This window comes from Salvelinus namaycush, chromosome 16 (assembly GCF_016432855.1).
Source record: "Salvelinus namaycush isolate Seneca chromosome 16, SaNama_1.0, whole genome shotgun sequence".
Taxonomy (NCBI): Eukaryota; Metazoa; Chordata; class Actinopteri; order Salmoniformes; family Salmonidae; genus Salvelinus; species Salvelinus namaycush.
In genome coordinates, this window is record NC_052322.1 from 21,900,411 (window position 1) to 22,188,768 (window position 288,358).

At 43.1% G+C, this 288,358-nt stretch overlaps 1 protein-coding gene across 1 annotated transcript; it reads right to left on the bottom strand.

Annotated features, from left to right (window-relative positions):
• Positions 1-68,187: 68,187 nt before the first annotated feature.
• On the bottom strand, positions 68,188-203,145 carry LOC120061184 (metabotropic glutamate receptor 4-like). The gene is made up of 10 exons (XM_039010789.1): positions 203,110-203,145; positions 199,787-200,003; positions 144,292-144,427; positions 140,964-141,118; positions 140,495-140,635; positions 97,193-97,393; positions 84,729-84,865; positions 77,702-78,637; positions 71,172-71,418; positions 68,188-68,237 (listed from the first exon to the last, which is right to left on the bottom strand). Exons 2-10 carry the CDS (start codon positions 199,896-199,898, stop codon positions 68,188-68,190), a joined length of 2,115 nt encoding a protein of 704 aa, XP_038866717.1. The 5' UTR covers positions 199,899-200,003; positions 203,110-203,145.
• Positions 203,146-288,358: the final 85,213 nt, after the last annotated feature.

Genomic DNA, 288,358 nt, shown 5'->3' on the forward strand with positions numbered 1-288,358 from the left:
TTTATATTATACAGTCGAATTTAACAGGTGAACAGTTTATATTTTACATTGAAGTAGACCTGTATGTATGCTACTGTAAGTGCTGTAATTGTATATCATCATCATAGATTTGGTGAAAAGTCGATGCATATTCTGCTGACAGGTCCATAACTATTTGCCATTGTTTTCTCCTCTAGAGACCGACACAGTCCGTTGCAAGATACAGCATTAAAAACAACAAACCCTTTACTCTAACAGTTAAAGCAGCAGAGACTCATGGCTGCCCCCCCTCCCCCACATCTGTGTGTGACTTTTCCCCAGCCCCCCTGTCACCTACGGCTGTGTGTTACATTCGCGCAGCTACCTCCACGACACAGCCCTCTGTGAGCCCGAGCCGCACCCCCCCAGCCCAGCTACCCCAGATAGGAGAGGAGAGGACACTGTCTGCAGTGAGGGAGATATGGGGGAGGAACTGTGTTGGTCTTGACCCCGAGCAGCAGGAACGGTTGTGGCAGTTGCTGTTTGAATTCAGAGACAGCTTTGCGCTGAGTGAGGAAGAGGCGGGTCAGACTCATCTGGTGCAGCATGAGATCGACACAGGTGATGCTCGACCCATCAAGATGCGTCCCCGCCGTATCCCGCTGGCACGCCAGGAGGCGGCAGACAAGGCTGTGTTGGAGATGCAGCGGGCAAACTTCATCGAGCCCTCAGACAGCCCCTGGGCGGCGCCAGTCGTCATGGTTCCGAAGAAGGGGGGCAAGCTGAGGTTCTGTGCGGACTACAGGCGGCTGAATGAGGTAACCAGGAAGGACTCATACCCCATACCACGTATCGATGAGTCGCTGGACCTGGTTAGGGGGTCCTCCTGGTTCTCCTCACTAGACCTCCGCAGTGGCTACTGGCAGGTGCCCCTCTCCCCAGAGGCCAGAGCCAAAACTGCGTTCTCCACTAACAGAGGAGACTGGCAGTTCAAGGTCCTGTGCTTCGGCCTGTGCAACGCTCCAGCTACTTTTGAGCGTTTGATGGACAGGGTGCTGGATGGCATCCCCCGACAGCAGTGTCTGGTATACCTCGATGACATCCTGGCCCATGGCAGCTCCTTCCAGTCAGCCCTGGTGGTGCTACGGCGTGTGCTGGAGCGGGTGGCTGCCGCAGGTCTGAAGCTCCACCCCGAGAAGTGCCACTTCATGAGGAGAGAGGTGTCCTTCTTGGGCCACCGAGTGGGGAAGGAGGGGATCAGCACCATGGAGGACAAGGTGGGGGCTGTCTGAGACTGGCCCACCCCCACCGACCAGCGTCAGCTGAAGAGCTTCCTGGGCCTGGCCTCGTACTACAGGAGGTTTGTACGGGGCTTCTCAAGCGTCGCTGCTCCCCTGAACCGCCTGCCGCCGAAGGACAAGGCTTTCACTTGGACAGTGGAGTGTGAGGCGGCCTTCAACACCCTCAAACGTGCACTGATCAAGGCCCCTGTGCTCGCCCTCCCTGACCTCACCTTGCCCTTTATCGTGGACACAGACGCGAGCAATGTGGGCATGGGTGGGGTGCTGGCCCAGGTGGGGCCAGAGGGGGAGAGAGTGGTGGCGTACTTCAGCAAAACATTTGACAAACATGAGCGCCACTACCGTGTCACCCGGCGGGAGCTCTTGACTGTTGTGGCTTCCGTCAAACACTTCAAGTACTACCTGGGTGGCCTGCCCTTTACTGTAAGGACTGACCACTCTGCTCTCCAGTGGCTCATGTCTTTCAGAGAGCCACAGGGGCAGGTGGAATGCTGGTTGGCGGAGCCGTATGACTTTAGCCATATGACTTCACAGTGGTGCACAGGGCAGGGGCACGCCACTCCAACGCCGACGCCATGTCCCGTCGGCCCTGTACTGCTGACGGCTGCCGCCACTGTGAGCGGAGAGACAGACGGGAGAGAGAGCTGTGTGCAGAGGAGGGGGTCTGTGCCACAGTGTGTCGGGCGAGCGGGCCTGTCTGCTGTGAGCTGCAGACTGTTGACGTGGCTGCATGGGGGCAGCAGCAGGGACAGGACACAGACCTACAGCCAGTGCTACAGTGGGTAGAGGCGCAGGTGAGGCCACCATGGGAAGAGGTGACAGCGCTCTCAATCGCGACCAAAGGGTTGTGGTCAAAGTTTGAGCGACTGCGGCTGGCTGATGGCGTGCTACAGCGGGCATGGAAGGAGTCAGCTACGGGAGAGGAGAGGTGGCAGGTGGTGGTCCCAAAAGCATTGCGGGAGGCTGTGCTCCAGAGCACTCATGGGGGGGGGGGGTGGGGACGGGACACTTTGGGGTCACAAAAACACTGCGCCGCCTCCGTCAGGGCTTTTACTGGGGGCAGCACAAGAGGGATGTGGAAGACTTTTGCCGCCGCTGTGACAACTGCACAGCGAGAAAGGGCCCCCCAGGCCGCTCTCATGCTCAGCTCCAACAGTTCCCAGTGGGGGCTCCCATGGAGAGGGTGGGAGTGGATGTAGTTGGGCCGTTCCCCATCACAGACAGTGGAAACCGCTGGGTGCTCACGGCCAAGGATTATTTCACAAAATGGCCCGAGGCCTATGCTCTGCCTGACCAGGAGTCAGAGACCATCGTCGACGCCCTGACAGCGGGGATGTTCAGCAGGTTTGGAGCTGCGGAGTCCATCCACAGCGACCAAGGCAGAAACTTTGAGTCCCGTGTGTTTGCCACCATGTGTGAGAGGCTGGGTATGCACAAGACCCGCACTACTCCTCTCCATCCTCAAAGTGATGGCCTTGTGGAGCGCTTCAACAAAACGCTTGGACAGCAGCTGGCCATCGTCTCTGCCAAACACCAGCGTGACTGGGACAAGCACCATTTTCCATTTGTCTTGTCTTGTTTTCCCACACACCTGGTTCTCATTTCCCTCGTTATGTGTTGGGTATTTAACCCTCTGTTTCCCCCATGTCTTTGTGTGGTATTGTTTATTCTGATTCATGTTATGCGCACGTTAGTCTGTTGCGCTGGGTTATGTTAACCCGAATTGTTATTTCGTGTTTATTTTGCCGTGTGCTTTTGGTTCGCCTAAATAAAAGGCTCCGTTGGCTACCCAATATCTGCTCTCCTGCACCTGACTCTCTTACAGCCATTTACGCATACCTGACAGACTACTTTTAAATGATTTTAAATATACAATTCATCTTGCATAGTGCGCGGGAAGGCATTAGCTATATAGGCCCCATGAATTTAGTTTGAAAAAGTCACTGCAACAAATGAAAACTTTCAAATCAAAATTTCCATAGCTCTTTCTTAAAGAAACTGCCGTGGCCTAATTCCAATAGTTTCAAATTATACAGCAAATAAAGGGCATATTGTCACCATTAAAGGTGAATGGAAGGCTTTTTCCAGTTTTAATGCTTGTTCACACGCGCACCTGGCGTTTTACGTCAGGTCTGATTTATAATGGGAAACATCCATATGTATGGCATGCACCAAGTTTATGAATCTCAATATTTCTGTACCTCATAGACTTTTCAGAAATGCCGCACGCAGAAATGTAGTGTGATGGTTATAAATAGAAATGTAGTGTGATGGTTATAAATGAGGCACTCATTAGAAAAGTTTCCACTTTTACAGCTCCAGGAGCTGACAGACACCCAACTGAGTTTACTGCTATCCCTGGAGGGATGGAACACAGAAGAATAATCCAGCAGCACTGGTAACAACTGAAATAACCCAAATGACCTGCTCCTACAGATGCACTGAGAGGGACATTTTTGCTTCACATTTTGTCCCAAGATACACATTTTGCGAGGCACTATAACCCATTACAGTGAAATGCTAAAGTTAACAAGTACAGATAGTTTTCTTCTTCTGTCATAAAAAGTTAAGTGACAATTGGTAGAGAAAATGTTCATAATCCAACAAGTGACTTAGGGTCTGCCCTGAGCACAGCAGTGAGGAGGAGTGGGAGGTAAAGGACACCATGGTGTAATTACTGCTTCAATGTGAATCTTAACATGCTTAACAACTAGCTCTTTGTGCAGGGCACAACACCCACTCCTGATCTAGTACAAGGTCGCAAAGTGAGATACTGCTAATTCAAATGTAAATAATTCACAAAAACCAACTGAAGGTTTTCTACAAAAACCTGTTACAGCTTCAGGAAATTGTTTTCATAAAAGTCAACAAGGTGCACCAGGCACACAGTTAGAGAACATTTAAAACTCTACAAAGCAATAACAGTGAACTCAACATAGCAGAACATTTAAATGTATCCTTGTACAAACCATTGTTTTTATTGAATCATATTATTATCATAATTACTGTAACATGAATAGTCTCATACATCGAGACTGTTCATAGTCCTCAATTTCATTTCACTTTCACCATTCTGTGCAATCCAAATATTATTTTCAATTTTTGAACCATCATCAATCAATCAAATGTATTTATAAAGCCCTTTTTACATCAGCCGATGTCACAAAGTGCTGTACAGAAACCCAGCCTGAAACCCCAAACAGCAAGCAATGCAGATGTAGAAGCACGGTGGCTCGGAAAAACTCCCGGGAAAGGCAGGAACCAAGGAAGAAACCTAGAGAGGAAACAGGCTCTGACGGGTGGCCAGTATTCTTCTGGCAGTGCAGGGTTGAGATTATAACAGTACATGGCCAAGATGTTCAAACATTCATAGATGACCAGCAGGGTCAAATAATAATAATAATCACAGTGGTTGTAGAGGGTTCAACAGGTCAGCACCTCAGAAGTTAATGTCAGTTGGCTTTTTTTAGCTGAGCGTTCAGAGCTAGAGACAGCAGGTGCGGTAGAGAGAGAGAGTCGAAAACAGCAGGTCCGGGACAAGGTAGCACGTCCGGTGAACAGGTCAGGGTTCCATAGCCGCAGGCAGAACAGTTGAAACTGGAGCAGCAGCACGACCAGGTGGACTGGGGACAGCAAGGAGTCATCAGGCCGGGTAGTCCTGAGGCATGGTACCATTATTTATATATATACATATATATATATATATATATATATATATATAAACTCAGCAAAAAATAAACGTCCTCTCACTGTCAACTGCATTTATTTTAACATGTGTAAATATTTGTATGAACATGACAAGATTCAACAACTGAGACATAAACTGAACAAGTTCCACAGACATGTGACTAACAGAAATTGAATAATGTGTCTCTGAACAAAGGGGGGGGGGTCAAAATCAAAAGTAACAGTCAGTATCTGGTGTGGCCACCAGCTGCATTAAGTACTGCAGTGCATCTCCTTCTCATGGACTGCACCAGATTTGCCAGTTCTTGCTGTGAGATGTTACCCCACGCTTCCACCAAGGCACCTGCAAGTTCCCGGACATTTCTGGGGGGAATGGCCCTAGCCCTCACCCTCTGATCCAACAGGTCCCAGACGTGCTCAATGGGATTGAGATCCGGGCTCTTCGCTGGCCATGGCAGAACACTGACATTCCTGTCTTGCAGGAAATCCCGCACAGAACGAGCAGTATGGCTGGTGGCATTGTCATGCTGGAGGGTCATGTCAGGATGAGCCTGCAGGAAGGGTACCACATGAGGGAGGAGGATGTCTTCCCTGTAACGCACAGCGTTGAGATTGCCTGCAATGTCAACAAGCTCAGTCCGATGATGCTGTGACACACCGCCCCAGACCATGACGGACCCTCTACCTCCAAATCGATCCCGCTCCAGAGTACAGGCCTCGTTGTAACGCTCATTCCTTCGACAATAAACGCGAATCCGACCATCACCCCTGGTGAGACAAAGCCGCGACTCGTCAGTGGAGAGCACTTTTTGCCAGTCCTGTCTGGTCCAGCAGCGGTGGGTTTGTGCCCATAGGCGACGTTGTTACTGGTGATGTCTGGTGAGGACCTGCCTTACAACAGGCCTACAAACCCTCAGTCCAGCCTCTCTCGGCCTATTGCGGACAGTCTGAGCACTGATGGAGGGATTGTGCGTTCCTGGTGTAACTCGGGCAGTTGTTGTTGCCATCCTGTACCCGTCCCGCAGGTGTGATGTTCGGATGTACCGATCCTGTGCATGTGTTGTTACACGTGGTCTGCCACTGCGAGGACGATCAGCTGTCCGTCCTGTCTCCCTGTAGCGCTGTCTTAGGCATCTCACAGTACGGACATTGCAATATATTGCCCTGGCTACATCTGCAGTCCTCATGCCTCCTTGCAGCATGCCTAAGGCACGTTCACACAGATGAGTAGGGACCCTGAGCATCTTTCTTTTGGTGTTTTTCAGAGTCAGTAGAAAGGCCTCTTTAGTGTCCTAAGTTTTCATAACTGTGACCTTAATTGCCTACCGTCTGTAAGCTGTTAGTGTCTTAACAACCGTTCCACAGGTGCATGTTCATTAATTGTTTATGGTCATAGAACAAGCATGGTATAAACAGTGTTTAAACCCTTTACAATGAAGATCTGTGAAGTTATTTGGATTTTTACGAATTATCTTTGAAAGACAGGGTCCTGAAAAAGGGCCGTTTCTTTTTTTGCTGAGTTGATATATATATATATACTACTGTTCAAAGGTTTGGGGTCACTTAGAAATGTCCTTGTTTTTGAAAGAAATGCAATTTTTTTGTCCAGTAAATTGATCAGAAATACAGTGTAGACATTGTTAATGTTGTAAATTACTATTGTAGCTGGAAACGGCTGATTGTTAATGGAATATATACACAGGCGTACAGAGGCCCATTATCAGTAACCATCGCTCCTGTGTTCCTATGACACTTTGTGTTAGGTAATCCAAGTTTATAATTTTAACAGGCTAATAGATCATTAGAAAACCATTTTGCAATTATGTTAGCACAGCTGAAAACTGTTGTTCTGATTAAAGAAGCAATACAACTGCCCTTCTTTAGACTAGTTGAGTGTCTGGAGCATCAGCATTTGTGGGTTCGATTACAGGCACAAAATGGCCAGAAACAAAAACAAAACTTTCTTCTGAAACTCGTCAGTCTATTCTTGTTCTGAGAAATGAAGGCTATTCCATGTGCGAAATTGCCAAGAAACTGAATATCTCGTACAACGCTGTGCACTACTCCCTTCACAGAACAGCGCAAACTTTGTGATCACACAACATGTTAGGTACATGCAAAGCAGTGCACCAAAAGATGAAGTGTGGGAATGGATGGCTGGCTGGGTGCAAACTCAATCAAAAATGTCTGTGGAAATACAACCTGAGACGTGTAGCGCCAAATGCACTCTTACCCTACTTGGTGACACCTATCCACTCTTTGGGACATATTGGTGTGGACAAGATAGTTAGTTAATAGTTTTGTGGGCAAATGGTGGAATCCTGGTGTGCGAAAAGAGGCTGAGACTGTCGTGGAGAATTGCAACATTTGCATGGAAAACAACACCAAGGGATGAGTTAAAGTACAGACATGACGAGCGCCTGCCCCACCAGGACCCTTCAGACATCTACAGCTTGACTACATCACACTGCCCAAATGTAAAGGACTGGAAGATGTGCTGGTTGTTGTTGATCATTTCTCACGATGAGTTAAAGCCTACCCTACTAAGAAAGGAACAGCACAACACACAGCTAAAATTCTGATTCAAGAAATCATAGACAGACAAGTAAAAGAGGCGGGGGGAATAACTCCCAAGGGGGGAAATGACGTAGTACCAGGACAGTGGGTGATGGTAAAAAAAATATGTGACAGACACAGGGCCAAAATGGGAAGGTGCTTATCAAGTCTTGCTCATATCGAGGTCAGAACTGAAAGATCAGGAAAAATCACGATGGATACATGTCACTCATTGCAAGGTTGTCCATTTTGATGACAAAGCGGAGCCAGGAGAATCTCGGGTGAAGAAACATAGTAAGATGATCAGAACCTGATAAGCTTCTATGTTGTACACAGCAGTCATCATATTAGGGATATCTAGGTGAAATGTCCAACTTTTCCCTGAAAATCCGCACATGCTTGCTTATGGAAATCTATGTGAAATGTCAATTTCACTTGAAATCAGGACATGTTACTTTCACTTTTTGTTTCCTTCGTTACAGGTTATGAGATTCTACCATCTGAAGTTGCCGCAATATCCCTTGACCCAAGGACTATACCTGAAACGATACAAGATCACCAGTGAAGTGTTCATTAGAGAAGTCCTTATCAACCAGTGGAACGGAGGAAGAATTCCTCACTGCCGGCAGACTATCAGAACATCATTTCTAATAGTTATCTATGTGGGACTGATACCGGTGTGGAAGAGCTGGTCCTTTTTAAAGGACTATGTGAATGATTACCTTGTCAATAGGCTTGAATATTATTGTCTTGCAGATACTTTTTTTGTGAGTTTCCTCCTAATACAAGATGTGGTAGGAATCGTAACATCATCATCACACCTGTTAGCACTTATTTTCTATAACTTTGTTTGAAATCTATTTCTTATTGCAACAGCAAGTAAAATATGTCCTTTGTGTTTCAGTCCGGGACTCATAGCTACATGTGACAAGTTCTCATTGGTTCAAATTGTCTATACATTGAGCCTGAAATGGGATACTTGTTATCTGGCCATTGACCCAATTTTATTGCCAGGAATTCTAATTTGTCAACCAAAGGCTAGGGTTGGGGGTATAAAACTGCATCCTGTCTCTTTGTTCTGTGGGAAGAATCACTGAAGACAGTGAAGAATAACCATCTACTTCCCAGCATAACAACTATGACCTATTTTTCTCCCCCTGATTTGCTTTGGGGTCTGTGTTATTGAAGAATAACATCAACTGCTAACAACATGTATTGATCACGTCTTTACTAACGCTGCAGCAATCTGCTCTAAAGCAGTGTCCACATCCATCGGATGTAGTCATCATAATATAGTAGCCATATCTAGGAAAACCTAATATAATGTATAAGAGATCATACACAAGGTTTTGCAGTGATTCCTATGTTGAAGATGTAAAGAGTACTTATTGGTCTGTTGTGTGTAATGAGGAGTTCCAATTACTAATAAGCATGCACCCATTAAGAAAATGACTGTAAAAACTGTTAAATCCCTGTGGATTGATTACGAATTTGAAACAGAAGGAATGGTAAAATAAGTCTGGCTGCACAACTGATCGTGAAACATATTGCAAATTGAGAAATCTTATGACTAAACAAAAAGTAGAAGAAACTGTACTATGAAACAAAGATAAATTATATAAAGAATGATAGTAAAAAGCTTTGGAGCACTTAAATGAAATGTTGGGCAAAAAGGTAAACTCAGCTCCATCCTTCATTCAATCCGATGGCTCATTCATCACAAAACTCACTCATATTGCCAACTACTTTAATGATTTTTTAATTGGCAAGATTAGCAAACTTATGCATGACATGCCAACAACAAACTCTGAACCTACACAGCCATTCATAACTGACCAAATGATGAAAGACAAGCATTGTCATTAAAGTGAGTGTAGAAGAGGTGAAAAAAGCCACCTGGGTCTGACAACTTGCATGGAAAATTACTGAGGATGATAGTGGACTATATTGCCATCTTTTCAATCTATACCTACAGGAAGGTGTTTGTTCTCAGGCCTGGAGGGAAGCAAAAGTAATTCCGCTACCCAAAAATAGCAAAGCACCCTTTACTGGCTCAAACAGCCGACTAATCAACCTGCTACTAACCCTTAGTAAACTTTGGGGAAAAATCATGTTTGATCAGATACAATGCTAAATTAACAACTGGTTTTCAACATTTAACACTTACACAAATGGCTGATGATTGGCTGAAGGAAATTGACAGCTTGTGGGAGCTGTTTTGTTAGTCTTCAGCGCAGCTTTTGACATTATCAATCATAGTCTGCTGCTGGAAAAACGTATGTGCTATGGCTTTACATCCACTGCTATATCTGCTATAAGCCTGTGTGTCTTTGTATGCTGATGACTTGACATTATACACGTCAGCTACCGCAGCAAGTGAAATCACTGCAACACTTAACAAAGAGCTGCTGTCAGTTTTAGAATGGGTGCAGGTAATAAGCTAGTACTAAACATTTAAAAAATGAAAAGCATTGGGACAAACCATTCACTAAACCCTAAACCTCAACTAAATATTATAGGGAATAATGTGGAAATTTAGCAAGATGAGGAGACTAATCTGCTTCGTGTAACCCTGGATTGTAAACTGTCATGGTCAAAATATATTGATGCAATATGCTAAGGTCAGTTTGTAATAATGCGCTGCTCTGCTTTCTTGACATTGCTATCAACAAAACAAATCCTACAGGCCCTAGTTTTGTCGCACCTGGACTACTGCCCAGGCATATGGTCAAGTGCCACAGAGGGACATAGGCAAATTACAGTTGGCCAAGGACAAAGCAGCACGGCTGGCCCTTAAATGTACACATGTCAATCTCTCCTAGCTCAAAGTAGAGGAAAATTTGATTGCATCACTACTGGTCTTTGTGAGAGGTATTGACATGTTGAAAGCACTGAGATGTCTGTTCAAACAACTAGCACACAGCTAGCACACCAATGCGTACCCCACAAGACATGCCACCAGGGGTCTCTTCACTGTCAGCATGTCCAAAGCCCAAAGCAAGTTCTTCCTTTAAAAGTTTTGACCTTATACCGCGACCGTTTGTGGTAGATGGCGGCAGATTCTGGTAAATTGCGTCATTCTGGCAACAATGGCTGACACCAAAATAATGTGCCATAGAATTCTACAGCACCCCGCAAGCTGTGCTGCAGTACGCCACAACTTTTAAAGGAAGAACCACTGTACATGAAACTATTCCACATCAAGTAACTCATGCAAGCTGTAAAATCAGATTTAAAAAACAGATGGAACACCGTGGACTGTGAGTAGACACACACACACACACATGCTAGCACACACACTCTACACACACGTACACTGTGGTATTGTTGTATGGTGATATTGTACATTTTGTGGATAAGTAGTGGTGTAATAATGTTATTTTATGTACTGTTTTATTTGTTGTTTTTTGTGTGATATGCCTTAATGTGTTTGGACCCCAAGAAGAGAAGCTGCTGCCTTGGCAACAGCTAAATGGGGATCCCTATTAAAATAAAAAAATATCAAAAGAATGTTGAGGCCTTGCAATTTTATGTTCATCATTGAGCAAATTGTTTCTACAACTTAGACCTTACTCTATTGCTCTGATGGGATCATTTGTGAGCAGATGGAGGAAACAAATTATTTACGTGAAATTGTTTGTTTAATGAATCATTCTGTGATTATCAAACTTGAAATATAAAAAATAAGCAAAATGACTCATCATTGAGGGATTACTGTCCTAACAATTGTGGAAATAATGAAAGGTGAACATCAAAGACATAGGGAAATTACTGTGGCAGCTTGCCAGTCAAGGCCAGGGAGTTAGGAGAGTTAATGGCCACACCGTGTAGAAACTAGCTAGCTGAAGATTTTGGAGGAATACTAGCAATGTATTTAAAGCAGTTCTTTAAAGTGGGTGATTGTGGAAAGACAGAGTTTAAGAGCGGGTTAACCACCTGATTCTAAACATATTATAAACACAGCCAATTAACTGTACACAGTTACATTTTTTCATGTCTACCGTTTAATTTAAGACTTTCATTGGTAGAAAATGTTTGAGTGAAACAAATTAACGAAACAATAAACTTTTTCTCTGACCAAACGCATGCTGTTTTTCTTTGCGGTGACATCACACATCAATATTGCACAGCATTTGCGTAGGAAGACCAAGCTACCTATAAATCCTAGGATGTATTTTATGGTGAGCATGGTGGAGGAAGTCAGTGGATGATGCAACACAATGTGGCAGAATTCCAGGGACCATCACCATTTAGGTGGCATTTGCAGAGTGATATGCCAAGCACTGAATTAATGGGTCTTGCACCTTCAGCAGATTGTGACCAGGTTTATTAATGTGGAAATGTGAAGGGTTTGCATTAAAAAAGAATGTGAAAAAAGTTTGTCAAACAACATATATAGACTTCATTAAATAAATGGAGCTAATCAGAAACCCTAAAAGCAAATGAGTTGTAAAAAATACTTAATATTACTGCTAATATTCATCAGAGACAGGTAAATGACGGCGAGCCTAGACATTTTAATACATGTTAATGCAGCGTGTCGGTAAGGGTCCACTCCGGTCCAGGCTGGAATACAGAGTTATTAGCACTCTGATATATTCACTTAATTAGGTTTTAAGTTGTGGAGTAGAATGACCTAGTTGTGTTGTAGAATGACCTCTGTGGCTAAAGGAATAATGTCATCATGGATAAAGATTTTTCAAGACAACGAATAATACAATTATTTAATTGTACATATGTACATTACATACTTTGTTAGTGCACACATTCATACAGATGGTTTATATGTGTTTGTGTTTGATACATATTTCCAATTTCAATTTTCATGGCAACACAAATATTTAGCAATTCAATATAGTTTTTCACTGGCAGCCAAAAACATATACCAGCGTTATTAAAACTTCTAATGCTTTTGTGGGTACCCTGATTTGTTATGGGAGGAGTGTCCAGCAACCTTATGCTTCACACTCTGTTTGAACCTTGTAAAACAGTGTGATATCATCTTATCTCCTCTGGCCCAATGAAGGTTATCTCTTATGGAGTACTGTGTAGTCTGACGTTATTACCAGCAAGGTCCACTGTGTGGAGTAGGAACACCAGCAGTTCATTTTGCATCAGGACAAATCAGATACTTCACACACAACAGGGAAAGGGGGGTTGGTGTCAGAGGACACTGGTGGGATGAGCTATAGGAGGACGGGCTAATTGTAACGGCTGGAATGGAATAAATGGAAAAGTATCAAACATATGGAAACCACATGTTTGACTCCATTCTGTTTATTCCATTCCAGCCGTTACAACGAGCTCTTCCTCCTATAGCTCTCCCCACAAGCCTCCTGGTGTGGAGTTTACTGCAAGTAAAGGGATGTGATGATAAGATGAGGCTCCAGATTTTGATGCCAAAGGTAGGGGAGGAGAAAGGGGAAGGAGATGGAGATGGAGAAGACGAAGGGGGAGAGGAAGGAGGGGGAGAGGAAGGAGATGGGGATGGGAAGACGACGGGGTAGAGGAAGGAGATGGGGATGGAGAAGACAAAGGGGAAGGGGAAGCGGAAGGAGCAGAGGAGGGGAAACATAAGAGGAAGGGGAAGAGGAAGGGGGAAGGGGAAGAGGAATGGGAAGATGAAGGGGAAGAGGAATGGGAAGATGAAGGGGAAGAGGAATGGGAAGATGAAGATTAAGAGGAAGAGGAAGTGGAAGGGGATGGGAGAGGGGAAGAGGAGCACACTTATGCAATTACAAAACAATGAATAAATTACTAAGTACATATTAATGTTGTTATTACAGTGTCACTAAACATGTATAGGATAAGCCCCATGTGTTGCCAGATGTATGTTTACATTCCTCAACATGTATTACATGGACTTCGATAATTAGATAATTTGTATGGCAATAATCATTCATACTGGACCTCCATTAAAAATGAATGTCATGTATAAATGTGATGTGTTATTGTATACGTCAAAGGATATGTGTTGGACATTATCAACATGATTATGTGTATAGCCAAGCAGGCTGCTCCACTCCCAACGCCTCAGCAGGTAAATCTGTACCATCAAGGAGCAGATGGTTCATGCTTGGTAGAAAAAAATGGCATGAAATAAATATACAACATTTTTATCTGAGCCGTTGTAATGTCATTGAGGAGGAGGCCAGGGAGGCTGCATTGTTGGGCTTGGCCAGAAGAATGAAAAGGCCAGTTTTTCATCCTGTCTTATTGCGCCGTGCAGCAGCTGGGTCACAACAGGCCCGCTTAATAAGGGCTATGATATACCTCCGCAAGTTTATTGACAGGTTCTTGGATGCTTGCTCCATGAGGGAGACCGTTACTCAGTGGAGAAGAAGCCTTGGTCTAATACCAAAAGACAAATTCACTGCATCTTATTAAGGGATGTAGGGAGGACCGAACCTTAAATATTATATTGAAATAAAAATTGAATTCACATGATTCTCCTGTTGTCACTGATGAGGAAAAACAGTATAATCTATGTTAGAAAACATTCCCTAATTTTCCCACCATCAAAACCTGTTTGAAAATGTGTCTTATTTGCTCTATGTAATGTAATACCTGAAGATAATAACTACTTCAAAACTAATAGGTATAATATATGTGATTTAGAAGACGCTTTTATGCAAAGCAATTTACAGTCATGGTGCATATGTCACGTTCCTGACCGGTTTTCTGTTATTTTGTATGTGTTTGACGGTCAGGGCGTGAGTTTGGGTGGGTAGTCTATGTTATGTGTTTCTATGTTGGTAATAGGGTGACCTGATATGGCTCTCAATTAGAGGCAGGTGGTTTTCATTTCCTCTGATTGAGAGCCATATTAAGGTAGGTGTTTTCACACTGTTTGTTTGTGGGTGGTTGTTTCCTGTGTCAGTGTTTGTTGCACCATACGGGACTGTATCGTGAGTTCGTTTTGTTTGTAGTCAGTACTTGTTCGTTCGTTCTTCGTTACGTGTAAGTTCGTAGTCCAGGTCTGTCTACTTCGTTTGTTGTTTTGTAATTTGTTCAAGAGTTTTCCGTATTCGTCTGGTTCTTGTAAATTAAATATTATGTCTAACTCCAACGCTGCATTTTGGTCCTCAAATCCCTACTACTCCTCTTCAGATGAGGAGAAGGAGGAAGCCCGTTACAGAACCACCCACCAATCCAGGACCAAGCAGCAACAACAGGAGAGGCTGAATTATTTGGAGAAATGGACATGGGAGGAAGACCTAGAAGGCAAAGGACCCTGGGTGCAGCCAGGAGAATATCGCCGCCCCAAAGAGGAGCTGGAGGCAGCTAAAGCTGAGAGGCGGCGATATGAGGAGGCAGCAAGGAAGCAAGGCTGGAAGCCGGAGAATCAAGCCCAAAACCGCAGATATGAAGGTACGCGGCTAGCAAGGAAGCCCGAGAAGAAACCCCAAAAATTTCTTGGGGGGGGGGGGGCTAAGAGGTAGTGGGCCAAGGGCAGGTAGGAGACCTGCGCCCACTTCTCAGGCTAACCATGGAGAGCGGGAGTACGGGCAGACACCGTGTTACGCAGTAGAGCGCACGGTGTCTCCTGTACGTGTGCATAGCCCGGTGCGGGTTATTCCACCTCCTCGCACTGGTAGGGCTAGATTGAGTGTTGAGCCGGATGTCATGAAGCCGGCCCTACATATCTGGCCACCAGTACGCCTCCTCGGGCCGGCTTACATGGCACCAGCCTTACGCATGGTGTCCCCGGTTCGCCTACATAGCCCGGTGCGGGTTATTCCACCTCCCCGCACTGGTCGGGCGACGGGGAGTATTCAACCAGGTAAGGTTGGGCAGGCTCAATGCTCAAGGGAGCCAGTACGCCTGCACGGTCCGGTATTTCCGGCGCCACCTTCCCGCCCCAGCCTAGTACCACCAGTGCCTACACCACGCACCAGGCTTCCAGTGCGTTTCCAGAGTCCTGTTCCTCCTCCACGCACTCTCCCTATGGTGCGTGTCTCCAGCCCAGTGCCTCCAGTTCCGGCACCACGCACTAAGCCACCTGTGCGTCTCCAGAGCCCTGTACGCACTGTTCCTTCTCCCCGTACTCGCCCTGAGGTGCGTGCCCTCAGCCCGGTACCTCCAGTTCCGGTACCACGCACCAGGCCTATAGTGCGCTTCGAGAGGTCAGTGTGCCCTGTCCCTGCTCCCCGCACTAGCCTTGAAGTGCGTGTCTCCAGTCCGGTGCCTCCAGTTCCGGCACCACGCACCAGGCCTACAGTGCGCCTCATCCGGCCAGAACCATCCATCTGCCCAGTGCCATCTGAGCCATCCGTCTCCCCAGCGCCATCTGAGCCATCCGTCTCCCCAGCGCCATCTGAGCCATCCGTCTCCCCAGCGCCATCTGAGCCATCCGTCTGCCCAGTGCCGTCTGAGCCATCCGTCTGTCCCGAGCCATTAGAGCCGCCCGTCTGTCCCGAGCCGTCAGAGCCGTTAGTCAGTCAGGAGCTGCTAGAGCCATTTGTCAGTCAGGATCTGCCAGAGCAGCCAACCAGACAGGATCTGCCAGAGCCGCCAACCAGACAGGATCTGCCAGAGCCGCCAACCAGACAGGATCTGCCAGAGCCGCCAACCAGACAGGATCTGCCAGAGCCGCCAACCAGACAGGATCTGCCAGAGCCGCCAACCAGACAGGATCTGCCAGAGCCGCCAGCCAGCCATGAGCAGCCAGATCCGCCAGCCAGCCATGAGCAGCCAGATCCGTCAGCCAGCCATGAGCTGTCCAGCCAGGATCCGCCAGAGCCGTCCAGCCAGGATCCGCCAGAGCCGTCCAGCCAGGATCCGCCAGAGCCAGCCATCCAGAACTGCCCCTCAGTCCAGAGCTGTCTCTCTGTCCGGAGCTGCCCTTCAGTCCGGAGTTGCCCCTCTATCCTGAGCTACCTCTCTATCCTGACCTACCTCTCTATCCTGACCTACCTCTCTGTCTTGAGCTACCTTATCCCGGTGCTGCCCCTTATATCGACGGTACCCTTTAAATTAAGTGGGTGGAATAGGAGGGTGGTCATTCAGAGGGGAATACGGAAGCTGGGATTGACTATGGTGGGGTGGGGACCTCGCCCAGAGCCTGAGCCACCACCGTGGTCAGACGCCCACCCAGACCCTCCCCTAGACTTTTGGTGGTGCGTTCGGAGTACGCACCTTGAGGGGGGGGTTATGTCACGTTCCTGACCGGTTTTCTGTTATTTTGTATGTGTTTGACGGTCAGGGCGTGAGTTTGGGTGGGTAGTCTATGTTATGTGTTTCTATGTTGGTAATAGGGTGACCTGATATGGCTCTCAATTAGAGGCAGGTGGTTTTCATTTCCTCTGATTGAGAGCCATATTAAGGTAGGTGTTTTCACACTGTTTGTTTGTGGGTGGTTGTTTCCTGTGTCAGTGTTTGTTGCACCATACGGGACTGTATCGTGAGTTCGTTTTGTTTGTAGTCAGTACTTGTTCGTTCGTTCTTCGTTACGTGTAAGTTCGTAGTCCAGGTCTGTCTACTTCGTTTGTTGTTTTGTAATTTGTTCAAGAGTTTTCCGTCTTCGTCTGGTTCTTGTAAATTAAATATTATGTCTAACTCCAACGCTGCATTTTGGTCCTCAAATCCCTACTACTCCTCTTCGGATGAAGAGAAGGAGGAAGCCCGTTACAGCATACATGTTTTGTATGTGTGGCCCCAGGAATCGTTCCCACAATCCTGGCGTCGCAAGTGCCATGCTTTAACAACTGGACCAAAAAAAGTATCCACTAAACAGCTTGCTTCAGTCTTTATCCTTGACTGGGTCTTTAGCCCTGTGGGTTAAGCAAGTGGCTGCATCTCTTGCTGCATTGTCTTTAGCCCCAGGTGGAGCTCCTCTTGTGTGTTGTGATTCACTGTGTTTGATGTTGTAAAGGCAGCGTGTGGTGGAGAACCTCTACCTCTTCATCTCGCCTGGAGGCTGTGGGACAGAATATCCACCACGCAATGCCCCCGACGGAAGAGCCGTGCTGCACCGTTAGATACCTAGTCTCCCTCTCTAGTTCAGGGTGATCACAGCTAGCCTCCCAGAATTGTTAAGTGCCTCCCACAATCCACAACAAAGTGCACAATAAACTGATTTCCAGAATATTGTTTCACTTTCAACAGAATCAAAGATAATGCTGTACTTCAAATGCCAATTCAGATGTACAGTGCATTTGGAAAGTATTTAGAACCCTTCACTTTTTCCACATTTTGAATGTTAAAGCCTTATTCTAAAATGGATTAAAAAAAACATTCCCTCATAAATCTACACACAATACCCCATAATGACAAAGCAGAAACTGGTTTTTAGAAATTATTATAAGGTATTTCAATACATAAGGTATTTTAATACATTTGCAAGCATTTCTCTTTGTTATTATGGGGTATTGTGTGTAGATAGATTTTTTAAATTGTATTTAATACATTTTTTAAAAAGGCTGTAACCTAACAAAATGTGGAAAAAGTGAAGGGGTCTGAATACTTTCCGAAAACACTGTAAGTGCCATTTTTGAGGGACTTCCTGTTGTTTACATTTGTTATCCAACATGCTTTCATACTTATTGGGTATACTGGAACAAATACAACATTTGTTTGAAAATATGTATAGTTGATTGCATCTCACTGCTTTCAGTATATAAAAAAACGCCTTGCAGCACATAGTCAGCTATCGAAAGCTGGATACTACAAGTACAAAATATACACTGTACCGTTGGTTCATAGAACAGGATAATTGATACAATGCTCCAGAGTTTTCAATAAAATCAATATCCTCACTGCCTGAATGAGCAGGTGGTTTATCATAGGGTCATATCCTTACCAAACCCTAATTTTAAGGAATTAAACAAACAAACTATCTGACCAATTCCTCCAACCATGGAAGTTGATTACTACAACTTTTAGAGCTATGATGAGCTCACAATGCTGGTTTGCCAAGAGACACCATTCACACAAATATTATGTGAGTAATATATAAAAATACCTAATAATTGATACCTGATACCAAATTGATAACTGCTCTTCATGTTTTGCCAAATTGTAATTACAGTGTGTGGTGATCTGTAGCTCTGTTGTGTTTTACTGTACCTGCCCATTGAGCATCTGTCCTGTTCGATGAGTATCAGCGTCTATTCTTTCTCTCTCTTAAAACTCAGTTCTAGAAGACCCCTGTGATCTCGGGACACAGCGCCAGTCCAAATAAGCCATAAATCTCTGTAACCCTGCCTCATAAATCGCCCGGCTCTTCAAGGCTGTCAGCTTTGAGACTGCTTTTACAATCCGTTCCATTTCATTTAGCTCCTGCTAGAGGCACTTTAATCGTATCCTGTCCCTGTCGGCTAGCTGTGATTCATTTACTCTCATCATCCCCTGAGTCAGTGGCGTTAGTCTAGAGATGTTTGGAATAGAGGCTGTGGGGCATCTAATAATGTGGACATCAGATTTTAAGATACTTTATTTTTCTTTTCGGTAATAATTCTGTTTTGTTGTGCATAGAAGTATTGTGTTAATGACTCAACAGCTGGCCTACTCCCTCTGCAATAATTGTTAAATTTATTGATGTTTCTGGTAATGCTTATAATAAAATAGTGGAAGGCCTAGATTCAATCCGGACCGCGGAAGATCTGCACTATAGCACAATTGAAATTTAAAGGCAATATTCCCATGTTCGCGGAGACTGCATTCACGGTAAACGCTGCATATGTCAGTTCAATCAGAAATGATCTTTCAATTTAATTTACTCTATAACACAGATCTTCCGCACTGGATTGAATCTAGCTCCAAATTCCTCCCTGGAGTTTGCTTTCTAGGGTATCCCAGAAACTGGGTTATGGATTTTGATTGAATGGGACCCTGTGTCTCAATATACTCAATATATTATTTTACTATGGGCTTGATTCAATGCGTATTGCCGAAGTTAAGTGCTATAGCTCGATTACATTTAAAGGCAATATTCCCGCGTTCGTGGAGACTGCATTCACGGTAAACACTTCATATGTCGGCTCAATCGGAAATGACCTTTCAATTTCAAGCGCGCTATAGAGCTGAACTTTGGCAATACGGATAGAATCAAGCCCTATGTCTAAACATACTGAAGTTCCTCTAAACCAACATGACCAAGTATAAAGGATTCTGGGTTGGTAATTGCTCTTTTTTGGGGACTTGGCTGTTATTACTGCTGTGTCTTTCTGAGAGATATTACAGTAACATCAACTGCTTAGTGACAGCTTGTCTCCTGCAGTTAAGGAAGCATCAGAAGATTATAATTTCTCCATCTTTCCTTTAACTCCTGCTGCTAAAGATTGCCTGAAGACAGGCTTAATATTTACAGATGCCTTTGGTAAACAGAAATTCAAACCAGAAATTCAAACAAAAGAATGTATAATTCTGAAAGCACTGATGCTATGGAGCCACCCCCTAGTGATAAATGTCACATTTTGGTGATCTTTTTGGTAATGCTTGTGATAGAATAATTGAATGGCAAATTCCTTCCCGGAGGTTGCTGAGATGTGTGCTAATGTTTAGGGAGTTTTAAGTAGTAATTAATTCAATCTATCATGGTGAAAGGCAGCCTGCCATTACAGGTTCCATGGGGGAATGTGACAAGATTAAAAGAAACAAAGCTGGGAAAAAACAATATAGGCTGTACATGAAGACATGTAAACATGCACAATTAACATTCATCATTAAATTGCCACCTGGTAGTTGAAATATCTGAGAGCTGAATGGCTTGGATTAAATGTCTGTCGGACACTCCACAAATACTGTATGTACTGTACTAACAAATCTACAACAAAAATTGCTTTTCAAAAAAGGAAACTCTAATAGTAGAGCAATTTGACAGAAAAGAAGCAATCAGAAAATGCTGAATTCCTTTGATGGACAGTGCACATTTAAAACAGTGCCTGTAGCTCGCCATTGAGGAAAGGAAATAGATTTCCTTCCTCCTCTTCATCTGAATTACTCACCTGTCTGTGAAGGGATCAGAGCAAACCTGAGAGGTAATTGTCGATGAGTACACATCTGGCAGACAAGACAGGCTTAGATATTGCACATTAAGAACTCCTCCATGTAATACAGGACAGTCTAATGGGCTGTGCATATCATCGTACTTGGCAGCTCACAGTGGTGCAGTAAGACAGGGTGGCAGCATTTTTAGTGGTCCATATTAAACAAGGCCATAATCCAGCCATTTCTTCCTGTTGGGATTTCCACAGGCCTGTCCCTAGGGAGATATTGGGGGTATCCCCTTCAGAGCACATCAAGTGACTGGGCTTCCCTTTAGATACAGTAAATATCAACCCTGACCACCCATAATCACAGAAACATCAAACACACCGCAGTGACCAAAGCCGATACCACCATGATATTATAGCACCTTTCTCCCACTGACAAGTTGCATAACAGCAGATTTTTCTGGTTCTTTCATTATAACAGACCATGCAGGTCACCTGAGTGGTAATCAGTCCCAGTGTTTTACGAGCCCTGCATGTCACTCTCCGCTCCATGCTGAGTGTTGGATGGCAAAGGTGCCATAACGACACTTATCTCCAGCTCATTCAGATTGCATTCAGTTACATTTGTGTTCCCTCTATATTTCTTCATAAAGCTACAAAAAAACTCATTTCCACTTCTTTATTAATGGGAAGGAAATGTTTATGTAATTACCACACACATTACTAAGTGATCAGTTAAGTGCTCAAACAAATTAGAATACCACATATTAAGGGTTGTTTTGGCGCTGTCGGTCGTGGAACTGTGTTAGAGCTGTCAAATCAACAAGCGGCTCCCGGAACATTGCCATTGGCTGCACGGAGTCACATTAACAAAAGTCCCATTCAGCCTTGTTTACAAATTTGAACACTGGAATGTGAGATGTAATCTACACATCGATTAGGCTGTTAGAAATCCTCATAATTTAATTTCATAATTTTCAATTTGAGCGTCATTATTTCTAATATAGCCAAAACTTTCCCATTCTGAACGTCGTGTCAATGATCACATTAGCAATCGCTAACCAATTTGATAGCTCTAACACAGTTACACCTCCGACACAGCCAAAACACCAGCTATGTGGGTGTCGGCTATTGCAGGTTAACGCTTGATCTGATTGAATCTAGGCCTAAATGCATTTTAAGTGCTATACAGGATATCTTTATTAGATGAGATTATGGTTATACAGTGCATTCGGAAAGTTTTCAGACCACTTGACTTTTTCACATTTTGTTAGGTTACAGCCTCATTCTAAAAATGATTCAAATGTTTTTTCCCCCTCATCAATCTACACACAATACCCCACAACTAAACAAAAACAGGTTTTAAGACATTTTTGCTAATTTATAAAATATAAAACACAGAAATATAATTTACATAAGTATTCAGACCCTTTACTTAGTACTTTGTTGAAGCACCTTTGGCAGCAATTACAGCCTCAAGTCTTCTTGGGTATGACGGTACAAGCTTGGCACACCTGTATTTGGGGAGTTTCTCCCATTCTTCTCTGCAGATCCTCTCAAGCTCTGTCAGGTTGGATGGGGAGTGTTGCTGCACAGCTATTTTCAGGTTTCTCCAGAGATGTTGGATTGGGTTCAAGTACGGGCTCTGACTTGGCCACTCAAGGACATTCAGAGACTTGTCCCGAAGCCACTCCTGCATTGTTTTGGCTGTGTGCTTAGGGTCGTTGTCCTGTTGAAAGGTGAACCTTCGCCCCAGTCAGAGGTCCTGCCCGCTCTGGACCAGGTTTTCATCAAGGACCTCTCTGTACTTTGCACCGCTCATCTTTCCCTCGATCCTGACTAGTCTCCCAGTCCCCACAGCACGATCTTAGTTTCATCAGACCAGGGAATCTTGTTTCTCATGGTCTGAGCGTCTTTAGGTGCCTTTTGGCAAACTCCAAGCGGACTGTCATGTGCCTTTTACTGAGGAGTGGCTTCCGTCTGGCCAATCTACCATAAAGGCCTGATTGGTGGAGTGCTGCAGAGATGGTTGTCCTTCTGGAAGGTTCTCTCATCTCCACAGAGGAACTCTAGAGCTCTGTCAGAGTGACCCTTGGGTTCTTGGTCACCTCCCTGACCAAGGCCCTTCTCCCCTGATTGTTCAGTTTGGCCGCACGGCCAGCTCTGGGAAGAGTCTTGGTGGTTCCAAACTTCTTCCATTTAAGAATGATTGAAACCACTGTGTTCTTGGGGACCTTCAATGCTGCAGACATTTTTTGGCACCTTTCCCCAGATCTGTGCCTCGACACAATCCTATCTCGGAGCTCTAGGGACAATTCCTTCAACCTCATGGCTTGGTTTTTGCTCTGACATGCACTGTCAACTGTAGGACCTTAAATAGACAGGTGTGTGTCTTTCCAAATCATGTCCTATCAATTGAATTTACCACAGATGGACTCCTATCAAGTTGTAGAAACAACTCAAGGATGATCAATGGAAACAGGATGCACCTGAACTTAATGAGGCTCATAACAACGAGTCTGAATACTTATATAACTAAGGTATTTTTGTGTTTTATTTTTTTATACATTTGCAAAAACTGTTTTGGCTTTGTCATTATGGGGTGTTGTGTGAAGATTGCTGAGTACTTTTTACAATTTTTATCCATTTTAGAATAAGGCTGTAACTTAACAAAATTAAGAAAAAGTCAAGGGGTCGGAATACTTTCCGAAGGCACTGTATGTGGAAGTGGAACCGCTGGCCTATTGTGTCTATCGCAGTTGGTGTGGTGCATTGTAGACAACCAAATTTAAGGGTTTTGTAACGGGCACCTTTTATGTGGTATTCCATTACCTTTAATTCAATTCACCCTGTTTTGCAATGATGAAGAGAAACTCAAGAAGCCCCAGAATCTGGCAACCATTGGACCATTGCAAGATTAACCTTTGACTGCAGTGGGCTAAATCAGGGTCACATTCTTGGTAGTCTTAAGCAAATCTACTTTGAAACAAAAGTATACACCTCACACAGATGGTTATGTGCTTAGAAAAAGAAGACACCTGTACCATGTCAGATATAGAGTTGAAATGTATTCAATTTTGAGTTTGAATCCCAATATTATACTTTATAAATAAACATTACAGTAGAAGACTGAAATTAAACAAAGTTGTTTGACATACAGTTGAAGTCGGACGTTTACATACACCTTAGCCAAATACATTCAAACTCAGTTTTCCACAATTCCTGACATTTAATCCTAGTAAAAATTCCCTGTCTTAGGTCAGTTAGGATCACCACTTTATTTTAAGAATGTGAAATGTCAGAATAATAGTAGAGAGAATTATTTATTTCAGCTTTTATTTCTTTCATCACATTCCCAGTTGGAACTTTAACTTGGGTCAAACGTTTCGGGTAGCCTTCCAAACGCTTCCCACAATAAGTTGGGTACATTTTGGCCCATTCCTCCTGACAGAGCTGGTTTAACTGAGTCAGGTTTGTAGGCCTCCATGCTCGCACACATTTTTTCAGTTCTGCCCACAGATTTTCTATAGGATTGAGGTAAGGCTTTGTGATGGCCACTCAAATACCTTGACTTTGTTGTCCTTAAGCCAGTTTGCCACAACTTTGGAAGTATGCTTGGGGTCATTGTCCATTTGGAAGACCAATTTGCGACCAAGCTTTAACTTCCTGACTGATGTCTTGAAATGTTGCTTCAATATATCCTCATAATTTTCCTGCCTCATGATGCCATCTATTTTGTGAAATGCACCAGTCCCTCCTGCAGCAAAGCATCCCCACAACATGATGCTGCCACCCCCGTGCTTCACGGTTGGGATGGTGTTCTTCGGCTTGCAAGCCTCACACTTTTCCTCCAAACATAACGATGGTCATTATGGCCAAACAGTTCTAATTTTGTTTCATCAGACCAGAGGACATTTCTCCAAAAAGTAAGATCTTTGTGCCCATGTGCAGTTGCAAACCGTAGTCTGGCATTTTTATGGCGGTTTTGGAGCAGTGGCTTCTTCCTTGCTGAGCGGCCTTTCAGGTTATGTCGATATAGGACTCGTTTTACTGTGGATATAGATACTTTTGTACCTGTTTCCTCCAGCATCTTCACAAGGTCCTTTGCTGTTGTTCTGGGATTGATTTGCACTTTTCACACCAAAGTACGTTCATCTCTAGGAGACAGAACGTGTCTCCTTCCTGAGCGGTATGATGACTGCGTGGTCCCATAGTGTTTATACTTGCGTACAACTGTTTGTACAGATGAACGTGGAACCTTCAGGCGTTTGGAAATTGCTCCCAAGGATGATCCAGACTTGTGAAGGTCTACAATTTTTTTCTGAGGTCTTGGCTGATTTCTTTTGATTTTCCCATGATGTCAAGCAGAGGCACTGAGTTTGAAGGTAGAACTTGAAATACATCCACACACCTCCAATTGACTCAAATGATGTCAATTAGCATAGCAGAAGCTTCGAAAGCCATGACATAATTTTCTGGAATTGTCCAAGCTGTTTAAAGGCACAGTCGACTTAGTGTATGTAAACTTCTGACCCACTGGAATTGTGACACAGTGAATTATAAGTGAAATAATCTGTCTGTAAACAATTGTTGGAAAAATGACTTGTGTCATGCACAAAGTAGATGTCCTAACCGACTTGCCAAAACTATAGTTTGTTAAAAGAAATTTGTGGAGTAGTTGAAAAAGGAGTTTTAATGACTCCAACCTAAGTGTATGTAAACTTCCTACTTCAACTGTACACTACATGACCAAGAGTATGTGGACACCTGCTAGTTGAACATCTTATTTCAAAATCATGGCAGTAATATGGAGTTGGTCCCCCATTTTCTACTCTAACAGCCTCCACTATTCTGGGAAGACTTTCCACTGCAGCAGGGAATTTCTTCCATTCAGCCACAAGAGCATTAGTGAGGTTGGGCACTGATGTTGGGAGATTAAGCCTGGCTCGGATTTGGCGTTCCAATTCATCCCTAAGGCGTTTGATGGGGTTGAGGTCAGGGCTCTGTGCAGGATAGTCAAGTTCTTCCACACCAATCTCGACAAACCATTTCTGTATGGACCTCGCTTTGTGCACGGGGACATTGTCATCCTGAAACAGGAAAGGGCCTTCCCCAAACTGTTGCCACAAAGTTGGAAGCACAGAATGTCTAGAATGTCATTGTATTCTGTAGCATTAAGATTTCCCTTCACTGAGACTAAGGGGCCTAGCCCGAACCATGAAAAACATCCCCATACCATTATTCCTCCTCCACCAAACTTTACAGATGGCACTATGCATTCAGGCAGGTAGCGTTCTCCTGGTATCCGCCAAACCCAGATTCATCCATCGGACGGTGAAGCATGATTCATCACTCCAGAGAATGTATTTCCACTGCTCCAGTGTCCAATGGTGGTGAGCTTTACACCACTCCAGCTGATGCTTGGCATTGCGCATGGTGATCTTAGGCTTGCTGCTCGGCTATGGAAACCCATTTCATGAAGCTCCCGACGAACAGTTATTGTGCTGACATTGCTTCCAGAGGCATTTTGGAACTTGTAGTGAGTGTTGCAACCGAGGACAGCTGATTTTTACGTGCTTCGCGTTTCATCACTCAGCGCTCACGTTCTGTGAGCTAGTGTGGCCTACCATTTCGAGGCTGAGCCGTTCTTGCTCCTAGACGTTTTCACTTCACATTTACAGCACTTACAGTTGACTGGGGCAATTCTAGTAAGGCAGAAATTTGATGAACTGACTTGTTAGAAAGGTAGCATCCTATGACGGTGCCATGTTGAAAGTCACTAAGCTCTTCATCAAGGTCATTCTCCTGCCAATGTTTGTCTATGGAGATTGCATGGCTGTGTGCTCAATTTTATACACCTGTGGGCAACGGTTGTGTCTGAAATAGCAGAATCGACTAATGAAGCCAAAGAGGGCGCTTTTGGTCATTGTCTGCATGAAAGGGCTGCACTTGTTACAGATTAAATATGGAATACTAAAGGTCTCATTCATTCATTCATTGCACTCCCACTTAGCTCTCTCACTAACACCCCATCCCCATATGCCATCACCAAGTTCATACAGGGGTTAAAAAATTGTGCCACCAAGGAGTCCGGTCAGTAATGAAAATACTGGAATGGAGCTTTTTCTCCCTGTGCTCAAATTCCATCTATACAGACATGGTGCTTCAGAAGCTCAAGGGAACCCTCTTGGCTTCTTTTTTAAGGTCAGCCACAGAAAGTAACTCACTCACTGGCACACAAACATAAACTTATACCCCGATAAAGTAGGCACGATAGATACCCAGCTGCTCTCCGATATGGTATTGTAAAAGGGTCCAGCATGTGAGTACATGTACTTTCCCTGTTCCCTCTAATCAGTAACACCCATTATGCATAACATGGATCAGAGGCCTGGTACATATTGTACATGTCTAAACCCTGCTCTGTCCTTTTACCCTGCAGACATTTTCCATCTTTGCTGTCTGCCCTCCCCTGGCTGCCACTCAGAGTTCATGCTGTCATTTGCACAATAACGTAGGTCAAGTGGAAAGCAAAGACTAGACACAGCGACAGGTGGTCTTCCACACCATTTGCAGACATATGATTTGACATGTACCAAAGCATAGGTTCACCAAATCAGTCAGACTAAATCATAAATACTGTATCTCAAGAATGCATCTAAATGCGTTTACTCACACCTGAGCAGTAGCCATAATAGTATATGTTGTGCACCACACATTTAGGATACAGCGGAAGTTTTGAGATCCAACAGAAGCAAATGAAGACAGATCCCTAAAGCTGACAACAATAGATGCGCTGTAACACAGGAGATTCACATCAGTGTAAAACATGTCAGAGGAGGGGAAGACCAATAACTGTGTACTCAGTGTAAAGTGATCTAGACGGCTGATCTCAGCGGTTCTGCTTTGGCTGCAGTCAGATGCAAAATAGCAACTGGGGAATAATTTCCTGGTTGAACACATATTATTCTAATGAATATGTCAGCCAGGCTCACACAGGGCAGAGGGTATACAGGGAGGTAAAGCTTTCCAAGGCACAAGATATACACGCCCACTCTTTGACTGGAAGGAGAGCGAGTGCACAAGTTTAATAGGCTTTTTTTCGTTTAATTTTATTTGTTTTCTTATGGGTGTATTTACTGATGGCCTGTATAGGTCCGGGAAAAAAACATCAGTTATTGTCTCGTCTTTTTTTACTCTGCATGTTGCTATGTCTATTCTTATGGATGTTTCCTCATTCAGAGGAAAAGTTTTGAATTTTGTGCTGCAGGAGCTGTATTTACTATGCTCTCTTCCGGGACAATGTGGACCAACCGTACTTCCAATGCAACAATTGTTTATAGAGTATATAGAGAAGAAGCAAACAGATTAAGAACTTGCACAATCTACTGGGGAAAGCACCCCGCCTACCTTCTCGTTCTCTACTCCACAGGCTGGAAGCAATTCCGATGTGTTGAGAGTATCACCACCATGTCAACAATCATGACTGAACGGCCAATGATTTCCAGGGACCCCTCCCAGAAGAAGTCTCTGACTTCCCTGGAAAATGAAGCAGGACCGTCGCTTCTGATGGATTTAGTGGATGATACTGTCACCATTTCTGCTGCCAAAACATGGAAGCACGTCACCCACCGTGAAGCGGCCTGTGGCGAGTGGTGCTTCTTAAGAGGTGGGAAGCCCGACCTAAATCCATTTGTGGAACAGCTTCGCCCTCCCGGCTTCGGAGGTTCCAGCGCTATTGTCCCCTATCCTGACGCCATCCCAGGGGGATTCTGCCTCGGATTCTGCCTTGGACTCGGATCACCAGACCTCAAAAGCGTGTCTGACGCACCGGCTCCTCCATCAGGCACAATGGGTTTTGCCGGACCTCCTCTGTTATCTCACCAGTCGTTATAAATTGGCAGCTCTATGGTGAGAAACATCTTGGTTCCCGGGGCAAAAAACCTTGTGTCATGGTTTTTTGTGTAAAGGGCATTACTAGGCTGCTTCCTACCATTTTATGCCAGAATACGGGGGCTGTCGCTGTTGTAATCCATATGGGATCTAATGTCATTAGGATGGCTAGCTCGGAACATCTGAAACTGGACTTTATAGAACTGATTGGAACTCTGATAAACGTCCAATTATTTCAGGCCCAGTGCCATCACTGAGTTGTAGCAGCGAAAGATTCAGTAGGTCGCTGCCACTACTGTATGTCTGTTGGAGTTAATTTTGTGGATAACTTTGACACCGTTGGAAACAGAAGATGTTCTACAGACAGGATGTGATCCATCCAAATCATCTTGGTGTCAGGACTCTGTCCTTGCATTTTAAGTTTGCGCTAAGACATTGACTTATCAACACCCCAAGACCCGCTCAGGTAATCCCAACCATAAATGATCCCTATCCCAGTCTGCTGTTCCCACATGCTTCAAGAGGGCCACCATTGTTCCTGTTCCCAAGAAAGCTAAGGTAACTGAGCTAAATGACTATCGCCCCGTAGCACTCACTTCCATCATCATGAAGTGTTTTGAGACACCTCCACCCTACCTGACACCCTAGACCCACTCCAATTTGCTTACCGCCCCAATAGGTCCACAGACGACGCAATCGCAATCACACTGCACACTGCCCTAACCCATCTGGACAAGATAAATACCTATGTAAGAATGCTGTTCATTGATTACAGCTCAGCATTTAACACCATAGTACCCTCCAAACTCGTCATTAAGCTCGAGACCCTGGGTCTCGACCCCACCCTGTGCAACTGGGTCCTGGACTTTCTGACGGGCCACCCCCAGGTAGTGAGGGTAGGAAACAACATCTCCACCCCGCTGATCCTCAACACTGGGGCCCCACAAGGGTGCGTTCTCAGTCCTCTCCTGTACTCCGTATTCACCCATGACTGCGTGGCCATGCATGCATCCAACTCAATCATCAAGTTTGCTTGATTACCAACAATGACGAGACGGCCTACAGGGAGGAGGTGAGGGCCCTCAGAGTGTGGTGTCAGGAAAAAAACCTCACACTCAACGTCAATTAAACAAAGGAGATGATCGTGGACTTCAGGAAACAGCAGAGGGATCACCCCCCTATCCACATCAACGGGACAGTAGTGGAGAAGATGGAAAGTTTTAAGTTCCTCGGCGTACACATCACGGTCAAACTGAAATGGTCCACCCACACAGACAGTTTGGTGAAGAAGGCGCAGCAGCGCCTCTTCAACCTCAGGAGGCTGAAGAAATTTGGCTTGTCACCAAAAACACTCACAAACTTTTACAGATGCACAATCGAGAGCATCCTGTCGGGCTGTATCACCACCTGGTACGGCAACTGCTCCGCCCACAACCGTAAGGCTCTCCAGAGGGTAGTGAGGTCTGCACAACGCATCACCGGGGGAAAACTACCGTCCCTCCAGGACACCTACACCACCCGATGTCACAGGAAGGCCAAAAAGATCATCAAGGACAACAACCACCCGAGCCACTGCCTGTTCACCGCTATCATCCAGAAGGCGAGATTAGTACAGGTGCATCAAAGCTGGGACCGAGAGACTGAAAAACAGCTTCTATCGTAAGGCCATCAGACTGTTAAACAGCCATCACTAACATTGAGTGGCTGCTGCCAACATACTGACTCAGATCTCTAGCCACTTTAATAATTACAAATTGGATGTAATAAATGCATCACTCCTCTGTTTATCCGACTGGTTAGAATGTTTTTAAACCTGATAGAGTTGACAGAGGAGGTGTCCCATATACATAAAAAGCATAAGCTTCTAACTAGCTAATGTGCCCACTGGTATTGGCACGTGCGCTCTGGCCAACAGCTTGCAGTTACAGTGCAGGTATCGTGGCGGTCGGTGAGATTATATATATATTTTTTTAATCAGCATGGCCTTATTTCTATTACAGCATATTGGATGATGGTCAATCATATTCCATTCATACAGATCAATGTAACATCGATAGGTTTAAGCTACTACATGATTCTCAAATTTTCCCTATACCCATCATGAGGTTGCTACAACCTAGCCTGCGAATGAAAGTTTACAACATAGGTGAACAGGTCTAGAGAAATTAGTGTATCACGGTGACAGACAGTGACACTCTTGCCTGCATCTAGCTGATCTAGGTTATAATCATTAGTCCAACAGTTGCAAATGAGAGTTTCTATTGGACAAATTCAGGTATGTTTATCCCCGTTTTGTTACCCCTGATCTCACGCAAACACAGAACTAGCAGCCACAAATAAACCACATGATCATTTTTCTCATTGTATATATAATTCCTTCTCGCATCTACACTCTCTCTTCGTCTCACCTTTTCCCTTCGCTTGTGGACTTCAGTGAACAATACAACAGCTGCCTGTGACCAGGCGAAAAAAACTTAACATAACAGCTAACCGCTACACACAGCCTACATTATTTTCACCATATTAACATCTTAGTAAACATAACTACTAGAACTAGCACGTTGGTTAACCCACTACAATCATGCAGTACAACCCACTATAAACACACTTACACATGTATTTTGTGTTGTAGATATGTGGTAGTGGATTAAGGGCCTGAGGGCACACACTTATAGTGTGTTGTGAATTCTGTAATGAATGTATTGTAATGTTTTTAAAATTGTATAACTGCCTTAATTTTGCTGGACCACAGGAAGAGTAGCTGTTGCCTTGGCAGCAGATAAATACAAATACAAATACCGAATATTCTACGTCAGAGCATAATTCCACTGTCTGAAAAAGGAACAGAAGCTTCTGATGCATCACTTTTTTTAATTGTCTGAAAGGTTATCAATTGCAAGGTTATCAAATGTTATCAATTATTCTTGCAAGTGGTTTGAAAATGATCTTTCAGACAGTGTCACGCCCTGGTGTAACTAGGGTGGGCATTCTAGTTTCTTTATTTCTATGTTTTCTATTTCTTTGTGTTTGGCCGGGTGTGGTTCTCAATCAGAGGCAGCTGTCTATCGTTGTCTCTGATTGAGAACCATACTTAGGTACCCCTTTTTTCCACCTGTCTTTGTGGGAAGTTAACTTTGTTTGATGGCACATAGCCTTAAGCTTCACGGGTTGTTTTTGTATTGTTTATTGTTTTGTTGGCGACATCTACTGTTAAAAGTATGTACGCTCACCACGCTGCACCTTGGTCCTCTTTTTCCAACGGCCATGACAGACAGGACTGACGGTGTTAAGTCTAGTTTCATTACAAAAGGTGTACCGCAGGGGACAGTACTGAGACCTGTTCTCTTTATTATTTCTATAAATAATAAATCTGTTAACTTGTAATATTCATCTGTATGCAGATGACACTGTTATGTACACCATTGCCCCAATTGTTAACCAGGCTATGTTAGAGCTGCAATCTGACCTTGCTACCGTACAGAACGCTATGCTTGGTTTAAAATGTGTACTTAATGCGGGCAAGACTAAATTCATGTTGTTCTCTAGTTCTCTCCAGAATGTTTCAGATAGACTACATATTTATTCATTAGATGGTTCTCCCATCGATCGGGTTCCCGCATTACAAATATCTGGGCATTTGGATTGACAAAGAATTCATGTTTCAAAAACATACGGATGAGCTAGTTAAAAAGCTCATATTTAAAGTGGGCTTATTTTTTTTTAAATAGATCTGGCCTCTCCCTAAATAGCAGAAGCAGATTGTACAGTCAGCTTTCGTGCCAGTTCTTGATTATGGTGACACCATTTACCAGATTGCTGCAGCCACTACTCTTAAACCTTTGGATGCCGTCTACCATAGCGCCATTTGGTTTATCACTGCTGACAGTTTTAATACTCACCACTGCAACTTGTATCAAAAGGTTGGCTGCTCCTCGTTAAAGTCCCGTAGATCAATTCATTACTCCCTTTTTGTTACAAAGTCTTACTACGCTTCCAACTTACCTAACTTCATTGCTAACGTATAGAAGAATGAGCTACCAAACCCGCTGCAGGATTGGTTAATTCTGGTCTCGACCAATTTAGGTAAATCCAATTTAGGTAAATCCTCCTTTAGTTTTAGTGCCCCCCATTGTTGGAATAACCTACAAAATTCCTTGCATCTTGATTCCCTGGTGCTGCTAGGGCAGTTTAGGACTCTGGTGTTGAATTAATTCATTGAGGAGTGCAGTTGTTTCCATTGATTGTAGTGGTTTATTTGTTGAAATTGTGGTGTTGAGGTTGTGACTTGTGGTTATTTTTATTCTTCTTGTGTTTATTATAATGTAAATTGTTCTTCCTGTTGTGACAAAATATTTGTGCTCAGCAGTAGCGGTGTGTGGGTAAAATCAATGGAGATGCCAAGCCAGAAAAAAAAGCCATATTACAACATACTGTATGTGCTGTGATTATCGCGTTGTTTGCTCTATAACCTGTTAGTTCATACTGTATGCCTTACAACTGTGATATATGCCTAAGGCCGAGACAATAAGAAGACACAGAATAAATTCAACCACACCTTTGTTTCATCACAAAAGCAGAGAGCAACCTCTGTCCAGTGAAGTCTACAAAGCATATTGCTTGTAACAAACAGTTACATGACCTACAGCATGGTCAAGAAAGTTCATGTTTCAGACATTTTCGGACTACTAAACAACTATTGATTTATAACCACGGAGAGTTACTTCAAGTCGCAAAGGAAACAGGAGCTCCCTCTACTACTCCAGCACCATTTCAATTTCAACATTTCAACATCATCAAATCACCTCTGCTTAGTCTAATACAGTGACAACTAAAAGATACCAAAAACAGTTTAGTCCAATCAACGTAAGCTAAATATGATGTCGCTGTCCATGGTTCTGATTTGTGTGTGTGTGTGTGTGTGTGTGTGTGTGTGTGTGTGTGTGTGTGTGTGTGTGTGTGTGTGTGTGTGTGTGTGTGTGTGTGTGTGTGTGTGTGTGTGTGTGTGTGTGTGTGTGTGTGTGTGTGTGTGTGTGTGTGTGTGTGAGCGTTTGTACAAGTAGAAAAAACATGTTGACTCAACCTACTTGTAGAGAAACGCCAATGCCCTCCTCTTTCTTGTTGAAGAAACGGTCTATGACTGTAATATAGTACACACTTTTATTTTTTGTTGTCCTAGGCTACCTGGCTAAAATGTTTGCTTGCTAGCCTAACTTCCTTTCATGACCAGCTTAGCTAGTTAACATCTACATCTAGCTACATATTGAACTTCCATTTCCCATGCCAATAAAGCCCCTTGAATTGAATTGAATTGAATTGAGAGAGAGAGAGAGAGAGAGAGAGAGAGAGAGAGAGAGAGAGAGAGAGAGAGAGAGAGAGAGAGAGAGAGAGAGAGAGAGAGAGAGAGAGATATCTATATATATATATATCTCTATGAGGCATCAAAGCCAAAGGAACTGAGTAACATTAAGAAATGCTATAGATGGAAGGAATGCAGTTTGGAAACCTACCAAAAAACAATTAGGCAACAGCAAATTCAATCCCTTTTAGACAACTTCCTGGGTAAAATGTTCCACTGCAATAGTGAAGGTGTAAACTTGGCAGTAGAAAATCTTAACAGTATATTTGACCTCTCAGCTTCCCTATCAAATCTAAAAATCTCAAATAGAAAACCGAAGAAAATGAACAACAATGACAAATGGTTTGATAAAGAATGCAAAAATCTAAGAAATAAATTGAGAAACCTGTCCAACCAAAAACATAAAGACCCGGAAAACCTGAGTCTACGCCTTCACTATGGTGAATCACTAAAACAATACAGAAATACACTACGGAAAAAGAAGGAACAGCACGTCAGAAATCAGCTCAATGTAATTGAAGACTCCATAGACTCTAACCAATTCTGGGAAAATTGGAAAACACTAAACAAACAACAACACGAAGAATTATCTATCCAAAATGGAGATGTATGGGTAAACCACTTCTCCAATCTTTTTGGCTCTATAACAAAGAATAAAGAGCAAAAACATATACATGATCAAATACAAATCCTAGAATCAACTATTAAAGACTACCAGAACCCACTGGATTCTCCAATTACCTTGAATGAGTTACAGGACAAAATAAAAACCCTCCAACCCAAAAAGGCCTGTGGTGTTGATGGTATCCTTAATGAAATGATCAAATATACAGACAACAAATTCCAATTGGCTATACTAAAACTCTTTAACATCGTCCTTAGCTCTGGCATCTTCCCCAATATTTGGAACCAAGGACTGATCACCCCAATCCACAAAAGTGGAGACAAATTTGACCCCAATAACTACCGTGGAATATGCGTCAACAGTAACCTTGGGAAAATCCTCTGCATTATCATTAACAGCAGACTCGTACATTTCCTCAATGAAAACAATGTACTGAGCAAATGTCAAATTGGCTTTTTACCAAATTACCGTACAACAGACCATGTATTCACCCTACACACCCTAATTGACAACCAAACAAACCAAAACAAAGGCAAAGTCTTCTCATGCTTTGTTGATTTCAAAAAAGCCTTCGACTCAATTTGGCATGAGGGTCTGCTATACAAATTGATGGAAAGTGGTGTTGGGGGTAAAACATACGACATTATAAAATCCATGTACACAAACAACAAGTGTGCGGTTAAAATTGGCAAAAAACACACACATTTCTTCACACAGGGTCGTGGGGTGAGACAGGGATGCAGCTTAAGCCCCACCCTCTTCAACATATATATCAACGAATTGGCGCGGGCACTAGAACAGTCTGCAGCACCCGGTCTCACCCTACTAGAATCCGAAGTCAAATGTCTACTGTTTGCTGATGATCTGGTGCTTCTGTCACCAACCAAGGAGGGCCTACAGCAGCACCTAGATCTTCTGCACAGATTCTGTCAGACCTGGGCCCTGACAGTAAATCTCAGTAAGACCAAAATAATGGTGTTCCAAAAAAGGTCCAGTCACCAGGACCACAAATTCCATCTAGACACCGTTGCCCTAGAGCACACAAAAAACTATACATACCTCGGCCTAAACATCAGCACCACAGGTAACTTCCACAAAGCTGTGAACGATCTGAGAGACAAGGCAAGAAGGGCCTTCTATGCCATCAAAAGGAACATAAATTTCAACATACCAATTAGGATCTGGCAAAAAATACTTGAATCAGTCATAGAGCCCATTGCCCTTTATGGTTGTGAGGTCTGGGGTCCGCTCACCAACCAAGATTTCACAAAATGGGACAAACACCAAATTGAGACTCTGCATGCAGAATTCTGCAAAAATATCCTCCGTGTACAACGTAGAACACCAAATAATGCATGCAGAGCAGAATTAGGCCGATACCCACTAATTATCAAAATCCAGAAAAGAGCCGTTAAATTCTACAACCACCTAAAAGGAAGCGATTCCCAAACCTTCCATAACAAAGCCATCACCTACAGAGAGATGAACCTGGAGAAGAGTCCCCTAAGCAAGCTGGTCCTAGGGCTCTGTTCACAAACACAAACACACCCCACAGAGCCCCAGGACAACAGCACAATTAGACCCAACCAAATCATGAGAAAACAAAAAGATAATTACTTGACACATTGGAAAGAATTAACAAAAAAACAGAGCAAACTAGAATGCTATTTGGCCCTAAACAGAGAGTACACAGTGGCAGAATACCTGACCACTGTGACTGACCCAAACTTAAGGAAAGCTTTGACTATGTACAGACTCAGTGAGCATAGCCTTGCTATTGAGAAAGGCCGCCGTAGGCAGACATGGCTCTCAAGAGAAGACAGGCTATGTGCACACTGCCCACAAAATGAGGTGGAAACTGAGCTGCACTTCCTAACCTCCTGCCCAATGTATGACCATATTAGAGAGACATATTTCCCTCAGATTACACAGATCCACAAAGAATTTGAAAACAAATCCAATTTTGATAAACTCCCATATCTACTGGGAGAAATTCCACAGTGTGCCATCACAGCAGCAAGATTTGTGACCTGTTGCCACAAGAAAAGGGCAACCAGTGAAGAACAAACACCATTGTAAATACAACCCATATTTATGCTTATTTATTTTAACTTGTGTGCTTTAACCATTTGTACATTGTTACAACACTGTATATATATAATATAACATTTGTAATGTCTTTATTGTTTTGAAACTTCTGTATGTGTAATGTTTACTGTTAATTTGTATTGTTTATTTCACTTTTGTATAATATCTACCTCACTTGCTTTGGCAATGTTAACACATGTTTCCCATGCCAATAAAGCCCCTTGAATTGAATTGAATTGAATTGAATTGAGAGAGAGAGAGAGAGAGAGAGAGAGAGAGAGAGAGAGAGAGAGAGAGAGAGAGAGAGAGAGAGAGAGAGAGAGAGAGAGAGAGAGAGAGAGAGAATGAAAGCAAGACAGAGAAGGTGAAAGTAAGAGAGAGAGCAGAACAGTTTGGGGGCGGGGGGGGAACTTATGGAAGGCGCCTAATTTAAGCTTCATTTAGAAGCAGTAGTTCAATTCAATAGCAGACCCCCCCCCCCCCCCCCCCCAGCCTCCCACAAATTGCTTCATACCAGGGCACTGTTTAAGACTGCCACACCATAAAGCCATCAATGGGGGGAATCCATCGATCCTGAAGCAGCTCTTCACGGCAGAAAATAAATTGCATTTAATGCTATGCTGTTAAGACAAAAGAGTTTTAACTCCAGAAGAGGGTAGAATGCTGATGGCCATGGAGTATAAGGACAGCAACTGGTACAGTAGAGACGTAAACAAAAGATGCAAAGAATTTCATGGTCGCCAAGGTGACTTGTTTGAGATAATTGGAGAAGTGATCAACAAACAAATTGCAATTACTGATAGCCAGTCTATCAGTCTATCAACCAAGTGCTAGCCCAGTGGGTGGATAGTACTAAAACCTTTTTTCCAGTTAGAATGTGCTTGTGGTGCTCATACAGAATGACTACATGCATTATAGCGGCTCTAACCTTAGAGATAGACATAGATTGAAATGCTGAGCAATTCCACTGCGAACAGGCTCATTTTGGTTTTGAGTATTCATCCACCTCTCCTCTCCTCTGCTGCCACCTGAACTGACTTCCACAAAAAAACATTTGTATTACTCATACATTTTTGGGACATCCACAGTGAATGTACGATTGAAATGAAGCCCATCTCAATACCTGAGATAGAACTGAAACAGACAAACACACAGCAGCTCTCAAGATAGGGACCTACAGTAGAGAGAGAGGTATGATTCAAGACCTCCATAGTGGGAATTCCGGCCATGGAAGTACATTTTTCTCTGAATGGGTACCATGGCTTCTTCAAGCTCCTAAAGAGCAAAGGTCTCCTCTGCTTCTGAGGTGATTGAGAGGTTACTGACTTTACCCTCGGTCAGTTACACAATATCCCCTCTGTGCTTATGCTGATGATGAGGAAGGCAGCTACATGAACACAGACTGCCAGGAGTTAGGCTTGACTGCCAGTGTCTGTCTGAGGGGGTAGCAGTAGACTCGCCGTAGGTGGTCTTTGAACAACTGACAGGAGATAAGTAGGGTAGTGATGATCCATGTCTGTGTCTGGGACGACCCCACAGCAGGAGTAGACGTTTGACACAGTTGGCTGGTGGCACCTTAATTGGGGAGGACGGGCTCATAGTAATGACTGAGATGGAATGAATGGAATGATATCAAACACATGGTTTATTATTTTGAGCTGTCCCCCCCTCACCAGCCTCCTGTGGTTTGCCATTATTCTCACATGCTGAATATACTGTATTTGTTCGTCCAACTATAGAGGATGGATGTGTCTGTGAAGGAGGTCCTATTGGTTTTTGGTGTTATGGTATTCATGGTCAAGTCCACAAAATGTATATACACCAGAATCTACCGGCCATACAATCTGCTGAACCCACTTTTTCTCTGGCCTGTTTGTCAGCAGAATTATTTCAGTACTGGGTAGTCTTTTCATTTTTATTTCTATCAGCAAAATTTTTGTTCAACCTCCTTTTATTACCTACCACCTCGCTCCCGACTCCGAAATAAATAAAATAAAAAACCTCTCTGTCCGACCAACACCAGCCAATACCCTCTCGGTTATCAAAACACACCAGAGACACCTAATCAAATCCCCATATATCCATTACTAGAATTGCATGGTTTTGTAATTAGAGCAAAAACCATAAGAATAGTGGATTTTTTCATTTTCATTGGCCACCTCTCAACCTCTGACCTATGGTATTGACCAGGAGCTGAAACCATGAGGTTTTCCCTGCTGTGGCTACACCTATGCAGACACCTCCAAGATGATGGAGCGACCAGCACCTTCTTGCAGTGATCCTAGAGCTCAGAGCAGCCTCATTAATATAGATAGGGTTTTTATAGGAATGGCTGTTGGGCTAAATTATTCAGAGCGTTCATAGAGACATATGGGCCGTCTCCTCCAGTAGCACAGCCAAGTGAACACATAAATACTACCCTGAGGTGGCTGGGGCAGACAGAGGGACAGGGAGTTTATTTATTTATTTTTATTTTACCTTTATTTAACTAGGCAAGTCAGTTAAGAACAAATTCTTATTTTTAATGACGGCCTAGGAACAGTGGGTTAACTGCCTTGTTCAGGGGCAGAACGACAGATTTTTACCTTGTCAGCTCGAGGATTCAATCTTGCAACCTTTCGGTTACTAGTCAACACTAGGCTACCTGCCGAGTAGAGAAGCCCCTGCCTGTGCGTGAAGAATGATAACATGGAGTCTGGACAGCCAACATCACTGCAGTAAGGGCATCACTGAGCTAATAGCTACCACCTCGCTCCCGACTCCGAAACACACACGTACACATGCATGCACACACTAATGTTTTACTCAAACTCCTTTACATTCCTATATTATGTACCTAAACATTTCATTATTTTCTGATTGGGTTTTTCTTGTACAAAATGTCTCCAAGGATAATGTCAATGGGGAGTTCTGTATGCAAACGCAACCATAACAAAGTTTGAAGCTATCCACACTGAGAGTTAGTTAGTAAAAGTCCCTTTTTTGTCACGTCAGATGATCATTGAAATTTTTGATGTAATTTCAACCCTGAAAGACAGCGTAGGGGCTCTTGATTTCCTTTCTGAACAGCTCATACTGTTCTGTATGCTACTCTTCTTTCTAAAGAGGGGTCCTGGAGCTTAGGCCAGGGAATATATATCTCTCATATAGCTACTGTATCAGCTCTCATTATGCTGCTTTGTGGTTTGTTAAGTTTATTTGAGGTCCAGAAAAGTCTGTTACATAATGAATTTCTGCCTGGGTGATTTAAATTGCTTGTAGTAGGGATGTGCCCTCTTGAATTTCAATCATTGAATTCCGGTTCAGTGGAAATGTTCCTGTCTCTGAATAGTTGATGGACTGCATTCATAACTACAGGGCATGTAAGACATAATCAAGACTGTGCGAAAGGTATCCAATATTATATGTCTCATTATACACCAGTGGACAGAGGAGGAACATTAAAGTTATCATTTTTAGATAAAACTATACTAAATATATTCACTTCACACTGTTTTGCAATGAAGGTCTACAGTAGCCTCAGCAGCACTCTTTAGGGTAGCACCATGGTGTAGCCGGAGGACAACTAACGGGTGTCCAGTGTGCGCTCTGAACGCTCAGAGAGCGAAATGCTTTGAATTTACTGGCACTCCAGATTGAATTTAAGAACACACCTGAAGTCATAAAAAGTCTATCTAGTAATTTGTTATGCTAACAAGCTAGCAAGAGGTTGCATAGCAACAGCATCAACTTCCGGTAGACAGGCAAAGCTCTAGTACGCTCATCTGAAAGGATACCGTTTGATTACAGTATACTAAAATTAACTAATAGTATATAGTATGTAGTATAAATTCATTAAGCATGTAATATACAATATGTTAGTGTGGGTATTCGAACACAGCTGGGGTGAGTAGTTGACTTAAAGAGAGAGAAGGACAATCGTTGAAGCAAGAGATAGCTATATTTCGTAGTATATATATATATTTTTTACTTTCACTTTCACTTATTTAGCTAGCAAATGCAGCTAGCTAGAGTAGCCTACTCAAACACTCGGTTCAAACAGAGAGGGATGCTATGTTAGCAAGCTGGCTATGGCTATCCAACACTGGAACCCTTCCAAGTCAATGTAAGCGTTTGTTTTTATTAATTTATTGCCATGTAACTGCTAAACTGCTTGCTGTACACTGTACTGCATGATGGTAGCGGGTTCACTAACGCACTAGTTCTAGTAGCAATGTTGACTAAGACGTTAATATGGTGAAAACGATATAGGCTGTGTGTAGTGGTTAGCTGTGATGGTATGAAAGTTTGACTTGGAAAGTTTTTTCCGCCTGGTCACAGGCAGCTGTTGTGTTGTTCACTGAAGTCCACAAGTGAAGGGAAAAGGTGAGACGAAGAGAGAGTGTAGATACAAGAAGGAATTATATATACAATGAACAAAATGATTATGTGGTTTATATGTTGCTGCTAGTTCTGTGTTTGTGTTAGATCAGGGGTGTATTCATTCAGCCGCTTCTGTTGAAATACATTTCTTAAACAGAAGCAAACGTAACGAAACGGGGATGTAACTTTTACTGTTGAAAAGCGATATCCCAAGTATAAATACAATAAAGTACACACACTAAAGGGTAAAGAGGGTAAGGAGTAGGGCATCGAAAGAGTTGGTCTGACGTGAATCTGTGATGTCATCGCCTCTCCCCATGATTGAGGAACAGTAGAGGAGCAATAGAGAACAAAATAGGAAAGGACCACTTATCTGGATCAACTATTAACATGTGCCTTTTGTTAAGTAAATCAGGTGTTAAATGAGGTGTAAAGGAGACTGCAGTGCCACTTTAATTATGTATATTTAAATTTGCAATAAAATTTGTTAAGAAATTGAATATCATCGGCGTCAACTTTCCGGGCAAAAATGGGATGTGTCATCGTTGGCTTCCTAGTTATTTCAAATTCCTTTATAAATGTAATCATGTTTCATCAACATGGCTAGTTGGTTAAATTAGCTATTTTAATAAAAAAATGTTGACAACTCAATCCAATATCAAACTAAATGGAATGTTCATTTGACTTTTGAGTCTTTTCAGGGTGGGATGACTTTACTCGACTTAAAACTATTCAAGTTTTGCTGGCAGAGAACAAAGACTAAATAACTCTGTGACTGACAGCACCAGACATGTAATCCCACTTTGAGTTTCATAAAGTCTCAGTCCTCATCACCAGAATTTCTTTCTGTTGCCTTTCTATAAGGGAAAACTAAAAAAGAGAAACACACTTATCAGGAGATATTATGTTAATGAACACTTTTTTGTTCTGTGTGTAATAAGAAAGAGGATTATCCTGAAATGATTTAACTCTGTGATTGCTCCAATAGGCGCTTTGTAATGGGCCAGAGCCACACAGGAAGGGTGACTGTCCCGGCAGCTAGGGTGTAGTTATAATTAATTGTTTGGCACTCAGTGGATTTGTCTGTTTCTGTATTTATAACTTTCTCTAGTTTTGTGTTTCCTACTTATGTTGCCAGAGGTCATTTAATGTGTCTAAAACTGTTTCGCATTGTACAATGCTTTAAAACAGTGGTGTTTAGTTTCACATATCTTAGTACTTTGTACTTACAAAAAAAGGTGTACCTGCACTGTGTTTAGCATAGCCTACAGTACACAGGGACAAAGAATAGATTACATTCATAATATGAATCTGACTGTCCTTTCATGTTTTTATGGTCTACATATCATGCAATATACCCAGTGTCTTACATACCTTGACATTTTCCAGACACAGTTAAGCTAGTAGCAGAATGTCTCTATCACTTTATTATTATTCTCCTTTGTACATGCAGGCTGCTCTCCAGTATGTGACACTAGGTGAACTGAATCCTGTAAAGACATGTCCACTTGGAGATCACAGGTCATCAGTGACTATAGAGAAGTCAACTAACACCTCTTAGGACCAATCCTGTTACAGGAACATCATTAGCCTCTCAAGGTTACTTCCCCCGCTTTTATTCCTTTGAACTGACATGGATGACATAGGTATCCTTTCAATGTTATTAATAAATATTATGTTATTGTGAGCACTTTCTATGGCAGAGGCATAGTTTATACTGTAAACTATTGATAACATATGCATGTTTCACATTTCTCAGACAGCACCATACTGTGAAACGTCTGTTTGTGAATGAATTTGTATGACTCGTCATATCATGCAGACCAAATGGGTCAGTCTCTCTTGAATTGTCAACTATGAAGTGCATGTAAAGTCACTTGTCCAGCTTACTGCGTTTTATGTAAAGAGAAAGGTAGAAAAGGAAGGAAATGGTTTGATTCATTGAGTTTATAATCCTATTGGCAAAATACACTGAGTGTACACAACAATAAGAACTCTATCATAATATTGAGTTGCACCCCCTTTTGCCCACAGAACAGCCTCAATTCATCAGGGTATGGACTCTACAAGGTGTCGAAAGCGTTCCGCAGGGATGCTGGCCCATATTGACTGGGTGTACTTTGGGTGGTGGACCATTCTTGATACACACGGGAAACTGTCGAGCGTGAAAAACCCAGATGTGTTACAGTTCTTGACACACTTAATCCGGTGTTGTCACGATCGTCAAAGGGAGAGAGAGAGGACCAAGGCGCAGCGCGTGAAAAATACATCTTCTCTTTATTATAAGAAGGTAAACGAAACAAAACAACAAACAGACGACCGTGAAGCTATAAATACAGATAGTGCTGACACAAACACTACACATAGACACAGACAATTACCCACAAAAACCTAGTGCCTATGGCTGCCTTAAATATGGCTCCCAATCAGAGACAATTAATGACATCTGTCTCTGATTGAGAACCCTTCAGGCAACCATAGACACAGCTAGACTTCTATACTAAACATAAACCCAACTACTCTAATAAACCCCCTAACCTTACAACCACCCTAGACACTACAAAAACACATACATTCACCATGTCACACCCTGACCTAACTAAAATAATAATGAAAACAAAGATAACTAAGGCCAGGGTGTGACATAACCCCCCCCTTAAGGTGCGAACTCCGGGCGCACCAGCATAAAGTCTAGGGGAGGGTCTGGGTGGGCGTCTGTCCACGGTGGCGGCTCTGGTACTGGTCGTGGTCCCACCCCACCATAGTCACTACCCGCTTTCTTAACCCCACTGGAATAAGGGGCAGCACCGGACTAAGTGGCAGCACCGGACTAAGGGGCAGCACCGGACTAAGGGGCAGTACCGGACTAAGGTGCAGCACCAGGATAAGGGGCAGCACCAGGATAAGGGGCAGTACCAGGATAAGGGGCAGCACCAGGATAAGGGGCAGCACCAGGATAAGGGGCAGCTCCGGACTGAGGGACGGCAGCTCCGGACTGAGGGACAGCACCGGACTGAAGGGCAGCACCGGACTGAATGGCGGATCCTGGCTGGCTGGCTCTGGCGGATCCTGGCTGGCTGGCGGATCCTGGCTGGCTGGCTCTGGCGAATCCTGGCTGGACGGCTCTGGCGAATCCTGGCTGGACGGCTCTGGCGGATCCTGGCTGGACGGCTCTGGCGGATCCTGGCTGGACGGCTCATGGCTGGCTGACGGATCTGGCTGCTCATGGCTGGCTGACGGATCTGGCTGCTCATGGCTGGCTGACGGATCTGGCTGCTCATGGCTGGCTGACGGATCTGGCTGCTCATGGCTGGCTGACGGATCTGGCTGCTCATGGCTGGCTGACGGCTCTGGCAGATCCTGTCTGGTTGGCGGCTCTGGCAGATCCTGTCTGGTTGGCGGCTCTGGCAGATCCTGTCTGGTTGGCGGCTCTGGCAGATCCTGTCTGGTTGGCGGCTCTGGCAGATCCTGTCTGGTTGGCGGCTCTGGCAGATCCTGACTGATGAATGGCTCTAGCGGCTCCTGACTGACTAACGGCTCTGACGGCTCGGGACAGACGGGCGGCTCTAATGGCTCGGGACAGACGGATGGCTCAGACGGCACTGGGCAGACGGATGGCTCAGATGGCGCTGGGGAGACGGATGGCTCAGATGGCGCTGGGGAGACGGATGGCTCAGATGGCGCTGGGGAGACGGATGGCTCAGATGGCGCTGGGGAGACGGATGGCTCAGATGGCGCTGGGGAGACGGATGGCTCTGGCCGGATGAGGCGCACTGTAGGCCTGGTGCGTGGTGCCGGAACTGGAGGCACCGGGCTAAGGACACGCACCTTCAGGCTAGTGCGGGGAACAACAACAGGGCACACTGAACTCTCAAAGCGTACTATAGGCCTGGTGCGTGGTACCGGCACTGGTGGTACCGGGCTGAGGGCACGCACATCAGGGCGAGTACGGGGAGAAGGAACAGTGCATACTGGACCCTGGAGACGCACATTTGGCCTAGTGCGTGGTGCCGGAATTGGTGGTACCGGGCTGGAGACACGCACCATAGGACGAGTGCGTGGAGGAGGAACAGGGCTCTGGAGACACACTGGAAGCCTGTTACGTGGTGTAGGCACTGGTGGAACTGGACTGGGGCGGGGAGGTGGCGCCGGAAATACCGGGCCGTGCAGGCGTACTGGTTCCCTTGAACACCGAGCCTGCCCAACCTTACCTGGTTGAATGCTCCCCGTCGCCCGACCAGTGCGGGGAGGTGTAATAACCCGCACCGGGCTATGTAGGCGAACCGGGGACACCATGCGTAAGGCTGGTGCCATGTATGCCGGCCCGAGGAGACGCACTGGAGACCAGACGCGTTGAGCCGGCATCATGGCACCTGGCTCAATGCCCAATCTAGCCCTACCAGTGCGGGGAGGTGGAATAACCCGCACCGGGCTATGAACACGTACAGGAGACACCGTGCGCTCTACTGCGTAACACGGTGTTCGCCCGTACTCCCGCTCTCCACGGTTAGCCTGTGAAGTGGGCGCAGGTCTCCTACCTGCCCTCGGCCCACTACCTCTAAGCCCCCCCCCAAGAATTTTTTTGGGCTGACTCACAGGCTTCCTACCGCGTCGTCGTGCTGCCTCCATTCGCCGGTATCCCTCCTCGCACTGCGCCAGAGAATCCCATGCGGGCTCCGGCACTCGCCCGGGGTCGATCGCCCACCTGTCGATCTCCTCCCACGTTGTGTAGTCCAGATTACGCTCCCATTGCCATTCCTCCTTGCGCTGCTCCTGTTGCCGCTTATCACGCTGCTTGATCCTGGATTGGTGGGTAATTCTGTCACGATCGTCAAAGGGAGAGAGAGAGGACCAAGGCGCAGCGCGTGAAAAATACATCTTCTCTTTATTATAAGAAGGTAAACGAAACAAAACAACAAACAGACGACCGTGAAGCTATAAATACAGTTAGTGCTGACACAAACACTACACATAGACACAGACAATTACCCACAAAAACCTAGTGCCTATGGCTGCCTTAAATATGGCTCCCAATCAGAGACAATTAATGACATCTGTCTCTGATTGAGAACCCTTCAGGCAACCATAGACACAGCTAGACTTCTATACTAAACATAAACCCAACTACTCTAATAAACCCCCTAACCTTACAACCACCCTAGACACTACAAAAACACATACATTCACCATGTCACACCCTGACCTAACTAAAATAATAATGAAAACAAAGATAACTAAGGCCAGGGTGTGACATAACCCCCCCCTTAAGGTGCGAACTCCGGGCGCACCAGCATAAAGTCTAGGGGAGGGTCTGGGTGGGCGTCTGTCCACGGTGGCGGCTCTGGTACTGGTCGTGGTCCCACCCCACCATAGTCACTACCCGCTTTCTTAACCCCACTGGAATAAGGGGCAGCACCGGACTAAGTGGCAGCACCGGACTAAGGGGCAGCACCGGACTAAGGGGCAGTACCGGACTAAGGTGCAGCACCAGGATAAGGGGCAGCACCAGGATAAGGGGCAGTACCAGGATAAGGGGCAGCACCAGGATAAGGGGCAGCACCAGGATAAGGGGCAGCTCCGGACTGAGGGACGGCAGCTCCGGACTGAGGGACAGCACCGGACTGAAGGGCAGCACCGGACTGAATGGCGGATCCTGGCTGGCTGGCTCTGGCGGATCCTGGCTGGCTGGCGGATCCTGGCTGGCTGGCTCTGGCGAATCCTGGCTGGACGGCTCTGGCGAATCCTGGCTGGACGGCTCTGGCGGATCCTGGCTGGACGGCTCTGGCGGATCCTGGCTGGACGGCTCATGGCTGGCTGACGGATCTGGCTGCTCATGGCTGGCTGACGGATCTGGCTGCTCATGGCTGGCTGACGGATCTGGCTGCTCATGGCTGGCTGAAGGATCTGGCTGCTCATGGCTGGCTGACGGATCTCGCTGCTCATGGCTGGCTGACGGATCTGGCTGCTCATGGCTGGCTGACGGCTCTGGCAGATCCTGTCTGGTTGGCGGCTCTGGCAGATCCTGTCTGGTTGGCGGCTCTGGCAGATCCTGTCTGGTTGGCGGCTCTGGCAGATCCTGTCTGGTTGGCGGCTCTGGCAGATCCTGTCTGGTTGGCGGCTCTGGCAGATCCTGTCTGGTTGGCGGCTCTGGCAGATCCTGACTGACGAATGGCTCTAGCGGCTCCTGACTGACTAACGGCTCTGACGGCTCGGGACAGACGGGCGGCTCTAATGGCTCGGGACAGACGGATGGCTCAGACGGCACTGGGCAGACGGATGGCTCAGATGGCGCTGGGGAGACGGATGGCTCAGATGGCGCTGGGGAGACGGATGGCTCAGATGGCGCTGGGGAGACGGATGGCTCAGATGGCGCTGGGGAGACGGATGGCTCAGATGGCGCTGGGGAGACGGATGGCTCTGGCCGGATGAGGCGCACTGTAGGCCTGGTGCGTGGTGCCGGAACTGGAGGCACCGGGCTAAGGACACGCACCTTCAGGCTAGTGCGGGGAACAACAACAGGGCACACTGAACTCTCAAAGCGTACTATAGGCCTGGTGCGTGGTACCGGCACTGGTGGTACCGGGCTGAGGGCACGCACATCAGGGCGAGTACGGGGAGAAGGAACAGTGCATACTGGACCCTGGAGACGCACATTTGGCCTAGTGCGTGGTGCCGGAATTGGTGGTACCGGGCTGGAGACACGCACCATAGGACGAGTGCGTGGAGGAGGAACAGGGCTCTGGAGACACACTGGAAGCCTGTTACGTGGTGTAGGCACTGGTGGAACTGGACTGGGGCGGGGAGGTGGCGCCGGAAATACCGGACCGTGCAGGCGTACTGGTTCCCTTGAACACCGAGCCTGCCCAACCTTACCTGGTTGAATGCTCCCCGTCGCCCGACCAGTGCGGGGAGGTGTAATAACCCGCACCGGGCTATGTAGGCGAACCGGGGACACCATGCGTAAGGCTGGTGCCATGTATGCCGGCCCGAGGAGACGCACTGGAGACCAGACGCGTTGAGCCGGCATCATGGCACCTGGCTCAATGCCCAATCTAGCCCTACCAGTGCGGGGAGGTGGAATAACCCGCACCGGGCTATGAACACGTACAGGAGACACCGTGCGCTCTACTGCGTAACACGGTGTTCGCCCGTACTCCCGCTCTCCACGGTTAGCCTGTGAAGTGGGCGCAGGTCTCCTACCTGCCCTCGGCCCACTACCTCTAAGCCCCCCCCCAAGAAATTTTTTGGGCTGACTCACAGGCTTCCTACCGCGTCGTCGTGCTGCCTCCATTCGCCGGTATCCCTCCTCGCACTACGCCAGAGAATCCCATGCGGGCTCCGGCACTCGCCCGGGGTCGATCGCCCACCTGTCGATCTCCTCCCACGTTGTGTAGTCCAGATTACGCTCCCATTGCCATTCCTCCTTGCGCTGCTCCTGTTGCCGCTTATCACGCTGCTTGATCCTGGATTGGTGGGTAATTCTGTCACGATTGTCAAAGGGAGAGAGAGAGGACCAAGGCGCAGCGCGTGAAAAATACATCTTCTCTTTATTATAAGAAGGTAAACGAAACAAAACAACAAACAGACGACCGTGAAGCTATAAATACAGATAGTGCTGACACAAACACTACACATAGACACAGACAATTACCCACAAAAACCTAGTGCCTATGGCTGCCTTAAATATGGCTCCCAATCAGAGACAATTAATGACATCTGTCTCTGATTGAGAACCCTTCAGGCAACCATAGACACAGCTAGACTTCTATACTAAACATAAACCCAACTACTCTAATAAACCCCCTAACCTTACAACCACCCTAGACACTACAAAAACACATACATTCACCATGTCACACCCTGACCTAACTAAAATAATAATGAAAACAAAGATAACTAAGGCCAGGGTGTGACAGGTGTGCCTGGCACCGACTACCATACCCCGTTCAAAGGCACTTAAATCTTTTGTTTTGCCCATACACCCACTGAATGGCACACATACACAACCCATGTCTCAATTGTATCAAGGCTTAAAAATCATTCTTTAACCGTTCTCCTCCCCTTTATCTACACTGATTGAAGTGACATCAATAAGGGCTCATAGCTTTCACCTGGATTCACCTGGTCAGTCTATTTTATTTATTTATTTTTTATTTCAACCTTTATTTAACCAGGTACACCAGCTGAGAACAAGTTCTCATTTACAACTGTGACCTGGCCAAGATAAAGCAAAGCAGTGCGACAAAAAACAACAACCCAGAGTTACACATGGGATAAACAAAAGTACACTCAATAACAATAGAAACATATATATACAGTGTGTGCAAACGAAGGCAATAAATAGGCCATAGAAGCGAAGTAATTACAAATTAGCAAATTATCTATGTCATGGAAAGAGCAGGTGTTCCTAATGTTTTGTAAACTCAGTGTATATGGTACCATAGCTATCTACATGAATATCATACAAAGTGGGAGAATAGCCAGCCACAATTTTCAGCCAGTGTGTTCAGACTGTATGAAACATACATAGGACTAATTTTGTTATTATTGCTCACTGTGTAGAGCTTTGCCATTCTCCCTTGTTTACCAGATTATACGCACATCTACTGCCCATGATAGTTGCTTGGTAGCAAGGGCGACAGAAGTTGCACAGCACAGAGGGAGACATACCTGGACAGAGATAAGGATTAAATGGACAGGAAACACACAAAGCTGTAGAGATAAGAGAAATACCTGATCCTATCAGTTCAGCACACACAACCTCCCTGTCACTTTGGTTACACACACTGGGTTATTGAAATGGGTGTGTTGGCCATAACATGAATAAGAACTCCAGGGCAAGCTGCCCATTGCACGTGCAATGTAGAATTGCACGTGCATTCAGCCAAGCTATACAATTTATCAGGTGCTCTATTGTCTCCATTCAAGATGAGAAATTATAGATATCTGTCACGTTCATCGTATGGAGGAAGAGAGAAGGACCAAGGCGCAGCGTGATACGAATACATTCTTCTATTTATTTAACACGAAACGAAGAACACTTAAACAAACTAATCAAAACAACAAAACGAACGTGAAGCTATATATATATAAAGTGCAGACACAAGCAACCAATACATAGACAATAACCCATGAAATCCCTAAAGATTATGGCTGCCTAAATATGGTTCCCAATCAGAGACAACGATAAACAGCTGCCTCTAATTGAGAACCAATCTAGGCAACCATAGACATACAAACACCTAGACCCAGAAAACACCCCATAAACATACAAAACCCCTAGACTAGATAAAAAAACACATAAATACCCCATGTCACACCCTGACCTAACCAAAATAATAAAGAAAACAAAGATAACTAAGGCCAGGGCGTGACAGTACCACCCCCCCCCCCCCCCCCCCACAGGTGCGGACTCCGGCCGCAAAACCTGACACAGAAGGGGAGGGTCCGGGTGGGCCTTCTTACGGCGGCGGCTCGGGTGCGGGACGTGGACCCCACTCCACCATAGTCATTACCCGCTTTGGTGGCGCCTCTGGAGCGGGGACCCTCTTAGAGAGCGCCAGTGGGCGGAGGGGCAGCTCCGGACTGAAGGGCATCTCCGGACTGAGGGTCATCTCCGGACTGAGGGTCATCTCCGGACTGAGGGGCATCTCCGGACTGAGGGGCAGCTCCGGACTGAGGGGCAGCTCAGGACTGAGGGGTAACTCAGGACTGAGGGGTAACTCAGGACTGAGGGGCAGCTCAGGACTGAGGGGCAGCTCCGTACTGAAGGGCAGCTCCGGACTGAAGGGCAGCTCCGGACTGAGGGGCAGCTCCGGACTGAGGGGCAGCTCCGGACTGAGGGGTAGCTCAGGACTGAGGGGCAGCTCCGGACTGGCGGGCGGCTCTGGCGGCTCCTGACTGGCGGGCGGCTCTGGCGGCTCCTGACTGGCGGGTGGCTCTGGCGGCTCCTGACTGGCGGGCGGCTCTGGCGGCTCCTGACTGGCGGGCGGCTCTGGCGGATCCTGACTGACGGGCGGCTCTAGCGGCTCAGGACAGACGGGCGGCTCTGACGGCGCTGGACAGACGGGTGGCTCAGGCGGCGCTGGACAGACGGGCGGCTCAGGCGGCGCTGGACAGACGGGCGGCTCAGGCGGCGCTGGACAGACGGGCGTCTCAGGCGGCGCTGGACAGACGGGCGGCTCAGGCGGCGCTGGACAGACGGGCGGCTCAGGCGGCGCTGGACAGACGGGCAGCTCAGGCGGCGCTGGACAGACGGGCAGCTCAGGCGGCGCTGGACAGACGGGCAGCTCAGGCAGCGCTGGATAGACCGGCAGCTCAGGCGGCGCTGGACAGACGGGCAGCTCACGCGGCGCTGGCCAGACGGGCAGCTCAGGCTTGCCGAGGCGCACTGTAGGCCTGGTGCGTGGTGCTGGAACTGGTGGTACCGGGCTGGAGACACGCACCTCAAGGCGAGTGCGGGGAGAAGGAACAGGGCATACTGGATTGCCGAGGCGCACTATAAGCCTGGTGCGTGGTGCCGGCACTGGTGGTACCGGGCTGGGGGCACGCACCTCAGGGCGAGTGCGAGGAGCAGTAACAGGGAGTACTGGACCCTGGAGACGCACAGTAAGCCTGGTCCGTGGTGCCGGAACTGGTGGTACCGGGCTGGGAACACGCACCTCAGGGCTAGTGCGGGGAGGAGGAACAGGGCGTACAGGGCTCTGGAGACGCACAGGAAGCCTGGTGCGTGGTGTTGGCACTGGTGGTACTGGGCTGGGGACACGTACCTCAAGGCGAGTGCGGGGTGCTGGAACTGGAGGCCTGGTTCGTGGCGCCGGCACCGGAGGACTGGTGCGAAGGGCTGCCACAGGAGAGCTGGTGCGTGGGGCTGCCACAGGAGAGCTAGTACGTGGGGCTGCCACAGGAGGTGCAGGACTAGGGAGGCGCACAGGAGGCCTAGTGCGTGAGACTGGCACTGTCATTACCAGACGGTTAGCACGCACCTCAGGACGAGTATGGAGAGCTGACTCAGGTAACATCAAATCCCGGACACGCTCCGTCGGGCGGATGTCGTGTCTCATGCACCAACACAGCAACTCCCTCATTTCACTCTCCTCCAATTTCTCCATTAATTCCTTCACAGTCTCTGTTTCACTCCACTTGCTCACCTCCAATTCCACGCCGACTGGCTCTGGTTCCATCTTCGGCTCCTCACGGTAAGCACGGGAAGTTAGCGCAGGTCTCCTACCTGAACTCGCCCCACTCCCCGTGTGCACCCCCCCAAGACATTTTTGGGGCTGCCGCTCAGGCTTCCAGCCGCGCTGCCGAGCTAGCTCCTCATAATGCCGCCTCTCGGCTTTCGCTGCCTCCAGCTCTGCCTTGGGGCGGCGATATTCACCCGGCTGTTCCCATGGTCCCTTGCCGTCTAATATTTCCTCCCAAGTCCATTGCTCCACAAAGCGCTGTTCCTTCCTTTCACGCTGCTTGGTCCGGTTGTGGTGGGTTATTCTGTCACGTTCGTCGTATGGAGGAAGAGAGAAGGACCAAGGCGCAGCGTGATACGAATACATTCTTCTATTTATTTAACACGAAACGAAGAACACTTAAACAAACTAATCAAAACGACAAAACGAACGTGAAGCTATATATATAAAGTGCAGACACAAGCAACCAATACATAGACAATAACCCACGAAATCCCTAAAGATTATGGCTGCCTAAATATGGTTCCCAATCAGAGACAATGATAAACAGCTGCCTCTAATTGCGAACCAAACTAGGCAACCATAGACATACAAACACCTAGACTAGAAAACACCCCATAAACATACAAAACCCCTAGACTAGACAAAACACATAAATCCCCCATGTCACACCCTGACCTAACCAAAATAATAAAGAAAACAAAGATAACTAAGGCCAGGGCGTGACAATATCCAATGTTTTTCACCATATCACTCTAGAAAAGGCAGAATATGTGAGGTTTTGTCAACCAGATAGAAATCCCACAGAAGTAAACTAAAAGCCTGCAGGAAGCTGATGTAAACAAAATATCTGAAATATCTGTGATGAGTAGTAGTCTACTGTGGGTGCATTGAAGCAGACCTCGGATGACTATAGTTTTAACTATGCTTATGTGGAAATAACCATTTTTAACTCAGAACAATGTTAAACTTTGTGGAAATAGTTACTTTGAATAGTTTTAAAAAACATTTACTTTTTAAAACTATATAAATACAGATCTCAGAAAGTGAGTACTTTTTCAAAACTATTTGAATACAGATTTCAGAAAGTAATTACTTTCTCAGGAAGTGACTACTTTTCAGAAACTATTGGATTGGCTGCCTTCAACTTATGGCAGGGCTGTATCTGGAACTGCATGTTGAATATACACCATATTACAAAAAGTAAGTTGGCACCTGCTCGTCGAGCATCTCATTCCAAAATCATGGGCATTAATATGGAGTTGGTGCCTCCTTTGTTGCTCCTTCACTCAGCCTCCACTCTTCTGGTAAGGCTTTCCACTAGATGTTGGAACATTGCTGAAGGGACTTGCTTCCATTCAGCCACAAGAGCATTAGTGAGGTTGGGCACTGCTGTTGGGTGATTAGGCCTGGCTTGCAGTCAGCGTTCCAATTCATCCCAAAGGTAATTGGTGGGGTTGAGGCCAGGGCTCTGTGCAGACCAGTCAAGTTCTTCCACACCGATCTCAACACATCAATTCTGTATGGACCTCGCTTTGCGCATGGGGACATTGTCATGCTGAAACAGGAAAGGGCCTTCCACAAACTATTGCCACAAAATTGGAAGCACAGAATCGTCTAGAATGTCATTGTATGCTGTAGTGTTAAGATTTCCCTTCATTGGAACTAGGGGTCCTAGCCTGAACCATGGAAAACAGCCCCAGCCCATTATTCCTCCTCCACCAAACTTTACAGTTGCATTCGGTCAGGTAGTGTTCTCCTGGCATCCGCCAAATCCACATTCGTCTTTCGGGATTGCCAGATGGTGAAGCTTGATTCATCATTCCAGAGAACGCGTTTCCACTGCTCCAGAGTCCAAATGCCGACGCTTGGCACCACTCCAGCTGACGCTTGGCATTGCCCCTGGTGATCTTAGGCTTTTGTGCGGCTGCTCGGCAATGGAAACACATTTCATGAAGCTACCGACGAACAGTTATTGTGCTGACGTTGATTCCAGAGACAGTTTGGAATTCGTTAGTGAGTGTTGCAACTGAGGACAGGCGATTTTTTCGCACTAGACACTTCGCGGCTGAACTGTTATTTGCTCCTAGACATTTTCACTTCACAATAACAGCACTTACAGTTGACCGTGGCAGCTCTAGTAGGGCAGAAATGAGATGATCTGACTTGTTGGAAAGGTGGTATGGATCTGCTATTTTCTTTACTTTAGAACCGGACCCCCAACAGAAGCTAGCCAACTAACTAGCTAGCTAGTAGTCAGCTAGCCACTGCTAAGCGTCATCAGCTAACCTTTAGCCCGGACAACTCCTGCCAGTTTGCACAACGCGATTCAACCCAGAGCATATTGGACTTCTTCTCCATATCTCCAGATTCCTACTGCAAGCTCTGAACCTTTTCACCTGGATCATCGCAGCTAGCTAGCTGCTATCCGAGTGGCTATTCCTGGATCCTGGCTAACGCCGAAGCAAGCACCAATTAGACTGGAGCTAGCCTATGCCAAGCCCATCTCCCGGCTAGCTGAAGAGGTCCATCAGCCACTCCTTTAGCTAAAATACCTAGTTTGCCAATTGGCCTGGACCCCTTTTACTGCCGATACGGAGCCCCGCTAATTCATCACCACTGGACTACTGGCGTAATCCGCCCGAGGGGGTTTTTCAACAGGCTCCTCCGTCGCGACAATCCCTGAATTCTCATCTGCTAGCCTGCTAGCCGCGCCCGCTAGCTGTCTAGACCATATCGGACTGTTAGCTGAAGAGGTCCATCAGCCAATTTCTTTGGCTACTATACCTATTTTGCCAATTGGCCTGGACCCTTTTACTACACAGAGCCCTGCTGATCCATCACAACTGCTCTGCCAACGTAACCACACGAGGGGGCTACAACACAATTCTTCCGTCGCGACGTCCCTCTAAGGCCCTTCTGCTAGCCTGCTATCCCCGGCCCACTAGCTGTCTGAATCGCCATGTCTCCAGCCCGTCTAGCTACTCACTGGACCTCTATGATCACTTGGCTACGCATGCCGCTCCCTAATGTCAATATGCCTTGTCTATTGCTGTTCTGGTTAGTGATTATTGTCTTATTTCACTATAGAGCCTCCAGCCCTGCTCAATATGCCTTAGCTAACCCTTTTGTTCCACCTCCCACACATGCAGTGACCTCACCTGGTTTAAATGGTGTCTCTAGAGACAATACATCTCTTATCGTCACTCAATGCCTAGGTTTACCTCCACTGTATTCACATCCTACCATACCCTTGTCTGTACATTATGCCTTGAATCTATTCTACCGCGCCCAGAAACCTGCTCCTTTTACTCTCTGTTCCGAACGTACTAGACGACCAGTTCTTATAGCCTTTAGCCATACCCTTATCCTACTCCTCCTCTGTTCTTCTGGTGATGTAGAGGTTAATCCAGGCCCTTCCGTGCCTAGCTGCACTCCCATTCCCCAGGCACTCTCATTTGTTGACTTCTGTAACCGTAAAAGCCTTGGTTTCATGCATGTCAACATTAGAAGCCTCCTCCCTAAGTTTGTTTATTCATTGCTTTAGCACACTCTCCCAGCCCGGATGTCCTAGAAGTGTCTGAATCCCGGCTTATAGGAAGGCCACCAAAAACCCAGAAATTTCCATCCCTAACTATAACATTTTCCGAGAAGATAGAACTGCCAAAGGGGGCGGAGTTGCAATCTACTGCAGAGATAGCCTGCAGAGTTCTGTCTTACTATCCAGGTCTGTGCCCAAACAATTTGAACTTCTACTTTTAAAAATCCACCTTTCCAGAAACAAGTCTCTCACCATTGCCGCTTGCTATAGACCACCTTCTGCCCCCAGCTGTGCCCTGAACACCATATGTGAATTGATTGCCCCCCATCTATCTTCAGAGCTCGTGCTGTTAGGTGACCTAAACTGGGACATGCTTAACACCCCGGCCATCCTACAATCTAAGCTTGATGCCCTCAATCTCACACAAATTATCAATGAACCCACCAGGTACAACCCCAAATCTGTAAACACGGGCACCCTCATAGATATCATCCTAACCAACTTGCCCTCCAAATACTCCTCTGCTGTCTTCAACCAAGATCTCAGCGATCACTGCCTCATTGCCTGCGTCCGTAATGAGTCTGTGGTCAAATGACCACCCCTCATCACTGTCAAACGCTCCCTAAAACACTTAAGCGAGCAGGCCTTTCTAATCAACCTGGCCCTTGTATCCTGGAAGGATATTGACCTCATTCTGTCAGTAGAGGATGCCTGTTTATTCTTTAAAAGTGCTTTCCTCACCATCTTAAATAAGCATGCCCCATTCAAAAAAAATTGATCCAGGAACAGATACAGCCCTTGATTCACTCCAGACCTGACTGCCGTTGACCAGCACAAAAACATCATGTGGCGTACTGCATTAGCATCGAATAGCCCCAGCGATATGCAACTTTTCAGGGAAGTTAGGAACCAATATACACAGTCAGTTAGGAAAGCAAAGGCTAGCTTTCTCAAACAGAAATTTGCATCCTGTAGCACAAACTCCCAAAAGTTCTGGGACACTGTAAAGCCCATGGAGAATAAGAGCACCTCCTCCCAGCTGCCCACTGCACTGAGGCTAGGAAACACTGTCACCACCAATAAATCCACGATAATTTAGAATTTCAATAAGCATTTTTCTACGGCTGGCCATGCTTTCCACCTGGCTACCCCTACCCCGGTCAACAGCCTTGCACCCCCCACAGCAACTTGCCCAAGCCTCCCCCATTTCTCCTTCACCCAAACCCAGATAGATGATGTTCTGAAAGAGCTGCAAAATACTACAAATCTACAAATCAGCCGGGCTAGACAATCTGGACCCTCTCTTTCTAAAATTATTAATTGTTGCAACCCCTATTACTAGCCTGTTCAACCTCTCTTTTGTATCATCTGAGATCCCCAAAGGGGGAGACATTCTAGGCCCAAACTGCTACAGACCTATATCTATCCTATCTTGCCTTTCTAAGGTCTTCGAAAGCCAAGTTACCAAACAGATCACCAACCATTTAGAATCCCACCGTACCTTCTCCGCTATGCAATCTGGTTTCCTGAGCTAATCATGGGTGCACCTCAGCCACGCTCAAGGTACTCAACGATATCATAACCGCCATCGATAAGAGACAATACTGTGCATCTGTATTCATCGACCTGGCCAAGGCTTTCAACTCTGTCAATCACAACATTCTTATCGGCAGATTCAACAGCCTTGGTTTCTCAAATGACTGCCTCACCTTGTTCACCAACTACTTCTCAGACAGAGTTCAGTGCGGAGTGCCTGTTATCCGGACCTCTGGCAGTCTCTATGGGGGTGCCACAGGGTTCAATTCTTGGGTAGACTCTTTTCTCTGTGTACATCAATGATGTTGCTCTTGCTACTGGTGATTCTCTGATCAACCTCTACGCAGACGACACCATTCTGTATACTTCTGGCCCTTCTTTGGACACTGCGTTAACTAACCTCCAGACGAGCTTCAATGTCATACAACTCTCCTTCCGTGGCCTCCAACTGCTCTTAAATGCAAGTAAAACTAAATGCATGCTCTTCAACCGATCACTGCTCGCACCTGCCCGCCCGTCCAGCATCACTACTCTGGACTTAGAATATGTGGACAACTAAAAATACCTAGGTGTCTGGTTAGACTGTAAACTCTCCTTCCAGACTCACATTAAGCGTCTCCAATCCAAAATTAAATCTAGAATCGGCTTCCTATTTCGCAATAAAGCATACTTTACTCATGCTGCCAAACATACCCTCGTCAAACTGACTATCCTGACAATCCTTAACTTCGGCGAAGTCATTTACAAAACAGCCTCCAACACTCTACTCAGCAAACTGGATGCAGTCAGTCACAGTGCCATCCGTATTGTCACCAAAGCCCCATATACTACCCACCACTGTGACCTGTATGCTCTCGTTGGCTGGCTTCATATTTGTTGCCAAATCCACTGTCTCCAGGTCATCTATACGTTTTTGCTAGGTAAAGCCCCGCCTTATCTCAGCTCACTGGTCACCATAGCAGCACCCACCCGTAGCACGCTCTCCAGCAGGTATATTCTACTGGTCACACCCAAAGCCAATTCCTCTTTTAGCCGCCTTTCCTTCCAGTTCTCTGCTGCCAATGACTGGAACGAATTGCAAAAATCACTGAAGCTGGAGACTCATATCTCCCTCACTAACTTTAAGCACCAGCTGTCAGAGCAGCTCACAGATCTCTGCACCTGTACATAGCCCATCTGTAAATAGCCCATCCAACTACCTCATCCCCATACTGTTATCTTTTTATTTTTTTGCTCCTTTGCACCCCAGTATCTCTACTTGCACATTCATCTTCTGCACATCTATCACTCCAGTGTCTAACTGCTAAATTGTCATTATTTCGCCCCTATGGCCTATTTATTGCCTTATCGCCCTAGTCTTACTTCATTTGCACGCACTGTATATAGACTTTTCTATTGTGTTACTGACTGAACGTTTGTTTATCCCATGTGTAACTCTGTGTTGTTTGTGTCCCACTGCTTTGCTCTATCTTGGCCAGGTCGCAGTTGTAAATGAGAACTTGTTCTCATCTAGCCTAACTGGTTAAATAAAGGTGAAATAAAATCAAATATAAAAAAACAACATTGACATCAGCAAACCGCTAGCCCAAACGACACCATACATGCTGTCTGCCATCTGCCTGGTACAGTTGAAAACGGGATTCATCTGTGACGAGCACACTTCTCCAGCTAACTCAACCCAATTGAGATGGTTTGGGATGAGTTGGAGTGAAGGAAAGCAGCCAACAAGTGCTCAACATATGTGGGAACTCCTTCAAGACTGTTGGAAATGCATTCCATGTGAAGCTGGTTGAGAGAATGCCAAGAGTCATCAAGGCAAAGGGTGGCTACTCTGAAGAATCTTAAATCTAAAATATATTTTGATTTGTTTAACACTTTTTTGGTTACTACATGATTCCATATATGTTATTTCATAGTTTTGATGTCTTCACTATTATTCTACAATGTAGAAAATAGTAAAAATAAAGAAAAACCCTTGAGTGGTGTGTCCAAACTTTTGACTGGTACTTTATATATGCCCAGCCTTTGATGGTATGAGGCCTAAAACAATTGTCTCTTCTGTCTAATGGTAAGTCCGCCAGTGCCTGTAGCCCGTCTTTTCAGCTTAACTTGAAGGCCCCCTTTTCCTTCCTCTTCTTCGTCACCGGTGTTGCCTTTGGTCATCTTGGTCAGCAGCATCAGGTTAACCTGCTGTGCAGGGAGCAAATGTAGGATTCCAGATCTGGGAGACTGAGATAAGTGTCTAGCTTCCGTGTTAAACACCATTCTTTAGCTTAGAATCATGGTAATCGAACCGCTTTGTCCGATTTACAAAAGGCTTTATGGCGAAAGCATAGCATTTGATCGTCTGAGGACAGCGCCTCACCCACTTCCTGCATTAACATAAATTCATAACCTGCACAGGTGTCACAAAACTTAAAAATAGCGATAGAATAAATCACTTACCTTTGAAGATCTTCATCTTTTTGCAATCCAAAGGGTCCCAGTTACACAATGAATGGTTGTCTTGTTCGATAAAGTCCTTCTTTATATCCCAAAAATGTCAGTTTATTTGTTGCGTTTGATTCAGAAATCCACCTGTTCCAACTCGCCCAACATGCCTACAAAAGAATCTAAAAAGTTGCCTGTAAACTTCATCCAAACAATTCAAACAATGTTTCTAATCCAACCTCCGGTACCCTAATATGTAAATAATCAATAAAATTTAAGACGGAATATACTGTGTTCAATACCGGAGAAAAAGAACGTGCAGCGCGCACTCATCAGTACGCGCCCCAAAAGACTAGAGTCCTTCTGAGGGATACTTCGAAAGAATATGAATACTTCTTCATTTTTCAAAAAACAAGCATGAAACAATTTCTAAAGACTGTTGACATCTAGTGGAAGCCATAGGAACTGCAATCTAGGTCCTAGCTTCAGTCATCCAAACTTCCGAATACTGTCCCCTACCCTGAAGAAGTGACATATTTTTTTTGTTTTCAAAAAGGTGCATACAGTATATTCAAATACCTCCAAATATGATTTGGTTTTCTGAGACCTGTATTTAAATATCAAAGAAAATAATTACCTTTTAAATGAAACTCTATATAAGTTATATTTATCTACCTCAAGTATTTGAAAAGTTGGTATTTTCAAATAAACTACAAAATACAACTATTTTCTGCCAACGCTCTGCATTGGAGACATTCTCTTTTTGGGAAATGTTTAATCAACGCAAAAGTTAATTTTATTTCCATTGTGCTTCTCACCGTCTTCCCTGGAGCCCCATGTGTTAGCCACTCAAGTGTTATTCGTATACCTTATTGGAATATGCAGTTATGGCAGCACCACCAGATATGTTGGAGAATGCAGGCATTTTCTACTGGAGAATTCTGAATTTAGTGATTAACAACTGAGCTATTTTCATAGTAATTCCAGTTCTTCTGATGTTTCATATATTTCTGTTTTTTCCCCCTCAGATATAGAGACCCACCAGAAGACCAATGATACAGTCTATTCATTGATCACTCTGAAGACACATTTAGAAGCTGAAACATATTTGCTATGGACAGGTGTTTTTGCCAGAGCTGCCTTTCATCGGCGCCATCACATAACCCTGACAGCTTTTATGGATGGAATTACGTCTTCCCACTTCTTGTTAGGCTGGGGAATCTACAGTATTGATCTGTAGCTGATCTGGTGTAAGATTAAGGGTTTAATTCAACACCCTTTGTTCTTATCCTTTATCTTTCAGTTCTCTGTATGTGTGAAACATTGTGTTGTCACTCATGATGTGTGATGGTGTCTGATTTGTATTCATGTTGTACTATACAGTAGTTGTTGTACTGTGGTCAAAAGAGCACGACTAAGAATGCTTAGCATTCACCATGTAGCAAAGCCCCAGCACTGGCTTGGCCTTGAGGAGCTCTACAGTCTTTCAGTAAATCCACCTCAATCCCTTTCACTTTTTCGTTTTCTATCTCTGGCAGATGGTAACATCCATTCATCTTTCTAGCAATCCCCCTGACAACATTTCCCTTGGCAGACCACATGGCTTTTATGATTCAACAGTGGAAATGACGATGTGCAATATTATGAGCGTTGCCAGTATCAGTATGTTGCAAAGGCTCAGATTTGGCCCTAGGCCATGCAAATGCCTGGATGGGATATGCTGTCTGATTTGAATGTGGAAATTCACCAACAAGGGTTTTTCCCCCAGGTGGCATCTTAGACATGCAGTAGTTAGAATTCCCTATCTGTTCCTTTAATACCAACAAGGATTCACCATGTAAAAGAGATTCATTACTTTTTCTTTCTTTCTATATGTCATATGAAAATGTATACAATATAGCTTCAGATTAGTTTTATGTCGATGTTAGATAGGTTTAGGTCTGAGTCTCATGTTTAGACACATGATAAAACAACACAACAGATGAAAACTACAACATGTGTTTCTTACTGACAGACACAGCATGTGGTACCGTATGTCATCACTCTCAGTTATAGAATAACACTTGCCTTAGCTGTTCTTTGACACTGAAGAGTGAGCACTGTCAGTGTCAATGTCTCCAGGCTATTATTTTCCTTAGCTTTTATGTAAAACATTTTTTATTTTTTAAATCGCCTTAAATATTGTGATCTGCATATGTAAACTACTATTTATGATTGGAACAGGATACAGTTCAGCTGAACAAGACTGGGTAGCTGAACTATCTTACACTATGTGCTAATTTATCTTGGTCTCACAAGTAAATATCAAGAATAATTAGGCAATGAAAACAATGGTATGAAATAACAGAGCTGGTGCAATGGATCTCTTTATTCTCCTGCCATTTTTACTAACGTGATTAATCACCATCCCTGCTCGCAAAATCCTTAATTTCAGAATTTTCCACTTAGACTTGTTTTTCTGTAATAATTCATTTTTGTGTGGGGTAGTGGGGGTTGTGGGAAAGTAGAGATCGTTCTCTCCTGTCACGACTTCCGCCGAAGTTGGTACCTCTCCTTCTTCGGGCGGCGTTCGGCAGTCGTCGTCACCGGCTTTCTATTTGACACCGATCTACGTTTCTTTTTCTATGTTGTTTTGTCTTGATTGTACACACCTGGTTCCCATTATGTTAATATTATTTTCCCTATTTAACCCTCTGGTTCGCAATATGTTTTGTGCGTGTTTGTTCCTTGTTGAGTGTTAGACTGCTGTGTTATGGTGTGTTTTCCCTGCGTGGAATTTATGGTTGTTTCTTTTCGAGTAAAGTACTTTATTCTACTCAGTTCTGTGTCCTGCACCTGACTCCGTCCTCACCGCTGCACACTGACACTTGACAGAAACACGCACCACTAATATGGTTCAGCAGGTGCACCCAGTCCTCCAGTACCAGTGGAGGAATGCGTCCAGCAGCACGCAACAATGCTCCAACATCTTGGCACAGCCATGGATCGCGTGCTGCTCACCATGGAGCGATGGGAGAAAGGGGGTTTTCCCACACCCCCATCAACTTCTCCCAAACCAACACCACAACACACACCGTTGTCCACTCCTCCGTCACCTGGACCCAGTGGGATTCGGCTCTCGCTCCCGAGCGCATATGATGGGACGGCTGCCGGGTGCCAGGGGTTCCTGCTCCAGTTGGAGCTCTAGCCGGCGACCATCCACCCGGCTCCCTCGGGATACGAGAGCGTCGTCCGCCCTTATCACCTGTCTGTCGGGGAAAGTGCTTGAGTGGGCCAACGCTGAATGGGGAAGTATAGACGCAGCGTTGGTCCGCTATGAGCATTTAGTACCACCTCTGGGCACTATGAGTACCTCGTCATGCCGTACGGGTTGATGAATGGTCCATCTGTCTTCCAATCCTTTGTAGACGAGATTTTCAGGGAGCTGCACGGGCAGGGTGTAGTGGTGTATATAGATGACATTCTAATATACTCCGCTACACGCGCCGAGCATGTGTCTCTGGTGCACAAGGTGCTTGGTCGACTGTTGGAGCATGACCTGTACGTTAAGGCTGAGAAATGTCTGTTCTTCCAACAGTCCGTCTCCTTCCTAGGGTACCACCTGTCCGAGTCAGGGGTGGAGATGGAGAATGATCGCATTTCAGCCGTGCGTAATTGGCCGACTCCCACCACGGTAAAGGAGGTGCATCGGTTCTTAGGGTTTGCCAACTACTACCGGAGGTTTATCCGGGGCTTTGGTCAGGTAGCAGCTCCCATTATCTCTTTGCTGAAGGGGGGACCGGTGCGACTGCAGTGGTCAGCTGGGGCGGACAGGGCTTTTGGTCACCTGAAGGCTCTGTTTACCTCGGCTCCTGTGTTGGCTTATCCTGATTCCTTCTTAGCGTTCATAGTAGAGGTGGACGCGTCCGAGGCTGGGATAGGAGCTGTGCTGTCTCAGCACTCGGGTACGCCACCAAAGCTCCACCCCTGTGCGTTCTTTTCGAAGAAGCTCAGCCCGGCGGAGCGAAACTATGATGTGAGGGACCGGGAGCTGTTGGCTGTTGTCAAGGCTCTGTAAACGTGGAGGCATTGGCTTGAGGGGGCTAAACACCTTTTTCTCATTTGGACTGACCACCGCAATCTGGAGTACATCCAGGCGGCGAGGAGAATGAATCCTCGCCAGGCAAGGTGGGCCATGTTTTTCACCCGTTTTGTGTTCACTCTATCCTACAGACCAGGTTCTCAGAATGCTAAGGCAGATGCACTGTCCCGGATGTATGACACAGAGGAGCGGTCCACGGATCCCACTCCCATACTTCCGGCTTCTTGCCTGGTGGCACCGGTGGTATGGGAGGTTGACACGGATATCGAGAGGGCATTACGTGCGGAGCCCACTCCCACCCAGTGTCCAGTTGGACGTCTGTACGTTCCGTCTGATGTTCGTGATCGATTGATCTGTTGGGCTCACATGTCACCCTCCTCTGGTCATCCTGGCATTGGTCGGACAGTGCGCTGTCTTAGTGGGAAGTATTGGTGGCCCACTTTAGCTAAGGAACGTGAGGGTGTATGTTTCCTCCTGCTCGGTGTGCGCCCAGTGCAAGGCACCTAGACACCTGCCCAGAGGGAAATTACAACCCCTACCCGTTCCACAACGGCCGTGGTCACACCTATCGGTGGATTTCGTGACGGATCTTCCTCCGCCACAAGGAAACACCACGATTCTGGTTCGGTTTTCTAAGTCCTGCCTTCTCATTCCTTTGCCCGGTCTCCCTACGGCCCTACAGACTGCAGAGTCCCTGTTTACACACGTCTTCCGGCACTACGAGGTCCCTGAGGATATAGTGTCTGATCGGGGTCCCCAGTTCACATCAAGGGTCTGGAGGGCGTTCATGGAACGTCTGGGGTCTCGGTCATCCTGACCTCAGGGTTTCACCCCGAAAGTAATGGGCAGGTGGAGCGAGTTAACCAGGATGTGGGTAGGTTTCTGCGATCTTATTGCCAGGACCGGCCGGGGGAGTGGGCGGCTTTCATCCCCTGGGCAGAGATTGCCCAAAACTCCCTCCGCCACTCCTCCACTAACCTGTCTCCGTTTCAGTGTGTACTAGGTTATCAGCCGTCCTGGCACCGTGGCATCAGAGCCAGATCGAGGCACCTGCGGTGGATGAATGGTTTCGGCCACCGCAATGAGGCTCCAGTGTATGCACCGGGAGACCGGGTCTGGCTCTCGACCCGAAACCTGCCCCTTCGCCTGCCCTGCCGGAAGCTGGGTCTGTGGTTTATGGGGCCATTTAAAGTCCTGAGGAGACTGAATGAGGTATGTTATAGGTTACAGCTTCCCCCTGATTATAGTATTAACCCCTCGTTCCATGTGTCTCTCCTCAGGCCGGTGGTGGCTGGTCCGCTCCAGCAGTCTGAGGTGCGGGAGCTTCCTCCGCCCCCTTTGGACATCGAGGGGGCCCCGGCGTATACTGTGCGAGCCATCATGGACTCAAGGCGTTGGGCGAGGGGCCTTTAGTACCTCGTGGAGTGGGAGGGGTACGGTCCGGAGGAGAGATGCTGGGTGCCAGTGGAGGACATCCTGGACCCTTCCTTACTGCAGGAATTTCACCGTCCCCACCCAGATTGCCCTGCGCCTCGTGATCCGGGTCGTCCCCGAGGCCGGTGTCGGCGCGCTGCTGGAGCCGCGCGTCAGGAGGGGGGTACTGTCGCGACTTCCGCCGAAGTTGGTGCCTCTCCTTCTTCGTTCGGCGGTCGTCGTCACCGGCTTTCTATTTGCCACCGATCTACGTTTCTTTTTCTATGTTGTTTTGTCTTGATTGTACACACCTGGTTCCCATTATGTTAATATTATTTTCCCTATTTAACCCTCTGGTTCCCAATATGTTTTGTGCGTGTTTGTTCCTTGTTAAGTGTTAAGACTGCTGTGTTATGGTGTGTTTTCCCTGCGTGGAATTTATGGTTGTTTCTTTTCGAGTAAAGTACTTTATTTTACTCAGTTCTGTGTCCTGCGCCTGACTCCGTCCTCACCGCTGCACACTGACACTTGACATCTGCACTCAAAGAACACTTTTGGAATTTGAATCATTTTTCAGTATATCAGATTTGACCACATTGTCTATAATAGAAGTGACATCCCTTTAAACTGAAGAAAAAAAAACAAGGCATGAAGGGTGGGGTTTTAATGGCTGTCTGTGTTGGGCTACAGTAGGAGGTTAGCATTCCTGAACGCTGCAGGGGTGGTGCTAGTGCAAGCTTGTGCCCCCCCCTACCTGTGTATTATCTTCACTACAGTACTGTACAGTATGTCCTGCAGATAGAGAATACTAATGATGATTTGTTCCAACTGGCTCAAGTAAAAAGATCTCCCCACATCTCTTGGGCTCTATATCTCTATCTCTTGGACTCCAAGAGTACTATGATTTCCCCAGAGATAAGGTAATCAATAACATGTCATATTCTGACCTTAACAATAAAAAAGAAACAGTTTAGTTTTTTTGCAAAACAGTATTTTATTAGAAATATCTTGTATAAAAATTTACATGCTCTACACATTTTCATGTTTTCTATAGATAATTCATAAATATCCAGGCACTGTATTTTTTTTTTTTTTTTTTTTGTTTGTTATTTTTTAATAGGTCAGTACATAAAGCAGACATGATCAATCCATTTTTAATAACGTACATTAACTTGCCATTCAGCACTTACACACTCTATTTTGCAACACGGACAAAGTGTTGGAAAAAATGAGATGAATTGGAGGCAAAAAGCAGTAAATCATCATATTCACAAACACAAACAATCAGACAACACTTTATCTTTAAACAATGAAAAATACAAACATTTTATTTTGCTGCAACATCTGGGATCTTTGTTGAAGCAGAGAGCTGAGAATCATAAATTAACAGACAGGGTTGTCCTCTCTCCAATCTTATTTATAAACTCTTTTTTACAGTAGTTTTCGTTCTGGAGCTTATTGGATCATTTCTCCAATGGCTATTCACATCATGATATGAATGGCTGTGACACAGCATCTTGCCAATCTATTTCGTACTATATTAAGTGACTGGCTTTGATACTATAACATTAATGCTGAGTACATTTCCAGAAATGGAATGATGAAATTAGACTAACAACACAGTATGACTAACAACATTGGATCCAGGACACACTACAGAAGGAGATGAGAGCTCTGTTTGTTGTTATTTTTATGCAGTGGTTTCCTCTATTGAGCTGGCAGGGTTAGGCTTACTCTTAAAGCTAATTCACTTGTGGATTTGGAGCGACTTCCTCTCTCTGAGTAACATGAAAGGAACAAGCGCTTTTACTGAAATCACAGGTGCCTTGCAAAAGAGTCAATAACATAACTAAGGATGGTGAACACTGGATGGAGAACACTGCTGATGCTCCAAAGAGTGTGTTCTGTACCATCACCTAACGTGCCATCAAATGCCTATATGTTATCTTAGACATTTCTGGTACTGATTCCAAATTCGTCACATGTTGAGATGGAACTTCAGAAATTCTAATGGAACAAGACCATGAAAGGATCTTCTCACATGTAAGGATGCCAGCTTGGATGCAGTGAAGCATTGCACTTCAGCTGTCTATGGGCTGTAGTGTTGAGGCTGTATTTCACAGAAAAATAGGATGTGGAGTACATACAATGCTATTACTTGTTAGCTAATTCTTATGGCTGTTTCTCATATTTTTATCTGTGTTCATCTGCAAAAGGTACCACGTGTGTAATAGTCCACAATGATAACGCCACTGGGACTGTTGAACCGCAATCCTCTCACATGTTGCATTCCATAGATTTTGACAACACAGCACAGTACATATTATGCTCCCACAGGCATGCTCTAGGACTGTACACAAGGACCATAAAGATGGTGTCAGATATGGTATAGCCATCATCTGGGAAAACCCACTGATATATTTATGTACTGTCCACGATGGTAAGGAAACATTTATTGGACCCATGCTGTAACAATGAATATTCCGATGTTGGAAAGTTGCATATTTGTTTTCTCTGTTTCACAACTATGACCTTCATTAAAATGATGACAACATAATGTAAATGTTACAGAGCCTGAGGGTTAATATTTTGTTTTTTGGGGGCTTGAACGAAGACAAACCCCCAGCAATAACATGCTTTTTCATGTGCTTATACATACTTCTTTTGACAGATTTGTCTTATTGACAAATTAGATATTGTGTTCAGCCTTTCACCCTCATTGGAAAGGACAGAGAAGAAGGGGAAGCAAATAATTGCACATTACCACTGGTAGAGAGAGATACAACACCGCTGCACACAGAGAGAAAACTCAATTCACTACAGAACAGGGTGTTTGTCAGGGAGTTAGCCAGGGTGTTCATCAGCTTCAGACAAAACACCAGAAGAGAAAAGCTGTTCTATAAACTCCAGAAGGAAAACACTGACTTAATTTGGAAATGTGAGTGTCTGATGTCTCTGTGACATGTCACAAAGGGGATGGGGAGACATCACTGTCATATCTGCCTGAAACCCGCACCTCCCCACCCCCCTAGGAACCTTCCCACTGCTTTTGTTTGGCATTCAATAGCCTTGCATTGACTGGTCCTCTTGAAAATAGTGACATCCGTTCAATATGTTGAATGATTATTCTCATTTCTCCCCATTTCCCACTGCTTTTGCATCTTGGTGCTCCAGTTCTGGTGTTCGTTCATTCCACACGCAGGTCGTAGCTTCTGAGCCGGGTCTCCACTGTCTGTTTCTTAGATGGCATGGTTACTGTAGCTGATGTATGTCTGCTTGGAGGCCAATGCTGTGAATAAGGTCATGAGAGAGGAAGAGAGAGAAAAGAGAGAAAGGAAAAGATGTGGATGAAGATGTTGGCAATTCATTAAAGGCTAATTTAACCATCTGTCAAGGGCTCATCTTCCAGTCCATTAAGGTGATTGCTTGCACAGGTTCTATTTATGCATGACTTTTTCAGACCCAAGTGTCACCAGGGAGTACAGGTGGAACCAACAGTGAAAGAGGGTAATTGATATGAATAGCAAGCAGTGAGTAAAATGTTAATGTTTTGTGGTTAGTATTAAAATAATGATATCACTTCCTGAGAAATGTGTTGCCAACTGTAAATTGCACATAAATGCAGATTTCCTTGATCTGATGCAAAGTCAGGCAGAGCAGGGTACAGATGTGGCTGCGGCTAGTAACACAACTAATATTAGATTCCTTATCAGGATGCTGTTGTAACATGTCTCCACATGGATATATATAGTCCTGGAATTGACTATAAAATACAAATTGTAACCAGTAATTGCAACTTCACCTATAAGTGAAGACTATTTCATGGTAAAGTATCCTTTGCAGCTGTTAGTTAGTTTAACAAACAGTATACAGTAGTATGTGATGCAATAGTTCTCATTCAAATGCAAGGCTCCGTCACTACATGCAGATCTCTGTGCACCAAGCAAAGCATGCAGCGGCACCATGTCGATAGACATAACACCATTGAAGAAAAGCATAGAGCACGTCTTTTAGAATTGTGATAACATTGAGCAATAGAATACAATATGTGTCTTTGTAGTACATGGTGAAAATCGTATAACTCAATTACCAGATGTGCAAGATACTGTATAAAGTTTACAAAATGTTCACGTCTTTTAACCTGAAGTGACCGATATTAGTTGTCATTCCTGAGAGAATATACATTTGAATATGGTTTAGCAGCTTTCGGATTGGCTTTGGTGTCACAGCCATGAACAGACAATCCAGGGGAGACGGCCTTAGGGCATAACAGCCATCAGTGGACTGAAAGACCAGTGCTGGCAGTGTCCTAACATGCTGTGACCCAACATCACCATATGTCTCTACCTGCCATACACACACACACACATTTGTGTATGTGTGTACCTATGGTGTGTCCTCTCTAAATATCACCGTCATCAGCTTGCTCATTCTGCAGTGTAATCGCCACACAAATCTGCCAATCTTGTCCACAACAGCATTCGCTGATTGGGTGAGTCAGAGCGGATAAATCTGAGCGCCGACTGCTGACAGCTTGGGTGGTTGGAGGGCAACGGGACTGGAGGGAAGGGATGTATAGTGGGGGGGGGGGGGGGGGGGGGGGACATACTCTCCATTCCACCCAGAACCTCTCCCAGAGCAGCACTGATAAATGAACCTTATTTAAATATTTATGCGCTCCGAGGCCAAGATAAAAAATAGATGGTCCAGAAAGAATTGGAGCTGGCAGATCCATCTGTCTTTGCCCTTCTACCCCCTCTTATTGTTGTTTTACAGCAATTACAGAAAATTCCTCCGTTTGTCAACATGGGAAACAAATTACAGGGGACACGCGGCTATCACTTGTCCCCCGCATTCAGGCCAGAGTGGTGTCATCTCCCCGCATCGGCTGCCATCAGGCTGTTACCACGCTCTCAGGCCATTTGCAGTACAACACGCCAACATTGTCTACCGACATCAATGTCTGTGTGTCAAGGGTGTGTATGTGAGCGTGAGAACTGTCTGACACAATCTAAGGTGCTATAGCTGTGGGTGAGTTTTAGTGCAAACATAGCTTAGGCAGACATAGGATCCAACTGAACATTAGCACAAAGTAAATGGGGTAAAACGTGGTCAGTGATAGAGGCAAGTTGATAGAGGCTCTCCATCCGTTACCTGTGTGTCTAAAGTCTCTCACAGGGATCCCCTCCCTCATCACAGTCTGACACACAACCACAAAGAGCAGCTGTTAGTCCCCTGGCTTGGGCCAGAGGGGTCATAGTATAGGTGTCAAACTGTGAAGTTGTTGAAGCATCGCTCATGGGGGCTAAAATCATTTTTTACATTTCCCAATGGCATGCCATTTTCTACCTCTTTTTGTCTCCTTGTAGCATTCTCTGTGACAATCCCCATATTGAAAGTTTACATAAACACTCTGAAAAATGACACATGGCCACATCTCCTGCTTCCTACACATTCAGAGAAAGTGCAACTGGATATTTCAAATAGCACTATAATCAAGAATTCCAAACATGTTCACAACATTGGCTTTGGTTCTCCAAAGGTGATTGGAATATTTACTGATGATGCATTAGATACAGGGAAACATCATTCTGTATGGATGAATGAGTGTGACTATCCATAAATCTAATTATTTCCCCATGATTTGCAATACATGTTTTTACAATTATGGCATTTGCTCATTCCGCCCACGGCAGCTGTGTTACTGTCGGATGGAGCTGAAGTGCTGGAGCAATAATCCTGACTGCTATTGCACCAATGAAATGGCTGGAGGCTGGAGAGTTAATACACCTGGCCAGCTCTACAGTATGATGCCTGAATATGAAGCCTTTCCTATCGATCCACATCACCCTGTTCTGCTCTTTATGTCCTGCTTGCAGACAGTACCACGTTTTAGAGCATCAGCCAATGCTTAATGCCACACGGGTTGGCAGGGAAAAAAATGCCCTTCCAATTCCCTGCATCCTGAAAATAACACCAGCTAATTTCCCAAAGCTGTTGAGGTGTAAAATAACAATGAAATCAATTAAGTTGACATAAAAGCGAGGATTGTTTTTCAATTTTATAGCTCAATAATTTCCCCTCGAAATTACTCAATGACTTTAAGGCATAAACTCAAGGACAGAGTGCTGTAATAACTAAACATGTGTCCTTATTTGCTCTCTCCTCCCTGATCTCTATTCCCCTCTTGCTCCATCCCTAACCCAAGGCCCTTGGTGCTAACCTTGTGTCTCCAGGCTTTCACACAGCTCAGACTTGGCCTCTCCATTGGGCCGGAGGCCGCCCTTAGTGGGGAACTTGTTGGACATGGTGGCCGCGGTGACCACAGCCTTGAGGCTTCGCTTGCGCTTGGGAACGTTCTGCTCCGGGTGGAAGAGGACCACGTAGACCTTGGGCATGTAGAGCATCCCCAGAGACACAGAGGCACTCAGGCTCACGGAGATGGTCAGAGTCGTGGTCTGGATGTACATCTGTGGAGGAGAGGAGGGAGATGGAGAAGAAAAAGAGAAACATTGTTATAAGGTAAAACAGAAATTATCCAGTTTCAGAGGGTAAGTCGAGGGTAGCCTACTCAAGATATGGTTCCCCACGACAGCATTGACCTTTGGCTTTGTGAGAGTACATTCTAGTACTAGTTATACATTGTTTATGCAAGACTACAACAAAAACAACTCTACTTAGACACGTACGAGTGCACTTCAGTATCCTAGTAGATATTCCAGCAATATCAAACCCCCACCATCAGATGTGATAACATACATGGAGTGGACACATGATTGCATGATTCATCAACTCCTGTTTGTGTTTTTATTGGTGTGTTTATTTGTTTGTTTATGATATGTGACTAATGTAGGAGGCCTCGCAATGAGTGACTGTACTACAGATGTCTTGCCCTCGGTCCCGGGCTGCAGTAGAGGGGTTGGAATCGACTCAGTGTAAAGACAGCTGTGACTCACAGCTGTGCACAGAAAACATGGCTACATGCAAGGATCAAGGAGAGACATCTTGAGAACATCAATACAATGCCTAAGAGTGTGCCCATATAAATGGTATAATATTCTCAATGGAATTAAATGATCATATAGGTCAGATGATATAGGTCATCTGGTTGCATTGTTAGACAGTACGGCTGATTCAGTATGGTAGTAGAAAACAACATCATCAATAAAAAAACACTGTATCTGTAAAAAATAAAGAAGATAATATGTAGAAGATTATATATTGCCATCAGATAAATGTAATATTGCCATCAGATAAATGTACTCTCTGTGGTGAACATATATCACGGCTATCCTCTTACAAAACTGCAAAATACTTTTTGTTAACAACTTTTTATTTGGAACATAATTCCATCTCCCTTTGGGATAGGGTTGCTGAGCTATTCCGAGACTGATGAAAGAAGTGAGAAGGGTGTAAATTGGAAACATAGCTCCCAGCCACCTCCCTAACAGATTTGCCTGAGGTGGAGACTGACATTACATTTGCAGACATCATGAGTGACTGAGCAGTATGGCAACAGGGAATAACCCGACAGGTCCTCTGTCATGAGAATGTCAACAGCTATAACTAATCTAACAATAGTTATAGTGGTGCTTTGGCACCTCTAACTTCAGTCAGCCAATAATATACATTTAAAGAGGTTGTGCTTCCTGCCATATGTCCCAAAGACCTAACAAAATAAAATAAATGTATTACTGAATCATAACATATATGTTCTGTATGCAGTATATGAAGCCCCTAAAGAAACGTTGGTTGAGAAGAAAGGATGCCTGAGCAAAGTAAGAGCGATAGGGGGACTGAGGGGGAGTATGTAATCTCCTGAGAAGATTACACACGTCCCTGAGTGAGCCCGGCACAATATTGCTGCCTCTCCGGAGTACAGGGTGGAGTACCTCTGTGAGGGGGGCCAGGACCCCTGTCCCCGTCCATCGGCCTCATCCAGATAGATTCGCCTTGACAAACTGATATGATCGCCAATGTGCCTCATGCCACAGCAGGAAAATGGTGCTCGATAGACAGACTTCAGCATGCAAAGCCATTATTTCTGTTCTAGGAGCAGAAAAACCTTTCTCTCCAAAGTGATTAGGCATCAAATCTGTGCTCCCTCCAGCCAGCTGCTATTTCAGCCCCTGCCTTTCATTCCAGAGTTTGAGGTGCTAAAGGTAACTACATTCACATCGTAGTATAGGTTTAAATGACCAAAATGTGAGCACCCTATTATTCTTAAGAAATACCTTAGAAACAAAAGCCTTATCGTTTAAGATGATCAAATGATGCATATTTGTATGGAATTGCCAGACCTGGTTGGAGTTGGGGCTGCAGCACTTGGATTGCAGGGTTGGATCAATCAAACATAATGGACTGTCTCCAGCCGTGCCTCGTGTTGACTGCCTGCACCTGACTGCAGCTACAGTACCATCCAAATGGCCCTGTGCATGCTGGCCCTGTGCATGCTGGCGCCTTTGTCAGTGGAAGGCAGACATTGCCAGGGACCGTTAAGTGAGATGGGGGCAGCCTCATGAAACACGTCCTCCCTTCGAGCAACCACAATTACACTCCTGCCCATCTACAGTCCTACCTCTAACTTCTCTGCATTATCCCACGTGCCAGAAATGTATCTGGGTTCCTAATATCACGCAGCGTCTCCAAACAGATAAAAACATCAGAACATTAATGTATTAATACGATTAGCTGCATCCAGGAATGGTTATTTCTGCATTTTTTTATTTCTGTATTCCCATTGGCTGAGGTTTGTTAATTGCAGCAAAAATGCTCGAGATGTTAGTCATTACTTATTGTCGTTTGCAATGGTTGGAAGCCAGCATAAGCTTCCTTTGAAGTAAGACCAGATAAGGGATATATTTAAGGTTGTTTTGTGCTTTAAATGAGCATGTATCATCTGCTTCCACAGTACAGTACAGAACATACTGTATTACACCTCTTTCCCTTTTTGCTGCAGTGCTTCCCTTTTTATAAAACTTTGAAGAAACCATTGGATAGACCTTAAAGATTTTTTTTTTAAAGAATACATTATGCAAATATTATATTTGCTCTTTAAGCTTTATGTCATGTGTATGGCCATAGCAATGTAAACCCACGCTCTCCATTGTCTCTACATAGAAGTTAAACATCCCAGATTGGCAAAGCATGGCATATCATCATGCATGATTAGCCCTGTCCTGACAACCCTGCCAATCAGCTGCATTGTCCTCCTTATCAAACACAGAGGAGAGATTGGTGCTGTGCCACCCTCCTTTCAACCAGGAGACAATGACACAATTAACAGAGCCCTATCGCTACCTGCCAGTCTACTGCTGCCACCCACAATCTCCCAGGCTGACTCTACTCCTGCTGCCAGTCAAGCAGGAGCAGGGGCGAACTGGTCATCTAGCATTTTGTGCAAATGCCAGATGGGCTGGTCCATTTTTAGCCCAGTGGGCCTGTCTAAACTTTTTTTTGCACAAAATGTTAATGGGTTGGTGTGGGGGCCTCAAGGGGAAAAAAGGGCCGGGGTGGGGGCCTCAAAGGGAAAAAAAGGACCGGTGTGGGGGCCTCAAGGGGAAAAATGAACAAGAGCCTTCTCATGTAACAAGACCCCTTCCATTTGATTGCAAGGTGATTCAATTAGAGCTAATTGTTCATATGATTCAGAACTTATCTTTATAACAAAAACATCCACAGCAGGGGATCCAAAAGATATTTGCAATTTTTTTCTGTGATTTTTACCCTGAGTTCCCGGAGAGTTTGGCACTTCATATCCTCAAAAGATTGCCTTAAAATGTTAAAGTGAAGCAATGTATCCCTAATGTACATTGTACACACTAACCACAAACAACAAAATGCAGGCTAGCATTTTGCCTAGTTAAATAACAAATAAAAATAAATAAAAATGTGCATTCGTCATGAATCTTGTTCTGGAGGCAGCTCTGCTGAGTGGTTACTAGCTGGCACAGCCACAAAATCATAAAATCTGATTTTAAACCTAACCCTAACCACACTGCTTAACCTAATGCTTAACCCTAATCTTAAACTAAGAAAAAAAATACAGCCAATTTTGACTTTGCGGATGGCCCTCAGTTCTGCCTCCAGGGCAATATTCATGACAGTAAATGTCAACCTGCCAATATAATACAGACATGCTGCCAGTGCTAACTTCTGTGGGTGTACAAGATTGCAGGTCTCACTCTGATGAATCACATGTTTTATGCTCAGACAAAACTGTCCCCCGGGGTGTATATGTTAACACGAGTGTATGCTTTTCTATGAAAATAACAGCAGTTACCATGCAGCTCTCACCATCGTAAAGATGGCCACGGTTTGCTTTGTATTGCCAAATGACCTTCCTAAACAGCTTACCTCAGTAATTGGACTATTACTGTAGGGACATTCAATGGCTTCTTTGTTTCCTACAGTGATAGTCCTCAATACAGACAGTACATTTATGATACCCAACAGAGACCGAATAAAAAATATGAGCTAGCGCACACCAAGAGAAAATTATTGAATGTACAGTCGTGGCCAAAAGTTTTGAGAATGACACAAATATTAATTTTCACAAAGTCTGCTGCCTCAGTTTGTAAGATGGCAATTTGCATATACTACAGAATGTTATAAAGAGTGATCAGATGAATTGCAATTAACTGCAAAGTCCCTCTTTGCCATGCAAATGAACTGAATCCCCAAAAAACATTTCCACTGCATTTCAGCCCTGCCACAAAAGGACCAGATGACATCATGTCAGTGATTCTCTCGTTAACAGAGGTGTGAGTGTTGACTAGGACAAGGCTGGAGATCACTCTGTCATGCTGACTGAGTTCGAATAACAGACTGGAAGCTTCAAAAGGAGGGTGGTGCTTGGAATCATTGTTCTTCCTCTATCAACCATGGTTACCTGCAAGGAAACACGTGCCATCATCATTGCTTTGCACAAAAAGGGCTTCACAGGCAAGGATATTGCTGCCAGTAAGATTGCACCTAAATCAACCATTTATTGGATCATCAAGAACTTCAAGGAGAGCGGTTAAATTGTTGTGAAGAAGGCTTCAGGGCGCCCAAGAAAGTCCAGCAAGCGCCAGGACCATCTCCTAAAGTTGATTCAGCTGCAGGATCGGGGCACCACCAGTACAGAGCTTGCTCAGGAATGGCAGCAGGCAGGTGTGAGTGCATCTGCACGCACAGTGAGGCAAAGACTTTTGGAGGATGGCCTGGTGTAAAGAAGGGCAGCAAAGAAGCCACTTCTCTCCAGGAAAAACATCAGGGACAGACTGATATCCTACAAAAGTTACAGGGATTGGACTGCTGAGGACTGGGGAAAAGTCATTTTCTCTGATGAATTCCCTTTCCGATTGTTTGGGGCATACGGAAAAAAGCTTGTACGGAGAAGACAAGGTGAGCGCTACCATCAGTCCTGTGTCATGCCAACAGTAAAGCATCCTGAGACCATTCATGTGTGGGGTTGCTTCTCAGCCAAGGGAGTGGGCTCACTCACAATTTTGCCTAAGAACACAGCCATGAATAAAGAATGGTACCAACACATCCTCCGAGAGCAACTTCTCCCAACCATCCAGGAACAGTTTGGTGACGAACAATGCCTTTTCCAGCATGATGGAGCACCTTACCATAGAGCAAAAGTGATAACTAAGTGGCTCGGGGAACAAAACATCGATATTTTGAGTCCTTGGCCAGGAAACTCCCCAGACCTTAATCCCATTGAGAACGTGTGGTCAATCCTCAAGAGGCGGTTGGACAAACAAAAACCCACAAATTCTGACAAACTCCAAGCATTGATTATGCAAGAATGGGCTGCCATCAGTCAGGATGTGGCCCAGAAGTTAATTGACAGCATGCCAGGGCAGATTTCAGAGGTCTTGAAAAAAGAAGGGTCAACACTGCAAATACTGACTCTTTGCATCAACTTCATGTAATTGTCAATAAAAGCCTTTGACAGTTATGAAATGCTTGTAATTATACTTCAGTATTCCATAGTAACATCTGACAAAAATATCTAAAGACACTGAAGCAGCAAACTTTGTGAAAATTAATATTTGTGTCATTCTCAAAACTTTTGGCCACGACTGTAGAGGTACTGACTAACGGCGAATAAACTATAAGCTATAAAAATAAAAATAAAACATTCAGGGTCAGACCCTGAAGAAGGCACAGGGATCCCGAAACGTTGGTGATTTACCCAATAAATGACTGGGAGTTTATATATAGAGTGTGCGACTCTTTATTTTTAGAACCCAATGGAGAGCGAAATTAAATTGTACACATTATGCATAATATCAAAACCTATGAATGTGTATTATTTTTCGAGACACGGGGGTTGTAGACCAGTTTTGCTCTGTTCTAGGAGGATCACATGCTTTTCCCCCCCTTTCTGTGATTAGCTTCAATGGCATCTGCTCTTGGACAGATTTGACAAATCCTCGGCATACACGAGTGAATTTAATTTGCTTGTCATCATGGTGCTCGCTACTTACAAACTAGTTTTACAAGCTAGTTCAATCGGCCAACATTGGAAAATTCCTCAAAACAGGATAGTATGAGTAATGGCTGTCAAGGATAACTAAATGATTTCATAAATGATTGTTTTAAACAATTTTGAAGATACATAATGAAACAAAAATGTTGCTATCATAATATAAGTAAAGTTCAACAACAAAACATTTAAAATTGGATGATTATGAATTAATAGGTAATGCATTTAAAAGCATCATTACCAAGAGTAAAATTGTTAAAGTAAACATGAACCTTTTCTGTTGAGTGTGAAGTCCCAAAGAAGATGGGTATGAAGGCTAGCCAGACGATGCAGGTGGTGTACATGGTGAAGCCGATGGGCTTGGCCTCGTTGAAGGTCTCTGGCACCCCCCGGGTCTTGATGGCATACACTGTACAGGTGACCATGAGCAGCATGCTGAAGCCAAGCAGGCAGATCAGTGAAAGGTCTGAGATGTCACATTTGAGCACGCCACGGGACATGTCCGGGTTGGACGTGCGCTGGTCCTCATAGTCGATGATAGCCTGAGATGGGTCTACACCGAACCAGATGCACACCCCCAGGAGCTGCACTGAGATCAGGCTGAAGGTGATGACCAGCTGGGAGGCTGGGGAGATGAACCTGGGGGCGCTCACTGACATCTTGCCCTGCTCAAAGATGCGATAGATACGGTTGGTCTTGGTGAGCAGCGCTGCATAGCTAATACTCATTCCCAGACCTAGGAAGATCCGTCGGAGGGAACAGATTCCAACGTCAGGCGCTGAGATCATGAGGAAAGTGGTGGCGTAGCACAGGAAGATGCCCGTCAACAGCACATAGCTGAGTTCGCGCCCTGATGCCTTTACAATGGGGGTGTCGTTGTAGCGGATGAAGGTGGCCACCACAAACATGGTGGCCATGATGCCCAGCACAGCGATGAGGACGGGGATGACGGCCCAGGGGGAACTCCACTCCAGCTTGACGATCGGGATGGCCTCGCAGGCGGTGTGGTTCTCGTTGGGCCGCAGGTCAAAGCGGCACATCTTACAGCTGTAGGTGTCGGCCTGGTACTGGTAGCCATCACAGCGCTCACAGTGCCAACAGCAGGGGACACCCTTCACTGTTTTCTTCCTCTCCCCAGGATGACAGGGCTGACTGCAGATAGACTGGGGTACCTGCCATGTCCCACCAGGCCACCGCATCTCCTTAGTCTGGTGGAGAGAAGGGGAAGAAGTGGAGGAGTTATCTCTCTGTCTGTGACTGTTATAGTGTACTTTATGAAAGCATATTTTCCATGAATAGGCCTAATGAAATTTGATTAAACTTAGATTAACATTTGCACTTATCAAACAATTATATTATGCAAATAAAGCAGTCATTAACCCTTTAACTGGCACCCAAAAAAATATTTATTAAAAAAATAAATAATTGTTTGCATGACTTAAACCAGCCAGTTGAGCTGCCCAATTAGAGTAAACACATTTTGCATTGGAATTTGCATAGACTTTTTAAAGCATCTAAAAAATTATACATGAATTTACATCGCTTCATTTACTTAAAATGGAAGATAGGCCTAGTTAAATGAGGACTGATATCAAATATTAATAAAATATGATACATTTGTTTGTCAAATGCATGTAAATGAATGCATTTACAGTTTATATGCTTAGAATGCCAGTAGATTTACATGTCCTGAATAATATTGTGAAACATATTGAAGATAAGAGCCAGAGAGGGAATACTGATATGGATTTGAAAGGATTTTTGAATTTGCACAGATAAAAAATTCCCATAACAATATTTCTCCATTGTCCATTATCACTAGCTTTGGCTGAAAAGCATTCCTTTAATGGGTAACTCAACCGCCTGGTAGAGCATATTTTTCAAGATTTACTAAAATTGTAAAACAACAACATATTAGTAATTATATAATTTTGAAAATATTAAGTTTTAGAGGTCAACAACATTTTAAAACGTTGTCATTTTCCATTTGATGCACAATTGGTAAAACATTTTGGGGGGTAAATGAGGTTTGGTTTTGCTCACGTTCACTTCCTGGTTTTCAACGGTCTTTGAATCCGTGTTTTAAAAAATATGGGAATCCGATAATGGCATACTAAATTACATTAGTTGAGAGGATAAAATATGGCAAACAAAAATCATATGTTTATTTTAATTTAAAATTTATTGCCAAAATGATCTCATACAAAAACGGAAAAATGGCTTGTTTTTCCATATAAACCAAAAAAAACAACTTATTTTCACAATTGGGTGGGGTTAAATGTGGAATGTCTGTCCTTGGCCAAATGCCCAGCCAACACTTCCTGTCCCTTCAAAATAAGGGAAAAGGGGATACTTAGTCAGATGAACAACTGATAGAATTCAACTGAAATGTGTTATCCGCATTTAACCCAACCCCTCTGAATCAGAGAGGTGGGGCTGCCTTAATCGACATGTCATCGGCTCCCAGGGAACAGTGGGTTAAACTGCCTTGCACAGGGGCAGAACGACAGAATAGTTCACCCTTCTAACTTAATTCTATTAATCTGCTATCTATAATGGAACAACATTTTTAACACAACATGTAAAGTGTTGGTCCCATGTTTCATGAGCTGAAATAAAAGATGTCAGAAATGTTCCATACACACAAAAAGCTTATTTCGCAAATGTTTTTTGCACAGATTTGTTTACATCCCTGTTAGTGAGCATTTCTCCTTTGCCAACATAATCCATCCACCTGACAGGTATGGCATATTAATAAGCTGATTAAACAGCATGATCATTACACAGGTGCACATTGTGCTGGGGACAATAAAAAGCCACTCTAAAATGTGCAGTTTTGTCACACAACACAATACCACAGATGTCTCAAGTTTTGAGGGAGCGCGCAATTGGCATGCTGACTGCAGGAATGTCGACCAGAGCTGCTGCCAGAGAATTTAATGTTAATTTCTCTACCATAAGTCGCTCCAACGTTGATTTATAGAATTTGGCAGTATGTCCAAACGGACTAAAAACCACATGTAACCACGGGTGTGCCTATGCCCTCTTAGGCCCACCCATGGCTGCGCCCCTGCCCAGTCATATGAAATCCATAGATTAGGGCCTAATGAATTTATTTCAATTGACTGATTTCCTTATATGAACTGTAACTCAGTAAAATCTTGAAATTGTTGCATGTTGTGTTTATATTTTTTTTCAGTATACTAACCTCATAAGGCATTTATAAGGTATATTCTTTAAGAATCAATGGGTATATATAATTAATGTTTAAGTATGATTGAGTACATGGCAGGCAGGCAGGGAGGGGAAGGGAGCGGGGGAGAGGAGTCTACTGCAGGTGTGTGTGTGGTGGCTTTGCCAGTCAGTTGTGGGTCGTCTCTGTTTCCTCAGGCCTTTGGCTCTTAATCTGAATCCTTCACCCTGCTCACTGCCTCTTCATTGTCACTCTGTTGAATGATGTCATTCTCCGACCCCTCCACTCTCCTCCTTTCCTGAGCTCATGCACTCGACAGAATACAGAATACAGAATAACAACACCAGCAGAGCTACAGCACCCCTCATTCTGAAATGACACCTCTTCAGAAATGATGTAGTCTACTATGTTCAGATTACCAATGGTTAACTAGGGATCTAGGATATATCAGTAAGCTAACCATTTACATTAACAGCAGTTCATTAATAGGTCAATAAAACTATACTTTTCATTACTATTTTATCATCTTAAATCTAAAATAGAAATGGAGAAATATCACTTTCTTGGTATTAATATATGAATTAATAGCTATTAATATATAACTGTCATGACGTTGGCCTGTGGGTAGGTTTATGACAGTCATAAATACCTCTTTCCCCCTTTTTCTCTCTCCCTACTATAACCGATGTGACATAAGGAAACCCATGGGTTAACATAGAGATTCTGGGAACATCAGAAGTGGGGGGAAATGAACTATATTCTGGTAATCCGACCAACGGTTGCCCTCTGACACATTCTCATCAATGATAGAATGACATAAACTCTACTGTGGAAAGTCTAAACGTCAGAGGTATCGGATTCACATGGAATTGTTGTTTAATTCAAATGTTTGAATATGACATTATTTGTGAAGAGGTGAAATGTAATTTTAGCTTCCAAATGAGAGATCTGGACTTTCATAAGTGTTCCTCTGCTCACAGTGGCCCGCCCCTGTGAAGAGGCATGGGTTATAAACTTTTCAGACACACCCCTCTCCCTCCACTATAAAAGCCATTGACAAGAATATAACTTCCTGTTCCGGGTACGCTAGGATGACGATCCGGTGTCAGAATGGTTCAGATAATAACTACAGAACTATGCCAACATCAGCATGGACTTTGATTGTGAATGGTATGAACTTTGAACTCGTATTCACTACAGAAGTGATATCTCCTAGCCGTTGAGTTAGCAACAGCTAAACGCAGGTTAGGAAGGACGATACGGTCTTCCATCTACTACACACAACGCTCCTCCAACGTATCCAGTAAGGCACCAGAGACATTCTTCAAAGGACAGAGGACTCGGGTTGGCGACACGGTCCATCTACCACCAACCTACTGAAGCGCAGCTCAGAGTAAATATTTATTGCATTTTCCTTTTCGAATGGGCGGTAATTTAGAATGCATAAGATACTGTATTTACGATAGCACAGCTCGCCTATGTTCCAGTCTCCCGCTCTTTCACTAGGACTCAGCCCCTTCCCTTTGTGTAACAAGCTGTCATATCTATTCCGCCCGCTAGGGACGTTTTTCTGTATGACGTAATTTGTGATCAAGTTATGATTTAATTGTATATGTGTGATTCTGTGTGATTAGTTAGGTATTTAGTAAATAAATAATTAAACCCAATTTTGTATTGCTGATTCAACTTGTTAGCCAGGATTCTTGCAGATAATCAAGGATTTACAACTTTCAGATGAGACTGAATAAAATGACGATTAATGTGACTGTTATGGATGTAAAATCTTACTAAATCTTTAAGAGTTTATTCGAAAGATAACAGCTCTATAAATATTCTTTCGTGGTGTCCCTCTCTAGTTAATTAACATTTACATGATTAGTTCAATCAGGTAATATTAATTACGGAGAAATTATTTTATAGAATAGCATGTCATAGCAATTAATCTGGCATAGTCAAAGACACGACATAACTAATAGATAGTAAATTGAATATAATTAATGTAGAAGGGTAAACTCCTATTTTGAAAGGACAGGAAGTGTTGGCTGTGCATTAGGTCAATGACCGGCATTCAGGAATACAATTGGCCAAAATGTAGATGACCCACTCGGTTGAGCTGCCTGTTAAAGTTAACACTGATCACATTGTGTGGCCACAACTATCTTGTTTATGTTGTTGCATATTAAAAAGGAATATTACATATGCATGAGGGCACAATTCAATTAACTTTTAGTGGATTAGAATAAATCCAAACACAAGGGGGTGGGATGAAAGACATCTGTTTTTAAGGACCATTTAAAAAAACACCATCTAACAAGACGACTACACCAATATGGAGTTGGTCCCCCCTTTGCTGCTATAACAGCCTCCACTTTTCTGGGAAGGCTTTTCGCTAGATGTTTGAACATTGCTGCCGGGGACTTGCTTCCATTCAGCCACAAGAGCATTAGTGAGGTTGGGCATTGATGTTGGGTGATTAGGCCTGGCTCACAGTCAATGTTCCAATTCATCCCAAAGGTAATTGATGGGGTTGAGGTCAGGGCTCTGTGCAGGCCAGTCAAGTTCTTCCACAACGATCTCAACAAACCATTTCTGGAAACCATTTCTAGAATCGTCTAGAATGTCATTGTATACTGCAGAGTTAAGATTTCACTTCACTGGCACTAAGGGACCTAGCCCAAACCATGAAAAAGAGTCCCAAACCATTATCCCTCCACCACCAAACTTTACAGTTGGCACTATGCATTGGGGAAGGTAGCGTTCTCTCCTGGCATCCGCCAAGATTAATCCGTCGGACTGCCAGATGGTGAAGTGTGATTCATCACTCCAGAAAACACGTTTCCACTGCTCCAGAGTCCAATGGTGGCGAGCTTTACACCACTCCAGCCGATGCGTAGCATTGTGCATGGTGATATTAAGCTTGTGTGCGGCTGCTCGACCATAGAATCCCATTTCATGAAGCTCCCGACAAACCGTTCTTGTGCTGACGTTGCTTCCAGAAGGAGTTTGGAACTCGGTAGTGAGTGTTGCAACTGAGGACAGACGATTTTTACTCGTCTGTCCTCAGACGACGGTCTGACACGGCGGTCCCATTCTGTGAGCTTGTGTGGCCTACCACTTCGAGGCTGAGCTGTTGTTGCTCCTAGATGTTTCCACTTTACAATAACAGCACTTACAGTTGACCGGGGCAGCTCTAGCAGGGCAGAAATTTGACAAACCGACTTGTTGGAAAGGTGGTATCCTATGACGGTGCCAGGTTGAAAGTCACTGAGCTCTTCAGTAATGCCATTCTACTGCCAATGTTGGCTATGGAGGTTGCATGGCCGTGTGATCAATTTTACAACCCTGTCAGCAACGGGTGTGGCTGAAATAGCCGAATCCACTCATTTGAAGGGGTGTCCACATACTTTTGCATATAGTGTAACTCACCAGGAAACTACATACTGTATCTGTTCTCTTCTCAGCCACATAAGCCTTGCTTAAAAGGCACTTTCCACCTAATTAGGTAGAACGAGCAAATGTGGTAATATGGTAAGGCTTACATAATGACCTTGTCCTTTTGCCATTATTTTGTATATTATCATATGTTTTGGATGCCTGCAGGTTACCTGAAATGGCCTGGTTTAGAATCTGAATCAGCTAAGTAAACAGTCTCTGAATGGCAACATGGTTGTTAGCATTTTGTGAATATTACTATCGCTATCCCTGGGCCTGCATTTCACAACAGCTAGGGGGGAATCTATGAAAATGGTAAAACTGGATTGGGTGTGCAACAGTAACCCCACAGCCGGCCCCTGATATCTACTGCCCTATTGTGATATTGATAAATCCCAGGACCTGAATGACTTTGATGGTAAAGCAACCCAACTCAAGGCAAGGTGCATGGACTGCTATGGATACAGTAATGAATAATGCATTCATATCATGGTTTAATATGACATGTTTTTAGCCAGTGCATCTTTTTTCACCTAAAATATGATGTACTGTATAAACCTTACAGACTCTATTTCGAACTGCATATGTTATTTACTTGGATTCCCATTATTGAAAACCTTGACGGGTGCCATGCAATAAACAAGTGGAAGTCATAATGAGAGAAATAGCCATACTTCTAAATGGAGCTGGTCTGCCCAGTGGCCGATGATCTTGTATTCTGTGGTGTTGTGTTTCATCTGGTACTGATAGATCTCATAGCGACCAGGGGCATCTCCGTTCACATTGAAGATCACTGGAGTGCCAGCAATTCCTGCAGAAAAATGAAAAGGGACATTTTTGTTAAAAAATCCACATTCTTTGTACACAATATGAAACTATAACAACCTTGGTATGAACATCCACATGTACAGTATTGTTATTAAACATTGCATCAGAAACACTGGATGGTAGAGGGTCATTTCATTATCTGAAATTATGTAATAAAGTATTTGTTTATTCATAAAAGCTGTCGTGCGAAAATCTTTTATTGGTCTTTTTTTTCATCATACGCTATATGTGAATAGCGTTACATGAGGTCTAAGCTGCTGGGGCATGAGTTCTCTACCCTACTGTTATATATGAGGGGAGTAAAATGGATGCTGACAGCTACGTGGGACTTTTCCCCTGGGTGTCGGACCACAGCTCATGTCTGTGCCCAATCTCATATAATTTCACTCTCTTTCATTCTGCCTGTTGTTTTGTTACACATTGCCCCCAAAGTCCCCTCAGAGCGCTGTCTAATGACAGCATGGGGCCTGATTACTACCGTAAGCCCCCCCCCCCCCCCCCCCCCCCCCCCCCCCCCACACCTCTTCCTCTCTGTGTGTTCCTGCCTGGTCCTGGACCTGAGCAAGCTCACAAACCCCTCACTGTGTCAAATGAGGGGTGTGGGGATCCTGTGATTTTCTGTTGGGAGCCGAGTAGAGCACCGCAGCCAGCTGCCCCATAGAGAATGTGGCTGTGGATAGATGCGGATAAAGAGAGAAGGCCATAGAGAATGTGGCTGTGGATAGATGCGGATAAAGAGAGAAGGCCATAGAGAATGTGGCTGTGGATAGATACGGATAAAGTGAGAAGGCCATAGAGAATGTGGCTGTGGATAGATGCGGATAAAGAGAGAAGGCCATAGAGAATGTGGCTGTGGACAGATGCGGATAAAGAGAGAAGGCCATAGAGAATGTGGCTGTGGACAGATGCGGATAAAGAGAGAAGGCCATAGAGAATGTGGCTGTGGATAGATGCGGATAAAGAGAGAAGGCCATAGAGAATGTGGCTGTGGACAGATGCGGATAAAGAGAGAAGGCCATAGAGAATGTGGCTGTGGACAGATGCGGATAAAGAGAGAAGGCCATAGAGAATGTGGCTGTGGATAGATGCGGATAAAGAGAGAAGGCCATAGAGAATGTGGCTGTGGATAGATGCGGATAAAGAGAGAAGGCCATAGAGAATGTGGCTGTGGATAGATGCGGATAAAGAGAGAAGGCCATAGAGAATGTGGCTGTGGACAGATGCGGATAAAGAGAGAAGGCCATAGAGAATGTGGCTGTGGACAGATGCGGATAAAGAGAGAAGGCCATAGAGAATGTGGCTGTGGATAGATGCGGTAGGCCATAGAGAGGATCTCTCTTTCTTTCTCTTTCATTCTCTCTCTCCTCCCCACATCACATCCCTTTAAAATATGGTTGCAGCTCACTTTGGTGGCACTTGACATCACACACTCCAACACATCAAAGCAATACACATAGGTGTGCTTGCAAGACAGGTCTCAGATCTCGGCTGTGAAGGTTAGTGGATAAGAAAGCTTAGATTTTAAAAGGAGATTCGAAATACAAGATGGTTCATTTTAGTGCTGACTTCCTGTTTAAATGTAATATGGGCCTAGGATGGATAGTGGATGTTTTTTTGTGCTTCAGAACATCATAGAAATATCCCTTATGGGGAACATCAGTCAAACGTTTTCTCTGTACCTAAGCATATTATCTAATCTACAGGGAATGAGTTCTCATAGAAGAGTTGGTCATCCCACTTTCAAAGAGATAAACGCACATTGAACACATCCAGTTTATAATCATGTTTCTCATCGCTAAGAATGTGACCCGTACATTTTCTCTGCTCCACTCACTATCTACTCAAGTCAAAAGGTATCCGTCTCTCTATAGCTAAAGAGAATAGTTTCTAAGGGGCAATGTCCACAAGTGAAAAGGTGTCACCCATGAAGAGTAGATCAAAAGGCCAATATTCTCAGTTTGCAAACTTAAGTTGTTATATGTGGTGAGTTATGAGAATGCCTTGCTGCCTCCACTGTACACATTTTTCATGAAAAGAAAACTACTCTAATTGTATTCATATACAAGTCACTTTCATTTCGTTTTGATGAAGTACTGTGTGAGTCATTGAAAAATTATGAATTAGAAAGGTTTATCTAGTGCCAGATAAAATTGGCAACCTTTAGATAGACTGGCATTGGCACACTTTACCTCTTCAAGAGGCTTCCATGAGCAAGACTTCCAAGACTTTTAGGGAGTCAACTTTCTATGTCATTTTACATTTCATCTCAGAGGTCTACTGTAGTTTTGTCAAAGTCGTCACTTATTGAATGTGTGAAAACTGGCATCATATGGTTGAATTCTGAGGCAATAGTCTATAGCAGGGGTACTCAGCTCTTACCCTATGAGGTTCAGAGCATGCTGTTTTTTTGTTCTACCTGATAATTAATTGCACACACCTGGTGTCCCAGGTCTAAATCTGTCCCTGATCAGAGGGGAACAATGAAGAAATGCAGTGGCACTGGCTTCGAAGTCCAGAGTTGAGTTTGAGGGGTCTATAGGGTCTACAGCCTTGCAAAATACTGTCCAGTCAGCTGAAACACATTTTGTTTGAAACATTGTTCCTTCTTAAGAACCAATGATGTCAACCTTACTCTTGACTGACTCTTTGAAAGTTATTAGAAGTATAAAAAGTCTGTTAAGTACAACTATGTAATATTAGAATAATTTGAGTTGCCTACATTATGTAAATATGACATACATTGTACTGAATAATAAGGTTAGATGTAAAAATAGTATCCATAAATACATCTCATGATGATGGTTTAGTGTCTGTGGATTTGTTTTTAAATACTCTACATACTGGTACTGTATGTGATATACATATTCAAGGTTTTTCAAGGGGTTATTCTTCCATGAGTCTGACTCTGAACATAAAAAAAATGAATTTCAGAACAGCTGCTGAAAACCCATAAGGTAGGGGCTGTACTGTATGCACAGTGGTTTACCCTAAGGTCTCAAGTGACCTGCATTCAAACCACAAATCCATAATCATATCTGGGGTTCAATCACAGAGAAAAACAGAATAAAACACACTTAAAGTACATGGAGCACATGTAAAACAACAAACAAACAAACAAATAAATAAATATAGTATAAAACACCCTCCCTCAGCCACTGTTAGTGCTGCAGCCTCCTCAACCAAACTAACAGTGAAGATACACAACTATTGTCACGATCGTCTTCGTGAGAGAGAGAGGACCAAGGCGCAGCGCATGAAAAATACATCTCTTTTATTTTAGAGAAGGAAAAAACACGTAACGAACACAATTACAAAACGAAACAAAACAACAAACGATCGTGAAGCTAAAGATGTAAGTGCAAACCCAAGCTACAAACGTACAACATAGACAACTACCCACAAAAGCCTACTGCCTATGGCTGCCTTAAATATGGCTCCCAATCAGAGACAATGAATGACAGCTGTCTCTGATTGAGAACCAATCTAGGCAGCCATAGACATAACTAGACAACTATACTCTACTCTGCCCCATACACATACAACACCCCATAGACACTACAAAACACATACATTCCCCATGTCACACCCTGACCTAACTAAAAAACATAAAGAAAACAAAGAATACTAAGGCCAGGGCGTGACAACTATCACAATCTTCTACATTCCCTGTAAATGCTAAGTAGGCTTTGAAAACACAAGGATTCAGTGGTGACAATGACACGCAATAATTTACAACCACTTTAAATGGAGGCCCAGCCTCTCTTGGTTATTAGTCAGCCAATGCTGTGGCTGATTGTCCTGTCAGCCTCTCCCTGTTATTTCTTTGTGACACCGAACTCACAAAGGAGGCCGCATTGAATTCCAAGCTGTATTTTACCCTACCCTCGCAGTTTGTCATGGCATGTAATTTTGTTAGTTGCCTGGCAGGGAGGATGGCATTTGACGTTTATGCTTCCCCACTCTGTAATTCAAATTTCATATGCAGGCAGTTGCAACAATTAACTGGCTTAACAAATCGGCAAGTTCATATGTGCCAGGTCCCTCTTGACTTGAAGGTTTGCTTATGGCTACTCACTGAGGAAAGTATCCATTGTTTGTTGAAGAATGCAGAAGTACATTGTATTTTTCTAGCTGAACTAACAATCTCAGCCATCCTACAATCACAAAAATGTTAACAGTTCTATGCTTTTAATTAAAGCAATGCCGCTGGGTTTCAATGTAATGGATATGGGTATTTGGAGCTTTTTATCTCTAATCTCGCTTTCTTTGAACGACGGGAATTCACGATGTAAGCTGTGCTATCCCCCGAATATGATACAATTTAGCCAGTGCAGCAGAAGCATTGTTTCAGAAAAAATAGATAATATGGTGGTAGGACTAACATCAACAAGAATCAACCTCCTCAACAATATCAGGAATGGCCTCCTTTCCTCTAGTCAGCATGGGTGCTTCCAGGTCCCAGACAGAATAGACTGGGATCATGTTAACACTTGTTATCCTTAAAATCTTTTCAATTGTAAATTCTAATGTACAGTAAGACTATTAAAGGCAATACATCCTTCCGGTAATGTGTTTTTGTCATTGATTTTTAGTTAATCTTAGGTCTAACCGCAATACCTTTGAGTATTATTACTGAGAAGTCTTCCAGTAATGCAAGTAAAGGTCATTGTCGTGGTGGTTCCCGGTGAATGACGAAATCCAATGAATATTTACATAATCTACAAAAAGGTATCAACAAAATGAACAGACTCTCAAAATACAGGTTTGAATCTAAATCAAAAACCTAAGCCTCAATCAGGTCTACCTTGCCAAACCAAAAATAGCAAGTTGGGGTATACCAGGCAATGGACAGCCTCCCCACACAGCTCACATACCAGAGCTGAACATAACTCCCCAGTTCACAGGTTGAACTAACAGGTACTGTACCTTTATACCTACGTCCACTCCCTATGGACCATACCATTAACCATGGAGCTCTTTACCCAAATATGACATATTAAATCATGTAACAGACATCTTCATTATACCCACATTTACATATACCATTTAAATAAACATCTTAAACATTCCTGCTTATCCTCAAAGCGGAAATACTTTCCATTAATGAATACACATTTAACAGCAATAGTTCTGCAGGCCAGCAGGCAGCAAAACATATTACTTATGGAGCCGTGCACCCGCCCATTACACACAGACATAAGACAAGAGATGTAGTTCCGAGATACGCAAACTTCAGACACAGGACACGTTACAATAAGGAAATAAACAAACTTATTTCTCGTCAGTGTAGCAAGTGTTCATGTGCACCTGAACATCGCATCCACGTTGGAGGATTGCAAAATGGTACATTTCTGCATTTAAATAGGAAACTGAAATGCGTCACAATGCAACTCGACCAAACATTTCCCTGACACATAATTAACCTTGCCTTGCGCACAGTAAATACCCATGATACTGGCAAAAGAATAACAGTATATACCTTTAGGATACATTAATTACTAGATATATGGGGAAATATGAACGCGCTAAACAATTTCTAAGGGGAATTAAATAATGCACTTTCATGACGAGAGCTACTGAGTCAGCTTCATCACATGCATTCAAGTCCTTTTCTATAGGGAGTGCTACTGCTAGGTTGGAGAAGGTGGTAGGGGTAGGCTGGATGTCAAAAGAGGGGTAAAGGGAGCTTCATTTAGAGTCTATTGACGAACCTGGCTTGACGAAGGCTGCCCTTTTGTCTTATATTTTGCAGATAAACAATTCCCTTCAAAGGTAAATTAGGTAGATAAAGTTAAGTCAGTGAGACTGATTGATTTAAATGAGACTGAGTGATTCATATTTTGTGACAACTGATGCGTGCTCTCCTTCAGTGTTGAACTAAGCATGTAACTGTGTTAATTGCTTGCTGTTTGGGGTTTTAGGCTGAGTTTCTGTACAGCACTTAGAGATATTAGCTGATGTACGAAGGGCTATATGAAATAAACTTGATTTGATTTTGATTTGATTTGTTGAGTCATTGATCTACAAGTCATTTGGCAGGCTGAACAACCCCAGCGAATATCAGTAGCCTACTCACTGTGCCCAGCAACACGAGGTAGGCAGCCTGTTTCTGCTCTCAGTCGCATGTCAGAATTAGACTGTCATCCATGTTTCTCAATTGTCCATTTTCAAATTTGCACCAAAGATCAAATTTCAAAGTGTTTAAGGTGAAGTTTAGGCATTAGCTCCACATTTTTAAGGTTAGGATTAAGTTCAGGCATTAACTTTGAATTCTTAAAGGGATACCTTGGGATTTTGGCAAAGAAGCCCTTTATCTACTTCCCTAGAGTCAGATGAACTTGTGGATACCATTTGTATGTCTCTGTGTTCAGTATGGAGGAAGTTAGGGGTCGTCTCCGCGAAGTACCCCTGATAAAGAAATGTGCCTGCTCTACAGACGGCTATATCGTTCCGCTAAGACTGTGCAAATCTGTCATCAAGGCAAAGGGTGGATATTTTGAAGACTCTCAAATATAAAATATGTTTTGATTTGTTTAACACTTTTTTGGTTACTACATGATTCCATATGTGTTACTTAATAAATGTGATGTCTTCATTATTATTCTACAATGTAGAACATTGTGAAAATAAAGAAAAACCCTTGAATGAGTAGGTGTGTACAAACATTTGACTGGTACAGTAGATACAGTGCATTCGGAAAATATTCAGACCCCTTGACTTTGGTACGTTACAGCCTTATTCTAAAATGGATTACATTAATAAATATTCTTCATAAATTTACACAATACCCCATAAGACATTTTTGCAAATGTATTAAAAATAAAAAACAGAAATACCTTAGTTACATAAGTATTCAGACCCTTTGCTATGAGATTCGAAATTGAGTTCAGGTGCATCCTGTTTCCATTGATCATCCTTGAGATGTTTCTACAAATTGATTGGAATCCACCTGTGGTAAATGTCGCCAAGAACACAGTGGTTGTAAAGGTTTTCTTCCAGGGGTGAAGGAGAGGACCAAAGTGCAGCGCGGCTAGTGTTAAACATGTTTAATACAAACACAAGTGAAACACTACAAACAACCTACAAAATAACAAACGTGCAAAACCGATACAGACCTATCTGGTGCAGAACACAAACACAGAGACAGGTAACAAACACCCACAAAATCCCAACACAAAACAAGCCTCCTATATATGAGTCTCAATCAGAGACAACGACTACCATCTGTCTCTGATTGAGAACCCACACTAGGCTGACATAGAAACAGACAAACTAGACACACAACATAGAATTCCCACCCAGCTCACGTCCTGACCAACTAAACACATACAAAACAACAGAAAACAGGTCAGGAACGTGACAGAACCCCCCCCTCAAGGTGCGAACTCCAGGCGCACCCCTAAAACTCAAGGGGAGGGTCTGGGTGGGCATCTGTCCGCGGTGGCGGCTCCGGCGGTGGACGAGGGCACCACTCCACCATTGTCTTTGTCCACCTCCTTAGCGTCCCTTGAGTGGCGACCCTCGCCCCCGACCATGGTCCAGGAACCTTCACCAACTCCCCTCTACAATAGAGGAGACAACTCAGGACAGAGAGGTAGTTCAGGACAAAGAGGTAGCTCAGGACAGAGAGGTAGCCCAGGACAGAGAGGTAGCTCAGGACAGAGGGACAACTCCGGACTAGTGGCAGCTCCGGACTGAGTGGCAGCTCCGGACTGAGTGGCAGCTCATGACTGAGTGGCAGCTCATGACTGAGTGGCAGCTCATGACTGGAGGGCAGCTCATGACTGGAGGGCAGCTCATGACTGGAGGGCAGCTCATGACTGGAGGGCAGCTCATGACTGAAGGGCAGCTCATGACTGAAGGGCAGCTCATGACTGGAGGGCAGCTCATGACTGGAGGGCAGCTCATGACTGGAGGGCAGCTCATGACTGGAGGGCAGCTCATGACTGAAGGGCAGCTCATGACTGAAGGGCAGCTCATGACTGAAGGGCAGCTCATGACTGGAGGGCAGCTCATGACTGGAGGGCAGCTCATGACTGGAGGGCAGCTCATGACTGGAGGGCAGCTCATGACTGAAGGGCAGCTCATGACCGAAGGGCAGCTCATGACTGTAGGGCAGCTCATGACTGTAGGGCAGCTCTGGCAGCTCCTGACTGGCTGGCGTCTCTGGCAGCTCCTGACTGGCTGGCGTCTCTGGCAGCTCCTGACTGGCTGGCGTCTCTGGCAGCTCCTGACTGGCTGGCGTCTCTGGCAGCTCCTGACTGACTGGCGGCTCTGGCAGCTCCTGACTGGCTGGCGGCTCTGGCAGCTCCTGACAGACGGATGACTCAGATGGCGCTGGGCAGATGGATGGCTCAGACGGCACTGGGCAGACGGATGGCTCAGACGGCGCTGGGCAGACGGATGGCTCAGATGGCGCTGGGCAGACGGATGGCTCAGATGGCGCTGGGCAGACGGATGGCTCAGACGGCGCTGGGCAGACGGATGGCTCAGACGGCGCTGGGCAGACGGATGGCTCAGACGGCGCTGGGCAGACGGACGGCTCAGACGGTGCTGGGCAGACGGACGGCTCAGACGGCGCTGGGCAGACGGACAGTTCAGACGGCGTTGGGCAGACGGGCAGTTCAGGCGCCGCTGGGCAGACAGGCAGTTCAGGCACCGCTGGGCAGACGGCAGACTCTGGCCGGCTGAGACGCACTATAGGCCTGATGCGTGGTGCCGGAACTGGAGGTACCGGGCTGAGGGCACGCACCTCAGGGCGAGTGCGGGGAGGAGGAACAGGGCTCTGGAGATGCACTGGAAGCCTGGTGCGTGGTGTAGGCACTGGTGGTACTGGTCTGGGGCGGGAAGGTGGCGCCGGATATACCGGACCGTGAAGGAGGACACGCGCTCTTGAGCACCGAGCCTCTCCAACCTTACCAGGTTGAATGGTCCCCGTAGCCCTGCCAGTGCGGCGAGGTGGAACAACCCGCACTGGGCTATGCAGGCGAACCGGGGACACCACCTGTAAGGCTGGTGCCATGTACGCCGGCCCGAGGAGACGTACTGGAGGCCAGATACGTTGGGCCGGCTTCATGACATCCAGCTCGATGCCCAACCTAGCCCTCCCAGTGCGGCAAGGTGGAATAGCCCGCACTGGGCTAAGCACGCGTACTGGGGACACCGTGCGCTTTACCGCATAACACGGTGTCTGACCAGTACGACGCCCTCTCACTCCACGGTAAGCCCGGGGAGTTGGCTCAGGTATCCAACCCGGCTTCGCCACACTCCCCTTTAGCCCCCCCCCAAGAAATTTTTGGGTGAGCCTCTCGGGCTTCCAGCCTCTCTTACGTGCTGCCTCCTCAATCCAGCGCTCCTGGGCTGTGGCTGCCTCCTTCTCCTCCCAAGAGTGGCGATTCTCTTCCACCTTTGCCCAGGGTCCTTTTCCGTTTATGATTTCCTCCCATGACCATTCCTCCTGGTACCGCTGCTGCTGTTGCTGCTGCCCGTTGCCACGCTGCTTGGTCCGGGTTTGGTGGGTGTTTCTGTAAAGGTTTTCTTCCAGGGGTGAAGGAGAGGACCAAAGTGCAGCGCGGCTAGTGTTAAACATGTTTAATACAAACACAAGTGAAACACTACAAACAACCTACAAAATAACAAACGTGCAAAACCGATACAGACCTATCTGGTGCAGAACACAAACACAGAGACAGGTAACAAACACCCACAAAATCCCAACACAAAACAAGCCTCCTATATATGAGTCTCAATCAGAGACAACGACTACCATCTGTCTCTGATTGAGAACCCACACTAGGCTGACATAGAAACAGACAAACTAGACACACAACATAGAATTCCCACCCAGCTCACGTCCTGACCAACTAAACACATACAAAACAACAGAAAACAGGTCAGGAACGTGACAGTGGTCTCCATCATTCTTAAATGGAAGAAGCTTGGAACCACCAAGAATCTTTCTAGAGCTGGCCATGCGGCCAAACTGAGCAATCGGGTGAGAAGGGCCTTGGTCAGGGAGGTGACCAAGAACCCGATGGTCACTCTGACAGAGCTCCAGAGTTCCGCTGTGGAGATGGGAGAACCTTCCAGAAGGACAACCATCTCTGCAGCACTCCACCAATCAGGCCTTTATGGTAGAGTGGTCAGACGGAAGCCACTGCTCAGTAAAAGGCACATATCAGCCTGCTTGGAGTTTGCCAAAAGGCACCTAAAGGACTCTCAGACCATGAGAAACAAGATTCTCTGGTCTGATGAAACCAAGACTGTACTCTTTGGCCTGAATTCCAAGCGTCACATCTGGAGGAAACATGGCACCATCCCTACGGTGAAGCATGGTGGTGGCAGCATCATGCTGTAGGGATCTTTTTCAGCGGCAGGGACTGGGAGACTAGTCAGGATTGAGGGAAAGATTAACCGAGCAAAGTACAGAGACATCCTTGATGAAAACCTGCTCCAGACCACTCAGGACCTCAGACTAGGGAGAAAGGTTCACCTTCCAACAGGACAACGACCCTAAGCACACAACCAAGACAACGCAGGAGTGGCTTTGGGACAAGTCTCTGAATGTCCTTGAGTGGCCCAGCCAGAGCCCGGACTTGAACCCGATCGAACATCTCTGAAGAGACCTGAAAATAGCTGCGCAACGACACTTCAGCTCCCCATCCAACCTGACAGAGCTTGTGAGCATCTGCAGAGAAGAATGGGAAACTCCCCAAATACAGATGTGCCAAGCGTGTAGCATCATACCCAAGAATACTCCAGGCTGTAATCGCTGCCAAAGGTGCTTCAACAAAGTACTGAGTAAATGGTCTGAATACTGATGTAAATGTGACATTTCAGTTGTTGTATATTTATTTAGTTTGCTAACTTTTCTAAAAACCTGTTTTTGCTTTGTGTGTGAATTGATGAGGAAAAAAAGTGATTTACATTTTTTGTTTAAATAAGGCTGTAACGTAACAAAATGTGGAAAAAGTCAAGGGGTGTGAATACTTTCCGAATGCACTGTACGAATAGAATCATCTTGTAAGGGAATAATGCACATCCCTAGTTGGTATGCCTACTCAATATACACTCTATCGTTGTCTCTTTTTGTGCAGAACATTATAAACAGTGCATCAGAGCCCTATGATAAGCCAGCCCTCCCATTATGCGGTTCAGCTTTTCTATTCTGCCCCTACAGCTCTCCCTTCCATTCTTCAACTGGATTGTGCCTCCCTCTAGGATCACACCACACCTCCATCCAAACAGGGCATTCATTACCATATAATTAGCTCTAAGAGAGGGTCTGAGTCGTCTGTGGGTGTCAGAATGCACGTGTTGCATTACGCCTGATTGCCTGAACTGTGTCACTCTGACATTCTGCTCACTTATAATTAGCAGCACCTTATTAGAACAGATGAAAGTGACATCAGACAGAGACCATACTCTAAAGTAGCCTAGCAGGCCAATGAGTCACAGTCACACGGTTGGTTATTAGGCAATCTGAGTTTGTCCTTCCTTGAAATTTCAACACGGATGAAGACTGGAGTTGCGGTTGTCCCTTTGAGGTTTATAAAATGAGTATGACAGTGTGGGCGCCATTTTCTGTCAGAAAATGCAGCAATAATTAGCATTGCAACTTTTACAATTGATCTTTAATGGATCTACAAACTAATACTAACCAAGCTTTACATAGTGTGGCTGACTGTAATCAAATGTCCACTTTCTCTTTTTTACCTTACACCACAACTGTAAGGTATTTTTCTTTAAACATGTTCCATTAAAGCAGCACACTTGTATGTTTTCCCCACTTTTACTGCAGTATACTACAGTGTAGTGTACCTCCGCTTCAAATGCTTCTCCGGCAACAGAGGTTCCATAAAAATGCAGATGAGTTCTCTGAACTGAGTAGCAATAAGCTTGTAATAATCGGTTTGTACGCAAGCACTGCAGTCTGCTTTTGCTTTCATGTTTTCTTAACTGATTATTTAGGGGAGGCATTTTTCATGCTGCTCTCTGGAAGACTGGGGTATTTCAGTTGGCCGTAGAACCACATTGTTTCTTTCATTATGGTTTGTTTTCAAAATAATTACACTCGTAAGACACATCATTCAAGTAAATGTGGTGGGAAGAACAAAGCTGGCGTTTCAAAGTCTGTTTCAATTGATAAAGGGGCTTTACAAATGTATGGTGTAAGGCTTTGTCTTACAGACAAGAGATGTAGGAAATGCTGATGCCTTTGCTAATGTGTTAATTTGTATCATTTTTGTTTGTGTATCTGCATCCTTGCATATGTTCACGGGTGTTTGCTGTTTGCATTACAAAGACAAACCTGTAAAGTTGACGTTGCGAATGAACTTGAGCAACATGGTTCCATTGATGGTTTCCATTTTGGAGCAGAGGCCCACTTTCCCTGGACAGAGCTCCTTATGCATGTTGTGTAAAGCGTGAGCCATGGCGTAAACTGCATCAACCACAAACTGGACCTTCCCCTCCTGCTCATAGGACGAGTCCTTCCCGATCCGCTCGTGGTCTAAAGGGACACCAAAATAAAAGCCACTGTTAAATTCAATCATTATACAGTAGCATAACCCTCATGTAATAACATCTAGTCCAAAGACAATAAACACACTTCTGTATTACAGTGAATATATCCCGTTGTCTGGTGTACAACTCAAATTATAGTTCCCTTGAGACTAAAAATATACATTTCTAACAAATATATTTATTTTTGGATAGGCTCCTTTGATATAGAATGAAAACATGACCGACCGACAGGTCTTGTTCATCTGCTATGTTCTACTATTCATCAGAGGTTTGTTAGTCAAGGCAAGAGTATGTGTTGGAGGAGTGGAGGACGACTGGAAGACAGAGCAAGACAGGCTTAATCATTCTTTAGTATTAATGCAATTAGTTATGACAGGTGTATATTAATCATAGCCGAGGTTGTTTCAATGCTTTGGAAATGTGTTAATCACCAAGTAAGGTTTCAATTAACATCCTGGTCCTGCAATTAGCTGCTGCCTTGTCAGCGCGTTGGCATGGAGAGAGTGACAGTGGGACACTCCACTGGCCTATAATCAGCTGGTCTTAGCTATTATTACAGCACAAGTGAGAAGGAAAAATCATAACCACCAGCCAAGGTGGGGGCATTGGGTCTGACTGCTCTATATAAGTGAGTTGTGATTCCGTACAGAGGCATGACTATAGTCTAGACTCTATATTATCAGTATGCTAGACCAGAGGTTTTAGCCATTGAAAGGAGTCTGATTAAAACGATATTGGATGGAAAATGGTGAAAAATGCACAACATTTTTCTTGAAACTTCCAACATAGAAATGCTTCCAAAAAGAACTTACTGAAACTTGTTACAAATGATGGAGTCATCCATGATTCACCAAATTATATTTTGAAAAAGGAAGCAAAATATTTAAGCATTTGTTTTCTTTTCAGTCTCCTCCATTTCCACTGTATAACTGTAAGGATTTTTTCCCTAATAATAATAATACATGTAAAATTAACAGAATTACAGAAAGACAGAAATAATATTTTCAGTCTGGAAAAAAACAGGGCTTGATGGTATACCAATAGAGGTATATCAGACCTTTTTTGATATACTCAAAGATCCATTATTAGCATGTTTTAATTACTCCTAAAAAATGATACTTTCAGGTACTCAACAAGAAGGTCTGATTTCATTACTTCTAAAACAGGACCCAGGTGGTAAGTATAAAGATCCAATCCATTTAAAAAACTGGAGGCCTCTTACACTTCAATGTTGCGATGCAAAAATCCTGGTGAAACACAGGCCTGGTCTTCATAGCAGATTTTGAAAAGACGTTTGATAAAGTACGACTAGAATATATATATAAATGTCTGGGTTACATTCATTTTGGTGAATCTCTTATACAATGGGTTAAAGTTATGTACAGGAACCCCAGATGTAAAATAGTAAATAATGGTTACTTCTCAGAAAGTACTGAGCTTTTATGAGGAGTAAAACAAGGCTGTCCGCTGTCTCCATATCTATTTATTATGGCCATTGAAATGCTAGCTATTAAAATTAGATCCAACAAGAACATCAAGGGGTTAGAAATCCAGGGAATAAAGACAATGTGTCAATCTATGCCGATGTCTCAAGTTTTTTCTTAAGTCCACAATCTGGTTCCCTGCACAGTCTCATTGAAGATCTTGATCACTTTTCTTGCCTCACTGGACTAAAACCTAATTATGACTAGTGTGTCATGTTATATATTGGATTGCTAAAAGACACAGTGTTTCCACTACCTTGTAGTTTACCAATAAAATGGGTGGATGGTGAAGTAGACATACATGGTGTTCACATCTCAAAAAATATAAATGAACTTACCAGAATCAACTTCAATAGAAAGTTTGCAAAAATAGATAAGATTCTGCAACCATCGAGAGGTAAATCACAATGATTAACTTCTGGGTCCTATCACAGTTTACTTACTTACTAATGGCACTGCCTACTCCAGACGACTCGTTTTTTAAACCATTTGAGCAAAAAAATATGTCATTTTATTTGGAATGCTAAGCCAGACATAATTAATGAATTAAAATTAGTTTGGGGGGGGGCTAAAATGATTAAATATTAAAGCTTTAAATATCTCAATAAAAGCTTCACTCATACAGAAGTTATACTTAAATCCAAAATGGTTCTCCAGTAGATTATTAAGAAAATTACCTTTTTGCCTTTATACATATTACAACTTCTCATTCCGACTAATTGAAAATTAAATTTTGTTTAAAGTATCGCCCATCCTTAACTTCTTTGGGCTGCAGGGGCAGTATTGAGTAACCTGGATAAAAGGTGCCCATTTCAAACGGCCTCGTACTCAATTCTTGCTCGTACAATATGCATATTATTATTACTATTGGATAGAAAACACTCTCTAGTTTCTAAAACCGTTTGAATTATATCTGTGAGTAAAACAGAACTCATTTTGCAGCAAACTTCCTGACAGGAAGTGGAAAATCTGAAATCGATGCTCTGTTCTAGGGCCTGCCTATAAATGTGCTTGATATGTATTAGTATACATGCACTTCATACGCCTTCCACTAGATGTCAACAGGCAGTGAGAGAAGAAATGGAGTGTATAACATGATCTGAGGTCGAATAAAAGCTCTTGGCATGACGTGACCCCAATTTCCTGTTTTCTGGAACGCGCGAGAAGGGACCTGGTATTGCCTTCTGTAAAGCTGTCGTTATAGACGACTAATATCTCCGGCTTTGATTTTATTTGATAAATGTGACAATATCATCGTAAAGTATGTTTTTTCAATATAGTTTTATTAGATTATTGAAATTTTTTCGGGACGTTAGGCGTGTTGCTTTGTCTGCGTTTGTTCACGAAGGAGAGCTTCGCGCCACTTTGCTAGCTTTCCGTGCTAATTGACTGGAGAAGAGGACATTCTAAAACCAAACAACGATTGTTCCCGACAAAGGACCCCTTGTACAACATTCTGATGGAAGATCATCAAAAGTAGGACCCATTTTATGATGCTATTTCATATATCTGTCGAACATGTGTACTAGTAGTTTGCGCCCAGATTTTGGGCACGCTCTCGCTATAACTAAGCTGGATGTCGTAATGAAGTTATTTTTAGAATTCTAACACGGCGATTGCATTAAGAACTAGTGTATCTATCATTTCCTATACAACATGTATTTTTTAGTAACGTTTATGAATAGTTATTTGGTCAGAATAGTTGAGTGTCATAAAAATATCCGCACATTCTGGGAAAAAGTAGCTACGTTAGCACAATGTATAACCACTGATTTCAGCTCTAAATATGCACATTTTCGAACAAAACATAAGTGTATGTATAACCTGATGTTATAGGACTGTCATCTGATGAAGCTTATCAAGGTTAGTCAAAAATTATATATCTTTTGCTGGTTTGTTACGATCACTAACTTTTGCTGCTGGTAAATGGCTTGTGTTTCTGGCTATTGTGGTAAGCTAATATAATGCTATATTGTGTTTTCGCTGTAAAACACTTAAGAAATTGGAAATATTGGCTGGATTCACAAGATGCTTGTCTTTCATTTGCTGTACATCATGTATTTTTCAGAAATGTTTTATGATGAGTATTTAGGTATTTCACGTTGGTGTCTGTAATTACTCTGGCTGCTTCGGTGCTATTTGTGACGGTAGCTGTGATGGTAGCTGCAATGTAAAACTGATTTATACCTCAAATATGCACATTTTTCGAACAAAACATAGATTTATTGTATAACATGTTATAAGACTGTCATCTGATGAAGTTGTTTCTTGGTTAGTTTGGTTGGTTCTTGGTTAGTTAGGTTGGTTTTGTGCATGCTACCTGTGCTGTGAAAAATGTCTGTCCTTTTTTGTATTTGGTGGTGAGCTAACATAAATATACGTGGTGTTTTCGCTGTAAAACATTTTAAAAATCGGACATGTTGGCTGGATTCACAAGATGTTTATCTTTCATTTGCTGTATTGGACTTGTTAATGTGTGAAAGTTAAATATTTCTAAAAAATATCTTTTGAATTTCGCGCCCTGCACTTGAGCTGGCTGTTGTCATAAGTGTACCGACACCGGGCTTGCAGCCATAAGAATTAAACAAGCTATGCAAAGCTGTTTACAATTTCAGTTTTATCCTCCAGAAAAGATAGAACAACTATTAGTACAAATGTTATGGTTAAACTCAAATATACGGATTATTTAAAAAAAAAATTATGCAAAAAAATAATAATTGTATTTATTAATGATATTATGAATATAAACAGTGGAGTTGTCACATGTGAAGCTATCGAAAATATATGGGAATGTCTGCTCATTCCAAAATTATAACCAACAGATTGCAGCAATACCACAAAAGTGGAAGAGAGTGGAAAAGGGAGAAGTTAGGGAACTTGTTTGGCTGCCATATATTAAAGATACAATTGTCTGAAAGGAATTGGCATAAATAGACAAATATACCAGTTTCATTTGAGGACAAAAATGTTGACAGCTGCGCCATACAGGTTGCAAAATAAATGGGAAGAGATTTTCGATGTACCGATTCCATGGAACATGGTTTTATGAACTGGTACAAAAAAACACTTGATTCAAACTTCAAGTTTTTAAATTTAAATTTAAATACAACATTTTTGCCACCAACAGAATGCTATACAGTGGCAAGAAAAAGTATGTGAACCCTTTGGAATTACGTGGATTTCTGCATAAACTGGTAATCAAATTTGATCTGATCTTTATCTAAGTCACAACAATAGACAAACATAGTGTGCTTAAACTAATAACACAGAAATGATTGTATTTTTCTTGTCTATATTGAACACATCATTTAAACATTCCCAGTGTAGGTTGGGAAAAGTATGTGAACCCCTAGGCTAATGACTTCTCCAAAAGCTAATTGGAGTCAGCTAACCTGGAGTCCAATCAATTACACAATATTGGAGATGTTGGTTAGAGCTGCCTTGCCCTATAAATAACACTCACAAAATTTGAGATTGCTATTCACAAGAAGCATTGCCTGATGTGAACCATGGCTCGAACAAAAGAGATCTCAGAAGACCTAAGATAAAGAATTGTTCACTTGCATAAAGATGGAAAGGGTTACATAAATATCTCTAAAAGCCTTGATGTTCATCAGTCCACGGTAAGGCAAACTGTCTATAAATGGAGAAATTTCAGCACTGTTGCTACTTTCCCTAGGAGTGGCCATCCTGCAAAGATGACTGCAAGAGCACAGCACAGAATGCTCAATGAGCTTAAGAAGAATCCTAGAGTGTCATCTAAAGATTTACAAAAATCTCTGTAACACGCTAACATCTCTGTTGACGAGTCTACAATACGTAAAACACTAAACAAGGATGGTGTTCATGGGAGGACACCACGGAAGAAGCCGCTGCTGTCCCAAAAAAACATTGCTGCAAGTCTGAAGTGCACCTGGATGTTCCACAGCGCTACTGACAAAATATTCTGTGGACAGATGAAACTACAGTTGAGTTGTTTGGAAGGAACACACAACACTATGTGTGGAGGAAAAAAGGCACAGCACACCAACATCAAAACCTCATCCCAACTGTAAAGTATGGTGGAGGGAGCATCATGGTTTGGGGCTGCTTTGCTGCCTCAGGGCCTGGACAGCTAGCTATCGTCGACGGAAAAATGAATTCCCAAGTTTATCAAAACATTTTGCAGGAGAATGTTAGGCTATCTCTCCACGAATTGAAGCTCAACAGAAGTTGACTGATGCAACAGGACAACAACCCAAAACACAGAAGTAAATCAACAACAGAATGGCTTCAACAGAAGAAAATACGCCTTCTGGAGTGGCCCAGTCAGTGTCTTCTGGAGTGGCCCAGTCACTGACCTCAACCCGATGGAGATGCTGTGGCATGACCTCAAGAGAGCAGTTCACACCAGACATCCAAAGAATATTGCTGAACTGAAATAGTGTTGTAAAGAGGAATGGTCGAAAATTTCTCCTGACCATTGTGCAGGTCTGATCCGCAACTACAGAAAACATTTGGTCAGGTTATTGCTGCCAATGGAGGGTCAACCAGTTATTTAATCCAAGGGTTCACATACTTTTCCCACCCTGCACTGTGAATGTTTACACGGTGTGTTCAATAAAGACCTGAAAACATATCATGTTTGTGTGTTAGTTTAAGCAGACTGTGTTTGTCTATTGTTGTGACCTAGATGAAGATCAGATCAAATTTTATGACCAATTCATGCAGAAATCCAGGTATTTCCAAAGGGTTCACATACTTTTTCTTGCCACTGTATATATGGGGCATACAACAATCTCAGCTCTGTATATTTTGCTGCGAAGAGACAGAATCACTAGATCATATATTCTGGTATTGCCCCTATGTAGCTTGTTTCTGGTAACAGGTTCAGGAAAGATTTTTTTTTAAATCACAACATTCACTTAAAATAGCAGTGTTGGGACATTTGGAAAGGCACAGTCAGTCAACAAATAATACTCGAAAGAAAGGGTTTTATCTTTAGCTCACAATCTGTGGATACTATATGATTAGAAACGTTCAAAATGTACAGTTGAAGTCGGACGTTTACATACACCTTAGCCAAATACATTTAAATTCAGTTTTTCACAACTCCTGACATTTAATCCAGGTAAAATTCCCTGTCTTAGGTCAGTTAGGATCACCACTAAATTTTAAGAATGTGAAATGTCAGAATAATAGTAGAGAGAATGATATATTTTAGATTTGATTTCTTTCTTCACATTCCCAGTGGGTCAGACGTTTACATACACTCAATTAGTATTTGGTAGCATTGCCTTTAAATTGTCTAACTTGGGTCAAACGTTTTGGGTAGCCTTCCACAAGCTTCCCACAATAATTTGGGTGAATTTTGGCCCATTCCTCCTGACAGAGCTGGTGTAACTGAGTCAGGTTTGTAGGCCTCCTTGCTCGCACACACTTTTTCAGTTCTGCCCACACATTTTCTATAGGCTGGAGGTCAGGGCTTTGTGATGGCCACTCCAATACCTTGACTTTGTTGTTCTTAAGCCATTTTGCCACAACTTTGGAAGTATGCTTGGGGTCATTGTCCATTTGGAAGACCCATTTGCGACCAAGCTTTAACTTCCTGACTGATGTCTTGAGATGTTGCTTCAATATATCCACTTATTTGTCCTTCCTCATGAAGCCATCTATTTTGTGAAGTGCACCAGTCCCTCCTGCAGCAAAGCACCCCCACAACATGATGCTGCCACCCCCGTGCTTCACAGTTGGGATGGTGTTCTTCGGCTTGCAAGCATCCCCCTTTTTCCTCCAAACATAACGATGGTCATTATGGCCAAACAGTTCTAATTTTGTTTCATCAGACCAGAGGACATTTCTCCAAAAAGTACGATTTTTGTTCCCATGTGCAGTTGCAAACCGTAGTCTGGCTTTTTTATGGCGGTTTTGGAGCAGTGGCTTCTTCCTTGCTGAGAGGCCTTTCAGGTTATGTCGATATAGGACTCGTTTTACTGTGGATATAGATAATTTTGTACCCGTTTCCTCCAGCATTTTCACAAGGTCCTTTGCTGTTGTTCTGGGATTGATTTGCACTTTTCACACCAAAGTACGTTCATCTCTAGGAGACAGAACGTGTCTCCTTCCTGAGCGGTAGGACGGCTGCGTGGTCCCATGGTGTTTATACTTGCGTACTATTGTTTGTACAGATGAACGTGGTATCTTCAGGCGTCTGGAAATTGCTCCCAAGGATGATCCAGACTTGTGGAGGTCTACAATTTTTTTCTGAGGTCTTGGCTGATTTCTTTTGATTTTCCCATGATGTCAAGCGAAGAGGCACTGCGTTTGAAGGTAGGCCTTGAAATACATCCACAGGTACACCTCCAATTGACTCAAATTATGTCAATTAGCCTATCAGAAGCTTCTAAAACCATGACATCATTTTCTGGAATTGTCCAAGCTGTTTAAAGGCACAGTCAACTTAGTGTATGTAAACTTCTGACCCACTGGAATTGTGATACAGTGACTTATAAGTGAAATAATCTGTCTGTAAACAATTGTTGGAAAAATTACTTGTGTCATGCACAAAGTAGATGTCCTAACCGACTTGCCAAAACTATAGTTTGTTAACAAGACATTTGTTGAGTGGTTGAAAAACAAGTTTTAATGACTCCAACATAAGTGTATGTAAACTTCCGACTTCAACTGTATGTAAAACATCACAGCACAATTGAAAAAATATATGGCACATGGAATCCAAACGAGGGTGGTCTATGGTGATAGGTGGGATAGGCTGAGAGTGGCGGGATGAAAGAGCTTATGTTTGGTAATGTATCTATGTGATTGCTTTATTTAAAAGTACCATATATGCTACATGCAAACATGTACAGTTCCAGTCAAAAGTTGACAACTACTCATTCAAGGATTTCTTTATTTATATTATTTTCTACATTGTAGAATAAAAGTGAAGACATCAAAACAATGAAATAACACATATGGAATAATGTACGTAGTAATGTAGTAACCACAAAAGTGGTTACAATTTCTTTTATATATTTGAGATTCTTCAAAACAGCCGGCCTTTGACCCTTTGCTTTCTCTCAACCAGCTTTCACCTGGAATGCTTTTCCAACAGTCTTGAAGGAATTGACACATAGGCGGAGCACTTGTTGGCTGCTTTTCCTTCACTCTGTGGTCCAACTCATCCCAAACCATCTCAATTGGGTTGCGGTTGGGTGATTGTGGAGGCCGGGTCATCCGATGCAGCACTCCATCACTCTCCTTCCTGGTCAAATAACCCTTACACAGCATGAGGGTGTGTTGGGTCATTGTCCTGTTGAAAAACAAATGATAGTCCCACTAAGCGCAAACCATATGGGATGATTTATCACTGCAGAATGCTGTGGTAGCCATGCTGGTTAAGTGTGTCTTGAATTCTAAATGAATCACGAACAGTGTCACCAGGAAAGCACCCCCACACACCTCCTCCATGCTTCACGGTCGGGACCACACATGCGGAGATCATCCGTTAACCTACTCTGCATCTCACAAAGACACGGCGGTTGGAACCAAAAATCAAAAATTTGGACTAATCAAACCAAAGGACAGATTTCCACAAGTCTAATGTCGATTGCGCATGTTTCTTGGCCCAAGCAAGTATCTTCTTATTGGTATCCTTTAGGAGTGTTTTCTTTGCATCAATTCGACAATGAAGGCCTGATTCTGTGACGTGGTAAGGTTGGTCCTGGTGCAGAAAAGAGACCAGACGAGGAATCAGTGGTTAAGGATAAACATAATACTTTACTGCGATACAGTAGCTGCAGGATCACAGGACGCTTGAAAACCCAACAACCACTAAGTCTCAAAAACTCACTCAGGAAATGACCACACATGGTAAACAATTCAAGGACCACAGAAAACACACCTCTTTTAACAGGGACACAATCGTGAAATAATAAAGACACACCTGAGTCCAATAAAAGTTTTTAGGGCGGTCTGTGCCGCACTCTGGTGCCAGGAGGAACAATGACAGATTCACACAGTCTCCTCTGAACAGTTGATGTTGAGATGTGTCTGTTACTTGAACTATGTGAAGCATTTATTTGGGCTGCAATTTCTGAGGCTGGTAACTCTAATGAACATATCCTCTGCAGCAGGGGTAACTCTGGGTCTTCCTTTCCTGTGGCGGTCCTCATGAAAGCCAGTCTCATCATAGCGCTTGATGGTTTTTGCGACTGCACTTGAAGAAATGTTAAAAGTTCTTGAAATGTTCCGCATTGACTGACCTTCATGTCTTAAAGTAATGATGGACTGTTGTTTCTCTTTGCTTATTTGAGCTGTTATTGCCATAATATGGACTTGGTCTTTTACCAAATAGGGCTATCTTCTGTATACCACCCTACCTTGTCACAACACAACTGATTGGCTCAAACGCATTAAGAAGGAAAAAATGTACAAAAATTAACAAGGCACACCTGTTAATTGAAATGCATTCCAGACTACCTCATGAAGCTGGTTGAGAGAATCATTTAAAAAAAAAAGAAGGAATTTTGTGAAGCCTAATGACAGAAACTAAGGAAGAACATAAGCTTATAACTGTTCACTCAGCTCCGGTAAAATAGTCAACAACAAAAGAATCTCCTTGCTGTTGTTGATGTAGCCATCACTAGCCTTACATTAATGATTGGCCCAGCGTCGTCCGGTTTATGGTTTGGCTGGGGTAGGCCATCATTGTAAATAAGAATTTGTTCTTAATTAACTGACTTGCCTAGTTAAATAAAACTTAAATAAAAAATAAATCAATAAAAAATGAATAGATAGTTACTCTTTTTGGCCTACTGCTAAAACAGAACATGTCTACAAAGGCAAGGACATCAGTGGATTAGAAGTCACATTCAGACTCTAACAACACCACTAAACAGGAGCCCCATCTGGCTCTTGTATCTGTAATTATTATTTCAATATTAAAAAGTGTTTTTACCTCCCTGGGGATTGAATTATGTCATCTATAAGACATGCTGAACAAAGTTTAACAGGATTGAAACCATTATCAGAGGGATGCAATGAGTTGAGTCATACAGCTAATATGAACACTGTCACAGCACACATTTTAATAAATGTCAGTGAAGATCATTAAAAGTAGCATCCTTGCCCCGTAAAATCATTAGCGGAGAACCAGAGTTTGGAGGAACTAGCGAGGGGAGTAGGATATGGGCAACGTGTAAAGGCACTGACAGCTGATCCTTAAGGTACTGTAACAGATCCCATCTGCCACTCTTTTATCCTGCATGATCAATTTCTCATCATGCGATTCAGGTAAAATCAACAGGATCTATGTCCTCTGAGACAGTACAAACACTCCTAGTCAATTTAAGGATTTTGTCAGATTGCTAACTGAGATTCTCATTGCTTGATGTTTATTGCTCGTGGAATTAAATGAGTAGACTGGATAACCTCTCAGAATCATGCTTGAGATAAAGTGGAAGATTGGGGGGAGTAAATATACAGTACTATTTTTCACAGAATTTCTACTAAACTTTACCCATGGCCATGCCTCTGTAAGTATGTGAAAGTACATGTACTGTACATTCATACTGTCATATTCAGACTTACCAAATCCCTCCTTGCAAGTGATACAGGGGGAGGCAACATTTGACATAATCAGTATAGTTCTCTCATGTCCATTTGGAAAGTGGTCTCTGTGCCAGGAGCCAGACGTCATCCCTGATGAATGGGAGGGACCTTGTCACATATTACTCTTGCATTCGGTAAGTAAGGACTCTACTGCCCAGTGTTGACGGCGTAATAAAAATCAACAGCCAGTGCCATCTAGGGGATGACCTCTCTGCCCACTTCTCCCCCTTTTCCTCTCCCTTCAGACCCATGCTCCAGTTCCAGCTCCAGGTCTAACTCTCTCATCTCACTTTGTCTCTTATTGCCTAATCCACTGGTTCCCCAAATGTAAACAAGACATAGAATGTATAATAGGATGAAGAAAAACAGGATGGAGTAATTGATAAAGTTGCTCAGCGTTTTGTTTTCTCTATGCCTCTTGAAAGGTCTACATGGCCATTTCTTATCTAAACATAAGTACTTAATGTTAACAAATGCTGGCTGTGAAAAGATATTATTTATTTTGTTTCTCTTGCTGCTGCTATATGCAGTCTGAATCTGTATTTGCCCAGGCTTGGAGAAGCAATTTAACATCTCTGACAAGACTTTGAATGCTTGAATAAAAAATGTCCAGTTATGGTCCTGTACTTGTTTGCCACTGGTATACCAATCATAAGAGAACACACACGCACACACACAAACCCACACATACCTACCTCAGTTGTGGTAAATATTTTCACATTAATGGGACGAATAATTTTAAATCCCAGGATGAGGAGGCTCTGATTACTGAACAGGGTTTTGCTGCTCATTTGCGGCAATAAATTACATTCCCCAAAGGTTTCGCATATTAAGTCTTCTTTTGTTTTTCCTTCACCGAAATGCACTCGAAATGCATTGCAGATGAGTTGAGCATCATAGAAGTTTTGGGCTGCTAGCATCATATCCACTGCCGACAATGGTCCTATACCAGCTTGTCCACAGTGGTTGTGGGTGCCTGCTAGCTGCTGCTCAAAATTAAACAATATATTTTTCACTGATCATGAAGTCACATCTAACCCAGCGTATTATGCATTTTCTTGTATCAAACAAAACCATTATGCACAGCTTTACAATAATTTCACCTGGATTAATACACCGTTGACACTCTCTTGCCTGCATATAAAATACAGCACTTCAAAGAAATTAACAATGTGTGCTAGATTGGGAAGGTTTGAACAGGTTGAGACAATCTGCTCTCCTCGTAGTGGGCTGACATTTATTGGATGTTAAAGGAAGAAAAGAAGAAGGCTGAATACTAGGTTTGACGTGCTGCCTGGCAGACTGGAGAGTGCCTGCTGTGAAACTTTTGTGTCTTTGTATTGTTAATCCAGGGACAGCATCAAGGTGGGCCTTGAGAGTTTGAAAGAAAAAGAGGAGTCAGAAGAGGCCAGGTGATGTGTGAGCATACAGATGTAGGATCTTAATTTGAGCCAGTTAGCTACAGCAAGAAAATATTCCTGCAGCAACAGGAAATGTGAATTAATATATGGATTATAATTAATGGACTTTTTCGGTTTGAAATCAGGTCTGAAATTTAAAAGTGGAAATTACAAACTTCAGAAGCATTTTAAAATCTTTATAAAGTTTTAAATTGCATTCAGGAAAGTTCTCCTGCAACTGGTTGATGAAATTAAGATTCTACATTTGTACACACATAATTCCACTGAATGAAGGCTGATGTATTTTGATACATGATTAATTTGCTCTGAGACAGGCTATAAATATATAGGGGTTCCTAATGTTTTGTACACTCAGTGTATATATATATATATATATATATATATATATATATATATATATATATATATATATATATATATATATATATATATATACACTACCGTTCAAAAGTTTGGGGTCACTTAGAAATGTCCTTGTTTTTGAAAGAAAAGCAACATTTTTGTCCATTAAAATAACACAAATTGATCAGAAATACAGTGTAGAACAAGAACAAGAATAGACTGACGAGTTTCAGAAGAAAGGTCTTTGTTTCTGGCCATTTTGAGCCTGTACTCAAACCCACAAATGCTGACGCTCCAGATACTCAACTAGTCTAAAGAAGGCCAGTTTTATTGCTTTTTTAATCAGTACCACAGTTTCAGCTGTGCTAACATAATTGCAAAGGGTTTTGTAATGATCAATTAGCCTTTTAAAATTATAAACTTGGATTAGCTAACAAAATGTGCCATTGTAACATAGGAGTGATGGTTGCTGATAATGGGCCTCTGTACGCCTATGTAGATATTCCATAAAAATTCTGCCGTTTCCAGCTACAATTGTCATTTACAACATTAACAATGTCTACACTGTATTTCTGATCAATTTGATGTCATTTTAATGGACAGAAAATGAGCTTTTCTTTCAAAAACAAGGACATTTCTAAGTGACCCCAAACTTTTGAACGGCAGTGTATATACAATATATATAAACACAGCAAAATATATAAACACAGCAAATATATATATAAACACAGCAAAAAAAGAAACGTCCCTTTGTCAGGACCCTGTCCTTCAAAGATAATTCGTAAAAATCCCAAAACTTCACAGATCTTCATTGTAAAGGGTTTAAACACTGTTTCCCAAGCTTGTTCAATGAACCATAAACAATTAATGAACATGAACCTGTGGAACGGTCGTTAAGACACTAACAGCTTACAGACGGTAGGCAATTAAGCTCACTGACTCTGAAAAACACCAAAAGAAAGATGCCCAGGGTGCCTGCTCTGCGTGAACGTGCCTTAGGCATGCTGCAAGGAGGCATGAGGACTGCAGATGTGGCCAGGGCAATAAATTGCAATGTCCGTACTGTGAGACGCCTAAGACAGCGCTACAGGGAGACAGGACGGACAGCTGATCGTGCTCGCAGTGGCAGACCACGTGAAACAACACCTGCACAAGATTGGTACATCCGAACATCACACCTGCGGGACAGGTACAGGATGGCAACAACAACTGCCCGAGTTACAACAGGAACGCACAATCCCTCCATCAGAGCTCAGACTGTCCGCAATAAGTTGAGAGAGGTTGGACTGAGGGCTTGTAGGCCTGTTGTAAGGCAGGTCCTCACCAGACATCACCGGCAACAACATCGCCTATGGGCACAAACAGGGAACACATCCTCCTCCCTCATGTGGTACCCTTCCTGCAGGCTCATCCTGACATGACCCTCCAGCATGACAATGCCACCAGACATACTGCTCATTCTGTGCAGGATTTCCTGCAAGACAGGAGTGTCAGTGTTCTGCCATGGCCAGCGAAGAGCCCGGATCTCAATTCCATTGAACACATCTGGGACCTGTTGGATGGGAGGGTGAGGGCTAGTGCCATTCCCCCCAGAAATGTCTGGGAACTTGCAGGTGCCTTGGTGGAAGAGTGGGGTAACATCTCACAGCAAGAATTAGCAAATCTGGTGAGGTCCATGAGGAGGAGATGCACTGCAGTACTTAATGCAGTTGGTGGCCACACCAGATACTGACTGTTACTTTTGATTTTGACCCCCCCCCCCTTTGTTCAGAGACATTATTCCATTTCTGTTAGTCACATGTCTGTGGAACTTGTTCAGTTTATGTCTCAGTTGTTGAATCTTGTTATGGTCATAGAAATATTTACACATGTTAAGTTTGCTGAAAATAAACGCAGTTGACAGTGAGAGGACGTTTCTTTTTTTGCTGAGTTTATATATAGTTTACTACGTATGCAGTGCCATAACCTTTTCTTGTCTAAAGAAATACACTGGATTTATAATGTTTTGCATTTTGAAATAATTCAGCAGCGAGAGAGAGAGAGAGAGGAGGGTCCTGAACCTATTGTTTACAATACAGTGGTAGCAAATGAAAAGCTTATCCAGCTATGAAGCATATTTTCTGTCTCAGACTGTTTCACTGGAGGTATTACTCCTGTTATGGGCTCTTGACAGTAAGATACTGTATACTGAATGTTTTTGAGGATTCCTCTGGTGTTTCTTCTGAAAATGTATTGAGCTAATTGGAAGTCAAAGGCCATTTTAAATAAGCAGTGCTAGTTGGAAGTGTCTATAGTAAAAAAAGAATAGGATGTATTCCTATGCCAAGTTTCAAAACACAACTATACAATTCTAATTAGACTGTCGACTGACTTTGATAAATGCTGATTCCACGGAAGCTAAGGCAGAAACCTACTGTACTGATGTGTTCTCCCTGTATACCCAACAGCTTATGGCCATTGCCTTCTGATGTGGATTTATGCTGTATGTTTCTCAGTAATCATTAGTGGTATACTTTTTACCCCAAGAGAGAGTTTGTTTGTAATTGCTTCTTTAGACTCTAAATTACTGTTTTTTTGTCCCAGAAGGAGAACTATATTGTTGTGTGTTTAAACACTGAAATGGTGTAAAGACGCAGCAGGCAATAAATCCAACCGTCAGAAACCCAACCATTCACCCACCACATAATTTCATGGGGAATATTACATTTTCAAAAGTAGAGCTAAATCAAGCGTGGTATATGAGTGACATCAGTTGTGCATATGGCAGTCGGGAGTCACTCTGCTCTTTCCCCCTAGTAGGTTTGGAACCTTGCACTTGATTGAACATGAAAGGCTGAACATCAAGTGAGCTGGTACCACCATGGCACTGACTTTGATGTGGAAGGCTGTCATATAGCAGGGCGCTTCTTTCCAATATATCATTAAGAAGAATTGGCCTCATCTCCCTTAAGCTCAAAACAGACAGACTACAGTTCATGTCATCCTCGCTAAAAAATACATTTTCAGTCACGTTAGGAAACTGTTGCGAGCAATGTCGTGGGCTTGTTCAGTTATTATGCCATAGTGGTTACAAGTAGAATGACTGAACTGCTGACTCCACATTCAATCGTGAGGCCCTTTCTTACCAAGTCAGTTTTTTTCGTCTGAATAATTCGGACAAAAATAAATAACTAGACATAAATACTTGCACGTCTTGTGAATGAATTTATTTATTTCTCTCTGCCTGTTTTTTTACATTTGCAAGGCATCATTGCAGCAATATCAATTTAGCCAATGCACCAGAGCTACACGTCGCTCTTGCCATTCAAACTTCCCCACCAGTTCATTGCCAACACTGTAGCCTATTTTTTAGCCATTCAGCAAGCAAGAGGATCGATTGATGCTTCTCTCCTCTAATAGGCCTAGACCTATTAGTTTAAAAAAATTGCTCGAAATAATAATATACTTGTTCAAAAGCTAGAGAAAGGGGGACGAGATAAGCCAGTGGAGAAATCAGTGCGTGAATTGCGCAAAAAGGGAACAGTGAAGACAGAGAGATGTGTAAGTTTTCAACCTGGTCTCATAGACTAGACATAACATAGTAAATGTAAAACCATGAATCACAAATTAGTATGATATGTTACGTTTGCTATGGTTACATAAGACCGATGGTTATTTAAGGCAAAAACAAAAGTAGAGTGGTTGGTCAGGGTGGATGGGTGAGCGCATAATGCAAACATCTAGCAACCCAAAGGTTGCAAGTTCAAATCTCATAATGGACAATTTTAGCATTATAGCTAAATAGCAAATTTTCAACTACTTGCTACTTTTTAGCTACTTTGCAACTATTTAGCCTGTTAGCTAACCCTTCCCCTAATTAGATGTTCAGGAGTCTTAAGGCTTGGCGGTAGAAGCTGTTTAGAAGCCTCTTGGACCTAGACTTGGCACTCAGGTACCTCTTTCCGTGCGGTAGCAGAGATAACAGTCTATGAATAGGGTGGCTGGAGTCTTTGACAAGTTTTTGGGCCGTCCTCTGACACAGCCTGGTATGGAGGTCATGGATGGCAGGAAGCTTGGATGTACTGGGCCATACGCACTACCCTCTGTAGTGCCTTGTGGTCGGAGGCCGAGCAGTTGCCATACCAGGCAGTGATGGAACCAGTTAGGATGCTCTCGATGGTGCAGCTGTAGAACCTTTGAAGATCTGAGGACCCATGGCAAATATTTTCAGTCTCCTCTGGGGGAATTGTTTTTGTTGTGCCCTCTTCATGACTGTCTTGGAGTGCTTGGACCAAGTTAGTTTGTTGGTGATGTGGACACCAAGTAACTTGAAGCTCTCAACCTGCTCCACTACAGCCCCGTCGATGAGAATGGGGGCGTGCTCGGTCCTTTTCCTGTAGTCCACAATCAACTCCTTAGCCTTGATCACGTTGAGGGAGAGGCTGTTGTCCTGGCACCACATTGCCAGGACAAATTAATGATGGCGTTGGAGTCGTGCCTGGCCGTGCAGTCATGCGTGAACAGGGAGTACATGAGGGGCCTGAGCACGCACCCCTGAGGGGCCCCCGTGTTAAGGATCAGCGTGGCGGATTTGTTACCTACCCTTATCGCCCGGGGGGCGGTCAGGAAGTCCAGGATCCAGTTGCAGAGAGAGGTGTTTAGTCCCAGGGTCTTTAGCTTAGTGATGAGCTTTGAGGGCACTATGGTGTTGAACGCTGAGCTGTAGTCAATGATTAGCATTCTCACATACAGTTGAAGTCAGAAGTTTACATGCAGCTGAAGTCAGAAGTTTACATACACTTAGGTTTGAGTCATTAAAACTCATTTTTCAACCACTCCACAAATTTCTTGTTAACAAACTATAGTTTTGGCAAGTTGGTTAGGACATCTACTTTGTGCATGACACAAGTAATTTTTCCAACAATTATTTACAGACAGATTATTTCACTTATTCACTATATCACAATTCCAGTGGGTCAGAAGTTTACATACACTAAGTTGACTGTGCCTTTAAACAGTTTGGAAAATTCCAGAAAATGATGTCACACCATTTGAGTCAATTGGAGGTGTACCTGTGGATGGTGTACCTCTTACCAGAGGCTGCTGTTCTATCCTGCCGATACAGTGTATAACCCATATGTTATTCATGTTGTCGTTCTGCCATGACTCGTGAAAGATAAGATATTACAGTTAATGTCCCGTTGGTAGGATATACGTGCTTATAGTTTGTCCACTTTATTATCCAGCGATTGTAAGTTGGCCAATAGTACCAATGGCAAAGGCAGATTAGCCACTCGTCGCCGGATCCTCACAAGGCACCCCAATCTCCTTCCGCAAAACCTATGTCTCTTTCTCCTACGAATGACGGGGATGAGGGCCTGTTCGGGTGTCTGGAGTAAATCCCTATCGTCTGACTCATTAAAGAAAATTATTTGTCCAATTCAAGGTGAGTAATTGCTGTTCTGATGTCCAGAAGCTCTTTTCAGTCATAAGAGACAATAGCAGCAACATTACATGCAAAATAAGTTACAAACAATTTGAAAAAACAAACAAAATAGCATGGTTGGTTAAGAGCCCATAAAATGGCATCCACCCCTCCAGCGCAATTCGTAACATATTGTACGCTTAGTACATTTGTAACATATAATATGAATTGTAAGTTGTGACATATCATACGAAATGGGTGATGGACATCCACAAATTAATACATACCATACAAAACATAACATATCATACTAAATGGAGTGTCTCAGATTTACATACAGAATAATAAGAATTCTCTGAGACCAGGATGCAACAAGTTAGAAGTTAGTACTGTATATTAATGCAACGACTTGTATAGCCTATATATTAGGCTATATAGTATAGGCCTGCTAAAGTGAATTTGGGTGTCAACCTAACAAATTAAACTATAGCAAGTGCATCGGTGATGTTGTACCCACAGCGTCTAATAAAACATTCCCCAACCAGAAACCGTGGATTGATGGCAGCATTCGCGCAAAACAGAAAGCACGAACCACTGCTTTTAATCAGTGCAAGGTGACCGAAACATGACCGAATACAAACAGTGTAGCTATTCCCTCCGCAAGGCAATCAAACAAGCTAAGCGTCAGTATGGAGACAAAGTAGAGTCGCAATTCAACAGCTCAGACATGAGAGGTATGTGGCAGGGTCTACAGTCAATCACGGACTACAAAAGAAAAACTAGCCCCGTCGCGGACCACGATGTCTTGCTCCCAGACAGACTAAACAACTTCTTTGCTCGCTTTGAGGACAATACAGTGCCACTGACACGGCCCGCTACCAAAACCTGCGGGCTCTCCTTTACTGCAGCCAACCTGAGTAAAACATTTAAACATGTTAACCCTCGCAAGGCTGCAGGCCCAGACGGCATCCCCAGCCGCGTCCTCAGAGCATGCGCAGACCAGCTGGCTGGTGTGTTTACGGACATATTCAATCAATCCTTATCCCAGTCTGCTGTTCCCACATGCTTCAAGAGGGCCACAATTGTTCCTGTTCCCAAGAAAGCTAAGGTAACTAAGCTAAATGACTATCGCCCCGTAGCACTCACTTCCGTCATCATGAAGTGCTTTGAGAGACTAGTCAAGGACCATATCACCTTCACCCTACCTGACACCCTAGACCCATTCCAATTTGCTTACCGCCCCAATAAGTCCACAGACGACGCAATCGCAATCACACTGCACACTGCCCTAACCCATCTGGACAAGAGGAATACCTATGTAAGAATGCTGTTCATCGACTACAGCTCAGCATTTAACACCATAGTACCCTCCAAACTCGTCATTAAGCTCGAGACCCTGGGTCTCGACCCCGCCCTGTGCAACTGGGTCCTGGACTTCCTGACGGGCCGCCCCCAGGTGGTGAGGGTAGGTAACAACATCTCCACTCCGCTGATCCTCCCCACAAGGGTGCGTTCTCAGCCCTCTCCTGTACTCCCTGTTCACCCACGACTGTGTGGCCATGCACACCTTTAACTCAATCATCAAGTTTGCAGACGACACTACAGTGGTAGGCTTGATTACCAACAACGACTAGACGGCCTACAGGGAGGAGGTGAGGGCCCTCGGAGTGTGGTGTCAGGAAAATAACCTCACACTCAATGTCAACAAAACAAAGGAGATGATAGTGGACTTCAGGAAACAGCAGAGGGAGCACCCCCCTATCCACATCAACGGGACAGTAGTGGAGAGGGTGGAAAGTTTTAAATTCCTCGGCGTACACATCACGGACAAACTGAAATGGTCCACCCACACAGACAGCGTGGTGAAGAAGGCGCAGCAGTGCCTCTTCAACCCCAGGAGGCTGAAGAAATATGGCTTGTCACCAAAAACACTCACAAACTTTTACATATGCACAATTGAGAGCATCCTGTTGGGCTGTATCACCGCCTGGTAAGGCAACTTTATTTGAATTTTTAATTTCACCTTTATTTAACCAGGTAGGCTAGTTGAGAACAAGTTCTCATTTACAACTGCGACCTGGCCAAGATCAAGCATAGCAGTGTGAACAGACAACAACACAGAGTTACACATGGAGTAAACATTAAACAAGTCAATAACACAGTAGGGGGGGAAAATGAGTCTATATACATTGTGTGCAAAAGGCATGAGGAGGTAGGCAATAAATAGGCCATAGGAGCGAATAATTACAATTTAACAGATTAACACTGGAGTGATAAATCATCAGATGATCATGTGCAAGTAGAGATACTGGTGTGCAAAAGAGCAGAAAAGTAAATAAATAAAAACAGTAAGGGGATGAGGTAGGTAAATTGGGTGGGCTGTTTACAGATGGACTATGTACAGCTGCAGCGATCGGTTAGCTGCTCAGATAGCAGATGTTTAAAGTTGGTGAGGGAAATAAAAGCCTCCAACTTCAGCGATTTTTGCAATTCGTTCCAGTCACAGGCAGCAGAGAACTGGAAGGAAAGGCGGCCAAATGAGGTGTTGGCTTTTGGGATGATCAGTGAGATATACCTGCTGGAGCGCGTGCTACGGGTGGGTGTTGTTATCGTGACCAGTGAACTGAGATAAGGCGGAGCTTTACCTAGCATGGACTTATAGATGACCTGGAGCCAGTGGGTCTGGTGACGAATATGTAGCGAGGGCCAGCCGACTAGAGCATACAGGTCGCAGTGGTGGGTGGTATAAGGTGTTTTAGTAACAAAACGGATGGCATTATGATAAACTGCATCTAGTTTGCTGAGTAAAGTATTGGAAGCTATTTTGTAGATGACATCGCCGAAGTCGAGGATCGGTAGGATAGTCAGTTTTACTAGGGTAAGTTTGGCGGCGTGAGTGAAGGAGGCTTTGTTGCGAAATAGAAAGCCGATTCTTGATTTTATTTTGGATTGAAGATGTTTAATATGAGTCTGGAAGGAGAGTTTACAGTCTAGCCAGACACCTAGGTATTTATAGATGTCCACATATTCTAGGTCGGAACCGTCCAGGGTGGTGATGCTAGTCGGGCGGGCGGGTGCAGGCAGCGAACGGTTGAAAAGCATGCATTTGGTTTTACTAGTGTTTAAGAGCAGTTGGAGGCCACGGAAGGAGTGTTGTATGGCATTGAAGCTCGTTTGGAGGTTAGATAGCACAGTGTCCAAGGAAGGGCCAGAAGTATACAGAATGGTGTCGTCTGCGTAGAGGTGAATCAGGGAATCGCCCGCAGCAAGAGCAACATCATTGATATATACAGAGAAAAGAGTCGGCCCGAGAATTGAGCCCTGTGGTACCCCCATAGAGACTGCCAGAGGACCGGACAACATGCCCTCCGATTTGACACACTGAACTCTGTCTGCAAAGTAGTTGGTGAACCAGGCAAGGCAGTCATCAGAAAAACCGAGGCTACTGAGTCTGCCGATAAGAATATGGTGATTGACAGAGTCGAAAGCCTTGGCCAGGTCGATGGGCTCGATGGGCTCTGCCCATAACCTTAAGACTCTCCAGAGGGTAGTGAGGTCTGCACAACGTATCACCGGGTGCAAACTACCTGCCCTCCAGGGCACCTACACCACCCGATGTCACAGGAAGGCAAGATCATCAAGGACAACAACCACCCGAGCCACTGCCTGTTCACCCCGCTATCATCCAGAAGGCGAGGTCAGTACAGGTGCATCAAAGCGGGGATCGAGAAACTGAAAAACAGCTTCTATCTCAAGACCATCAGACTGTTAAACAGCCATCACTAACATTGAGTGGCTGTTGCCAACATACTGACTGAACTCTAGCAACTTTAATAATGAAAAAATTGATGTAGTAAATGTATCACCAGCCACTTTAAACAATGCCACTTTATATATATATAATGTTTACATAACCTACATTACTCATCTCATATGTATATACTGTACTCTATACCATCTACTGAATCTTGCCTATGCCGTTCGGCCATCACTCATTCATATATTTTTATGTACATATTCTTATTCATTCCTTTACACTTGTAAAGTGCAGTTGTTGTGAAATTGTTAGGTTACATTACTTGTTAGATATTACTGCATGGTCGGAACTAGAAGCACAAGCATTTCGCTACACTCGCATTAACATCTGCTAACCATGTGTATGTGACAAATAATATTTGTATTTGATTTATAGGCAACCCTAAAAGACAGACAAATAAATATCCGCCAGATTTTTACCCTTATCAATAAGTGGTTGCACAGATTGTTTTTTATTTAATCCATTTTAGAATAAGGCTGTAATATAACAACATGTGGAAAAAGTCAAAGGGTCTGAATACTTTCCGAAGGCACTGTAGATTAAGCACTCACTCAGAGTAAAAATGTTGTCAACATAACCACCCATTGCTTCACTAAAATTGATAAACGGCTGATCATTAGGCAGGTTGCATGCATGTGTTTCTATTTTCTAATGGTTGTCAATTTAATCTTCATGCCTATCACAGCTGCCTCTATTATGTGATTGATTTATATGATTGATTAAGCATGATCCTATAATGGAGACTAGATTTTGATATCCTACAGAAATGATTTGAAGCTGAGGCAAGGTTTATAATATGTTTTTGGGAAAGTTAAAATGGGATTTGCTTATGTGTCTGAGTGAGATGCGTCTTTGTTTGATGGGTCGTTTTAGGTGGGTGGGTGTGCATGCATGTAAGTAGTAAGTAGCCTTGCACGAGCGAGCCAGGTCGACTCATAGGTTTCTGTAGTGTGATGCAGCCTGTACAAATACACCCCCTGGATAGAACGCTAGTCTATCGCAGGGCCTTACCCCAATCTATCTCCTTAATGCTGAGTGCCAAGCGGAGACGCATCAGGTCCCATTTTCACAGTCTTTGGTATGACTCGGCCAGGGATTGAACTCACAACCTTCCAATCTCAGGGCGGACACTAACCACAAGGCCACTGAGTTGTCATGTTCACTATTTCTCTATGTCCATTCAGAAAGTGTCCTAAAATAGGCCTGTCTGGATTTCATCTCTTTAAAGAGATAGAAAGAAAGCTGTAGGCAGTAAGCGTCATGGTCAGTATACTGTATGTGCGAGGAACGACGACAGGTGCCAGTTGTGTTTCCTTTCTTATTAACCTCTTGGAAATAGGGGGCGCCCTTTTCACTTCTGGATAAAATTGTGCCCAATTTAAACGGCCTCGTACTCTGTCCTAGATCATATGATATACATATTATTACTACTATTGGATAGAAAACACTCTGACGTTTCTAAAACTGTTTGAATTATATCTGTGAGTAAAACAGAACTCATTTGGCAGGCAAACTTCCTGAAAATTCTGAAATGGGTCTCTGTGAAAGGCTTCGCCTATTCAATTGTCTTGTATTTATGGATCTGTATGCACTTCATACGCCTTCCACTAGATGTCAACAGGCAGTAGACCGTGGAATGAAGTGTCTAGCCTTCTCTGGGACCGGATGAGAGTCGTTGGAGTGAGAGGTCAGCCATATTGGCAGTATTTGACTACGCACTTAGGGCTTGTCATATCTTTGTCTGCAATGCGTTAGGTAGACACGAAGAAATGCTCCGTCTGGGACGATATTGGAAATATTTGTGAAAAACATACTAAAGATGGATTCTCAACTGAGTTTGACCAGTTTATTCGACTTTTATTATCACTTTTTGATTTTTTCGTTCACGCGTAAAATCTTCATGGACACGTGAGCTACACCATGCTAGTCAAAGTTTCTAATTCAACAGAAGAAATGGACATTCTAAAACAAAACAACGATTTATTGTGGAACTAGGATTCCTGGCACTGCATTCTGATGAAAGTTCATCAAAGGTAAGGGAATATTTATGATGTTATTTCGTATTTTTGTGTACTCTTTGGACTCCAACATGGCGGAGAATGGCTGAGCGCTGTCTCAGATTATTGCATGCTGTGCTTTTTACTAAAGTTATAAATCTAACACAGCGGTTGCATTAAGAACCAGTGTATCTTTAATTATATGTGCACCATGTATTTTTCAGCAAAGTTTATGATGAGTTTTTCTGTTAGATTACGTGGCTGTCTAAAATTTCTCCGGACATTTTGGTGCCATTTGTGACCATGGCGGCAATGTAAAACCAGGATTTGTAGCTATAAATATGCACATTTTCGAACAAAACATAAATGTATTGTATAACATGATGTCATAAGACTGTCATCTGATGAAGTTGTTCAAAGGTTAGTGATTCATTTTATCTCTATTTGTGGGTTTTGTGAAAGCTATCTTTACGGTGAAAAAATGGCGTTGTGTTTTGGGCTATTGTGGTGAGCTAACATAAATATATTTTGTGTTTTCGCTGTAAAACATTTTAAAAATCGGACATGTTGGCTGGATTCACAAGATGTTTATCTTTCATTTGCTGTATTGGACTTGTGATTTCATGAAATTATATTATAGGTTATCCCTGTGGCGCTAGGCTAGGCTATGCTAGTCAGCGTTTCTGATGAGAATGAACCCGGATCCGGGATGGGTGGTCCGTAGATTAAATGGGGTGCAATTGAATGAAACGTAGCCTAGCTCCTTTCAGGATTCATCCTATAAGATTAATAGCCTATCCTAATATTTTCAGTAGCATATTATTTTCCCAGTAGTATATGATTTCTCTAATTACTGTGTCCTGTCTAGCCACTTTGAACAACATTTTGCCACTGAGAATGTGGCAAACGTTGGTGACATGCACATTTTGGGGAAAAGTGCATGGAAAAAACGCAACGGACTTGGTGTGAATGGTTTAGTGCGTCAAAGTCGGAATCTGTATTTTTTTTAAAATAAGGACGCAAAGATCGCAACATAGTTGGTGAGAAAAGGTCTTAAGGCTACAATCATGGACATGGACACAGAAAACTATCTCAATGCCTGTTTTTTTATCCTGAGGAAGGGTTTCTATTCAATCATATGGTGAATAATGATGAGTGGGAAAGTTAAAAACGCCCAAAAATCATATCCCCAAGACATTCTAACCTCTCACCATTACAATAACAGGGGAGTATAGCATTTCTTTCAGGGTGGAGGGGTATGATATTTGTGCGAGTGTAACTTTCTCACTCATCATTATTCCCGATTCATTCAGGATTATCCACAATCATTGCAGCATCCAAATTCATGTAGAACAAAGTAAATGCATCCATCAAATTGGTAGACTCACAAGCTTGATGTAGTCATTGCGTGCAATGAATATGGAGAAATACTTAACTTTTTACTACTAAGTGAATTTGTCCCAATACTTTTGCTCACCTAAAATGAACAAAAAGTTGACAGCTGAAAGCCTGCACTTTAACCTCCTAGTCATCGTTTGATTTCAAATCCAAAACGTTTGAAGTACACAGCCAAAAGAAGAAGAAATGCTTCACTGTCCCAATAATTACGGAGGGCACTGTAGCATTGGATGTAAAGCCATAACACATAGTTTTTTTCCAGCAGCAGATTATAATCAATCATGTCAAAAGTCAAAAGCTGTACTGAAGTCTAACAAAACAGCTCCCACCAGATTCTTATTATACATTTATTTCAGCCAATCTTCAGTCATTTGTGTAAGTGTGAAGTGATGAGTACCCTTCCCTTTCAGCATGCTGAAATTCAGTTGTTCATTTGTTTACTGTGAAATAGCATTTTATCTGGTCAAATATCATTTTTTCCAAAAGTTTACTCAGGGTTGGTAGCAGCCTGATTGGTCAGCTGTTTGAGCCAGTAAAGGGTGCTTTGTTATTTTTGGTAGTGGAATGACTTTTGCCTCCCTCCAGGCCCGAGGGCACACTTTCCTGTACGCTTGGACCAAAGAGATGGCGAAGTGGCCATATAGTCCACTATCATCCTCACTAATTTTCCATCCAGGTTGTCAGACCCAGCTGGCTTGTCATTGCTGGTAGACAGAAATTATATTTTCACCTCTTCCACACTCACTTTACAAAATTCTAAATTACAATGCTTGTCTTTCATAATTTGGTTAGTTATGAATGGATGTGTAGGATCAGAGTTTGTCATGCATAAGTTTGCTAATCTTGCCAATTAAAAAAATTATTAAAGTAGTTGGCAATATCAATGGGTTTTGTGATGAATGAGCCATCTGAATCAATGAAGGATGGAACCGAGATAGCCTTTTTGCCCAAAAAGTCATTCAAGGTGATTCAAAGTTTTCTTACTATCATTCTTTATATAATTTATCTTTGTTTCATAGTGCAGTTTCTTCTACTTTTCTTTTTGTCACATGATTTCTCAATTTACAGCACATTTGACGATCAGCTGTGCAGTCAGACTGATTTGTAATAATTTTTGCCTCGTCTCTTTCAAGCATACAATTTTTTCATTCTTCATCAATCCACAGGGATTTAACAGTTTTACAGTCATTTTCTTAATCGATGCATGCTTATTAGTAACTTGAATAAGCAATTTCATAAATGCGTCAAGTGTAGCGTCTGGGTGGTCCTCATTACACACAACAGACCAGAAAGTATTCTTTACATCTTCAACATAGGAATCACTACAAAACCTTGTGTATGATCTCTTATACATTATATAGGCCCAGCCTTTCGAGCTTTAGTTTTCCTAGATATGGCTACTATATTATGATCACTAAAGCAGATTTCTGCATCATTTGTAAAGATGTGATCAATACATGTGGATGATTTCAATCCTGTGCTATTTGTAAATATCCTGGTAGGATTACCGATAACCTGAACCAGGTTGCAGGCACTGGTTACAGTTTGAAGCTTTTTCTTGAGTGGACAGTTTGATGAGAGCCAGTCAATATTTAAGTCACCCAGAAAATATTCCTCTCTGTTAATATCACATACGTTATCAAGCATTTCACACATATTTTTTCCAGATACTCACTGTTAGCACTTGGTGGTCTACAGCAACTTCCCACAAGAATATGCTTTAGATGAGGCAGGTGAATAGCATTGGACATGCTTTAAGTTTTACAGGAATAAAACTGAATATAAACAGCTACACCGCCACCATTGACATTTCTGTCTCTTCTGTAGAAGTTATAACCATATACTGCTCACACTGCTTTGCACACTCTTGGCATTCTCTCAACCAGCTTCACCTGGAATGTTTTTCTAGCACACTGAGCACTTGTTGGCAGCTTTTCCTTCACTCTGCGGTCCAACTCATCCCAAACCATCTCAATTGGGTTGAGGTTGGGTGATTGTGGAGGCTGGGTCATTTGATGCAGCACTCATCACTCTCCTTGGTCAAATAGCCCTTACTGTACACAGCTTTGATGTGTGTTTTGTGTCATTGTCCTGTTGAAAAACAAATGATAGTCCCACTAATTGCAAACCAGATGGGATGGAGTAACGCTGCAGAATGCTGTGGTAGCCATGCTGGTTAAGTGTGCCTTGAATTCCAAATAAATCACAGACAGTGTCACCAGCAAAGCATCCCCACACCATCACACCTCCTCCTCCATGCTTCACGGTGGGAACTCCACATGCAGAGATCATCCGTTCACCTACTCTGCATCTCACAAAGACACAGCAGTTGGAACCAAAAATCTCAAATTTGGACTAATCAGACCAAAGGACAGATTTTCACCGGTCTAATGTCCATTGCTTGTGTTTCTTGGCCAAAGCAAATCTCTTATTATTATTGGTGTCCTTCCTTCGACCAGGAAGGCCTGATTTACACAGTCTCCTCTGAACAGTTGATGTTGAGATGTGTCTGTTACTTGAACTCTGTGAATAATTTTTTGGGGTTGCAATCTGAAGTGCAGTTAACTAATTAACTTATCCTCTGCAGTAGAGGTAAATCTGGGTCTTCCTTTCCTGTGGCGGTCCTCATGAGAGCCAGTTTCATCATAGCGCTTGATGGTTTTTGCCACTGCACTTGAAGTTCCAGATTGACTGACCGTCATGTCTTAAAGTAATGATGGGCTGTCATTTCTCTTTGCTTTTTTGAATATTATTGCCATAATATTGACTTGGTCTTTTACCAAATATGGCTATCTTCTGTATACCACCCCTACCTTGTCACAACGCAACTGATTGGCTCAAATGCACAGCATTTAACAAGGCACACCTGTTAATTGCAATGCATTCCAATCGACTACAAGTGACTCATGAAGCTGGTTGAGAGAATGCCAAGAGTGTGCAAAGCTGTCATCAAGGCAAAGGGTGGCTAGTTTGAAGAATCTTAAATACATTTTGATTTGTGTAACACTTTTTTGGTTACTACATGATTCCATACAGTACGTGTTATTTCATAGTTTGATGTCTTCACTATTATTTTACAAACTTGACTGGTACTGTATATTAATGTTGGCTATTTTTTGTGCTTTTCTAGGTTGCTTGATTGTTTCCATTGATTTACTGGGAGGCTTATCAGAGGTAGACATGACAGTGATATTTCTAATTGAGCAGATAGTGCAGGGTGAATTGCTCACAGTGGGCTTCCTACTAGGGCAAACAGTCTCAATGCTAACAGTATAACTCAGGTTTATAGACACAATTGACAAATGGTGTAAGTCAAGGGACACAAAGGGACACCAAACATTGCTCGATTATGGAAGGCAACCTTGACTTCAGGCGGCCTTTAAGTTTCAGCGAGAGCATGGCCTCAGCCAGTCGTGCAGATAACTTTCCTCATCCTCCTTCTTCCGCTGGCCTTGATGACTCATGTCGATTGGAAAGGTGAGCAACAGAGTGATTCAGTCATTCAGTCAGTCATGTTTGCTTGATTCCTCAGTGCACCCAGACAGGAGGCCTCACCTTGGACTGAAGTCAGCAACAAGCATTGCGCCTGATGGAGCTGTAAATTCCCTAGTTGCGGAGCCCTGGGTGTTACAGGCACATTAATTACCGAAAAGGTTGTTTTTATCAAAGAAATGCCACAGGCTGATAAAGGTGACACACTAGCTGAATGAACAAACTGTGATAGAATTCTGTGCTCAAATTGGAGTAATGATAATTCTGTAAAATACAGCCATTCAAGGTTTTGAAGAATCAAAATGGGACAGCAAAGTTGTACTAAACACGTCACAGCTCTGACTAGATCTCAATAGAAAATGGCTGCATTGAACATGTGTGCCAATGACACAATATTCTGCACAATAAATGCCAGGGGTCGATGGTTTCACAGATCAATCCAATATATTAGTACTACCATTGACAGTTGAGCATTATTAATTATTGTCCATTGTCCTTTGTGCATGACAAGTAATTTTTCCAACAATTGTTTACAGACAGATTATTTCACTGTATCACAATTCCAGTGGGTCAGAAGTTAACATACACGAAGTTGACTATGCCTTTAAAAAAGCTTGGAAAATTCCAGAAAATTAGGTCACGACTTGAGAAGCTTCTGATAGACTAATTGACAACATTTGAGTCAATTAGGGGTCTACCTGTGGATGTATTTCAAGGCCAACCTTCAAACTCAGTGCCTCTTTGCTTGACATCATGGGAAAAATCAAAAGAAATCAGCCAAGAATTCAGAAAAACAATTGTAGACCTCCACCAGTCTGGTTCATCCTTGGGAGCAATTTCCAAACACCTGAAGGTACCACGTTCATCTGTACAAACAATAGTACGCAAGTATAAGCACAATGGGACCACGCAGCCGTCATACCGCTCAGGAAGGAGACGCGTTCTGTCTCCTAGAGATGAATGTACTTTGGTGCGAAAAGTGCAAATCAATCCCAGAACAACAGCAAAAGACCCTGTGAAGATGCTGGAGGAAACAGGTACAAAAGTATCTATATCCACAGTAAAATGAGTCCTATATCGACATAGCCTGAAAGGCCGCTCAGCAAGGAACAAAAATAGAACCATAATTGGCCATAATGACCATCGCTATATCTGGAGGAAAAAGTGGGAGACTTGCAAGCCGAAGAACACCATCCCAACCGTGAAGCACGGGGGTGGCAGCATCATGTTGTGGGGGTGCTTTGCTGCAGGAGGGACTCGTGCACTTCACAAAATAGATGGCATCATGAGGTAGGAAAATTATATGGATATATTGAAGCAACATCTCAAGACATCAGTCAGGAAGTTAAAGCTTGGCCACAAATGGGTCTTCCAAATGGACAATGACCCCAAGCATACTTCCAAAGTTGTGGCAAAATGGCTTAAGAACAACAAAGTCAAGGTATTGGAGTGGCCATCACAAAGCCCTGACCTCAATCCCATAGAAAATTTGTGGGCAGAACTGAAAAAGCGTGGGCGAGCAAGGAGGCCTACAAACCTGACTCAGTTACACCAGCTCTGTCAGGAAGAATGGGCCAAAATTCACCCAACTTATTATGGGAAGCTTGTGGAAGGCTTCCCAAAACATTTGACCCAAGTTAAACAATTTAAAGGCAATGCTACCAAATACTAATTGAGTGTATGTAAACGTCTGACCCACTGGGAATGTGATGAAAGAAATCAAATCTGAAATAAATCACTTTCTACTATTATTCTGACATTTCACATTCTTAAAATAAAGTGGTGATCCTAACTGACCTAATTTTTACTCGGATTTAAATGTCACGAAATGTACAAAACTGAGTTTAAATGTAATTGGCTAAGGTGTATGTAAACTTCCGACTTTAACTGTATACGTACATATTCTTATTCCATCCCTTTAGATTGGTGTATATTAGGTAGTTGTTGTGTAATTGTTAGATTACTGGTTAGATATTACGGCACTGGCGGTAATTAACTTCTTATGGCTGCAAAGGGCAGTATTGAGTAGCCAGTTAAATCGTGCCCATTTCAAACGGCCTCGTACTCAAATCTTGCTCGTACAATATGCATATTATTATTACTATTGGATAGAAAACACTCTCTAGTTTCTAAAACCGTTTGAATTATTTCTCTGAGTGAAACAGAACTCATTCTGCAGCACATTTCCTGACCAGGAAGTGGAATGTCAGAAATCGATGCTCTGTTCAACTTCCTGCCTATACATGGGCATGATACGTAAGAGTCTACGTACACTTCATACACCTTCCCCTGGTTGTCAAGAGGCGGTGAGAGAAGAAATTTCGTGTTTATCTTGGTCTGAGGTGGAATTAAAGCTCTTTGTATGACGTGACCGTCCATTTCCTGTTTCTGGAGCGCGCGAAAGGGGACATGGATTTGCCTTCTGTTTAGCTGTCGTTATGGACGACTAACATCTCCGGTTTAGATTTTATTTGATACATGTGACCATATCATCGTAAAGTATGTTTTTTCAATATAGTTTAATCAGATTATTGAAATTTTTTCGGGAGTTTTGCCGTGTTCCGTTCTCTGACTTTGTTGACGTTGGAGAGATCCGTGCCACTTGGCAAGTGCCCATGCTAAATCAAGAGGGAAATTTGCCGTTCCAGATCCAAACAACGACTGTTCTGGACAAAGGACACCTTGTCCAACATTCTGACGGAAGATCACCAAAATAAGAAACATTTTATGATGCTATTTCTAATATCTGTCGTGCATGTGAACTGGTCGTCGGCGCCCAAGTGTTTCTGGCTATTGTGGCTACGCTAATATAACGCTATATTGTGTTTTCGCTGTAAAACACTTGATAAATCGGAAATATTGTCTGGAATCACAAGATGCCTGTCTTTCAATTGCTGTACACTATGTCTTTTTCAGAAATGTTTTATGATGAGTATTTAGTTATTTGGCGTTGGTGTCTGTAATTTTTCTGTCTGCTTTCGGTGCAATTTCTGACTGTAGCTGCAATGTAAACTATGATTTATACCTGAAATATGCACATTTTTCTAACAAAACATATGCTATACAATAAATATGTTATCAGACTGTCATCTGATGAAGTTGTTTCTTGGTTAGTGGCTATTTATATCTTTATTTGGTCGAATTTGTGATAGCTACTGATGGAGTAAAAAACTGATGGAGTAAGAAAAGTGGTGTCTTTTGCTAACGTGGTTAGCTAATAGATTTACATATTTTGTCTTCCCTGTAAAACATTTTAAAAATCGGACATGTTGGCTTGATTCACAAGATGTGTACCTTTCATATGCTGTATTGGACTTGTTAATGTGTGAAAGTTAAATATTTAAAAAAAATATCTTTTGAATTTCGAGCCCTGCACTTTGAGCTGGCTGTTGTCATAAGTGTACCGACGTCGGGCTTGCACGCCAAACAGGTTAACATCTGCATTAACATCTGCTATCCATGTGTATGTGACCAATAACATTTGATTTGATTCCATATGTGTTATTTCATAGTGTTGATGTCTTCACTATTATTCTACAATGTAGAAAATAGTATAAATAAAGGAAACCCTTGAATTAGTTGGCGTGTCCAAAATGCTAACTGGTACTGTATATACACTACCGTTCAAAATTTTGGGGTCACTTAGAAATGTCCTTGTTTTCAAAGAAAAGCAAATTTTTTGTCCATTAAAATAACATCAAATCGATCAGAAATACAGTATAGACATTGTTTATGTTGTAAATGACTATTGTAGCTGGAAATGGCAGATTTTTTAATGGAATATCTACATAGGCGTACAGAGGCCCATTATCAGCAACAATCACTCCTGTGTTCCAATGGCACGTTGTGTTAGCTAATCCAAGTTTATAATTTTAAAAGGCTAATTGATCATTAGAAAACCATTTTGCAGTTATGTTAGCACAGCTGAAAACTGTTGTCCTGATTAAAGAAGCAAGAAAACTGGCCTTCAGACTAGTTGAGTATCTGGAGCATCAGCATTTGTGGGTTCGATTTCAGGCTCACAATGGCCAGAAACAAAGACCTTTCTTCTGAAACTCGTCAGTCTATTCTTGTTCTGAGAAATGAAGGCTATTCCATGTGAGAAATTGCCAAGACACTGAAGATCTCATACAACGCTGTGTACTACTCCCTTCACAGAACAGCACAAACTGGCTCTAACCAGAATAGAAAGAAGAGTGGGAGGCCCTGGTGCACAACTGAGCAAGAGGACAAGTACATTAGAGTGTCTAGTTTGAGACACAGACACTTCACAAGTCCTCAAGCTTCATTAAATAGCACACGCAAAACACTAGTCTCAATGTCAACAGTGAAGAGGCGACTCCGGCATGCTGGCCTTCTAGGCAGAGTTGCAAAGAAAAAGCCATATCTCAGACTGGCCAATAAAAAGAAAAGATTAAGATGGGCAAAAGAACACAGACACTGGACAGAGGAACTCTGCCTAGAAGGTCAGCATACCGGAGTTGCCTCTTCACTGTTGACGTTGAGACTGGTGTTTTACGGGTGCTACCCCAAACTTTTGAACGGTAGTGTATATTAATCTTGAACAGGATTATCAGGATGATCTAATTTGGATGCAATTTGAATGAAATTGATGGAGCTAAAGACTGCAGAGAGTGCTTGCATTTTCACTGATTTAAAGTACCTGCAATTTTTTTGAAACGAATCTTGACCAGTGGAGGCTCCTCAAATAAACCTTTGCTAAATATATTCACCTCACCAAATAATTGATTTAAACACACTGTTTTTTAATGAAGGTCTACAGTAGCCTGAACAGCACTCTGTAGGGTAGCACCGTGGTGTAGCCAGAGGACAGCTAGTTTTTGTCATCCTCTGGGTACATTGACTTCAATACAAAACCTAGAGGCTCATGGTTCTCACCCCCTTCCATAGACTTACACAGTAATTATGACAACTTCCGGAGGACATCCTCCAACCGATCAGAGCTCTTGCAGCATGAACGGACATGTTGTCCACCCAATCAAAGGATCAGAGAACGAATCTAGTACTGAAAGCATAAGCTACAGCTAACTAGCACTGTAATGCATAAAATGTGGTGAGTAGTTGACTTAAAACTTCTTTGGGAAAGGGGGGCAGTATTCAGTAGCTTGGATGAATAAGGTGCCCAGAGTAAACTGCTTGTTACCCAGGCCCAGAAGCTATGATATGCATATAAGTAGTAGATTTGGATAGAAAACTCAAAAGTTTCCAAAACTGTTAAAATAATGTCTGTGAGTATAACAGAACTCATATGGCAGGCGAAAATCTGAGGTTTGTAGTTTCATTTAAGTGATTGCCTATCCAATATGCTGTGTCTATGGGGCCATCCAGCAGATGTCAACAGTCTTTGGAAAGTTGTTTGGGGTTTCTATTGTGGAAGGGGGTCGAATAAGAGCTGTTTCAACAAGTGGACTAAGCTGTGGCCAATGAGTTGTTTACTGCGCGGTCACGCGGGCGCGCCGTTCCTTCTTTTTCCTCTGTAATGAATACGCTATTGTCCGGTTGGAATATTATTAAAGATTTATTATAAAAAGACCCTAAAGATTGATTGTAAACATCGTTTGACATGTTTCTACAAACTCTAATGGAACTCTTTTGACTTTTCGTCTGGATTTTGCGCTAGCGCATTGTGCCTTTGGAATAGTGAACTAAACGCGCGAACAAAACAGAGATATTTGGAAATAAATATGGACGTAATCGAACAAAACAAACATTTCTTGTGGAAGTGGGAGTCCTGGGAGTGCATTCCGACGAAGATCAGCAAAGTGAAGATTTATAATGCTATTTCTGACTTTTGTTGACTCCACAATTTGGCGGGTAACTGTATGGCTTGCTTTTGTGGCTGAACGCTGTGCTCAGATTATTGAATATTGTGCTTTTGCCGTAAAGCTTTTTTGAAATCTGACACCGCGGTTGCATTAAGAACAAGTGTATCCTTAATTCTACGTAAAACATGTATCATTCATCAAAGTTTATAATGAGTATTTCTGTTATTTGATGTGGCTCTCTGCAATTTCTCCGGATGTTTTGGAGGCATTTCTGAACATGGCGCCAATGTAAACTGAGGTTTTTGGATATAAATATGAACTTTACCGAACAAAACATACATGTATTGTGTAACATTAAGTTCTATGAGTGTCATCTGAATAAGATCATCAAAGGTTAGTGATTAATTTTATCTATATTTCTGCTTTTTGTGACTTCACTCTTTGGCTGGAAAAATAGCTGTGTTTTTCTGTGATTTGGCGGTGACCTAACATAATTGTTTGTGGTGCATTCACTGTAAAGCCTTTTTGAAATCGGACACTGTGGGTAGGATTAACAACAAGATTACCTTTAAAATGGTATAAGATAATTGTAGGTTTGAGGAATTTTAATTTAATAAACAACAGATTTCTGTTGTTTTGAATTTGGCGCTCTGCAATTTCACTGGCTGTTGGCGAGGTGGGACGCTAGCGTACCGAATGATCCCAGAGAGGCTAACCACTAGGCTACCTGCCGCTAGCAAATGTAGAAAGCTAGTTTACCCTACTGAAACACCCTTCTCAAAAAGAGGGATGCTATGTTAGCTAACTGGCTATGACTATCCAACACAACACCGGAACTCAAGGTAAGCTTTTGGTTTTACTAATTTATTACCACCGGGGCTCACCTGTGTAACTGATAAATTGCTAACTGACTATACACTGTAAAGTTTAATATCGCGGGTTAAATAACACATTAGTTCTATTAGCTATGTTGACTATGACGTTGCTTTAGCTAAAATGATGACAACAATGTAGGCTGTGTGTAACAGTTACGATATGGTTTGGAATGTTTTTTTTGCTTGGTCACATACAGTACAGCTGATGTGTTGTGCATTGAAGTCCACAAACAAAGGGAAAAGGTGAGAGGATGAGAGCGCATAAATATCTGAATTTGTCCAACATTTTCTCTCGACCTCTGTGCATCTACGTTGTAATCTTTCATTCATAGGCTAGGTTGTAGCAACCTCATGTGTAGCATGTAGTAGCCTAATCCTATATAATACGATTAAATTATATCTATACATTAAAAACCAAAGTCTATCTGAATTCCAGTCATTCCAATAAATGGTATAGCCCTTGATCTTCAAGAATAGGACTTGGAATTAGGGATCGGCATCCCGAAAGCGATGTGTTAGAAGAAGCCTCCCGAGTGGCCCAGCAGTCTAAGGCACTGCATCTCAGTGCTTGAGGCGTCAGTACAGACACCCTGGTTTGAATCAAGGCTGTATCACAACCGGCCATAATTGGGAGTCCCATAGGGCGGCGCCCAGCATCGTCTGGGTTTGACCGGTGTAGGCCATCATTGTAGATAAGAATTTGTTCTTAACTTCTTGCCGCACGGATCCCTTTAGCGGGATCATTTTCGTAAACAACCGCTGAATTGCAGAGCGCCAAATTCAAAAATAATACAAAAAATATTTATAATCACGAAATCACAAGTGAAATATAACAAAACACAGCTTAGCTTGTTGTTAATCCACCTATCGTGTCAGATTTTGAAAATATGCTTTACAGCGAAAGCAATCCAAGCGTTTGTGAGTTTATCAATCACTAGACAAAACAGTAAGAACAGCTAGCCGCAAATTAGCTTGGTCACGAAAGTCAGAAAAGCAATAAAATTAATCGGTTACCTTTGATAATCTTAGGATGTTTGCACTCACGAGACTCCCAGTTACACAATAAATGTTATTTTTGTTTGATAAAGATTAGTTTTATAACCAAAAACCGCCATTTGGTTTGCGCGTTATGTTCAGAAAACCACAGGCTCGTTCCGGTCCTGAAAGGCAGACGAAAATTCCAAAAAGTATCCGTAATGTTCGTAGAAACATGTCAAACGTTTTTTATAATCAATCCTCAGGTTGTTTTTAACATACATAATCGATAATATTTAAACCGGACGGTAACCTATTCAATACTACAGAGAAAGAAAATGTCAAGCTACATCTCTCGCGCGCAGGAACTAATCAAAGGACACCTGACGCGTTTTGAAAAATCTCGCTCATTTTTCAAAATAAAAGCTTGAAACTATGTCTAAAGCCTGGTCACAGCCTGAGGAAGCCATTGGGAAAAGAATCTGGTTGATACCCCTTTAAATGGAGGAGGGGCAGGCAACGGAACAGGGATTTTTCCAAATAATAGGCACCTCCGGGTTGGATTTCCTCAGGTTTTCGCCTGCAAAATCAGTTATGTTATACTCACAGACAATATTCTGACAGTTTTGGAAACTTTAGAGTGTTTTCTATCCTAATCTGTCAATTATATGCATATTCTAGCATCTGGACCTGAGAAATAGTGTGTTTACCTTGGGAACGTTATTTTTCCAAACATAAAAATTCTGCCCCCTAGCTGAAAGAGGATAATTATTAACTGACTTGCCTAGTTAAATGTTTTTTTATTTACAGTAAAGTTTAACATCCATATATGGCCAGCTATGTAAACTTTAACATTGTTTTATCCTGCAATAGATGTCGTTCAATTGGTAACATACATTTTTGTTTTCTTTTAATGCCTCTTAGTAATCTAAAAGTAACTGAATGTAATCTGATAACGTTACTGAGTTTTGGTAATCCAAAAGTTGCGTTACTGATTACAATTTTGGACAGGTAACTAGTAACTGTAACGGATTACATTTAGAAAGTAACCTACCCAACCCTGAGTATAGGCTCTGCTGCAGAAAATGTAGCCCTACCAGTCACAAGAAAAAAAAGTTACCACTATGACATGTATTGTGAACTGAGCGCTATATCTCAACCCTGAGCATTGATCATGCAGATAGCAGAGAGAAGGCCATATAGTAGCCAGCTTTAGACATCCCATATAATTTAACAGTTCCATTTCACGTCTGTTGTTCATAGAAATCATTTGTTATAATTTACCAGTTTCTCGCAGTTATTTATCCTGGGAAAAGGGAGTGAGTTTGGGCGGTAAATCTAGGTAAATCTCGGTAGCCCAGTTCCCACTATTCCACCCTAATTGGCACTAAGAGCGTTCTCAAGTTGCTGTGGACCTCCTTATTTCTGACTGTAGGAGTCTTGGCAATTAATTGCCTGTGATTTTTCAAATCAGCTTAATCATCAACGAGCAATTTCCTCTAAGCTAGTTGAATGACTCCAGTCCAGCTAGTATAGGTTGATGGAGAGGCACTAGCTCTCGCTGGCCGATATCAATGTGTGGAATTAAAGTACTTAGTGGCTTGGCTTATGACCTGGCTGCCATCCACTATTGAATGGGTTTCGTCGCCATCTGGCCATGGACACATTGAGCAATAGAGGGACCTACAGGTTAAGGTGGTTGTCACCTACAATGTAAGTTAAGTACAAGCAAGGAGATTTGGACTGAGACCAGTAGTTGGATCTGAATTATATATCCAGACTCTGGGGCCGAGGTCTTTCAGTCTGGGGCCACCATCCTAATAGATGAGAAAAGGTACTAAAAAGGTACTAAAATCCAGCATTATAGCATAAGTACCGACAGCTGACACGTAAGTGGTTGATGTATGTGACTTAAAATAACCATTATTTTGTTTTGCTGTTCATTCCACATACAATCCACAAACACAAAACCTTAAACTTCTGAGGGGGTACACTTGGGTATCAGTCCCCATAACCACCTGGGGTTTCTTATGAAATTAAATGTAGTGCTTTACAGTCCCAGCTTCCTCAGTTAAATATTTACAGTAACATCATAGCAGGGGGTGATTCGTAAATACACTATATATACAAAAGTATGTGGACACCTCTTCAAATTAGTGGATTTGGCTATTTCAGCCATACCCATTGCTGACAGGTGTATAAAATCAAGCACACAACCATGCAATCTCCATATACAAACATTTGCAGTAGAATGGCCTTACTGAAGAGCTCAGTGACTTTCAACGTGGCACCATCATAAGATGCCTCCCTTCCAACAAGTTAGTTCGTAAAATGTCTTCCCTGCTAGAGCTGCCCCGGTCAACTGTAAGTGCTATTATTGTGTAGTGGAAACATTTGGGAGCAATAACGGCTCAGCCCCGAAGTGGTAGGCCACACAAGCTCAAAGAACGCGACCGCCGAGTGCTGAAGCCCATAGCCCGTAAAAATCGTCTGTCCTCAGTTGCAACACTCACTACGGAGTTTCAAACTGCCTCTGGAAGCAACGTCAGCACGATAACTGTTCATCGCGAGCTTAATGAAATGGGTTTCCATGGACGAGCAGTCGCACAAAAGCCTAAGATCACCATGCGCAATGCCAAGCATTGGCTGGAGTGGTGTAAAGATCGCCGCCATTGGACTCTGGAGCAGTGGAAACACGTTCTCTGGAGTGCAGAATCAAGCTTCACCATCTGGCAGTCCAACGAACTAATCTGGGTTTGGCGGATGCCAGGAGAAACCTAACTACCCCAATGCATAGTGCCAACTGTAAAGTTTGGAGGAGGAGGAATAATGGTTTGGGGCTGTTTTTCAATGTTTGGGCATAATTCCAGTGAAGGGAGATCTTAACGCTACAGCATACAATCACATTCTATATGATTCTGTGCTTCCAACTTTGTGGCAACAGTTTGGGGAAGACCCTTTCATGTTTCAGCATGACAATGCCCACGTGCACAAAGCGAGGCCCATGCAGAAATTGTTTGTCGAGATCGGTGTGGAAGGACTTGACTGGCCTGCACAGAGCCCTAACCTCAACCCCATCGAACACCTTTAGGATGAATTGGAAAGGCGACTGCGAGCCAGGCTTCATCGCCCAACATCAGTGCCCGACCTCACTAATGTTCTTGTGGCTGAAAATAAGCAAGTTCCTGCAGCAATGTTCCAACATCTAGTGCAAAGCCTTCCCAGAAGAGTGGAGGCTGTTATAGCAGCAATGGGGGGACCAACTCCTTATTAATGGCAATGATTTTGGAATGAGATGTCCTTCGAGCAGGTGTCCACATACTTTGGGTCCTGTAGTGTATCTCTGTAGCAGAGACAGATCACAGGAGAATACTCCTCTCTCCCTCAAATTTGAAGATTTGGTAAACTCTCATTTAGGATGTTAATTCAAATCATGTTGTCTATTAGAGAAAATCAATAATTTTACAGAGGGCCAGCACAATCATACTGCAAAACCACCCCTGAAATAAAATACAGAATGGTATGGAGAGAGGGAAATAGATAGAAAAAGGAAATGAGAGTGTGAGATAGAGAAAGAGAGAGAGAATAGATGATAGTGGTTGTGGAGGATCTGAGTAGAGTGGATATACAGTAACTCTTTCCTGTACGAAATTACAGTGCTCCTGGGGACACTCACTGCAGAAAAAAATAACTGCTGCAATTTAGCTCAAGAGCCGCCACCATGACAACTGATGAAAGAAACCAGTATACACAAAGAGAATACTATCCTCTCTCTTGAAACTTAGGAGGCTAGTCTGTTTGAGAGCATCTATAAGGCATTGGTATGTGCAGAGACCTTACAGTTAAGTCTTGGCTTAATTGACTAATGTTTTGCTAATACTAATGCACTGGCATTATTTTTGCATTCTCCTGGATTTCTTCAGGCCCCGTGTGACATTTTGGAGCCAAGATTGTAAATCTCATTCTTGCGTTGGATTATGAATAATAAAATATTGCATCATTGTCAAGCCCCTCAACATTTTGCTGAATGAGCTAAAATAAACAAAGAGCTTATATTTGTTATATTCCTTTATACAATTTAGAAAACAAATCACCACTCATTTGAATTGTAAATTAGATCCTCACATGGTAATGCTGAATGCGGTATGTTGTGGTTCTAGGAGTATGCTATATACAGTAATGTCAGTTTTCACATAAGTGGACCCGAGGATTTTCAGAAACGTTGTGGCAACACACTGCTTTGGCACCAAAGGGTGTTATCAAAATTATGTTTTGCTTGGCTGATATCATGACAGGAGGACATTGGCTTGTGCTGGAGGCCCTCAAGTTTACCAATGACTAATATACTGCACTTGAGGCTGCTCTATTATCAGCCAATGACATGGTTAAGGTTGACATTTAAATTTTTGTCATTTAGCAGACACTCTTATCAAATCAAATCAAATGTTATTGGTCACATACACATGGTTATCAGATGTTATTGCGAGTGTAGCAAAATGCTTGTGCTTCTAGTTTCGACAGTACAGCAATATCTAACATGTAATCTAACAATTCCACAACAACTACCTAATACACACACATCTAAGTAAAGGAATGGAATAAGAATATATACATAAATATATGGGTGAGCAATGACAGAGCGGCAGAGTGGCATAGGCAAGATGCATCCACAGGGACTTACAGGAGCAGTAGGGTTAAGTGCCTTGTTCAAGGGCACATTGACAGATTTTTCACCTAGTGTCACGACTTCCGCCGAAGTCGGTCCCTCTCCTTGTTCAGGCGGTGTTCAGCGGTCGACGTCGCCGACCTTCTAGCCATCGCCGATCCATTTTTCATGTTCCATTTGTTTTGTCTTGTTTTCACACACACCTGGTTTCAATTCCCTAATTACATGTTGTATATTTACCCTCTGTTTCCCCCAAGTACTTGCGCTATGTGTTACTGGCGCACATGGGTTTTGTACCCATGTGTTTATTGTTTTGTATGCCGTTAGTTTTATATATTAAAGTGCTCCGGCTATTCACCAAGTTCTGCTCTCCTGCGTTTGACTTCCCTGCCACCAGTTACGCACCCCTTACACCTAGTCGGCTTTGAGGATTCAAACCAGAAACCTTTCAGTTACTGGCCCAACACTCTTGACCTCTAGGCCAGTGGTTCCCAAACTGTGGGTCGAGACCCACTTGTGGCTCGCGGCAGGGGTCCAAGTGGGTTGCGTGATGACATTGCAAAAAATAAAATACATAGAAAAACGCTTTCAGTGTAAAGTTAAATGACTAAAACCAAATAGAAAGTATGTAGAAAAGATAGTGGACCTACTGTATATATTGTTCAATAATAGCCTATAATCGTTGAGAATTTACAACCAAAGCTAGACAATCAGGCCCGCATTGATTTTGATATAATGTTTAAGCATAAGAACACAGCATTTAGCCATGTCAAAATGCATAGAATTGTAGAAAATTTGCTTAAAAACAAACAAACAAAAAAAATCTCAGCTCTATGGCAAAATGTATAGAATTGCAGGAAATTGGCTATAAAACTGCAAGATTTTCTTTCAGCTCCATGGCAGGATGTGTGGAATTGCAGGATTCCTTCCTGTTGTCTGTTCACACTGCTATGCTTTATCTTGGCCAGGTCGCAGTTGTAAATGAGAACTTGTTCTCAACTAGCCTACCTGGTTAAATAAAGGTGAAATAAAATAAATAAAAAACCCATCAAAGCTTCACAATCCAACCAATCCCAGAATCAGTACTGTCTAGACTGACTAGGACCCTGCAGATTGTGTTGTCTGTACAGGGAAATGAAAGACAGTCAGGCTTGGAGTGCCTACTGATTTTAATGACCTGTGAGCTTGTCTCTAATATGCTGATTGGATTTGCTATTGATTGTGTTTTCAACTTGTGTAATAAGCCCTGTTTTGGTGATTGCTATTGTACTGCAGTGCAGATTGAACTTGGCGACGTAGAGTAATGGGAACATTTAATCATGTTTAACGGAACAAGAGGATCCTACCATTTACATTGCATAAACCTAAAATGTACACTAGCTCATACTACGGTAACCTACATCTCTGCAAATGCGTAAGGCTGTTGGAGAAGGGTTATACGTTTACATTCAAATACAAACAAATGTTAAGATCTGTAATAAAACCAATCTATTTTGTTGACATTGCACTTTCAAAACACATTCTGCATTCCTCTAGTTACTTAAGTGCAATATAGTGATGATTATTCTATTCTGCTTAATTGATCATATTTGAATAATCAAAGTTCCTGGCAAAGTTTGGAACTTGCCACAGGAAGTATGTACAGTATACACCTGCAACCTGGGCATACATTTTGGGCTCCATGTTTCTCACCAAAATAACCATAGTATTTAAAATAGATGGAATGGCACATCAACCAAAACATGTTCAGAATTCTAAAACAAGCGATTGTAGCTGTGAGGTCATAAACAGAATGTGTGTAGGAGTAGGCTATGGTAAACAAGGACACCCTACTCTTACTTGTGCACTTTTTGATGCCGGATCCTTTCTTCAGAGCGTGTCGACTGAGTTTGCACTGGAAGTTGTTTTCCCAGAACTCTGCAAACCAAATATTCCTTCTGTTGTTATCCAAAGTTCTGCTGATGAAGTAGCGATCAAACCCTAGAGAGATCAATGAGAGGCACAGTTGGATTTGAAATACTGCAGTGATGTGCATTGGATTTTCTGACGGTGACATGACTTTATCAACTCTTTTTTCAACACTACATTGTACTTTCATCTCACTGGTGTTCTTATCCTGTTGTTGTTTACAGTGTGTCAGTGTTTAATATGGAAATATCATGTATATCAATATATTAGACTATATTGTCATAGACAACAGAAAATAGATAGAAATGTAATCCTCACTTGACCAGTACTACCTACCGTTGTGTGGCATTTAGAACAATGAGGAATAAAGGACATTATATAGTGTGTATAACATCAATACCTCGGATGGACTGCCGTTTAGGTAGGATCGTGACAGCCCCTTCTGCCATCTCCTCCTGGTTCAGGATGGGGGAGATCTTAGACCCCCAGCTGTCTGACCCCACCCATATAAAATGTCCTGTCTGGTTAGCCTTCTTAGCTGCTTGAAGAATCTGCCTGTAAGAAGGGAAAAGAGAGAATACAATACAATTCTTGACACTTATATACATAATTCGCCTTGATGATTAGTTGAAAACAGTGTGTTGGTACTGGACATGAACAAAAGCCTAACTGCACACCCGTGGGTCCCCAGAACCAGCACAACACACTAAAGAAGAACACCGTTGGAACACTGCCACCCTCCCTGCCTGTGACGGAGGCCACCCTGTGGAGTGTGCATGGTGCAGGCTAGCGAACACCCATCCCTGCCTGTGACAGAGGCCACCCTGTGGAGTGTGCATGGTGCAGGCTAGCGAACACCCATCCCTGCCTGTGACAGAGGCCACCCTGTGGAGTGTGCATGGTGCAGGCTAGCGAACACCCATCCCTGCCTGTGACAGAGGCCACCCTGTGGAGTGTGCATGGTGCAGGCTAGCGAACACCCATCCCAGCCTGCCGGTGCTGCCACATTACTCCAAGGTTGGTCCCTCCCTGGTAATAGAGCTAATTAAGAAGCAACCATGATGAGCCAGCCGGCGTTCCCTGCTGTTCCACCAGGCTCTGTATTAATTATTCATTCTGCTGCCACTAGTACCACAGTACTCATATCAAATTGCATTTCTAACCTGCGCAGAATACAACAGGTGCAGACTTTACTGTGAAATGCTTACTTACGAGCCCTTTCCCAACAATGCAGAGTTAATAAGACAAATTCGCAAAAAAAAAAAAAAAATGAGACTATATAGAAGGAGTACCAGTACAGAGTCAATGTGCAGGGGTACGAGGTAGTTGAGGTAATATGTACATGTAGGTAGGGGTAAAAGTGGCTAGGCAATCAGGATATATTAGACGTAGTACTGGAAACACAGTCGCTACAACAGCCAGGTACAATAACAATATAGTGTTCCCCTGAGTCACTCTGCTACCCTTATTCCTCACCACTCAATCCAAAGAATGAAGAGACTGAGAAAAATGCATGTTTGAATTATAATGACCTTTATCCTACCTCTCACTGAATAAACATGGTTTATTCTGAGCCCCAACATTCCCATATGGCTTTACAGGAGACAATAATGTCCATAACAAAACCTACAGTATACTATGCAAATGTTGTCATATGCTCCTTTTTTGCCTCACTTGAGAATGGTTCTTTGCATGGGTCCATGGCAACTTCTACAATCCTTGAAAATAAGATAGAACATATTCCTGGAAGTAAGGAGAAGGGAGGGAGCCTGTTTTGTCAACTGTCAATTGCAACCCCCCCCCCCCCTAAGGTCGTTTACAGGACAATCTAGTTCATCACATAAACACCAGGTGTTCTCATCATGAAATCACTCAATTACATGTACTGAAGGTCTATGTTTAGGACAAAATGAATGATGGCATTAACATCCTTCTCCTGTGAATGAGGCCACTCTTGCTCAAGCATCTTTCTATAGCCTGAGTGCTGAAAACTCTTAATTGTAGTATTTTATTAAGCGGCTGCACACTTACATTGACTGGTTTCAAGGGTAGAGCAGGCATACTGGGCTGAAATCCCCCTGGCTTTGTGTAATTACTGTATATCCACACTATTACCCATTATCAAGCTTGGATTAAGTCAATGAGCACTGGGACTTCTGCCCTGGTCATCCACCATCTACGGCTTCCTCAAATCACTGCCTGTATCCTTTAAGAAGAATATATACCTGACTAATGTCAACTGCTCCTCCTCTATATGGTAATAGGTTAATGCTATGTATAACAATTCTTTTCCACACATTTGTACTGTTGAGCAAAAGCAATAGGACAGGGTAAAGAAAGGGCAAAGTTATTTAATGGTAACTTTGGTTACTGTAATATATTGCCTTTGGATACTTCTCACATTGGTTTATACTGTATGTGTTACTTGACTCAGCAACCCAATTTTTCTTTTAAGCCTATTACCTCATAGAACCTCAAAGTCCCTGCATTTGGTGTATTGCCTCTGAGGGCAGATGGATATTATACAATATGCATTCTACTCACCAAGCTCTTGGAATAAGTTAACATTATTTATTATATATGTGAGTACAAATTACATTTTAAAGTCATTGCTATATTCTTGAATATAAAAAGTTCACAGGATAGGTCAAATTGAAATCAAATTGGCAATACATTGTGTAGGGTTTTGGCTCTTGCTCTCTCTTCTTATGCACCTCTCAACAAAAGTCCTGTGTTCATATTTACAAACCATAAGCCACTGCAGTGTTGTATTGTGTAATTATTATGATGATGCTATGTGTATATCAAATGACAGACAGATGGCAAATGTTGCATCATATCATTTTGGAGGACCCTCCCGGGTGGCGCAGTGGTCTAGGGCACTGCATCGCAGTGCTAGCTGCGCCACCAGAGTCTCTGGGTTCAGGCTCTGTCGCAGCCGGCCGCAACCGGGAGGTCCGTGGGGCGACGCACAAATGGCATAGCGTCGTCCGGGTTAGGGAGGGTTTGGCCGGTAGGGATATCCTTGTCTCAGTATGTAAAATGTAATAAAATGTATGCACTCTACTGTAAGTCGCTCTGGATAAGAGCGTCTGCTAAATGACTAAAATGTAAATGTAAAAAAAAATGAGGACAAGCCCATACATTAGGCTATATATGTACTGTATATTCTATGCTTCTGTTAGTACTAGGTCATTTTGGAATAAGCTGAAAAACATAATGGTTAGCTGCAACACTTGCACCCACACACATCACCAACTGCCACCCCATGCCAACTGATCAAGATGCTCCTCAGTCATCCTAAAGGTAACTAAAGGTTTACAACACTGCAGGGGAACAGAGGGAATTAAACAATATGCAGCAGATTGGAAATTGCTGTAATCTAGAAATATATACAACAGATGAGAAGAACATATTATAATCAGAATGCTACATATAGTTAGATTGTATGTATTTAATGTAAACTGGCACACATTCATTACAATGTGGACACCTAATGAAAACAAAGCTGTTATAGCTTACAGTAAAAAGCTAACTGAATTTGTGGGATGTTATCTGAGGAGGACAATATACACATTTACAGCCATTTACACCAGTGTATACCCAATGGGCAAACATTATGAATGTTGTGTCATTAAACAGAAACTCAGATGGATTGAGTTACTTTGTTGCCATCATTTAGTTAGTTTCATCTTTCTTTCATTCCTGTAACAGTCAACTGAACTTACCTAATGTCATCTTCGTTGGCAAAGAGAATGACAACCCGGGCGTTGGGGTTCTCTGACAGTCTACGGATTACCTTGTCAAACTCTCCAAGCTTAGGTTCTCGTGGTATCTTCACTGACTGAGAGATGCACACACCTCCTGCAACCAAGACAGAGGACAAACATGTTAGAACAATTGTTTTTTGTTTGTTTGTTCAAGGGAAATGGGGATACCTAGTTAGTTGTACAACTGAATGCATTGAGCTGAAATGTGTCTTCCGCATTTAACCCAACCCCTCTGAATCAGAGAGGTGCGGAGTGCTGCCTTAACTGACATTCGCGTCTTCGGCGCCCGGAGAACAGTGGGTTAACTGCCTTGCTCAGGGGCAGAACAACAGATTTTTACCTTGTCAGCTCGGGGATGGGATCCAACAACCTTTCGGTTACTGGCCCAACGCTCCTACCCCCCTACCCGCCAGGCTTCCTGCCGCCCCTATTATATTGTTAGGGATTGAAAACTGGTCAAGGTGTGGAGAAATGCTGGATGCAAGAGAAACTTCTATATTTAAGAGTTTTATTAAACAAAAATGTGCACAGGGAGACCAAAATGAGACTTCTGCAAGGTTATTAATAAACTGCCACCCTTCAGAGGGAAGGGAGGACCTAAATGCTCTTCCTTATGTTTGTTGTTTCTTCCTTCCATGCATAATTCCAAAACATTAAATCAAGGCTGAAACCCGGGGGTTGAATAGACTATACATTTGACACCCATGGACGATTGTATGGCTAAGGGAACCAGATACCAATTACTAAGAATTGCTTTACGGTAACCTCTGACCTTAGAGACCAAATTCCAATAGGGAATAATCACCCAAAATAGTGTTCTTAACAATAGACTGGGGAAAATAGACATGAACAAAAGCTGAACAGCTGATCTGTCTTGGGGCTCCCTCCAAACAGTTTAAAATCTGTACCTAGGGACTTTTACTTAAATAGACATTTATCTTTCTAAGGGTGTGCCATCTCTGATGTAGTTTGGAGTATTGGTATAGAACACCTGTCAGGAATCAGCATCAGAAAGAACTACATTGGTAAAACCAGCAAAGGGCATCTGCATTTAGATACATTAAACCTCTATCTAAATTCAGGTTCTCCCCAAGCTAGTCTGGCATATCATTCTTAGAATCACCCTCTTTCTTATTTCTCTGTTTCAACTGAAAGTAGGCCAAAGGCAAGGATACATTTTTTTCGCTCTCTCCTGAACCAACCACACTAATCCTATTCATGTCTTCAGGACATTTTATGGATGTTTGGATGCAAGATTAAAATTGTGCAGGTGTAACATTTCACAGCAGGAGGAATGCAAGGTATTAAAACATATTTTCATGCACCACAAGGGGCAGATCTAAGACACGAAAGCCCATCCATTCAGTTTATAGGGCTGCCAATGAGACTGGGTAAATTGTGTAGCGAACCTATACCCAAAATGAAATGGTGAGCACTGGATGCATTTTGTGAATAGTTGCAATTTAGTATTATTTCTTTACCTTATTTTGCCAGGCAGGTCAATTAAGAACACATTCTGTCCATGTATTATTGTTTAACTTTAGCACTGTTAGGCTTTTGTTTAATTATAAAAGACACATGCCTTGCTTACTGGGAAAGCATCATTTAATTGATATGCAGCTTCAACTTCATACTTTCTGACACAGTAAGCATTATTTATGTTGTGTACTGTATAAATCCAAATGTATCAAGCCTTAAGGAATTTCACTGACTCATAGAACTATTAAGTGGGCCTTCAGAAACATTTAAAAACTGACTGTTGTCGCAAATAAATGAATAGTGATCAGATCAAAACTCCAAAACAGCCCACCCATACAGCACACATGTTATGGAAACCAGTGCTATTTCATCTAAATACAATCAGTCAAACTCATGTAACCTAATTCCATACTGATCATTCCTAATCTGGCGTGTTAGACTCTGATACATGTAACCGGTGTGAAATGGTTAGCTGTGCGTGCTAGTAGCGTTTCCATCAGTGACGTTACTCGCTCTGAGAACTTGAAGTAGTTATTTCCCTTGCTCTGCAAGAGCCTCGGCTTTTGTGGAGCAATAGGTAACTAAGCTTTGTGGGTGACTGTTGTTGATGTGTTCAGAGGGTCCCTGGATCCAGCCCAGGTTGGGGTGAGGAGATTGACGGAAGCAATACTGTTACACACACCCAATACACTTACAAGTCCCCAAAGAGAGCAACAAACCTTGCCTTGCCTTGAGGCATTGGTATCCAGCAGCAGAAAGAAAGTGAGCGAGCTCCAGCATACGTCCATTGGATACCAAACAAGCCAAGGCTTTCTAATTCCCAGAGAAACATTTCAGGAGAATTGTTTTGTCGTCCTGCCAAAATGCCACAGCGTCTATGTGCATGCTAATGAACTCGCCTCTCTTGACTCATACAAAGCCGGCCCGCTGTATCATCAATGCAGGAATAATACCCTCTGGTTCAGTGAATGGCTGCCAGGGCCTCACAATGGATCAGAAAACAAAGCTGCGCCCCAGCTCTGACTAATAGGTTGGGAAAGTGAAAGTAAGAAAAAAACAAGTAGCGAAGAACATTAGAAGGACAACAATGGCAGTGATGACAGGCTAGCTCATAGGTGCAAAGGGCCACTTCCAGTTGATGGCATGCACCAGTCCTCAGTCAATGGCGTGCAATGGATGTTCTTGTACTCCGACATGCTGTATAGTACAAGTAGTTTATTTTTCTTTGATTTTGCGGTATTGCTAAACCACTGGATTTTTATCACTATTTGTTTACCTGGTGAATGTTCTAATCTTGCTGGTCATGCGTGTGACAACAAATAGGCCTAGATGAAGCAGCTGGCGCTGGCGGTACTCTGCCTATGTAATCACTGGGCTGGATCATTTATTTTTCTTCTCTGGAAAAATAGAGACTTATTCCTACTCATATTGTGGTTCATGTCTGTTTCTTGCATGGCCAGCCATCGTCATATTGACAGATCCATGATTCCACAATTCTTTCCTACACCCTCCACATTAGATTGAAAGCCATTTGTGGGTTTACATCTACAGCATATTCTTACTTGAGACAGGAAATTAGGGAGTGTTTTATAGACTACCTACAATCACCATTCAGGGCCCCACTCTATACAGTCTCCCATCCCACTTTCTTGTTGTCCGTCTCCAATCCTACTCTGTTCCACCCTGTAAACTTTTTCCAACTAATTAAACCCAGTCTAAACTAATTATCCTGGTAGGTTTGTCTATCCATCTAGCTGTCTCATTCTATATACAGTACATAGCCAGTAGACTCATGGGAAATTTTACTTCAGCAAGATCTAGAGGAATGCTATAGCACCTCTCCTTGTCATTACTGGAGACTCTATCCATCTTAAGAGCGTCTTTGCCTCACTGGTGTCTCAGTCCCAGGGTCCCTAACCATATGCTCTGTGGAGGAGATAGAGAGATATCCCTTCTCCCCGCTCCCTCTTCACTGCTACTTTTCTGTGGCCTAGCCTCTGGAGAAGGGAGCAAGGGGAGGGAGATAGAGAGATAGAAAGTGAAAGCAGTCGAGGTCCACTATAAAGATCTAATAGATCTGCAGGAAAATAAATTTAAGTCCTTTCTGCAACTTTCTGTATTTCACCCAAAAAATGGTTGATCTGTTTAAGGATGTAATGGAATTTAAACAAAGTTTGGAATTTACGCAGTCGGAGGTGGAGAAGCACCACTCAACACCATGTCTGAGGATTTTGCATTTTCCAAACAACCCTTGACAAGCTCTTCCAAAGGAGACTACCTCGAAAACCAATTGAGGTGCAATAACATTTTAATCGATGGAATTGAGGACGTAAAGACAGACTTTGCATGTCAAGGCCAAGAAACTCCTGGAAGATCAACTCAAACAGGACCCTAATGTAACGATGTGCGCTGAGAGTCGGGATGCAAGTCCAGGGAGTGAATACATTTAATAAAGGAACGGAACTTAATACAAAACAAGAAACACAAACAACGCACAGACATGAAGCTGGAACAGAAATATCAGTGCCTGGGGAAGGAACCAAAGGGAGTGACATATATAGGGAAGGTAATCAAGGAGGTGATGGAGTCCAGGTGAGAGTCATGAGGCGCTGGTGCGTGTGACGATGGTGACAGGTGTGTGGGATAATGAGCAGCCTGATGACCTAGAGGCCGGAGAGGGAGCACACGTGACACCTAAACTCATCGAGATGGAGAGGGCGCATAGGAATGGCACTTTATTCCCCGATGGACGGACCAGATCTAGAATGGTGAAACTGCTCTGGTTCAAAGACAAGGAGGATATTCTCAGAAGAGCCAAACGCCTGTAGGGAACCAAAATCTTCATCAATGAAGACTTCTCCAAAAAAGGCATGCCTCAAAAAAAAGGAACTGTTGCAGGTGACTCCGCTATAGTCAACTGATTTGACACACACACACACACATTCACACACATATTTATTCTACTTTGTTCATGTGTTTCACCTAACCTCATGACCAAAAACACACATCGCTCTAAATGTCATAACCCTCTGAAGTCTTCAGTGGTGTTATGTGGACTGTGTCAATGTGCATTCCATAAGAAGTGCACCCCTATTGATAAAACTTTTAAAACCAGATTCAAATTAACCCAAATGTATTGCTGTTTGGACATGTGAGGCTTGCAGTTCTATTTTTCTGTTCCACTCTCTGGATGATTGTGACTTTGTATCTCAGTTGGTCACGATATCAACCCTGATAACATGGTCTTTAACCCATTAGATATTAATAAAGAGAACTATAAATATAATGATTGTTTTAATCCAGATTCAAATTACCTGACATTTACCAGAGATGAGTCTATCACTTGTGATTACTATAATGTTAAGCAATTTAACAACCTGTATATCAGTGTATCTAATTCCAAGACAAGCTTATTTTCTACCTTTTCATTGGAACGTTCGCATTCTTCATAAAAATCATCACCACCCTGTTCATTTTCTGTCTTCTCTCAATTTTCCATTGTTGCCCTTTCAGAAACATGGTTGACTGAAGAGACAACCATGCTTTATGACACGTCTCCTTATAATACTGTTCACCACTGTAGAACATCCAGAGTGGGAGGAGGAGTGTCCATTATTGGTCAGAAATGTTTTCAATTCTTTGTAATAGAGGATCTCGCACTTACATCTGATAACATTGATGTTGAATCTCTTTTCATCGAAATTCCCTCCTGTAAATTTTTTGGTGGTAAAAAACTGGTAATTGAATGCATCTATCGGCCACCCAATACTGACATAGCTTCAAATCCAAGTTTGAAACTAGCAAAAATGTGTTTTCTATTGGGTGATTACAACATAAACGTACTTAAAAGTGAGAACCACTCACGGACATCTGACTTTTTGAATACTTTATACTACAGCTATCTGTATCCCCTTATCTATAAGCCTACAAGAGTGACCAGATCATCAATATTTTTTTTACAAATTCTTTGAATAATGTGGCTAATACAGGAATACTTTATACTGATATTTATTCTCCTTGGCAGCTGGAAATGAACAGATGGAAATGATTAGTAGCATTAAATGTATATATATATTTTTTTTTAAGTAATTGTGAGCGCTTTAGGATGTTGATTAATGATATTTAATGGGAACATTTTTATAATCAGGCCAATGTGGAGTCTGCTTACCAGACTTTTCTCATATCTTTCAATTCTGTATTTCACCACTGCTTTCCCTTAGTTAAATGGCGTAAGGGAGCAGCAGAAGGGTTCTGGAAACCTTGGTTTACAACCGGTTTCCTCAGTTAATAAAAACAAGTTGTATAAAAAGTTTATCCAAAATTCCTCTCCCCTGAATTCTGCAAATTCCAAAAAGTATAAGAACACATTTATTCACCTACTTCGGATATCCATTTTTTTTTAATTTTACTAACAAATTCCAAGAATCCTTAAAGTAAACTTGGAAAAACATCAATCAAAAGGCATCTACAGCTATTCCATCTAAATGTATTGTTGGAAATAAGACCTATAGTGATCCTGATGTTATTTCACGTGAATTTAACAACTTTTTTGCGAATGTAAGTTCCTCTCTGTCAAATAAAATTGAGCAAACTGATGGAAACGCCCTGATCTGTTTCACCTGTCCTTGTGTTTGTCTCCACCCCCCGCCAGATGTCGCCCATCTTCCCCATTATGCCCTGGGTACTTATACCTATGTTTTCTGTTGTCTGTTGCCAGTTCGTCTTGTTTGTTCAAGTCTACCAGCGGTTGTCTCTGCTCCTGCTTTTTCCCCAGTCTCGCTTTTTCCTCGCCTTCCTGATTTTGTACCTTGCTTTTCCTGAGCCTGCCTGCCATCCTGTACCTTTGCCTCTACTCTGGATTATCGACCCCTGCCTGCCTTAACCTGACGTTTGCCTGCCCCTGTTGCTGTAATAAACATTGTTACTTCAACACAGTCTGCATTTGGGTCTTACCTGAAACATGATAGAAATTCCTTGGATTACATTAAGGGACATCTCCCTTCTCTGCTTCAGTTTGATCCCCCTGGTGTACTGTAATGGAGGTGATAGAGGTAATTGGAAACTTAAATATATCAGCAGTAGGTCATGATGAGACTGGTGCCTCTTTGGTGAAATCAGTGTCTTCCTTGATTACTGAGCCTCTAACGTACAGTCCCATTCAAAAGTTTGGACAAACCTACTCATTCAAGGGTTTTTCTTTAGTTTAACTATTTTCTAAATTGTAGAATAATAGTGAAGATATCAAAACTATGAAATAACACATGTGGAATCATGTAGTAACCAAAAAGGTGTTAAACAAATATATTTGAGATTCCTCAAAGTAGCCAGCCTTTGCCTTGATGACAGCTTTGCACACTCTTGGTATTCTCTCAACCAGCTTCACCTGAAATGCTTTCCCAACAGTCTTGAAGGAGTTCCCACATATGCTGAGCACTTGTTGGCTGCTTTTCCTTCACTCTGCGGTCCAACCCATCCCAAACCATCTCAATTGGGTTGAGGTTGGGTGATTGTGTAGGCCAGGTCATCTGATGCAGCACTCCATCACTCTCTTTCTTGGTCAAATAGCTCTTACACAGCATGGAGGTGTGTACGGGCTGCAGAAAAACAAATGATAGTCCCACTAAGCGAAAACCAGATGGGATAGCATATAGCTGCAGAATGCTGTGGTAGCCATGCTGGTTAAGTGTGCCTGGAATTCTAAATAAATCACAGACAGTGTCACCAGCAAAGCACCCCCACACCTCCTCTTCTATGCTTCACAGTGGGAACCACACATGCGGAGATCATCTGTTCACCTACTCTGCGTCTCAGAAAGACACAGTGGTTGGAACCAAAAATCTCAAATTTGGACTCATCAGACCAAAGGACAGATTTCCACCGGTCTAATGTACATTGCTCGTGTTTTCTTCAACCAAGCAAGTCTATTCTTCTTATAGTTGTCCTTTAGTACTGGTTTCTTTGCACCAATTCGACCATGAAGGCCTGATTCACGCAGTCTCCTCTGAACAGTTTATGTTGAGATGTTTATGTTGAGATGTGTCTGTTACCTGAACTCTGAGAAGCATTTATTTGGGCTGCAATTTCTGAGGCTGTTAACTCCAATGACCTCATCCTCTGCAGCAGAGGTAACTCTGGCTCTTCCTTTCCTGTGGAGGTCCTCATAAAGAGACAGTTTCATCATAGTGCTTGATGGTTTTTCCGACTGCACCTGAAGAAACTTTCAGAGTTCTTGAAATTTTCCAGATTGACTTACATTCATGTTTTAAAGTAATGATGGACTGTCGTTTATCTTTGCTTATTTGATCTGTTCTTGCCATAATATGGACTTGGTCTTTCACCAAATAGGGCTATCTTCTGTATACTACCCTTACCTTGTCACAACACAACTGATTGGCTCAAACGCATTAAGAAGGAAAGACACCTGTTAATTGAAATGCATTCCAGGTGACTACCTCATGAAGTTGGTTGAGAGAATGCCAAGAGTGTGCAAAGCTGTCAAAGGGAAAGGGTGTCTAGTTTGAAGAATATCAAATATAAAATAACACTTTTTTGGTTATTGCATGATTCCATATGTGTTATTTCATAGTTTTGATGTCTTTACTATTATTCTGCAAATTAGAAAATAGTAAAAATAAAGAAAAACCCAGGAATTATTACGTGTGTCCAAACTTTTGACTGGTAGTGTATATCTTCACCAAAGCTATGGAAACTGGTATTGTGCCTAAAGATTAGAAAATGTCAAAAGTATCCCCCTCTATAAATATCGGCATCAAAGATCTTTTACAAATTATCGCCCAATATCTGTACTACCATGTTTTTCTAAAATCCTTGAAAAAATTGGTGTATAAGAGAATGTTGAAACATTTAAATCAACACTATATTCTGTATGCGCACCAATATGTTTTTTGTAAAAATTACTCCACAGGCTCTTTTGCAACTTGTGGATAAAATCTTTTCAGCCCTGAACAACAATGAATACGCTCTTGGCATATTTTTAGATTCATCCAAAGTGTTTGACACGGTTTATTTTAATTTTATTTAATCTTCAATCATGAAATATTACTTTATTTATAAATTACATTATTACAGTTTTCATGATTATACATATAATTGCCTTGATAGTTATGTTTATGACAGAGAACAATTTGTTTATGCAAATGTGGGTGCATCTACCAGGCCAAGATATCCTGTGGTGTGTCACAGGGTTTGATAATTGGACCTTTGGTATTCCTAATCTATATCAATGACCTTGCTGCTGTGTCTTTTACCATACTTCTTTGCTGATGATACCAATTTGATTTTATCACTAAATAATTTTGATTCACTAATTAATGAAGCCAACTCAGGCATGGCCAAATTTTCTGAATGGTTCCAGATCAACAAATTATCTTTAAATGTACAAAAATCCAACTTTATTGTATTCACTATTAAGAATAAGAAATATTGCAAAAAATAAAAAGAGCCAGAATCTCAATTGGTGGGAATGAAATGGAACAAGTCACATCCACTATATTCCTCAGAGTTCTAACTGATGAAAAGCTTTCCCAGAAAGATCATATTCATTTTGTCTGCAGCAAAGTTATGAAATCTGTTGGTATCATCAGAAAGATTAGTGGTTTGGTTCATCAGGCTTGAGTCCTAACTCTATACTATAGCATAATTGACCCAAATCTAATTTTCTGTAATATTGTCTGGGCCAGTACATTATGTATAACACAAGACACTGCGATAACCTTTTCCCTCTTATCTGCCGCACCTCACATAGTCAATTCTCTATCAGATACAGAGGTACCATGCTCTGGAATTCTTATCTTCACATTGCCTGATGAACCAAACTACTCAGTAATCTCCTCCATATAGCATAACTCTCACACACTCACATGCACACGCACACACACGTTTAAACAAAACAAATATTTTGTTTTCTGTGATTACTGATCAATTAATTCATACATTTATAATTAATAGGTTTTGTTATCTGTTTTAATAAAAATAAAAATAAATTGTACTCAAGTATTGTTTTTGTGTGGTGTGGTTTTCATATAATTATGCCCTTGTGCTTCCAACCACAGCTGCACACCATTTTTATTTAAATGTGGGTCCTCTAATGGGTCTGTGGCACAAAATCACTGCTAGCATGCCTGCTTCATCAGCTATTATATTGCAATCATATTACAATGCATTACCAATCTCTGTACAATTGTAGGAATATAATATGTATTCATTGTTCTGCAGGTATTCTTATTATTTCCTCATTACAGAGATGTTTGGTGGGGGAGTTTATTTTGAACTGCGAAAACAAATCCAGCACAGACTGTTATGCCTTTTTATCGATCTAATTATGATCGTTCCCTCATTATGCATCTGCTATTATAGTTATGCAAGGTAATAATCCAACGGTAATGACTACCTTCCAGGAACCTGTTTCTCCACAAAATGCATTTCTAGATTAATTTTAGCTGCAGGACAGGTTTTAATTAGGAAAATTCTCCTTCTTTCCCCTCTTCTATGATGAAATTCCCCACATTGCAGACCAATCATTTAGATCCACTGTCATATGGTATGAACATGTAGACAGAAAGACAGATAGATAGTCAAGCAATTAATAAAAACACAGTGAATGTTGCAACCACCCTAGCATGGAAACAATTTTTAATCTCTGAGGAGATTCACATAAGTAATTATCTGTTGCTTAAAATAAATGCTTTGAATCTTGCCCTGAGAACTAGTATCAAAGATCGTTTTAATTTTAATCATATGGATGGTTCAGCTATTGAATGGGAAGAAATAAATGACCACAATTTCACCTCACCAACTTGCCATTTGTTTTTATTTATCCATATGCCAAAGCCATTTCTCAGAACTCCCCTATCATCCTCTTTAGAACTGAGAAATGTACAAAATCCAAAAGGGCACCTATGTGTACAGTATGCCCTCCCCAGATAGTAAGGGAAGGTGTGCTTGTATTATAAGGAACACTAGAGGACTTGTCAGACAGTATAGGGTTTACTTAGTTTACTCAGTGTGTATGCTAATATGAGGCAGCAGCTCTGGAATGAATCGTGGTACAGGCGTGGGTTCACCGTCACTGTGGGAGAATGCTGCCGTTTGTGTTGTGCCCACAGGCCTGCTTGTCAAACACTTTTAGGGCCCATGGGGATTCACACTAATATCCTGCTTTTCCTCTCTTACTCTGGTGCTGCTGATCATGTACTTCCTAGTTAATACTGCTCCAGTTACACAATAATATTTATGTTGATGCATGACATGGCTGACAACTTTGAGAAGTTTGCTCTTACAGTCACTGTGTGTTGTGTGTGCTGTGTGTAGTGTGCGGTGTGCAGTGTCTACCAAGGCAGATGTTTAATAAACACAGACTGTACACTTGAAAGGGGGAAGGTACACTAGAGTTTATAAGAAGAGGGAGCAGAGAGGTGTACTAACAGGAGAGGAGGGAGTAGCTAGGAGAACAGGGGGAATACAGAGAGAGCAGTGAGGCAGCACACACCTTCTAGGTACAAGAGAAAACAGAGGGGAGTATTAGAGCACTCTGTTATGCCTGGGATATTTACATTTGGAAACAGAGAGAAACGGGATTTGGAACTAGCGGAGGCAGACATGAAAAGCTATGAAGTGAAAATAGGTTGTGCCTTAGCACCCTCATTGCTAGCTGAGTACATAGACACAGGAAACAAGTGCATACAACACATATACCAGTGGATGCTCCTCAGAGGAGGAAGGGGAGGACCATCCTCCACAGTGAATTTCAGAAAATGTTTAATTGTAAGACATTTAAAATTGTATCACTTTTAGATAAAACTATACTAAATATACATGTGTACACGTGTCACCAAATAACTGATTAAAACACACTATTTGCAAAGAAGGTCTACGGTACCCTCAATAGTACTCTGTAGGGTAGTACCATGGTGTAGCCTGAGGACAGCTAGCTTCCGTACTCCTCTGGGTACATTGACTTCAATACAAAACCTAGGAGGCTCATGGGTCTCACCCCTTCCATAGACTTACACAGTAATTATAACAACTTCCGGAGGACATTCTCCAGCCTATCAGAGCTCTTGCAGCATGAACTGACATGTCCACCCAATCAACGGATCAGAGAATATATCTAGTACTGAAAGCATACATTACAGCTAGCTAGCACTGCAGTGTATAACATGTGGTGAGTAGTTGACTCAAAGAGAGAAAGAAAATAGTTGAACAGTTTTGAACAAACTATTTTCTTCCAAAATGAAGGAGAAGCAAGAGAGAAATAGAGAGCAAATAGCTAGCAAATGCAGTTAGCTAGTTTAGCCTACTGAAACAACATTAGCTAGCTGGCTATGACGTTCCAACAAAACACTGGAACTCTTCCAAGTCAAGGTAAGCTTTTGGTAATACTAATTTATTGCCACCAGGGCTGACTGTACACTAACATTATTGCATGATTGTAGCGGGTTTACTAGCGCGTTAATTCTATTAGCTATGTTGACTATAACATTACTTTATCTATGGTGACAACGATGTAGGCTGTGTGCAGCGGTTTGGCTTGCACATTTTTTTTCTGCCTGGTCACATACATCTGATCTGTTGTGCATTGAAGTCCACAAGCAAAGGGAAGAGATGAGAGGAGGAGAGTGTGTAGATAGATGCGAGAAAGAATACAATGTGGCTGCTATGAAAGTGAACAGTGTTTACGCGTGATCAGCGGTGTATTCATTTTGCCGATTCTGTTTAAAAACGTTTCTTAACTGAAGCAAACGGAACAAAACGGAGATAAACATACCTACATTTGTCCAATAGAAACTATATCAGCTAGATGCAGGCAAGAGTGTGCAAGATGGTATTGAATGTCACTGTCTGCCCATGTGTCATCACTCGACCTGTGTGCACCTACGTTGTAAACTTTCATTCATAGGCTAGGTTGTAGCAACCTCATGACGGGTATAGCAAAAATCATGTAGTAGCCTAAACCTGTTGCTGTTACATAGCTCGGCACACAATTGGCACAGCGTCGCCCGGGTTTGGCCGGTTAAGGCCGACACTGTAAATAAGAATTTGTTCTTAACTGACTTGCCTTGTTAAAAAAAGGTTAAATATATTTTAAAAAATACATTGAACTGGGTGAATGGAATATGAATGAGACACATCCAATAATCTGTAATAGAAATAAGGCCATGCTCATGAAAAAAAATTGTCCACCCTCATCTTAAACAGCACTGACCGCCACTGACATATACCTGTACATGTATCCAACAGAGGCAGATATGACTTTGTTTGGACTTCAGGTCATTTGAAAATACAGACATGTTCTTATCTTCCTTCATGACCACGTGGGCAAAGGTATGCCAAAGTAGGTTCAGTGTTGGACTGCGGATCGCATCCTATGAAGGACTGTTTTTAAGTCAATAAGTTGCACGACATATAACATCAATTATTTCCCCAATTGGGTCTCCTGTGTGTGATAGACTTCCCAAATATACAGCCTTAATTTAAGTAATTACATCAAAATAAGTGCACTAAATTGCATACACAAAGGACAGGCATATTAATACCCATATTAATATCTGAATTTAAAACTATGCTTCTCCCTTTAGAAGGAAGAGGTAATCGACGATCTAATGTTTTGACATTGAATGCACCATTTACTGCAAAAGACAAGATTTAGGTAGCCATTTCTTGCCTTCCATGCCATATTAACAGGGGTGACGTGTTGTCCCTCTGGTTTGTATTCTTGCCTGAAGAGTTTGGTATTTTCATCAAGTGAACTCTTCAACCAAGCTCTTTCAAATGAAAGTGTTGCCCAAAGCTCCTAGAAGGTTCCATTGAAAGTGAAATGGAATGAAGGAGCTGAGTGCAAAAGATCATCCTAATTTTTAACTAGGTAGTCTATTCCCAAGCCCCCCCATGCTTGGTACTAGCTGGCTATGAGACTGGCTACTGTTGTTGGCCCACTCAGATGGTAATGATGGTGCACTACCAGACTGTGGAATTGGATCAGATATAAAATAATATTAACACTACAAGAAAAAACAGAAAGAATAAGGAGAGGTTCAGAAAAACACAGAAATATCCTGGACGACAGAGAACTTGGCCTCTGCATGCAGTATAAAGCATCTACATGACCAGGAGGGGTCATTGAGAATGACTAAACATCGTTTGGTCAGGGGACGTGTTCCTGCTGGTGGTCTCTTGAGCCATGTCGCCAGACTGCTGTGCTGAGAAGCCTCTTTGCTTGTCCCATCCACCAAATACAAACTTTAGGCACAACAACACCCTGACACCATGTGTGCATTTCTATCATGATATTATCTCTGTCTGACTGAAATTAAATTAATACTGGTTAAACTTCTTATGGCTGAGATCCCGCTAACGGGATCGATATGACAACAGCCAGTGAAAGTGCAGGGCGCCAAATTCAAACAACAGAAATCTCATAATTAAAATTCCTCAAACATACAAGTATCTTATACCATTTTAAAGGTAATCTTGTTGTTAATCCAGCCACCGTGTCCGATTTCAAAAGGGCTTTACAGCGAAAGCACCACAAATGATTATGTTAGGTCACCGCCAAGTCACAGAAAAACACAGCCATTATTCCATTCAAAGAAAGGAGTCACAAAAAGCAGAAATATAGATAATATTAATCACTAACCTTTGATGATCTTCATCAGATGACACTCATAGGACTTCATGTTACACAATACATGTATGTTTTGTTCGGTAAAGTTCATATTTATATAAACAAATCTCAGTATACATTGGCGCGTTATGTTCAGTAGTTCCAAAAACATCCAGTGATTTTGCAGAGAGCCACATCAATTTCCAGAAATACTCATAATAAACGTTGATCAAAGATACAAGTGTTATACATGGAATTTTAGATCCACTTCTCCTTAACTACGGGATGGGTGTCCCTAAACTGGGACGGTTGTTGATAACGTGTGCTAATGTGACTAGAATGACGTTGTATACAACAGCCAACTTTCCGGGACATGTCTTATATGGGCATTAAGCTTAAATGATTGTTAATCTAACTGCAGTGTTCAATTAACAGTAGCTATTACAGTGAAAAAATACCATTCTATTGCTTGAGGAGAATGCACAATAACAACATGTTTATCATGGCAACTGGTTTGATATATTCACCTCCTGAAGGTAAATAATGTACTTACATTCAGTAATCTTGCTCTGATTTGTCACCCTGAGGGTCCCAGAGATAAAATGTAGCATAGTTTTGTTTGATAAAATACATTTTTATGTTCAAATTTAGGAACTGGGGTCTACAGTCTCTGGCTCCCCACCCACCCTGCTCGGCCATCTAGATGTGTGAAAGTTAGTGTATAAGCTAATGATCCATCATTTCTGACATTCCTGGGAGTGTGTAAACATATTTTTTTTTATACCATAGCATTTTTGTATGTTCCTTATAGTTATGTACTTGAAAATGTACCAATTGACCAATTCGGCACATTTTGGCAAAGTCCTGGCAGACTTGATACAAAATATTGTGCACTAATGTAATTCTTCACTGGTTCAGTCTGAAACTTTGAACACACACACTGCTACCATCTGGAGGTCAAAATCTAAATTACAACTAGACTCCTATCCTATCTGAAAGTATGGCCTTTCTCTTGCATTTCAAAGATGATGTTTGTATTATCTTTTACCAGATTTAATGTGTTATATTCTCCTACTTTAATTTCACATTTCCACAAACTTCAAAATGTTTCCTTTCAAATGATATCAAGAATATGCATATCCTTGCTTCAGGTCCTGAGCTACAGTCAGGTCGATTTGGGTATGTCATTTAAAAAAAGGGTACGATCCTCAAGCGTTAATGATGAAAATAGCACAAACTGTATCTCCCCCATTGGTGCTATATCTGAGTGTTTAACACCTTTTCTGTCATCGGAGTTGGTAATTTTAGGGGATTTGAATCTGAATTGGCTATCCCCAGCCTCAGATCAATTTAAGACTATATACATTGATTTTAATCTGAGGCAATTGATCTTAAAACCCACACAGCTAATTGTGAAAAACCTTGTTAACTCCTCATTGATTGATTTACTTCTTACTAATAAACCCTATACATATGTGTTTAGTGGAGTATTTGCATAATGATCTCAGTGATCATTGTCCCATAGTATGTACTAGAGAAACCAAACAGCAAGTTTGAGTTGGCTCTAGAAAATGTATCCTCCATATTTATTCCTTTGGCAGATAAACACGCCTCCTTTTAAACAATTCAGAGTCAAAGATAGCTCTGAAGAAAACCAAAGGTTAGTTCTATCTGAGTTTATTCAGATGAGAATTCAGGCCTGGGAAAAAGCAAGGAAAACTGATGTTATAGTGGACTGGCTGTAAGGGTTGCGGAACTGGTGGCAGTGAAGTCAGACGCAGGAGAGCAGAGATAGGTAATAGCCGGAGCAGTTTAATTACAAAACCCACGGCAATACAAAAAGAACCTACATGGGTACAAAACCCGACGCGCACCAGTAACATAGAGTACAAGCACTTACAAACAAACAATTCCACACAAGGACATGGGGGGAACAGAGGGTTAAATACACAACAATTAATGATGGAAATGGAAACCAGGTGTGTAAGAAAACAAGACAAAACAAATGGAAAATGAAAAGTGGATCAACGATGGCTAAAAGACCGGTGACGCCGACCGCCGCACACCGCCCGAACAAGGAGAGGAAACGACTTCGGTGGAAGTCGTGACAATGGCAATCTTGCAGACAACTGAGGAACAGATGTACTATCTCGATTAAGAAAGCAAAATCAAACTACTTTTTAAGCTCTATCGCTGACTCTGCTGGTGATCCTTCTAAATTTTGGAAAACAGTAACTGCACTGAAGTTTACAAATATAGTTGAAGTCGGAAGTTTACATACACCTTAGCCAAATACATTTAAACTCAGTTTTTCACAATTCCTGACAATTAATCCTAGTAAAAATTCCCTGTCTTAGGTCAGTTAGGATCACCACTTTATTTTAAGAATGTGAAATGTCAGAATAACAGTAGAGAGAATGATTTATTTCAGCTTTTATTTATTTCATCACATTCCCAGTGGGTCAGAAGTTTACATACACTCAATTAGTATTTGGTAGCATTGCCTTTAAATTGTCTAACTTGGGTCAAACGTTTCGGAGAGCCTTCCACAAGCTTCCCACAATAAGTTGGGTGAGTGTTTGCCCATTCCTCCTGACAGAGCTGGTGTAACTGAGTCAGGTTTGTAGGCCTCCTTGCTTGCAGACGCTTTTACAGTTCTGCCCACAAATTTTCTATAAGATTGAGGTCAGGGCTTTGTGATGGCCACTGCAATACCTTGACTTTGTTGTTCTTAAGCCATTTTGCCACAACTTTGGAGTATGCTTGGAGTCATTGTCCATTTGGAAGACCCATTTGCGACCAAGCTTCCTGACTGATGTCTTGAGATGTTGCTTCAATATATCCACATAATTTTCCTACCTCATGATGCCATTTATTTTGTAAAGTGCACCAGTCCCTCCTGTAGCAAAGCACCCCCACAACATGATGCTACCACCCCCTTGCTCCACGGTTGGGATGGTGTACTTCGGCTTGCAAGCCTCCCCCTTTTTCCTCCAAAACATATTATGCCAAACAGTTCTAATTTTGTTTCATCAGACCAGAGGACATTTCTCCAAAAAGTACGATCTTTGTCCCCATGTGCAGTTGCAAACGATAGTCTGGCTTTTCATGGCGGTTTTGGAGCAATGGCTTCTTCCTTGCTGAGTGAGCTTTCAGGTTATGTTGATATAGGACTTGTTTTACTGTGGATATAGATACTTTGGTACCCGTTTCCTCCAGAATCTTCACAACGTCCTTTGCTGTTGTTCTGGGATTGATTTGCACTTTTCACACCAAAGTACGTTCATCTCTAGGACACAGAACGCGTCTCTTTCCTGAGCGGTATGACGGCTGCGTGGTCCCATGGTGTTAATACTTGCGTACTATTGTTTGTACAGATGAACGTGGTACCTTCAGGCATTTGGAAATTGCTCCCAAGGATGAACCAGACTTGTGGAGGTCTACAATTTTTTTTCTGAGGTCTTGGCTGATCCCATGATGTTAAGCAAAGAGGCACTGAGTTTGAAGGTAGGCCTTGAAATACATCCACAGGTACACCTCCAATTGACTCAAATTATGTCAATTAGCCTATCAGAAACTTCTAAGCCATGACATCATTTTCTGGAATTTTCCAAGCTGTTTAAAGGCACAGTCAATTTAGTGTATGTAAACTTCTGATCCACTGAAATTGTGATACAGTGAATTATAAGTGAAATAATCTGTCTGTAAACAATTGTTAAAAGAATTACTTGTGTCATGCACAAAACTATAGTTAGTTAACAAGAAATTTGTGGAGTGGTTGAAAAATGAGTTTTAAATGACTCCAACCTAAGTGTATGTAAACTTCCGACTTCAACTGTACCTCTTCTTCCCTGCCTGGGCAAGTTGTCTGACTCTGGTATCATAACTGAGAAGAATGGGATAAGTGACGCTTTTAATAATCTTTTCTCGGCAGGCTTTTTATTTGAGAGAAACAGTGGTTTAATTGACCCTGGTCAGTCAATCGACTGTTCTTCCCTCTGCCAACCTCTAGCTGACTCAACGGTTAACCTGTCAACTTGCAGCTAAAATATTAGAATCATTGATTAATTCTCATCTAAGATCTTTCTTATCTTTGATATATATTCTAAATGTACATCAGTCTGGTTTTAGACCCGGTCATAGCACTATCTCTGCTGCATCCTTAGTTATAAATTATGTAGTTAACTGTATGGCTAAAAGGCAACATTGTGCTGCCTTCTTCATTGACCTGTCAAAGGCCTTAGATACTGTTGATCACTCATTGCTAATTCAGAGGCTTTCCTCAATTGGCCTAGACCAGGCTGCATGTAACTGGTTTAAAAACTAGTTGACAGATAGAATCCAATATGAATCTACTTATCAAAAATACTTTGTAGACAACAGGTGTGAACTAACAGTGAAATGCTTACTTACCAACAATGCAGAGAGAAAGAAAATAGAGAAATAATAATAAGAGAAAAGTAAAACACGTAATAAAAGTCATGATAAATACACAATGAGTAATGATAACTTGGCTATATACAAGGGGTACCAGTACCGTGTCGATGTGCAAAGGTATGAGGTAATCATGGTAGATATGTACATATAACTAGGATTAAAGTGACAGATAGTAAACAGTAGCAGCAGCATATGTGATGAGTCAAAAAAGTTTGTGCAAAAAGGGTAAATGCAGATAGTTAAACAGTTAACCAAATAGCTACACAGACTAACTATTTAGCAGTCTTATGACTTGGGGGTAGATACCACTTGCCATGTGGTAGCAGAGAGAACAGTCTATGACTTGGGTGGCTAGAGTCTTTGACAGTTTTTAAGACCTCTCTTCTAACACTGCCTGGTATAGAAGTTCTGGATGGCAGGGAGCTTGGCCCCACTGATGTACTGGGCCGTACGCACTAGAGGTCGACCGATTATTATTTTTCAACACCGATACCGATTATTGTAGGACCAAAAAAGCCGTTACCGATTAATTCAGCCGATTTTATGTATATATTTGTAATAATGACAATTACAACAATACTGAATGAACAATGAACACTTGTATTTTAACTTCATATATAATATGTATGTATAATATAATACATAAATAAAATCAATTTAGCCTCAAATAAATAATGAAACATGTTCAATTTGGTTTAAATAATGCAAAAACAAAGTGTTGGAGAAGAAAGTAAAAGTGCAATATGTGACATGTAAGAAAGCTAACGTTTAAGTTCCTTGCTCAGAACATGAGACCATATGAAAGCTGGTGGTTCCTTTTAACATGAGTCTTCAAAATTCCCAGTTAAGAAGTTTTAGGTTGTAGTTATAATAGTACTCTCTCTCTCTATACTATTTGTATTTCATAGACCTTTGACTATTGGATGTTATAGTCAAAGGTCTGCCAGCCTAGTATAGTACTGCCAGCCTAATCTCGGGATTTGATAGGCTTGAAGTCATAAACAGCGCTGTGCTTCAAGCATTGCAAAGAGCTGCTAGCAAACGCAGGAAAGTGCTTTTTGAATGAATGCTTACGAGCCTGCTGCTGCCTACCACCGCTCAGTCAGACTGCTCTATCAAATATCAAATCATAGACTTAATTATAATATAATAAACACACAGAAATACGAGCCTTAGGTCATTAATATGGTCAAATCCGGAAACTATCATTTCGAAAACAAAACGTGTATTCTTTCAGTGAAATACGGAACCGTTCTGTATTTTATCGAACGGGTGACAACCCTAAGTCTAAATATAGCTATTACATTGCACAACCTTCAATGTTATGTCATAATTATGTACAATTCTGGCAAATTAATTAGGAAGAAATGGTTCTCAACGAGCCAGGCGACCCAAACTGCTGCCCTGACTCTGCTTACACTGATCGCAAAAGATTTGACACAATTTCAGGCACCGCATTGATTATATGCAACGCAGGACAAGCTAGTTAAACTGGTAATATCATCAACCATGTGTAGTTAACAAGTGATTATGTTAAGATTGATTGTTTTTATGAGATAAGTTAAATGCTAGCTAGCAACTTACCATGGCTCCTTGCTGCCTGCACTCGCGTAACAGGTGGTCAGCCTGCCACACAGTCTCCTTGTGGATTGCAATATAATCGTCCATAACCGGCGTCCAAAAATGCCGATTACCGATTGTTATGAAAACTTGAAATCTGCCCTAACTAAATCGGCCATTCCGATTAATCGGTCGACCTCTAGTATGCACTAACCAAGCAGTTGTCATACCAAGCGGTGAAGCAGCCAGTCCAGATGGTCTCAATGGTGCAACTATAGAACTCTTTGAGGATCTGAAGCACCATGCCAAATCTATTCAGCCTCCTGAGGGGAAAGAGGCGTTGTCATGCCCTCTTTATGACTGTGTTGGTGTGTTTGGACCAAGATAGATCCTTAGTGATGTGGACACCGAGGAACTTCCTCCCTATAGGCTGTTTCATCGTCATCAGTGATCAGACCTACCACCCTTGTGTCTTCAGAAAACTTAATGATGGTGTTGGAGTCAGGCATGGCCAAGCAGTTGTGGGTGAACAGGGAGTACAGGAAGGTACTAAGCACGCACCACTGAGGGGCCCCCGTGTTGAGGGTCAAAGTGGTGTCCGGTCAGGAAGTCCAGGATCCAGTTGCAAAGGGAGGTGTTCAGTCCCAGGGTCCTTAGCTTAGTGATGAGCTTGGAGGGCACTATGGTGTTGAACACTAACCTGTAGTATATGAAGAGCATCGTCACGTACGTAGGTATTATTTTTGTCCAAGTGGGAAATGGCAGTGTGGAGTGAGTCTAGGGTGTCTGGGATGATGGTGTTGACATGAGCCATGACCAGCCTTTCAAATCTTTTCATGGCTACAGATGGGAAAGCTACGGGGCGATAGTCATTTAGGCAGGTTACCTTGGTGTTCTTGGGCACAGGGACTATGGTGGTCTGCTTGAAACAAGTAGGTATTACAGACTGGGTAAGAGAGAGGTTGAAAATGTCAGTAGACACTTGCCAGCTGGTCAGCGCATGCTCCGAGTACACTTCCTGGTAGTCCATCTGGCCCTGCGGCCTTGTTAATGCTAACCTGTTTAAAGGTCTTACATTGGCAATGGAGAGCGTGATCACACAGTCGTACAGAACAGCTGGTGCTCTAACGCATGGTTCAATGTTGCTTGCCTCTAAGCGAGCATAGAAGGCATTTCGGTTGTCTGGTAGGCTTGCATCACTGGGCAGCTCACGGCTGGGTTTCTCTTTGTAATCCATGATAGTTTGCAAGCCCTGCCACATCTGATGAGCGTCAGAGCCGGTATAGTAGGATTTGATCTCTGACGGTGTTAAATAAGGTTTCCTGGACATAACGAAAGGTGTAACGCAGGGTCCAATTCTGGGTCCTGTACTTTTTACTGTTTGCATAAAAAATATTGGCTTGTCTGTAAAAAATGAATTGCCTGCACTTGTATGCCGATGATACTGTTGTGTATGCTATTGCCCCTACGGTTAACCAGGCTCTATCTACAGTCTGCCTTCTTTGTATTACAGAAAAACTTTATTGACCTGAAATTAGTATTGAATGCAGGTAAAACTAGTATATGTTGTCTCTAGAGTGCATCAAAATAATGGTGATGATTTAAACATATAGTATGTACTTTAGATTTTGTCCATATTGATCGTGTCCCTGCTTACAAATATCTGGGCATCTGGATAAATAAAAAGCATATTGATGAGTTAGTTAAGCTGAGAATAAAAATGGGCTTTGTCTATAAAAAGTAGGTCATGCCTTTCGCTACATAGTAAAAAGCAGATTATTTAGTCAAAGTTCCTATCGGTCCTAGACTCTGGCAGCATCATCTATGTGAACGCTGCTGCCACTTCATCAAAGCCGTTAGATGCAGTTCATTATAGCGCACTGCGCTTTATTACAGGCAACAGTGGTAGCACTCATCACTGCATTCTCTCCCAGAAAGTTGGTTGGCCCTTTTTAATGTCACGTAGGTTGACAAAAACTCCCACTGTAGCTAACTAACATCATTACTAAACTTTAGATGTATGAGTTACTACACCAAGTCTCAGGGATGGTTGACTCTAGAAATAATTTTGGTCTCTACTGAGTTAGGTAAATCAGCTTTTAGTTTTCCACTTTTTTGTGGAACAATCTTCCAAATGTTCTTCAATTGAATGTTTTGGTGCCTCTTGGGCAATTCAGAAATCTGATTGAGGACCTTATTACTATCACGTCCACTCCTGCTTCCCCGCTCCGACGCTCGACGTCACCGGTCTACTAACCTCCGGTCCTGGCAACCCATCTTTATGCAGACCTGGCAACCATCAGTACGCACACCTGCGTCTCATAATCAGTCACACCTGGACTTCATTATTCCCTTGATTACTTACCTTTTATATAGCACTCTTTTGTTATCAGTCATTGGGTAGTAATGTTTCTCTGTGTTAGACGCGTTGCTTGGTTTGTATTGCGCCATGTTCTTTATTATTAAACTAACTGCACCTGCGTCCTGAATCCCTGCGTCTACGTTACAATTACTGATTAACGTGTTTGTTTTTCTTTCTGCTAGCATTTTGCATTTATATTTTGATGTGTGTATTTTCTGTCACTTCTGAATTCCAGGGCTCATCTGTAGGAGACATTGGTCTCAGTATGACTTCCCGATAAAATAAAGGTAAAAAAATGTAACGCTAAGGGAAGTAAAGTTTAAAACATGCTTTGTTCTGTAACTAAATAGAGACGGATAAGAATAATAATTTGTGGCATAGTGTGATACTTGATCAACAGGATCTCCGCTCACAGACAGCTATGGACTGTGTGACTGAAAGTATCATCAGTGTTGGTGTTTGACATGAGCTCCAGCAGACTGAGGGTGGTTTAATAATATTGATGTGTGAAAATGAACTGTGGTGGGCTAGAATGACTTTTGTATATATTAAGGTAGCCATTGTTACAGAAACTAACACTGTAATACTCAGGGTTGGGTAAATTACTTTCTAAATGTAATATGTTACTAGTTACCTGTCCAAAATTGTAATCAGTAATGTAACTTTTGTATTACCCAAACTCAGTAATGTAATCTGATTACTTTGTTACTTTTAGATTACTTTCCCCTGAAAGGGATAATCCACTCAAAAGCTTACTTTTGCTATTTATTTCATTAGTCCACTAATGATACAGTCCCAAAATGTTTTGCATGTCAGCAGTCAAGCTTTCAAGATATTGGACTTTCAAAAACCAAATTGCCACTCGCCACATCATCATGATGATGCAAAATGCACGATGCATTTGCATCATGATGTGGCCAGTGACACTTTTTTGTGAGAGAGTAGTTAGTTGCAAGAGCATGAGTTTATATAAGTATGTACATCTCCTGTGTAAGTGTGTGGCTTTGTCTAGTCACTGCCTGTGATACATTGATGTCATCCTTCAAAGGAAACTGTTGTGAAACGAGACAAAGTGTGATTGGGATGAGGAGGGAGATGAGGCCAATTCAACTAAAAAGGTAATTTTGTGCAGTGGGCATCGCTCAATCAAACATAAGCCTTTTCAGAGGTGGAATTGAAATGGATGCTCAGCAGTGATTTTTTTTATTGTTTGCATGAGTCGTGACCAATGTGTTATGCATGTTATTTCCTATCATTAATCAAGCCAATTGCCCCAAAAATCTGCTTATTATGGAAACATTTATAAAATGACAAATCAAAAGACAAATGGAATCATTACCTGTAGAGCTAAAGAAATACAGATCTACAGAGAGCTGGAAGACATGTGAGAGAGAAGGGACAATGGAATATGCTACTAAAGCAATTTTCAGTGTTCAGTTAAATAAATGATTAAGAATAGAACTGAAATATCCACTCATTAAAATTGCAGTTGGAAATACAGGAATCCTTAATTAGATGACGAATCAGACGTTTCATTCATGAATGACCTTATACCCTGCCTCACTACAATAGGCAGCCAAGAACACGTACTCCATCATGCCTTAAGCTTCAAATGCCTAATGTCTAGAAAAGTACCTGACTCTGTGCCATGTTGATGAGGAAAGTGCTGTCCTCAACCGATTTGTTATCAAAGGACGACAAGATGAAACAAAATCCCAGGGAATGGTTTCTCCATCTTGCTGTGTAGTCTTATGTAATGGCTCCTAATGTACTCTCTAGTGAGGCTCTCTCTCTATGTTGATAGTCGGCAAGATCCTGCTGGCAATAAGAGGACTTACGCTTGGATAAAAGGGGATATCATTGCAACTGTGTGGAAACACATGTCATTTGTTGTTTTTTGCTAACAGAATTTATGAAGTAAACTTAGATGTATTGCATATTGTGCAGAGGATGTCTTATCCCTTTGCATTAGGCTGCAATCAATATCATCATTCAAATTACTGTACAATGTGTTGGAAACATGAAGATGAAAAACGTGTTCATGTTGAATAATGAATCCGTTTAGTTACATTATGTAAGAATTCTACAAATCTATGATAAAGCCTTGTACTATTTATCGTATGTTATTGGCCAGATATATTAAATGATGATTGGACAACAATTCCACAAACCGCAGTAGCTAATATACAAAGTGTTTAAGCAAAACCATTAGCTGCCATAGTCAACAATTATCTAGTGAAGCATGTAAGTAACAATATTGATGATATAAGTAATCTACCATGAACAGCATGCATGAGAACACAACTAGGTTGAGCTGTATACTGTTAGTTATAAACTGGCCTTCTAGGTGATGGATCAACTGTATGTAGTGGTGAGGGTGTGTTGACAGTTTCCAAAGCTTTTGAAAACAAACTGCAACAGGGCCAGTAAGCCATCCATCAGTAGCCCTGATTTAATCTGTAAGCAGTCTTTAATTCCCATGGGGAAATGGACCCAGACTCTCTATTTATCCCTGGCACATGGGTAGCAGTTACTCTGCAGTGAGTGACAGAACATGTTATTCTGCTCATATCAGTCTCCCCAGTTTGTCACCAAGAAAGTGCAGTCCCACCCTCTCTAAGTCCGAATCTGGGCTGGTAAGCTGTCAACTGACAATCCCACATACCATATCACATGTGAAATGTAAAATTTCAGTAACATCTGAATAACTTACTGTATGTGAAAAAAATGACTGCATTGTGATGATTACACAAATGAGTAAATACAGTATTTTCTAACCATACATGGAAATAAATCATACCATTCAAATAGGTTTTTGTTTCCTCTGATACTGAACATCAAATAATCGATTCTAAACTCACAGTGGCATCTGGAAAGCACAAATCCATGTATCATTATGCTCATTTTGACCCTCCTTGCATTTATGTCTGAGGCCTTTGCAAAGAACGACTTAACACAGGGGAATTTACGGACTGTGCTCTGTTCCCTGGACTTTAATACATTAAAAGGTACATGACAGCAGGGTCTAGGGCAAGCATACATTTGAATTAAAAATGACTAAATTACATTTTCTTACTTGGGCTAAATTATTTATAAGTAGGAGAATAGCACAGTCCTGTAGGGTGATGAAATGACTCACCTGACAGCCCTGGGAGTCTCAGTTCACCCCCTTAGGAAAGCCCTCAGAGCACAGCTTTATTTTAAAATGAAAAAACGGCTAAACCCCTATGCTTTCGAGTGTAACAACATTTGCTGCTTCTGTTCGTAGGCCAATCCAGACATTAACACTTCTGCCCAGGAATGTAATAGGGTAACCAGCAGGCCTTGAAGCCACTTGGCATGACTGTCTAGTCATTAGATCCCAGCTACTTTCAAAATGTGCTCAATGTAGCACTTGACAGGACTAGCACTTGACAGGTTGATGGGTGAAACATTCAGCAGAGGCTCAGTGGCCTTAACCAACCTCATCTTTGATTATGTTGGGAATGCTCCTTTTGCAAATACAATGGAACACCGTTCTCCCAACTATATTTGGGTCAATATCAAATCAAATTGTATTTTTCACATGCGGCAAATACAACAGGTGTAGGTAGACCTTACAGTGAAATGCTTACTTACAAGCCCTTAACCAACAAATAGTCTAGGCGATGCAAATAGTCTGGGTAGCCATTTGATTAGCTGTTCAGGAGTCTTATGGCTTGGGGGTAGAAGCTGCTTAGAAGCCTCTCTGAATTTTGGCCAAATGAAAAGCATTTTACGATTTATCTTGAACAGGTGATTTGATAGGAAATCACTTTAATGCTTTGTGCTACAGATGTCAGATCTTAATTTCATCACCCTGTTGCAGGAGAACTTTCATGCAATGAGGGATGTTTTAAACATTACAGTAGTCTATTTGAGGTTTAAAAAATAATTTCAGACTTGATTTTCCCTTAGGAAAAATGTAGCAACCCCTACAAAAATGTTTGTTAAATACACATAATAATTCACATTTCCTGTTGCTGCAGGATTATTTTCCTGCTGTAGCAAACTGGCTCAAATGAAGATCCTACATCTGTAGCTGTCATGTTCTTCTTCCCTCCTAATTACTTCCTCAGTACCACAACCAGCAGTGTTTTCATTATGATGAATCCTAAACAGAGGGAGTCTGGGCCTTGTCCACTGGTGACTGTGACTACTACCTGAATTTAACCCAGAATTAGCTTAAAAAAACCAGACACATACACTGTCTAAGATATACAATTCCTGCCGGACCCTTAAGCCAGTCAGTGTCAGGTATGAGATGAGAGAAATCTGCAATGCAGTCAAGACCCTTCAGCCCCACTTATCTTCAACACAAGGAGCATTTGAAAATAGAATCAGTTGATATATCTGGCATGAGTTGCAGGCATGAGTTGAATGCTCTACTATGTTTTTAATCAACATCTTTAAGAAATATGCTGCCCCAAAATGCAATATAAACTTTTTGTAATGAAACGCCATTCCACAATATTGCATCATGAACTGAGTTCTGACTTGAAGAGAGATAAATAGCAATTTGACAATCTCTTGCAATCCATAAATGTGAAAATCCCTCAGGTCACAATGACAGTGAAGAACATTATACCTGTGTTTATGATAAAAATGCAATATCAAATAGGATACTAAGTAAGAATGAAAATAGTTCACTAATTACTAAATTATGTGGAAGTGTGAAAGAGAGGAACAATTCAAACAAGGATACATATTTGAAAATACTTTTAAAGCCATAAAGTTTTTCCGTTTACTACTATGACTAATAGACTAAACCTCAACTTAAAACACTCTGCCAGCTACAATGATTGAGTACAGGTCAAAACTGATGACCTGGTTTACAAAAATAAACTTCTCCACCCGCAAGAAATGTATTCTTTAATGTACAGTATATGCTCCTGTCAATATCATAAGCCTCTATTGAATAAAATAGTGCTTTCATATAAATATACTGTACATATCAAGATTTAAAATAAAATACAAAAATAAAATGCACTTGACTTTTTCCCCCCTAACTAGCTCTGACCTTGCTGATAGCTACTTTATTGGGGAAAACTGCACTTACAATAACTGTGATATGTGGTTGTAGATACACTGTATAGAAAACTATGTCAAATTTCTGCCCTGCTAGAGATGTCCCAGTCAACTGTAAGTGCTGTTATTGTGAAGTGGAAACGTCTAGGAGCAACAACGGCTCAGACACACAAGCTCACAGAATGGGACTGCTGAAGCCCGTAACGGGTAAAACTCGTCTGCCCTCAGTTGCAACACTCACTACCGAGTTCCAAACTGTCTCTGGAAGCAACGTCCGCACAAGAACTGTTCGTCAGGAGCTTCAGGAAATGGGTTTCCATGGCCGAACAGCCGCACACAAGCCTAAGGTCACCATGCGCAATGCCAAGCATCAGCTGGAGTGATGTAAAGCTCGCCACCATTGGACTCTGGAGCAGTGGAAACGTGTTCTCTGGAGTGATGAATCACGCTTCATCATCTGGCAGTCCGACAGACAAATCTGGGTTTGGCAGATGCCAGGAGAACGCTACCTGCCCCAATGCATAGTGCCAACTGTAAAGTTTGGTGGAGGAGGAATACTGGTCTGGGGCTGTTTTTCATGGTTCAGGCTAGGCCCCTTAGTTCCAGTGAAGGGAAATCTTAACGCTACAGCATACAGTGACATTCTAGACAATTATGTGCTTCGAACTTTGTGGAAACAGTTTGGGGAAGGCCCTTTCCTGTTTCAGCATGACAATGCCCCATGCACAGGTCCATACAGAAATGGTTTGTCAAGATCGGTGTGGAAGAACTTGACTGGCCTGCACAGAGCCCTGACCTAAACCCCATTGAACAACTTTAGGATAAATTGTAATGCTGACTGCAAGCCAGGCCTAATCACCCAACATCAGTGCTCAACCCCACTAATGCACTTGTGGCTGAATGGAAGCAAGTCCCAACAGCAATGTTCCAACACCTCGTGGAAAGCCTTCCCAGAAGAGTAGAGGATGTTATAGCAGCAAATGGGGCACCAACTCCATATTAATACCCATGATTTTGGAATAAGATGTTCGACGGGCAGGTGTTCACATAGTTTTGGTCATGTAGCGTTTCTTAAGATAAATGCACTAACTGTAAGTCGCTCAGGATAAGATGGCTGAAATGTAAATGTAGTACGTTCAGGGTGATGATACAACGGAAACAACTTTATTAAAATACTCTGTGACATTGTTTCGTGATTGACCAATCAAAGCTCACTATAGTTTCCAGCCCCTACTGGATTGGCTATAGATACCTAGCACTACCTAGCTTGCTTGGTACATTAGATTGCTAGCACCAACACGAGAGTGAAGCAATCCTGGCAATCCGAATTTAGGCATTAAAATGATCTCGGCTATTAGAGTTGACTAGCACATTTCCCAGAATCCTCTCTGCTTTACCTGGAGCCGCAAGGCACCTGAGGGCCTGTGTATGAATAATGCAAAGCAGTGAGAGGCTTGGTGCTACATGGGAAAAGATGCAGGAAAGAGAAAGGGTTAGCCCTGGCAGAGTCAATTCTACTGATGTCTCTTTTAACATTCTGAAGCCCTGTTAAACTAGCCTGTTCCCAAATCCGTTTGTGCTGTTGCCCATCCCTTCCTTAAAGAATACGATTTTGGGATCCTTCTTTCTTTTTGTGTTGAATTAAATCTTCTGTAACTTTTAATCTAAATGAACTATACATTTACAGGCATTCATTAAGGACAGTAAAAGGGTGAAAAAGAGCAGAAATGCATACACGTGCAATTATACTTTTACCAAATGGTAATGTACAAAGATTTGCTGGCTAATTAGTTAATTTCATGCTAATAATTACTTATTAACCATGTTATGATTGTAAGGGGTGCATACTGACGGCAAAGAAGTCAGACGCAGGAGAGCAAAAACTGTGTTTCCAACGGTGCAGTTTAATAATAAAAACCCACCGGAAAACAGAACAATCAATAAATGGGTACATAACCCGACGCACACCAGACATAACGTGCACAAGCACTTACAAATAAACAATACCGGACAAGGACATGGGGGGAACAGAGGGTTAAATACACAACATGGAATTGAAACCAGGTGTGTGTGAAGACAAGACAAAACAAATGGAAAATGAAAGGTGGATCGGCGATGGATAGAAGACCGGTGACGTCGACTGCCGAACGTCGCCCAAACAAGGAGAGGGACCGACTTCGGAGGAAGTCGTGACAATGATAGACATATCCTCAAAGTCGCAATTTGGAATAGTGTTTGAGAATTATTATTCCAAGCAGGTGGAAATTATCTTTCCTTTTAAAACCACCTGCACTAAAAAGCACTTTGCACTACAAAATTAAGCAAACATTTCTGAGAATTTCGGAGAGAATGTGAAATTGGGTATGTGTGACAAATAGCTAAAATATCGAAAAGTCCTTTGCAGCGGAGGCTGCTGAGGGGAGAAAGGCTCATAATAATGCCTGGAACAGAGTAAATGGAATGGCATCAAACACATGGAAACCATATGTTTGATGTATTTGAAACCATTCCACCTATTGCGCTCCAGCAATTACCATGAGCCCGTCCTCCCAAATTAAGGTGCCACCAACCTCCTGTGGTCCTTTGGATATTTTGCTTAGTAACATCTCTGTGGAATAGAAAAAGGTTTTCTAATCATAACTTTTCCTCTTGATATTCCTGTCATGCTAAAGGGCCACTGCCCTCAGAGCCAATATTTACATAATAAATCTACCTGCTATCCCACTGCCCTGTCTGCCTCCACTGCCCTCCTCGTTGCGCCACCTGTCAATCAAAAGAAACTTTTCAGTTGGCCCTAGAACTCCAAATTACCTGCCTCCCACATTGATATGCAGCTATAAAATGCTGCTCTATTGGACAATTACATTGGGCTGTTCACCACTAGATGCCACAGGTACTCTAAATGAGTTCTGAAATATTCATGTGGAGGATTCCACTTGTGGTAGAAAAGAGTCATTTTGTCATTAGTTTCATACATTATAGGTTGTATCGCTGCCTCCAACGGTCTATAAGTGTACCCTGACACAGGGAAGGGTATAGCGGTATAGCTGATGCAGTGCAGTCACACACAGTGTGAGAGGAATTTAAAGCCATGGGGGTTTGTTCTTGTTTTGGTTGTGTGATTATGGAACAATGAAACCAATCATCACTGTGTTGAGTAGGCACTGGTTGCACTGACCATAATACGGTCAGTATTATACATAAGTGTTATCTTATAGCGACCACACTATTTATCTGGCATTCAAATGCATTATATTTAAATTCACAAATCTAAAACACACCCACTATTACATTTGTTTGGTCTTAATCTCCACAGAAGGAAACAACTATTTTTCTTTGAGCAGGCCTTTAAAAAAATGGCTAATGCATTTGTGTGCATATTATAGCATAAGTCTTTTATTGTGTGTGGGAGGCATTTGGCACACTGTCCCTGCACAGCTGTTGAGGATGTTTGTCACCTGCGTGCCTACACATGGAATCAGCAAGGGTCAGGCTCAGCCAAAATCAATGTGCCAAGCCCCCTCTAGATGGACTAGACTCTAACATGTGAGGTCATAGAAATATGATATTGCCTTGGCACTGCTCACCAAAGACGTTGAACATCCTCAACACAGCTATTTTCAGAATAATGGAATTATTAAGCAAAGTGGCAAAGCGGTCAGTTACCGTTGTAGCCGACTAAACTCAAGTCCACGATTCATGATGGAGTTGAGCGGCAACTAGTGTGGATAGACTGGAGCTCCGACGTCACATAAAATTATATCAGCACCCAAAGAATAGCCCGCAATTACATAGAAAAATGGTGTGTTTAACTGCCGGCTATTCTTTGGGTGTGACGTTGGCGCTCCAGTTTGCCCACACTAGTCGCCGCTCAACTCCATCGTAAATCGTGGAATTTAGCTTAATCGGCTATTCCTGTTGCTGCACAGAGCCAAGGAGTCTCTAGTAAGATGTGAGAATAGAGCAGCTTTTCAACAATAACTGTCACTGTGGACAAAATGAATCCCCATACAGAGCAGAGAACAGATCAACACATTGAGGACAGCCTTGCTTTCTGAGGTCTCTAAGCTATAATTTCCTTACTGCAGCGCAAGCATATCACATTGAAAACTCTAGCTAACATGCGTTGCAATTGGACTCCAGCACAACTTTATCCATCAGGAATACTTGACCAGATGTACAGTATATAATGGGCAGTGAGAAGCAGCCAAGTGAATGGCCATGTATGGAGTCTCTATTGAGTTTGTAGGTGCATCCAGGGATCATCACTCAACATGGTAATGAGAAGGTACTATCTGAACAGGGGGAGGTGGGTCATTGCAATAGATCTCCTTGACTCGTGAACTATAATAAACATGTCCACCCATCAGAAGATGGTTAGAGATAAAGAGCCAAAGGAGCAAAGGACTATTTCAAGTGACAAAGATATAGTGGCCCTCTAAGGTTTAAGTTACAGCAAGGTGTTTAAAGCCAGGCACCACACCATAATAATTTTTTAAATATCACAATCAACTTTTACTAATTGAATGTGGACACAAATGTAAAACTTTCTTGTATGAAAACAATTCTGAAATATTGTATTAAAATATGCAAACTAGGTGATATCTCATTAAATATGCACATATTTCCATACCACTCAAATCCATTTTTCTGGACACTGAATGAAGTCAGACTAAATACTTCTGGTTTCATTTGGTTAAGACACCCCAGGACCAGACTTACATATAGCCTTACACACTTTGTTCATCTTATTATCAGTATGTCATCTAGAATAAACAGTTGAAAACATATCAACAATTCCCTATGTCTAAGTCTGGATAATGCGTCTAAGGATAATCACACACATTTTGGTGATTGCAGATACTTCTGAGGCTGAGAAAAATGTATTGGCGTGTGGGAAGAGTCAGGAAATGGCAGTTAAAGACAAGGATACTGAATTTAGACTACCAGACGCCAAACACCTATTAAGACCCAATCACTATCTCTTCAAAGTAAGTTACTACATACATTTACATTTACATTTAAGTCATTTAGCAGACGCTCTTATCCAGAGCGACTTACAAATTGGTGCATTCACCTTATGATATCCAGTGGAACAACCACTTTACAATAGTGCATCTAACTCTTTTAAGGGGGAGGGGGGGGTTAGAAGGACTATAGAAGGACTAGAAGGATACACTATATATACGAAAATATATGGACACCACTTCAGATGAGTGGATTTGTCTATTTCAACCACATTGTTGACAGGTGTATAAAATCGAGCACACTGCCATGCAATCTCCATACACAAACATTGGCAGTAGAATGGCCTTACTGAAGAGCTCAGTGACTTTCAACGTGGCATTGTTATAGGATGCCACCTATACAGCAAGTCAGTTCGTCAAATTTCTGCCTGCCCCGGTCAACTGTAAATGCTGTTATTGGGAAGTGGAAATGTCTAGGAGCAACAACGGCTCAGCCGCAAAGTGGTAGGCCACACAAGCTCACAGAACGGGACCGCCGAGTGCTTAAGCACGTACAAATCGAGTTTGCAGCCCGGGAACTACCGACAGATCTTGACTCGCTCATCGCCTTGACCATTCGGATCGATGGGCGACTACGGGAGCGAAGGAAGGAGAGGAGGTTCGATTTCACTCGCCCACCTCGCCTCCCAGAAGTCCCAGACGGCTCCGTTGCCGAGAGAACCCGAGGCTACCCGAGTTCCTCCGAGAGTCTCCGAAGTCTGCCAATTCATCTCTTCTCGAGCCGATGCAACAAGGCAGAGGCTGTCCCCAGCCGAACGGCTATACAGGCTTCACACGAAGAGTTGCCTGTATTGCGGGACTGCTGGTCATTTTGTGGCCACCTGTTCACTAAAAGACCAGGGTCACCAGTAGGAGCGAGTACTCTGGTGGGCCATACAGAAAACTTTTCCTCTCTCCTTACTCGCACCCCCTTTCATGCCATCTTGCTGTGGGGGAACCAGTCAAAATCTCTCCGGGTACTCATCGACTCTGGGGCCGATGAGAGCTTTATGGACGCTACCCTGGGTCCGAGCTGGGCATCCCCCTCTCCATTCCAATGGACGTTAGAGAGTGCTGGACGGGCGCTCTATAGGCCGGGTCACCCACAATACCACCCTCATCAACCTACGTGTGTCAGGGAACCAGGGGACCAAGGCTACAGAGACCTACATTGAGGACTCCCTAGCTGCAGGGTTCATCTGTCCTTCTGCCTCCCCCGCCGGTGCAGGGTTCATTTTTGTGGAGAAGAAGGACAAAACCTTGCGCCCGTGCATCAACTACCGGGGCCTTAACGACATCACGGTGAAGAACTGCTACCCGCTACCACTCATCTCCTCAGCCTTCGAGCCACTCTAGGGGGCCACCGTGTTCTCCAAGCTGGACCTACGAAACTCCTACCACCTGGTGCGGATACGAGAAGGGGACGAAAGGAAGACTGCCTTCAACCCAGCCAGCAGTCACTACGATAATCTGGTCATGCCATCTGGCCTTACCAACGGCCCTGCTGTGTTCCATGCTCTGGTGAATGATGTTCTCCGCGACATGTTGAATCGGTTTGTCTTCATCTACCTCAACGACATCCTCGTTTTCTCCCGCTCTGCCCAAGAACATGTGCTCTACATCCGACAGGTTCTCCAACGCCTCCTGGAGAACCAGCTTTTTGTGAAAGCAGAGAAGGGCAAATTCCATCGCTCCACCATCCCCTTCCTGGGTTACATCATTGCTGCAGGGAGAGTACAGATGGATCCCGGGAAGGTGAGAGCGGTGGTGGATTGGCCCAGCCTACGTCCAGAGTGCAACTGCAGCGTTTCCTGGGATTCGCCAACTTTTATCATCGCTTTATCCGGGGTTACAGCACCCTGGCTTCCCCCCTGTCTGCACTCACCTCTCCCAAGGTTCCATTCATGTGGTCCTCAGCTGCTGACTGGGCATTCCAGGATCTCAAACACCGTTTCACCACAGCTCCCATCTTGGTTCATCTTGAACTGTCCCGCCAGTTCGTGGTGGAGGCCAATGCTTCGGATGTCAGGGTGGGGGTTGTCCAATCCCAGCGTTCTGCCCTGGACCTCAAGTTACATCCCAGCGCCGTCTTCTCCCATCGCCTCAATGCCACAGAGAGGAACTATGATGTGGGGATTCGTGCGCTCCTCGTGGTGAAAATGGCATTGGCGGAGTGGAGGCACTGGCTGAAAGGAGCGGAACATCCGTTCATTGTGTGAACAGACCACAAAAACCTTGAATATCTCAGCACCGCCAAGCGTATCAATTCCAGGCAAGCTAGGTGGGCCCTGCTTTTCACCCAGTTCAACTTCCCCCTCTCATACCGACCAGGTCCAAGAATGTCAAGCCGGATGCGCTGTCACGCCGCTATAGCCCCTCGGCTACACCCTTAGAACCCGAGACCATCCTTCCCACCTCGTGCCTGGTGACGGCACTCAGGTGGGGAATAGGGAAGCATGTTCGTGAGGCCGAACCCCGGGGGAGGCCCAAATAACCGGATGTTTGTTCCTGACGCTGTCCGCTACTCAGCCCACTCCTCCAAGCTTGCCTGCCACATGGGCTCCCGTCGGACCCTGGCCTTTGTGCGATAGCGCTTTGGTGGCCTACCATGGTTCCTGACGTCTCCGCGTTCATCACCGCATGCACGATCTGTGCACAGAACAAGACTCCCCGGCAAGCTCTGGCTGTTCTCCTTCAACCTCTGCCTGTTCCTCACCATCCCTGGCCTCACATATACATGGACTTTGTCACGGGTCTCCCCCCACCCGTTTTCCAAAGCCGCCCACCCTCTACCAAAGAGACGGCCCAGCTCATGGTGCAGCACGCCTTCCGAATCCATGGACTCCCATGGGTCCTCAGTTTTCGTCCCGGTTCTGGAAGGCGTTCTGCACACTCATTGGGTCGTTGGCCAGCCTGTCCTCCGGGTTCCACCCCCAGTCCAACGGCCAGTCGGAGCGAGCCAACCAAGACCTGGAGACGACTCTTCGCTGCCTGGTCTCCGCTAGAGGTCGACCGATTATGATTTTTCAACGCCGATACCGATTATTGGAGGACCAAAAAAGCCGATACCGATTAATCGGACGATTTTTTAAATGTATTTGTAATAATGACAATTACAACAATACTGAATGAACACTTATTTTAACTTAATATAATACATCAATAAAATCAATTTAGCCTCAAATAAATAATGAAACATGTTCAATTTGGTTTAAATAATGCAAAAACAAAGTGTTGGAGAAGAAAGTAAAAGTGCAATATGTGCCATGTAAGAAAGCTAACGTTTAAGTTCCTTGCTCAGAACATGAGAACATATGAAAGCTGGTGGTTCCTTTTAACATGAGTCTTCAATATTCCCAGCTAAGAAGTTTTAAGTTGTAGTTATTATAGGAATTAAAGGACTATTTCTCTCAATACGATTTGTATTTCATATACCTTTGACTATTGGATGTTCTTATAGGCACTTTAGTATTGCCAGTGTAACAGTATAGCTTCCATCCCTCTCCTCGCCGCTACCTGGGCTCGAACCAGGAACACATCGACAACAGCCACCCTCGAAGCAGCGTTACCCATGCAGAGCAAGGGGAACAACTACTCCAAGTCTCAGAGCGAGTGAACTAGCTAGCCATTTCACATCGGTTACACCAGCCTAGTCTCGGGAGTTGATAGGCTTGACGTCATAAACAGCGCAATGCTTGAAGCATTGCGAAGAGCTGCTGGCAAAGCGCACTAAAGTGCTGTTTGAATGAATGCTTACGAGCCTGCTGGTGCCTACCATCGCTCAGTCAGACTGCTCTATCAATCATAGACTTAATTATAACATAATAACACACAGAAATACGAGCCTTAGGTCATTAATATGGTCGAATCCGGAAACTATCATCTCGAAAACAAAACGTTTATTCTTTCAGTCAAATACAGAACCGTTCCGTATTTTATCTAACGGGTGGCATCCATAAGTCTAAATATTCCTGTTACATTGCACAACCTTCAATGTTATGTCATAATTACGTAAAATTCTGGCAAATTAGTTCGCAATGAGCCAGGCGGCCCAAACTGTTGCATATACTCTGACTCTGCGTGCAATGAACGCAAGAGAAGTGACAAAATTTCACCTGGTTAATATTGCCTGCTAACCTGGATTTCTTTTAGCTAAATATGCAGGTTTAAAAATATATACTTCTGTGTATTGATTTTAAGAAAGGCATTGATGTTTATGGTTAGGTACACGTTGGAGCAATGACAGTCCTTTTTCGCGAATGCACACTGCGTCGATTATATGCAACGCAGGACACACTAGATACACTAGTAATATCATCAACCATGTGTAGTTATAACTAGTGATTATGATTGATTGATTGATTTTTATAAGATAAGTTTAATGCTAGCTAGCAACTTACCTTGGCTTCTTACTGCATTCTCGTAACAGGCGGGCTCCTCGTGAGGCAGGTGGTTAGAGCGTTGGACTAGTTAACCATAAGGTTGCAAGATTGAATCCCTGAGCTGACAAGGTAAAAATCTGTCGTTCTGCCCCTGAACAAGGCAGTTAACCCACCGTTCCTAGGCTGTCATTGAAAATAAGAATGTGTTCTTAACTGACTTGCCTAGTTAAAAAAAGGTGTAAAAAAAAATATATACAAAAAAATAATATTTGCAAAATCGGTGTCCAAAATTACCGATTTCCGATTGTTATGAAAACTTGAAATCGGCCCTAATTAATCGGCCATTCCGATTAATCGGTCGACCTCTAGTCTCCGCCAACCCCACCACCTGGAGCCAACAACTAGTGTGGGTCGAATATGCCCGTAACACCCTTCCTTGCTCTGCCACGGGTCTCTCGCCCTTTGAGTGTTCCCTGGGTTATCAGCCCCCACTCTTCACAGAGCAAGAGGAAGAGGTTTGCGTACCCTCGGCCCAGATGTTTGTCCACCGCTGTCGTCGTACTTGGAAGAGAACCTGGTCGGCTCTTCTCAAGACCACCTCCAGGTATCAACGACAAGCAAAAAGCCACCGGACCCCGGTTCCCCGGTAACCTTGGGCAGAGGGTAAGGCTGTCCACCCGAGATCTGCCCCTCTTTGTGGAGTCCCGCAAACTTTCCCCCCGGTTTATCAGCCCCTTCCCCATCTCCAAGATACTTAGCCCCTCTGCTGTTTGTCTTCTGTTGCCCCGTACCCTCCGTATACATGCCACTTTTCATGTGTCTAGGATCAAACCCATGTCTCACAGCCCTTTGTCTCCTGTTTCCAGGCCCACCCCTCTCCCCCGTCTCATTGACAGCCAACCGACGTACACGGTGAGGCGTCTCCTGAAGGTTCGACCTCGGGGCAGGGGATTCCAGTACCTGGTTGACTGGCAGGGTTATGGCCCGGAGGAGAGGTGCTGGGTCCCCGCCAGGGACATCCTGGACCCAGGCCTCATCGCTGATTTCCAACGCCGGCACCCCGGTCAACCAGGTATGAGCCCAGGTACTGTCACACACTGATCTGTTTCACCTCTCTTTGTGCTTGTCTCCACCCCCTCCAGGTGTCGCCCATCTTCCTCATTATCCCAAGTGTATTTATACCTTTGTTCTCTGTTTGTCTGTTGCCTGTACGTTTTGTTTGTCAAGCCTACCAGCATTTTCCCCCTTGCTCCTGTCTGTTTCTAGTTCCTGTTATCTAGTTTTCCTGGTTTTGACCATTCTGCCTGCCCTGACCCCGAGCCTGCCTGCCGTTCTGTACCTTTAGACTCTGATCTGGATTACTGACCTCTGCCTGCCCTCGACCTATCGTTTTGCCTGCACCCTGTTCTAGTAATAATCGTTTGTTACTTCGACATTGTCTGCATCTGGTTCTTCCTTGAAATGTGATAGTTTTGTTTGATAAAATCCATTTTTATATTCAAATGTAGGAACTGAGTTCTACAGTTTGAACCCCTGCCGTCTCTGGAGAGGAAGAGGTGGTGGTCTCTGCATTAACATTTAAATCCTTCACTCTCATCTCCCTCTCCCCATCTCTCGCTCTCATCTCTGTATATAACCTAAACGACATAATACTGTCAGACTTTCTGCTCAAAAGCCTTTCTATATTGGAAAATTGAGATCTTGTTTTAGTTACAGGCTCTTGCTTGTGAGACCTACTTTGTGTATCAGTAAGTGTCTTTGATAGTTTAACTTTTTCTTTCATTATTTTCGGTATCAAGAATATTCATATCCTTGCTTCAGGTCCCTAGCTATAGGCAGTTAGATTTGGGTATGTCATTTTAGGCGAAAATTTATAAAAAAGGGTCAGATCCTGACGTTAATCAAAAGTACATGCAAAAATGTCATTTTAGCATGTGGTTCCTGTCCTTAATATGTATGTATTTTTAAGGTAAGGATTCATGCCTTGAAGCTTATATATTGTATCTTGCCATATTTAGCTCACTTCCTTGTTTTTGTATGGGGAAGATTCAAACCAATTACATCTGCTTTTGTGCTTTGGTGAGGCAGGTGTAATGCTAAAGGGTTGCAAGGAAAGAGATATGATTAGAGCTGAATCGTGGCCAAAAGCCATCACACACACAGATGCACTCACTCATGCACACCTACATTTACATCTAGCAGAGGAGTCGTGAATAAATCCTGGAATTCCTTCATCCCAATGTGCTGATGATGAAATAAACTACCAATATGTAATGCTACCATACAAAATAATCTGTAATGACAACGGAAGTGGTGGTAAGGGGTGGGGAAACTGTTATGGGCAATTCCATGATAACAGAAATAAGCTGAGACTGATTTTTCACTTTAAAATGTATACCAAACAAAAACCACTGATTTCACAGTTTAAGAAACCATAGGGCTCTATGCACAATGAGTACTTTTAACAATTTCCACTTAACTTAAAAAAATAAAAAAATAAAAAATACATTTACTGGAAGAACTGTACAGATACAACATTTGGTAACAGACCACAATTTTGATGGATTATACTGTAATTCTGTTACCAAATGTTCCATCTGCACAGTTTACATTTTTTTTTTTTTTACTGTGTAAATTCTTTGATTTCTGTTTGGCATACATTTTAAAGTCTCTGCAAAATTCCGTTACTGTGGAATTGCCATTAGATAACCCCTTGAAACATGAAATCTGTTCCTCAAAATAAAACATACATCTGTACATTATGCATTTTTAACAACTGTTTTAACATGAAACACAGAGCCGAACTCTTGGTCATAAAATGGAAATTGCATGATTATAACATAATTGAGCACATCATTGGGGATCATTACTCCCATAATGTATAACCTGGAACCCCTGGTCTGACTGTTTAAAGCTGGGGAGTCCCCAGACTCAGATAATTCTCTCAGCTGTCATAGTGAAGTAATTATAAGTCCAGGATGGTACTGACTTAGAATGAACTACCAGCCAGCCTCGTACCAATTTAGTCCTTATTCTTATGCATATACTGTTTCTGTGTCTGGTGAGTTGGATATAATTTGGTGTTAAGGCAACATGATCAGTGTAAAATAATGATATTATTCACATTTCTTTCAGAGACAGAGTGCTATCAACATCTCAGACTCTACATTTGTATCCTTAAAAATCCCATTAAAGAAAGAGACAGGGGGAGAGGGAGAGAGAGAGCGGTTGAGACATGGTGCTATGTGCTTGCAAATCCACCCTGCAGCCCCCAACTGCAGCACGGACTAATTTATACAATGAAGTGACATAGCATGCCAAGCAAAGGTTCCTGAAATGGCAATCTGCAAGAAGACTGCAGAGACCAAGTAAGAATGATGGCTATTATTTAAGGTGTCTCGACGTATAAGAGGCCTTTGTCTCACATAAGGCCATGCAAACAATATGCTATTAATTATCTTACAGAGCCTGAGGGCAGTGGCTGGGATTCATTCTCACCTGCCATAGCGATGTTTAAACAGTGACTTTGTTTACAAACTAATGTCCACACACATTATTCCATTATGTATGTAGAAAACATGTGAAACATAGTGCTGAATAAAAATAATGACATATGTCCATAGAGAGAATGAGTCAATCATTTCCATAACTAATACATTTCACCACATAAATGTAGCCTACTCAGGAGTATTGAGCAGACTAGGTGTTTTTTTGCCATCGGAGATGAGATGATGTCCTGAGGCTATGGAGAAAGACTAGCAGATAGCGCGTAGCTCCAGATCCAACAGATGTTAACATATGTGGACACAATATCATGAATTATATAAACTCTCCGTTATCGCTACTTCACATTGATGCTTTCCTGTGAGTTAACCTTTGAGCCGCATCCTTCCTGTTTTCACATTTCATTTGTGGATGTTTGCTGTGTCTATGTGTGAGTTTGTGTGTGGTTATGCGTGCTTAAAAAAATGACCAACTGTCCTTTTGTTGATGAAACAGCCACAACTGTATAGATCCATTCTATACAGCATGACCACTTTGAGATGAAGCTGTGTTTCAGGTGGCGAGATATTGGTTTGCTGTGGTGCTGTGGAAATCCATACGTACTATGAACCCTGACCGATATCCTGCAGTGTGTAATGGGAAACACTGTGATTGGGAACAGCAATGGGAAAACAACTTGCTCTCTGGTTTTCAGTTGAGCTGTATATAGTCCATAATGTGGCTCTCTAGACCATGACAGCTCTCTAGACCATGACATTGGCTTGTCCAGTCACAGTAAAACAGAACTTATCTATAATGTTGGTAAAAACAAGTCACTCTAATGGAACTATTACTGTACACTGAACTATTTAAATGTAAATTCCACCCACAACCACTGTATGTTAAATTTTAGTGATATGCAGTGCCTCTTTCAGTTGAAAAGAAAAATGTTAACTTGCTGCATCATACATTGCAGCACAGACATAAAAAAGAGAAGCAGATTTAGTCTCGGGGTCAACAGCAGCAATCAGCTTATCCCTAACTAACGCTGAGTAAAGGAGCTGTCTAATCACCAATCACCAGACGACACGGCCTCAGATCACCAAGAAGCTGATTTCCGCCACCCCTCGTTCAACTAATTAGCACTCCAAATTCAATTACATACAGTAAACATATTGCCACAAGAGACATTGGATTGGATTAATCAGTGTGGACATTGGAGAAATCTGAGATGGTTAATAAACAGATGTATTTAAAAAAATAAAAAATAAAAAACAGAGTGAGTGGCTACAATTAAAATGATTGTGTAGAAATCAAGGGTTGGAACCAGTTCCGGGAACAGAACCGAAAATAACAAAATTATTTGAGGAGCACAACCCGAACAGGAAACGAAAGTGATCCATTATTTTAAAAGCATGGAAACTGGTTAAAAACATTATTTTACGCCCCGGGCATTTTTTCCCAGTCCCCCAAAAATCGCAACAACTTTGTCACTCAAACTTATTCCAGCATCTGCCTGCCTGCTGGAAATCTTTTCCAATGGGTGTGTGTAGGCTACCTGCCCATCCCATCTGAAGCATAGGTTACTGTAGCCTACTGACGACGTTTCAAGCATGATTCAGAAATTAGGGAGAGCTGTTTAAAAAAAAATATTAACTTTTTCAATGCTAGTTAAGAATACTATAGTTATTACATTTCACATTGGATTTATTAATTACACTGAACAAAAATACAAATGGAACATGCAACATTTTCAAACATGTTACTGAGTTACAGTTCATATAAGGAAATCAGTCAATTGAAACAAATTCATTTGGCCCAATGATGTCGCTCTTGCTGCTGGTGATTCTCTGATCCACCTCTACGCAGATGACACCATTCTGTATACTTCTGGCCCTTCTTTGGACACTGTGTTAACAAACCTCCAGACGAGCTTCAATGCCATTCAACACTCCTTCCATGCCCTCCAACTGCTCTTAAATGCAAGTAAAACTAAATGCATGCTCTTCAACCGATCTCTGCCCGCACCCGCCCGCCCGTCTAGCAACACTACACTGGACGGTTCTAACTTAGGATATGTGGACAACTACAAATACCTAGGTGTCTGGTTACACTGTAAACTCTCCTTCCAGACTCACATTAAGCATCTCCAGTCCAAAATGATATCTAGAATTGGCTCCCTATTCCGCAACAAAGCATCCTTCACTCATGCTGCCAAACATACCCTCGTAAAACTGACTAACCTACCAATCCTTGACTTCGGCGATGTCATTTACAAAATAGCCTCCAACACTCTACTCAGCAAATTGGATGTAGTCCATCACAGTGCCATCCGTTTTGTCACCAAAGCCCCATATACTAAACACCACTGCGACCTGTATGCTCTCGTTGGCCCTCGCTTCATATTCGTCGCCAAACCCACTGGCTCCAGGTCATCTATAAGTCTTTTCTAGGTAAAGCCCACTGGTCACCATAGCAGCACCCACACGTTGCACGTGCTCCAGCAGGTATATTTCACTGGTCATCCCCAAAGGCAACTCCTCCTTTGGCCGCCTTTCCTTCCAGTTCTCTGCTGCCAATACTGGAGCGAATTGCAAAAATCACTGAAGCTGGAGACTCATGTCTCCCTCACTAACTTTAAGCATCAGCTGTCAGAGCTGCTTAACGATCATTGCACCTGTACACAGCCCATCTGTAAATAGCCCACCCAACTACCTCATCCCCATATTGTTATTTTTTTTTTGCTCCTTTGCACCCAAGTATCTCTACTTGCACATTCATCTTCTGCACTATCACTCCAGTGTTTAATTGCTAAATTGTAATTATTTCGCCACTATGGCCTATTTATTGCCTTACCTCCCTAATCTTACGACATTTGCACACACTGTGTATAGAGTTTTCTATTGTGTTATTGACTGTACGTTTGTTAATCCCATGTGTAACTCTGTGTTGTTTGTGTCACACTGCTTTGCTTTATCTTGGCCAGGTCGCAGTTGTAAATGAGAACTTATTCTCAACTGACCTACCTGGTTAAATAAAGGTGAAATTAAAATATATATATATATATTTTAAAAAATCTGTGGATTTCACATGACTGGGAATACAGATATGCATATGTTGGTCACAGATGCCTTTAAAAAAAAGTAGGTGCGTGGATCATAAAACCAGTCAGTATCTGGTGTGACCACCATTTGCCTCATGCAGCGAGACACATCTCCTTTGCATAGAGTTGATCAGGCTGTTGATTGTGGCCTGTAGAATGATGTCCCACTCCTCTTCAATGGCTGTGTGACGTTGCTGGATATTGGCGGGAACTGGAACACACATCGATCCAGAGCATCCCAAACAAGCTCAATGGGTCGTGACATGTCTGTTGAGTATGCAGGCCATGGAAGAACTGGGGCCATGCATTATCATTCTGAAACATGAGGTGATGGCAGCGGATGAATGGCATGAAAATGGGCCTCAGGATCTCGTCACGGTCTCGCTGTACATTCAAATTGCCATCGATAAAATGCAATTGGGTTTGTTGTCCATAGCTTATGCCTGCCAATACCATAACCCCACTGCCACCATGGGGCACTTCTGTTCACAAAGTTGACATCAGCAAACCGCTCGCCCACACGACGCCATACACGCTGTCTGCCATCTGCTCAGTACAGTTGAAACTGGGATTCATCCATGAAGAGCACACTTCTCCAGTGTGCCAGTGGCCATCGAAGGTGAGCATTTGCCCACTGAAGATGGTTAAACACATTTTTTAGCTAGCTAGCTAACGTTTGCTCTGGTCCAATGTTAAACCAAATCGCAAGTTCAAAGACATAAAAAGTTCCTCAAAAGAAGTCGCTCTTACATAGGTAGAATTCTGTGGGCCTAATTCAGTTAATGCATGTCATAACAAGATGCCCAGTCGTTTCAAGGCAAGCTTCCTCCATCCTCTCCTCACCCGCAAAATGTATGTTGCATCTAGCGCCCTACACTGACTGGCAGCAGTGTTTTTTTTATCTTTCATTATAATTAAACCATGCTCTTACGGCAAAATACAATTTGCTCTTAATGACTTTCCTGTACAGATTAAATCACTTTCTCTCTCCATAGCAAGCTGATCTATGCGCACTGATATGTGAAGTAATTTAATGTTGTCACGTTCCTGACCTGTTTTCTGTTGTTTGGTATGTGTTTATTGGTCAGGGCGTGAGTTTTGGGTGGGCAGTCTATGTTTTCTGTTTCTATGTTGGTTTTGGGTTGCCTGGTATGGCTCTCAATTAGAGGCAGGTGTTTGACGTTTCCTCTGATTGAGAGTCATATTAAGGTAGGTTGTTCTCACTGTTTGTTCGTGAGTTCTGCGTGTATTTTATGTAAGTTCCATGTCCAGGTCTGTCTACTCCGTTTTGTTATTTTGTAAAATCCTTCCAAGTGTTTGTTTTCGTGTTTCATCGTTTGATTTAATAAATCATTATGTATTCACAACCCGCTGCACTTTGGTCAAATCACTACTCCTCCTCTTCGTATGAAGAGGAGGAGGAATGCCGTTACAGAATCACCCACCAAACCCAGATCAAGCAGCGGGTTAACGGACAGCAACGACAGCAGCAGTGGGTCAAGGAGGATTGGACATGGGAAGAGATTCTGGACGGAGAGGGACCCTGGGCAGAGCCAGAGGAGTGTCGCCGTCCCAAGGCGGAGCTGGAGGCATCTAAAGCGGAGAGGCGACGATATGAGGAGGCAGCACGGAAGCAAGGCTGGAAGCCCGCAAGTACAACCCAAAAATTTCTTGGGGGGGGGCTAAAGGGTAGTGTGGCGAAGTCAGGTAGGAGACCTGCGCCAACTTCCCGGGCTTACCGTGGAGAGCGAGAGTACGGGCAGACACCGTGTTACGCAGTAGAGCGCATGGTGTCTCCTGTACGTGTTCATAGCCCGGTGCGGGTTATTCCACCTCCCCGCACTAGCCGGGCTAGAGTGAGCATTGAGCCAAGTGCCATGAATCCGGCTCAACATATCTGGCCTCCAGTACGTCTCCTCGGGCCGGTGTACATGGCACCAGCCTTACGCATGGTGTCCCCGGTTCGCCAACACAGCCCAGTGCGGGTTATTCCACCTCCCCGCACTGGACGGGCTACGGGGAGCATGCAACCAGGTAAGGTTGGGCAGGCTCAGTGCTCAAGGGAGCCAGTACGCCTACACGGTCCGGTATATCCGGCGCCACCTTCCCGCCCCAGCTCAGTACCACCAGTGCCTACACCACGCACCTGGCTTCCAGTGCGTCTCCAGAGTCCTGTTCCTCCTCCACGCACTCTTCCTGTGGTGCGTGTCTCAAGCTCAGTGCCTCCAGTTTCGGCACCACGCACCAGGCCTACTGTGCGCCTCAGCGGGTCAGAGTCGGCCGTCTGCCCAACGCCTTCTGCACTGCCTGTCTGCCCAGCTCCGTCTGAGCCATCTGTCTGCCCAGCGCCGTCTGAGCCATCTGTCTGCCCAGCGCCTTCTGAGCCATCTGTCTGCCCAGCGCCTTCTGAGCCATCCGTCTGCCCAGCGCCTTCTGAGCCATCCGTCTGCCCAGCGCCTTCTGAGCCATCCGTCTGCCCAGCGCCTTCTGAGCCATCCGTCTGCCCAGCGCCTTCTGAGCCATCCGTCTGCCCAGCGCCTTCTGAGCCATCCGTCTGCCCAGCGCCTTCTGAGCCATCCGTCTGCCCAGCGCCTTCTGAGCCATCCGTCTGCCCAGCGCCTTCTGAGCCATCCGTCTGCCACGAGCCATTAGAGCCGCCCGTCTGTCCCGAGCCATTAGAGCCGCCCGTCTGTCCCGAGCCGCTAGAGCCGTCCGTCAGTCAGGAGCCGCCAGAGCCGCCAGCCAGTCAGGAGCCGCCAGAGCCGCCAGCCAGTCAGGAGCTGCCAGAGCCGCCAGCCAGTCAGGAGCTGCCAGATCCGCCAGCCAGTCAGGAGCTGCCAGATCCGCCAGCCAGTCAGGAGCTGCCAGATCCGCCAGCCAGTCAGGAGCTGCCAGATCCGCCAGCCAGTCAGGAGCTGCCAGATCCGCCAGCCAGTCAGGAGCTGCCAGAACCGCCAGACAGTCAGGAGCTGCCAGAGCCGCCAGCCAGTCAGGAGCTGCCAGAGCCGCCAGCCAGTCAGGAGCTGCCCTACAGTCATGAGCTGCCCTACAGTCATGAGCTGCCCTACAGTCATGAGCTGCCCTTCAGTCATGAGCTGCCCTTCAGTCATGAGCTGCCCTCCAGTCATGAGCTGCCCTCCAGTCATGAGCTGCCCTCCAGTCATGAGCTGCCCTACAGTCATGAGCTGCCCTACAGTCATGAGCTACCCTACAGTCATGAGCTGCCCTTCAGTCATGAGCTGCCCTTCAGTCATGAGCTGCCCTTCAGTCATGAGCTGCCCTCCAGTCATGAGCTGCCCTCCAGTCATGAGCTGCCCTCCAGTCATGAGCTGCCCTCCAGTCATGAGCTGCCCTCCAGTCATGAGCTGCCACTCAGTCCGGAGCTGCCACTCAGTCCGGAGCTGCCACTCAGTCCGGAGCTGCCACCCAGTCCGGAGCTGCCACCCAGTCCGGAGCTGCCATTAGTACAGAGTTGTCCCTCTGTCCTAAGCTACCTCTCTGTCCGGAGCTACCTCTCTGTCCGGAGCTACCTCTCTGTCCTGAGCTACCTCTCTATCCTGAGCTACCTCTCTGTCCTGAGCTACCTCTCTGTCCTGAGCTGTCTCCTCTATGTAGGAGGGGCCTTAGTGAAGGTTCCTGGACCATGGTCGGGGGCGAGGGTCGCCACTCAAAGGACGCTAAGGAGGGGGACAAAGACAGTGGTGGAGTGGTGTCCTCGTCCACCGCCGGAGCCGCCACCGCGGACAGATGCCCACCCAGACCCTCCCCTTGAGTTGTAGGGGTGCGCCCGGAGTTCGCACCTTGAGGGGGGGGTTCTGTCACGTTCCTGACCTGTTTTCTGTTGTTTGGTATGTGTTTATTGGTCAGGGCGTGAGTTTTGGGTGGGCAGTCTATGTTTTCTGTTTCTATGTTGGTTTTGGGTTGCCTGGTATGGCTCTCAATTAGAGGCAGGTGTTTGACGTTTCCTCTGATTGAGAGTCATATTAAGGTAGGTTGTTCTCACTGTTTGTTTGTGGGTGATTGTCGTCCGTGTCAGTGTTTGTCGCGCCACACGGGACTGTCTCGGTTTATGTAGTCTGTTCCTGTTCGTGAGTTCTACGTGTATTTTATGTAAGTTCCATGTCCAGGTCTGTCTACTCCGTTTTGTTATTTTGTAAAATCCTTCCAAGTGTTTGTTTTCGTGTTTCATCGTTTGATTTAATAAATCATTATGTATTCACAACCCGCTGCACTTTGGTCAAATCACTACTCCTCCTCTTCGTATGAAGAGGAGGAGGAATGCCGTTACAAATGTCGAGCTTAATGTACAAAACAATGTGACTTCAGAGGTTTAAAAAGGAATAGAAAGGAATTATATAAACTGTTACTTTGTATTTTTTGGAACCGGTTGAGAACTTTATTTGCTAGTCGGAACAGTGTGACGGAACAAAAAAAAGAATGCTTCTGTTCAGAACGAAACAATTGGAAAATAATTTTGGTTCCCAACCCCTGGTAGAAATATATAAAAGTTAAGAATCTCGTGTGAAAAGTGAATAATGGTAACATGCAGTACATTAAAAAAAAGATTCATTTTCAGAGGGTTAAACGGGATTGTAATCATTAGGTTAAATGTAACTTAACGTAGCAGGTGTAAAAGAAACGCTTGAAACAAGATCCCCTACATACTGGTCTTGACAAGAAGAAAAAATGTCATGAGAGGTTCTCTTCTGCATTGTTCAACCAATCCAGTAAAAGTGGAGGAGGAGTTAAGATGGAGTTAAGATGGAGTGTCACCTTATTAACATCCAAAAGTGGAAGTTGCGTCACAGGCTCTCTTTCCATTTCCCCAGAAAACCGGAACATCTGGTTGTTGGGGACTCGGCAAAGGTTAAATATAACAGATCCTAAGCAGTTTGAATTGCACAGTGCACTTATTATGCATTGTCCACATTGTGATGTGGGGTAGCGCCTCCTCTCTGTCTACCCTGTCAGGTGGGTTAGGCCGTGACAGGACAAAGTAAAGCCCGGCAGTATTGACTCAGTCTCTGTTTGGCTGATTAATAATGAGAGACCACATCCCTCCATCCCTCCATCTCTGCTCCGGGCTGGCCACTCTAAGATGAAAGGAAACCTCTCTGGTGGCTTTCTGTCAACCAGCCAAACCACCTGTGGCTTTGATTTTCACTTACTACACACGTTCATGCTTGCTGAAGCTTTCTGGGTCACTATCAAACTGCATCTATGTGAATCCATGGAGTATGTTTATGTGAGTCCTAGGCTTAGGAGACCGTGAGTACGTAACACAAATACCTTCTGTAGACGGCTGGTGCCCAGTATTTCATTACCTTTCTTCTTAGCCTTTTTTGTTCAAATACAGTACTTAATTGCAGCCCAGAAGGTAGTCAATATACTTCACATCAGCCTGTGCATCCCATGCACCATAATCAGCTTTGAATCAGATAATAATGACAGTAAATAATTGAGCTTGGTGGATATTCTAATCACTTTTCAATTACGGTTGGAATTTCTAGTCTCTCCTTCATTTACATTTTAGTAACTTAGCAGACGCTCTAATCCAGATTGACTTACAGGAGCAAATAGGGTTAAGTGCCTTGCTCAAGGGCACATGGACAGATTTTTCATCAAGTCAGCTTGTGGATTCGAACAGGCAACCTTTTGGTTACTGGCCCAACGCTCTTAACTGCCAGAATACCTGCTGCCCTTCATCACACAACACACTGATTAAATTGTGTGGTTTGTTGCTGCCTCTGTTTTATTGTATTGTCAATGCTTCATTTAACCAACATACCATGTGACATAATATATCAATGTAATCCATAGGTGGCACCACAGGTCCCAAAGTGGTGTGGCGAGAGAAAAAATTCTGGGGCCCGTAGTTTTTCCTGATCTGGTATCTAACCAGGTAAATCGTCGGACCTTATACGGTATGACGTGATTAATCTGTGTTGTAAAAAGGTTTAATATGGGCTATGATGGGGCCAGAGTAGTAGTCTTGCCCTTTGTAGTAGTCTTGCCCTTTACAACTGTAGGTATTAAAACATTAACTCACAGTCTATGTCAGCTATAGTGTTTATTGATTAATTCCAGTTAATCATTTTGGATTGAAAAAGTGTAGTTAGCCGAGTCAGCCCAAGTTTGAATATAAACCATTCACATTTTTTCACAAACAAATGGACTATAAATACACAACGTTACCACTTAGTTTATCCTGGCCAGAGGGACAGGGGGCATAGTATAAGAGTGTCCAATCAAAACACATCTTTTGAACAATGGGTAAAATACTGTGTGGATAATCCTCTAAGAAAACCAATGGTCCAACCCTCATGTCTCTATCATAATTCATTCAAAAGTTATCAGCGTTTTTAGCCTTGTAGGATGGGCAGAATTAGGGTGACTAAATCAATGGAGGCCAGTGAAAAAAAGTGGTCAGAAATCAGGAAAATTGCATCGCTTCAGCTAGGCTGGATTCTATGCAAGAATTAAGGCTACTGGCTAGTAGGTGGCAGAACGGAGTGCTCGGGTTTGGGTGTAGGGTTTGAGCATAGCCTGAAGGTAGGGAGGGGCAGTCCCTCTTGCTGCTCTGTAGGCAAGTACCATGTTCTTGTAATGGATGCAAGCTTTGACTGGAAACCAGTGGAGTGTGCAGAGGAGCATGGTGACATGGGAGAACTTGGAAAGGTTGAACACCAGGCAGGCTGCAGCGTTCTGGATAAATCGCAGGGGTTTGATGGCACAAGCGAGAATCCCAGCCAACAGTGAGTTGCGGTAGTCCAGTCGGGAGATGACAAGTGCCTGCATTAGGACCTGCGCCGCTTCCTTTGTGAGGTAGGATAGTACTCTACTGATGTTGCAGAGCATGAACCTGCAGGAGCGAGTCACTGCTTTGATGTTTGCAGAGAACGACAAGGTGTTGTCCAGGGTCACGGCAAGGTTCTTTGCTCTCTAAGAGGGGGACAACATGGAATTGTCAACCGTAATGGAGAGAGGTCTTTGAGCGGGCAGGCCTTCCCCGGGAGGAAGAGTAGCTCTGTCTTGTCGAGGTTGAGGTGGTGGGCCAACATCCAAGTTGAGACTATGCAGCTGCTGTTGTTAGTTGCCTACAGTGATGTGCTATCACGCTTGCTAAATAAATACTGGTGGAAAGTGAAGAACGCACAACGCGCACCAACACTTTGTGCATTGTGCCCTGGCCAGTGCGACATGTGATTTCTGTGAATCTGATTGGTCAAGACACGGAAAGAGCATGTAGCAGCACTCCGATGTGACGGACAGATAAATTGTGCTTGAGTTGACAGATCATGAGCCAAATCAGTCAAAAAAACAGCACTTACAGTGGGGAGAACAAGTATTTGAGACACTGACGATTTTGCAGGTTTTCCTACTTACAAAGCATGAGGTCTGTCATTTTTATCATAGGTACACTTCAACCTACCTGGTTAAATAAAGGTGAAATAAAAAAATAAAAATAAAAGTGCTGTGGCAAATGCCGCCTCGCCACACGTTTTCCGGCGGCCCTTGTGTAATCTGAGTACAATGACAAATCCAGAGTATGCTGGCTTCAATATCAGTGTTGGAAAAATTACCCAACTGTCATACTTCAAATAAAATAAAATTGTATTTGTCAAATGCGCGGAATACAACAGGTTACTTACAAGCCCTTACCAACAATGCAGTTTTAAGAAAATACCTAAAAAAGATAAGAAAAACAGATAATAAAGAGCAGCAGTAAATAACAATATTGGGGCTATATACAGGGTTAGCTGCTGATTAGCTGTTCAGGAGTCTTATGGCTTGGGGGTAGAAGCTGATTAGAAGCCTCTTGGACCTAGACATGGCACTCTGGTACCGCCTGCCGCGCGGTAGCAGAGAGAACAGTCTATGACTAGGGTGGCTGGAGTCTTTGACAATTTGTAGGGTCTTCCTCTGACACCGCCTGGTATAGAGGTCCTGGATGGCTGGAAGCTTGGCCCCGGTGATGTACTGGGCCGTACGCACTACCCTCTGTAGTGCCATGCGGTCGGAGGCCGAGCAGTTGCCATACCAGGCAGTGATGCAACCCGTCAGGATGCTCTCGATGGTGCAGCTGTAAAACCTTTTGAGGATCTGAGGACCCATGACACATCTTTTTAGTTTCCAGAGGGGGAATAGGCTTTGTCGTGCCCTCTTCACGACTGTCTTGGTGTGCTTGGACCATGTTAGTTTGTTGGTGATGTGGACGCCAAGGAACTTGAAGCTCTCAACCTGCTCCACTACAGCCCCGTCGATGAGAATGGGGGCGTGCTCGGTCCTCCTTTAACTGTAGTCCACAATCATCTCCTTAGTCTTGATCACGTTGAGGGAGAGGTTGTTGTCCTTGCACCACACGGTCAGGTCTCTGACCTCCTCCCTATAGGCTGTCTCATCGTTGTCGGTGATCAGGCCTACCACTGTTGTGTCATCAGCAAACTTAAATGATGGTGTTGGAGTTGTGCCTGGCCGTGCAGTCATGAGTGAACAGTGAGTACAGGAGGGGACTGAGTATGCACCCCTGAGCCCTGTGTTGAGGATCAGCGTGGCGGATGTATTGTTACCTACCCTTACCACCTGGGGGCGGCCTGTCAGGAAGTCTAGGATCCAGTTGCTGAGGGAGGTGTTTAGTCCCAGGGTCCTTAGCTTAGTGATGAGCTTTAAGAGCACTATGGTGTTGAACGCTGAGCTGTAGTCAATGAATAGCATTCTCACATAGGTTTTCCTTTTGTCCAGCTGGGAAAGGGCAGTGTAGAGTGCAATATAGATTGCATCATCTGTGGATCTGTTGGTGCGGTATGTCAATTTGAGTAAAGATACCTGAATAGAAAATGCCTGAAGTAAAAGTTTGACGCAGTAACATTCTACTTGAGTAAAAGTAAAAAATTATTTGGTTTAAAATATACTTATTAAATATCAAAAGTAAAAGTATAAATCATTTCAAATTCCTTATATTAAGCAAACCAAATAGCACCATGTTTTCTTAATTTATGGAAAGCCAAGGGCACACTCCAACATGCAGACATCATTTACAAACGAACCATGTGTGTTTAGTGAGTCCGCCAGATCAGAGGCAGTAGGGATGACCAGGGATGTTTGGTTGATAAGTGCGTGAATTTGACTATTTTCCTGTCCTGCTAAGCATTCAAAATGTAATGAGTACTTTTGGGTGTCAAGGAAAATGTATAGAGTAAAAAGTACAATATTTTCTTAAGGAATGTAGTGAAGTAAAAGTAGTCAAAAATATAAATAGTAAAGTACAGGTTCCCAAAAAAACTACTTAAGTAGTACTTAAAATTATTTTTACTTAAGTACTTTACACCACTGTTCAATATAACATCCTACATAGTTTGGGTAAGGATCAGTGAAAATGGCCATGCTCTCAGTATCATTAAACTGCAGGGTGTAATGGTCTAGCGCATGGAGACTTGGAGTGCGGGGAGCTTTTTGAGTTGAGCGCTCACAAGGGAAAAAGTCAGCAGTACAGCACTAGGTGAGAGGAATGCTAATTGGACATGTCATGGTTTGGTGGGTATTCATAGATTGCTTTCTGTTGCCACGGCGAATAAGAAGCCAAGCAATAAGGGGGGTTCAGCAAGTTGGCTTGGCAGCTGGATGGTGTGTTTTTACCTCCTGGCAGAGGTGCTTGGAAAGATGCAGTACATAACCCTACCATATTGTCTGTCTATCTGCGAAAAGAAGTGGGTTTGGAGTTTGCTGCTTTAGTTGAACTGAGCTCAACCTACTGTACAATAAATTAGCTCCACCGTGGCTAATCTGGTAGCCTACACATGGAACTCCCTTTCTGGAGGCTCCCCATGGTGCAACCTAGAGGCTCCAACCTATAAATTGCTGAGCCGGCTGAACTCTCCTCATATGAACTTCTCCTCCACAGAGCTGAGCAAGGGAAGCTGGAGGGCTCTGCAGGGGCACTCCTCCGCTTCCTCCGCCACTGGTCTCTCTCTAGGACATACAGTATGATGGGCAGCAGCTTGGAGCCGGCAGACGAGCGAGCCACAGTGGCACAGAGAGCGGTAGGCATGTCGGTAGTGATTACATTCAACCCCAGCGGGGGTCAGAGGTCAGGCTGAGCGTGTGCGGCCTGCTCCCTGCTCAGAGCTGACTGTATTCCCAAAGCTGTTCTACGCCCACTGGTGCTCCGGGCAGTCATGCTCACTTCTACTTCTCAGTTCTCTCTTGTTTGTTCACTTTCTAGCTATCTTTCAATACTGATTCATTTTCCCTTCCTCAACACTTTTCCAATCGCATTGGACAAATTGTTTTTAGTTTAGCCAGAAAGCTGAAACTAAATGTGGCTACGGTGCCCATTTCAGGACAATGACACTCGTAAACTGACAGAGGGTGTAGGGTCAGCAGGGCGAGCATCATCAACACATGAATCGGAGTCATAATAATGTCAAAAATACACACATGAATACACATACACACAGGTAATTTGTGCACATGGGGGGGGTCGGGGGAGTGGGGGGTGCGTAAAGAAACAATGATCCTCTATGGCAAATGTAAATAAATACATTTCTGTTTTCTATTAAGATATGAATTCATCAACATGGATAATTCATTCAGAAGCACTGACCTGTTTCACTTCCCAATATTTTAATTATTCATGCGCTTTACATTACAAATCAGTATCCACTTATTTTCAGATTATGCTGCCAAACGCCCATCAATAAGGGGCAGATTTGAGGCCAGGGAGACAGAGATGAACGGCCTAGAACTCTTTGCCAGCAAACAAAAAGAAACAATGAATCATTCCTTCCAACGTCCCAGACATGGCTGTACTGCTGCAATGTGAGAACACTTCTCAACCTTCATAACCTCACTTTGAAAAAGATTCATACAACTTTCAATTCCATAAAAACAGAGAGAAGACCTTTTGATCTGTAGCAGGTTCAAAATTTCTCAAGCTTTACTACCGCATGTTTAATTTATTCATGTTAGGCTATTTGATGCTATATGTTATTCTGTCAACTGTCAGATAAACCATTCTGTATTTGTTTGAGGTCAGCTGGGTTAATGCAAATGGGAAAATTGAATTATTTTATATGTACAGTATGATGTGTATGATGGATGATGATCGTCATAGTACAGCCAACAATATTATCTAATTTTCCTCGTAATTCATGACTGGATTCCATTCTTTGGGCCAAATGGCCATTACTATTATATCTAAAAGGTGTTGTTTGATCTGTGGATGGAATGCTCAAATGGAACAGCTCTTTTATGACTGTCTTTGCCTTTCATTTGAATTCTGAATGGTCACAACAAGATGAACTCCCCTGTAAACTACCCGACCACTCTGCCTCTAACACTTCATAAGGAGATACAGCTAAAATGGTATAATGCCATACCTGAAAAACTCTTAAGCAGATACAGGATGTGTGAAATAATACTGCAGAGATAAAAGCACTCAAAAGCTACAGGGTAATTTCCAATGAGTTCCCCTGCTTTGTTTGGTTCAGCTGCTTGAACATAGCATTTTATTTGAGGACTGACATCTGCATATCCACATAAAGGGTCAAGTGCCATTCAAGCTCTGTTAGTGTTTGCATTGCACAGAGATAGAATCCTTTAACAGCAAACAACCGATTCCGCTTTCAAGCCAGTAAATGAAAGTGCAACACTACTGTAGGCTTAACACACAAAAGCATGGCACCTATGTTAAGTGATTGGCCTCATTGCAATAGGGTAAATTTAACTCAAATGCAACATGATAATGAATTTAACTAAATGTAGCTTTTCCAATGCCCATAAATCTATGGATCCTGAGGGTTTGTGAGCCAAAAGATCGGGAAGTTTCCATACCCAACCAATTTGTGACGCCATGTGATGTCATAATAGGTTCCTGATTGCAGGAGCCAATCAAAAATAATATTTAATTAAATAAGACCAAGCATGTATGTGGAACAGTGAAAAGAATGTTCAGGTGAGATAGAGATGACTCACCGTCTTCGCGGGACTTCTGTATGAAGGCGTCCACACCACTCTCTCCATAGTTGCCCTCTGATGCTACTGTGGAGACATAATTCCAGCGCATGGCTTTGACTATGTCCACCATTGCCTGTGCCTGGTAGGTGTCCGGAGGCACGACGCGGGAGAAGAAGTCATAGCGCGTGTTATCACTCAGCTCTGGAGCCGTGGAGGCATAACTCACCTGTGGGATCTGAGGAGAGAGAACAAGAGGACATGGTGTGAGCACATACTGTAGTTCCACTTTATAGTATCGATATATGCTGGAAGGAATGATGGAAGTTAGTACATCTCAATTGTCTCTTATTAAAGACAAGTTGTAGGTCATTTTTAATTTACAGAGGTAATCACTGTAAAAGGCTTTGTGAGTATGCAGTCAGCTCTCAGTGCTTTCATATTAGTCCAGAGGACTCCTGACTTATAGAATGTAGAGGCTTGATTGGCTGTGTTAAAAGCTGACACCCTATTTGAGAGATAAGTGTTATTAAACTAGTAAAAGTAGTTTGTAAGGGGTCATTTCATATAAAGTTAATTTTGTTCCTAAGGGGAAAGGTCTTTGGTGGGCTGATGGTAACATAATTGAGCAAAGTATATCAAACATTTATGAACTATCAGGATTGTTTCATTAACCACCCCTCTCATCTCTTGGATGCTGATCAATACTATCAAATGGTCAATTAAAAGCCAACCAGTTAAGACAGATGCTATGCTTTTGTGTGTTAAGCATAGTGTTGCACTTTCATTTACCTAAGAGTTACTGGCTTGAAAGCGGAATCGGTTGTTTTCTGTTAAAGGATTCTATCTCTGTGCAATGCAAACACTAATGGAGATTGAATGGCACTTGACCCTTTATGTGGATATGCAGATGTCATGGTGAGAGACAGTCCTCAAATAAAATGCTATGTTCAAGCCTACACCATGCTACACCATGGCCAAATTATGCAACATAGAGATACATTTTGGGTTCCACATGCATGCTCTGTTAGTCTATTTAATGAAATGTTATGTTTTGGGTTTATACATTTTATATGGGAATAGTTTCAAATAGCATTTTCAATGACGAGGTATGATTTTCTGTTCATTCAGGTGACTGATGAGTAAATGAGACATCAGGACTGAGGTGAGAACCTGGATTTTACTCCATAGGGTAAACCTCAGAATAATGGTTACTGTAGTAATCATATGTGGTATTACACTTCTGTACACTGAAATATTGACACCTAAGGAGAGTTTAATGGAAATATTGACACCTAAGGAGAGTTTAATGGAAATATTGACACCTAAGGAGAGTTTAATGGAAATATTGACACCTAAGGAGAGTTGAATGCTACTATTTCAAAAATGAAGAAAAATGTCTGTCTGCTCACTCCCACATCTATGTGCACAGACTTTGTCCCGCTATGATGTCATATACTGTAGTCCTCTGCAAAAAATGAGCACAGCATTTCTCAAGAGTGTCAAGACAACTCTGAGAATAAACCTCAAAGTTGAGATGTTGTAGACAAAGTGTTATTCCACTTCAAGCTGCCCTCAAGCCAATCAAGTAACACCAAAGCTATAATAAGCTCATTTAAATTAGATTCTCACAGACTAGAAGTGATTCATTTGGGGGTGAAAAGTGTTAACAGACAAGGGCCTTTGTTCCAGGGCCTGTGATAACACATTTTTAAAGTAACTTGACAAGGCAGTCTTGTGTTTTCCCAGCATTCACAAGGGCAACATTGTTTTTAGTTATTTTGGTGGAGAGAACAAGAATATGGTAATAACATAAACTGTATAGTTTTGGTGATGTATATTTGACTACAAGAATACAATTCAAAGTAAAATGTGCATCCTTGATAACATATTTTACAAACATATTCCCTTTATGCCTCCTTGAAATGATGTGCACTGTGGAGCACGTAGTCTCTCTAGACGAGTTGCCTTCCACAATGTACCAACGCTCCAGCTTATACGTCTGTAGAAGTTCTGCCGTCAGTTGGGACAGAGAATGAGTCAGAAATGGAAGGTGCATCAGAGGTGCCGTATTCACTTGTTGCTCTAGCTTAACAGGACCACAATTCCAGCCTGCATTTTAAGCCCTGCCTACCCAATCTCATGATTTGTCTGTCTGATTATTATTACTTTTTTTTAATCGAAATGTCCCAGGGTGTAGAAAGGAAAGTAGTGGGCATGTGGAAAAGAGAGGGTGTGTCAAAAAGGAAATAGTGGGTGTGTGAAAAAGAGCGGGTGTGTCAAGGAAATTTGTGGGCTTGTGTTAAGCAGTGGGTGTGTCGCAAGGAAAGTAGTGGGCATGTGGAAAGGAGTGGGTGTGTCAACCAAATTAGTGGGAGTGTGGAAAGGAGTGCACGTGTCAAGGAAATTAGTGGGCTTGTGGAGGAAAGTAGTGAGCGTGTGGAAAGGAGTGGGTGTGTCAAAAGTAGTGGGTGTGTCAAGGAAAGTAGTGGGTGTGTGGAAAGGAGTGGGTGTGTCAAAAGTAGTGGGTGTGTCAAGGAAAGTAGTGGGTGTGTGGAAAGGAGTGGGTGTGTCAAAAGCAAATTAGTGGGCGTGTGGAAAGGAGAGGGTGTGTCGAAAGGAAAGTAGTGGTTGTGTGGAAAGGAGTGGGTGTGTCGAAAGGAAAGTAGTGGTCGTGTGGAGAGGAGTGGGTGCGTTGAAATCGCTCTGCTATAGGTAAGACAGTTTGGAGTTTAGAAGCCAGAGGATGACTCCGAGTCGTACGTCACTTTTCGTTTTACAGAGATAATTGTACCTTTTCAGTTATAAAACGGACAAGTGTTTTATTTTTAATTAAAAGTACTAATGATGGGTGTACTATTGCTTCACCCTGATATTGGCTACTAGGTAGACTTCCCATGCCGTTGCCGGGACAGAAGTGCTTGTCAAACGGGAGCTAAGGGCACGGTGTCCAAAACATACTGTAGTTGTTTGGTTTTCATGCAAGCATATCCTATCACTATGTCCCACAGTTATACAAAAGATCACACGCCAGTAGAAATGGTAACATTGTTTGTTAGAGTTTAAAGTTACATTGTCTCACCAAACTGTAGCCTACTCACCACAGTGGATTGTTTGTGGACCGATTTGGAGAGTGAGAGCTGGTGAAGCCACATGGTTAGCCAGCAAGTGCACACATGGTCAGTTTTCCTAATACATTTATTCTATGTTATCTCTATGTTATAATATGTCCTGATATTGGGACATGTATTGGCCATTGATATGATGACATTTGATAAGTATTAATTGTGATGGGAATTATAAATGTTGCATTGATGAAATACCTGTTTAGGTGGTCTTCTAACCTTTTCAGGTTTCTCATTTCGGGAGAGTTTAGGAAGGAGTGACATGTTTCCTCTGGGCTCTCAACTGAGGAATTATTGATGATCTGTCTAAGGTATAGTTGTTCCGTCTAGTTTGAAGGTGCTCTGCCTTAGAAGCCAGTCGAAGCTTCTGTATATTTACCATTTAGATTATTGTTTGTTGTTTTGAAAGTATATGTCAGTGTTCCTCAACATCTTGTACATATTTTGGATCCATCTTCACTTTCTGCACCTGTAAATAAATACCACCATTTTGCAATCGAATCCTGCGTACCTCTTGATGCTTCTCACCCCACTGACAAGACCCTGGGTCCACTATTGATCTCGTCAACCAGTCGTATAAATCCTCTTTTTCAATGTATGCATTAAATAATGATAAGTCAAATGGTTTCCATATTATTTGTGCCTGTGCCAAAAATCTACTGTAATAATAGATCTTGATTCACTCTGCTGAATGTACTGTTGTAGTGTCAGTGCGGAAGTCTTAAAGACTGCCTCGAGTGCTGAACACTTTTCCCACTTGATAAGTAATCTCTATTCCTGCTTGCTCAAGTAATTTCAGATTTATGATGGTCAGTGATCTTTCCGTAGCTTCTTCCGTGCACACTTTGGGATTTAACTGAGCAGATTTTATGACACTCAATAATGAGTTTCATGTTACAACATAAAATACAAAGACACCTCTTCTTATGCTGATGCACTTTTGATTGGCCCCAAGTCCCTGTAGGTTATAAATTACACTGCTAGACAGTGAAAAGCTCTAGTTGGCAGTACTATTTGATATGTGTATATACAGTATATTATATAGTATATACATCACATACTACTCATAAGACAAAGCAATTAGCCTATTATAATGTTTATCTGACTCCATAAGATAAATAGCAATATTTTTTTTAAGCATTTTTAATATAACCTTTATTTATCTAGGCAAGTCAGTTAAGAACAAATTACAGACTGGTACTCAATAGTGATGTGTGGAAAAAAAATCTATACAATTACATATCGCAATATTATTTGGGAACCAAAAAAGTGTTAAACAAATCAAAATATGTTTGGATGTGATCCTGGTTATTTGAAGGAAGATCATGACTGCTGTATGACCCTGATACAGACATCTTAGATATGACTGACAGTTTAGTGAAATTGGCCTGATCTCTCTCCAAATGTTTTCTGTCACTAGGCTACAGCTACAGCCTCCAGGGTTATTGGCATATGCTGTCACCTTGAAGAATCACCAGGAAGAGACCGACAGATCTGGAGAGACAGATGTTGACTTAAGTAAGTTTTCAGAATGTTTTAACCTCTAAAAGCCTTTGAGGGGGTGACTATGGAATTGTTTTAAGAAGGTCATACCATGGATAGTTTAGCTATTTGATTTAGAATTGTCGGACCCCTGTGAGAATCCCGCCAAAATAAAACAATTATTTGAACACATATTGAATTTGGCCTTTACTATATAGCCCATATAAATGCATTGAATAACACATTCATAAATGGCAAAAGATACAGTAAAAAAAATAAGGAATACAGTTTTGAAGTGTTTTTCCTTTATCTAGGAGATATAAGAAAGCTCAGGAAATATGTGTTTTTTGGACACATACACTACATGACCAAAAGTATGTGGACACCTGCTCATGTAACATCTCATTCCAAAATCATGGGCATTAATATGAAGTTGGTTCCCCCTTTGCTGCTATAACAGCCTCCACTCTTCTGGGAAGGCTTTCCACTAGATGTTGGAACATTACTGCGTGGACTTGCTTCCATTCAGCCATTAGAGCATTAGGCACTGATGTTGGGCTATTAGGCTTGGCTCGCAGTCGGTGTTCCAATTCATCATAAAGGTGTTCGATGGGGTTGAGGTCAGGGCTCTGTGCAGGCCAGTCAAGTTGGAAAGGTGACATCTTATGGCACTGCCACATTGAAAATCACTGATTTTGCTTCAGTCTGGTTTTAGACCCCATCATAGCACTGAGACTGCACTTGTGCACTTGTGAAGGTGGTAAATGACCTTTTAATGGCGTCAGACCGAGGCTCTGCATCTGTCCTCGTGCTCCTAGACCTTAGTGCTGCTTTTGATACCATCGATCACCACATTCTTTTGGAGAGATTGGAAACCCAAATTGGTCTACAAGGACAAGTCCTGGCCTGGTTTAGATCTTATCTGTCGGAAAGATATCAGGTCGTCTCTGTGAATGGTTTGTCCTCTGACAAATCAACTGTAAATGTTGGTGTTCCTCAAGGTTCCGTTTTAGGACCACTATTGTTTTCACTATATATATTTACCTCTTGGGGATGTCATTCGAAAACATCATGTTAACTTTCACTGCTATGCGGATGACACACAGCTGTACATTTCAATGAAACATGGTGAAGCCCCTAAATTGCCCTCGCTAGAAGCCTGTGTTTCAGACAAAAGGAAGTGGATGGCTGCAAACTTTCTACATTTAAACTCGGACAAAACAGAGATGCTTGTTCTAGGTCCCAAGAAACAAAGAGATCTTCTGTTGAATCTGACAATTAATCTTGATGGTTGTACAGTCGTCTCAAATAAAACTGTGAAGGACCTCGGCGTCACTCTGGACCCTGATCTCTCTTTTGACAAACATTTCAAGACAGCTTTTTTCTATCTACGTAACATTGCAAAAATCATAAACTTTGTCCAAAAATGATTCAGAAAAATGTATCCATGCTTTTGTTACGTCTAGGTTAGACTACTGCAATGCTCTACTTTCCGGCTACCCGGATAAAGCACTAAAATAAACTTCAGTTAGTGCTAAATACGGCTGCTAGAATCCTGACTAGAACCAAAAAATTTGATAATATTACTCCAGTGCTAGCCTCCCTACACTGGCTTCCTGTTAAGGCAAGGGCTGATTTCAAGGTTTTACTGCTAACTTACAAAGCATTACATGGGCTTGCTCCTACCTATCTTTCCGATTTGGTCCTGCCGTACATACCTACACGTACGCTACGGTCACAAGACGCAGGCCTCCTAATTGTCCCTAGAATTTCTAAGCAAACAGCTGGAGGCAGGGCTTTCTCCTATAGAGCTCCATTTTTATGGAATAGTCTCCCTAGGAGAGGTGCGTCACTTGAGTGGGTTGAGTCGCTGACGTGATTTTCCTGTTTGGGTTGGCGCCCCTACTTTGGTTGTGCCGTGGCGGAGATCTTTGTGGGCTATACTCAGCCTTGTCTCAGGATGGTAAGTTGGTGGTTGAAGATCTCCCTCTAGTGGTGTGGGGGCTGTGCTTTGGCAAAGTGGGTGGGGTTATATCCTGCCTGTTTGGGCCTGTCCTGGGGTATCATCGGATGGGGCCACAGTGTCTCCTGACCCCTCCTGTCTCAGCCTCCAGTATTTATGCTGCAGTAGTTTATGTGTCGGGGGGCTAGGGTCAGTCTGTTATATCTGGAGTACTTCTCCTGTCTTATCCGGTGTCCTGTGTGAATTTAAGTATGCTCTCTCGAATTCTCTCTTTCTCTCTTTCTTTCTCTCTCTTGGAGGACCTGAGCCCTAGGACCATGCCTCAGGACTACCTGGCATGATGACTCCTTGCTGTCCCCAGTCCACCTGGCCGCGCTGCTGCTCCAGTTTCAACTGTTCTGCCTGCGGCTATGGAACCCTGACCTGTTCACCGGACGTGCTACCTGTCCCAGACCTGCTGTTTTCAACTCTCTAGAGACAGCAGGAGCGGTAGAGATACTCTCAATGATCGGCTATGAAAAGCCAACTGACATTTACTCCTGAGGTTCTGACTTGTTGCACCCTCGACAACTACTGTGATTATTATTATTTGACCATGCTGGTCATTTATGAACATTTGAACATCTTGGCCATGTTCTGTTATAATCTCCACCCGGCACAGCCAGAAGAGGACTGGCCACCCCTTATAGCCTGGTTCCTCTCTAGGTTTCTTCCTAGGTTTTGGCCTTTCTAGGGAGTTTTTCCTAGCCACCGTGCTTCTACACCTGCATTGCTTGCTGTTTTGGGTTTTAGGCTGGGTTTCTGTACAGCACTTTGAGATAACAGCTGATGTAAGAAGGGCTATATAAATAAATTTGATTTGAGCTCTTCAGTGAGGCCATTATACTGCCAATGTTTGTCTATGGAGATTGCATGGCTGTGTGCAATAGACTAATCCACTAATTTGAAGAGGTATCCACATACTTTTGGCCATGTAGTGTATTTACCCCTTTTTATTGGCATAAAACTACCTCCAAACATTTTTGAAAACGTACCGGGTTATCTTCAGATGATTCCCGTGACACTTAAATGGAGAACACCATCATGTGTGTGAGAATCTCATCTTGCCATAGAATTTGTAGCCAACACAGTTCGGACCAGAGCCTAAAATGTACTTTTTGTTCCATCAGCCACTGTAGCAGGTAGATGAAAAGATCTACCAGCCACTCAGATTTTTTACCAGCCAAAATCATTTCTCACCATAATTACAGCAAAAAACTGATGACCATGCTTTGTAATGTTTCTAAAACAAGAAATGTATTAGTAAGAAGTAATGTGGTGTATTGCTCAATTTAATACAAATATTTGTTACCTGAGTCTTTTAACCAAAATATCAGATGAGAAATAAAATGCAGCTACCCCTTTTAAGGGCGGGAGGTTACCCTAGTAATGGGGCCACTGGAGTCATGTCAGGTGGTATCTGTGTGTGTGTGTGAGATTTGGGATGTGACAAGTAGTAGACAGTGTCTACAGAGTCTCTTCGCTATCAGTTGAAGCAGCAGATTTAAACTAACATTGAAAATCAACTGAGCTTGTGAACAAAACATTGTAAATAGCCAAGAAACACGAGGAAAGTATCACTTTGCTGACGTAGGTAATTAGACCCATTTTTATGGCTGTGCCAGCGCCTCCAAAAATGTATCTATCAGTGCTTCACTCACAGTGAGCAAAGCTGTTGCTGTACGAGGTGGGATGTAGGATTCAGATTTATTTGTGTGATTAGCAGCTATAAAACAAAATAGCTACTTCAGCATTTTTCTGCTAGAAATCGCAACTCATATGCTCATACTTGACTTTTGACTGTATTTTTATTCACAAATGTGAATGTAATGCTCGCACTGTAGAGACCTGCAAATTGACCACCCGCCACTGTGGCTGGTGAAGTAGGCATTCTTACCCGCCAATGCCAAAATCTACCTGCATCTGGCCGGTGGCAGGTGTTCATTTTATGCCCTGGTTCAGACAGAAGTAGAGGCTTCTGGAGGTCATAGAGCAAAACAGAGGACACCATCGTGTGAGTCTCATCTATCCATAGTGGCCATATTAGATTGTAGGCCAAACCGTTCAGACGCGACAGAAGTTTTAGTGAGAAGACCTATTTTCGGGAATGTCTCATGGTCTGACAAACACCGCTGTAGCTTGGCCACCTTCCACCACAGATGCGGAAGGCCGACATAGGCGGATGCAGATATTTCTACCTTAAACTGACGGATTTTGATGGGGATTTTTTTTATGTTAATCTAAGGATTGATGCATGTGTGTGACAATAGACTCCTAAGGATGTTTTAAGGCAGAATGGTTTGTATATTCATTTTGTGGTTATTAGGAATGCAAGTTTACGCAGTAAAATCTACTGATAGATGTATAAATATGGTCATATTCTAAAATTTAAACAGAAGTCCCATCTTGGTATACTGAAGCTACAGTACCACTATGAGTCTGTTCACACTGAGCTGTAATAGCCATTGTTCAGAGTTCATTTTCCTGCATATAGCCTATCCTGAATAATTTATTTGAAACAGGGTGAGGGGTGGTTACCTTGGGAGAGAGATATGTGTGAGCTATGACGCATGCTGGTGAGTTCAGCTCTGCGTAATATGTTCCGGAATGAACTAATGCATTTTGCAAGTCTGTAGATCAGAGGCTCCTCGGAGGCTAACACTCTGCAGCACAGGAGTAGAGTTAACCTGGACGAAACCTTACTCATACTGTACCTGCAACTAGAGTACAGTATTCCACCAGCATGCGTCATTCCACTGCGGTCTGAAAGCAGTCTGACTGCTGCAGAGCTATCCTCCTCCCCTCTCCTCTCCTCACTGCCTCCCACTGTGGTTGGCTTTGATGTGTTCAGTTGCAGCTCCCATTGATCCTGACACTAGTATGTTCACCCCCGCAGCCACTATTGGAGTACAAACCAGCTGTGCCCAGTGCCTGCAGCCCCTTACACCCACGTCAGTCCTCCTCTCACCCCCCTCCTCCTCCTCCTCCTCCTCCACCCGCACGGATGTATCTGTTAAATTATGCAAATGAACAACATGCAGCACCTTGCATTTCGAGTGGCACATGCAAAGTAAGGCACTATTTAAGTATGGTAATGTCTCTTTACATATATATTTTTTTTAAATAAGGGACATAATCTTACTCCTTAGAATGTTAGAGCAAAGATGTGTCACCATTAGCTCATCCATGTAGGTGGATGTCTTACAATGCACAGTGCATTGTGCTTGATGTGTAATGACTGATTATACAACACGAGATGAGTCAGTTGGGAATGGTCCATAGTCCTGTCACCTCAACTCCTTGGTCTTTCCTGACAACAGGCCAAGTCTTCCTCGCTGCCTGAACAGGCTACTTACTGTGTGTCTCACTAGCCACTCTGTGTGTCTCATAATTGGAAAGCTCATGGGGACACTGAGACTTCAGTCGTGTCTGTGGTCTCTGGCACATGTCCAGAGGGCTCCACAGGAACCGACAGAGGTCATCAGACTTAAACAGCTGGCTGCGACTGAGGGGGCACAGAAGGACAGGGTGGTGAATCTATCCTGCTGGACACAGATTCATGGAATCTGTCCTCACACCAAACTTTGCTCCACTTTTGTCTACTTTGAGGTTAAGTGAAACGGTTTCCTGTCTCCTTTTGTAAGGAAAAATACGTGTGCTGGCCTCATATTTTTGTTCTGGCTTTGAAGTCATGGGGAGGGTCTATGTTCTGCTCTGCCTCCTACCTGAACATCATTAAAGGGGCTGCTAAACTGTATTTGGAAGCTGCTAACAATGTCTTATTTTAGAGCACTTGAATATTCACTATTTCCCTTGCATTTAACTCATCAAAGACTTTCACCTACATCCAACAGAGCTTCTCTAAAGTTACAAAGGATGTGATTGCATTGTACTGCACTTGTATTTCACTTGGTTTGGGATTCTTGTTCTTATCCTCATGTGTTTTTTTTACCTGTGCTTTTATGGTCCTTTGAAAGAAAGGAAAGAAATATATAACATACAGCAGTATATCAAAAACGACAATGGACTGTTCCTGTCACACATGGTGTGTTTGGTGTCCCACCCACGAGGCTCACTCAGGTTTTCATCCCAGGGGAGCTTGTCTAAAACACAGATAACAAATCAAACAGGATCCCTGCTGACATCCCCCTTCAGTGTACTCTACCTGCAAGACTCGCTTCCATTGTTCCTCCATAAAATAACAGTTCTTAGCTCTTCAATCGTGGAGAAAATGGCTGAAAACTTTGACTAAAGGAGTATGGGATTATCCAAATCAAGTATTACCGAGACTATGAAACATAGAATTAAAGTTTTGGGATGCTTCTTAAATCTGGTAATAGCAAATGGACTCCCTAATAAGAGTTGGAGGTGGACAATGACAACAAGCTAAATGCTTTTATTAGCTAACTATGAAAATACATGTATGTTTTTGTTGATTTTTTCAAGCAATGTATGGTGGATCTGCCATGACAACCCTTAGAAATATATCTGCCAGATAAAGTGGCTGTAGATATTTAGGGACTCTGTGTAATGCTTAATTTTTCACCTGAGGGATTTTTACTCCTGTAACAATTACTGAATTTCAGCATCCTGTCAAGAAGGAGGACAGGCTGAGCTTATCATGTTTTTTGTTTGTTAGATTTCTCTTTCTCTCTCTCTCTCTGGAGTACAGTGAAAGTACTGAAGCGTGATGTTCTCAGTAATAGAACACATACTGTATACTTCCACACTTTGACTCAAGGAATTCAACTCCCCCAGCCAAGCTCCTCTCTGACCCATGAGAGAAAATGAGTATAGACAAACTAGAGAAACCTTTGTTTGGATAGAATATTGTACAACATATACATATAGCCCAGAGAATGCCTTGTCCATCTAAAAGCAAAGGCACTGCCTGGTGTACCAATGTGGCTTGGAATTTCTATCAAGATCAAGGACAGATACCTAAAACATATATTTTCGTTTTCATTTGGGGGATACAGCATCCCCATCCACTTTCTCTAGTACTAAACCAGCAAAGCTTTTTGCCCTCAAGAGCCAGGTGTTCCCTGACCCTAGGTTGAAGATACCCAGGTTAGGACAAGCTAATAATTCCATGAGGAAGCTTTTTAAAATAAACAAAATGATTGGTACTAACTAGCATTGCTTGTGCCATTGTTTAGAATTCTTCCTCATTGCTGCAAAGTGTTATGGGATATTAGAATCCTCTTGTCTTAACCTTTGTTATCTTCAACCTAGCCCTAACCTAAACCTGATATCGACACTGAAAACTGACCTTTCCCACAGATTTGTTATGAACATGACCAGAATTTAGAAATGAACCCCCTTACCCCACGGCTCCCCTCAACCCTTCCTCATCCCTCCCCATCCATTGTGGGAGAAATTACAGTGATGGAGTCTCAAGCAGATGGTTTTATGCAGTGTTAATGTTCAATTTGCTTGCTTTAAATAACTGTGATTTTTTTTAAATGCAATGACTTCATTTGGCACAGCATCAATGCTGAAGTAATAATGCTCATTTGAAACCTACAGAAATATTATACCGTACATCTGCACTGTGTGGCTGGCAAAGAAAAATCAAAAGCATTCGGGCTGGCACTGAAACTAATTTGCTTGGTGAATATTTCGAACAGTCAAGTCTGTTTGTCTGACAGGCAGTGAAACAAATAGAACAGGTTTATGACTTGAAGTGATTAATGTCTATTGGACATGGATGTCTGAGACTGGTGAAGTTAGCTACCAGTCTGCCAGTGTGGCTGTCTATCCAAGGAATTGTGCTTTACTGCTGTCGCTATATATCCTTACTATGAGATGTGGTAAAACGACCATCTGAGCCTGATACCCAGGAAAGGCTATGTCTGTGGCTCTCTTTGTCGTGGTATAGAGGCACATAGGGATTCTGTCAGACGCCCCCACACACCCTATAGCACAACAACACGACAACAGTTCCACCTCATCCCTCAGGCTGTCAAGCGCCCAGTAGGGGGCTGCAGTCGCCATGGTAATGGGCTAGATTCTTATTTGGCGGTAGGGGGCTTCACACCTGTCTGTCAGGTTCAGTTATTGGCAAACCCTGTCACGGCAAGTCAGTCTGCTCTCAGCCAGCTCTCAGAGGGTCCCTGCTGTGCTGAACACCACACGCTGCAGCCTCCTCAGTCCCCGAGCTCAGGCTATACATCAGGGTTCCCCAACTGGTGCCCGCACTGATTTTATTTTTATTTTTTTTGGGGGGGGGGGGGGGGGCATTAAACACTGTAAAAACACCGGCAAATCAGCTCCAAGTGATTTAAACTTTGGACATCTGTTCCAAAGTATTCCCACCCATAATAAAAGAGATATATGTGATCGTATATAAAAGTAAGCAAGATTTGAAATGATTATACTTTAGTCAAATATGATATCAGTTTGGGCTTCTTGTGGTCAATTTGCAGTCTACAAAATATTTGTAATTATGTTCCAGTCGCCTGAGCATCCGCTCAAGAAAATATCAATGTGTAGCAGGAATCTAGTTGATGATCCCTGCTACACATGATATAACCTTCAGATACCTTCAGACACAGAGCAGACGCCACCATTAAAATAAGAAGCCACCAAGTAGAGGTAGCTTGCTACTAGGTGGGATTCAAGGTCTCCCATCCCCTGGTGTTTGAATGACACACAGTGAGGGATGCTTTTGAAAGAAAGGAGAAGAGGGTTGTTCTACAGTGGCAATGAAGTGTCAACAAATTTTTGCAATCCTTCAAGCAGCAATATCTTGGTCATAAAATGCTGTTTGCGCTGTCTCAGGTTATTAGAGGAATGTTTATACACATTTCTCCAGCCTGAACTACTAGCGTTGTCCATCCTGGTTATACTGCTAAATCACAGAAGGTTTTAACTTCAACCAGTAGACTCTTTGGCTTGACCCTACCCTGACTGAATGCCACAAACCAATTTCCACCACTGACACCGTAACTGCTATTAGTACTGTATAATCCTGTGAACTACTGGAACCAATCCACTAAGTCATGTGAAAAACCACACCCGGATATTTCCATTGTGTTTACTTATAATGAATATGGTGAGGCTTGGGGAGAACAATGAGGCCTGGGGGCAAGTCCCTGTAACTGCATCAATTGCAGCTCCTGGCTTTCAGTCTATAATTAATAGGTGTTCTGCCTAGGAAAGCGGAGGACTTGAGAAAAGGTTTTACACTGCATACTATTAAAAGAGACACCTTGTGAACACTTCCCTTTCCACTTATGGAGTTGTGAAAATGTCAAACGCCCAGGTATATGGCATCTATTTATTTTATACCTATCGCTGACGTTTATTGTGTACTTTCTCTAAAGCCCATTGCTGTCTAAACTGGGTGAGTTATGAGCTATACAATTTTTTATTAAAAGTCTAAGAAATTAATATCTCTGACAATGAAGTTCGAAATGTTTTGCTAGCCTCCTGTTGCTAGCTGTATTCAGACCCCTTGACTTTTTTCCACATTTTGTTATGTTACAGACTTATTCTAAAATGGATTAAATTGTTTTTCCCCCTCATCAATCTACAAACAATACCCCATAATAGCAAATCAAAAAACAGGTTTTCATATTTTTTTGAAAATGTTTTACAAATAAACAACTGAAATATCACATTTACATAAGTATTCAGACCTTTTACTCAGTACTTTGTTGAAGCACCTTTGGCAGCAATTACAGCCATGAGTCTTCTTGGGTATGACGCTAGAAGCTTGGCACACCTGTATATGGGGAGTTTCTCACATTCTTCTCTGCAGATCCTCTCAAGCGCTGTCAGGTTGGAGGGGAGCGTCGCTGCACAGCTATTTTCAGGTCTCTCCAGAGATGTTGGATCGGGTTCAAGTCCGGGCTCTGGCTGGGCCACTCATGGACATTCAGAGACTTGTCCCGAAGCTACTCCTGTGTTGTCTTGGCTGTGTGCTTAGGGTCGTTGTCCAGTTGGAAGGTGAACCTTTGCCCCAGTCTAGAGGTCCTGAGCACTGTGGAGCAGGTTTTCATCAAGGATCTTGCTGTACTTTGCTCCGTTTATCTTTGCCTCGATCCTGACTAGTCTCTTAGTCCCTGACACTGAAAAACATCCCCTCAGCATGATGCTGCCGCCACCATACTTCACCGTAGGGATGGTGCCAGGTTTCCTCCAGACGTGACGCTCCCTTCAACCTCATGGCTTGGTTTTTGCTCTGACATGAACTGTCAACTGTGGGACCTTATATAGACAGGTGTGTGCCTTTCCAAATCATGTCCAGTGAATTTAATTTACCAAAGGTGGACTCCAATCAAGTTGTCAAGTTGTAGAAACAAACAAACAAACAACAAACGATCAATGGAAACACGATGCACCTGAGCTCAATTTCAAGTGTAATAGTCTGAATACTTATGTAAATAAGGTATTTCTGTTTTTATTTGTAATAAATTTGCACAAAAAAATAAAAACCTATACAAACTGCATCATAATTGGGTATTGTGTGTAGATTGATGAGGAAAAACATGTATTTAATCTATTTTAGAATAAGGCTGTAACGTAACAAAATGTTAAAAAGTCAAGGGGTCTCAATACTTTCTGAATGCACTGTATACCCAGCCACATGGTATTCAAGGTGATATACAGTAATATATACAACGACACAATGGTTATATATTAGAGTATTATATAAAGCGATTTGAGGCACTGTCCTCTCAGGTACTGTTTGATGTTAGTCATCACACCACACTACACTCTAAGAAAAAAGGTTTTCAAAAGGGTTCTTCGGCTGTCCCGAATAGGAGAACCCGTTAAAGAACCTTTTTTGTTCCAGGTAGAACCATTTTGGGTTCCATGTAGAACCCTCTATGGAAAGGTTTCTACATGGAACCCAAAAGAGTTGTCCCTGGAAGCAAAAGGGTTCTACCTGGAACCAAAAAGGGTTATTCAATGGGTTCTCCTATGGGGACAGCCAAATAACAATATTTAGGCTCTAGATAGCACCTTTTTTCTATTACAGCATATTTTATTCACCCAGTTAAATGTAACAGCGATAGGTTTAGGCTACTACATGATACTCGAATTTCCCCAATACCCATCATGAGGTTGCTACAACCTTGCCTATGAATGAAAATTTACAACGTATGTGCACACAGGTCGAGAGACAAATTTGATGTGACAGACGGTGACACATGGACAGACAGTGACATTCAATACTGCCTTGCACACTCTTGCCTGCATCTAGCCGATATTGGGTGTAATCATTAGTCCAACAGTTGCATGTATGTTTATCCCCGTTTTGTTCCGTTTGCTTCTGTTTAAGAAATATTTTTCAACAGAATCGATAGAATACATACACCCCTGAACACCGTTTACAGTTTCATCGCAGCAGCGTTGTTTTCCTTCTAGTATCTATGTAACGGCTTTCTTCCTGGGATGAAGGAGAGGACCAAAATGCAGCGCAGTTAGTGTTCAACATGTTTAATCAGACGATAAACATTAACAAATAACAAAATAACAAAACGTGAAAGCCGAGACAGTCCTATCTGGTGCAGAACACAAACACAGAGACAGGAAACAACCACCCACAATCCCCAACACAAAACAAGCCACCTATATATATGATTCTCAATCAGGGACAACGATTGACAGCTGTCTCTGATTGAGAACCATATTAGGCTGAACACAGAAACAGACGAACTAGACACACAACATAGAATTCCCACCCAGATCACGTCCTGACCAACACTAAACAAGCAAAACACATAAGAACTCTGGTCAGGACGTTACAGTACCCCCCCCTGAGGTGCGGACTCCGAACGCACCCCAAAACTCAAGGGGAGGGTCTAGGTGGGCATCTGTCCGCGGTGGCGGCTCCGGCGGTGGACGAGGACACCACTCCACCACTGTCTTTGTCCCCCTCCTTAGCGTCCTTTGAGTGGCGACCCTCGCCCACGACCTTGGCCTAAGAATCCTCCCCAAGGCCCCCACATGATTTAGGAGGTAGCTCAGGACAGAGAGGTAGCTCAGGACAGAGAGGTAGCTCAGGACAGAGAGGTAGCTCAGGACAGAGAGGTAGCTCAGGACAGAGAGGTAGCTCTGGACTAATGGCAGCTCCGGACTGAGTGGCAGCTCCGGACTGAGTGGCAGCTCCGGACTGTAGGGCAGCTCCGGACTGTAGGGCAGCTCCGGACTGTAGGGCAGCTCATGACTGTAGGGCAGCTCATGACTGTAGGGCAGCTCATGACTGTAGGGCAGCTCATGACTGGAAGGCAGCTCATGACTGGAAGGCAGCTCATGACTGGAGGGCAGCTCATGACTGGAGGGCAGCTCATGACTGGAGGGCAGCTCATGACTGTAGGGCAGCTCATGACTGTAGGGCAGCTCATGACTGTAGGGCAGCTCATGACTGGAGGGCAGCTCATGACTGGAAGGCAGCTCATGACTGGAAGGCAGCTCATGACTGGAGTGCAGCTCATGACTGGAAGGCAGCTCATGACTGGAAGGCAGCTCATGACTGGAGTGCAGCTCATGACTGGAAGGCAGCTCATGACTGGAGGGCAGCTCATGACTGGCTGGCGGCTCTGGCAGCTCCTGACTGGCTGGCGGCTCTGGCAGCTCCTGACTGGCTGGCGGCTCTGGCAGCTCCTGACTGGCTGGCGGCTCTGGCAGCTCCTGACTGGCTGGCGGCTCTGGCAGCTCCTGACTGACGGACGGCTCTAGCGGCTCCTGACTGACGGACGGCTCTAGCGGCTCCTGACTGGCGGACGGCTCTAATGGCTCGGGACAGATGGGCGGCTCTGAAGGCTCGTGGCAGACGGATGGCTCAGATGGCGCTGGGCAGACGGATGGCTCAGATGGCGCTGGGCAGACGGATGGCTCAGATGGCGCTGGGCAGACGGATGGCTCAGATGGCGCTGGGCAGACGGATGGCTCAGATGGCGCTGGGCAGACGGATGGCTCAGATGGCGCTGGGCAGACGGATGGCTCAGATGGTGCTGGGCAAGCAGGCGGCTCAGACGGCGCTGGGCAGACGGGCAGTGCAAGCGGCGTTGGGCAGACGGCCGACTCTGACCTGCTGTGGCGCACAGTAGGCCTGGTGCGTGGTGCCGGAACTGGTGGTACCGGACTGGAGACACGCACCTCAAGGCTAGTGCAGGGAACAGGAACAGGGCACACTGGACTCTCGAGGCGCACTATAGGCCTGGTGCGTGGTACCGGAACTGGAGGTACCGGGCTGAGGGCACGCACCTCAGGGCGAGTGCGGGGAGAAGGAACAGTGCGTACAGGGCTCTGGAGACGCACAGGAGGCTTGGTGCGTGGTGCCGGAACTGGAGGTACTGGGCTGGAGACACGCACCATAGGGAGAGTGCGTGGAGGAGGAACAGGGCTCTGGAGACGCACTGGAAGCCTGGTGCGTGGTGTAGGCACTGGTGGTACTGGGCTGGGGCGGGAAGGTGGCGCCGGATATACCGGACCGTGAAGGAGTACACGAGCTCGTGAGCACCGAGCCTGCCCAACCTTACCTGGTTGAATGGTCCCCGTAGCCCTACCAGTGCGGCGAGGTGGAATAGCCCGCACTGGGCTATGCTGGCGAACCGGGGACACCATTTGTAAGGCTGGTGCCATGTACACCGGCCCGAGGAGACGTACTGGAGGCCAGATATGTTGAGCCGGCTTCATGGCACTTGGCTCAATGCTCACTCTAGTCCGGCTAGTGCGGGGAGGTGGAATAACCCGCACCGGGCTAAGCACACGTACAGGAGACTCCGTGCGCTCTTCCGCACAACACGGTGTCTGCCCGTACTCTCGCTCTCCACGGTAAGCCCGGGAAGTTGGCGCAGGTCTCCTACCTGACTTCGCCACACTCCCCTTTATCCCCCCCCCCCCCCCCCCCCCCAAGAAATTTTTGGGTGAGCCTCTCGGGCTTTATGCCGCTCTGCCTTGCTAGCGCCTCATAATGCCGCCTCTCCGCTTTTGATGCCTCCAGCTCCGCTTTGGGGCGGCGACACTCCTCTGGCTCTGCCCAGGGTCCTTCTCCGTCTAGAATCTCCTCCCATGTCCATTCCTCCTTGTACCACTGCTGCTGTCGCTGCTGCCCGTCTCCACGCTGCTTGGTCCGGGTTTGGTGGGTGGTTCTGTAACGGCTTTCTTCCTGGGATGAAGGAGAGGACCAAAATGCAGCGCAGTTAGTGTTCAACATGTTTAATCAGACGATAAACATTAACAAATAACAAAATAACAAAACGTGAAAGCCGAGACAGTCCTATCTGGTGCAGAACACAAACACAGAGACAGGAAACAACCACCCACAATCCCCAACACAAAACAAGCCACCTATATATGATTCTCAATCAGGGACAACGATTGACAGCTGTCTCTGATTGAGAACCATATTAGGCTGAACACAGAAACAGACGAACTAGACACACAACATAGAATTCCCACCCAGCTCACGTCCTGACCAACACTAAACAAGCAAAACACATAAGAACTCTGGTCAGGACGTTACAATCTACGTTATGCGCTCTGCTCTTTTCACCTCTTCCCTTCGCTTGGGGACGTCAATGCACAACACATAAGCTGTATGTGACAGGCGAAAAAAATAACTTTCCAAGCCAAACCACTACATTGTTGTCACCATATTAGCTAAAGTAACGTCATAGTCAGCATAGCCAATATAACTAACGCGTTAGTAAACCTGCTAAATCATGCAGTAACGTTACAGTGTACATTCAGTAAGCAGTTACACCGGCAGGCCCCGGTGGCAATACATTTGTAAAACCAAAAGCTTACCTTGACTTGGAAGAGTTCCAGTGTTGTGTTGGATAGTCATAGCCAGCTAGCTAAAATAGCATCCCTCTGTTTGAGCAGGGTGTTTCAATAGGCTAAACTAGCTAGCTGCATTTGCTAGCTAAGTGAAACTGAAAAAAAGGGACAAATTCTCTTTCTATTTCCCTCTTGCTTCTCCTTCATTTAGGAATAAATTAATTTGTTCAAAACTGTTCAACTATTTTCTTTCTCTGAGTCAACTGCTCACCACATTTTTTGCAGTGCTAGCTAGCTGTAGCTTATTCTTTCAGTACTAGATTCATTATCTGGTCCTTTGATTGGGTGGACAACATGTCAGTTCATGCTACAAGAGCTCTGATAGGCTGGAGGACGTCCTCCGGATGTTGTCATAATTACTGTGTAAATCTATGGAAGGGGGTGAGAACCATGAGCCTCCTAGGTTTTGTATTGTAGTCAATGTACTCAGGAGGACGGAAGCTAGCTGTCCTCCGGCTACACCATGGTACTACCCTACAGAGTGCTGTTGAGACTACTGTAGATCTTCTTTGCAAAATAGTGTGTTTTAATCAATTATTTGGTGACGTGATTATATTTAATATAGTTTTATCTAAAAATTATAACTTCTTAAATGTTTAAAACATTTTTTTAAAGAAAATTCACTGTGGAGGAAGGTCCGCCCCTTCCTCCCCTGAGGAGCCTCCACTGATCCACATACTATTCACTAAGTAGACGAGAGCACTCACGTTACAGTAATCACCACTAAACAAGTCATTCCTGAATAAGCTTATCTTCCAGCTTACTCCAGAATGAGGAAAAAACACAAGTATGGAAGACTATCAGGAATCAGGTAAGACCCAGATGCAGACCGTGTCAAAGTAACAATTAGAGCAACAGGGTCAAAGGTACAGGATGGCAGGCAGGGTCAGGTCAGGCAGAGGTCGGTAATCCAGAGGTGGGGCAAAGGTACAGGACGGCAGGCAGGCTCAGGGTCAGGCAGAGTGATCAGGCGGGCGGGCTCAGGGTCAAGACAGGCAGGGGTCAAAAACAGGAGGATGAGAAAAGAGAGACGGGGAAAAGCAGGAACTGATACAAAAACTGCTGGTAGGCTTGAACAAACAAGACAAACTGGCAACAGACAGACAGAGAACACAGGTATAAATACACAGGGGATGATGGGGAAGATGCGCGGCACCTGGAGGGGGGTGGAGACAATCACAAAGACAGGTGAAACAGATCAGGGTGTTACAGAAGACAGTCTATTTCTGTTCTGTAGCATCATAGCCCTCATCATAAGACAACTGGGTAACCTGAGCCAAGTGGAATAATTACTATGACCAATAGCGACGACTTACGAGACTGATTCCCAAAATAATGTGTAATGTCTGAACAAATCAGCGCTTCCTTGTACTTGTTCAGTGGCTGACACATATGCTGCTCAGCTTCAGGTGTGTGACAAGCGTGTTCACAGGATATGGGAGATGACAGACGATTGTAGCATATGTTGGTGAAGGATCTTATTAATCAAGCATCCGCTGACTTCTACTATATTTCATGAAAGTGAGTCTTGGGCCATGAATATGCATACTGTAGCTATGTGTGTGTATAAAGAGACTACGGGCATGATTTATTGTTACAGATACTGAGCATCTTCATCTTAGACCTGCTCAGGTAGTATGCACTCTTAGAAAAAAGGATTCCAAAAGTGTTCTTTGGCTGTCCCCATAGGAGAACCCTTTTTGTTTCCAGGTAGAACTATTTTGGGTTCCATGTAGAACTCTGTTGGGTTCCATGCAGAACCCTTTACACAGAGGGTTCTACATGGAACTCAAAGAGTTCTACCTGGAACCAAAAAGGGTGGGTTCTTCAGCTGTCCCCAAAGGAGAACCCTTTTTGGTTCCAGGAACCAAAAAGGGTTCTTCAAAGGGTTCCCCTATGGGGACAACTGAAGAACCCTTTTAGGTTCTAGATAGCACCTTTTTTCTAAGAGGATACTGCTGTGTCCAATAGTCCTACTAGTATGCAGTAGTCCTACTGTTTTTTTGGTTAGATAACTGAACTCTAAGTCTTAGCTATGTGATTGTTCACTATTTAGAGGTGTAGCCCAGCCAGAATGCTGCCAATGCCAGTTGGTGTCATACTAGGCTGTGACAACTGGAAGGACACATGGAGGAATTAACACAAACAGTATGTACAGACTGATGCATACATGATGAATATGTATACATAGTAGCTGAAGTGTTTTTGACTAATTGGAAAAAGGGTGACAGGCACCTGCATGGGATGAGAAACATCCACCATAACTACAACAAAAAGGGATGTGGACATCTGCCTTTCCCATCCATTTAAACACACACACACGTGCACACATGCACACACACACACAATGTGAGACAGTGACACTAAATTGTTGGAGTTTGCATGTATCACTGTGTCTTGTAGCGGAAAGAACAGACAGGCAATACAGGATAAGAATTTATTTCCCATTCTGGCTGAGTGGGCTGTTTCCATTTCATTTCCCACTCTTTGTAACAAATAGGGATATCATTTTTCATACTTTGCCATAACAAAAAATGCAAATGCCGGGGATGAATTGAATGTATCAGGTCGCTTGGCACCTATTGTTTCTTCCCTTTTGTGAAAGCTGCTGGCTACATGGGGGTGTTATTCCATTTGTTAAGGAATGGCAATCATTCATTTGTGTACTGTCAACTGTGATTAATTATCTTATTACAGGTTGAACTATAACTTGCATTAAACATCCAAATGATCACAAATAAAGGTTGAGGCTGCTCTGAGATTTGAACAAAAATGTCATTTGTGATTAATGAATGACTGCAGAGACAATATTACACTTGTTTACCACAGAAAGTGATGGGAACCAATGGAAAATTGCAATTAGTGCTAAGAGACGACAATTTCAGCCTCCGGTTATGTCGAATTGGACTTTCTGATTGATTCACTTTGTTTGAGATCATTCCTTGAACAATGGTGACTCTAGATAAATGCAGGCCCTATTCTCTGAAATCTACCACTGAAGATCACTGAAGCGTTACAGATTGCACGACAGAAATGTAAAGGTAATTTCCAATTGAGCCAACATATGCAGCATTTACTGTGATGTGCAGTCTCAGCTAACGCAAGAACTTGGATTGAAATTTCAATCACGCTGTAAGGCTGAATTTCCGAGATACGGATTGAATAGAGCCCTTAATCCTTACCATAATCTGTTTTAGGTATCTGATATAGTTAACCATTGAAATGACACTTTCCTGTGTGTCATTTCAAACATATGATTAAATCTGACCTGTAATGAACTGCCTGGGAGGCCATGTACTTAAGAGAACAGAAAGCTCTATTGTATTCAGCATCCCTTGCCATCGCCCCATTCTCTTTCTATCCCCCAGGCAACGGCCATTTTCTACTGCAATGGTTCAAAGAAATCGCCACTGGGAGAATAGAATAAGCAGCATTCCTATTTTTCCTTTGAGATGTGAATGAACTTAATGTTTCAGAGTGAGAACAGTCCTTCTTTCGTTCTTGTTCAACGCAAGAACAGTATTGGGAAACACTTAGAGCTTAGGCGCATCCTGTTTCCATTGATCATCCTTGAGATGTTTCTACAAATTGATTGGACACCTGTAGTCAATTCAATTAATTGGACATGATTTGGAAAGGCATACACCTGTCTATATATGGTCCCACAGTTGACAGTGCATGTCAGAGCAAAATCCAAGCCATGAGGTCGAAGGAATGCCTGTAGAGCTCCAAGACAGGGTTGTGTCGAGGCGCTGATCTGGGGAAGGGTACCCCCTCAATGTCTTCTGCATTGAAGGTCTGCAAGAACACAGTGGCCTCCATCATTCTTAAATGGAAGAAGTTTGGAACCACCAAGACTCTTCCTAGAGCTGGCCACCTGGCAAAACTGAACAATTAGGGGAGAAGGGCCTTGGTCAGGGAGGTGACCAAGAACCCAATGGTCACTCTGACAGAGCTCCAGAGTTCCTCTGTGGCGATGGGAGAACCTTCAACAAGGACAACCATCTCTGCAGCCCTCCACCAATCAGGCCTTTATGGTAGAGTGGCCAGACGGAAGCCACTCCTCAGTAAAAGGCGCATGACAGCCCACTTGGAGTTTGCCAAAAGGCACCTAAAGGACTCTCAGACCATGATAAACAAGATTCTCTAGTCTGATGAAACCAAGATGGAACTTTTTGGCCTGAATGCCAAGCGTCAGCTCTGGAGGAAACCTGGCACCATCCCTACGGTGAAGCTCGATGGTGGCAGCATCATGCTGTGGGGATATTTTTCAGCGGCAGGGACTGGGAGACTAGTCAGAATCGAGGGAAAGATATACGGACCAAAGTACAGAGAGATCATTGATGAAAACCTGCTCTAGACAGCTCAGGACCTCAGACTGGGGCGAAGGTTCACCTTCAAACAACTCTAAGCACACAGCCAAGACAACGCAGGAGTGGCTTTGGGACAAGTCTCTGAATGTCCTTGACTGACCCAGCCAGACCCCGGACTTGAACACTTTCAAACATCTCTGGAGAGACCTGAAAATAGCTGTGCAGCAAAGCTCCCCATCCAACCTGACAGCGCTTGAGAGGATCTGCAGAGAAGAATAGGAGAAACTCCCCAGGTACAGGTGTGCCAAGCTTATAGCGTCATACGCAAGAAGACTTGAGGCTGTAATCGCTGCCAAAGGTTCTTCAACAAAGTACTGAGTAAAGGGTCTTAATACTTATGTAAATGTAATATTGTTTTAATTTTTTTTAAATGAATTTGTTTTTGCTTTGTAATTATGGGGTATTGTGACTAGATTGATGAGAGAAAAAAACTGTTAATCCATTTTAGAAAAAGTCTGTAGCGTAACAAAATGTAGAAAAATTCAAGAGGTCTGAATACTTTCTGAATGCGCTGTATAAATGACAGAAGTATACCTTATTTTAAAGTGACAGACCTGTAAACATTTACGACTGAGTCATCAACATTTATAACTGCTAAGAGTATACCTTATTTTAGTGGCAGAACTATGGACATTTATAACTGCGTTAATAACATTTAAAACTTAAAAAATTATACCTTATTGACCATTAACTTAATAAATGAGTTACCAACATTTATAACTGCTGAAAGTGGAAACCTCCTGGCTATTTATTAATGAGCAGCAAACATTTATAAAAGCATGTAATCTCCCCAATCATGCAATACATAGTAAAAAGAACATGGCATTTAATATAAGGACACATTGGGAAAACAATTGTGCAGTGACTCAAATCTGTAGCCTATCATTGGTATAGTGAGTAGTTGTCACGGCCGATGCTGGAAGAAGCGGACCAAGGTGCAGCGTGGTGAGCGTACATGACTTTTATTTTGGAATGACGCCAACAAAAACAATAAACAATACAAAAACGACCGTGAAGCTTAAGGGCTATAGTGCCACAAACAAAGACAACTACCCACCACGAAAGGAGGGAAAAAGGGATACCTAAGTATGGTTCCCAATCAGAGACAACGATAGACAGCTGTCCCTGATTGAGAACCATACCCGGCCAAAACATTGAAACACAAAATCATAGAAAACAAAACATAGAATGCCCACCCCAAATCACACCCTGACCAAACCAAATAGAGACATAAAAAGGCTTTTTCTCCCCTTTTTAACATTACATGTCAGAATAGAAATTGACCAAAAATGAACTATTTAAAATACAACATAGGGTCTCATGGTCCTCTTCTGTGTCTTCATCTGTTTATTTCTTGTTAAGAATTTCCCATCCTGGAGTCTGAGACCTTATGGGAATCTGTGGGAGAGAATAGGAATTTATGACAATTTAGCATAGACATTCTCGCTACACAACTGTACTATCATCGTTATCATGAGTTATACCATTTAGACTTAGCTAGTTATGTTATCCACTGATAGTTAATAATAATAATAATAGCTAGCTAGTGTTGAAGAGTAGGAGTTCCTTAATGGAAATATGCTAATAAATGCTAGAACACGCCAATAGTATCTCACTATCTCGTGCTTGGCTCTGCCCACCTCCTTGCTTGTTCTGCTCACTATGATTAATTTGCTCCCCTTGGAAACGACAGGCTCTGGTCTATATTGGGTTAGTTATGCAAATCTTTGATGTCGACGTTAGCTAGCTAGCTGGCAGCTAACGTTTGCTAGCTAGCTAGCAAAGCTAACTAGCCAGCAAACGTGATCTACTTTGCTAGCCCACTATATCATGCCAAAGATTATCTCTTGCTAAATCGTCTAGCAGAATTTCTATATTCAAAAATAAGTTTTAGGTTTTACATAATGCAAGCTAGCTAGCTAACTTTTCCTAGTTAGCTAGTTAGGACAGAGCTGCTAGAAAACATTAGCTAGCTAACTACTTTGCTAGCTGAGCAGCGTGCTAAATCATTCAGCAAAACTTCTGTATCCAAAAGTAAAACAAATTGCATAGAGAATTTACCTTCTTTTCCACCTTCAACATTTTTATCTTGTAAACATATATTTGTGCTCAATCTCTTCTGTCTGGCCTTTGCACACTTCTCATAGCCACATCCATCCTGATTCTTCATGATGCATTGTCACATTATGTCAGTGTAAACACAAAATTCTAGGTGTTTATTTCAAGCACGTTGGGGAAATCGGGGAAATTTCTCAGAAACCAGCAAACCACACCAATAATATGGCTTGAGATCTTCAGATGAGGCCTTCATTCCTGGAATAAATAAGTGTACCAATGCATCATCAGGGTTTCAAATGTGGGACAAGACACATCATGGGAGTTGACCATTGGTGTAACGGCAGTCTAAGTCGTCCTCCTCCTCAGACGAGGAGAGGCGAGAAGGATCTGAGGACCAATGTGCAGCGTGGTAATTTTCCATGATTTAATTAACACAAAACAAGACACTATACAAAATGACAAAACAAACTAACCGTCACAGTCCTAGCTGGTGCAGACAAAACACAAAGACAGGAAACAAACACCCACAATCCCCAACACAAAACAAGCCACCTATATATGATTCTCAATCAGGGACAACGATTGACAGCTGTCTCTGATTGAGAACCATATTAGGCTGGACACAGAAACAGACAAACTAGACACACAACATAGAATGCCCACCCCAACTCACGCCCTGACCATACTAAACAAATACAAAAACAAGGGAAAACAGGTCAGGAACGTGACAGAACCCCCCCTCAAGGTGCGAACTCCGGGCGCACCCCTAAAACTCAAGGGGAGGGTCTGGGTGGGCATCTGTCCGCGGTGGCGGCTCCGATGCAGGACGAGGACACCACTCCACCATTGTCTTTATCCCCCTCCTTAGCGTCCTTTGAGTGGCGACCCTCGCCCCCGACCCTGGTCTAGGAACCTTCCCAAAGGTCCCTCCTAAATAGAGGAGATAACTCAGGACAGAGAGGTAGCTCAGGACAGAGAGGTAGCTCAGGACAGAGAGGTAGCTCTGGACAGAGAGGTAGCTCTGGACAGAGAGGTAGCTCCGGACAGAGAGGTAGCTCAGGACAGAGAGGTAGCTCAGGACAGTGGGGCAACTCCGGACTGAAGGGCAGCTCTGGACATAGAGGCAGCTCTGGACTGAAGGGCAGCTCCGGACTAATGGCAGCTCCGGGCTGAGGGGCAGCTCATGACTGGAGGACAGCTCATGACTGGAGGGCAGCTCATGACTGGAGGGCAGCTCATGACTGGAGGGCAGCTCATGACTGGAAGGCAGCTCATGACTGGAAGGCAGCTCATGACTGGAAGGCAGCTCATGACTGAAGGGCAGCTCATGACTGAAGACCAGCTCATGACTGGAAGGCAGTTCATGACTGGAAGGCCGCTCATGACTGGAAGGCAGCTCATGACTGGCAGGCAGCTCATGACTGGCAGGCAGCTCATGACTGGCAGGCAGCTCATGACTGGAGGGCAGCTCGTGACTGGAGGGCAGCTCATGACTGGCAGGCAGCTCATGACTGGCAGGCAGCTCATGACTGGCAGGCAGCTCCTGACTGGCTGGCGGCTCTGGCAGCTCCTGACTGGCTGGCGGCTCTGGCAGCTCCTGACTGGCTGGCGGCTCTGGCAGCTCCTGACTGGCTGGCGGCTCTGGCAGCTCCTGACTGGCTGGCGGCTCTGGCAGCTCCTGATTGGCTGGCGGCTCTGGCAGCTCCTGACTGGCTGGCGGCTCTGGCAGCTCCTGACTGACGGACGGCTCTGGCGGCTCCTGACTGACGGACGGCTCTGGCGGCTCCTGACTGACGGACGGCTCTGGCGGCTCCTGACTGACGGACGGCTCTAATGGCTCGGGACAGACGGGCGGCTCTGAAGGCTCGGGACAGACGGATGGCTCAGATGGCGCTGGGCAGACGGATGGCTCAGATGGCGCTGGGCAGACGGATGGCTCAGATGGCGCTGGGCAGACGGATGGCTCAGATGGCGCTGGGCAGACGGATGGCTCAGATGGCGCTGGGCAGACGGATGGCTCAGACGGCGCTGGGCAGACGGATGGCTCAGATGGCACTGGGCAGACGGATGGCTCAGACGGCACTGGGCAGACGGATGGCTCAGACGGCGCTGGGCAGACGGATGGCTCAGACGGCGCTGGGTAGGCAGGCAGGCAGCTCAGATGGCGCTGGGCAGACGAGCAGTGCAGGCGGCGTTGGGCAGACGGCCGACTCTGACCTGCTGAGGCGCACAGCAGGCCTGGTGCGTGGTGCCGGAACTGGTGGTACCGGGCTGAGGGCACGCACCTCAGGGCTAGTGCGGGGAGCAGGAACAGGGCACACTGGACTCTCAAAGCGCACTATAGGCCTGGTGCGTGGTACCGGCACTGGTGGTACCGGGCTGAGGGCACGCACCTCAGGGCGAGTGCGGGGAGAAGTAACAGTGTGTACAGGGCTCTGGAGACGCACAGGAGGCTTGATGCATGGTGCCGGAACTGGAGGCACTGGGCTGGAGACACGCACCACAGGGAGAGTGCGTGGAGGAGGAACAGGGCTCTGGAGACGCACTAGAAGCCTGGTGCGTGGTGTAGGCACTGGTGGTACTGGGCTGGGGCGGGAAGGTGGCGCCGGATATACCGGACCGTGCAGGCGTACTGGCTCCCTTGAGCACCGAGCCTGCCCAACCTTACCTGGTTGAATGCTCCCCGTAGCCCGTCCAGTGCGGGGAGGTGGAATAACCCGCACTGGGCTGTGTTGGCGAACTGGGGACACCATACGTAAGGCTGGTGCCATGTACACCGGCCCGAGGAGACGCACTGGAGGCCAGATATGTTGAGCCGGCTTCATGGCACTTGGCTCAATGCTCAATCTAGCCCGCCCAGTGCGGGGAGGTGGAATAACCCGCACCGGGCTATGCACACGTACAGGAGACACCGTGCGCTCTTCCGCATAACACGGTGTCTGCCCGCACTCCCGCTCTCCACGGTAAGCATGGGAAGTGGGCGCAGGTTTCCTACCTACCTTCGCCACACTACCCTTTAGCCCCCCCCCCCCCCCCCCCCCCCAAGAAATTTTTGGGGTTTCTTCACGGGCTTCCAGCCACGCTTCCGTGCTGCCTCCTCATACCACCGCTCCTGGGCTTTAGCTGCCTCCATCTCTTCCCGAGAGCGGCGATATTCTCCAATGTGAGCCCAGTGTCCTTTACCCTCCAGAATTTCCTCCCATGTCCAGGATTCCTGTGTAGTGGGCCGCTGCTGCTCGTACTCACGCTGCTTGGTCCGAGTTTGGTGGGTGGTTCTGTAACGGCAGTCTAAGTCGTCCTCCTCCTCAGACGAGGAGAGGCGAGAAGGATCTGAGGACCAATGTGCAGCGTGGTAATTTTCCATGATTTAATTAACACAAAACAAGACACTATACAAAATGACAAAACAAACTAACCGTCACAGTCCTAGCTGGTGCAGACAAAACACAAAGACAGGAAACAAACACCCACAATCCCCAACACAAAACAAGCCACCTATATATGATTCTCAATCAGGGACAACGATTGACAGCTGTCTCTGATTGAGAACCATATTAGGCTGGACACAGAAACAGACGAACTAGACACACAACATAGAATGCCCACCCCAACTCACGCCCTGACCATACTAAACAAATACAAAAACAAGGGAAAACAGGTCAGGAACGTGACAATTGGTCTGAAAACCAGCCATTTATTTTCCTGAGTTGCATGATGATACATAAGGGTTCAATATTATACACATTTGTAAGTGCATTTATAAATGGTTAGTAGCTAGTAAATACTGTCTCATTATTTGGCAAGCACTGACTGACCAATTTGTTATAACCCATTTACAAATGATTTAATAACCATTAGTAACGTAATTATTAATTTGTTATAACCCATTTACAAATGATTTAATAACCATTAGTAACGTAATTACAAACCCTTTATAAACCCTTTACAAATGGAACCTTATTGGAAAGTGTTACCCACTAGATCTTCACGCACAGATACAGCTTGATCCAACACTAAGGGTGAAATTAGCATGTATTTGCATTGCATATCTTCAATTAAGTCTAGCAGTGAAAGCCAATTGTTCTCACCACCTTGAGAGAATGTCATGATTACAAATGGAAACCAGGGTTTTTATTAGTACAATGTATGAAAAAAACCAAATAATTTGATATGATGTCATTCCTTACCTCAAGTCAAGTCTCAGCCCACATCTAATACTACCATATAACCCATACATATATGCAATGGATGCATCTTTAATACTATATGTACTAAATAGTATTACAAGATGAATATAACACTATATGGGCACTATGAATCAATGGTTTGAAAGTGCATACACCTACTTGTTTGAGCAAGGTGATCAATTTTCAATAGGTTTGCTCAGATACTTGCAATGCTTTTATAAAGCAAATGAGACTGATGCTATCATTACTGTGACAGTGTTGCCCTGGTCATAACCTCTACAACAGGATTCTACTGTTGATGTTCAGCATGATATGTAGCAAGGCACCAGGGGGACTTGTATGAATGAAAAAACATCTTCTTCTTCTAGATTCACTGGACCCTCGGGCGAAATAAAAAAAGGGGGACATATTTATACCCAGTAGGATAACTAAAAACTATCCACATATAAATTGCTTTGGTCTTTGGATCAGCAGTCCCTGTAGGGAGATGTATGCATACACTCAGGGAATTGTTTCGATTTAGGATGTGATAAAATTGTATCTGCTCTGCAAAAGAATGGATAATACCCAGATAGCTGCTCAGCTCTCCCCAGAACAGCAGAGATCCTGCCTTCCATCACCAACAGAAGGATGTGTATAGTACTTCATACCAAGAAGGATGTGTATAGTACGTCATACCAAATGAGACACAGATGTATAGAATGTAGATGAAATAGTACTGTAGCAGAGAGGACAAGGTAGTATGTTGGCACTATGTCTGCACTGTGGTGCTTTCGGCCTCATGCAAGATTCATGTGGACTATGCATGCTCCACACAACAGAAAGGTTGAAAGTACTTTAGGATTTTGAAGTTAGTACTGTTTCAAAAGTATTGTTAATGGCCCAGTGCAGTCAAAAATGTATACAGTTGAAGTCGGAAGTTTACATACACAGCCAAATACATTTAAACTCAGTTTTTCACAATTCTTGACATTCAAACCTAGTAAAAATTGAGGTCAGGGCTTTGCGAAGGACACTCCAATACCTTGACTTTGTTGTCCTTAAGCCATTTTGCCACAACTTTGGAAGTATGCTTGGGGTCATTGTCTGTTTGGAAGACGCATTTGCGACCAAGTTTTAACTTCCTGACTGATGTCTTAAGATGTTGCTTCAATATATCCACATATTTTTCCTTCCTCATGATGCCATGTATTTTGTGAAGTGCACCAGTCCCTCCTGCAGCAAAACACCCCCACAACATGATGCTGCCACCCCCGTGCTTCACGGTTGGGATGGTGTTCTTCGGCTTGCAAAACTCCCTCTTTTTCCTCCAAACATAACAATGGTCATTATGACCAAACAGTTATATTTTTGTTTCATCAAACCAGAGGACATTTCTCCAAAAAGTACGATCTTTGTCCTCATGTGCAGTTACAAACCGTAGTCTGGCTTTTTTATGGCGGTTTTGGAGCAGTGGCTTCTTCCTTGCTGAGTGGCCTTTCAGGTTATGTCAACATAGGACTCGTTTTACTGTGGATATAGATACTTTGTTACCCGTTTCCTCCAGCATCTTCACAAGGTCCTTTGCTGTTGTTCTGGGATTGATTTGCACTTTTCACACCAAAGTACGTTCATCTCTAGGAGACAGAACGTGTCTGGAAATTTGGAAATTGATCCCAAGGATGAACCAGACTTGTGGAGGTCCACAATTTTTTTCTAAGGTCTTGGCTGATTTCTTTTGATTTTCCCATGATGTCAAGCAAAGAGGCACTGAGTTTGAAGGTAGTCCTTGAAATTCATCCACAGGTACACATCCAATTGACTCAAATGATGTCAATTAGCCTATCAGAAGCTTCTAAAGCCATGACATCATTTTCTGGAATTTTCCAATCTATTTAAGAAAACACATTCAACTTAGGGTATTAAACTTCTGACCCACTGGAATAGTGTTACAGTGAATTATAAGTGAAATAATCTGTATGTAAACAATTGTTAGAAAATTGTGGTTGAAAAATGAGTGGTTGAAAAATGAGTTTTGATGACTCCCACCTAAGTGTATGTAAACTTCCGACTTCAACTGTATATACATTTCCACACTATGAAATTGTGACAATTTATTATATTGCCCTTTTAGTGTAAGAGCTGTTTGAAAATACCTCCCCCTCTGCCTTTGGAACTTTAACACGTCACTTCAAGCAGTCTTATGCAGTATGACGCTTTTCATTTAAACTTACACAGTACATGAATTCACAGGGCAATATTAAACTCTAATGTAAACTCTAAAACGATTGGAAGATTGTGTAAGTATTCACAAAGCAAAACAAAATATTTTCTTGCCATCAGGCGCTTGCCATCAGGCGTGTCCCTATCGAGGTTTACGTCATGAGTACTTGGAAAATGTAATCAAAACATTGTACAGTTTAGTAATGCCATGTGAATCTATATGGCAATGGTAATGCATGTCCAAGATGTGCTATATGAAGTGTTTGAGTACTGTATCTCCTTAATAATAGCAACCTACAATAACTGCTCAGGAAAGAACACAGACTCTGCAGAAACGCTTGAAGCCATTTAACAATAGGGAGGCAGGCTATTATATATTATTTATGTGTTGTTTGACTGTGTTTAATCCGTCCCCAGATTGTATGCGAAGATTCCCATGTGAGGTACTACATAAAAGTCCTCTTAAAAATGAGGGACAAAAAATAAGGACAGAGGTGCTCCTAAGTACTTTTAGGAATTTACATCTTCAATAAAGTCCCACTGCACATGACTAGACATAAACACCTTTGCAAGTGATCTTGAGGGCTACTCCCCCTCTGCATGCAAACGTCAGTAAAACTGCTGCACAGCAATACAGGGCTGCCATTATGAACAAAGCTAAAGTATGCAGACAAATTGTAGGTATGAGCAGCTTGTGATTGCAGCTTCTGAGGGAGCCTAACAGAGACTAAATGGCTGTTGTTGTGTGGTCGTCATGCGAAGATAACCACTGGATGGGTCTCTGTAATCCCTGAGTACACAGGATTCCACACTAATTGACATACTATAACGTTGCCCTTATGACATGGAGTCAATACTGCTCTGACATACCTAGCAGGCTAATTATGATCCTGACCATGTAGGACAGAGAATCCTCTAGCCTGTCATTTTGAAAATACACATATAACCTGCGAAAAGGCTAGATCGCACACTACCGATAAAAACAGTACATTCATTCAAATAGTAAATTAATAACATATTCAATGAAATTATGATTATGGTTGTAATGAATCATTCCCATAGTGGTTATGGACTTATTCTTCACCACTACTACCAAATGCCAAGTGAGTCAACATTCTTTTCCCCCTTAACACCTTGTTAGTTGTGTGATTCATGTCGGAGAATCAGTCAAAGAAGGACGATAATGTGTCTCCTCAATGGAGGACCCTTGTGCTTTGATAAAGCAGATGAAATTATAAACATGTTTAATAATGCATCTTTGGTTAGAGTTGGGGAAGGAGATAGGAAACAGGAAAGATTAATAGATACTTAGATGAGTGGTAGCAATGTGGCTGTATAGGTGCAGTAATGTGGCTGAGAATCCTGGCTGATTTGCAGCACTATTCTAATGGAGGTTTAACACAAACAGCTCTGACCACCTGCTACAGTGTTAAAGGGATACGTAGCTATGTGACTGGACTCTATAATAACAGTCAGATCATCTATCCTATTGTGTACAATACATGTGAATTAACGGCTGGTCTGACAAAGCTCTGGATTACTATGTTATTCAACATGTCTGAATCATCACCAAGCTCTTAATAAATAAATAATATATTCCCAGAAAATACAGTATGTGATGCTTGTTATTAACAAACTAACAACCAAACCATGATGGCATGCGATGGCAGGTTGGGAATGATGCATCGCCATTATCAGCCGAGTCCATTAAAGCTGTGTTCAGTCCAGTGAAGACTGGATTTGTGTTGACAGAACGGCTGGCCATGCTGTGTTAGGCTGGATCTCTCAGCATAATGAATGGAGATGGGGTATTGATGAAAGATGCAATATGATGATCAGCACTGTATGGCCGAAGCAGTGAGAATTGAAATGTTAGAGACAGTGTGGAAGGTAAAACGTACTCTGTTGTTTGGGTGGTTGGTTTCCTAACTTTTAGGGCCAGAATCATGGTGATGACTAATAACAAGGCAGTCAACTTGAAGCCAACTCTTCTTGTGACAACCTTTCCACAAAGTCATAGAATAGGTAGACTGTTTGTCTCACTCACTGTGATACGGGGATGTAGTATCAACGCTGGTCCTAGTCTGATCAAGGCCCATTTGAAACAGCCATAAAACTCCCAGCCATTCAAACATTGAGAAGGGAAGGGAATAGAAGCCATCAGAATGCAAATTGAGGAAGAAAATAAGCATGTCCTCCCCCTAATAAATCTGGAGTTATTGCTTATTAAGACATAAAGGAAGGCAATTTGCAGGTACCCTTCTCTGAGGCAACCACAAAGTTCTCACTGTTTGAGAAATCATTATTACGATCTACTCACAACCTGGCTGAGAAAACATTTTGCTATTGCAGAGGATTTTAATAAACCCATTCACAAATAAGAACATATTCACTGTTCATTCCACTCAAAGCAGCAAATACAGACACAGCCAGAGTTCCAATTTAGTGGACAAGCATCTGGCTGCACCTATAAAGACTTCACTAATTTGCTCACTTTGTTGAGAATGTGTTTATCATACTTGAGCACTGTGCAGTTTCCTGACAGTGTGAAGCCTAGAATTGCTGCTAACATATTGCAGTCCATACTGTAGATGGTTACCAAGCATCTAATGTACACACAATGTATGCTTTATGTCATTGATCAAAATAAAACACAATTCCTAATCAAAGCCTTCCAGTACATATGTTTTATATCAAAACCATAACGTTAACAAATATGACAGTATATTACAGTTATGTTCTTCATATCACTGAATTATTAGCTGTAACAGTACGCAGTCACATAATATAATATGCTAGTTAGTACAAGTCAAATACAGCACATGGAAAAAGAGAAGACCCAAAATTCAGGTCATTCAGAGTGCTATATTTCAGTGTTTTATCAAATCTCCATTATGAACACATTTAGGTGTATCGACCTCTGAATGCTCGTCTATGAAAAGCCAACTGACATTCACTCCTGAGGTGCTGAACTGTTGCACCCTCTACAACCACTGTGATTATTATGTGACCCTGCTGGTCATCTATGAACGTTTGGACATCTTGAAGAACGATCTGGTCTTAATGGCCATGTAGTCTTATAATCTCCACCCGGTACAGCTAGAAGAGGACTGGCCACCCCTCAGAGCCTGGTTCCTCGTTAGGTTTCTTCCTAGGTTCCAACCTCTTTCTATGGAGTTTTTCCTAGCCACCGTGCTTCTACATCTGCATTGCTTGCTGTTTGGGGGTTTAGGCGGGGTTTCTGTGTAAGCACGTGCCACTTTGTCACATCTGCTGATGTAAAAAGGGTTTTATAAATACATTTGATTTGATTTGATTTATTGGACTGGCCTGATGTAAGAACCTATTCCTGTCTTCTTTCCTGCACTCTGCTCAGAACCTCTTTGGTAAAATAGTAAGGAGACACAAAAAGGTCATACATTTCCAAACAAAAGAGACAATGTTCCCTTTTTGCCATAATATGCGGCATATTATATGCCATTTCCTGATGAATTCCATTAGTCATTGTAATTGAACTCAACTTTATAAGGTGCAAAACAAATGGGCATAAAGAATTGACAGACAGTTATTTGACTATACATATTTAGGGACATGGAGCACACAGTATATTTTGAATGAAATCAGACTTAGATCAAGGTCTAGAGAAAGTAATGCATTTTCAGACATATTATGTAAATAGGCACACTCATACTTGTATAATAACAAAATAGCGTAATTTTTTTCCCATATGAGCCCCAAGAAAGGTTTAAGATGCTAACAATGATAACGCTGAGCAAGCTACATTCATACAGTATGAACCTCCACTGGAGGTTCCCATTCACACAGAGCGTTGATCAATGATGAATAGATCAATAATGGCTGCTATCTCATGTACCCCATGTAGCTCCCAACAAAGAACCATTGACCAGGGGATAGAGAAAGGGACAGAAATAGCTAAATACTGTAGTTATTTTGTAATGTTGTGGTGTTTTTTGTAGTCTATCGCAATGTGTTTTTTATCAAATTGTATTTATTGATTGGTTTATTGTGCATCTGCCATTTTCATTTCCAAATAAATGATTATACTATCCTCAGAGGATTCCTTTACATAGTATTTAAGCACTTTTACATCACCTCAATTATTCTACTGTGTATACAACAGTAAGTAGCTAGGTTTCCATAACATTTTTGATAGATTTCCATGTGAAATGCATTCTATTTGCAACCTATACACAGACCTTGCACTCTACTGTATTCAGGAAATCAAGGAAACACTGCTCAAAAAAGTATATTCTAACCAAATTCCAATATAACAGCTAATACGTATGTTTTACTACAGAAAAGCAGCTTTTTGTGGTCTTATCACTCATAGACATATCATGCAAATCCCAGAGCATGATGTGTCTGTTTCCAGATTAACTATTCACACCTCCGGAGCATTTCATCTCAGGAAAACACCCTAGCTCAGCAGGAACCAGGCTGAAATATGGCTGTAAATAAGAAAGGGATGGAGAAACAAGGAGGAGAGCGAACCACTGCCGGAGCATCCCCCTCTCTCCCTGGGAGGCAGTTCATTAGGCAGCCACTTCACAGCAAGCCCAGTACAGTGCTGTGATACTCTGAATGAGAAGGAAGATATAAGCTTAGAGAGGTCATGGGTCAGTGTGGCAGCTCTCAGATAAATGCTGAGACAAGGGAAGTGAGTAAACAGCCACACACAAGACTACCACAGGAGGTCAGAGAAGTCGCAGACTGACTGGATTACTTTTTTAGCTCAGTGCATGGCGAAACATCTGTACTATGCAATGTTTTTAGAGCCCAATTTTCCGAATTGATGAACAACACAGTGTATGGAAGCATCTGAATGATTTGGCCTGTGGTCCTCATTACGCAGACAGGTCAGTTTGGACTGATACAGGGGTGGGATCTGGCATGATTTGAACAGGAAAACATTGTCAGGTTGTCAGGACAAGTAGTAGCCCTGAGAAATTAGAGTTGTTAGGGTTCCTGTTAGATTCAGTATGGCCAGAGAAATGGAGACTATAAGATGAGCAGAGTGCTAGTTTTGATATGGTTTTATTGCTGACCTAGAGGCAAATTAATTACCTCCCGAGAGAGTTGGCCTGGTGTATGGGGAGGCTTATAAATAGAGCTATGGGATGATGAAGGGTGTGTGATAGCAGCGCACGCTTCTCATTGGTTTCAGACTGACCCCACAGACATTTAAAAAACTCTCTCTCTCTGGTCCTAAGTGGGTCTATGGTGTAGAGTAATTCGTAAACACAGTCTTTACAGTATATCCAATACATGTGCAAGTCGCTACAATCTGATCCAACACATGATGTCAAGCACATATGCAGGTATGATTCTAATTTCAATAAGATATGTCTCAATAGTTACTGTAACTTCAGGTGAGTATAGACAGACAAATCAATACAACAGAACACGATCCTAAAGGGTGGAAATACAGGATGGAGGATTTACACAAAAGGAAATAGAGGCAAGGCTATGTATTATAAGTTAATGGTAAAGTAAGTGCCTTTGTGCCCTGTGAGCTCAACATGACTAAAGTGGCCCCTGAAGAAAGGTTATCCGTCTGTATTCAATTCTCTGTCTCTCAGCCACCTAAGAGCCTCCCCAGATATCTCAATGGCACCAGCTCATCTTTTCCTAATACTATTAACTGTGGATCGAATTAGTGTAGGCTATAGACTTCAGCTAACATTACAATTTCACCAAGTCTATATTGATTCTTTGAGTTGTGTCTTTGAGTTATGTCTTTGAGTTATTATCAATTATCAATGCGCTCCATATCCAAGGCAGTTAACAATGGAACTTAATGGATTTTACAGTCGCACCATGAGACTGTCAAGTGACACTGCTATAGCCTACTAACAAATTTAAATACACGCCTGAAACTGGCTTGAAGTCTAAATCAAGCCAGAGTCAAGCGGTGCTCTGCATCTCACTCACGACAAACATCTCAGCGTGTTACTGGGATCAGCCTGCCCTCGTTCTCAGTAAATGGCATAATGGGGCGAGTTAGTGCAGGAGTCAGTGATTGATAGTACATATTAGTTGACGTTTATTCCACTTCTGGCTGTTTACTGTGGATGATTATATTCTTCATTATTCTGTGATTTTGTTTGTAACTGTAATTGCATCATGAGCATGCAATCCATCGGAGTCTCCTTTGAGTTATATATTTCTTGAAGTAGACAATGTAACAGAATGGGGGCTGGGAGAGTTTGGTGGGAGGTGTGGGGGTTTGTATGCAGTGGATGGAACTGGGTTACCGCAGATACAGTGCATCTCAATAACTGAAGGGTTAATGACAGTAAATATATCATGATTGGACCAAAGGTACATTTAATCGACAAAACATGTCCTCTTGCTCTATCTAATTATTTGACTCTCTGCCACTGCTACCTGGAATTCACAATTGGCAGGAGAGTTGTGAATGAAATTACCCATTGCTATAAAACTCACCAGTTTCTTTCCATATTGATCATGAAAAACACCCATAGCCTCATACAGTACAGTACGTTATCCTTGCGTTTCAACTGATCAAAGCTAGCATGGAGCACTTGTAAGTGATTAAACCTGACCTTTTCTTAAAACCAAAATCAATGGCCTCAAAGTCACAGCCCTGCTGTATCGATATGATGCTAATTGAAATGTGCCGTCAATAGGAAGGATTCTCCTCTTGCACTGTTTCTTTAAGAACTCTCAGTTCTCGAACAAGGAAATGCAATTGAGGTTCTTTAGGTCTTGCATTGTTCTAAAGCAATGGACAGAAAGAAGATGAATGTCTAGACAAACAAAGGAGGGACCAGAAGGGAAGGGCAGGGTCTGTTAGAAGTGGCTATTGGTATGGCTGAAGAAAATGCTAAACAGACAGGTCCCCAGTGGAACTAGACTGTGTCAATAACAATCTATTATTCACAGCACTCTCTGGGAAAAGGGAAGTCAGCTGAAGTCAGGGAGGTTGTGCACTGCTTGAATATACAGTAGAGTAATGGGAAAACACAACAATAGAGTTAATACAACTAATTGTTGTTAATTGCAATGCATGTTTTCATATCAACACCACAAGGGCGAAATTAGTGGTAATTATAACTTGATGCATAGGTTTTAGTAACCCATTATAAGTGTTTTACTGTAGAGGGATCTTCTATACAGTAGCGCCTTGAGTAATATGTTTGCAATCCTCTCCACTAATAGCTGGTGGCGCAAAACTAGAGACATTGGAAAGCTCCAATAAGAGCACACAGTCAGAACTGCTTTACACTGTTTTTGTGGAGTTGTTAATTTGATATATTGTCATAGAGTGGCTACTGCAGCTGAGAGAATTTACTGGGGTAATGTTTCACAAAACTCTGCAGAAGCTGCAGTGGTAATAAAGAGTTACCTACAGTACATCACCAGTTGATTACTTCAGGTTTCAGTGTGTATAGAATTATAGGGTTGTCAACCTCAGGAAACCTCTGAAATCAGTGCCAATAATCCTGCTGGTACTTTATTACACACTGATTTTCTAGAGTATTTCAGAACCGACCTTTATGTGAACCTCTACACATTTCCCTCTTTACATTCATTACAGTGCAACCACGCTCAAGCTAGCTAACACTCCCTCAGATATGGTAATTGACAATTGGTAAACATTATCTATCAACCAGCCGCACAGGGAAATTTCAACTTTAACAAATTTCCCTCTCCTAATAATAATGTGGCATGGTATTTGGATGATAATGTGTATGCTAGAGGAAGTCGGTAAACATAGGGTGGTACAGGTGAAGGCTGGGTTCTCGCAGACCCTGCCGATTTGTTTTGGAAAGAAACTAAGACGTTTGTTTTTTTACTTCTCCTCTTGCTGTTATAAATGCCATGTCCTCCAAATCCCTTTGAAGGATTGCAGTCAGACTCCGATTTCCATTACCACAACGAAATCAGTGTGACATCAGGATGTGGCTGAGGGCTTGGGTTGTGAATGGAAAACAAATTACCAGTACAGGAGGAGGAGTGGGGTTACATAACATTGTCTTTGTCTAACAGCAACAAGCTGCTGTTGCTGACGATTTCACCCCCCTTTTCCATCTTCGTGAGTCTTTGTCTGGTGTTAGCCAAATCCTCTTACTGTACATGAGCAGCAGTGTTGAGCGGCAGATCAGGACAAAAGGGAAGTTCTGACAGAACATACTGACATCTTTAAACCACTATGGAGGTATGATACAGTAAGAAGCTTCAGGTGAAGTGGTGAGGATCTAATGAAAGTTCAGTAAAAGACAGCTGTAGGGTAGTTCATAGTGTAGTCTTGCCCATATTGTAACTGCCAAGCTTGGACACTACAGTAAATGGATCAAAGTTCAGAGGCTGCAGCTTGGGCACAGTGGTAATTCTTCTTTGAAAGCATGTGTGGAAGGTAAAAGTCGGGCATTTTAAAAAGCAGAGGACATAGCATCATGTGGAAGGGCATCATGTCATATGAAACATGTCTCCAAGGTAAAGACTAGTATTGAAGGTACAGTAGATAGACTAACAAGGAAATTACTGGAACACACAGTAACACAAGGCAGCTCAACGTACATGCAGGCTGTGCCACACACATCTCTCACACACGTCTCTCAGCTCTGTCCTCACACATTCACCATGCATACACATTTCAAGGGGAGTCACAGTCAGTGGCGTAGTGATATTTTTTTAGGTGAGGGAATGAGTACATTTTTTTATGATGTCATAATTTTCTCAGTCAAAGTTTGTACCGACAGATGTAAGCAATTGCATTGCCTATTATTTTAAAATATGCATAAAATAATTTCAACGTCTACCTATGCCCACACAAATGTTATAAATACCCTCAAACACCAAGTTAGGCATAGGCTATCTAATTTCAAAATAGGTCATCATCATGGTCAATCGTGAATGATAATTCTTCATGTTTTACTGGTGAAACGTCCAAACTGCATCTCCATGCCAATCATTTGATTGGTCTCAATCAGTTTCATGGGAATATGCATTTAGATCTGTTTGAATTACTGTTTCATGAGTGAATTACAGCAGATGGTGTTAACTTCTTATGGCTGCAGAGGCAGTATTGAGTAGCTTGGATGAAAGGTGCACAGAGGTGCCCAGAGTAACCGGCCTGCTCCTCAGTCATAGTTGCTAATATATGCATATTATTATTAGTATTGGATAGAAAACACTCTGAGGTTTCTAAAACTGTTTGAATTATGTCTGTGAGTATAACAGAACTTATATGGCAGGCAAAAACCTGAGAAAAAATCCAAACAGGAAGTGGAAATTCTGAGGCTGGTCGATTTTCAACCAAGATCCTATTGAAATCACAGCGAGATATGGATGAGTTTGCACTTCCTACGGCTTCCACTAGATGTCAACAGTGTGTATAACCTTGTCTGATGCCTCTACTGTGAAAGGGGGGCCGAATGAGAGGGCAATTAGTCAGGTCTGCCATGACCTGACCATGCTTTGACCATGCGCGTTCTCATGAGAGGGAGCTCTGTTCCATCGCTCATCTGAAGTCAATGTAATTCTCCGGTTGGAACGTTATTCAAGATTTATGTTAAAAACATTCTAAAGATTGATTCAATACATCGTTTGACATGTTTCTACTGACTGTTCCTGAACTGTTGGACATTTCGTCAGCTTTTAGTGAACGCGCTTCCTGACGTTGGATTTGTTTACCAAACACGCTACAAAAACACGCTATTTGGACATACATGATGGACATTACCGAACAAAACGAACATTTCTTGTGGAAGTGGGAGTGCACACTGGGAGTGCATTCCGACGAAGATCAGCAAAGGTAAGTGAAGATTTATAATGCCTTTTATGAGTTTTGTTGACTGCACAATTTTGCGGGTAACTGTATGGCTTGCTTTTGTGGCTGAACGCTGTTTTCAGATTATTGAATATTGTGTTTTGCCGTAAAGCTTTTTGAAATCTGACACAGCGGTTGCATTAAGAACAAGTGTATCTTTAATTCTATGTAAAACATGTATCTTTCATCAAAGTTTATGATGAGTATTTATGTTATTTGACGTGGCTCTCTGCAATTTCTCTGGATATTTTGGAGGCATTTCTGAACATGGCGCCAATGTAAACTGAGGTTTTTGGATATAAATATGAACTTAATCGAACAAGACATATATGTATTGTGTAACATGAAGTCCTATGAGTGTCATCTGATAAAGATCATCAAAGGTTAGTGATTCATTTTATCTCTATTTGTGCTTTTTGTGACTCCTCTCTTTGGCTGGAAAAATGGCTGACTTTTTCTGTGAGTTGGTGGTGACCTAACATAATCGTTTGTGGTGCTTTCGCTGAAAAGCCTATTTGAAATCAGACACTTTGGTGGGATTAACAACAATATTACCTTTAAAATGGTATAAGATACATGTATGTTTGAGGAATTTTAATTATGTGATTTCTGTTGTTTGAATTTGGCGCCCTGCACTTTCACTGCCTGTTGTCATATTGATCCCGTTAACGGGATTGCAGCCATATTAACAAACTATTAGCCTTTCTTGTATTTTGTAACAATCAAAGCATGTATCCTGCATAGTGGTGCACTCTGTTGAGTTTAGCGCATTATATTTTGGGGGGGAGACTATTCAGCTTCAGCTAAACATCCTAAAATCTTATTAGAAATTAGGTGTTTTGGTGTAACAGTAACATTACAGCCCTACTATGCTATGGGATTTTATTCAGTATGTTATGTAACATGCTAATGAATCATTATGTTGTAGCGGTGAAGGATCCGTGCAGGATTTCGCCACAATGTGATCGTGCAAAACATTGATTCAGCTTGATCTAACTTTACTAAACAAGTACCATTGTGAGAAGTGATACTTTTCTATTTGTAATAATAATAATAAGTGATGTTTAGGACTTTTTGCATAGGAAACAGATCTTGATAAAAATGTAATTTTAAGCTATTGGAACGCCCTTCGTGGTGCTGAAAGGAATGCACCAGGATTGCGTAATGATGTTAAAGAAGTTGAACCAACTTGTGGTGCTAAAGGATAGCTGAAGGACAGTTGAAGGATAGCTCTGCCATTCGACCAGTTCAGAAACAAACAACAATAATTTGTAATATAGACTAATAGGCCTCCGACTACGTGGTATAGCTATTTGTAGGCTATAGCATAATGTAAATACAAATACATATACAGTGCATTCGGAAAGTATTCAGACCCCTTAGCTTTTCCACATTACAGCCTTATTCTAAAATGTATTGAATTCTTTTTTTCCCTCAACAATCTACACGTGATACCCCATAATGACAAAGTGAAAACAGGAAATGTATTGAAAGTAAAAACTGAAATACCTTATTTACATAAGTATTCAGACCCTTTGCTATGAGACTCGTAATTAAGCTCAGGTGCATCCTGTTTCCATTGATCATCCTTGAGATATTTCTTCAACTTGATTGGAGTCTATCTGTGGTAAATTCAATTGATTGGACATGATTTGGAAAGGCACACATCTGTCTATATAACGTACCACAGTTAACAGTGCACGTCAGAGCAAAAACCAAGCCATGAGGTCGAAGGAATTGTCCGTAGACCTCCGAGACAGGATTGTGTCGAGACACAGATCTGGGGAAGGGTACCAAAACATTTCTGCAGCATTGAAGGTCCCCAAAAACACAGTGGCCTCCATCATTCTTAAATGGAAGAAGTTTGGAACCACCAAGACTCTTCCTAGAGCTGGCTGCCCGGCCAAGCTGAGCAATCGGGGGAGAAGAGCCTTGGCCACGGAGCTGACCAAGAACCTTATGGTCACTGTTACAAGTATCCTGTGTGTGTATTTGTTTTCTTTCCTTCTGCCCTAGTCACAGGTGTCACTCATAAGTCGCCAATCTGTCGCCAATCAGAAGACACACCTGCTCCTTTTCCCTTACCCAATCACATCCCCTTTCCCTTGGTTTAAAAGAATCCCAATCAGTTGTCTCTGCAGTGATCTCTCTTTTGTTTTTGCACCTACATGTCACATTTGTCCATTATTATGTGAGTATGTATTGTTATGGTGTATGACTGCTTGTTTGTTGGTGGGAAAAGGGGATACCAAGACAAGTTGCCCATGGGCATACACTACCCGTAGGAAAACATTGTCTAAGAACCCTAGTTAGAACTGGGTGGACCACCCACTGTATTTTATTGGTTAGTTAGCTAGCGGTTATTGAAGCAAGTAAGACTAGCTTAGGGGTTTTTGGATATTTATTATTTCTTTCCTTGGGTCCAGCTCAGCCCCCCCCCCCCCGCCTTACCGTGTGTTTAACAAATAAACCATAAGTGTTTGACGGTAGATTTAAGTTGTCTGTTGTTATTAGTTCTCACTGTTCCTTTTCACTATTATGAAATGCATGAGATATGTTACGGGTCTCGTTTCCATCCACCCTAGAATGCAGGGCCAAAAGGGTTCGTAACATCACTCTGACATAGCTCCAGAGGATGTGGGGATGTGGGGATGTTTTTCAGTGGGATGGACTGGAAGACGAGTCAGGATCGAGTGAAAGATAAATTGACCAAAGTAGAGAGAGATCCTTGAATAAACCTGCTCCAGAGCACTCAGGACCTCAGACTGGGGCAAAGGTTCACCTTCCAACAGGACAACAACCCTAAGCACACAGCCAAGAAAGCGCAGGAGTGGCTTTGGGACAATTCTCTGAATGTCCTTGCGTAACCCAGCCAGAGCCCGGACTTGAATCCAATCGAACATCTCTGGAGAAACCTGAAAATAGCTGTGCAGCAAAGTTCCCCATCCAACCTGACAGAGATTGAAAGTATCTGCAGAGAAGAATGGGAGAAACTCCCCAAATACAGGTGTGCCAAGCTTGTAGTGTCCTACCCAAGAAGACTCAAGGCTGTAATCGCTGCCAAAGGTGCTTCAACAAAGTACTGAGTAAAGGGTCTGAATACTTATGTAAATGTGTTGTTTCAGTTTTTTATTTGTAATACATTTGCAACAAAAAAAAACAACTTGTTTTTGCTTAGTCATTATGAGGTATTGTGTGTAGATTGATGAGGGAAAAAACTATTGAATCTATTTTAGAATAAGGCTGTAATGTAATAAAATGTGGAAAAAGTAGAGGTCTGAATACTGCTCTTATGCATAGATCTTGAGGAGATGTCATTTTAAGGTATTGAACGCCATTTGTGGTGCTGAAAGGACAGCGCCAGGATCGCGTAATGATGTTAAAGAAGTTGAACCAACTTGTGGTGCTGAAAGGTAGTTGAAGGATAGCTTTGCCATTCGGTCATTTCAGGGACGAACAACAATAATTTGCAATATAGTCTAATAGACTACGTGGTATAGCTATGTGTAGGCTATAGCATAATGTAAATACAAATACATATACTGTAGCTTAATATCATTGCACTGTTTAGCGAGAAGAGCTTTATTGCGAATAGGCATTTCATTGTATTGAGTAGCTTACACGCTGTATCATAAATACACTTTGATTTGGTTAGATTGAACACATGGTTACAATATACCCTATTACAGAATAAAATAAAACAGAGAGGTGAGCTATCAGTTCATACTATGTATTTGCATAGATTAAAAATACTATCAAATCAACTGACCAAGTAGTGAACATAAATCATTACTACGTAGAATTGCAATAAATTATTTTTAAAACAGCCATAAAATCTCATTTTTGGTGTGGTGTATTCTTGCATCTCAAAAACTATAACCAAATGCATTATAACCTCTAACTTGGTCCAATTTACAATTGCCCACCCTGTCTCAACCAACAGCCAATGTAGGCTAAATAACTCAAACAGGGCTTCAACAACTTCCAGAGAGGGTCGGGTTCCTTGGGCTTTGCGGCAGCCCCTCTGATTTGGGCGTCCTCGGTAAAACAGTGTCGCCGTAACCATGTGGTAACATATCGTTCTGGGTTCCACTGCACCAGAGCGGATCCGTGGAGTTTTATGAACATGAAGGCAGACACACACACGGTGAGTTTATATATTTTTTTAACGTTCTGATTGGCCAAAGTGGTCAAGCCTCCGACTGACCTCCACGCTGCACACACACAGCCTACTGTACAGTTCTTCATCATTCTCACCACCACCAGAGAGAAGACGGAGAACTTGTTGTGCTGCAGAATGAGGACCCAAAAGCGACGTAATAGTAACAGAGTCTTTATTCCAGAATAAAACAAATAATGATTCTCCTGGATACTATCCTCTCGTCAACAGAGAGGAACGACTGGAGACGCGACCACAGACTGCAGGTCGCTTCAGGAAGGCACTGGCCGTAGCTGACATTGACACCTGCTCACACGCAGCATCTGAAGAAGGCAAAGAACACGACAGGGCGGAACAAGGACACAGGAACAGCAAACGTCAAACAAGAATCCGACAAGGACAGAAGCGGAAAACAGAGGGAGAAATAGGGACTCTAATCAGAGGGCAAAATAGGGGACAGGTGTGAAAGAGTAAATGAGGTCGTTAGGAGAATGAGAAACAGCTGGGAGCAGGAACGGAACGATAGAGAGAGAGAAAGAGGGAAAGAACCTAATAAGACCAGCAGAGGGAAGCACAGGGACAAGACATGATGAAAGACAAAACATGACAGTACCCCCCCACTCACCGAGCGCCTCCTGGCGCACTCGAGGAGGAACCCTGGCGGCAACGAAGGAAATCATTAATCAACGAACGGTCCAGCACGTCCCGAGATGGAACCCAACTCCTCTCCTCAGGACCGTAACCCTCCCAATCCACTAAGTACTGGTGACCACGTCCCCGAGAACGCATGTCCATGATCTTCCGTACCCTGTAAATAGGAGCGCCCTCGACAAGGACGGGGGGGGGGGAGGGAAGACGAATGGGGGCGCGAAGAAAAGGCTTGACACAAGAGACATGGAAGACAGGGTGGACGCGACGAAGATGTCGCGGAAGAAGCAGTCGCACAGCGACAGGATTGACGACCTGAGAGACACGGAACGGACCAATGAACCGCGGAGTCAACTTGCGAGAAGCTGTCGTAAGGGGAAGGTTACGAGTGGAAAGCCACACTCTCTGACCGCGACAATACCTAGGACTCTTAATCCTACGTTTATTGGCGGCTCTCACAGTCTGCGCCCTGTAACGGCAAAGTGCAGACCTGACCCTCCTCCAGGTGCGCTCACAACGTTGGACAAAAGCCTGAGCGGAGGGAACGCTGGACTCGGCGAGCTGGGACGAGAACAGAGGAGGCTGGTACCCAAGACTACTCTGAAACGGAGATAGCCCGGTAGCAGACGAAGGAAGCGAGTTGTGAGCGTACTCAGCCCAGGGGAGCTGTTCTGCCCAAGACGCAGGGTTTCGAAACGAAAGGCTGCGTAATATGCGACCAATCGACTGATTGGCCCTTTCTGCTTGACCGTTAGACTGGGGATGAAACCCGGAAGAGAGACTGACGGAAGCACCAATCAAACGACAGAACTCCCTCCAAAACTGTGACGTGAATTGCGGACCTCTGTCTGAAACGGCGTCTAACGGGAGGCCATGAATTCTGAACACATTCTCAATGATGATTTGTGCCGTCTCCTTAGCGGAAGGAAGCTTAGCGAGGGGAATGAAATGTGCCGCCTTAGAGAACCTATCGATAACCGTAAGAATCACAGTCTTCCCCGCAGACGAAGGCAGACCGGTAATAAAGTCTAAGGCGATGTGAGACCATGGTCGAGAAGGAATGGGAAGCGGTCTGAGACGACCGGCAGGAGGAGAGTTACCTGACTTAGTCTGCGCGCAGTCCGAGCAAGCAGCCACGAAACGGCGCGTGTCCCGCTCCTGAGTAGGCCACCAAAACCGCTGGCGAATAGAAGCAAGCGTACCCCGAACGCCGGGGTGGCCAGCTAACTTGGCAGAGTGAGCCCACTGAAGAACAGCCAGACGAGTAGAGACAGGAACGAACAGAAGGTTACTAGGACAAGCGCGCGGCGACGCAGTGTGAGTGAGTGCTTGCTTTACCTGTCTCTCAATTCCCCAGACAGTCAACCCGACAACACGCCCCTCAGGGAGAATCCCCTCGGGGTCGGTAGAAGCCACAGAAGAACTAAAGAGACGGGATAAGGCATCAGGCTTGGTGTTCTTATTTCCCGGACGATAGGAAATCACGAACTCGAAACGAGCGAAAAACAACGCCCAACGAGCCTGACGTGCATTAAGTCGTTTGGCAGAACGGATGTACTCAAGGTTCTTATGGTCAGTCCAAACGACAAAAGGAACGGTCGCCCCCTCCAACCACTGTCGCCATTCGCCTATGGCTAAGCGGATGGCGAGCAGTTCGCGGTTACCCACATCATAGTTGCGTTCCGATGGCGACAGGCGATGAGAAAAGTAAGCGCAAGGATGGACCTTATCATCAGACTGGGAGCGCTGAGACAGAATGGCTCCCACGCCCACCTCTGAAGCGTCAACCTCGACAATGAATTGTTTAGTGACGTCAGGAGTAACAAGGATAGGGGCGGATGTAAAACGCTTCTTGAGGAGATCAAAAGCTCCCTGGGCGGAACCGGACCACTTAAAGCAAGTCTTGACAGAAGTCAGAGCTGTGAGAGGGGCAGCCACTTGACCGAAATTACGAATGAAACGCCGATAGAAATTAGCGAAACCGAGAAAGCGCTGCAACTCGACACGTGACTTAGGAACGGGCCAATCGCTGACAGCCTGGACCTTAGCGGGATCCATCTGAATGCCTTCAGCGGAAATAACAGAACCGAGAAATGTGACAGAGGAGACATGAAAGGCGCACTTCTCAGCCTTCACGTAGAGACAATTCTCTAAAAGGCGCTGGAGTACACGTCGAACGTGCTGAACATGAATCTCGAGTGACGGTGAAAAAATCAGGATATCGTCAAGGTAAACGAAAACAAAAATGTTCAGCATGTCTCTCAGTACATCATTAACTAATGCCTGAAAGACAGCTGGAGCATTAGCGAGACCGAACGGCAGAACCCGGTATTCAAAATGCCCTAACGGAGTGTTAAACGCCGTTTTCCACTCGTCCCCCTCTCTGATGCGTACGAGATGGTAAGCGTTACGAAGGTCCAACTTAGTAAAGAACCTGGCTCCCTGCAAAATCTCGAAGGCTGACGACATAAGGGGAAGCGGATAACGATTCTTAACCGTTATGTCATTCAGCCCTCGATAATCCACGCAGGGGCGCAGAGTACCGTCCTTCTTCTTAACAAAGAAAAATCCCGCTCCGGCGGGAGAGGAAGAAGGCACCACGGTACCGGCGTTGAGAGAAACAGACAGATAATCCTCGAGAGCCTTACGTTCGGGAGCCGACAGAGAGTATAGTCTACCCCGAGGGGGAGTGGTCCCCGGAAGGAGATCAATACAACAATCATACGACCGGTGAGGAGGAAGGGAGCTGGCTCTGGACCGACTGAAGACCGTGCGCAGATCATGATATTCCTCCGGCACTCCTGTCAAATCACCAGGTTCCTCCTGAGTAGAGGGGACAGAAGACACAGGAGGGATAGCAGACATTAAACACTTCACATGACAAGAAACGTTCCAGGATAGGATAGAATTACTAGACCAATCAATAGAAGGATTATGACATACTAGCCAGGGATGACCCAAAACAACAGGTGTAAAAGGTGAACGAAAAATCAAAAAGGAAATGGTCTCACTGTGGTTACCAGATACTGTGAGGGTTAAAGGTAGTGTCTCACATCTGATACTGGGGAGAAGACTACCATCTAAGGCGAACATGGGCGTGGGCTTCCCTAACTGTCTGAGAGGAATGTCATGTTTCCGAGCCCATGCTTCGTCCATAAAACAACCCTCAGCCCCAGAGTCTATCAAGGCACTGCAGGAAGCAGCTGAACCGGTCCAGCGTAGATGGACCGACAAGGTAGTACAGGATCTTGATGGAGAGACAGGAGTAGTAGCGCTCACCAGTAGCCCTCCGCTTACTGATGAGCTCTGGCTTTTACTGGACATGACATGACAAAATGTCCCGCAGAACCGCAATAGAGGCAAAGGCGGTTGGTGATTCTCCGTTCCCTCTCCTTAGTCGAGATGCGAATACCTCCCAGCTGCATGGGCTCAGTCTCTGAGCCGGTGGGAGGAGATGGTTGAGATGCGGAGAGGGGAAACACCGTTAACGCGAGCTCTCTTCCACGAGCTCGGTGACGAAGATCTACCCGTCGTTCTATGCGGATGGCGAGTGCAATCAAAGAGTCCACGCTGGAGGGAACCTCCCGGGAGAGAATCTCATCCTTAACCTCAGCGTGGAGTCCCTCCAGAAAACGAGCGAGCAACGCCGGCTCGTTCCAGTCACTGGATGCAGCAAGAGTGCGAAACTCTATAGAGTAATCCGTTATGGATCGATCACCTTGACATAGGGAAGCCAGGGCCCTGGAAGCCTCTTTCCCAAAAACTGAACGATCAAAAACCCGTATCATCTCCTCTTTAAAGTTCTGATAAACGTTAGAACACTCAGCCCTTGCCTCCCAGATAGCTGTGCCCCACTCCCGAGCCCGACCAGTAAGGAGTGATATGACGTAAGCGATCCGAGCTCTCTCTCTTGAGTATGTGTTGGGCTGGAGAGAGAACACAATATCACACTGGGTGAGAAAGGAGCGACACTCAGTGGGCTGCCCAGAGTAACATGGTGGGTTATTAACCCTAGGTTCCGGAGACTCGGAAGACCAGGAAGTAGCTGGTGGCACGAGACGAAGACTCTGAAACTGTCCTGAGAGATCGGAGACCTGAGCGGACAGGGTCTCAACGGCATGACGAGCAGCAGACAATTCCTGCTCGTGTCTGCCGAGCATTGCTCCCTGGATCTCGACGGCAGTGTTGCGAGAATCCGTAGTCGCTGGGTCCATTCTAGGTCGGATTCTTCTGTTGTGCTGCAGAATGAGGACCCAAAAGCGACGTAATAGTAACAGAGTCTTTATTCCAGAATAAAACAAATAATGATTCTCCTGGATACTATCCTCTCGTCAACAGAGAGGAACGACTGGAGACGCGACCACAGACTGCAGGTCGCTTCAGGAAGGCACTGGCCGTAGCTGACATTGACACCTGCTCACACGCAGCATCTGAAGAAGGCAAAGAACACGACAGGGCGGAACAAGGACACAGGAACAGCAAACGTCAAACAAGAATCCGACAAGGACAGAAGCGGAAAACAGAGGGAGAAATAGGGACTCTAATCAGAGGGCAAAATAGGGGACAGGTGTGAAAGAGTAAATGAGGTCGTTAGGAGAATGAGAAACAGCTGGGAGCAGGAACGGAACGATAGAGAGAGAGAAAGAGGGAAAGAACCTAATAAGACCAGCAGAGGGAAGCACAGGGACAAGACATGATGAAAGACAAAACATGACAGAACTACCCACCATTTACCTATTGTACCTCTAGGCTGCTATACATATCTATTTGGTTTGTCCTTCTAGCGTTTTCACAGAATTCTAATGGTAATTAACTATAATTTATTTAGAAGTTAATTAAATACAATTTAGTTTAATTCATAGGATTCATAGAATATTCAATAAATATAGTAGCCTACCTAACATCCGATTTAGACCAAAACATTTTTTAACAATGAGTTAGATATGAGGAAAAAATTCAAAAGCAGAGACAGCAGATAGTGATGGAACACTACTAGGCAGAGACAGAGCTGGAAGACGAGTGGTAGCACTGAGGCAGCACTGAGGCTGATGGTGTCTGCAGCTTTTGGTAATTGAATAGTTCAAAGAAAGGATATGAGTGGAGGTTATTTACAGGAAGAGAGTGACTCTAGAGGAAGTACAGAGTGAGGTGCAATACTGGTTGCTGCAGGTAATAAAGACCTGGAAGTGAAATGACCCTTGGCCTTTCCCTGACCCGTGAACCATCTGTCATCATCTGACCTCCACTTATTTTGCCAGAGAATTGATTATGAGTCTGAGGCCAACACTGCTGTATGACTGCCTCAGGGACTTCTCTGTATCTAAACCAGTCCAAATCCTTGTCACACCACCACCATAGAGCAAGGTTGAGAAGTAGCCTAATAGACCAGCTCAATTATAAAAGCTTGCCATTTCAGCAATCTAAACAACACCATGGTGCCACTGACTCAGATTGATTGGTCTCTGCCACGGCACTTTGTTGTGATGTAGTTTATTAAGGTAATACAATTAAGTCATTGGCATCAGTTCAGAAAAAGGAATAGCAAAATAACAATTTATATGATAATCTTCCTGCTTGAATATTGAAATGCTTCATTACTGTGTGTGTTGATTATGCCAATAATTGCCTGCAGTTAATTGATTGAACTTTCAAAAGTGCACATGGTCTTTCTCAGTCATGTGACCTTTGGAAGTGATCTATAAACTCTATTCTGCTGATTCATAGGTTTTCTACACAGATATAGACAATATAGACAAGTACTGTATTGAATCAATACAACAACTGGGTGCCATCCTCACTTCCACCACATTTCCTCAAAGGTTGAAAGGACAGTTGAGTTGGGTAACCATAACCATGTCTAATACCTCAGCAATGTAAACTTTATCCGCCCTTCTGCACTCCCTGTTTAATGCAATTTTCAGTCAGAATGATTCAAACGATTTATCAAAGCAAGGAAAATACAAGCAATATACTTGACCCCCCTATCTACCGCTCCAATACCTACTAATAGTGACCTTGGTCACCCTGGTGTTTGGGTTTATAGTGGGAGAGGAAATAGAGGAGAGAGAGGAGAGAGGGAGGCCTGCCCTCTGTAAATGCACTACCAGATGATAATGCCTTGGTGACGGAGACCTCTTAGCGGCTACAAAGACCTACGAGTTGTTTGATTACATTTATGTTTGATCAAATGTAGTGCTCCCTCCAGCTAGCATGGAGAAAGTGAGATTTTCCCCTCCAAACATTCCCCCCCAGGCCATCCATCAGGGGCCTGTATGGTGCAGTTTACCACTTCTCCAATTTCACAGCGCCCATCAGGTTTTCTTTAGCTTACCCTTTACACCCACTGCACTGAGAAACACGAGTCTAATCGTATTGAAATTCCACATAACATCTGCTAAAATATTGGAGAAAAATTCTACCATTTCACATTATACCAGGGGTCAGCAACTAGCGGTCCACGGGCCAAAACAAGGTCTCAAGTGATTTCTTTGGGGGCCCCCCAAAGTTTTTAGAAAAACAAAATCACCAGTAGTTTTATTCAGGAAATCTGTTCCCAAGTATTTCCATGAATACAAAAAGAGACGTGATCGTGTATCAATGTAATCATGATCTGAAATTATTGTTATTTTCAAATACAATCTCTTTTTGGGCTTAGTTGTGGTCAATTTGCAGTGTTCAAAATTATTATAATTATGCTCCGCCCCCCGACCATCCGCTCCGACAAAAATCATCCCCTGGCTGAATCTAGTTGCTTACCCCTGGCTTATACGGTATGTATCAGTGGAGGTTGCTGATATGAGGACGGCTCACAGTAATGGAATGGTATCAAACATATGAAAACCATGTTTTTGATAGCATTCCATTAACTCCATTCCAGCCACTTTTATGAGCTGTTTTCCCCTCAGCAGCCTCTCCTGGAATGTATCAAATCAAATCGAAGTTTATTGGTCACATACACATATTTGCAGATGTTATTTTAGGTGCAGCGAAATGCTAGCTCCAACAGTGCAGTAATAATACCTAGCAATACAGAACAATACGCACATATGCATATAGTTTTGTGAAATGTGTGCTGCTGATAGGTTACAGTAAGAAAGGCAGGCCTACGGTGCATTTGATACTAGTAATAAATTAAATCCTGTGGTGCTTTTGACAATGTATCAAAGCTGAAATGGCAAGCTACACCTGACAAATTGCAGCAAATGCCACACAATACTCATTTGGCTGTCACCTGATGCTTTGAGGAGCTACAGATGGAGGATCTTAATTTGATCACTCTTTTGTTGCTGATAATGTTCTTGCAAAGCACGGTATTCAAGGTTTAAAAAGACTTCTAAAGTGTGTAATGTCCACTTTAAAATGTAAGACCTGATTTGCCAAAATTAAAAATGTATCAACTTCTACATTTTTTTTTATATTAACCCCTTTGACACACGGGTGTGATAATTCTACAGTGGTCCATGCAATGTATGCTCAAAGCGGTGCGATTAGAACACTTATTTAGAATGCCAAACTGTTTTTTTACAGAAACATTTTGCACAAACACAGTCTTTACAACGTAATGTTCTCAATGTGAGCAGTTTATTTCTGGATGCATTGTTCAGACAGTCACAGAAGTAGCGACAGCATAACACAATTCTCATCCAAACCAGAAAATGTAGGCTACGTTGGTCGTAGCGCTAACTGAGGAAAGAGTGACCTAACACAAGCAGTAATATTTAGCTAAATCTCGGCTGACAGAAACCATAATATGAACTAGGTAATAGCAATTACTATTTACAATTCATCACATCACGGGTGACCTAAACAGTGATCAAAATAACTGAGTAAAACACTTTAAAAGAATGGAAAGTAATCCGACGATGGGTAGTTTGTGCGCGCCGGCATGTTTGTTTTTTCACGTCAACCAAAGATAAAAGGTTACAAAATAAGTTGGGTCTGTTTGCATGAAATCAAATTTTATTGGTCACATACACATATTTATCAGATGTTATTGCGGGTGTAGCGTGCAGTAGTATCTAACAATTCACAACAATACCAACAAATCTAAAATAAATATAATGGAATTAAGAAACATATAAATATTAGATCGAGCAATGTTGGAGTGGCATTGACTAAAATACAGTAGAATAGAATACAGTATACAGTTGAAGTCGAAAGTTTACATACACCTTAGCCAAATACATTTAAACTCAGTTTTTCACAATTCCTGACATTTAATCCTAGTAAAAATTCCCTGTCTTAGGTCAGTTAGGATCACCACTTTATTTTAAGAATGTGAAATGTCAGAATAACAGCAGAGAATTATTTATTTCAGCTTTTATTTATTTCATCAGATTCCCAGTGGGTCAGAAGTTTACATACACTCAATTAGTATTTGGTAGCTTGTCTTTAAATTGTTTAACTTGGGTCAAACGTTTCGGGTAGACTTCCACAAGCTTCCCATAATAAGTTGGGTGAATTTTGGCCCATTTGTGATGGCCACTCCAATACCTTGACTTTGCTGTCCTTAAGCTGTTTTGCCACAACTTCGGAAGTATGCTTGGGGTCATTGTCCATTTGGAAGACGCATTTGCAACCAAGCTTTAACTTCCTGACTGATATCTTGAGATGTTGCTTCAATATATCCCCATCATTTTCCTGCCTCATGATACCATCTATTTTGTGAAGTGCACCAGTCCCTCCTGCAGCAAAGCACCCCCACAACATGATGTTGCCACCCCCGTGCTTCACGGTTGGGATGGTGTTCTTTGGCTTGCAAGCCAGAGAACATTTCTCCAAAAAGTACGATCTTAAATAAATACATACATACATACATACGATATACAGAAACTATAATGATAACGTAATAAGGCACTTACTTTGATAGGAACTCACACATGTCCAAAGTTATTATTAGTAGCGAAGGCAATGCGGGCGCCAGCCTGAAAATGTGCCAGGGAGGAAAAAGTTTGTGCTTGGGCTCTCATAGAAGAGAGATGTTTTGTCAGTAATGCCTCAAACGTAAATTGTCCGCAACAGTGAAATGGCCTACTTCTATGTGAATTAATGAGCAGGCGGAACACACCTCAATTCAAACTGCTGTGAGAAAATACAACTTTTTGGAAAATAATTTGAAATTGACAAGTTGAAACATAGCCTATAGATATTTAGCAGACAGCGTGCAGTGATTTGAGGGCAGGTTAATTATAATCCACAAAATAAGTAATATTTCCTGTTGCTGCAGAATTATCTTTCTGCTGAAGCAAACTGGCTCAAATTAAGGTCCTACATCTGTAGAAACATGGCAAAGAGTGAAAAGGAGGGAAGAAAAATGTAAATGTTCTCCTCTGTCACTCTGTTTTCAGTGTTGTTTGTTTGGTTTCACTCATGGATTATGAGGGAAAGGGAGCAGAAAACATACATTGTCTTTATGGCATGTGTGTACTCTCAATCTGTCAATCTCAACACGGTCATCTGAGAGGAAGCTTGGTTTCTCCATTTCCCCTCCCATCTGTCTTCTCATGGCTGCTGTTCAGGATTTTATGAGGCCTAGAAAAAGAAGGTTATGTCGCACCCCAAATCAGGAGAGAAATAAATGATATCTCACAAGGGAGCAAGTTCACAATGTAAAGTGGAGTGGGGCCTCTTTCGCTGGAATGACACATACCCAGGGCCCAATTACAGGCCCTTTTTCTTTCTCTCCTACTCATCTGTCTCTCTGAACCCATAAAGCTAGATGATCCTGGTTGTCCTGACATGAAGGACATCACATAAAAAGCACATTAGTCTCAGGTTGTCGGCTTCTGCTCTGTCTACCACAGCCAGTGTGAGGTGTAATTCATATAATCACCAACAATAGAGTTACAGTGCATTCAGAAAGTATTCAGACCCCTTGACTTTTTCCACATTTTGTTATATTACAGCATTATTCTAAAACACATGTGGACTCTAATCAAGTTGTTGAAACAACTCAAGGATGATCAATGGAAACAGGATGCACCTGAGCTCAATTTTGAGTCTCATAGCAAAGGGTCTGAATAAATAAAGTATTTCTGTTTTTTATATTTAATAAATTTGCAAAAAAATCAAGAAAACTGTTTTCGCTTTTTCATTATGAGGTATTGTGTGCAGATTGATGAGGAAATATTTTGGGGGGTTAATTTTAGAATAAAGCTGTAACGTAACAAAATGTGGAAAAAGTCTAGGTGTCTGAATACTTACCGAATGCACTGTAACTCCATTGTAGTGCATTTGATCATAGGAAATGCTTATATTAATCTTTAAAATTATAATTTTTTAATATTTGCCTTTAATCCTGACTTTGATCTCCCACGTGCATGAAACATCTTGATCAAAACAGAATCAGGGAACTAAATAAAGGTGAAATAAAAATAAAAAAATAAAATAAAACAGCATTATACATTTTTTTGTTACAAACATAAAGTTAAAAACATGAGACACCTGAGACTACTGGGACAGTTGACATGTGGTGCATGTTATGAGGAAATTAGGTGACAGTAGGCATCATCATGGAGCCTGAGGAATTAGCTATATAGAAGCATAAATAACCAGTCAATACACAAACTGCATATTATCACAATCACTCCATCAGGTTGTTGTTACAGTAAGACACTCTTCTCCTGCAGCAGATCTGTCTGGGCTCATATATAGACACTTAGTATTTAGTGTCAACTCAACATGTTCTCATCTCTCCTAGGCTTGTGTCTATCCTTGGTTTGGAAGTGAAAATGGCTGAAGTTTTGTAATTCAAATTCAGCAGATATTGTTTGCTAAACTGTATTCCTATCATGGACTGTACCTATAGGACAGGTAAAGGTTATCTCTCCTGTGGGCATAATCTCAGCCATGTTGATGACACACTGGTCTGGTCTTCTGTTAATGATGAGTTCAGTTCTACCCTGCCAGACAGCCAGTCAGGGCCTCTGCCCTCAGTGACACTTTGGATCCTTTGATCATCTTGTCTCAGTGGAAGGCTGAAGGTAGGTCCTTGGATCCCTGCTAGAGGTGTTCCAAGCTCCCAGAAGCTCCCATCTTGTCATATTAAGTCCCCCCGGATCCATGGGACCGTCAGGGAATTAGATTAGCTCTTCGTCTGACTGGGTAGAGACCTCCATGCGTGTTGGGTTGATAATGTCAGGGTACAACATCAGCCCTAGGTCATAGGGAATGTCAGCAGCACTTGGCATCAATGATGATGAGGGATCACATGCTATCAACAGTATAGACTTTTTCTGGCACCAACACCAAGTTTCTTATAATCACTATTATGATGATGGTTCCAACTATTTTCCAGTTGTTATATGGCTTTGATATTCAATAATTTCATATCTGAGATTCATTTGTTTCTTAACAAAACTTGAATATTTTATTAGCCTAGTATATCATTTATTGATACAAGCAGTCAAATGCATATAATAAAGCTTGCCAGTAACAAAGCTAGCTATAAAAATGGTGTCAAACAAAAGAGTGATTTCCAGGTAAACAACCAGTATCTGAACCTGCCTGAGGGAGACCATTTATTGACACTCATCTGTTTCAACATCCGAATTTGTCATATTAATCTCATTCCAGTGACTCTGCCCTTGTCTGTGCTCTGTTATTTCTCAGCGGGAGTGATGTGTAGAATGGGCACACATTAGACAGAGTGGGGAGGCATGGCATCTGGGTAAACAAATGACTCAAAATTAAGAGATCCATCAACACAACAGGGGCTGGCAAATACCAAGCCGTCAGACCCTAAGTGAAAGCCATTAGTCTGCCACGATCACGTCACTGCATGGAGCTGCTTTATATCACACACAGCCAGGCAGGCCCAACCTGCTGGAGTGGACTGGATTTACTGTAGGTGCTATTAATAACAGCTAAGGTGGCATTGGAGAAGTAGTGCAAAGATACAGCCATGGAGGTTGGGGGTTAAGAGGCACTAACTCAATGGCTCAGAGAGAAAACACTTTGACAAAGCTCCTGTATGCTGGACAAGCTGGTCTGACTACAGGAGCAGAGCACAACACAACAACAAGTCATCTGAAATAATGGCTAGTATTACCCACAGTCATTTATGTCTGAGTTGATGGATGGAAAAGATAGTCAGATAAGTTCATGTGAAAATGATGTATTGATTGGTTAGTAGATATACATCACTATGGCTATTCATTTTTCTCTGCAACAACAACATTTTATTGAAGTTTCATCAAACACTTTGTCCATGAGAGAATAATGTGATGGTTGACAAAGTGAGCTGCCATCATGTCAGTCACATTTAAGGCAACAGACTGAGATTGACGGGTGAATGATAAACTGTATGGTATATCTGTTAGGGCCGGGACAATACCGGTATTGCGATATTCTTTCAATGGCAAAAATGAAATCTATTTGGTCCTTTATTAACCTGCTCAATGTAAAATATTGTGTGCTATGGCTTGGAAAATAAATAAATGTGACTCTGGATGACAACATAATTATGTTTGTTTTCAACATTAGGGTTGTTTTCCTAAAGAAGTTAAATCCACTTTGTGCTTTGTTTCCTTGCCAGGATACTAACAAGTATTGTTACACTGGTATCGTCCCGGCCCTATGTCTGTACAGAGAAACACTTCAGTATCTTGTCGAGATGAGTGTAATGCAATCAGATCAAGCTGTTTGACAGAAAGCAGAACTGTGATGTCACCTACTTCTCCTTCCAAGTGCTCAAGGAAAGAATCTCCCATTTATTGGTCCCATAGGGATTTCCGAAATCGGATAATTTCAAGCATGCTCCCAGTATGCCTTGGGTTGCTGAATCACTCTGCATGTTTATGCATTGGACACCAAACTCCATGGTCCACCTGATAACTGTGCTTGGTTCCACTGGAAATATATATAGTGTAACCTGCAGAAATGGAATTGGACAGAGGGAAAAGTAAAGAAGTTGGCTAATTCACATGAGCTCCACCTTGAGCTTTAAGCCCTGTCCAGCTTAACTGGTAATTAACATGTCCATATGTCAACTGCATGTTGTGATTCCTCTGAGCCCATCATAGCCACCAAAGAGTACATATAAATAACTGTTTGTCATTACCCAGCATGCCTCATGACTGTGTGCCTAGAATGTCTCCAAGACGTTGCTATCATTGGGTATGCAGTTCAGTCTTAAGATACTCCTCTGCCCCCATCCTATTTTTTCCTAACACTGTTTGATTTAATGATGTTATCTATATTTGTCTTGTCTGCTGTTCTTGTGCAGTAGTGTTACAGCTGCACACTTGTTTGGTAAAAGTAGAGCACCTCTACTCATTAGACAGAGAGATGCCAGAAAAACTGCAGATGGATTTCTACACTTTATAGTCTTTCTATTTTCCTTTCTTACCAAACAAACACAGACACATATTATTTTGTCTCTCTCGCTCTCTTTTTCCAAGTCCTCTCACGTACTCAGCACATTTAGCGGCACCAGTTTCACTTTATTGTTTCACCCACAGCCATTGGAGGATGAGAAATTGGCAGGGTAGCCAACATAAAAAACAGATGTAAGTGTCAATTTCTCTGTCTGACCAGGGGCGTTAGGGCTTGACATGTTGGTAGCAAAGAAATAAATGATGCTGTTAGAAATGTAAACCCTCATAGATATCCCATTTACTGTAAAAAAAAAAAAAAAAACATGGGCGACCAGAGCTATAATTTCTGGAGACGTGATTTCATTAAATATTGGTACTAATTTCATCAGTAAACTTCTGGTCTGCCCAAAGTAAGCACAAAGCCCTTTGGGAGTGGTTCGACTTAACAAAACTTGATAAATTATTAACTAAGGCAGAGAAAGAGAAAACCAAGAGTGGAAAAGAGAGAAAAAGAGAGGGGTGACAAATATGTAAATGAAAATGAGAGTGTGGGAAAGGGATGTAGCCTAGAAGAGACATGGGCGCTACTGTATAATGGTATAATGGTCAGTATAGCAGGCCAGGAGGGCTAGATTTGCCCTAGGGTTTCCCTACCACCTTCAAATGGTTCTTCCCTGGCCCCTTAACGTGAAACAGCAGTGAGCTACGGGGCACTGGAACAGTCATCTCTCCTCTGCAGCACAGACACAGCCCTTACAGCTGTTTCGCGTGGGAGTGTTAACTCACACACCACCCAGGGGGAGAGGGGGGCTGAATGGCAGATCTAAGCGACACAGTGTCAAACTGGGCTCCAGGACATACTTCTCCCCAGCGACAGATTCACAGCTAACTAGCGTAACCAAGCTGCTGGGACCTCTCAGACAGGCTAATGTCAGTTTTTGAAAACCTGCTAAATGTTCAGAGCAGTGGGATCAAATCAAGATTGCAGGCTCTCTGCCAGCCCATCTGGGAGGTGGGATGATGGTTGAGGTTTAGGACTCAGCTCCTGAAGTGATTTAAATTCCTGTAGCATGCTAAGTCAAAGCCTCACCTGAGTAGCAGTCACCGTTATCTGAACTTTTGTAATACCCCAGTGACTAACTTAAAATGTATCTTCTCTTTTTTCGGATATTATAAATGCTCGTCTACAGCAAATTCTTAGATAGTAAAATCCCATGATGTAGATAAACTGAAAGATGTGCATTTATTTCCTTTTGCTATCTGATCAATGTGGCTATTATAAGAAAATATGAAGAATCTTGAGCTGTTAGGGGGCAATATTGCAATTGGGGAAGTGATACACCATCCCAACATGGCACTGTATCTCCTGAAGATAAGTTTGAATTATATATTAAGTAGTCCTTAATAGCGTATTCAAGGTTTTGAAAAACAACAAAATGACTGAAGGCAACTATCAATAGATAACAAATGTCTTTACAGAACTCATTCTGCTTGGGTGTCAACTCTACATTTTCTTTCCCATACAACCAAAGGGTAAGGGTCTAACAGGAGATGCAGTCCCATTCCTCCATTCCTCATCTCTCATAGACACATGTCCCTCATTTTGCTTCACCACTCTCTAAGCTTGTTGAGGTCTATTTGAGACACACAAGCATCCTCTCATGGTCAATAATGAAATGGGTTTCAGTCTGGTCAAGGAAAACGTATAGAGGTTTTATTTGGGGAATAGAGAAACAGAGATTCAACACATGTCCAAGACTTGTAGAGGAGAATTTCACACCGTGTTGGACTCATGTTAAGGCTTGAAATCATTCTTGCTCACATTCAGCTGGCAGAGGTGGGTTTCTATCTAGACATTTGAGATTCTCCCTCCATCATCCTAGTCTGAATGGCATACAGATACTCCCTGCATGCTGTGGGTAAACTGCCCAATAATATCTTATTAATTGATTTAGTTGAGGAGATTTACCGTCCACTCTGCTGGTAAATGGCGCACAGGGGAGGCAAGAAAGACAAACCTTAGGCTCTGCTGGCATTTCTGCTGAAGGAGAGAGAATATTAATCCTTCCCTCCCAGGAATGCATGACTACGCATTTATTCGGAATCATAACTCAGTGCTGCTTACATTGTTAAACAAGGCCCTGCTCTCATCAACCATGCTAAAGGAAATATTAGCTTGTGGAAATGTGCTGATTATCGGTGTAGGAACACGTATTCATTGTGTTCTGATTAATAGAACCTTGTGCAATCTTTGCATATATATTTTCATAACTTATCTGCTAACAGGGATTGCATTCAAGATTCATAAGTCTTCGTCCATCATGACACAGTATAGAACCTGGGGCTGTTCTGTGGGCGTACAGTGTATGGGTGATGTTCAATCATGTTCACTGGGAATGTTTTGAAAGTCAACACCACTGATTAGTCATCACATATTGATCATTCATTTTCTGTAGCTACCGGCTACTGGTTTAACTCCCCCAGGCTAGAGGAACTGTTGTCAAGGCTGACTCAACTGGAAAGATCAATGAAGAAATCAGTGAACATCTCAGAGATGTCTCAGAAATCAAGGCATCCCCTGTTGGTCAGTCTGGATTTTCTGTTTCACAGATTAAGAAGTTACGTGACAGAGCGATTCAACACTGATTTGCACAGCATTTTGGTTTATAACACCTCCTCTCCTGTGACTGCTGGCTCTTACCCTAGAATTGAATGTCTCATCTTTGGTTTTCTGAGGTGTTTGGATGGTGCTGAGATGTACTATATGCCGGTGGGACAATTTATACTCTAATTCCCCTGTCCAGCAGAACTATCCACATACTGTATGAAATAATTGGTTCACTATATCAGAGCCTGCCCAAGCCAGCAGCAGGTGACCTAAAATTAATCTAAACAGAGAATACCACGGGGGATGTTGACAGTAGAGTAAGCTACATGGTGTTTGAGCTAGAGCAAGTCTCTTATTCCTAACTGAATCTATGTCAACATGTTGGTCTCACCAGTCACTTCTGATGCTCTGATATGTGTTGTAGTTTATACTGCAGTTTCAGGAGTAGAGCTTAAAGTTTAAGATGACACATCTTATCCACAGCAGGAACTTCCATATATGGGCATTGTCTTTTGTGTTGGTACGCAGCCTTAAACGGAACTCAAACCGGCTGCGCGCATGCGCCATCGTGCGCTATCGTGCATAAATGTATTTTGTCCCCTATACCAAACGCGATCACGACACGCAGGTTAAAATATCAAAACAAACTCTGAACCAATGACATTAATTTGGGGACAGGTCGAAAGCATTAAACATGTATGGCAATTTAGCTAGTTAGCTTGCACTTGCTAGCTAATTTGTCCTATTTAGCTAGCTTGCTGTTGCTAGCTAATTTGTCCTGGGATATAAACATTGAGTTGTTATTTTACCTGAAATGCACAAGGTCCTCTTCTCCGACAAATAATCCACACATAAAACGGTCAACCGAATCGTTTCTAGCCTCCCAGGCTTTTTCATCTTTGAATTTATATGGTGATCGCATCTAAACTTTCTTAGTATTACCATGACGACCGGCAAAACAGTTAATCTTTCAATCACCCACGTGGGTATAACCAATGAGGAGATGGCACGTGGGTACCTGCTTCTATAAACCAATGAGGGGATGGGAGAGGCAGGACTTTCAGCGCGATCTGCGTCAGAAAAAGAAAATAGTTCTATTTTAGCCCTTGGTATCGCAGACGCTCGTTGGCGCACGCGAGCAGTGTGGGTGCAATAATTGAATAACATGGATTTCTAAATTTATTTTGCAACGCTCGCGCACGCGACGTGTCCGGTCTGGTCAGCATGTTAGAGCAGGAACTCCATATATGTGTACCGACATTCATATTGGAACCCGACCAAGGAGCAGGAACTCCATATATGGTCCCAGACACCCATATTGGAGCGCAGCCTATTAGTAAGAAAATCCATATTTGGACATAGAGCCGTGGCTATGCCAATCTGCTCACCTGCCTCCAATCTTCATTAGCCACAAGCCTGCCTTAACCATTTAAACATATATCTTCACACCTTTTTACATCTGCCTAACAAACAGTCTGTAATGCATGTCCGTGCTGATCCATTGACCCGTCACCACCCTGTCCTCTTCACCATCGAGTCACCCTCCAGGTGTCCTGCAAAATGGCGGGCCAGCTGGTTCATGACTGGGGGCTGGCCCCGCCAGCAGGGAGGCCAGCACAATATCAGTTTATGGCTGGACGGTTGGCCCTGCCAGCAGGCTCAGCACAACCACAGTTCACGACCGGGGGCTGACCCTGCCGGGAGGCCAGCTTCCAACCCCGATCCACGACTGGGGTCTGGCTTCCCTGATGACCATCCATGCCAAAATCCTCAAACCAAACTCTGCCAAATACTACCCCTTCCGACATGTTCATCAGATGGCGAGAAGCCGAACTCGTGAACCACACCACAACCCTCACATTATGCTCTGGGCAATTCATCTTCACTCGCCTCTAGTCTTCCATCTGTTTAGATACTACAGTCTTGTGAGGAATCAGGATGGAAAGTCATCCATCCTATAGCTAGTACTTTCATCTGTCTCCTATTCCTCGCTGTACTTAAAGTATGGCACTGGATCATAAATGCTCGCCTGTCTCGTCAATGTCCTTCTGAGCCATCAATCATGGTCCACTCATGTCTATTCAGATTTGTCACAACCTGTTCTTGAGTCTTATAGACAACTTCATTTCACTGACATAAAGCTACTTTAACATCCTCTCTGTGATCCTCTGTCGGCCATTCGTCCCCCACACTAATGGAGCCACAACCACCAAGGGATTGCACGTTATCACTGTGGTTAAGAATATAGGAACTACAGTCATATAACCTTTTCTCAATAGGGGGTGCTGTTTTCACTTTGTAAAAATTTCGTTCCCAAATTAAACTGCCTCGTACTCAATTCTTGCTCGTACAATATGCATATTATTATTACTATTGGATAGAAAATACTCTCTAGTTTCTAAAACCGTTTGAATTATATCTGTGAGTAAAACAGAACTCAAGTTGGAGCAATTTTCCTGTGAGGAAGTGAGAAATCTGAAATAAGGCAGGCTGTTCTGGGGTCAGTTTATTAATTTGCATGTCTTCTATTGGTCGAGATGCACTGCATACGCCTTCCCCTAGATGTCAGCAAATAGTGAGAATTGGAATGGAGTTGCTAGGCAGATCTGAGGCCATATAAATGGGCTGGGAACGTGGGGTCCAGTCTTTTCATCTTTCGCCATGACGCAAGACAGACCTCAGGATTGCGTTCTGGAAAGCTACCGTTATAGGCCTTAGATATATCCGGCTCTGATTTTATTCGATATAGGTGTTAAAGACATCATAATGTTGTTATTTTAAACCGAGTTATATCAGTTTATATCAGTATATTGCGATTTTCGGTATTTTATTTGTGCTGCGTTATGGTGAGTTGGACACGTCTTCGCCACATGGCTAATGTTTACTGCTAATTCCAAAGATTGAAGGCGACAATCTACAACCGAGCAACGATTCCTCTGGACAAAGGACAACTTGCCCAAGATTCTGATGGGAGCTCATCAAAAAGTAAGAAGTATTTATGATGTTAATTCGTTGTTCTGTTGAAAAATGTGAAACTACTGTTCCGCCATTAATTTCGGTGCGGTCTCGCTTTAACGCACGCTGTATGTCGTAGTAACGTTAATTTTAAAAATCTAACACAGCGGTTGCATTAAGAACTAATGTATCTTTCATTTGCTGTCCAACCTGTATTTTTTAGTCAAGTTTATGATTAGTTACTGATTAGATTAGGTGCCTCTCCCAAGATTTCTCCCGACATATTGTTGGCAGCTTGGCTACTATTCTCATTGTATAACCACGATTTGTGCCGCTAAATATGCACATTTTCGAACAAACTCTATATGTATTGTGTAATATGATGTTATAGGACTGTCATCTGAAGAAGTTTGAGAAGGTTAGTGAAAAAATTAATATATTTTGCTGGTTTATTCGTTATCGCTATTGTTGGCTTGAATCAATGCTGTTGTGTGGTTGGCTATTGTAGTAAGCTAATATAATGCTATATTGTGTTTTCGCTGTAAAACACTTAAAAAATCTGAAATATTGGCTGGATTCACAAGATCTTTGTCTTTCATTTGCTGTACGCTGTGTATTTTTCATAAATGTTTTATGATGAGTATTTAGGTAATTCACGTTGGTCTCTGTAGTTATTCTAGTTGCTTTGGTGAGAGTTGTGATGGTGGCTGCAATGGTAAACTATGATTTATACCTGAAATATGCACATTTTTCTAACAAAACATATGCTATACAATAAATATGTTATCAGACTGTCATCTGATGAAGTTGTTTCTTGGTTAGTGACTATTTATATCTTTATTTGGTCGAAATTGTGATAGCTACCTATGCAGGGAAAAAATGGTGGGAAAAAAAAGTGTATTTTGCTATCGTGGTTAACTAATAGAAATACATATTGTGTCTTCCCTGTAAAACATTTTAAAAATCAGAAATGATGTCTGGATTCACAAGATGTGTATCTTTCATCTGGTGTCTTGGACTTGTGATTTAATGATATTTAGATGCTAGTATTTACTTGTGACGCTATGCTAGGCTATGCTAGTCAGCTTTTTTACTGATGGGGGTGCCCCCGGATCCGGGATTGTGACCAAGTAGAAGTTTTAAGCGTATAGGACCTAGAGTTGTACATCAAATAAAGAGAGGACTGATTATTTCCCTATTCAATACTCTGTAACACTTTATAATGCATTATGATGTGGATACAATGCATAAGGATTGTCATAAGCATGTATGACCTCATAAGATGTTCTGTTGTATGATGTAGTACACACCCCACATCACCTTACCGTATAGTGCCCTGTAAAGGCTACTCTTCATGGTGCTGTTTCTAAGCCTGATGAATCATAGCTGATGTACAGTACCAGTCAAAAGTTTGGACACACCTACTCATTCAAGGGTTTTTCTTTATTTTTACTATTTTCTACATTGTAGAATAATAGTGAAGATATCAAAACTATGAAATAACACATACGGAATCATGTAGTAACCACAAAAGTGTCTGTGGTTATTACTATATATTTTAGATTTGAGATTCTTCAAAGTAGCAACCCTTTGCCTTGATGAGGGCTTTGTACACTCTTGGCATTCTCTCAACCAGCTTCATGAGGTAGTCACCTGGAATGCATTTCAATTAACAGTTGTGCCTTGTTAAAAGTTCATATGGAATTTCTTTCCTTCTTAATGCATTTAAGCCAATCAGTTGTGTTGTGACAAGGTAGGGGTGGTATACAGAAGACAGCCCTATTTGGTAAAAGACCAAGTCCATATTATGGAAAGAACAGCTGAAATAAGCAAAGAGAAACGACAGTCCATCATTACTTTAAGACATGAATGTCAGTCAATCCAGAAAATGTCAAGAACTTTGAAAGTTTATTCAAGTGCAGTCGCAAAAACCATCAAGCTCTATGATGAAACTGGCTCTCATGAGGACCGCCACAGGAAAGGAAGACCCAGAGTTACCTCTGCTGCAGAGGATGAGTTCATTAGAGTTACCAGTCTCAGAAATTGCAGCCAAAATAAACGCTTCACAGAGTTCAAGTAACAGACACATCTCAACTGAATCAGGACTTCATCAAATTAAATCAAATCCAATTTTATGTCACATGCGCCGAATACAACAGGTGTGGACCTTACAGTGAAATGCTTACTTTAAAGCCCTCAACCAATAATGCAGTTTTAAGAAAAATAAGTGTTAAGAAAGTATTTACTCAAATAAACTGAAAAACAAAAAAATTATCAAAGAGCTACAAAAAAAATAACAGTAGCGAGGCTACGTACAGGGGGTACACAGAGTCAATGTGCGGGGGCACAGGTTAGTCGATGCAATTGATGTAATATGTACATGTACAGTAGGTAGAGGCAAAGGTAAAGTGACTATGCATCCTATCTCAGCCTCCAGTATGTATGCTGCAATAGTTTGTGTCGGGGGCTAGGGTCAGTCTGTTATATCTGGAGTATTTCTCCTGTCTTATCCGGTGTCCTGTGTGAATTTAAGAATGCTCCCTCTAATTCTCTCTCTTTTACTCTTTCTCTTTCTCTTCTCTCGAAGGACCTGAGCCCTAGGACCATGCCTCAGGACTACCTGGCCTGATGACTCCTTGCTGTCCCCAGTCCACCTGGTAGTGCTGCTGCTCCAGTTTCAACTGTTCTGCCTGCGGCTATGGAACCCTGACCTGTTCACCGGACGTGCTACCTTGTCCCGGACCTGCTGTTTTTGACTCTCTCGCTCTACCACACCTGCTGTCTCTAACTCTGAATGATCGGCTATGAAAAACCAACAGAAAATTTACTCCTGAGGTGCTGACCTGTTGCACCCTCTACAACCACTGTGACTTTTATTATTTGACCCTGCTGGTCATCTGTGAACATTTTAAAATCTTGGCCATGTACTGTTATCTCCACCCGGCACAGCCAGAAGAGAACTGTCTACCCCTCAGAGCCTGGTTCCTCTCTAGGTTTCTTCCTAGGTTCCCGCCTTTCTAGGGTTTTTCCTAGCCACCGTGCATCTAAATCTGCATTGCTTGCTGTTTGGGGTTTTAGGCTGGGTTTCTGTATAGCACTTTGTGACATCGGCTGATGTTATAAGCGCTTTATAAATAAATGGGATTGATTGATTAATAAACAGACAGTAGTAGCAGCGTAAAAATTGGGTGGGGGTGGGTGGGAGGGGACAATACAAATAGTCTGGGTAGCCATTTGATTAGCTGTTCAGGAGTCTAATGGATTGGTGGTAGAAGCCGTTAACCTCTAACACCTCCCAAACCCGGATCCGGGAGCACCCCCCACCACCCCCCACTGACTAGCATAGCTAGCATAGCGTCACAAGTAAATAGTAGCATCTAAATATCATTAAATCACAAGTCCAAGACACCAAATGAAAGATACAGATCTTGTAAATAAAGCCATCATTTCTGATTTTTAAAATGTTTTACAGGGAAGACACAATATGTAAATCTATTAGCTAACCACGTTAGCAAAATACACCATTTTTCTTACTCCACTATTTTTTCACTCCATCACCAGCTATCACCAATTCGACCAAATAAAGATATAAATAGCCACTAACCAAGAAAAAACTTCATCAGATGACAGTCTGATAACATATTTATTGTATAGCATAGGTTTTGTTAGAAAAATGTGCATATTTCAGGTATAAATCATAGTTTGCCATTGCAGCCACCATCACAAATCTCCCCAAAGCGACTAGAATTACTACAGAGAGCAACGTGTATTACCTAATTACTAATCATAAAACATTTCTTAAAAATACACAGCTCACAGCAATGGAAAGACACAGATCTTGTGAATTCAGACAATATTTCAGATTTTCTAAGTGTTTTACAGCGAAAACACAATAAATCGTTATATTAGCATACCACATGTGCAAACGTTACCCGAGCATTGATTCAAGGCAAAAAGAGGATAGCATTATCACCACCAAAATGTATTAATTTTTTCACTAACCTTCTCAGAATTCTTCCGATGACACTCCTGTAACATCATATTACAACATACATATAGAGTTTGTTCGAAAATGTGCATATTTAGCCACAAAAAAACGTGGTTATACAATGAGAATAGTAGCAAAACTGGCCTGAAAATGTCGGGCGCCATATTGGACAGTGATCTAGTCTAATGAATAAATATTCATAAACTTGACTAAAAAATACAGGCTGGACAGCTATTGAAAGACAAATTAGTTCTTAATGCAATTGCTGAATTACATTTTTTAAATTATCCTTACTGTGCAATACCGGGTGCGCCAAAGCGAAGCTACCCCAAAGAAAATGGCGGAATATGCGTTTAACATTTTTCTACAGAACAACGATTTATCATCATAAATAGTTCTTACTATGAGCTGATCTTCCATCAGAATCTTGGGCAATGTATCCTTTCTCCGGTCTAATCGTCTTTTGGTCGAAAGATGTCCTCTTGTCCCGTCGAAATGGCCACTAACGTTCGGCATGTACTAGAAAAGTGCCCAGCTCTTGGAAGTGCGTCACAAAGAAATGCCAGAAAATCGCACTAAACGGATATAAATTGCTATAAAACGGTTTAAATTAACTACCTTATGATGTTTTTAACACCTATAACGAGTAAAAACATGACCGGCGATATATTACTGGCTAAACCAATGCTTGGAAAGAGGCCAGTCCGACGTCCATCGTGCGTCGAGCGCATTGAAGAAAAGAAAGCTCCTTCCGCCTTTTATAAAGTCCCTGATTGCGCAATCAACTCCATTCAAATTGTCACCACTTACTGACATCTAGAGGAAGGCGTAGGCAGTGTTTGTAGCCCCATAGGATTCACAGGGACTTAAAAACTGAACTGGGAACAGGGACCAAGATTTCTGAAATCTCACTCCCTGGCAGGAAAAGTGCTGTAGAATGAGTTCTGTTCCACTCAGAGACATAATTCCAACGGTTATAGAAACTAGAGAGTGTTTTCTATCCAATAATAATAATAATATGCATATTGTACGAGCAAGAATTGAGTACTAGGCAGTTTAATCTGGAGACCAATTTATGCTAAGTCGAAACAGCACCCCCTATATTCGCAAGAAGTTAAGAAGCCTTTTGGACCTAAACTTGGTCCAAAAGGATAGCACTCGGATAGCCTTCGGATAGCACTCGGGATCAGAACCTGAACCCATGGTGGTAGGGGTCACACGCCTTTCGGCGGCAGAACGACGCAGACGGATACAGCTGGGGCTATGTCTGAACTGCGGGCAAGGAGGGCAAAAGCTCCAGCGGTGTCCGGTACTTCAGAATCCGGGATTCACGTGATGTTCCATCTCCTGGACCAGGAGTGAGTATTCCAGATTAAACTTTTCCTGCTAGACTCTTTATGGTGTCCTTCACTCTGGCTGACTGTCTCTCATGTACTGTGTGATTGGAACAGGTGATTGGCCAAGAGGAGTTCCAGGACTGCTCGAACGTGGGTGATGTGATCTTCCAGGTTGGTCTAGAAGATCACATCACCCACGTTCGAGCAGTCCTGGAACTCCTCTTGGCCAATCACCTGTTCGTCAAGGTGAAGTGCCAATTCCATTAGAGGGCTGTTTCATTCTTGGGTTACCAAATCAGCATGCAGGGAGTAAAGATGGAGGACAAGAAGATAGATGCTGTAAGGTCTTGGCCAGTTCCAACCAACATCAAGGGGTTACAACGGTTTTCGGGGTTGCCAACTTCTACCACCGCTTCATCAGGAACTTCAGCACCGTCGCCGCCCCCATCACCTCCCTCCTCAAGGGTGGGTCTCGTAGGTTGATGTGGTCTCCAGCAGCCGACGAGGCCTTTTGTCTCCTCAAGGGACATTTAACCTTTGCCCCCTTGCTAAAACACCCAGATCCCACGCTACCATTTGTGGTTGAGGTAGACGCATCTGAGGTGGGCTTGGGGGAAGTTTTGTCACAAAGACAGGGTAACCCATTGAAATTGTATCCTTGTTCTTTTTTCTCCAAGAAACTGTCCTCCGCAGAGAGGAATTACGACGTCTGTGATCGGGAGCTCCTGGCGGTGAAGTTGGCATTAGAGGAGTGGAGACACTGGCTGGAGGGCGCCAAGGAACCACTCGTCATCCTCACCGACCATCGGAACCTAGAGTACATCAAATCAAATTTCAAATCAAATGTATTTATATAGCCCTTCTTACATCAGCTGATATCTCAAAGTGCTGTACAGAAACCCAGCCTAAAATCCCAAACAGCAAGCAATGCAGGTGTAGAAGCACGGTGGCTAGGAAAAACTCCCTAGAAAGGCCAAAACCTAGGAAGAAACCTAGAGAGGAACCAGGCTATGAGGGGTGGCCAGTCCTCTTCTGGCTGTTTCGGGTGGAGATTATAACAGAGCATGGCCAAGATGTTCAAATGTTCATAAATGTCAAATAATAATAATCACAGTAGTTGTCGAGGGTGCAGCAAGTCAGCACCTCAGGAGTAAATGTCAGTTGGTTTTTCATAGCCGATCATTAAGAGTATCTCTACCGCTCCTGCGGTCTCTAGAGAGTTGAAAACAGCAGGTCTGGGACAGGTAGCACGTCCGGTGAACAGGTCAGGGTTCCATAGCCGCAGGCAGAACAGTTGAAACTGGAGCAGCAGCACGGACAGGTGGACTGGGGACAGCAAGGAGTCATCATGCCAGGTAGTCCTGAGGCATGGTCCTAGGGCTCAGGTCCTCCGAGAGAGAGAAAGAAAGAGAGAAAGAGAGAATTAATGGACAGCGAGGAGACTGAATCCACGCCTAGCCAGGTGGGCACTTTTCTTTACCAGGTTCGACTTCACGCTGACCTATCGCTCAGGTTCTAAGAACATCAACGCCGATGCCCTGTCCTGTATCTACGATTTGGGAGAGGTTCCTGTCCAGAGGGCACCCACAATTCCATCCTCCCGAGTCGTAGGTCCAGTGTTTTGGGACGTAGATGTGGACATCCGCCAGGCTCTAGAGAGGGAACCCGGAATTGTCCTCCTTAGAGTATCTAAGTTCCCACAGGGGTAAGGGATCGGCTGCTGGACTCCCAACGTCGTTGTGGTCGGCTCCAGTATCTGGTGGACTGGGAGTGGTATGGCCCAGAGGAGCGGTGTTGGGTTCCAGAGGAGGACATTCTGGACCCCAACATCCTCCGTGATTTCCACCTTCGCCGCCTGGACCGACCCGCTCCTCGGGGTCGTCCCTCTGTTCAGTGCCGTCCTGCGGCTGGAGCTGCGCGTCAGAGGGGGGTACTGTCACATCTTCTCCTGCTCCTCCCCTCCGGCGTACGACATCGCCGAATACTAACCACCGGTCCTGGGATTCATCATTACGCACACCAGGCACTCATCATTACACGCACCTGTTAATCATTATGATTCACAACTGGACTTCATTGCATTCATAATTTCCTCCCCTTTATATGTTCACTCTCCAGTTGTTACTATTCTTGTGTACCGGCGTGTAGCCACATGGAATTATCTTGTTCCTGGTTTTATTAAACGTTGCACCTGCTTCCCGACTCACAGCTCCATTATTACAGCTGTCCTGATATCCAGAAGCTCTTTTCGGTCATAAGAGATGGTGGCCCAAACAATATTTCTAAAATAAGTTACAAATAATGCGAAAACACACACAATAACCCAATTGGTTAGGAGCATGTAAAATGGCAATCATCTCCTCCGGCGCCATTGGAACTGCTGCAAAGAAACCACTACTAAAGGACACCAATAATAAGAAGAGACTTGCTTGGGCCAAGAAACACTAACAATGGACATTAGACAGGTGGAAATCTGTCCTTTGGTGTGATGAGTCCAAATTTTAGATTTTTGGTTCCAACCACTGTGTCTTTGTGAGTAGGAGAGTAGAGTAGGTGAACAGATCTCCGTCTCCTCTTCATGAGCTCCGTTCCCACCATGGAAGAGGTGTGATGTGTGAGGGTGCTTTGCTGGTGACACTGTCGTGATTTATTTAGAATTCAATGCACACTTAACCAGCATGGCTACCACAGCATTCTGCAGCGATACGCCATCCCATCTGGTTTGCGCTTAGTGGGACTATCATTTGTTTTTCAACAGGACAATGACCCAGCCTCCAGGCTGTGTAAGGGCTATTTCATCTAGAAGGAGAGTGATGGAGTGCTGCATCAGATGACCTGGCCTCCACAATCAACCAACCTCAACCCAACTGAGATGGTTTGGGATGAGTTGGACCGCAGAGTGAAGGAAAAGCAGCCAACAAGTGCTCAGCATATGTGGGAACTCCTTCAAGGCTGTTGGAGAGCATTCCAGGTGAAGCTGGTTGAGAGAATGCCAAGAGTGTGCAAAGCTGTCAAGGCAAAGGGTGGCTACTTTGAAGAATTTAAAATATATTTTGGTTTGTTTCAACAACAAAAAAGGTTATTACATGAATCCATATATGTTATTTCATAGTTCCGATGTCTTCACTATTATTCTACAATGTAGAAAATAGTACAAATAAAGAAAAATCCTTGAATCAGTAGGTGTCCAAACTTTTGACTGGTACTGTGTATTCACAAACTCAACACCGAAATAAAAATCAGACTATTTGCTTGAAGCATAATTTAAAATGTCTTATTGAGAGATCATGTTAATAGAATAAAATTCTGTAATTGAACATTTATATTACGCTTCCAATAATGTGATTCAATAAAGTAGAACACATTGTGGTGAAAAAGGTGTTTTGTCATCTTCAGTCGACAAATGTTGCACTGTCATTGTCCTTTTCGTCTTTGTAGCATAAGTGAGGGAGGGTAAATAGCTCATTAGTTCCCAACAGTTACTTATTCCTGCCACTGTAATAGCACTCATGGTTCTTAACTTCCCATACACCCCAGCCAGACCCACAACATTTACATTTAAGTCATTTAGCAGACGCTCTTATCCAGAGCGACTTACACATTGGAAAGTTCATACATATTCATCCTGGTCCCCCCGTGGGAATTGAACCCTGGTCCCCCCGTGGGAATTGAACCCACAACCCTGGCGTTGCAAGCGCCATGCTCTACCAACTGAGCCACACGGGACCACAACAAAGCATTCCAACCCTGCCTCTGAAGCGGCAGTGACTGACAGACAGAAGCTGATTGGGTTATCTAAAGCTTTAGACAGAATAAATTAGAAAAATTTCCTCTGTGTCTCAGTAATGAGCATGAGGGCGTTAAGATAACAGTGTTTATACTAGCAGCACTGAAAGGAACCTGGCGTCTCTGCTTACTCATCAACACAGAAGTCGTGGCCGTATAGGAATGAATGAAAGAGAATGAGAGTCAGAGCTGGCAGCTCTCAACAGTTAATGGTGCACACTCAAACATACTGTAGCATATTGCTGTAGGCATTTGTTACCAAGCGGATATAGACATGGGCTTCATGCTACCCCAAAATCTGAGGGGGCACAAAGTAAGACATGATGGCTGGGGGGTTGGAGAATTTTGGATTTGTCAAACACCTGAAACAGCTTTTTCCTGTAATCTAGAACCATACTAATTATGCTTAATTCTATGTAAGAATAATATGTACATTTTTCTGCATATCGAAGCATAACTCTTGAGCTGTCTATATCCTTCTGACTGTCAAGAGGCTGAACGTATCTCACCGGAGAAAGTATCCAAGCGAGCGAAACAGCGCCCCTCTGTCGCTGTATGTGTAGCCCATCTATCTGATGCTGTCTGGTCAAAAATAGTTTTGTTACCGCCCGTAGGATGAATGCAAGGGAAGCCAGCGAGCATTTGGCCTCCCTTGATAAAAAAAGAAATAAAATAATAGCCAATCAGCGTTGAGCTCAACTGTTAATGGTCCTGGCGCACAAAAAAAAAAGTGTCAAGGGAAGTCAGTGTGGATTTGGCTTCACACCAATCACAACAAAAGCCAAACATCATTGACAAAAAAAACTTGAATTGTTGCATCTGGTTGTGTAGCCTAGTGCTTAGAGCATTGGGCCAGTAACTGAAAGGTTGCTGGATTGAATCCCCGAGCTGATCAGGTGCAGAATCTGTCGTTCTGCCCCTGAGCAAGGCAGTTAACCCACTGTTCCCTGGGAGCCAAAGATGTGGATGTCGATTAAGGCAGCTCCCCGCACCTTTCTGATTCAGAGGGGTTGGGTTAAATGCGGAAGACACATTTCAGTTGAAGGCATTCAATTGTACAACCCCTGTCCCTTTCCTAAATCAGCCATGGATGGAGATAGGGATTTGGGCTTGTGTTTTACTTAATTCTCCGTACTGGCATAGCCGCAGGAAGTAGGGGTGCTGAAGGTGCTGCAACACCCCCTGAAAAATCTGAATTTGTTGTTGTTTTTTCCCACAAAAGTAGTGCACTGGACCTTTACTAGTCCTGTATTAGTGTACAGATATAATTGTCTGTGGCGAGGGCAAAATCGCAGCACCCCCACCCCCAAACATCTTCCTGTGGATATGCATACTGGCCAATGATTTTAACGGCAATTCTGATCCAACCATAAATTCATACATTGTGCACCAGGCCTGAGGGGATGGAAGTTCAATATATAGCTAGATGTACAGTAGTAGGCTTATGTTAACTAGCTGGCTCATTGTTGCCCATGAAAAGAAGTTAGTCTAGCGAGCAAGCATTTTAGCCAGGACAACAAAAACTAAAAGTGTGGAGCCTAGTGTATGACAGAGTTATAGACCATTTCGGCAACATGAAAGATGGCAATGGCATTTCTCTACAAATAGAGTGAGTCAACATGTTCCAATTAAATCAAATTTTATTGGTTGCATGCGCATATTTAGCAGATGTTATTGCAGGTGTAGCGAAATTATTGTGTTCCTAGCTTCAACAGTGCAGTCATATCTAACAATTCACAACAATACACACCAATGTAAAAGTACAAGAATGGAATTAAGAAATACATCATATTTGATAATCGGGTGTTTTTTATACTTGAACGCACAAACACACAGAAATCAGTAACATGGACAGCCACATCATATTTAGCTTACGTTGATTGGACTAAATTGTTTTTGGTATCTTGTATTAGACTAAGCATAGGTGATTTAATTATCTTGAAATGGTGCTGGAATAGTGGAGGCAGCTCCTGTTTTCTTTACGACTTGCGGGAACTCTCCGTGATTCTAAATCAATAGTTGTTTAATAGTCCGAAATTGTAGGAAAAATGTACTTAATTGACCATGCTGTAGGTCATAACTGTTTGTTACATGCAATATGCTTTGTGGACAGATGTTGCTCTCCGGTTTTGTGACGAAACAAAAAGGTGTGGTTGAATTTATTCTGCCACTTTGTCTTCTTACTTTCTCGGCCTTTGCCTATCTATCATCGTGGCAAGGCATATGAACTAACAGGTCATAGAGCAAACAACACAATTATCACAACACATAGGTTTTAATATAGATTTTTTCCTGGCTTGGCTTCCTCAGTGATTTTACTCACGCACCACTACAGGAAAGGTCACGTGCCCCTATAGCTCTAGGCTCTTGATTGCTCTCACTTCCGTTTAACCTGACATATGATCATATAATGACTCCCATCACTTAAGGAAAGAACACCGCCACCCTTACTACTCCCTTCCTTCAGCACGCGCTGAGGAGAAGCAGCTAGGAGAGGAACATGGTATATCCTCCTCCCAGTGCATGAAAATACAGTTTCCTCCTCCTCCTCCTTCCATATCTACATCCAGGTAGGTCAATATTGATGAGGGGAAGCATCCTGTTTTTATCTCGCTGTGGTGCTCTGCATCACATGAAATGTACAGGAGGATAGGGATTGGGAGCCCTGCCAGATGAGGATCAGTGTTGGAATTCCAACTAGGTAATTAATAAAGTTAGAGGAATCTTCAGTAATTGTAGTAATTAAGTAATCTATGGCAATCTATGGTAATTTACAGTGAACAAAAATACAAACGCAACATGTAAAGTGTTGGTCCCATGTTTTATGAGCTGAAATAAACGATCCCAGAAATGTTCCATATGCACAAAAAAGCATATTTATCTCAAATGATTTGCACAAATTAGATTATTATTATTATTTATTTTTTAAATATTATCTTTTTTTTCACCTTTATTTAACCAGGTACTTGAGAACAAGTTCTCATTTAAAATTGCGACCTGGCCAAGATAAAGCAAAGCAGTTCAACACAACAACACAGAGTTACTGTAACGCTCGTCGTTAGGTGGAAGAGAGGAGGACCAAATTGCAGCGTGGTACGTTTCCATATTTATTGGAAAACTTAACAACACAAACAAAACAATAAACAGAAAATGAAACTAACGACGCTACAGACCTGAACATGTGAACATAGAGACAACGAACAGGAACAATCACCCACAAACAAACAGTGAGAAACAGCCTACCTTAATATGGTTCCCAATCAGAGACAATGACAAACACCTGCCTCTGATTGAGAACCATATTAGGCCAAACAATAAACCCAACATAGAAACACAAAACATAGAATGCCTACCCAGCTCACGGCCTGACCAACTAAACAAAGACTAAACAAAGGAAATAAGGTCAGGAACGTGACAGTTACACATGGAGTAAAACAAACATACAGTCAATAATACAGTAGAAAAAAATAAGTATATACAATGTGAGCAAATTAGGTGAGATAAGGGAGGTAAAGGCAAAAAAAAGGCCATGGTGGCGAAGTAAATACAATATAGCAAGTAAGACACTGGAATGGTAGATTTGCAGTGGAAGAATGTGCAAAATAAAGATAGAAATAATACCTGTTAGTGAGCATTTCTCCTATGCCAAGAGAATCCATCCACCTGACAGGTGTGGCATATCAAGAAGCTAATTGAACATCATTATCATAACATAGGTGCACTTTGTGCTGGGGAAAATAAAAGGCCAATCTAAAATGTGCAGTTTTGTTGCACAACACAATGTCACAGATGTCTCAAGTTTTGATAGAGCGTGCAATTGGCATGCTGACTGCAGGAATGTCCACTAGAGCTGTTGCCAGATAATTTCATATTCATTTCTCTACCATAAACTGCCTCCAACGTCATTTTAGAGAATTTGGCAGTACGTCCAACCAGCCTCACAACCGCAGACCATGTGCAACCATGTGTAACCACTTATTCCCCAGTGGGTGGGCCTATGCCCACCCAGGCCCACCCATGGCTGCGCCCATACATTAGGGCCAAATGAATTTATTTCAATTGACTGATTTCCTTATATGAAATGTAACTCAGTAAAATCGTTGAAATTGCTGCGTGCTGCATGTATATTTTTGTTCAGTAAATACTTGAATACCTTCAAAAAAATATATATCATATATAGTATACAGTTAGAGTGGGAAGGTTACATACACCTTAGCCAAATACATTTAAACTCAGTTGTTCAGAATTCCTGACATTTAATCCTAGTAAAAATTCCCTGTCTTAGTTCAGTTAGGATCACCACTTTTTTTTAAGAATGTGAAATGTCAGAATAATAGTAAAGAGAATGATTTATTTCAGCTTTTATTTCTTTCATCACATTACCAGTGGGTCAGAAATATACATATGCTCAATTAGTATTTTGTAGCATTGCCTTTAAATTGCTTAACTTGGGTCAAACGTTTCAGGTAGCCTTCCACAAGCTTCCCACAATAAGTTGGGTGAATTTGTGATGGCCACTCCAATACCTTGACTTTGTTGTCCGTAAGCCGTTTTGCCACAACTTTGGAAGTATGCTTGGGGTCATTGTCCATTTGGAAGACGCATTTGCAACCAAGTTTTAACTTCCTGACTGATATCTTGAGATGTTGCTTCAATATATCCACATAATTTTCCTGCCTCATGATGCCATGTATTTTGTGAAGTGCACCAGTCCCTCCTGTAGCAAAGCACCCCCACAACATGATGCTGCCACCCCCGGCTTCATGATTGGGACGGTGTTCTTTGGCTTGCAAGCCTCCCCCTTTTTCCTCCAAACGATGGTCATTACGTGCAGTTGCAAACCGTAGTCTGGCTTTTTTATATAGCAGCTTTGGAGCAGTGGCTTCTTCCTTGCAGAGCGGCCTTTCATGTTACGTTGATATAGGACTCGTTTTACTGTGGATATAGATCATTTTGTACCGGTTTCCTCCAGTATCTTCACAAGGTCCTTTGCTGTTGTTCTGGGATTGATTTGCACTTTTCGCACCAAAGTACGTTCATCTTAAGGAGACAGAACGGGTCTCCTTCCTGAGCGGTATGATGGCTGCGTGGTCCCATGGTGTTTACACTTACATACTATTGTTTGTACAGATGAACAAGGTTCCTTCAGGCATTTGGAAATTGCTCCCAAGGATGAACCAGACTTGTGGAGGTCTACAATTTTTAGCTGATTTCTTTTGATTTTCCCATGATGTCAAGCAAAGAGGCACTGCGTTTGAAGGTAGGCCTTGAAATTCATCCACAGGTACACATCCAATTAACTCAAATGATGTCAATTAGCCTATCAGAAGCTTCTAAAGCCATGACATCATTTTCTGGAATTTTCCAAGCTGTTTAAAGGCAGAGTCAATTTAGTGTATGTAAACTTTTGACCCACTGAAATTGTGACACAGTGAATTATAAGTTAAATAATCTGTCTGTAAACAATTGTTGGAAAATTACTTGTGTCATGCACAAAGTAGATGTCCTAACCGACTTCCCAAAACTATGGTTTGTTAACAAGAGATTTATGGAGCGGTTGAAAAACGAGTTTTAATGACTCCAACCTAAGTGTATGTAAACTTCCGACTTCAACTGTATGCTACATGTGATTAGGCCACACAGAGCACCAGAGATAATTACATACACCTGTGATAATCTGAAGTACCCAGAAAGGCCAGTAGATGTCATCTGATAATCTAATAAAAAACTTGAAAGTTAACAAAATTCTGGTAGTTTACTGAAAGTTTCCAGTAATATACCCTCCCTTTTCAACCCTAATTACAACACTGTACTTTTCTTACTGAATCCTACCAGAATATGGAATCAGGACACCCTTCTGGAATGCAACAGGTATCACCTTCAGGTTGGATTTTATTTGTAAATGTTCCACGGTGTCCTTGCCAGCAGAGCAAATGCTAACCTTCCTATTCCCCAAACCACACACCCACACAAATCCTTATAGGCTGGTCTGCCTTCTACTGCACTTTTAACACCCAGCCTTTTCACATCATTAGTGTACACCACTGCACACTGTGCCTGCACTGGACCATCGTGCCGATGGGCATATCAGTGGCAGTGTGACAATCTTCCTTCCTTGGAAAAACACAGGCATCACACAGGCACAAAGAAAGAGAAAGACAGACCCTGAAATATGCAGCTCTTTCTCAAGCATGCTATCACGGACACCAGCGCTCTAATCCATTACCCCAGACGCCTACACTATAGGGGATCTGTGGGAGACTGATAAACACAAACAGAAACAAAGCCTTAAGATTCAGCCCACATTTATGTATTCCCTGGCATTTTCTGGAGGAGGTTTAGGCAGAGAAAGTGGGTAGATGTACATAGGATACAACCTATTCATCTTATTGTTCAGTGGCATCAGAGCTTAAAGAAAGACGACAGAGTACATGACCCTAAGAATATTTATTTTAATATTTCAACAATGCTTGGAGATTGCAAGGTGGATCTACTTGAGTGTTCCTCCTCTCTCCATCAGTGTTGCTGCTACTCCAGTGAACTGAATAACTCTTCTTCCCTCTCTCGTTCTCTTTCTTTCCATTGATCTCTCTATTGCTCTCTTTCTCCCCATTTCTCCCTCTCACTCTATCCCTCCAGTGACATAACTCCCCCAGAGTTCCCCTCCAGCACAAACAATTTGGAGCCTACTCACTCGCCCAAGCAAGTAATTATACCAACGCTTTATAATTGGTCAAGAGCCATTACAGATAGCTCATGAAAAGTGGAAGTTGATAATGAAAATACCACTGAGGGTCTGGAAATGAGGGATAAAAGGTATTGAGCTAACATGCGAGGAATAAAAACGAATCAAATTCAGTTTGCTTCAGCTCTGGTTATTTAACACCAGTCTCATCTATGGAATGAATTAAAAAAAGGTGCTAGACAGAGAACTTTTTTGGTGAATGGTATGAAAGGTGAAAATGTAGTCAACGTATGAGGCTGAGAACGTCCTAAAATCGACACCATACACCAGGTGTAACTTTGCATCATCTATTAACCAAATGATGATGAAAATCTATCATCTATGAATATGTTACGCCTCATCTGCAGTGCAACAGACCTCAAGTGAGCATGCTGGATGAATCTCTGAAACATGAATTCAGGCGATGTCATATGACACAAATATTAGTATTTTCAATGTCTTCAAGTTAGGAGGCATTTTGAATGCCTTTAATTTTTTCGGTACAATATCAAGTTCAGATTGATGTGTTGGCATTACATTAATACACAGTAAGGATTTATTTTATGGATTTGTTTTAAATAACAGAGTTTGAGGACACATCATATTCCTCCCAGCCATTTGGAACACACGCATGCATACATGAGTTGAGTGATTTCTGTCATTGGAGGGAGTGAGTGGGGGTTTGTGGTTGCCTTGCATCACATGCTACTGATAGAGGAAAGAGAAGCTCTGCTTAAGATAGCATATCAATGAATAAGTAACGGCTTCTCATTTCAGTATGGCCAACCAGTCTTTGGCCCAGGGGTAATTACAGATGCAGACAGAATGAGTTTGCAAGTGACAGTTGTGAAGAGGACAATCTCTCGTGGACAGATTCTCGTGGGCATGAAATGGCGAGAGTCGGTCAAGGCTCACATAGAAGTATGTGTTTGTGAGCAGCAGTAGTTTCTGCTGCTCATTATGAGCAGCAGTAGTTCCTGCTGCTCATTATGAGCAGCAGTAGTTCCTGAGCTAGATATGGCGCCGACAGAGATGGTCGCCTCGCTTTGCGCTCTTAGGAAACTACGCAGTATTTTCTTTTTTTTTATGTATTATTTCTTACACTGTTACCCCAGGAAATCTTAAGTCTTATTGCATACAGCCGGGAAGAATTATCGGATATAAGAGCAACGTCAACTTACCAACATTACGACCAGGAATACGACTTTACCGATGTTTGGACCACTACCCAGGGCAATGGATCGGATCCCAGTAGGCGACCCAAAACAACGGCGCCGCAGAAGGGGCAGATGGTCTTCTGGTCAGGCTGCGTAGACGGACACATCGCTCACCGCTCCAGAGTATACTACTCGACAATGTCCAGTCTCTTGACAACAAGGTAGACGAAATTCGAGCAAGGGTTGCCTTCCAGAGAGACATCAGAGATTGTAACTTTTTTTGGTTCACGGAAACATGGCTCACTCGGGATACGTTATCAGAGTCGGTACAGACACCCGGTTTCTTCACGCATCGCGCCGACAGAAACAAACATCTCTCTGGTAAGAAGAAGGGTGGGGGTGTATGCCTTATGATTAACGAGGCGTGGTGTGATCATAACAACATACAGGAACTCAAGTGCTTTTGTTCACCTGACGAAGAATTCCTTACAAACGAATGCCGACCGCATTATCTACCGAGAAAATTGTCTTCGATTTTAATCACAGCCGTGCATATCCCCCCAAGCAGACACCTCGACGGCCCTGAAAGAACTTCATTGGACTCTATGTAAACTGGAAACCACATATCCTGAGGCTGCATTTATTGTAGCTGGGGATTTTAACAAGGCTAATCTGAAAACAATGCTCCCTAAACTTTATCAGCATATCGAATGCGCGACCCGGGCTGGCAAAATTCTGGATAGTTGCTACTCTAACTTCCGCGACACATACAAAACCCTCCCTCGCCCTCCTCTCAGCAAATCTGACCACGATTCCATTTTGTTGCTCCCAGCCTATAGACAGAAACTAAAACAGGAAGCGCCCGTGCTCAGGTCAATACAACGCTGGTCTGACCAATTGGATTCCACGCTTCAAGATTGCTTCGATCACGTGGACTGGGATATGTTCCGGATAGCCTCAGACAACAAGGCTTGATACCAACAACGATGAGACGGCCTACAGGGAGGAGGTGAGGGCCCTCGGGGTGTGGTGTCTGGAAAATAACCTCACACTCAACGTCAACAAAACATAGGAGATTATCGTGGACTTCAGGAAACAGCAGAGGGAGCACCACCCTATCCACATCAACGGGACAGTAGTGGAGAAGGTGGAAAGTTTTGAAATGGTCGACCCACACAGACAGCGTGGTGAAGAAATGTGTCTTGTCACCATAAACACTCAAACTTTTACAGATGCACAATTGAGAGCATCCTGTCGGGCTGTATCGCCGCCTGGTACGGCAACTGCTCCGCCCACAACCGTAAGGCTCTCCAGAGGGTAGTGAGGTCTGCACAACACATCACCGGGGACAAACTACATGCCCTCCAGGACACCTATACCACCCGATGTCACAGGAAGGACAAAAAGATCATCAAGGACAACAACCACCCGAGCCACTGCCTGTTCACCCCGCTATCATCCAGAAGGCGAGGTCAGTACAGGTGCAAAGCTGGGACCGAGAGACTGAAAAACAGCTTCTATCTCAAGGCCATCAGACTGTTAAACAGCCATCACTAACATTGAGAGGATGCTGCCAACATACTGACTCAAATCTCTAGCCACTTTAATAATAAACAATTGGATATAAATGTATCACCAGTCACTTTAAACAATGCCACTTTATATAATGTTTACATACCCTACATTACTTATCTCATATGTATATACTGTACTCTATACCATCTACTGCATCTTGCCTATGCCATTCGGCCATCGCTCATCCATATATTTATATGTACATATTCTTATTCATTCCTTTACACTTGGGTGTATAAGTTGTTGTGAAATTGTTAGATTACTTGTTAGATATTACTGCACGGTCAGAACTAAAAGCACAAGCATTTCTATACACTCGCATTAACATCTGCTAACCATGTGTATGTGACCAATACAATTTGATTTGGGTTTGTTGTTTTCCTCATTGATTATTTGGACAAATCAGGATTGGGCGAAGGCGGGATGATAAATGGTTTCCACTAGATTCCACAGCTAGTCAAAAATTGGCTATATCGTAAAAATCCATGAAAACAGAATAGCTTTTTGACGATGATAAACACAGATGAAGTTAGCGGAAGGAAGGGGTTTAGCCGAGAGTTTCCGTTTGCGAGGGAGGAGTCTTTGCTTCCTTCCTTTGCACAAAGGTAACCACAATTGTTAACAGCATTCCCCCCAGAAGTAAAACAGGAAATTACAAAATGTCCTGGTATTGTGCTCTCTTGACCTCAATCGCACTGCTCTGATTGTGCCAACCAGTCCCCTCAATATGACATCACAGGCTGAACCAACGCTGTTCATTCATTAATGGTTTGTAGATTCAACATCAAGCCTGAATGTGCTCACATTCCTCGATTTGCATGTATCAGTCAACAAAACAATAAGAACAATAGAGTTGCATCCCCCTCCCCCTTTTGCCCTCAGAATAGCCTCAATTCGTTGGGGCATGGTCTCTACAACGTGTCGAAAGCATTCCACAGGGATGCTGGCCCATGTTGACTCCATGTTGACTACACCCAAGGTTGTGTCAAGTTGGCTGGAGGTCTTTTGGGTGGTGGATCATTCTTGATATACACGGGAAACTGTTGAGCGTGAAAAATCCAGCAACTTTGCAGTTCTTGACACAACCCAGTGCATTTGGAACCTACTACTATACCTATTCAAAGGCACTTAAATCTTTTGTCTTGCTTATTCACCCTCTGAATGACACACATACACAATCAATTTCTCAATTGTCTCAAGGCTTAAAAATCCTTCTTTAAAAATCTGTCTCCGCCCCTTAATCTACACTAATTGAAGTGGATTTAACAAGTGACATCAATAAGGGATCATAGCTTTCACCTGGATTCACCCGGTCAGTCTATGTCATGGAAAGAGCAGGTGTTCTTAATGATTAGTACACTCCGTTTACATTACCCTTTCACTAATGAACATCTTATATACCACATAAGCCATTTAAAATGCAACTGGTCTGTAAATGGGGTTACACAGGAAGCACGTTGAGTAACTCAAGGAGGCTCAAGTATGTCCTCATTATTATAGTGATATATGGAATATTTTCAGTCTACTGAACCTGGGGCTTTGTCTCTCCCTACTTGCCTTTGAATATTAAATGAAAAGCCAGACAATTCATAATGCAGGTTTTACGTTTTCCCACAGTTGAATTTACTGATGTGACCTGTAACATTGATCGCTAATTGGATATTCCAGCCAGGAACCTTTTCATCTGAAGCCAGCTATACTGAACAAAAATATAAATGCAACATGCAACTATTTCAAAAATTGTACTGAGTTACAGTTCATAGAAGGAAATCAGTCAATTAAAATAAATTCAATAGGCCCTAATCAATGTATTTCACAGGATTAGGCAGGGGCGCAGCCATGGGAGGGCATAGGCCCACCCCCTTGGGAGCCAGATCCACCCACCGGAGAGCCAGGCCCAGCCAATCATAATGAGTTTTTCCCCACAAACGGACTTTATTACAGAGAGAAATACTCAGCAAGCCGGATGTGGTCCTGGGCTGGCATGGTTACACATGGTCTACGGTTGTGAGGCCGGTTGGATGCACTGCCAAATTCTCAAAAACGACGTTGGAAGCAGTTTATGGTAGAGAAATTAACATTCAGTTCTCTGGCAACAGCTATGTTAGACATTCCTGCAGTCTGCATGCCAATTGTGTTTGGAGACATCTGCGGCATTGTGTTGTGTGACAAAACTGCACATTTTAGAGTGGCCTTTTACTGTCCCCAGCACAAGGTGCACCTGTGTAATGATCATGCTTTTTAATCAGCTTCTTGATATGCCACACCTGTCAGGTGGATGGATTATCTTGGCTAAGGAGAAATGCTCACTAACAGGGATGTAAACAAATTTGTGCACAAAATTTGAGAGAAATAAGCTTTTTGGAACATTTCTGGGATCTTTTATTTCAGCTCATGAAAAATGGGACCAACACTTTAGGTGTTGTGTTTATATTTTTTTACAGTATATGTACAATATGGCCGGTGCACATGAGGAATGCACAGCAACATGAAATAATTCAAAGCAATCTGCAGCCTGTGCCATTCATCCACCCTCTGTGCTTTAACTAAGAAGATTTATTAAAAGAAATTAAATCAGTCATTTTCTCCCCATGTCATTGTGAATCAGTGACATCACTTTTTTTTTTAAATGTTTTAACTTTTGATGATGTCATTAGGTAGAACTTTTTAACCTGAATTTTTTTCTCTCCATAAAACAGAAATGCGCCATTTGTAGACACTGGTATTGTGCCGGAGAAAATGAAAGGGCATTGGTGAAATTGCCCTTTAATTGCAATTGGAAATAAGATAAGAGGCATGTTATGAATACGAAAAAAGAAAAAAAATGTTTTTGTTTCAGTAAAAGGTCTCTTAATTGCTTTTTAATAGATAATTAAATAATGGTAATCAGTCACCCTGAAGTATTTAAAGGGAATCCAAGATGGATTTCAATCTCATGATATCATGGGGATAGCTTTCAACTACCAGGAGACACGTCATCCTAGATCTAAATTTGAAGAAAAGTTAGACGTCCTAATGCCAATGAGATAACAAAAGTTAGAAGCACACAGATGAAAAGCATCTGTCAGAGGCTTTTAAAGGGATAGGTGGCAGTATCCTGAATTTCTGCCTTACTGACGTGCCCAAAGTAAACTGCCTTTAACTCCGGCCCAGAAGCTAGGATATGCATATAATTGGTAGAATTAGATAGAAAACACTTTGAAGTTTCTAAAACTGTTAAAATAATGTCTGTGAGTATAACAGAATTGATATAGCAGGCAAAAACCAGAGGAAAATCCATCCAGAATAAAACATTTTGGAGGCCACAGTCCTTTCCAATGCAAGTTTATGGGTCTATATATAAACATTCCTCCCAGACTGCAGTACCTATGGCTTCCACTAGATGTCAACAGTCTTTATACAGGGTTTCAGGCTTGTTTCTTGAAAAACGAACAAGTAATAGTAGTTTTTCCAAAGGGAGCTCAACAGGAAAAGTAGGCTTTTGGCGCGCGTGAATGAGGGCGCGCTCTTCGTTATTTTCCTTTCCTATTGAACACCGTTCTTTCCGTCTGAAATATTGTCATTTATTTACATATTAGGGTACGTGAGGATTGAGTAGAAACATTGTTTGACTTGTTTGGACGAAGTTTACCGGTAGCTTTTTGGATTCCTTTGTATGCATGTTGAAGGAGTGGATTACTGAAATCAATGGAAAGAACTAAACAGACTTTTTTGGATATAAAGGACTTGATCGAACAAAACGAACATTCATTGTGTAGCTGGGACCCTTAGGATTACAAACAGAGGAAGATTTTCAAAGGTAAGTGATTTATTTAATCGCTATTTGTGATTTTGTGAAGCCTGTGCTGGTTGAAAAAATATTTTGATGTGGGGCGCTGACCTCAGATAATCGCATGGTATGCTTTCGATGGTAAAGCCTTTTTGAAATCTGACAACGTAGTTGGATTAACAAGATGTTAAGCTTTTAAATGATATAAGACACTTGTATGTTCATGAATATTTAATATTACGATTGTCATTTGAATTTGGCGCTCTCCAATTTCACCGGATGTTGTCGGAAGTATCCCGCTAGCGCGACACCAAGCCCCAAGAGGTCAGGGGTTGGAACCAACATTTTCCAATCGTTTCGTTCTGAACAGAACCATTATTCTATTTTTTCGTTCCGTTCCAATGTTTCGACCAGCAAAATAAAGTTCTGAACCGGTTCGCACCAAAAAAAAGTACCGGTTTATATAGTTACTTTCTGTTCCTTTTTAAACCTCTGAAATATACTTTTTTTTACATTTAGTTCAACAT

Excerpts from the sequence above, each read along its gene's own strand:
- LOC120061184 (XM_039010789.1), bottom strand. The coding sequence starts at position 199,898 with ATGGTGGACATAGTCAAAGCCATGCGCTGGAATTATGTCTCCACAGTA. Across the intron at positions 144,428-199,786 it reads ACAGAAGTCCCGCGAAGACG|GAGGTGTGTGCATCTCTCAG; the intron begins GTGAGTCATCTC and ends TCTTGGTTGCAG. Across the intron at positions 140,636-140,963 it reads TAAACGGCAGTCCATCCGAG|GGTTTGATCGCTACTTCATC; the intron begins GTATTGATGTTA and ends TGATCTCTCTAG.